The following is a 214,253-nucleotide window of genomic DNA, read 5'->3' as shown; positions in this document are numbered from 1 at the left end:
TCTCCACAAGGACTGTGCGGTGGTCACTTCCACCAATGCTGTCATGGACAGATGCATCTGCAACAGGTAGATTGGTGAGGACGAGATCAAGATCAAGTAGGTTCCCTCACCACCTGTTGCAGACCCAGTCTGGCAGCTATGTCCTTTAGGACTCGGCCAGTTGTGGTGCTACCGAGCCACTCTTGGTGATGGACATTGAAGTCCCCCACCCAGCGGACATTTTGTGCCCTTGCTACTCCAATTGGTGTTCAACATGAAGGAGCACTGATTCATCAGCTGAGGGAGGGCGGTAGGTGGTAATCAGCAGGAGGTTTCCTTGCCCATGTTTGACTTGATGCCATGAAGACCTCATGGGGTCCTGAGTCAATGTTGAGGACTCCCAGGGCTACTCCCTCCCGACTGTATACCACGGTGCCACCACCTCTGGTGGGTCTGTCCTGCCGGTGGGACAGGACGTACCCAGGGATGGTGATGTCTGGGACATTGATTGTAAGGTATGATTCGGTAATTATGACTATGTCAGGCTGCTGCTTGACTAGTCTGTGGGACCGCTCTCCCAATTTTGGCACAAGCCCCCAGATGTTGGTAAAGAGGACTTTGCAGGGTCGACAGGGCTGGGTTTGCCGTTGTCGTTTCCGGTGCCGAGTGGTCCGTCCTGTTTTATTCATAGCAGTTGTTTACAACTGAGTGGCTTGCTAGGCCATTAAGAGTCAACCACATTGCTGTGATGTCCGGAGTTACATGTAGGCCAGCAGATTTCCTTCCCTAAAGGACATTAGTGAACCAGATGGGGTTTTGCAACAATCGCCAATAGTCGCTATTACTAAGACTAACATTTAATTTAATTCCAGAATTAAATTGAATTGAATTTAAATTCCACCACCTGCCGTGGTGGGATTTAGAACCCATATTCTCAGAGCATTTGACTAAGCATTACTAGTCTAGTGACATAACCACTACGCCACCGCCTTATCTGGACATTGTAGCATCCTCGGTTTACTTGTCTCTTCTTACTGTGTATTGGGACATGGTGCTTCTTCATCATGTATTTGTTGTGTAATGTGGGATGTCCCTTCGCTTATTTTGTGTCCCAGCAGTAATCCCGCCTTCATGGTGAAGTTTCCCTGTAAATTAAGCAGAATCCTTGTCGTCACCAGAGGTTAGTTTATCTCCGGTGTTTATTCCATTGTTCCTGTGGGATTTAAGATCAGGTGGGTTATTGCTTTATCGTTTTAATTGTGTCCAATGTTTCCATCTCCCTTTTTCCCTCATATCTATACATGCGCATGTATCACTGGTCATGATAACCTCAAATGGTCCGGTACATCTAGGTGATAATCCCGATCTCTCTGGCAATATTTTAACAAATACCTGCTCGCCCACCTTGGGTAGGGGCTCCAAGGCCCCCTGCTTTTGTGTATTTTTTATCTCTGATGTCTTGTTGTTCTTTAACTTCTTGTTTGAGCGCCTTCAATTGATTATCCAATGTTTATACGTATTTCCTAATTTTACCTTTTAAGGGTCCTGGGTCCCTCGCTACCAGATGCTACTTCTTCCGGCAGACACATTGCTCGTCCAGTATTGAGTTCATATGGTGTCAGTCCGGTCACCCTGTTTGGAGTGGCTCTCAGCCTCATCAGGGTACACAGGAGGACATCATCCCAACCCTGTCCGGTTTCGGCTATGGCCTTGCTTAAGGCTATTTTCAGGGTTCTGTTCATTCGCTCTACCATGCCTGAGCTTTGCGGATGATAGGGGATATGGAACTTCTGTCTTACTCCTAGTAACTTACAAGCTTCTTTCATTACTTTTCCCGTAAAGTGTGTACCTTGATCTGAATCTATTTGCAACGGGACCCCCATCTCGGTATCACGTCATATGAAAATATTCGGGCCAAAGTCTGAACACTACAGTCTCTGGTGGGGAATGCTTCCACCCACCTTGTAAACTGGTCTATGATCACTAGGCAGTATTTCTTCCCTCTGCTGTTATTCTACCTGCTGCTATTGGTGTAGGCATCTCTGTGTCCGCCACTTCTCTTGCTGCCTGATCAGCTAACATATTCCCTTTTTGTTGCTCGCTCACTATCTTACGGTGTGCCTTTATTTTAATCACTGCTACCTCTTCTGTTCCTTTTACCGCTTCTACTAGGTCTCTCACTACCTCCTCATGCTGTATTTGTCCTCCTCCGGAGGTTACATATCCTCTCCTATTCCACGCTATCATATAATCATGTACTACCCCAAACGCATACCTACTGTCTGTGTATATATTTACTCATTTTCCTTTTGCCAATTTCAATGCTTCCATGAGAGCCACTAGTTCTGCTATCTGCGCTGAGGTTCCTCCTTCAAGTCCTCCCTTTGAGACTGTTTCTCCGTTCTTGGATACTACTGCCCAACCAGTGTGTGGCTCCCCATTTATATATCGGCGAGATCCATCTACATAAAAGGTGTTTTCGGGATTTTCAAGGGGCGATTCTGATACGGTTCCTCTGACCTCTTCTTCGATTACTAACTGACACTCGTGTGCCTCACCCTCCGATAGCATTCCCTCTGCGGGGTTGACTCTATGTCCCCTTATAATCTGGACTGATCTGTCCTTGGGTATCAATACTGCTTCCCAAGCTGCCCTCCTTCTGTCTGATACAGCCTTAATTTTGCCTGTGTTTAGCAGGTCCACACAAATTTACACCAACCAGAATTTCACCGTGGCCACAATAAAAGTCTGGTTTTAATAGGTTAATTAACCTCAATAACTCCAATTCAATCCAGATCAATTTTTTTAAGCTAACCAGTATCACTTGGAAAAGAAAGAAACCATAGCCACATTAACAATGAAACAATCACCCATGCCTTGTAAACATTCAAATTTATTTTCTTCCAGGCACATTGGCAACTGTGACTTCAAGGCTGAAGCTTATCGTTTGTAAAACAATTAATAAACTTAAAACAGCACACGCTTGTCCACCATTCAAGACAAGTCTTCAAAGGGTTAAACAGCTTTTAGCTCTCTGTACAAAAGAGTGGGTGGAGCTAACACAACAGACACTTTCTTTTAAAGACAGAAACTTCCACACTTTTAACACACACTTTCACCCAAACTGAGATTCCAGCATTCCTTTTAAGATTCTTTTCACTCAGCATATCCTGTATTTTACTTGTTTTGAACAGAAACTGATAGCATCTGTGTCGATAAAACTTACATTTTTTCCTTATTCCCTTTCTTAAATTACTGGTACTCGGGTACAATTTTGGCACCCGTTTTTGGTCTCAACTCGAGTACGTCTACTTAACTCATAATATGCGTGAGCCATTAAAATGATGGCCTTTTCTTCCTTTAATTTTGTTTCTTTGGCCCACCATTCTCTGTTTTACTGGTGGGTTGTTCGGTTGCCAATCGTTTTTAACCATTTTGTCAATTAACCTTTTATTTTTGTCCGCTAAATAGCGTGTCAGAGACCCCACCAGTCCCCGCTCAAGCTGTTCACTTCCCATGGCTAATTGTTGTCAGCGGTACGTCCCTTACTTTACTCTCGCAGAGTGAGACCGTACTTGCAACAATTTTGTTCTGGCGATTTGTTGTCAGAGGTATGCTTAAACTTTCTGCACTACTTGTAACAATTTTTTTCGGGTTAATTGTTGTCAGAGGTATGCTTAAACTTTCTGCACTACTTGCAACAATACCACACCTACACTTCAGCGCGTTTCGCCCGAACCCCAAGACCGCTTGACTTATTGATTCAAACCTTTTAGTTCTTTGATTCCAAAGGGGACGGTGGACACGAGACGGTGTTGCCTTGCCCTAACTGTACGTGATAATTAAAAATACTCACGTTTTTGGTTCAGCTTCACTCGCCCGTGCCTCCCATCCGTGTGGGATCCTGTTCGTGACACCAATTGTTGTGGAGTATTTTAAATCAACACTCAACACAAGGTTTTTAGATCGATAGTCAAGTTGTCTTTATTACACCGGTGGGGAGCCAGTCTGCTCTGTCTATAGCCAGACTTCTCCAAATTGTTACAGCAAACATTACATTTTTATACATTCAAATACACATGACAGGCTCCTGCACAATTCATTCCTGCAACCTGATTGGATCTTGGCCCGCATGCAGATTCACGGATTGGTTACAAATCTTAAGGTAAACATGTGTAAGCTGCCTCCTCAATGATTCACTCAAACTGCTGAATGCTGATTAAAAGATACCTTGGAATGTGACCTAGATAATAAAGTTCTTACGGGCAGTTGAAATTCTAGACACCCTGGGCTGGATTTTCATTGAGGAGGCGGGTAGGAGGCGGCTCTACAACTTTCGGATTGTTTGAAGTTGTCAAATACTGACATTCTGTACTCCAGGTTAATTCCTTCCTCTCAGGATGATTTAGAGATCTCCCCGGAACAGAAAGCTGAATGCTGGAACTTTTGCCAGCTTGCAGCCATTCTGCTTTCTGTGCCGGTGAGATGAGGGACTCCCGAGACCTGAAGGAAGGAAGGCTGTAAAGGTAAGTACATGTAAGTAAAACTTCTTTAAACACTTTACACACACCAAACACGCTTATGCACTCATGCACTCATCACTCACCTGAATACTGGACATCTCGACCCCGCCAAGCCCTTCATCCCGACGGCCCGCCTCGCTAACTTGGCGTGGTTTGGAGCCATCGGGAATCCCACATTTCACCAATGAAAATAGGGATTAGGCTAAAAACTGCCTGTTAACAACCTGTTAACAGGCAGTTAATTGGCACTAATCCCCTTCCCGCCTCGGGAAGGCGGGTCCCAGTGCGGGTCGGGTACCCGCCTCCTTTGAAACTGGCATGGAGGCGGGTTGGGGGCAGGGTGGGTTTGTCCCCCCCCCCCGATTTCGGGACTTTAACCCCCCACACGCCTCCAATCCCGCCTCCACGACCCAATGAAAATCCTGGCCCCTGTCTCCATTTAATTGCTTTTTAGCCTTCAAAGGTCAGCTTATCTTGACCGCTTCTTTATGGATGTGGTCTTTCATGTTAGCCCCTGTCTTTCTGATACCATTCAGTGAAACTGCCAGCGATGTCACTTTAACTCTTTCCCCACTGCAGTCAAACATGATTTACCTTTAACAAATCCATGCTGACTTTCATTTATTAACGTGCTTGTGTCGCAATTCCTCATTCCACTCGTTTAACAGAGGTTGCTCGCCCTGTTATTCTAAACAGGTTAATTCCCCTGTTTAAGTAACAGAAAGAGAAATATGATACGAACGTCTTAAGCATTCGCACGATAACGTCACCAACTGGGATTTGCACCCTCGTGTATTGTGACGCTTTAAGTGTGCTTCATCAAGATTTCCACTGGTCGGTACATTCAGTGAAATCACAAGTGTGTACTAAAAGCATGTGCTTACAATTCCGCTATAAATAAAGTCTCCATGAACACAGGTCTAATGTTACTGTACATAATGGCCAAAGCAAGTCTTCGCCCCGGAAAGTGAATTGCGGTCTCTCTCTGATCATCAGTCTCTTAAGTAGGACAAGCCTGAATAAACAGACACGTACATGCAGAGATCTGGAGCAGCAAGTAATTCTCACACTAACCGCAGTGAACTTAGTCCCCTCCCCTCCTCGCCCCCCAAATACCCGGTGTTAATTAAACAATGTCGGTTCAATGTTTTTATGTAGCCTAATACTGAACAAAAGTACTTGTTTAACTATTGATTTTCTACTAGTTAAGTTCATTCATCAACAATCTAACTTACAGCAACAAATTTATACATAAATAAAGAAAGACTTGCATTTATATAGCGCCTTTCATGACCACCAGATGTCGCAAAGCACTTTATAGCCAATGAAGTACTTTTTGAAGTGTAGTCACTGTTGTAATATGGGAAACGCGGCAACCAATATGTGCACAGCAAGCTCCCACAAACAGCAATGTGATAATGACCAGATAATCTATTTTTTTATTGATGTTGATTGAGGGATAAATATTGACCAGGACACCAGGGAGAACTCCCCTGCTCTTCTTCACAATAGTGCCATGGGATCTTTTATGGGACGGGGCCTCGGTTTAACGTTTCATGCGAAAGACAGCACCTCCGGCAGTACAGCACCCCCTCAGTACTGCACTGGAGTGTCAGCCTAGATTTTTGTTGCTCAAATCTCTAGAGTGGGACTTGAACCCACAACCGTCTGAGTCAGAGGCGAGGGCGTAACTCAGAGGCACAGCTGACACTCTGCAATAATGTGCTTCTCCACTAGATGTCCAACTACCACAACAACTTGCACTTGTCTCCTGCCTTCAACACAGCAAAATGTCCCAAGGATCTTTAGAAAGAGAGAGAATTAGGCACCAAGCAGGGGGAAGGGTTCAGGAAGACAACTCAAGACTAGTCAAAGAGGCAGATTTTCAGGAGACTTTTGAAAGTGAGCAAGAGATGGGACAAGCGACACGTTTCCGAGGCCTGAGACAGGTTTTGACACGTGAGTCTTGAGGAACAGTCGTCGTACCTTACCACGTTCCACACAGCTTTTGGACGATACCACAGGAAGCGAGTACCATTCGGGGGTCAGCTCAGCACCAGAGGTTTTCCAATGAAAGATGCATGAGCTGGTGGAAGGACTACAAGGTGTAAGCATCCTGAGAAATTCCCATTTCAGATTCCCACTAACTGGACAGAATGAAATCAGCATTAATAGTTGTAGTTTTAAGTTTGTATCATGTAACTGTTAGTCAATGCATGCCGATTCTTCAACAATCATGCTTTTAAACTAGCGTAATATGCCTTGGTTAGATATTAAAATGGAAGAAAGAGGCTGGTTTTTGCTCTGATGACACTCTTACATCATCTGTGTTTGACCATCAAGACTCATATCTGGGGTAGTTCTGGCCGTACAAAAGGAACATGTCTCCACGGGTTGAGATACGGTCCTTGCTGTTGGCCTTTGTTTTTAATTCACTGCGGATGTTATAACGTTCCAGCACAATGGTAACTGCATCTAACCTTGGTTCCCAGGCTAACTGCAGTCTATTCGACCATGGCAATCTCTTCCTCACCCCAGGTTGTCTGGTTACAGCTCACTCACAGACTTTAAAGCATAAGAAAAAGGGTTTCATGTTCTACATAATTCAGGCTATCATTGCAAAAGAGCCCCAGGTGGGCAGAGGAAATGCTTCAAGGACACCCTCAAAGCCTCCTTGAAAAAGTGCAACATCCCCACCGACACCTGGGAATCCCTGGCCCAAGACCGCACAAAGTGGAGGAGAAGCATCCGGGAAGGCGCCGAACACCTCGAGTCTCTTCGTCGGGAGCAAGCGGAAGCCAAGCGCAGGCAGCACAAGGAGCGCACGTCAACCCAAGCACCCCACCCACCCGCCCCTTCAACCACCGTCTGCCCCACCTGTGAGACAGAATGTAGGTCCCACATTGGACTAAACTCATTTTTAGTGTGGAAGCAAGTCATCCTTGTTTCCAAGGGACTGCCTAAGAAGAAGAGAAGAAGAAATGGGATAGATTCAGAACAGATCTAGCAGCTCAAAACTGGGCATCCATGAGGCGCTGTGGGCCATCAGCAGCAGCAGAATTGTATTCCACCACAATCTGTAACCTCATGGCCCGACATATCCCTCATTCTACCATTACCATCAAGACAGGGGATCAACCCTGGTTCAATAACGAGTGTAGAAATGCATGCCAGGAGCAGCACCAGGCATACCTAAAAATGCAGTGCAAATCTGGGGAAGCTGCAACACAGGACTACATGCATGCTAAAAAGCAGAAGCAGCATACTATAGACAGAGCTAAACTATACTGAAGAGATAATTGCTAGTTAGTAATTACCTTTTTGGGCTACCCCAGATCAGGCGTATTCCCCAGACGTTCACCTTCAACTAAAGTTAAAGATAGCCTAATTCTATAAGACGCTTAATTGGGTCTAAAGGTTCAGACTATCCCTCCCTAAAGGAAAGGAACGACGTGAAGATGTTACCATCCTCCGGATAACACTTTTAATAAGTTTAACTAAATTGTAACATTCCGGATATTATGAGGGTCCGGAATATCCCCCAGAATTCTGCAGCTCCTCACAAAAGAGTGTACAGAAATTGAGTTTGCGAGATTGATACAGAAATACTACTTGAGACAATTCTAAAAATACATAGATTTATTTAAGAGTTGACATACTGTTAACAGCTGTTGAGTCAGTCGCAACATTAACAGTTCAAAAACAATTAGCTTACATTTCTTATTTCTCAGCGATCCTTATTCTCAAATCTTAACTTCGTACATTTTTACATTTCTTATTCTTAATTCTAATCCAGAATATCCACCAAAATCAAATAAAAGTACCTCTGAACCCCGAGACTCAAACAATTAAAAACTTACAGAGATGCCTCTGAAGAGTGAGAGAATCACTTTGCCCCTTTCCAGCGACTTCTGACTGTCTATCTGAAAAGCTTCTATTTTTATACCTTTTTTAGTGGTTTATCCTTTGAAGTTTTCTGCTGATGTAAGCTAATTATCTCTAGTCTTCTTCCTGTTGACTTTTCTGTATACGTACTGTCAATTTAGCTGCTGCATGCATAATTATGTCTCTACCTTTAGGTGTTCCAAAAACTTGTCATATAAAATTGTTATTACAGATTTATCTCTTTGATGCCATTCTTATCGAAGGTCTTCCATTCAATTCTTAATATTGGCTTAACTGTTTGAAAGCAGACATCGTGTCTACTAACTATTCCATTTTCAATACAAAAACCATGTGTCATCTATTGAAGTCATATCTTCAAAGTGTTCTGTTGGTATCATATTTACAACATGTAAATTAAAGACACTTCAACTAGAGTGTTTGTTTTCCTAGCCATCTTAGTTGGTTATATTATAATCGTGTTTCCTATTTTCCAAGTTTAACATAAAAACTATTTGACCAGCAGGTGTTTCTTTTACTTGATGTCATCTTTTCAAAGGCACATGCCTCTTTTAATGTTTCTGTGTTTCTGTTCAACATGTTAGTTTATAACACATTACTTGGGTCACATTGTGTTTCTCCCAAACTCCAGACCTTCTGGAAGCGCCAAACTGCTATTTCAATAGGGCCATTGTTTCAGTATTTTTAACCAATTCCCATTTCAAAAGCTTGTGGTGTTTACAACTTTTGTGTTATCAAATCACCCATCTCAGAAGCCTGTTTGCACAGCTTGTGACGTTGAGACTTTAGATTTTTAAACCCAGTATGTCATGTTTTAATAAAATCAGAATTCTGGTCATATGAAGGTGTATCTCTTGGAATATGGCTTTTTCCTTCACAATCCCACAATCAATGGATCAGATCAAAGATCTGCAGCCCTGCCACATCCACAACATTAAACAACTAACTGGAGGAGGAGGCTCCATGAATATCCCCATCCTCAATGATGGTGGAGCCCAGAACGCAAGTGCAAAAGACAAAGCTGAAGTGTTTGCAACTATCTTCAGCCAGAAGTGCCGAGTGGATGATCCATATTGGCCTCCTCCTGAGGTCCCCACCACCACAGAAGCCAGTCTTCAGCCAATTCAATTCACTCTACGTGATATCAAGAAATGGTTGAGTGTACTGGATACAGCAAAGGCTGTGGGCCCTGACAACATCCCGGCTGTCGTGCTGAAGACTTGTGCTCCAGAACTAGCCGCGCCTCTAGCCAAGCTGTTCCAGTACAGCAACAACACTGGCATCTATCCGACAATATGGAAAACTGCCCGGGTATCTCCTGTCCACAAAAAACAGGACAAATCCAATCCGGCCAATTACCACACTCTCAGTCTACTCTCAATCATCAGCAATAACCTGCTCACCGATGCCCAGTTTGGGCTCCGCCAGGACCACTCGGCTCCAGAGCTCATTACAGCCTTGGTCCAAACATCGATAAAAGAGCTGAATTGCAGAGATGAGGTGAGAGTGACTGCCCTTGACATCAAGGCAGCTTTTGACCGAGTGTGGCATCAAGGAGCCCTAATAAAACTGAAGTCAGTTGGAATCAGGGGGAAAACTCTCCACTGGCTGGAGTCATACCTAGCATAGAATCATAGAATCATAGAAAGTTACAGCCCGGAAGGAGGCCATTTCAGCCCATTGTGTCTGCGCCGGCCAACAAAGAGCTATCCAGCCTAATCCCACTTCCCAGCTCTTGGTCCGTAGCCCTGCAGGTTACAGCATTCCAAGTGCACATCCAAGTACTTTTTAAATGTGGTTAGGGTTCCTGCCTCTACCACCCTTTCAGGCAGTGAGTTCCAGACCCCCACAACCCTCTGGGTGAAGACATTTCCCCTCAAATCCCCTCTAAACCTTCCCCCAATTACTTTAAATCTGTGCCCCCTGGTCCTTTCTATCTACTTTATCTATGCCCCTCATAATTTTATACACCTCAATACGATCTCCCCTCAGCCTCCTCTGTTCCAAGGAAAACAGACCCAGCCTATCCAGTCTTTCCTCATAGCTAAGAATCTCTACTCCCGGCAACATCCTTGTAAATCTCCTCTGTACCCCCTCTAGTGCAATCACATCTTTCCTGTAATGTGGTGACCAGAACTGCACGCAGCACTCTAGCTGAGGCCTAACTAGTGTTTTATACAGTTGAAGCATAACACCCCTGCTCTTGTATTCTATGCCACGGCTAATAAAGGCAAGCATTCCGTATGCCTTCTTAACCACCTTATCTACCTGGCCTGCTACCTTCAGGGATCTGTGGACATGCACTGCAAGGGTCCTTTGTTCCTCTACACTACTCAGTGTCCTAACATTTAATGTTTATTCCCTTTCCTTGTTAGCCCTCCCCAAATGCAATACCTCACACTTCTCCAGATTGAATTCCATTTGCCACTGTTCTGCCCACTTGACCAATTTATTGATATCTTCCTGCAGTCTACAGCTTCCTTCTTCAGTATCAACCACCCAGCCAATTTTAGTATCATCTGCAAACTTCTTAATCATACCCCCTATATTCAAGTCATGATCATTGATATATACCACAAAAAGCAAGGGACCTAGTACTGAGCCCTGCGGAACCCCACTGGAAACAGCCTTCCAGTCACAAAAAACACCCATCAACCATGACCCTCTGCTTCCTGTCTCCGAGCCAGTTTTGAATCCAACTTGACACTTTGCCCTGGATCCCATGGGCTTTTAACTTCGTGACCAGTCTGCCATGTGGAATCTTATCAAAAGCCTTGCTAAAGTCCATATACGCTACATCAAACGCACTACCCTCATCTACCCCTTGTTACCTCCTCAAAAAATTCAATCAAGTTTGTCAGACACGACCTTCCCTTAACAAATCCGTGCTGACTATCCTTGATTAATCCGTACCTTTCTAAATGAAGGTTTATCCTGTCCTTCAGAATTCTTTCCAATAATTTTCCCACCACCGAGGTTAGGCTGACTGGCCTGTAATTAATCGGTCTATCCATTTCTCCCTTTTCAAACAAGGGTACCACATTAGCAGTCCTCCAGTCCTCTGGCACCACACCTGAAGCCCGAGAGAATTGAAAAATGATGGTCAGGGCCTCTGCTATTTCCTCTTTTGCTTCGCTTAACAGCCTGGGATACATTTCATCCAGGCCTGGGAATTTATCCACTTTTAAAGCTGCTAAACCCCTTAATGCTTCCTCTCTCATTACGTTTATTTCATCTAATATTTCACACACCTCCCCCCTGATAGCAATGTCTGCTTCGCCCCTCTCCTCTGTGAAAACAGACACAAAGTATTCATTAAGAACCCTACCGACGTCTCCCGCCTCCACACACAGATTACCCTCATGGTCTCTAATAGGCCCTACCCTTTCTTTAGTTATCCTCTTACTCTTAATGGGGGAAAAATTCAGTTGTTTGCGCCTCCCGTTAGCACCTTAAGAGGGCGCCAATTGGGGTGCAAAGCAACTAGCGCCCGGGCGTGGCGATGTTTGTGCCGCTCACGAAATTAACTAGACATTTTGTGGCGGCGCTAAACACTGCCACCACGATCTCCTGCGCCGGCAGATTGTGACGTCATTCGAGTGCGCAGCGCCCCGGACCGGATATTGAGTGTCACCCCCTGCCTTACCGCCTGCCGCTAACAATGACAGGTTGAGGGGAGCGTTATGCTGTCAGAAAGGGACTGGGGGAGTGCTATTTAAAGGCGACCGCTTCCTGCCTTTTTTTGTTGGTGACATTTTTGCATCACGCATTCTGAGAGAGAGAGAGACTTCTGGAGAGATTCAACGCTGTGTGAAGGGATTTTGAGTACTGAGCAGCACTTTGCAGGTTTATATTGATTTGCCCTTCCTTGCTTCGCCAGCGCTCTGAGGTAGCGCCTCACTCCTCGGCGTTTGCGCCTTAAGACACGTGTGAAGCATCTGATTTAGCGCTCCAATCACCTCCAGGGGCAATAAAAGCCAAGTTTGCTGTCGGAGGCGATAATTAGCGCCAGGCGCTAAACCTTGCGCACGGCCGATAACGGCGCCCCAAATGGGGCAATTCTGAATTTGTCCCCCAATATATTTATAAAACATCTTTGGGTTTTCCTTGATTTTACTTGCCAAGAATTTTTCATGCTCTCTCTTTGCTTTCCTAATATCCTTTTTAATTGCACCCCTGCACTTTCTGTACTCCTCTAAAGATTCTGGAATATTTAGCCCTCGGTATCTGTCATACGCCTCCCTTTTTTCTTTATCCTACCCTGTATGTCTCCAGACATCCAGGGGGCTCTAGATTTGTTAGTCCCACCTTTTTTCTTTAAGGGCACATATTTGGTCTGAACCCCCCGGATCTCCTCCTTGAATGCCTCCCACTGCTCTGACACTGATTTACCTTCAAGTAGCTGTTTCGAGTCCACTATAGCTAAATCCCCTCTGAGCTTAGCAAAATTTGCTTTACCCCAATTTAGAATTTTTATTCCTGGTCTATCCTTGTCCTTTTCCATAACTACCTTAAATCTAACAGAATTATGGTCACTAACACCAAAAATGCTCCCCCACTGATACGCTTTCTACCTGCCCAGTTACATTCCCTAAAATTAAGTCCAGAACCGGCCCCTACCTTGTTGGGCTTGCTACATACTGGCCAAGAAAGTTCTCCTGGATGCATTTTAGGAATTCCACTCCTTCTATACCCTTCACACTAATTTTATCCCAGTTAATATTGTGGTAGTTGAAATCCCCTATTACTGCCCTATAGTTTATGCACTTCTCAGAAATTTGGCTACATATTTGTTCTTCTCTCTCCCTTTCACTGTTTGGGGGTCTGTAGTACACTCCCAGCAGTGTGATCGCCCTGTTTTTGTTTTTCAATTCGACCCATATGGCCTCATTTGATGATCCCTCCTACATATCATCCCTCCTCAGAGCTGTAATAGTTTCTTTAATCAATACCGCGACCCCACCACCCTTTTTACCTCCCTCTCTATCCCATCTGAAAATCCTGTAACCAGGGATGTTGAATACTCTCCACTTGCCTGGATGAGTGCAGATCCAACAACACTCAAGAAGCTCGACACCATACAGGGCAAAGCAGCCCGCTTGATTGGCACCCCATCCACCACCTTAAACATTCACTCCCTCCACCACCGGCGCACCGTGGCTGCAGTGTGTACCATCTACAAGATTCACTGCAGCAACTCTCCAAGGCTTCTTCAGCAGCACCTCCCAAACCCACGATCTCTACCACCTAGAAGGACAAGGGCAGCAGGCGCATGGGAACACCACCACCTCCAAGTTCCCCTGCAAGTCACACACCATCCTGACTTAGAAGTATATCGCCGTTCCTTCATCGTCACTGGGTGAAAATCTTGGAACTCCCTCCCTAACAGCACTGTGGGAGTACCTTCACCACACGGACTGCTCTCCTGGTGCTGACTGGTGTAATTCCAGGAATTTCCATGTTTATCTCAAGGTTTGGGGCTGTTTCTTTGTGTTTCCAGGTTTTTTTTATGAGCTGATTGATCGTGCTTATCCCGGCTGGAAGTGCGAAAGACTAACTGTGCTGCATGACTCATAAGTGCTAACCAGTGTATTTGCCTGTCTCACACGAATGCTTTCCACCCAACCACCTACTTTGTCTATCAACACAATGTGAAGTTCAGCTGTCTGGCGTTTGACTGGGAGAAGGAATGATGGATGGACCCATAAAAAATCCAAGGTGGAACAGAAAACTGGCTTAATCGCGCTGACGCACAGACGATTGGTGAAATAAATCTACCCTGACAGTTTGGGTGTCATTGGCCTAAACATCCCAGCTTTACTAATTCACTCGCTCCTTTTCACTATTGACAGAAGCACCATGAATTATGCAACACTGTACTGTGTGCTTACAGCAAGAGGAAGGACGTCAAATTATGTTCATCTTGCATAGGAGGTGAGGGAGACGAATATGGCAGGGAATTCTGCCAGGTACATCCAATATCACCGCAAATGAAATTGGGCCAGAAATTCGGGTCAGAGGCTTCCCGCGGGTGCAAGCCCCCGACCTGCACTTAGCTTGCACGCCGGCCGTTGTGCTGTGGGCCCGCGTGGGATTCCGATCCTGGGCCTGCTCCAGCTGCCGGCGCGCAGTGCTTGCGTATCCCAGGGGCGCAGTTACTGCGAAGCGTCCCCTGGGATCACGTGGGCCATGGAGAGCCAATCGTAGCAGGGAATCTCTATTCATAGGTTTAACAGGAAGACCTGTCAAATCTATGAATAGAGTTCGGCCCCAAAACATAACTAAAACTTCAAATAAATTTTTAAAAAACATCACATTTTTAAAATAACTATAAATTACATAAAATAACTATTTTAAACAATAATTTAAATTTTTTTAAAATTAATTACAGTTTTTAACAGGGCTAAAACATAAAAACACAGAAACATAGAAGGTAGGATCAGGAGTAGGCCATTCAGCCCCTCGATCCTGCTCCGCCATTCAATGCGATCATGGCTGAAAATAAACTTACCTTTCTTTAAAGTATTTAAAAATAATAAACCTGTGGAAATTTTTTTAATTTTACTTCATTCACCACTTACCTTGTTAAAAGCAAGCCTTGTGACTGCTTTTTAAAAGCGTAGCTGCTGGAGACTTACCCTCCCGGAGAAACCTGTAAAAATAACTGAAGTTCCAGGCGTACGCGCTGCCTCTCCGGCGCACACGTTCGACCTGTGAACCCCTTCCTTCAAGGGAATGGAAGTTCCGGTTTCCCGCGCATGCGCAGTGCATGCACGAAACCGACACTTTTGTTGGCCCTACGCATGAGTCCCCAGCGCGTACTGACACATGGGGACCCGAATTTCTGGCCCATGACATCAATCTGGACAATCAAACTGCTGAAATGCTAATTCCCAACTTTTCAAAAACCTCCAGCACAACTATCATTACAATCATAGGATGTTACAGCACAGAAACAGGGAGGCTAGGGGCGGAGCTCGGGGGGGTCGGGGTCAGGGGAGTGAGGGAGATCGGGGGGCTCGGGGCCAAGGGAGTGGGGGAGATCAGAGGTTGGGGATCAGGGGCGTGGGGGAGATTGTGGCTCAGGGTCAGGGGAGTGGTGGATACTGGGGAGTCTGCGCCGGGAGGGGAGAGATTGGGAGTCGGGGTCCGCGGAGTGGGGGAAATCGAGGGTCGGGGCCGGAAAGGGTTAGATTGGGGGTCAGAATCAGGGGAGGAAGATTTGGGGTCAGGGCGGGGAGTGGGGGAGATCAGGGGAGGAAAATCGGCGATCAGGGTTAGGGTGGGAGATCGGGATCGGGGAGATCCGGGGTCGGGATCAGGGGAGGGAGATCGGTGGTCAGGGGAGGGAGATCGGGGGTGGTGGCAGGGAATGGGGGAGATCGGTGGGGGTGGGGGGTAAGTGCTGGAGGTGTTTGGTTCCTTTAATGTGGGGTCATGAGGAGCACTCCTACATTTGCAAAGGGTCTAACGCCTGTTTCAGGTGTGGGTAAAAGACCCATGTTTTATCCTAACCAATATGGCAGATGGCGCACTTTCAGCCGGAAAAGTGCGCACGGTTCCTGCCCGCCATATTGGGGCCTTAGTAGTCTGAGTAGTGCCCAGCAAATCAGGCCTATCGATACTAACTGTTTGTTAAATGGTGCAAACCTGGTGCTTCATCTTCTTAGGCAGTCCCTCGGAACCGAGGATGACTTGAGTTCGCAGGTGACTGATGAGTCCAATGGGGGACCTACAGTCTCTGTCAAAGGTGGGGCAGATGGTGGTTGAAGGGGCAGGTGAAGGTGTTGACGATGGTTTGGAGTTCGACCTCCAAGTGAGCACAGACGCAAGCGTCGTCTGCATACTGTAATTCGAAGACAGAGGATGGGACTGTCTTGTTTTATACACTTTGTATAAAACTAATAACTTGCAGGACAACGGAGTATTACAGTTTAACTCTTTTATTAAGCATTAGATCTGTGATCTTACTCATACAGCACCTTGGGGAAAAGCCTGGCATTAGGACCCCTAGCCTGGGTCTTCAAAACAATAGTAGTCCTTACAGATGCCTGTAGTGTATGTGCCTTTAAGTCAGAACTACTTTTACAGCTCCTGTATACTGTAGTACCGGCAGTGGCCACACTGGTATATAAGCTTTGCGCATGCCTCTGTACCCCCAGTCTAGAGATTACCCATCTCCAGTAAAGACCTGTTATTTGTTAATGTACAGCATCCGTATGATTATTTATCCATTGAACGACGGATCCAACAGTGGCGACGAGTGTCGATTCGAATCTACCTGCAACATAAAAGAAAGAGAGAAAAAAAAAATAGTCAAGGCCAGGAACACGGGCGTCGACCACGAGCAACCGCCCAGCAGTCAGGCAGAGATCCAACTTCGCTGGGGAGGCTGTGGAGAGCCGGGCTTGGTTCCCCAGCCACAACGAGCGGTAAGAGACCGACGACAGGTCCAGCGCAGACCCTTCCCGAGCAGCGGCGGCTGGAGCCGACCGACGGCGGAGAGAGAGCCGAGCAGCGTCGACGGGGTAAGATAGAGGGTGAAGAGCGCAGGGCGCAGCCGGGGGTTGAACACCGAGCGGCGTCGAGGAAAATAAAACAAACTGGAGAGAGAGAGGGTAAGAAACAGCTGGGTTCTAGATTGAGCGGCGTCGAAAAATATCAAAAGAAGAATGCGCAGAGCACAGCCAGGGATCACGGGCTGAACAGGGTCTGCGGGGCGAAGAAAGGGGCGATGCCATTGAGCCGCGGACAAGAAGGAAGAGCGCGGGAGGTGCCATTGAGCCGCGGAGAAGCAGGGAGAGCGCGGGAGACGCCATTGAGCCACGGAGAAGAAGGAAGAGCGCAGGAGACGCCATTTTGAGAAGCCGCAGCGGAGAAGAAGGGCGAGCACGGGAAGGAAGGAAAGCGCGGGAGACGCCATTTTGTGCCAGCGGAGAAGAAGGGAAGCGCGGGAGGCGCCATTGGTGATAGTTAACGCACACCCAAGGATGCCTGCCGAAGAGTGGCAGTATCTCTACGTTCGACAATGAAGTCGAAGATTGGGCGACGTATGTGGAACGTATTGAGGTGTACTGCAGGGTGAATGAAGTGCCAGATGCTAATAAAGCACTGGTTCTGTTAAATTCCATGGGTGCAAAAACTTATGGGTTACTGCGAAATCTAATAACCCCAGAGAAGCCGGTAAACAAGAATTTTGAAAGCATAGTAGAAATCCTACAGGACCACTTAAATCCCACACTGCTGCTGATAGCAGAACGATTTAAGTTCCATAAAAGGAACCAACACAAAGACGAAAGCAATGCTGAGTACCTAACGGAACTGTGCAAGCTATCGAAATACTGCCAGTTTGGAGCGGGACTAGCAAACACGTTTAGGGACAAGTTTGTGTGTGGGCTACAAAGCGAAGGAACCCAGAAACGGCTTCTATCAGAAAAGGACCTTACGCTGGACAAAGCTTTCAGTATGGCAGTATCACACAAAGCAGCCACAAGGGGCGCTGCAGAGATACAACGGAGATCGCAAGAATATGGCACCAATGAAATGACCTATGGAACAGGGAAATGCTATCGCTGCGGCAGAACAACACATGACCAAAAAGATTGTTGGTTCAAGGACCAAGTGTGCAGACAATGTGAGAAAGCAGGACACATAGCAAGAGTCTGCAGGTCTGGGAAGAAAACCAACAGTAAGAAATCTCCACAGGAGAAGTACAAAAAGGTACACCAGGTGATGGACAGTGGTTCAGACGAACAGAAAAGTGACACAGACTCCGGAAGCAAGGAGCTGGGTTGTCTGAAACTACATAATGTAACCGAAATGGAGGATCACCAGACTATCTGGGTTACACTCAAGATAGACGGAGTCCAAGTGGAAATGGAATTGGACACAGGGTCAGCTCTAACAGTCATAAATCAAAGAGACTACAAGCGGCTATTTTCACACATACCCTTGAAAGCTACAGAGATTGTCTTGAAGACGTATACGGGGCAAAAAGTCTACCCCAAAGGAAAAATAAGGGTGAAAGTGACATATAAAGGCCAGGAAATACCTAAAATGGATATATATGTATTGCCAAATGGAGGACCACCACTGCTAGGACGTGAATGGATCTGGAAGATACAATTAGATTGGCATTCCATACAGGCACTGAAGGTTGAGGCCAAAAAGGATGACGACGTCACACCTGGACGACTGTCAAAAATGTTAACTGACGCGAAAGAAGTGTTCCAGGAGGGACTAGGAACATTAAAAGGAATAACAGCAATGATTAAAATAGAGGAAAATGCAAGGCCAAAGTTTCTGAAGGCCAGACCAGTGCCTTATGCGATCAGACCAGCTGTTGAAGCAGAGCTGGAAGGGTTGGAACGTTCAGGAGTACTGTCCAAAGTGGACTGGAGCGAGTGAGCTACACCCATCGTTCCTGTAATGAAGAGGTCGTTGAGTAATACGCCTGGGGAACCAAAGAAGCTCCGCATCTATGGGGATTTTAAGGTGACAGCGAACCCAGTCCTTCACACGGTGCAATATCCACTTCCACGAATTGAGGATATTTTCGCCTCGCTATCTGGAGGTAAACGCTTCACCAAAATTGATCTAGCCCAGGCGTACTTGCAAATGGAGGTAGAAGAAGCTTCAAAATATTACCTTACGATCAACACTCATAAAGATCTCTATCAATACAACCGGCTGGTGTTTGGAGTAGCCTCGGCTCCGGCTATCTGGCAAAGGGCGATGGATCAGGTCCTGCAAGGGATTCCAGGGACCCAGTGTTATTTGGATGACATCTTGGTCACGGGCGAAAATGACGGTGATCACCTCGCCAACTTGGAGAAGGTGCTCACCAGATTAAAGGAGTATGGGCTACGAGCTAATCGCCACAAGTGCGAGATTTTCCAGAAGCAGATCTCGTATTGTGGCCACGTCATCGATGAAGAGGGGTTACATAAGTCCCCTGAAAAGATTGAGGCAGCAGTCAAGGCTCCAGCACCGGAAAATGTGTCACAACTGAGGTCGTTCCTCGGGCTGGTAAACTACTACCATAAGTTCTTACCAAATTTGTCTATGGTATTACACCCGCTGAACACCCTACTGCAAACAGGGGTACCATGGAAGTGGGATGACGAACGTAGATGAGCTTTCCAGAAGTGTAAAGAATTGATCACATCAAAAGAGGTGTTGGCCCATTTCAACCCAGCACTAGCAATTCGTTTGGCATGTGATGCATCACCCTACGGTATTGGAGCGGTGCTGTCGCACAAATTCCCAGACGGGTTGGAGAGGCCAGTAGCCTTTGCGTCTCGGTCACTAACCTCAGCCGAGCGCAACTACGCCCAGATCGACAGGGAGGCCCTCAGCCTAGTATGGGGAGTAAAAAAATTCAACCACTATCTGCATGGGCAGAAGTTCACCTTGCTGACTGACCACCAACCACTTGTCTCCATCTTTAATCCTAACAAGGGCGTGCCAGTAATGACTGAACAGCAGTTACAAAGATGGTCCCTGTTTCTAGGGGCGAATCAATATGAAATAGAATATAAAGGCACGAAACAGCATGGGAACGCTGATGGGCTATCGCGCCTGCCACTGCCTACTGTGGAGGAAGCACCAGCAGTGGACCCTATCGAGATATTTTATTCGTCGATAATTGAACGATTGCCAGTAACAAACGCCGATATAGAGAAGGAGACCCGCAATGATCTGACGCTGTCACGGGTATATGAATTGACGGTGAGGGGATGGCCAACACATGGCGACTCACTGTTGCCAGCATTCTCATCCAGAAGAGAACAGCTGTCAGTATGCCAGGGGACAGAGTGGTGATTCCACCCAAGTTAAGGGAGAGACTGCTAAATGAGCTACATGAAGGTCATCTGGGGGGAGTGAAAATGAAAAGCCTTGCTAGGGCTTATGTGTGGTGGCCGGGAATCGATCAACAAATCGAAGACCTAACTAAGAGCTGCTTAGGATGCCAGAAGGTCCAAAATGCACCACCACATGCCCCTCTACACCCATGGGAGTGGCCCTCCTCTCCATGGCAATGGGTGCATATTGATTTCACTGGTCCATTCATGGACTCAATGTTCTTAATAGCAGTGGATGCTCATTCAAAGTGGCCTGAGGTGATAAAAATGTCTTCAACCACTACAGAGAAAACGATTGCAGTCCTACGGACCATATTTTTTTTCACAGAATTCACAGAAACCCCACAGTGCAGATAGAGGCCATTTCGGCCCATCGAGCCTGCACCGACACATATTCCACCCAATCCCCGTAATCCCTACACCAACACATATCCCACCCTATCCCTGTAACCCCACGTATTTAATCCCCCTAGCACTAAGGGTCAATTTTTTTTATCATAGCCAATCAACCTAACCTGCACATCTTTGGACTGTGGGAGGAAACCGGAGCACCCGGAGGAAACCCACGCAAACACGGGGAGAATGTGCAAACTCCACACAGACAGTCACCCGAGGCCGGATTCGAACCCGGGTCCCTGGCGCTGTGAGGCAACAGTGCTAACCACTATGCCACCGTGCCAGAAACGGTTTGCCAGAGCAGATCTGCTCTGATAATGGACCACAGTTTGTGTCCGATGAGTTCCAAAAATTCATGAAAAGGAATGGGTAAGGCATTACACATCCGCCCTGTATCATCCAGCCACAAATGGATTGGCTGAGAGGTTCGTACAAACCTTTAAGAAGGCGATAAAGGCCATGTGCGATGATGAAATTCCACTACAGCATAAGATGGACAATTTCTTATTAGCCTACCGAAACACGACACATGCAGTTACCAACCAGACCCCGGCCATGATGTTCTTTAACCGAAGGTTGAGATCTCGTCTGGACTTGCTCAGACCAAATGTGCGAAGAAATGTTGAGGACAAACAATTCCAGCACATCAATGAGAAGTCGACAAGGAGCTTCAATGTAGGGCAACCAGTCTTGGCCCGTGACTATCGAACAGAGAAGTGGCAACCTGGAACGATATGTACAAGGCAGGGGCCATTAATGTACACAGTGGATGTCGGGGAGAACATTGTGAGACGCCACGTCGATCAGATCTTAGCGTCACAGGAACGCGTCAACCCCATGTCTCGTGTACCTGGGGATGAACCCGACATACCGGTAGCATCTACTTCAGACCCAGTAGCAGTGGAACCCGATGAACTACCCGATGAAAAGGGGTCAGAATCGCTTCTGCACCAAGAACAAGAACCTCCGGAAAGGCGCTATCCCGAAAGGGTCAGGAAGCCGCCCCAAAGACTGAATCTATAAATGGACTTTTGTTATTTAATGTACATGTAAAAATGTTAATTGTTATTTGAATATTAGGGGGTATTATTAATCTAAAAGGGGAGGAATTGTAGTGTATGTGCCTTTAAGTCAGAACTACTTTTACAGCTCCTGTATACTGTAGTACCGGCAGTGACCACACCGGTATATAAGCTTTGCGCATGCCTCTGTACCCCCAGTCTAGAGATTACCCTCCTCCAGTAAAGACCTGTTATTTGTTAATGTACAGCATCCGTGTGATTATTTATCCATTGAACCATGGATCCAACAATGCCTGCAGGCCAATGACAACTCAGCATGTGATCACATGTGAATATAATAGGTATTCCTTACAGATGCCTGCGGGCCAATGATAATTCAGTATGCAAATGTTACAGGGACGACCTTGGATCTGGACTGGAGGCGACGGAGGTTGAACAGTTTCCCATTTGTTCTGTAAATTAGCTCCACTCCTGTGGGGAGATTACTGAGGGTGAGATGGAGCATTGCAGCAAGGAAGATCGAGAAGAGCGTTGGTGCGATAACACAGCCTTGCTTGCCCCTGGTGCAGCGCAGTCTCCGCTCACTACTATGGAAGAGATTAGCAACCAGAAAGAAAACTGGCCAGTTTCAGGGAAAAAAAAAATCTGGAAACTTCTCCCCAATTACCTCAAGTAATTAGGCAAGATCGAGGGCACCATGGTTACCAAAAGTGAATCCATCACCTTCTGTTTTCACTGCTATTCTGGCCATTTGGGGTTCTGGCACAGCAACGCATTAGCCCGACCCTCCGTGAAGCACCTTGGGGCATTTCTCTATGTTAACAGTGCTGTGCAATGGGTTGTGCTTGTTGTAGCGAGAGTAGTAGTTGTAGTAGATGTATTAGTAGTAGTTTCTAGTATTGATAGTTGCAATAATATTATTTAGTAGCAGTCAGTAGTAGTAATATTAGTTAGTTGTAATAGTTAACTGTAGCAGTAGTAATAGTACTAGTGGTTAGTAGCATTAATAGTAATATTGTTTAGTAATAGTAATAATGGTAGTTAGTTGTAGTAATAGTAGTTAGTAATAGTAGTTAGTAATAGTAGTAGTAATGGGCAGTAGTTAGTAATAGTAATTAGTTGTAGTAAAGTAGTTAGTGGTAATAGTAGTTAGTGTTAATAGTAGTAGTAGTAATAGTAGTTAGTTGTAGTAAAGTAGTTAGTGGTAATAGTAGCTAGGAATAGTAGTAATAGTAGTTAGTTGTAGTAACAGTAGTTAGTGGTAATAGTAGTTGGTAATAGTAGTAGTAATAGTCAGTAGTAGTAATAGTAGTTAGTGGTAATAGTAGCAGTGTCTGGCCCAGCACTGATGGTCTGGGCTCATCACATTACCGCTGACACTGTCACCCAGGCCGTTTACCCCCCTCCCCTCCCTAGTGGATATTTCCAGCTGCCTCAATACTGCCGTGGGCACCCAGCCGCTCTATGTTCAATGCCTTGATCCCAGGAATTCCAATGGAATCAGGTACATAAGTGCATATTGAAATGTGAGTCCAGCTCTGGAAACTGGTGGGGCTGATGGTTCCTTTGAAGAGAGCAGCCAGAGCCAAGGCCACAGCACCACGGGTGGCTCAGCCACACAGCGGGGGGAGGAAGAAGTGTGGAAGAGCAATAGTGATAGGGGATTGATTAGTTAGGAGAACAGATGGGCGTTTCTGTGGATGCAGGCATGACTCCAGGATGGTATGTTGCCTCCCCAGTGCCATGGTCAAGGGTGTCACTGAGCAGCTGCAGGACACTTTGAGGGGGGAGAGTGAACAGCCAGAGGTCATTGCCCATATCGGTGTCAATGGCATAGGCAGAAAGATGGGTGAGGACCTGCAGGCAGACTACAGGGAGCTAGGAAAGTGATTAAAAAGCAGGACCACAAATGTAGTAATCTCTGGATTACTCCTGGTGCCATGTGCTAGTGAGTACAGGAATAGGAGGATAGAACAGATGAATGCGTGGCTGGAGAGATGATGCAGGAGGGAGGGCTTTAGATTCCTGTGGCATTGGGACCATTTCTGGGGAAGGTGGGACCTGTACAAGCCAGACGGGTTACACCTCAACAGAGCCGGGACCAATATTCTCGCGGGGAGGTTTGCTAGTGCTGTTGGGGAGGGTTTAAACTAGCTTGGCAGGGGGATGGGCACCAGCATATAAGAGTAGAGATGAGGAATAAGGTGCATAAAAATGTGAGTGTGTTGGATAGAACTAGAGAAGAAAGTAGTACTAGAGGCGGAAGTAGTACCATATTAGATAGGAGCAGACTAAGAAAGACTAAGAAATATTCAAAAATGGGTTTAGAATGCATGTTCGTAAACACACAAAGTGTGGTGAATAAGGTTGGTGAGCTACAAGCACAATTAGCCGTGTGGCAATGTGATGTTGTGGCAATGATAGAAACATGGCTTAAAAATGGTGAGGACTAGGTACTTAATATTCAAGGATACAAGGTGTTCTGAAAAGATAGGGAAGGAAAAAAGGAAGGTGGGGTGGCAGTGCTGATTAAGGAAGACACTGTAGTGCTGGAAGGGAGGATGTTCTTGAGGGGACAAGGACAGAATCCATTTGGTTAGAGTTGAGGAGCAAAAAGGGTATAATCACGCTATTGGGGGTATTCTATAGGCCTCCAAACAGTGAGAGGGAGGTAGAGGAGCAAATCTGCAGGGAAATCGCAGAGATATGCAAGAGCTATAGAGTGGTGATATTGGGGGGATTCAATTACCCAAATATTGATTGGGATAATGCTGGCGTAAAGGGAAAGGAGGGGGAGGAATTTCTGAAATGTGTTCAGGAGAATTTCCTTGACCAGTATGTTCTTTGCCCAGCTAGGAAGGAGGCATTGCTGGATCTGGTGCTGGGGAATGAGGTGGGCCAGGTCGACCAAGTGTCTGTGGGAGAACACTTGGGTACGAGTGGAATGTTTTCGGGACGGTTATCTGGACCAATATGTCGAGGAGCCGACTCGAGATCAGGCCATTTTAGACTGGGTATTGTGCAATGAGAAGGGACTTATCAGCAATCTTCTTGTACGAGGCCCCTTGGGTCAGAGCGATCATAATATGATCGAGCTCTCAGTCGAGATGGAGAGTGAGGAAATTGAATCAGAGACTAAGGTCCAGAACTTAAATAAAGGGAATTACGAGGGTATGAGACGGGAATTGGGTAAGATTGATTGGGTGGTGTTTCTGGGGGGATTGACAGTGGATAGACAATGGCAAGCATTCAAAGATAGAATGGAAGAATTCCAGAACATGTTTATACCGGTTTGGCATAAAAATAAACCTAAAAAGGTGACTCAACCGTGGATAACGAGGGAAATTAGGGACAGCATAAAATCAAAAAAAAGGGCATATCAACTGGCAAAAAAAAGCACCAGACCGGAAGATTGGGGGCAGTACAGGATACAGCAAAAGAGGACAAAGGGATTAATCAGGAAGGGGAAAATAGAATACGAAAGTAAACTTGCAGCAAACATAAAGACAGACTGCAAAAGCTTTTATCGGTACATCAGGAGGAAAAGACTGGTAAAATCCCAAGTCGGTCCCTTGCAGTCCGATTCGGGAGAATATATAATGGAGAATAAGGAAATGGCAGACCAATTAAACTCATACTTTGGTTCTGTATTCACAAAGGAGGACACAAATAACCTCCCAGGAATATCGGCAAACATAGGGACTAATGAGAGGGAGGAGCTGACAGAAATTAGTATCTCTAGGGATATGGTGTTGGGTAAGTTGAGGGGACTGAAGGCCGACAAATCCCCGGGGCCTGATAAACTACATCCTAGGGTACTTAAGGAGGTGGCCCTGGAGATAGCAGATGCTCTAAGGATCATCTTCCGGAACTCCATTGACTCGGGAACAGTACCCGTGGATTGGAGGGTAGCTAATGTTACCCCAATATTTAAAAAGGGGTGTAGAGAGAAAGCAGGGAATTATAGACCAGTAAGCCTTACATCGGTTGTGGGCAAAATGCTAGAGTCCATTATTAAGGATAAAATAGCGGAGCACTTGACAAATGGGGAAAGGATCGGACAGAGTCAACATGGATTTACAAAGGGTAAATCGTGTTTGACTAATCTGCTGGAATTTTTTGAGGAAGTAACTGGTAAAATAGATGGGGGAGAGCCAGTGGATGTGGTGTACCTTGACTTCCAGAAAGCCTTCGATAAAGTTCCACACAAAAGATTATCATGCAAAATTAAGGCTCATGGGATTGGGGGCAAAGTATTAACGTGGATAGAGAACTGGCTGGCGGATAGAAAACAGAGAGTTGGAATAAACGGCTCGTTTTCGGAGTGGCAGGCAGTGACCAGCGGGGTGCCGCAAGGATCTGTCCTGGGACCCCAGCTGTTCACAATATATATAAATGATCTGGATCAGGGAATTGGATGCAATATTTCCAAATTCGCTGACGACACTAAACTAGGAGGAGGGGTGGGCTCTGATGAGGATGTCAGGAGGCTACAGTGCGATTTGGACAGGTTGGGGGACTGGGCGGATACGTGGCAGATGCACTATAATGTGGATAAATGCGAGGTTATCCACTTTGGGGGTAAAAACAGGAGGGTGGATTATTATCTAAATGGCAATAGATTGGGAGATGGGGAAGTGCAGAGGGACCTGGGTGTTCTTGTGCACCAGTCACTGAAGGAGAGCATGCAGGTGCAACAGGCGATTAAGAAGGCAAATGGTATGTTGGCCTTCATATCAAGGGGGTTCGAGTATAGGAATAGGGATACCTTACTACAGCTGTACAAGGTGCTGGTGAGACCACATCTGGAGTATTGTGTACAGTTTTGGTCGCCCCATCTGCGGAAGGATGTTCTTGCCATGGAAAGAGTGCAGCGGCGATTCACCAGGCTGATACCTGGAATGGCGGGAATGACCTACGAGGAGAGATTGAATAGTTTGGGCTTGTACTCACTGGAGTTTAGAAGATTGAGAGGGGATCTCATCGAAACATATAAAATTATGGCAGGCCTGGACAGGCTGAATTCAGAGAGAATGTTTCCAATGGCAGGGGAGCACAGAACCAGGGGCCACAGTCTAAAAATAGCGGGCAAATCATTTAAAACAGAGATGAGGAAGAATTTCTTCACTCAAAGAGTGGTGAGCCTGTGGAATTCCCTGCCACAGAGGGCTGTGAAGGCTAATTCAATAAATATTTTCAAGAGAGAATTGGATATATTTCTGAAGGCTAAGGGGATTAAGGGTTACGGAGAAAAGGCGGGGACGGGGTACTGAACTGGTAAGATCAGCTATGATCTCAGACGAAGATCAGCCATGATCTCATTGAATGGCGGAGCAGGCTCGAAGGGCCGAATGGCCTACTCCTGTTCCTATCTCTATGTTTCTATGTTACAAGATTTAGATTAGCAATGGAAAGGAGCAAGGAACAATCTAGAGTGGAACTTCTAAACGGGAATAGGGCTAACTTCAATGGGATGCAAAAGGATCTAGCCAGGGTAAAATGGAACCAAAGACTGACAGGAAAAACTGTAACGGAACAATGGGTGATCTTTAAGGAGGAGATGTTCCAAGTACAGGCTAGGTACATTCCAACAAGAGGGAAGGGTAAGGGAACCAAAGCAAGGGCTCCTTGGATGACGAGGGAGATAGAGAAGATGATGAAACAAAAAAGAGGGTGTATGATGCATGTCAGGTGAATTCTTCGAGGGAGAACCAGACCAAATACAATAAGTTGAGAAGGGAAGTGAAGATGAAAATAAGATTGGCAAAGAGAGAATATGAGAGTAGAATGGCAGTTAACATAAAAGGGAACCCAAAAATCTTCTACCAGCATGTAAACAGTAAGCGGGTAGTAAGAGGCAGGGTGGGGCCTATTAGGGGCAAAGAAGGTGATATATGCTTAGAGGCGCAGGGCAAGGCTAGAATACTTAATGAATACTTTGTATCAGTGTTTACTAAGGAGGTGGATGCTGACAAAATATCGGTAGAAGTGGAAAAGGTTGAAGCAATGGAAGGGGTGAAAATTGATAGACAGAATGTACTAGAAAGGTTGGGTATGATTAGAGTGGACAAGTCGCCTGGTCCAGATGGCTTGCATCCCAGGTTGCTAAGGGATTTGGGGGAGGAGATAGCAGAAGGGCTTGCCATAATTTTCCAATCTTCCCTAGATGCGGGGGAGGTGCCTGAGGATTGGAAAGTGGCAAATGTGACACCACTGTTCAAGAAAGGGTGTAAGGACAATCCTAGTAACTACAGGCCGGTCAGTTTAACATCAGTGGTGGGTAAAGTTTTAGAAACAATAATCAAGGAAAAAATTAATGGGCACTTGGAGAGGTTTAAGCTAATTAAGGAGAGCCAATACGTATTGTAAAAGGCAGATCGTGTTTGACTAATCTAATTGAATTTTTTGATGAAGTAACAGGGAGGATTGATAAAGGGAATGCAATGGATGTTGTCTACATGGATTTTAGGAAGGCGTTTGACAAAGTACCACATAGAAGACTGGTTAACAAAATTGAGGCTCATGGAATAGGTGGGTCTGTGGCAGCTTGGATAAGGAATTGGCATAAGGACAGAAAACAGCGAGTTGTGGTAAATGGCTGTTTTTCAGACTGGAGGATGGTAGACAGTGGTGTTCCCCAAGGGTCAGTGCCGGGGCCACTGCTTGCTTTGATATATATAAATGACCTGGATATTGGAATACAGAGTAGAATTTCTAAATTTGCCGATAACACCAAACTTGTGGGGTATGACAAACAGTGAGGGGGATACCAATCGACTGCAACAGGACATAGAAAGGCTAGTAGAATGAGCAGTCAAGTGGCCGAAGGAATTTAATACAGAGAAGCGTGAGGCGATGAATTTTGGTAGAAGGAACAGGGAGAGGCAATATACACTTAATGGCATAGTTTTAAAGAGTATGCATGGACAGAGGGACCTGGGAGTTAATGTGCATAGGTCCCTGAAGGTGGCAGGGCACATTGAGAGAGTGGTTAGCAAAGCATATGGGATCTTGGGCTTCATAACTAGAGTTATTGAGTACAAAAGTAGAGAAGTTATGCTGAACCATTATAAAGCGCTGGTTAGGCCACAACTGGAGTATTGCATCCAGTTCTGGTCACCACACTTTAGGAAGGATGTGAAGGCCCTTCAGAGGGTGCAGAGGAGATTTACCAGAATGGTTCCAGGGATGGGGGATCTTAGCTACAAGGACAGGTTGGAGAAGCTGGATTTGTTTTCATTAGAGCAAAGGAGATTGAGGGGTGATTTGATAGAGGTGTACAAGATTAAGATTGGTTTGGATAGGCTAGACGGGGAAAGGCTGTTCCCAGTAGTTGATGGTATAAGGACTAGGGGACACAGGTTTAATGTTTTGGGCAAGAGATACAGGGGGGGACGTGAGGAAAAACTTTTTTACGCAGCGAGTGGTGATGACCTGGAACTCGCTGCCGACAGAGGTGATGGAAGCGGGCACACTCGATGTTTTCAAGGGGAGACTGGATAGGTACTCATCCTCTATGGGGGGAATTTTGCCAGTGCTCAGGGGACGGGTTTGGAGGCGTGACATCAGCCAAAATTGCAAAGATTGACAGCGGGTTGAAAACCCGCTGTCAACCCACCTCCAGTCAATCTTCCCAGGTGTCGGGTCCCCGATTTGCACATGGGCCCGACACCTAGCGGTGGGAAGAAGATTATAGGCACTTAACTGTTTGTTAACAGGCAGTTAAGAGGCTTTTTGCAATTTTGACAGGTCTACTGCGGGCTTCCCGACGTCCAGACATCATGCCAGGTAAGTGCGGCGTGCTGTGGGTCTACTGTAATGTTTGTGCATTGATGACAGCTGCAGAACATAAGAAACAGGAGCAGGAGTAGGCCGTTCGGATCAATGAGATCATGAGAAGTGATATGAAGGATCCTGTGGTGTATGTAACCTGTTCCACCTTAAGAGAACTTAAGCCTGTTCCACCTTAAGAGATGTACTACTTTCTCTGGCTGCTGTATACGTAATACCGGTGGTGACCACACCGGTATATAAGCACTGTGTAGTAATATTGTATTCAGTATAGTCCCGACCTCCAACCAGTAAAGACCTGTTGAATTTACTCTTGTAGCCTGTGTAGTAATTATCACTATAACACACAGACTTAACAGTGGCGACGAGTCCGATTCTTACCCTGCGGCAGTTATTTCCACGGCGGCTTCGTCCACAGACAGGACGTCGAAGAGAGGTTTCCACCCTCATCACCCTACTGGAAGACACGTCGAGCGGCAGGCATCGAGAAACCGGAGTGCAGAAGACATCCTGACCTCGAAGCCTCCATCAGCGACTGTCAGCTTTCTTCTTTCTACCTCGGTGGTGGGTAAGCCGGGCAGCGACGCGACAGAAAGTCAACCGCGTTGGCTGTGCAGACGGGGCTGGGAAGACGGAGGAATAAGGGCGGTGAGATCGATCGCGACCGGAGATAAGGGCCGGGCCGCTTTCGAGCGAGAGGCGCAGCGCGGGGATATCGATCGCGACCGGAGATAAGGGCCGCATTCGGGCTAAAAGGCGCAGCGTCTGGGGAAACTGAAGGCGCGAGAGCCGCGGTGAAGCGGAGACAGCGTCGGGGGACGGTTGAAGACCGCCAAGCGTGGGAAATCCGCCATTTTGTGGGCGGAGGATGACGACAAGAGCGGGAAGCTGCCATCTTGGATAACATAAAAATACAATAAATTGCAACGATGCCTAAACATGGGAACATTAATACCTTTGATAGTGACATCGAAGATTGGGCCATGTATGTAGAACGCATACAAAATTATTGTAAGGCAAATAAAATTCCTGATGCAGATAAAGCACTAACATTATTAAATTTAATGGGTGCGAAGACATACGGGCAATTGAAACACCTGTTATCACCAGATGAACCGGCGGATAAGACGTTCGATGAGATTGTTACTGTCCTGAAAAATCATCTAAACCCCACGCCGCTGATGCTAGCGGAACGATTTAAATTTTACGACAGAAGGCAGCTGCAGAATGAAAGCAATGCTGAATATTTGATGGAATTACGTAAGCTAGCAAAATATTGTCAGTTTGGAATGGGACTGACAGAGGCACTACGAGATAAATTTGTGTGTGGTTTATTTAAACAGGATACACAAAAGCGACTTCTCGAGGAGAATGAGCTGACGCTTGAGAAGGCGGTCACTATGGCAGCAGCACACGAAGCCGCAGCGAGAGGCACGGCAGTAATGCAGCTACGGTCACCAGAACTCGGTACAAACAAATTGGGTTTGAGTTCTGTCAAATGTTATCGTTGTGGAAAGACAACGCACGATCAGAACCAGTGTTGGTTTAAAAACCAAGAATGCAGAACGTGTGGCAGGCTTGGCCACATAGCTAAAGTATGCCGGTCAGGAAAGAAGACCAGCAACAAAAAGTCACCGCAAGGAAAATACGCAAAGGTACACAAGGTGACAAAGAACAGTTTGACCAAACAGAAGTCAGATTCAGACGCTAGCAGTAATGAACTGGATAGCATAAGAGTACACAACGTTGGTAAGGATGCAGATCTCCAGACAATTTGGGTCACTCTTCAGATAGCAGGAGTCCAAGTAAAAATGGAATTGGACACTGGATCGGCATTGACGGTCATGAATAAGAAAGATTACAGAAGGTTATTCCAACATATTCCCCTACAGGATACGGAGATTATATTGAAAACATACACGGGGCAAAGAGTGTACCCCATCGGAAAAATAGAGGTAGAAGTGGTCCACAAGGGCGAAGAAAGCCAAGTAATGGACTTATATGTGCTACCTGAAGGAGGTCCACCACTACTAGGACGGGAGTGGATTAGGAAAATTAATATGGACTGGCACTCCTTGAAGGCACTAACGGTAGATTCCGGGGAAACAGATGTCAAACCTAAACGATTGTCCAGAATATTGGATGATGCTAAAGAGGTGTTCCAGCAGGGATTGGGAACACTGAGAGGAATTACGGCAAACATCAAGATTGATGAACATGCACAACCAAAATTTTTTAAAGCCAGACCGGTACCCTATGCAATACAACCTACTGTTGAAGCGGAACTGGAAGCACTAGAACGTTCAGGTGTACTGTCTAAGGTAGATTGGAGTGAGTGGGCTACGCCCATTGTTCCCGTTATGAAACGTCCTGCGAGCAACAAGCCAGGAGATCCAGGGAAGGTTCGCATCTGTGGAGATTTCAAAATCACCGTTAATCCGGTGCTTCACACGGTGCAGTATCCGCTTCCACGGATTGAGGATATTTTCGCTTCATTGTCTGGCGGGAAACACTTCACCAAGATAGACCTGGTGCAGGCGTACTTGCAGATGGAGGTTGAGGAAGAGTCATGCCAATACCTCACGATCAACACGCATCGAGGGTTGTACCGGTACAATAGGCTGGTTTTTGGAGTGGCATCGGCTCCAGCAATTTGGCAGAGGGCCATGGAGCAGGTATTACAGGGAATTCCAGGCACACAATGTTACCTGGACGATATTCTGATCACAGGTGATGGTGATGAACAACATCTCGCAAACTTGGAACTGGTGCTCAACAGACTGAAAGAGTATGGACTTAGAGTAAATCGGCAGAAATGTGAGTTCTTCCAGAAGCGGATCTCGTACTGTGGCCATGTCATTGACCGGGAGGGGCTTCATAAGTCTCCTGACAAGATTGAGGCAGTTGTAAAGGCTCCCGCTCCGGAGAATGTCTCTCAGTTGAGGTCGTTTCTAGGATTAATTAACTATTACCATAAATTTCTGCCAAATCTATCCACGGTACTGCACCCGTTAAACGCTCTTTTACAGAAAGGGGTACCATGGGAATGGGGCAAAAACTGTAAGAAAAAGCAAAGAATTGATCACCTCAGAGGAAGTGTTGGCTCACTTCAACCCGACACTGCCTATTCGGTTGGCTTGTGATGTTTCTCCATATGGTATTGGGGCAGTACTCTCACACAAGTTGCCAAATGGCACGGAAAGGCCAGTCGCGTTTGCATCCAGATCATTGACCTCCGCTGAGCGCAACTATGCGCAGATCGATAGGGAGGCTCTTAGCCTTGTATGGGGAGTGAAGAAGTTTAATCATTACCTGCAGGGCCAAAAATTCACACTTCTGACAGACCATCAACCGTTGGTATCCATTTTTAACCCTAAGAAGGGTGTTTCGGTGATGACAGCACAGCGTCTCCAGAGATGGTCTCTTTTCCTAGGGGCACATCAATATCAAATAGAATTCAAAGGTACGAAACAGCATGGCAATGCTGATGGGCTGTCGCGCCTGCCACTACCTGAAGAAGAAGACACGACGAAAGTTGACCCTGTTGAGTTATTTCATTCGACCATCATCGAGTGTTTACCAGTCACCAATGCAAGTATTGAAAGAGAAACCAGGAATGACCCGACACTGTCCAGAGTCTACGAGGTGACAGTGAAAGGATGGCCAACACGGGGTGATCCTCTGTTACCGGCATTTTCGGCAAGGCGAGACCAGCTGTCCGTCTGCCATGGTACCTTGATGTACGGGACACGAGTGATTATTCCTCCCAAGTTAAGGGAAAGAGTTTTAAACGAACTGCATGAAGGTCATCTGGGGGGAGTTAAAATGAAAAGTCTTGCTAGGGCTTATGTATGGTGGCCGGGTATTGACCAACAGATTGAGGAGTTAACGAAAAGCTGCGCTGGGTGCCAGAAAGTGCAAAATGCACCTCCGATAGCACCGCTACACCCATGGGAATGGCCTTCAGCCCCATGGCAACGCGTACACATTGACTTTGCTGGTCCATTCATGGACTCCATGTTCCTAATCGCGGTGGACACACATTCCAAATGGCCAGAAGTCATCAAGATGAATACCACTACTTCAGAAAAGACAATTGCGGTGTTAAGAACAATATTCGCAAGGAACGGATTGCCAGAACAGATCTGTTCGGACAACGGACCACAGTTTGTATTGGAAGAATTCCGACAATTCTTAAAGAAGAATGGAGTAAAACATTACACCTCTGCCCCATATCATCCGGCGACAAACGGGTTGGCTGAAAGATTTGTCCAGACATTCAAAAAGGCAATTAAGGCCATGAACGATGATCAGATTCCGCTGCAACACAAGGTCGACAAGTTCCTGATGTCATATCGAAACGCCGATCATGCAGTGACTAACCAAAGTCCTGCCATGATGTTTTATAACAGGAGGTTGCGGTCCAAGTTGGACTTGTTAAAACCAAATGTGCGGAGGGAAGTGGAAAACAAACAGTTTCGGCATATTAACAACAAGACCACTCGAACTTTCGACGTAGGACAACCAGTGTTGGCAAGGGGCTATGGAAATGAAAAATGGCAGTCCGGAACAATTCGGGCCAGACAAGGACCTCTGATGTACACAGTAGATATTGGTCATAATGTGATAAGGCGTCATGCGGATCAACTGGTAGAGTCGAGAGCAAGGGTCGAACCCATGGTTGTGACAGAGACAACTGTGGAAGACGTTAATGAACCTGAAGCATCTACCTCAGCAGGGAATGTACTTGATGATGATGACACCCAATACATTGGAAACCAAATAGAGGAGGCACCTCAACAACAAGAATCAGAGACTACTGAGAGGCGTTATCCAAGCCGCATCAGAAAGCCTCCTGAGAGACTGAACCTTTGAACTGTTATACCTGAAGTTATATATGTATATATGTTATTATGTTATGTTAAATGGGGATATGACTGTTAAGCTAAAAAGGGAGGATTGTGGTGTATGTAACCTGTTCCACCATAAGAGAACTTAAGCCTGTTCCACCTTAAGAGATGTACTACTTTCTCTGGCTGCTGTATACGTAATACCGGTGGTGACCACACCGGTATATAAGCACTGTGTAGTAATATTGTATTCAGTATAGTCCCGACCTCCAACCAGTAAAGACCTGTTGAATTTACTCTTGTAGCCTGTGTAGTAATTATCACTATTACACACAGACTTAACAGATCCAATGGTACACTGGTGAGTTTCAGAGGTAAGAAAATGTTGGGAAAATCATTTTTAATGTATTTAGACTTTTCTGTAGGTGACAAGTTTTGAATTGTTTGTGTAGTCCTACCCCATTGGGAGAGCCTCTCTCACCAGTGACAGATCGCTTCTGTAACCTCACCTGCAGATGTCATCTGTTCCAGCCTAAGAACGGAGTCACTGGAGAGCCTGGATGTAAAGGCTCACCTTTGTACAGTGATTGTTAGTGTTTGCAGCACCTCAATGCTGTCAAACACTGAAAAATCAGCTATCAAAAAAAATTCTGCGTGGCCCCTTTAAGAAAACTGGCAGATGACGCATCATCAACTGACATCATCTGACACCAGCTTTCTTCTAATTTGCCGGCAAGCCCGCAGGATGGGCTGAACAAGGCCAATTGATGCAAAATCGCGTCTGTGCGTCGGACGTCATTGGGGGACGGGATTGGAACCCCGAAGGCAGCTGTCCCGCCCCCAAGCCGCATCGAGTGGAAAAATCGTGGCCTAAGACTCTTACTCCGTCATTTATAGGCAGCGGACCATGATACGAACATACAAAATTGACGGGCAGGAAAAGACCAGCCGGTCCATCCAGCCTGCCCCACACCCTGATGGCCGGAGCGTCATGACTAAACTTCTTCCCTCCCTCCCTCCCTCCCGCTGCCCCCTCCTGCAGCCGTGTAATCTCCTGGGAGAGACAAAGAATCTGAGAGAAATAAAAACCCCAAGGAAAATATACTCTGGAAAATTCCGCTCCGACCCCCTCAGGCGAAGGAAACCAGTCCAGGGGGGATCACACGGTCCCAAGCGTTGCCTCTAAAGGTGCTTGCCTTCTATATGATCCGATCTCTGACCCCAGTCATGAACCAGTCCAGCTCCCTCTTGGCCGTGAGGATGGTCAGTTTTTGGGCCTTGTTGGTTTATTCATCTCATACAACAGCGAATGCACCAAGATAGCTTCACATTTACATAGAAACATAGAAACATAGAAGATAGGAGCAGGAGTAGGCCATTCGGCCCCTCGAGCCTGCTCCGCCATTCAATGAGATCATGGCTGATCATCCAAATTCAGTACCCTGTCCCTGCTTTCTCCCCATATCCCTTGATCCATTTAGCCTTAAGAAATATATCTAACTCCTTCTTGAGTATATTTAATGAACTGGCCTCCACCGCCCTCTGTGGCAGAGAATTCCACAGGTTCACCACTCTCTGGGTGAAGAAATTCCTCCTCATCTCTGTCCTAAATGTCTTACCCCTTATCCTTAGACTGTGACCCCTGGTTAATCACATGGCCTTGGAGTGCCTGATGCCAGTGCGCCAGACAGTTGGTGAAAAATGTTTAATTGTCCAACAAAAAAATACCTGTGCCTTAATAATTCAAAAATTCACCAAAATATCTAAAGAATGTTCCAGCCATTGGCTGAAGCTACACAGGAACTGCACAAAATCACTACATGGGGCAGTAATATACCTTGTTCCCTTTTTATTTATGTCCCTTTAGTCTCCTGATTGTGTAACACACCTAAACTAATCCATTAGTATCTACTCAAACTGAAATGGGGACACCTCGACTCCTGCTTATTGCAGGGGAATGCAAATTGGTTCTATTTTTGGGAACATTTGATTAACGGTTTCAATATTGCTATGCTCTGCTTTGCATGAATACGTCATTAGTTGCAGCATGAATTAGAAGAGCAAATAGGCTGCTACATCAGAAATGAATATACATGGAATGAAGAAAGGGACCCCCCCTCCAACATATATACAGGTGGAAATCTACCTAACAATGTGTGTGTACAGAGGGAAATGTCCACAATGAACTAAAAATATCACCGGCTGTAATATTGGGCGACGCCCCCCGACTTACCGCCACACGCTATGCCCGCCAGGGTCTGGGGGGGGGGGGCCAGGGCGGCGCTAGTTAAAGGGGAGGTGGCGGGCAGCCATTTTTGTTGCTGGCCGCCTGCCAGCACCTGCCCCCGTTGTTGTCCCCGGCCCCCGTGAAGCCCGCCTGCCCCCCCCCCCCCACCCCGTGGAGTGCCGAATGCTCGCCGTGAGCCCGGCTCTCCTCGTGAGTGCCGGGCTCGTTTGCCGGCACTCCCGATCCCTGGTGGCCCAGCTGGGCGCCGGGACACGCTGCGCCAGGACCCTCCCCTTTAATAATAAGGGGAGGAAGGCCAGCAGTACCACGTGGCGCTGCGGCACGTAGCGCCGTGATATTGACTCGCAGCGCCCCAAGAGGGACGTGGGGCACTTCCAGTAGCGCCCCTCCTCCCTCTCAGGGTGTTACCTGGGAAAATTGGCCGCAGGGGCGTTAACTTTTTCGGGATTAGCGCCCCAGCGAAGGTAGCACCCCAAAGGGGGCACTACCCAATTTTTACGCCGTATTTTTTAAATGCATGAAGGAATTTTATACGAGTGCATTCAGCATGGCTTAAATTTGGCACAACAACTACTTGTATTTATATAGCGCCTTTAACGTAGTAAAACATCCCAAGGCACTTCACAAAATTTGACACGTGCCACATAGGGAGATTATAGGACAGGTGAGGTGACTAAAAGCTTGGCCAAAGATGTCAGTTTTATGGACCGTCTTAAAGGAGGAGAGAGAGGTAGTGAGGCGACGCAGTATAGGGAATTATTGAAACCACCGTAATAAATGGAATGTTGAAATTCCTTTATTTAATTAACGAAAAGCAGCTGAACCTTGAGAAATTATTAATTGGCTGCACAATCAGTGAGCGGAAGGAGGTCGTAAAATGACATTGAAGGATCTTAAATGGGATGCATTTTGCCTTTACTCACAGAGCAAACAGACGCTGTACCATCGGTCAAGGTTGAGATATGCGAGTCTCTATGAGAAAGACTGTTGTGTGTATGAACTTGGTCATTTGTCTGTAACACCAGCCTATCAATGACACCGTGAGCAAAACTGAATCAATGTCAGAGGACAACACACCCTCCACATCAAGAAATAACTTTCATTTATTCATACAATGCCTTTCACAACCTCAGGGCGTCCCAAAGTGCTTTACAACCAATGAAGTAACTTTAGAAGTCTCGTCACTGTTGTACTGTAGAAAACGCGGCAGCCAATTTGCACACAGCAAGCCCCCACAAACAGCAATGAGATAAATGACCAGACATTCTAGTTTTTTTTTTAGTGATATTGACTGAGGGATAAATATTGGCCAGGACACCCGGGAGAACTCCCCTGCTCTTCATCGGAATAGTGCCATGAGCCACAAACAGCAATGAGATAATGATCACAGTCACTGCTGCAACATCCTTTACCAGTAACAGTTATCGACACAGAACAGGTAACAGGGAGGTTGGGAAGTGGAGCAGGAGACCCACGGCAAGCAATAGTCCTGCTTTAATCTCGCTGATTGGTGTCATAAGAACATAAGAAATGAAAGCAGGAGTCAGCCATACGGCCCCTCGAGCCTGCTCCGCCATTCATTAAGATCATGGCTGATCGTCGACCTCAACTCCACTTTCCTGCCCGATCTCCATATCCCTTGATTCCCCTAGAGTCTAAAAATCTATCGATCTCAGCCTTGAATATACTCAAAGACTCAGCATTCACAGCCCTCTGGGGCAGAGAATTCCAAAGATTCACAACCCTCTGAGTGAAGAAATTCCTTTTCATCTCAGTCTTAAATGGCCGACCCCTTATCCTGAGACTATGCCCCCTAGTTCTAGACACTCCAGCCAGGGGAAACAACCTCTCAGCATCTACCCTGTCAATCCCCTTCAGAATCTTGTATGTTTCAATGAGATCACCTCTCATTCTTCTAAACTCCAGAGAGTATAGGCCCATTCTACACAACCTCTCATCATAGGACAGCCCTCTCACCCCAGGAATCAATCTAGTGAACCTTTGTTGCACCGCCTCCAAGGCAAGTATATCCTTCCTTAGATAAGGAGACCAAAACTGTGCACAGTACTCCAGGTGTGGTCTCACCAAGGCCCTGTACAATTGTAGCAAGACTTCCTTACTCTTATACTCCAACCCCCTTGCAATAAATAATGGCCCAGAAATTCGTGTCTCCACGGGTGAGTACGCACGGGGTACTCACCCGTAAGCCCGATGGAAGTGCCGGTTTCGTGCATGCACTGCGCATGCGCGGGAAACTGGCACTTCCGTTCCCCTGAACGAAGAGGTTCAGAGGTTGAACGCGTGTGCGGGGGAGGATGCGCGTGCGCATCAAACTTGTTTTTTTTTTACAGGTTTTTCCGTGAGGGTAAGCCTCCAGGATTTAGAAATATAAAAAGCAGGCGTAAGGCCTGCTTTTTACAAGGTAAGTGGTGAATTAATTAAAATTAAAACATTTTTTCCACAGGTTTATTATTTTTAAATACTTTAAAGCAAGGTAAGTTTATTTTTAGCCCCGTTAGAATATAAAATTATTTTTTTCAAAAAATAAATTATTGTTTAAAATAGTTATTTAATGTAATTTATAGTTTATTTAAAAAATGTGATTCTTTAAACATTTATTTGAATGTTTACTGCTGTTTTGAGGCCGTAGTATTTATAAGTCTTGACAGCACTTCCTGCCAAGACTTATGAATAGGTTTTTCCCTGCTCCGATTGGCTGCCCATGGCCCACGTGATCCCAGGGGACGCTTCGAACTAACTGCGCCCCTGGGATATGCAAGCACTGCGCGGCGACAGCTGGACCAGGCCCCGGATCGGAATTCCACGGGGCCTTACAGCTCAACTGCCGGCGCGCAAGGTAAGTGCAGGTCGGGGGCTTGCACCCGCGGGAAGCCCCCGACCCGAATTTCTGGGCCATTAACTCTTTACTATTTTATTAATGATCAGGATGTAGGTGTTGGGGGCACAATCTGCAAATTTGCAGATGATACCAAGATCTGTGCGAGTGTCAGGACTGTAGACATAGAAACATAGAAACATAGAAGATAGGAGCAGGAGTAGGCCATTCGGCCCCTCAAGCCTGCTCTGCCATTCAATGCGATCATGGCTGATCATCCAAATTCAGTACCCTGTCCCTGCCTTCTCCCCATACCCCTTGATCCCTTTAGCCTTAAGAAATATATCCAGCTCCTTCTTGAATATATTTTATGAATTGGCCTCTACTGCCTTCTGTGGTAGAGAATTCCACAGGTTCACCACTCTCTGGGTGAAGAAATTCCTCCTCATTTCTGTCCTAAATGGCCTACCCAATATCCTTAGACTGTGACCCCTGGTTCTGGACTCCCCGACCATCGGGAACATCCTTCCTGCATCTAGACTGTCCAGTCCTTTCAGAATTTTCTAAGTTTCAATGAGATACCCTCTCATTCTTCTAAACTCCAGCGAGTACAAGCCCAATCGACCCAATCTCTCCTCATACGTCATTCCTGCCATCCCAGGTATCAGCCTGGTGAATCTTCGCTGAACTCCTTCCATGGCAAGAACGTCCTTCCTCAGGTAAGGCGACTAAAACTGCACACAATACTCAAGATGTGGTCACACCAAGGCCCTGTATAACTGCAGCAAGACATCCTTGTTCCTGTACTCAAACCCTCTCGCTACGAAGGCCAACATGCCATTTGCCTTCTTAACCGCTTGCTGCACCTGCATGCTTACCTTCAGCGACTGGTGCACAAGGACACCCAGGTCTCGTTGCACTTCCCCTTCTCCCAATCTATTGCCATTCAGATAATAATCTGCCTTCCTGTTTTTGCCACATCTCGTCTGCTTCAGGCAGATCTTAATATGTTGGGAGACTGGGATTATTCCTGGCAAATGATGTATAATCTAGATAAGTGCAGTGTTATGCATGTGGGCAGGGCAAACGCTCTACATTCATACACCCTTCAGGGCCAATCATTAAAGAAGGTGGAGAAAGAAAGAGACTTGGGTATTCTACTACATACATCTTTAAAGGTACATGAGCAATGCCGTGAAGCAATAGTTAGAGTGAATAGGGTGTTGGGGTGTATCCATGGGACAATTGAGTTCATGGTGAGGCATACTGTTTTGTCGTAGTATAAGACTTTAGTCAGGCCGCACTTGAAATGCTGTGTCCAGTTTTGATCTCCTCACATGGTGGGTGATATTGAGGTTTTGGAAAGTGTAATGTATGTACCTTTAAGGGGGGAACTACTTTTTACAGCTCATGTATACTGTAGTACCAGCAGTGACCACACCTGTATATAGCACTGAGTAGTAATCTGTACAGTTCAGTTCCAGAGTGAGCCACGTTGAGTAAACACATGTTGCACCGTTCTCCTGCAGTCTGTGTCTTACTACTGACGGACACAACATTGGCGACGAGGCAAATTCGATCCTACCTGCAACTCTGCATCACCTCCCAGGGATTCGTTCCTGGAGACCAGTAGATTGGAGGTCAAGGCCAGAGACACGGGCGTCGACCACGGGCAACCGCCCAGTCATCCAGCAGAGACTCAAGAATTGCGGGGGAGGCTGTTGAGAGCCAGGCTTGGCTTTCCAGTCGCGGTGGTCCAGCGAAACGGGCTGGTAACAGGGAGTGCGCAGACCCTTCCCAGACAGCGGCGGGCTAGAGCCCGACCGAGCGGCACAGCAAAGGGCCGAGCAGCGTCGACGGGAGAGAGAGAGAGAGAGGGCAGAGCGCACAGGGCGCAGCCGGTGTTCAGGGGCCGAGCAGCGTTGAGGAGAGGGAGAGAGACGCGCAGAAACCCGCGAGGCGCCGCCATTGCCACGAGGACCGCCGAGAGCGGCGTTGGCAGCAGCGGGGGAGGAAGGAAAGCACGGGAGATGCCATTTTAAGCCATTTTAAACCACACCCAAAATGCCGAAGAGTGGCAGTATCACCGCATTTGACAATGAAGTCGAAGATTGGACTACATATGTCGAACGAATAGAGGTATACTGCAAGGCAAATGAGGTGTCAGATGAAAAGAAAGCGCCGGTATTGTTAAATTTAATGGGTGCAAAGACGTATGGCTTATTACAAAATCTGGTAACCCCAGCGAAGCCAGTGGAAAAGAGTTTTGGAGACATAGTGACGATACTACAGGAACATTTAAACCCCACACCGCTGCTGATAGCAGAAAGATTCAAGTTTCACAAACGGAACCAGCATAAGGATGAAAGCAATGCTGAATATTTAACAGAACTGCGCAAACTATCGAAACACTGCCAGTTTGGAACGGGACTGGCAGATACCTTAAGGGACAAGTTTGTGTGTGGGCTTCAAAGTGAAGGAACCCAGAAACGGCTTTTATCTGAAAAGGACCTTACGCTGGACAAGGCTTTCAGCATTGCGGTATCATATGAAGCAGCAGCACGGGGTGCTGCAGAGATACAACAGAGACCGCAAGAATATGGCACAAACGAAATGTCATACAGAACAGAGCAGTGCTATCGCTGCGGCAAAACAACACATGACCACAATGATTGCTGGTTCAAAGACAAAGTGTGCAGACAGTGTGGAAAAGTAGGACACATAGCATGAGTCTGCAGGTCGGGAAAGAAAACCAGCAATACGAAATCTCCAAAAGAAAAGTACAAGAAGGTACATAAGGTGACGGAGAATAGTTCAGACGAACAAAAGAGTGATACCAACTCCGAAAACAGGGAGCTGAGTTGTCTGAAACTACATAATGTGATCAAAACGGAGGATCACCGAACCATTTGGGTCACTCTCAAGATAGCAGGAGTCCAGGTAAAAATGGAATTGGACACAGGATCAGCCCTAACAGTCATAAACCGACGGGACTATGAGCGGCTATTCTCACACATACCCTTGAGAGACACAAAAATTATTTTGAAGACGTACACGGGGCAAAAAGTCTACCCCAAAGGAAAAATAAGGGTGACCGTTATATATAACGGTAAGGAAACACCAAAACTAGACCTGTATGTATTGCAAGATGGAAGACCACCATTACTGGGACGCGAATGGATCCGGAAAATACAGCTGGATTGGCATTCCATACAAGCACTGACTGTGGCTGCCAAAAAGGATGACGACGTCACACCTGGGCGACTGTCAAAGATCCTATCCGACGCGCAAGAAGTGTTCCAGCAAGGACTCGGAAGACTAAAAGGCATGACAGCAACAATTAAAATTGAAGAAAACGCAAGCCCAAAATTTTTTAAGGCCAGACCGGTACCTTATGCAATCCGCCCAGCTGTCGAAGCAGAGCTGGAGAGTTTGGAATGTTCAGGAGTACCGTCCAAGGTAGACTGGAGCGAGTGGACTACAACCATCGTCCCTGTGATGAAAAAGTCGTTGAGCAGCACGCCTGGGGAACCAAGGAAAGTTCGCACCTGTGGGGACTTTAAGGTAACAGTGAACCCAGTCCTTCACACCGTGCAATATCCACTCCTGCGGATTGAAGATATTTTCGCCTGGCTATCTGGAGGGAAACGCTTCACTAAGATTGATCTGGCCCAGGCGTATCTGCAAAGGGAGGTAGAAGAAGCATCAAAAAAAATACCTCACAATCAACACCCATAAAGGTCTCTACCAATACAACTGGCTGGTATTCGGGGTAGCATCAGCTCCGGCTATTTGGCAAAGGGCAATGGAACAAGTCCTGCAAGGGATCCCAGGGACCCAGTGTTATTTGGACGACATCCTGGTCACGGGCGAAAATGACAGTGATCACTTCGCCAACCTGGAGCAGGTGCTCACTAGATTGAAGGAATATGGGCTCCGAGCTAACCGCCCCAAATGCGAGTTTTCTAAAAAACAGATCTCGTATTGTGGCCACGTTATCGATAAAGAGGGGTTACATAAGTCCCCAGAAAAATTGAGGCAGTAGTCAAGGCTCCAGCACCGGAAAACGTGTCACAACTGAGGTCGTTCCTCGGGCTGGTAAACTACTACCATAAGTTCTTGCCAAATTTGTCTACAATACTACACCCACTGAACACCCTACTGCAAACTGGAGTGCCATGGAAGTGTAGTGATGAATGTAAACGAGCTTTCCAGAAGAGCAAAACACTAATCACATCGAAAGAGGTATTGGCCCATTTCAACCCAGCACTACCAATTCGGTTGGCGTGTGATGCGTCACCCTACCGCATTGGAGCGGTGCTGTCGCACAAATTCTCGGATGGCTCAGAGAGGCCAATAGCCTTTGCATCACGATCACTAACCTCAGCCGAGCGTAACTACGCCCAGATTGACAGGGAGGCCCTCAGCCTAGTGTGGGGAGTGAAAAAGTTCAATCACTATCTGCACGGGCAGAAATTCACCTTGCTGACTGATCACCAGCCTCTTGTCTCCATTTTTAATCTGAAGGAGGGCGTTCCGGTGATGACTGCGCAACGACTACAAAGATGGTCACTCTTTCTAGGGGCGCACCACTATGAGATTGAATATAAGGGCACGAAACAGCATGGAAATGCTGATGGGCTATCACGCCTGCCACTGCCTACTGCGGAGGAAGCACCAGCAGTGGATCCTGTCGAAATATTTCATTTGACTATGGTTGAATACTTACCGGTAACTAACGCTCGTATAGAAAAGGAGATCCGAAATGACCCAACACTGTCTCGGGTATATGATTTGACGGTGAAGGGATGGCCAGCACATGGCGACTCACTGTTGCCAGCATTCTCGACAAGAAGAGAACAGCTGTCAGTGTGCCGGGGGACCTTGATGTGTGGATCACAAGTGGTAATTCCACCCAAGTTAAGGGATAGAGTGCTCAATGAGCTTTACGAGGGTCATCTGGGAGGGGTAAAAATGAAAAGCCTTGCCAGAGCTTATGTGTGGTGGCCGGGAATCGATAAACAAATCGAGGACCTGACCAAGAGCTGCTCAGGATGCCAGAAAGTCCAAAATGCACCAACACATGCCCCTCTACACCCATGGGAGTGGCCCTCATCTCCATGGCAACGGGTGCATATTGATTTTGCTGGTCCATTCATGGACTCAATGTTTTTAATAGCCGTGGATGCGCACTCGAAATGGCCTGAGGTCATCAAAATGTCCTCCACCACCACGGAGAAAACTATTGCAGTCCTACGGACCATTTTTGCCAGGAACGGCTTGCCAGAACAGACTTGCTCCGATAACGGACCACAGTTTGTATCCGAAGAGTTCCGGAGGTTTATGCAGAAGAATGGGGTAAGGCATTACACATCCGCCCCGTATCATCCAGCCACAAATGGATTGGCTGAGAGGTTCATACAAACCTTTAAGAAGGCAATAAAGGCTATGTACAATGACAACATTCCGCTGCAGCATAAGGTGGACAATTTCCTGTTCGCCTACCGGAATGCGACACATGCAGTCACCAACCAGGCCCCAGCCATGATGTTCTTTAACCGAAGGTTAAGATCTCGCCTGGATTTGCTCAGACCAAATGTACAAAGAGATGTTGAGAGTAAGCAATTCCAGCACATCCATGAGAAGCCAGCAAGGAGCTTCAATGTAGGGCAACCAGTCTTGGCCCGCGACTACCGAACAGAAAAATGGCAGCCAGGAACGATATGCACACGGCAGGGCCCACTAATGTACACAGTGGACGTTGGGGAGAACATCGTGAGACGCCATGCTGACCAGATCCTAGAGTCACAGGAACAAGTCAACCCCATGCCTCGCCCATACGTACCTGGTGAGGAACCCGACATGCAGGTCGTATCTACCCCAGAAACAGTAGCATCGGAAGCTGATGACCCAACCAACGACAGGGTGCCAGAATCGCCTCCGCACGAAGAGCGAGATACTCGGGAAAGGCGCTATCCAGAAAGGGTCAGAAAGCCTCCCCAAAGACTGAATATATAAATGGACTATTTTCAGCTAACGTTGTATGTTAAAAGTGTTAATTGTAATTAGTTTGATATTTAATTGTTAAATGAGTGTTATGGTACTGTTAATCTAAAAGGGGAGGAACTGTAATGTATGTACCTTTAAGGGGGGAACTACTTTTTACAGCTCATGTATACTGTAGTACCGGCAGTGACCACACCTGTATATAGCACTGAGTAGTAATCTGTACAGTTCAGTTCCAGAGTGAGCCACGTTGAGTAAACACATGTTGTACCGTTCTCCTGCAGTCTGTGTCTTACTACTGACAGACACAACATTGGCGACGAGGCAAATTCGATCCTACCTGCAACTCTGCATCACCTCCCAGGGATTCGTTCCTGGAGACCAGTAGATTGGAGGTCAAGACCAGAGACACAGGCGTCGACCACGGGCAACCGCCCAGTCATCCAGCAGAGACTCGAGAATTGCGGGGGAGGCTGTTGAGAGCCAGGCTTGGCTTTCCAGTCGCGGTGGTCCAGCGAAACGGGCTGGTAACAGGGAGTGCGCAGACCCTTCCCAGACAGCGGCGGGCTAGAGCCCGACCGAGCGGCACAGCAAAGCGGCTGAGCAGCGTCGACGGGAGAGAGAGAGAGAGAGGGCAGAGCGCACAGGGCGCAGCCGGTGTTCAGGGGCCGAGCAGCGTCGAGGAGAGGGAGAGAGACGCGCAGAAACCCGCGAGGCGCCGCCATTGCCACGAGGACCGCCGAGAGTGAGTTCCAGAGTGAGCCACGTTGAGTAAACACCTGTTGTACCATTCTCCTGCAGTCTGTGTCTTACTACTGACGGACACAACAGAAAGGGTGCAGAGGAGGGCCACTAGACTAATTTCCAGTCTAAAGCATCTTAGTTATCATGATAAGCTAAAAGAGTTGGGACTCTACACTTTAGAGAAGTGTAGACTTAGAGGGGATCTGATTGAGGTTTACAAGATTATGAAGGGAATAGATTGTGTTCCAGTTAACAGATTGTTCCATTAAGTAGGTTTGGAGGGACCGGGGTCACAAATTTAAGTTATATAAGGCTAGATTTAGGTTAGATGTCTGGAGGTGTTTCTTTTCCCAGAGAATAGTGGACCTCTGGAACAGGCTGCCATCTTATGCGGCGGATGCTGTTTCTTTGAATTCCTTCAAGCAAGATCTGCACCTGTTTCTGGCTGGGGCGGAGATCACCCCATACAGAAGGTAGATACTGCAGGAAATTCAGGGCCAAGTGTGATTTCCTGGACTAGTTTTGATCACCTAGATGGATCGGAGAGGAATTGCCTGGATTTTTTTTCCCAAATTGGCCTGGGCTTTTTTTAATCTGTTTTTGTCACCGCGCCCAGGAGATCACATGGCTTTGGGTGGGGTGAAGTGTAAATAATTGGGCCAGAAATACGGGTCCCCACGGGTGAGTACGCGCTGGATACTCACGCGTATTCCCAACGATAGTGCCGGTTTCGTGCATGCACTGCGCATGCGCGGGAAACCGGAACTTCCGTTCCCTTGAAAGAAAGGGTTCACAGGTCGAACACACGCGCCGGAGAGGCAGCGCGTACACCTGGAACTTCTGTTTTTTACAGGTTTCTCCGAGAGGTTAAGTCTCCAGCAGCTACGTTTTAAGTAAAATTAAAACATTTTTTCCACAGGTTTATTATTTTTAAATACTTTGAAGAAAGGTAAGTTTATTTTTAGCCACGTTAAAAACTGTAATTAATTTTTTCAAAAATTTAAATTATTGTTTAAAATAGTTATTTTATGTAATTTATAGTTATTTTAAAAATGTGATTTTTTAAAATTTATTTGAAGTTTTAGTTAGGTTTTGGAGCCGATTTCTATTCATAGATTTGACAGGTCTTCCTGTCAAATCTATGAATAGAGATTCCCTGCTCCGATTGGCTCTCTATGGCCCACGTGATCCCAGGGGACGCTTCGAACTAACTGCGCCCCTGGGATACGCGAGCACTGCACGCCGGCAGCTGGAGCAGGCCCAGGATCGGAATCCCACGCGGGCCCACAGCACAACGGCCGGCGCGCTAGGTAAGTGCAAGTCGGGGGCTTGCACCCACGGGAAGCCTCCGACCCGAATTTCTGGCCCATTATGATACACAAGGTGTCGCAATTGTGTGGGGACAGGCTCGATGGACCAGAGGGTCTTTTCCTGTCCGTCACTGTTGGTATGTTTTTGTATGCGTGATTTGCGCGCTACGACGCACAGCAGACATTTCTGCCGAGCGGCGATTACTGCTGTGATCACAAAGCATGGTCTGACTGCCAAGACAGCTGGTGAGTTGCCTCAGTCTGCAGCCAGGCCCCCCCCCTCAGCCCTCAGCTCCGAGCGGTCGCTGGGCCGCGCGCATCTCAAAGAGCCCTTGAGTGAGCCACAGCAGCCATTCCACCTCCCATGCTGCTGCCCTGGGGGATCACCTTGTAGCTGCTCCGGAGAAGGTCAGAGATCACTTAAGAGAGGAGCTCGGGGCCTCACACCAGGGTGATAATTAGCGCAGTAGCGCACTGGCAAAATTACTGGTAAATCCAACAGCGACAACAACAACTTGCACCTTTAAAGTAGTAAAACGCCCCAAGGCATAAAATTAAACAAAATTTGACACGAGCCACACAAAGAGATATTAGGCCAGGTGACCAAAAGCTTGGGCAAAGAGGTAGGGGGAAAAATTCGGTTGGTTTGCGCCTCCCGTTAGCGCCTTAAGAGGGCGCTAATGGGGCGCAAAGCAACCAGTGCCCGTGCGCGGCGATGTTTGCGCTGCTCATGAAATTGATGACATTTTGCGGCGGCGTTAAACACTACCACGACGATCTCCTGCACCCGCAGATCGTGATGTCAGTCGAGTGCGCAATGCCCCGGTAGTGCCCCAGACCAGATACTGAGTGGCGCCCGCTGTCTTACCACCTGCCGCTAGCAACGACAGGTTGAGGGGTGCGTTTTACAGTCGGGAAGGGACTGGGGGAGCGCTATTTAAAGGCGACCGCTTCCTGCCTTTTTTTGTCGGCGAAATTTTTGCACCATGCATTCTGAGTGAGAGAGAGAGAATGCAGGAGATATTCAAAGCTATGTTGAGGAGTTTTGGATACTGAGCAGCACTTTGCAGGTTCTTTTTGATTTGATCTTCCTTGCATCGATTTAGAAGAGAATATGGGGGCTGCACTCTGAGCTTTTTCCCTGGGCCTCTCCATTGTTCTTTCCAGCAGATTTGATGTACAGGTCTCTCCAGGCCGAGATTCAAGGCTGCAATGAGCAGGGTGTGGATGGAGAGCAAGATCGACCCTCCCCTTTAAGAACTGGCCGGTGCCAGTGTGTCTGTGTTCCATTGCTGACTGACCTCACATGAGCTTCGCCAGCGCTCTGAGGTAGCGCCTCGCTCCTCGGCGTTAGTGCCTTAAGACAGGTGTGTAACGCCTGATTTAGCGCTCCAATCACCTCTAGGGGGCGATAAAAGCCAAGTTTGCAGTCGGAAGCGATAATTAGCGCCAGGCGCTAAACTTTGCGCCCGGCCGATAATTGCGCCCCAAACGGGGCGATACTGAATTTCTCCCTCGTAGATTTTAAGGAGTGTCTTAAAGGAGAGAGAGTTAGAGAGGATTAGGGAGTGAATGTTAGCTGTCAGTTTCATACCAATTGTAATTTAAAGAAAAATTATTCTCGGGATGTGGGCATCGCTGACGCGGCCAGCGTTTATCGCCCGTCCTTAGTTGCCCTTGAGGAGGTGGTGGTGGGCGATCTTCATGAACCGTTGCAGCCCGTGTGGTGAAATTTGTGAGTGGTAGTTTGTGGTACTGGACCTCTGAAATGAACTTTCCCCAAGTTGTATTTTGCTAAGCAGTGCAGTGCGGAAAGAGTTAAAATGACATCGTTGGCAGTTTCACTGAAGAGTGTAAAAAGACAGGGGCTAACATGAAAGACCACATCCATAAAGATGCGGTCAAGATAAGCTGACCTTTGCAGAAGAAATAAAACAATTAAATGGAGACAGGGGGCAGGATTTTCATTGGGCCGTGGAGGCGTGTTTGGAGGCATGTGGGGGGTTAAAATCCCAAAATCGGGGGGCACGAACCCATCCCGCCCCCAACCTGCCTCCATGCCAGTTTCAAAGGAGGCGGATACCCGACCCGCACTGGGACCCACCTCCCCGAGGCGGGAAGGGGATTAGTGCCAATTAACTTCCTGTTAACAGGTAGTTAACAGGCAGTTTTTAGCCTAATCCCTATTTTCATTGTTAGCGAGGCGGGCCGTCGGGATGAAGGGCTTGGAGCGGTCGAGGTCCGGTGTTCAGGTCAGTGATGGGTGCATGAGTGCAGAGGTAAGTGTGTTTAGTGTGTGTAAAATCTTTAAATAAGTTTTACTTACATGCACTTACCTTTACAGCCTTCCTTCCTTCAGGTCTCGGGAGTCCCTCATCTCATCGGCACAGAAAGCAGAATGGCCGCGAGCTGCCAAAATCTGCAGCATTCAGCTTTTGTTCTGGGGAGATCGCTAAATCATCCTGAGAAGAAGGAACTAACCTGGAGTACAGATTGTCAGTGTTTGACAGCTCCAAACAGCTGTCGAACGCTGATATTTCATCTGTCAAAAGGTCTTGACAGGTGAAATATCAATCTATGACATCACCTGTTGCTGGGTGGCCCTTAATTGGCCTGCTGAGCCTGCTGGGCGGGCACAACAAGGTCAATCAAGTCAAAATCACGTGGGTTGGCTAGAACTCGATGGAGGTGGGACTACAACCCTGAAAGTTGTAGTCCCGCCTCCTACATGCCTCCTTAATGAAAATCCAGCCCAGGGTGTCTAGAATTTCAACTGCCCATAAAAACTATATTATCTGGGTTGCATCCCAAGGTATCTTTTAATTAGCATTCAGCAGTTTGAGTGATTGATTGAAGAGGCAGCTTACATATGTTTATATTAAGATTCATAACCAATCCGTGAAGGTGCATGCAGGCCAAGATCCAATCAGGCGGCAGGAATGAATTGTGCATGAGGCTGCCATGCTTATTTTAATGTATAAAAAGGTAGTTGTGCTGTCTCTCCCTCTAACTTAACCTCACTGTATGTATTTAACTTACTTATATATGTATAACCTACCTGTTGGGGCCGTTGCCCCTTTAACTTACCTTTTAGGGCCATTGCCCCTTTAAGACGCGCCTTAGCGTGCTGACGTCACGTCACGTACAACGTAGCATGCTGACGTCACGGCACGTACGACGTGACGTGCGAGGCGGCTGTCGGCCCGACTCGGCCTTCCAGAAAGGCTGCCGGCACAGCCCGGCCTAGCGTCTTCGGCCGCATCTACCAGCCGCCGGGAGTGACGCGATCTTCCGCTCCCGCGGCAAGCATCGGCTCAGCCTGGCCTCCAGCTCCCGCTCCCGACTTCGGCCTCCACGGCCAGAAACGCGACCACGCGCATCACGTGACGCCCCAAGCGCGGACAACGCTACCGAGCGTGATGAGGTCATCACGCTCCCCACAGGACTGCTACGTAGTCCTCGTGGAGTCCTCGCTGGGACACAGACCTACACCACGGTGCTCCTACAGCAGCACAGGCTCCGGGCAGTTGTATTGTCCCCATGCTTGAGTCTTGGAAATTGTTTGTCTGTAAGTATTTTAGAATGCTATGGATGATTAATGTGCACTGTATGTTGTAGAAAATGTTTAGTTGTAACTTTTCTCTGTCTAGCTGATTAACTAGTAGCTGTATTTTCATACACTATGTACAGGGCTAATTTAAAGAGAATGCCTCCCAGTTTACTAAATGTACTGTGTTGCTCAGGCGTACCTAAATCTGTGTATACATATCAGTTATGCGCCTGTATACTAATGTGTGCTTCCATTTCTGTGTTGTATTTCAGTTTTACAATTAGAATCGTTCAGTAAAGCGTTACAAGAAAAGTCAAGCCTTGTGATTTTATTGGAAGATATCGAGTTGTTCGCTATCTGTCCAGCTCTGCATAGAATCGCGTTGCAAGGGCAGAACAGTAAAAAGACAGCAGCACAGCGGGCTCAAGCACAGGAAGATACCACTCAGCTACCATGAGTCTACGCTCAGGAAAACAATATACTCCAGAGGAAGTCGACCAGCCAATCGAGAAGAATGAGCCTCTCCCAGCAAACGAGGCCAAGTCACAGTCCTCTAAAGCAGCCTCTAGAACATCTCGGCGGTCCAGCAGACCGTCGTCACCGACAGCTCTCCCAGCAAACGACGCCAAGTCACAGTTCTCTAAAGTATCCTCTAGAACATCTCGGCGGTCCAGCAGACCGTCGTCACCGACAGCTCTCCCAGCAAACGACGCCAAGTCACAGTTCTCTAAAGTATCCTCTAGGTCATCTCGGCGGTCCAGCAGACCGTCGTCATCGACAGCTTCTACAGCCGCCAAAGCACGTGCCAAGGCAAAGGCCACCCAAGCGCAATTGTCCTTCGCTGAAAAAGAAGCTGACCTCATGAAGCAGAGAGCCGACCTCGACGCTAGTGTGATGAAGCAGAGAGCTGACCTCGAAGCTAGTGCGATGAAGCAGAGAGCTGACCTCGAAGCTAGTACGATGAAGCAGAAAGCCGACCTTGTAAAGCAGAGAGCTGATATCGCTGCCATTCTCCACATTCTCCAAAGCCAGAGAGCTGCCGCTGCCGCTAAAGCCGAAGCCGCAGCTTATGAAGAAGATGAGGAGAGCGAACGCGGGGAGCCCAGCCAGGAAACATATGACCTGGAACAGCCCCTCAGTCCAGTGCAACGTACAAATGAGTATGTCCAACAACACTCCAAAGTGTTCCCAAAGGAAACATTCAGGTATCTCGACGTAGAACTAGCTACTCACCCCAGCAACAAACGGCCCGTTTTCGGAGACACTGAGCTCAAAAGAGAAGAAACGAGTAAGACTCACCTGCAGAGACCTCCACAACACTCGGCCAATCCAGCTAAGCAGTCCTCGCCCGAGCCGCAAGGCGCACAAGACTTCGCCAGGTACCTTACTCGCCGAGAATTGTTAAGTTCAGGCCTCCTAGAATTCGATGACCGTCCTGAAAATTATTGGTCATGGAGAGCATCCTTCCTGAGTACCACCAAGGACTTGAATCTGTCAGCCAGAGAAGAACTAGACTTGATGACAAAGTGGCTCGGAGACGAGTCGTCAAGGCAGGCGAAGAGAATTCGCTCAGCGCACGTCCTCAATCCCACGGCAGGCCTCCACCTGGTTTGGCAACGTCTCAACGACTGTTATGGGACACCAGAAGTCATCGAACACGCACTGCTCAAGAAGCTTGAGGACTTCCCGAAGCTAACCAACAAGGATAATGTCGAGCTCAGAGAACTGGGCGACATTCTCCTCGAACTGGAGTGTGCCAAGGGAGAAGGTTACCTGACCGGCCTCTCGTATTTGGATACGGCTCGCGGGGTAAACCCAATAGTGGAAAAGCTCCCCCACAATCTTCAAGAGAAATGGATAGCTAAGGGATCCAAGTACAAGGAGGAAAATGGAGTGGCATTTCCCCCCTTCTCTCTCTTCTCCAGGTTTGTCCAACAACAGGCAAGGGTGAGGAATGATCCAAGTTTCGCTTTCTCCACCTCCAGCAGTTACGCTCCTTCGAGAACAGAGAAACCCACAAAGGACAGCAACAAAGCCTCTGTGAGTGTGCACAAAACAGAGGTTCCAGCCGAACCCTCAGTCAACCAATCCAGTTCTGCTGGGAACGAAGTGGATGACCCAGATCGTCAGTGTCCTATACACAAGAAGCCCCACCCACTCAAAATGTGTCGAAGCTTTAGAGACAAGCCCATTGATGAGCGCACGTCATACCTGAAAGAGAACCGCATCTGCTTCAGGTGTTGTGGGTCGACTACGCACATGGCAAAAGACTGCAAGGCGACAATCAAGTGCCTTGAGTGCAACAGCGAAAAACACATAGCAGCCCTGCATCCAGGTCCTCCTCCGTCAACCACCGAGAGCGCCGCGGTTGACAAAGAGGATAGCGGGGAGCAAAGCGAAAGCACATCTTCAGTCACCTCCAAGTGTACAGAGGTTTGCGGAAATGCAAGCAGCCCACGCTCATGCTCCAAAATCTGCTTGGTTAAAGCATATCCTGCAGGGAGAAAGGAGAAGGCAATCAAAATGTATGCAGTGCTCGATGAGCAAAGCAACAAGTCCCTAGCGAAGACGGAATTCTTCAATCTCTTCGACGTCAAGGCCAGCACCGCTCCGTACACGCTAAAAACCTGTGCAGGGACAACAGATACTACGGGTAGGAGAGTCGGGAACTTCATGATCGAGTCCATGGATGGGAAACTACAGCTTCCCCTCCCCACCTTGATTGAGTGCGACATGATGCCAGAGGACAGGACGGAAATCCCCTCCCCAGAGGTCGCACGCCATCAGCCCCACCTACAGCCAATTGCCAATAAGATTCCAGCTGTGGACCCGGACGCTACAATCCTCCTACTCTTGGGAAGAGACATCTTAAGGGTGCACAAGGTACGTGAGCACATCAACGGGCCCCACGATGCTCCCTATGCGCAGCGGCTTGACTTGGGATGGGTCCTCGTGGGTGGAGTTTGCCTGGGAACAGTCCACAAACCAGCGGATGTCAGCGTCTATAAAGCAAACGTGTCGTGCAACGGTCGCACATCCTGTCTCAGCCCATGCCCAAACAGGATCCAGGCAAAGGAGGACTACGACGACATGACGCAGCATCATAGGTCAACCTCCTCTGCCTGTGAGGAAGAGGCAGGCCCCACTGTGAGCACAGATGGCCTAGGATGCTCAGTGCTTGAAAGGTCCAAGGACGATAGACACAGCTGGGCGGCACCCCTGCCGTTTCGCCCTCCTGGACGCCGTCTTCCGAGTAGCGGGGAGCAGGCTGCGGGGCGCCTCTGCTCGCTCAGGAGAACCCTGGTGCCGGGGTCCACCGACCCAGACACGCCTGCAGTCCCCACCCCAGCGATGCTCCTGACTCAAAAGATGAGTGCTATTTCAGCTCCCTCTGGAAACTTCGACATGGCCGAGCTGCACGGGAAGCAGTGGAAGCAAGTACAGTGTCGTGCAGACACTTCTTGGAAGAGATGGGGAGGAGAGTATTCGCCCACCCTACAGAGCCGTAGGAAATGGACAGAAGACAAGCCGAATGTCAAAGTGAGAGATGTCGTCTTGCTGAAAGACAGCCAAGCACACAAACGAACGGTCAGTGGGACTAGCCGTCAAAACTCTGCCGAGCAGGGACAAGAGGGTCCACAAGGTGGAGGTGAAGACCGTCAAGGAAGAGACTGTCAAGGTGTTTCCGAGGCCAGTCTCAGAGATCGTAGTCCTCCTTTCCGAAGAAATCTAGAGAACGGACTCTGAGCGTGTGGCAGCCAAAGGACGTTTTCTCCAGGTTATTTTGTATCTGTAGTGGTACAAATGGAATTGTACCAAGCGGGGAGTGTGCTGTCTCTCCCTCTAACTTAACCTCACTGTATGTATTTAACTTACTTATATATGTATAACCTACCTGTTGGGGCCGTTGCCCCTTTAACTTACCTTTTAGGGCCATTGCCCCTTTAAGACGCGCCTTAGCGTGCTGACGTCACGTCACGTACAACGTAGCATGCTGACGTCACGGCACGTACGACGTGACGTGCGTGAGGCGGCTGCCGGCCCGACTCGGCCTTCCAGAAAGGCTGCCGGCACAGCCCGGCCTAGCGTCTTCGGCCGCATCTACCAGCCGCCGGGAGTGACGCGATCTTCCGCTCCCGCGGCAAGCATCGGCTCAGCCTGGCCTCCAGCTCCCGCTCCCGACTTCGGCCTCCACGGCCAGAAACGCGACCACGCGCATCACGTGACGCCCCAAGCGCGGACAACGCTACCGAGCGTGATGAGGTCATCACGCTCCCCACAGGACTGCTACGTAGTCCTCGTGGAGTCCTCGCTGGGACACAGACCTACACCACGGTGCTCCTACAGCAGCACAGGCTCCGGGCAGTTGTATTGTCCCCATGCTTGAGTCTTGGAAATTGTTTGTCTGTAAGTATTTTAGAATGCTATGGATGATTAATGTGCACTGTATGTTGTAGAAAATGTTTAGTTGTAACTTTTCTCTGTCTAGCTGATTAACTAGTAGCTGTATTTTCATACACTATGTACAGGGCTAATTTAAAGAGAATGCCTCCCAGTTTACTAAATGTACTGTGTTGCTCAGGCGTACCTAAATCTGTGTATACATATCAGTTATGCGCCTGTATACTAATGTGTGCTTCCATTTCTGTGTTGTATTTCAGTTTTACAATTAGAATCGTTCAGTAAAGCGTTACAAGAAAAGTCAAGCCTTGTGATTTTATTGGAAGATATCGAGTTGTTCGCTATCTGTCTAGCTCTGCATAGAAACTGTATGTTGTAGAAAATGTTTAGTTGTAACTTTTCTCTGTCTAGCTGATTAACTAGTAGCTGTATTTTCATACACTATGTACAGGGCTAATTTAAAGAGAATGCCTCCCAGTTTACTAAATGTACTGTGTTGCTCAGGCGTACCTAAATCTGTGTATACATATCAGTTATGCGCCTGTATACTAATGTGTGCTTCCATTTCTGTGTTGTATTTCAGTTTTACAATTAGAATCGTTCAGTAAAGCGTTACAAGAAAAGTCAAGCCTTGTGATTTTATTGGAAGATATCGAGTTGTTCGCTATCTGTCTAGCTCTGCATAGAAGCGCGTTGCGAGGGCAGAACAACTCGATATCTTCCAATAAAATCACAAGGCTTGACTTTTCTTGTAACGCTTTACTGAACGATTCTAATTGTAAAACTGAAATACAACACAGAAATGGAAGCACACATTAGTATACAGGCGCATAACTGATATGTATACACAGATTTAGGTACGCCTGAGCAACACAGTACATTTAGTAAACTGGGAGGCATTGTATGTATTTAACTTACTTATATATGTATAACCTACCTGTTGGGGCCGTTGCCCCTTTAACTTACCTTTTAGGGCCATTGCCCCTTTAAGACGCGCCTTAGCGTGCTGACGTCACGTCACGTACAACGTAGCATGCTGACGTCACGGCACGTACGACGTGACGTGCGTGAGGCGGCTGCCGGCCCGACTCGGCCTTCCAGAAAGGCTGCCGGCACAGCCCGGCCTAGCGTCTTCGGCCGCATCTACCAGCCGCCGGGAGTGACGCGATCTTCCGCTCCCGCGGCAAGCATCGGCTCAGCCTGGCCTCCAGCTCCCGCTCCCGACTTCGGCCTCCACGGCCAGAAACGCGACCACGCGCATCACGTGACGCCCCAAGCGCGGACAACGCTACCGAGCGTGATGAGGTCATCACGCTCCCCACAGGACTGCTACGTAGTCCTCGTGGAGTCCTCGCTGGGACACAGACCTACACCACGGTGCTCCTACAGCAGCACAGGCTCCGGGCAGTTGTATTGTCCCCATGCTTGAGTCTTGGAAATTGTTTGTCTGTAAGTATTTTAGAATGCTATGGATGATTAATGTGCACTGTATGTTGTAGAAAATGTTTAGTTGTAACTTTTCTCTGTCTAGCTGATTAACTAGTAGCTGTATTTTCATACACTATGTACAGGGCTAATTTAAAGAGAATGCCTCCCAGTTTACTAAATGTACTGTGTTGCTCAGGCGTACCTAAATCTGTGTATACATATCAGTTATGCGCCTGTATACTAATGTGTGCTTCCATTTCTGTGTTGTATTTCAGTTTTACAATTAGAATCGTTCAGTAAAGCGTTACAAGAAAAGTCAAGCCTTGTGATTTTATTGGAAGATATCGAGTTGTTCGCTATCTGTCTAGCTCTGCATAGAATCGCGTTGCGAGGGCAGAACAGTAGTGTTTGCTGTAACAATTTGGAGAAGTCTGGCTAAGACAGAGCAGGCTGTCTCCTCACCGGTGTAATAAAGACAACTTGACTATCGATCTAAAAACCTTGTGTCGAGTGTTGGTTTAAAATACTCCACAACAGCAGGCTGCTAGTATAGATGACGTTGAGGCCTTTATGTAGTAATTATGGTAATAGAATCACAAGGCTGGCCACAAATTAAATGGAGTGCGAACGATGTCAGCAAAACACAGTCTTTGTGCGCTCCTCTGATATAAAGGAGACTTGCTAACAGATTCTCTCCAGTACTTCAAGGCTTTCAGTTATATGACAAAAATCACCCGGAACAGTTCACAGGCGTTAAAAGCTACAATTTAATGGAAAGTATCATGATTGAAAATGAATTCTAAATACAACCCCATAAGACACTTGTTCCATTTCTTTGCTCAGTGGTTTCTGAATCTTTTGGAATTCTCTACCCAAAAGAGCTGTGGATGCTGAGTATATTCAAGGCTGAGATCGATAGATTTTTGGACTCTCAGGGAATCAAGGGATATGGGGATCAGGCGGGAATGTGGAGTTGAGGTCGAAGATCAGCCATGATCTTATTGAATGGTGGAGCAGGCTCGAGGGTGCTGTAAGGCCTACTCCTGCCCCTAATTCTTATGTTTTTATAGCGGGCCAGTTGTGTAGTGACTATATAAACTAAATAACAGATCACTCCCTGCAACGACTATTTTGGCAAAGGTGGACAATCACAAAAGGAGAAATCCTGCAAGTGTCTGAAATCTGAAATATAAACAGGAAATGCAGCAAATACACAGTAGGTCTGTCAGTGTCTGTAAGGTGTCAGCCTTAGGTGTCAGGTGGTAGCATTTACCTCTCTGGGTCAGAAGATTGAGGGTTCAAGTCCCCCTCGAGAGAGAGAGACTGAGCACATAATCTAATCTGACACTCTGGTCTAGTATGGGGGAAGTGCTCCACTGTCAGAGGTGCCGTCTTTCAGATTGTAGTGTATGTAACCGTTCTACCTTTAAGAGAACTATTGTATGTAACCGTCCACCTTTAAGAGAACTATTTTAGGTGTTGCACTACTTTATCTTGGCTGCGGTATACTGTAATACCGGTGGCGACCACACCGGTATATAAGTGCTGTGTAATGAGTGATTGGGCAGATTCGCCCTGACCTTCGAATAGTAAAGTCCTGTTAAAGTTTACTCTTGTAGTCTGTGTAATAATTTGCAATATAACACACAGATTTTACAGTGGCGACGAGTTCGATCTTATCCTGCGGCAGCGATACATCCGAAGCAGTTAACGAGCGTCGAGAAGAGGCATCCGCCCTCGTCGTTCTGCTGAGAGAAGACTCGAGTCTGCAGAGCAAGGAAGAAGGAAGAATTCAGACACGAAGCCTTCCATCAGCAACAGGCAGTGATCGTCCCTTCTGTCACGGTGGTGAGTGAGCCGATCAGCCACGAGAAGCAAGTCGGCCACGTTGACTGTGAGTAGGGGGGAAATAAAAAGAAACGGAGGATAAGGGCGGTGAACTCGACCACGGTCGGGGGAAAGGAGCCGGACAGAAGTCGGGGCCAGAGACGCTGAGACTGGGGCAGCGTAGGGCACGGAAGCCGTGGTACAAGCGGGAACGCAGCCGGTGTGAGAGACCGGGCTACAAGCGGGAACGCAGCCAGTGTGAGAGACTGGGCTACAAGCGGGCTGGGAGACACAACAGCATCGTGAGACAGCTCGACCGCGACCAGCGAAAAAGGCCGGGCAGCTACCGAGGCCGCGAGGCGCTGCGACCGGGATCGTAAGGCGCGGGAAGAAATAAATAAATAATAAATAAATAAAACCGCGGCGAACTCAGCCGCAGCCGGGGGAGGAAAGGACCGGACTGCGAGAGGGCTGGGAGGCACGATTGGAAGCCGCTGAGGGAGAGACAGAGCCCGAGCGAGCGGGAGAGACAGAGCCCGAGCGAGGGGGAACGGGACCGAGCGAGGGAGACCGAGCGAGATTCCGCCCAGCGGCTGGAACTGTTCGCCGCCAACGGGTTGTCCCCAGCGCCGGTTGCCCTGCCGAGAAAAGGGAACAAGGAACGCACTGAAGCCGGCGCGCAGGCTGCGAACCCCGAAAGCCAGCGGTCGTCGCCCGAGAGCAAAGCTTACCCCTCCCGCCAGGGGAAGAAACGCGGGAAGCCGCCAGTAGGCGGGGAAGAAGACAGGAGCGGGAAACCGCCATTTTGAAAGTGGGCGGGGAAGAAGACAAGCGCGGGAAACCGCCATTTTTGGAAAAAAAAGTAACGAACAAATTCGTTGTTGTTTCTCAGAAAGATAGTGAAGATGCCTAAGCATGGTAACATCAACGACTTCGATTCCGAGGTGGAAGATTGGGCCACGTATGTAGAACGCATCGAGATATATTGTGAGGCCAATAAAATAGCAGATGATGATAAAGCTCTAACCTTACTAAACTCAATGGGGGCGAAGACATACGGGCTATTGAAGCATCTTCTATCACCAGCTAAACCGGCGGATCAGACTTTCGCTAATATTGTTGCTGTCCTGAAGGATCATTTGAACCCCACACCGCTGATGTTGGCGAAACGATTCAAATTTTATGCGAGAACGCAACGGAAAGAGGAAAGCAACGCGGAATACTTGGTTGAACTGCGTAGATTAGCGAAATACTGTCAGTTTGGGGAAAATCTGACAGAGGCATTGAGAGACAAGTTCGTGTGCGGGTTGTCGAAGGAAGGAACACAAAAGCGACTGCTAGAAGAGAACGATCTTACACTTGATAGGGCTGTCCTTATTGCAGCATCGCACGAAGCCACAGCGAGAGGCACTGCAGAAATGCAGCTGAAGGCAGCGGTACTCAGCGTGGATCAAATGACTTCGGGTACAACGAAATGTTATCGTTGTGGGAAGACAACACACGACCAGAACCAATGCTGGTTTAAAAACCAGGAATGTAGAAAATGTGGCAAGCTTGGTCACACAGCTAAAGTATGCCGGTCAGGAAAGAAGACCAGCAACAAAAAAAAGTCACCGCAGGAAAAGTACAGCAAGGTACACAAGGTGGCTGAGAAGAGTTCGGATGAACAGAATTCAGATTCAGACCCAAACGGCCAGGAACTGGGTAGTCTGAGAATTCACAATGTGAGTAAGGAAGCTGACCTACAAACTATCTGGGTCATGCTAAAAATAGCCGGAGTCCAAGTAAAAATGGAATTGGACACAGGATCAGCCCTATCAGTCATAAATTGAAGGGATTACAACCGGCTATTCTCACATATACCCTTGAGAGATACCAAGATCGTATTGCAGACATACACGGGGCATAAAGTATACCCCATCGGAAAGATAAAAGTCAAGGTGAGAGACAAGGGCAAAGAACACCAAGGAATGGACTTATATGTACTACCTGAGGGAGGTCCACCACTTCTGGGACGGGAGTGGATCAGGGAAATAAACATGGAATGGCACTACCTAAAAGCAATAACGAGTGAGAACTCGGTGAAGACAATCAGCTCAGACTCTGAAACTGATGACGATAAGACCAGCCCAGGTGCGAAAGACAAGTCTAAAATGGACTTGCTGACTAAGGTTGGAAAAACGAAGGAGTGCATAAATGCTTATGCTTCAGAGGAGAACAAAGTTTCAGAACAGAATTCCACTGAACAACAACAACATAGTTTGACAGAGAATTCTGAGTCTGTCCAGTTTACAGACATGCACAATTCTGAGGAACACCGGGCTCGAACTCAACTCCATTTCAAATTACAACAGCAATTAGAACAATTGAGTTGCCGTCTTGAGCAAGAGATGAAAGCAATGAAAAAGTTCTTTGACACAGAGTGGGAGAATCTGGAAAGACAACAGAAGCAGCTGGGCATGGAGGAAATAAAAGACCCTCTCGCTGGCCTAGCTCAGGACGACACCAATTATTACCATGTCCTGTTGAACGACACCAAATATAACGATGACCTGTTCTGCCCAGCTTGTGGGGAAATCTTCCGAAGTGCAAAAACCCTGAAGAATCACAAAAAGTCTAAGAAACACCGGGAGATGGTGGCGCTGCTAAGGCAACAGGAGAAAGAGGAGGAGGAACTGTGCATGCGGCTGGCAGCGGAGCACAGAGAGTCTCCAAGAAGCAGGAAAGGAAAAGACGAAACAGAAGAAGATGACCCATCTGAACCATTATCACCCCTACCAGATCACGCACGTGGTCCCTCCGAACGGAACCAAATCAGTTTGGAAGTAGAAAAACTTCCCAAGGTACTCAAGCTTTTAGAAGTCAGCAATGCTGGTTCAGAAGTGACGGAAGTTCAAGCTGTTAAGTCCAGTGAAGGACTATTGGATGAGTCACCCCAGCAAAGTGAACCGACTACACCACAGGGAACTGCTACACCACCGAGGCGTTGTCCAGACCGAGTCAAGAAGCACAGGAGGCGCCTCCACAGAGACTGAATCTGTGAACTGTTTTCCGCAGAGACTGAATCTGTGAACTGTTTCCCGCAGAGACTACATCTGTGAACTGTTTTTACATGAAGTTGGATATATGTTATGATGTTATGTTTAATGGGGAATAAGTATGTTGTAAGCTAAAAAGGGAGGAATGTAGTGTATGTAACCGTTCTACCTTTAAGAGAACTATTGTATGTAACCGTCCACCTTTAAGAGAACTATTTTAGGTGTTGCACTACTTTATCTTGGCTGCGGTATACTGTAATACCGGTGGTGACCACACCGGTATATAAGTGCTGTGTAATGAGTGATTGGGCAGATTCACCCTGACCTTCGAATAGTAAAGTCCTGTTAAAGTTTACTCTTGTAGTCTGTGTAATAATTTGCAATATAACACACAGATTTTACACAGATGAGACATTAATCATGGACCGGTTTGCCCTCTCAGGTGGATGTAAGTTTGGGAGGTGCTGCCAAAGAAGCCTTGGCAAGTTGCGGCAGTGCATCTTGTAGATGGTACACCCTGCAGCCATGGTACGCCGGTGGTGGAGGGAGTGAATGTTTAAGGTGGTGGATGGGGTGCCAATCAAGCGGGCTGCTTTGTCCTGGATGGTGTCGAGCTTCTTGAGTGTTGTTGGAGCTGCACTCATCCAGGCAAGTGGAGAGTATTCCATCACACTCCTTACTTGTGCCTTGTAGATGGTGGAAAGGCTTTGGGGAGTCAGGAGGTGAGACACTAGCTGCAGAATACCCAGCCTCTGACCTGCTCTTGTTGCCACAGTATTTATGTGGCTGGTCCAGTTAAGTTTCTGGTCAATGGTGACCCCCAGGATGTTGATGGTGGGGGATTCGGCGATGGTAATGCCATTGAATGTCAAGGGAAGGTGGTTAGACTCTTGCTTGTTGGAGATAGTCATTGCCTGGCACTTCTATGGCGCGAATGTTACCTGCCACCTATCAGCCCAAGCCTGAACATCATCCAGGTCTTGTTGCATGCGGGCATGGACTGCTTCATTATTTGTGGAGTTGTGAATGGCGCTGAACACTGTGCAGTCATCAGCGAACATCCCCATTTCTGACTTATGTTGGAGTTAAGGTCATTGATGAAGCAGCTGAAGATGGTTGGGCCTAAGACACTGCCCTGAGGAACTCCTGCAGCGATGTCCTGGGGCTGTGATGATTGACCTTCAACCACCACAACCATCTTCCTTTGTGCTAGGTATGACTCCAGCCAGTGGAGCGTTTTCCCCCTGATTCCCATTGACTTCAGTTTTACTAGGGCTCCTTGATGCCAGACTTGGCCAAATGCTGCCTTGATGTCAAGGGCAGTCACTCTCACCTGACCTCTCAAATTCAGCTTCTTTGTCCATGTTTGGACCAAGGCTGTAATGAGGTTGGGAGCCGAGTGGTCTTGGCAGAACCCAAACTGGTCATCAGTGAGCAGGTTATTGGTGAGTAAGTGCCGCTTGATAGCACTGTCGATGACACCTTCCATCACTTTGCTGATGATTGAGAGTAGACTGATGGGGCGATAATTGGCCGGGTTGGATTTGTACTGCTTTTTGTGGACAGGACATATCTGGGCAGTTTTCCACATTGTCGTGATGCCAGTGTTGTAGCTATACTGGAACAGCTTGGCTAGAGGTGTGGCTAGTTCTGGAGCACAAGTCTTCAGCACGATAGCCGGGATGTTGTCGGGGCCCATAGCCTTTGCTGTATCCAGTGCGCTCAGCCGTTTCTTGATATCACGTGGAGTGAATCAAATTGGCTGAAGACTGGCTTCTGTGATGGTGGGGACCTCGGGAGTAGGCCGATATGGATCATCCACTTGGCACTTCTGGCTGAAGTGATTGCAAACATTTCAGCCTTGTCTTTTGCACTCACGTGCTGGGCTCCACCACCATTGAGGATGGGGATATTCTTGGAGCCTCCTCCTCCTGTTAGTTGTTTAATGGTCCACCACCATTAACGACTGTATGTGGCAGGACTGCAGATCTTTGATCTGATCCGTTGATTGTGGGATTGCTTAGCCCTGTCTATAGCATGCTGCTTCCGCTTTTTAGCATGCATGTAGTCCTGTGTTGCAGCTTTCTCAGGTTGGCACCTCATTTTTAGGTATGCCTGGTGCTGCTCCTGGCATGCTCTTCTACACTCGTTGTTGAACCAGGGTTGGTCCCCTGGCTTAGTGGTAATGGTAGAGTGAGGGATATGCCGGGCCATGAGGTTACAGATTGTGTTGGAATACAATTCTGCTGGTGTTGATGGTCCACAGCGCCTCATGGATGCCCAGTTTTGAGCTGCTAGATCTGTTCTGAATCTATCCCATTTAGCACAGTGGTAGTGCCACACAACACGATGGAGGGTGTTCCCAGTGTGAAGACGGGACTTCATCTCCACAATGACTGTGCGGTGGTCACTGCTACCAATACTGTCATGGACAGATGCAAGTAGGTTTTTCCCTCGTGTTGGTTCACTCATCGCATGTCGCAGGCCCAGACTGGCAGCTATGTCCTTCAGGACTTGGCCAGCTCGGTCAGTAGTGGTGCTACCGAGTCACTCTTGGTGATGGACATTGACGTCCCCCACCCAGAGTACATTCTGTGCCTTGCTTCTTCTTCTTCTCAGTGCTTCTTCCAAGTGGTGTTCAACATGGAGGAGTGCTGATTCATCAGCTGAGGGTTCGGCGGTAGGTGGTAATCAGCAGGAGGTTTCCTTGCCCAGGCTTGACCTGAAGCAATGAGACTTCATGGGGTCCGGAGTCAATGCTGAGGACTCCCAGGGCCACTCCTTCCCGACTGTATACCCAGGGATACCCAGGGATGGTGATGGAGGAGTTCGGGACATTGGCTGAAAGGTATGATTCTGTGAGTATGACTATGTCAGGCTGTTGCTTGACTAGTCTGTGGGACAGCTCTCCCAATTTAGGCACAAGTCCCCAGATGTTGGTGAGGAGGACTTTGCAGGGCTGACTGGGCTGGGTGTGCCATTGCCGTGTCCGTAGCCAGTGCCGAGGTCGCTGCCGGGTGGTCCGTCCGGTTTCATTCTTATTATTTTGTTTCCTAGCGGTTAGTTACAACTGAGTGACTTGCTCGGCCATTTCAGAGGGCAGTTAAGAGTCGACCACATTGCTGTGGGTCTGGAGTCACATATAGGCCAGACCAGGTAAGGACGGCAGATTTCCTTCCCTAAAGGACATTAATGAACCAGATGGGTTTTTATGACAATCCGATAGTTTCGTGGTCACCATTATTGCTACTAGCTTTTTATTCCAGGTTTATTACTAGGCCTATATCCTCTGGAGTTTAGAAGATTGAGTGATTATCTCATTGAAACATACAAAATTCTCACAGGGCTTGACAGGGTAGATGCAGGAGGATATTTCCCCTGGCTGGGGAGTCTAGAGCCAGGGGTCACAGTCTCAGAATAAGGGGTCGGCCATTTAGGACTGAGATGAGGAGAAATTTCTTCACTCAGAGGGTGGTGAATCTTTGGAATTCTCTATCCCAGAGGACTGTGGAGTCTCAGTCATTGAGTATATTCAAGGCAGATATCAATAGATTTTTGAATATTAAGGGAATCAAGGGATATGGGGATAGTGCAGGAAACTGGAGATGAGGTAGAACATCAGCCATGATCTTATTGAATAGCGGAGCAGCCTTGAGGGCCAAATGGCCGACTCCTACTCCTATTTCTTCTGTTCTTATCACACTCCTGACTTGTGCCTTGTCGATGGTGGAAAGGATTTGGGGAGTCAGGAGGTGAGACAATCACCGCAAAATACCCAGCCTCTGACCTGCTCTTGTTGCCACAGTATTTATGTGGCTGGTTCAGTTAAGTTTCTGGTCAATGGTGACCCCTCAGGATGTTGATGGTGGAGAATTCGGCGATGGTAATGCTGTTGAATTTCATGGGGTGGTGGTTAGATCCTCTTTTGTTGGAGATAGTCATTACCTGGCACTTGTGTGGCGTGAATGCTACTTGCCACTTATCAACCCAAGCCTGAATGAGATCCAGGTCTTGCTGCATGCGGGCATGGACTGCTTCATTATCTGAGGAGTTGTGAATGGAACTGAATGTGCAATCATCAGCGAACACCCCTACTTCTGACCTTATGATGGAGGGAAGGTCATTGATGAAGCAGCTGAAGATGTTTGGGCCTAGGACACTGCCCTGAGGAACTCCTGCAGTGATGTTCTGGAACTGAGATGCTTGACGTCCATCAACCACAGCCATCTTCCTTTGTGCTAGGTATGATTCCAGCCAGTGGAGTGTTTTCCCCCTGATTCGCATTGACTTCAATATTACTAGGGCTCTTTGATGCTACACATGGTCAAATGCTGCCTTGATGTCAAGGGCAGTCACCCTCAACTCACCTCTGAAATTCAGCTCTTTTGTCCATGTTTGGACCCAGGCTGTAATGTGATCTGTTGCAGAGTGTTCCTGGTGGAACCCAAAACAGAGCATCGGTGAGCAGGTTATTGGTGAGTAAGTGCCGCTTGATAGCACTGTCGACAACACCTTCCATCACTTTGAGGGTGGACTGATGGGGGAGTAATTGGTCAGATTGGATTCGTCATGCTTTTTGTGGACAAGACATACCTGGGCAGTTTTCCACCTTGTTGCATAGATGCCAGTGATGTAGCTGTACTGGAACAGCTTGGCTAGCGGTGCGGCTAGTTCTGGAGCACAATTCTTCAGCACAACAGCCGGGATGTTGTCGGGACTCACAGCCTTTGCTGTATCCAGTCTGCTCAGCTGTTTCTTGATATCACGTGGCGTGAATCGAATTGGCTGAAGACTGGCTTCTGTGATGGTGGGGACCTCAGAAGCATGCCAGGATGGATCATCCACTCGACACTTCTGGCTGAAGATGGTTGCAAACGCTTCAGCCTTGTCTTTTGCACTCACGTGCTGGACTCCACCATCATTGAGGATGGGGATATTCATGGAGCCTCCTCCTCCATTAGTTGTTTAATTGTCCACCACTATTCACGACTGGATGTGGTAGGAGGGCAGAGCTTTGATCCGATCTGTTGATTGTGGGATCGCTTAGATCTGTCTATAGCATGCTGCTTCCGCTGTTTAGCATACATGTAGCCCTGGGTTGCAGCTTCCCCAGGTTGGCACTTCATTTTTAGATATGCCTGGTGCTGCTCCTGGAATGCTCTTCTACACTCCTCATTGAACCAGTGTTGGTCCCCTGTCTTGATGGTAATGGTAGAGTGAGGGATATGCCAGGCCATGAGGCTACAGCTTGTGGTGGAGTACAATTCTGCTGCTGCTGATGGCCCACAGCGCCTCATGGATGCCCAAATTTGAGCTGCTCGATCTGTTCTGAATCTACCCCATTTAGCACGGTCCTAGTGCCACACAACACAGTGGAGGGTGTCTCAGTGTGAAGACGGGATTTCGTCTAAACAAGAACTGTGCGGTGGTCACTGCTACCAATGCTATCATGGACAGATACATCTGCGACAGGTAGATTGCTGAGGACGAGGTGAAGTAGGTTTTTTTCTCATGCTGGTTTTCTCACCACCTGCCGCAGACCCAGTCTGGCAGCTATGTCCTTCAGGACTTGGCCAGCTCAGTCAGTAGTGGTGCTACCGAGCCACCCTTGGTGATGGACATTGAAGTCCCCCACCCAGAGTACATTGTGTGCCCTTGTTACCCTCTGTGCTTCTTCCAAGTGGCGTTCAACATGGTGATGTACTGATTCATCAGCGGAGGGAGCTCGGTAGGTGGTAATCAGCAGGTTTCCTTGCCCATGCTTGACCTGGAGCCATGAGACTTCATGGTGTCTGGAGTCAATATTGAGGACTCCCACGGTCACTCCCTCCCGACTGTACACCACTGTGCCGCCACCTCTGGTGGGTCTGTCCTGCCGGTGGGACAGAACATACCCATAGTGATGGAGGAGTTCGGGACATTGGCTGAAAGGTATGATTCTGTGAATATGACTATGTCAGGCTGTTGCTTGACTAGTACGATAGCAAAATACTGCAGATGCTGGATATCCGAAATAACAACAGAAAATGCTGGAAAAACTCAGCAGGCCAGGCAACATCCGTGGAGAGAAAATAGAGTCAACATTTCGGGTGAAAACACCAACTCTCCGACACCTCCTCCTACCTCCACCTGGACCATAACCCCACTACCCAACATCAAACCACCGTTTCCAAGACTGTCACTGACCTCATCTCCTCTGGAGATCTTCCCCCCGTGGCCACCAACCTCATAGTTCCCCAACCCCGCACAGCCCGCTTCTACCTCCTTCCCAAGATCCACAAACAGGACTGCCCTAGTAGACCCATCGTTTCAGCCTGTTCCTGCTCCACGGAACTTATCTCTTCCTATCTCGATTCTATCTTTTCTCCCCTTGTCCAGTCTCTTCCCACCTACATCCGCGACTCTTCGGACGCCCTCCGCCACTTTAACAGTTTCCAGTTTCCTGGCCCCAACCGCTTCCTTTTCACCATGGGAGTACAATCCCTCTACACCTCCATCCCCCACCAGGATGGCCTGAGGGCGCTCCGCTTCTTCCTTGAAGAGAGGCCCGACCAGTCCCCATCCACCACTACCCTCCTCCGCCTGGCTGAACTTGTTCTCACATTGAACAACTTCTCCTTTGACTCCACTCATTTCCTCCAAATCAAAGGTGTTGCTATGGGTACCCGCATGGGTCCTAGCTATGTCTGCCTTTTCGTGGGCTATGTGGAACACTCTTTGTTCCAGTCCTACTCGGGTCCCCTCCCTCACCTCTTTTTCCGATACATTGATGACTGTATCAGTGCCATTTCCTGCTCTCGCCCTGAACTAGACAATTTCATTCACTTTGCCTCCAATTTCCACCCTTCCCTCACCTTCACATGGTCCATCTCTGACTCTTCCCTTCCCTTCCTCGACTTCTCCATCTCCATCTCTGGGGATAGGTTATTGACCAACATTCACTACAAGCCCACTGACTCCCACAGCTACCTGGACTACACTTCCTCCCACCCTGCCTCCTGTAAGGACTCTATTCCATTCTCCCAGTTTCTCTGTCTCTGCCGCATCTGCTCTGACGATGCCACCTTCCACACCAGTGCTTCAGACATGTCTTCCATTTTCCTCCACCAAGGATTCCCCTCTACCGTGGTTGACACGGCTCTCGACTGTGTCCGTTCTATCTCCCGCACTTCTGCCCTCACCCCTGCCCCTCCCTCCCGGAACCACGATAGGGTTCCCCTTGTCCTCACCTTTCACCCCACCAGCCTCCACATTCAACGGATCATCCTCCGCCATTTCTGCCACCTCCAAAGTGATCCCACCACCAAACGCATCTTCCCCTCACCTCCCCTTTCAGCATTTCGTAGGGACCACTCCCTCTGAGGCACCCTAGTCCACTCCTCTATCACCCCCAACACCCCTTCCCCTTTGCCCAGCACCTTCCCGTGCAACCGCAGGAGATGTAACACCTGCCCTTATACCTCCCCCCTTCCCACTGTCCAGGGCCCCAAACACCCCTTCCAGGTGAAACAGCGATTTACTTGTACTACTTGCAATCTAGTATACTGTATTCGCTGCTCACGATGTGGTCTCCTCTACATTGGGGAGACCAAACGCAGATTGGGTGACCGCTTTGCGGAACACCTCCATTCAGTCTGTAAGGGTGACCCTGAGCTTCCGGTCGCCTGTCATTTCAATTCACCGCTCCATTCCCACTCGGACCTCACCATCCTCGGCCTCTTGCATTGTTCCATGGAAGCTCACCGTAAACTCGAGGAACAGCACCTCATCTTCCGATTAGGCACTTTACAGCCTTCCGGATTCAATATCGAGTTCAACAATTTCAGATCATAACCTTGGCCCCTATTACATTTTTACTTATATTTTTTATCCACACCTTTGCTTTGGCCTTTCCCCGCCCCCCCGCCCTTTCTTTTTTTTTCTCTCTCCCACATGGCAGCTGTCTCCCATTCTGCCAGCACATTTCACACCTAATCTAGAGCCGTCTTTTGTCTCCACTAGTCCTATCATCATCTCGTCTGGTTTTGAATACCTCGCAATGTCTCTTCTTCTTGTTTGTTCTCTCCCAGCCTGGACTCTTAATCCATTTCATTTCCTGTGCTTCTTTAGTCTTGACAAAGGGGTTTTCACCCGAAACGTTGACTCTATTTTCTCTCCACGGATGTTGCCTGGCCTGCTGAGTTTTTCCAGCATTTCCTGTTGTTGCTTGACTAGACTTTGTGACAGCTCACACAATTTTGGCACAAGTCCCCAGATGTTAGTGAGTAGGACTTTGCAGAGTCGATTGGGTTGGTTGTGCTGTTGTCATGTCGGAAGCCAATGCCGAGGTCGATGCCGGGTGGTCAGTCCGGTTTTATTCTTATTATTGTTTCTTGTAGTGGTTTGGTACAACTGGGTGGCTTTCTGGGCCATTTCAGAGGGCAGTTAAGAGTCAACCACATTGATGTTAGTCTGGAGTCACACATAGGCCAGACCAGGTAAGGATGGCAGATTTCCTTCCCTAAAAGGACACCAGTGAACCAGGTGGGTTTTTAACGACACTCCAAAAGTTTCAAGGTCACCATTACTGCTACTAGCTTTTTATTCTAGATTTATTTGATTAACAGAATTTAAATTCCCCAGCTTTATTTTGATTTAGTTTACTAAGTGACTGGTCTTGTTGTGCATATCCTTTTCTTTAAGCAGTTCTACGCAGTCTCTTTGATGAGTGCGGCCAGTCTTTGTAAACCCTAGAAAGAATCAGAAAAATGTAAATGAGGAACGCTCACTCCATTATTTTTCGGAAAGTTAGACAAGCGTACAGAAGGAACTGGCATTGACCTTACCATACCTCTCAGAAATGGCTCCAGGCACTTCGCATACAGTGATTGGCTTTTTGAAGAGGAAAATCACTTACGCGAGCAAACAGCTCACCCATTTTGAGCACAGCAAGATCCCACAAGCAGCAACGAAAGGAATGATACAGGTAACGTGTTCCCGGTGGTGTTGGGCGAGGGAAGAACGTTGGATAACTCCCTACTCCTCTTCAGATAGTTGCTACGGGATCGTTTAAAGTCTGCCTGAACCACTGGGACAGGCAGAAGGGGACCTTGGGTAAACTGCAGTAAATTTAGATTCCGCCAGACAGGAACTTTTTTTTGTTGTTGTGCCCTATGTGACACTTTGGAGCAATATCATACGACAACAACAACTTGCATTTATACAGCGCCTTTAACGCAGTAAAACGTCCCAAGCCACATCACAGGAGCGATTATCAAACACCGAATCACATAATAGGACAGGTGACCAAAAGCTTGGACAAAGAGGGAGGTTTTAAGGAGCGTCTTAAAAAGGAGAGAGAGTTTTAGGGAGAGAATTCCAGAGCTCAGGGGCCTAGGCAGCTGAATGCCTAGGGTGGAACGATTAAAAAAAATGTTTATTTTATTCGCTTATGGGATGTGGGCGTCGCTGGCAAGGCCGGCATTTATTGCCCATCCCTAGTTGCCCTCGAGAAGGTGGTGGTGAGCCGCCTTCTTGAACCACTGCAGTCCGTGTGGTGAAGGTACTCCCACCTTAAGGAGGGTGTTCCAGGATTTTGACCCAGCGACGATGAAGGATCGGTGATATATTTCTAAGTCAGGATGGTGTGTGACTTGGAGGAGAACTTGGAGGTGGTGGTGTTCCCATGTGCCTGCTGCCCTTGTCCTTCTAGGTGGTAGAGGTCGGGGGTTTGGGAGGTGCTGCCGAAGAAGCCTTGGTGAGTTGCTGCAGTGCATTTTGTAGATGGTACACACTGCAGCCACGGTGCGCCGGTGGTGGAGGGAGTGAATGTTTGAGGTGGTGGATGGAGTGTCAATCAAGCGGGCTGCTTTGTCCTGGGTGTTGTCAAGCTTCTTGAGTGTTGTTGGAGCGGCACTCTTCCAGGCAAGTGGAGAGTATTCCCTCACACTCCTTACTTGTGCCTTGTAGATGGTGGAAAGGCTTTGGGGAGTCAGGAGGTGGGACACTCACCGCAGGATACCTAGCCCCTAACCATTTGGGGATGCGCATGAGGCCAGAATTGGAGGAGTGCGGAGATGACTTGTATGACTGAAGGAGATTACAGAGATAGGGAGGGCTGAGGCCATGGAGGGATCTGAAAACAAAAATGAGAATTTTAAAATGGAGGTGTTGCCAGACCAGGGGCCAATGCAGGTAATTGATAGGTGAATGGGACTTGGTGCGAGTTAGGATACGGGCAGCAGAGTTTTGGATGCGCTCAAATTTATGGAGGGTGGAAAATCGGAGGGCAGCCAGGAGAGCACTGGAATAGTCAAATCACTCCATGGCCATCACTCCCTATCTCTCCCTATCTCTGTAACCTCATTAATCCAAGATCTCTGCACTCCTCTAATTCTGGCCTCTTGCGCATCCCCGATTATCTTCGCTCCACCATTGGTGGCCGTGCCTTCTGTTGCCTGGGTCCTAAGCTCTGGAATTCTCTCTCTAAACCTCTCCACCTCTCTACCTCTCTCTCCTCCTTTAAGACATCCCTTAAAGCCTACCTCTTTCGCCTGTCCTAATATGAGCGAAGCCAAACGTAGGTCCCTTGCAGTCAGAATCAGGGGAATTTATAATGGGGAACAAAGAAATGGCTGACCAATTAAATACATACTTTGGTTCTGTCTTCACAAAGGAGGACATAAATGACCTCCCAGAGATGTCAGGGAACATAGGGTCTGATGAAAGGGAGGAAATGAATGAAATCAGTATTTGTAGGGAAATGGTGTTAGGGAAATTGACAGGATTGAAGGCCGATAAATCCCCAGGGCCTGATAATCTACATCCTAGGGTATTAAGGAAGTGGCCCTAGAAATAGTAGATGCATTGCTCGTCATCTTCCAAAATCCCATAGACTCTGGAACTGTTCCCATGGATTGGAGGATAGCTAATGTAACCCCACTATTTAAAAAAGGTGGTAGAGAAAACAGGGAATTATAGACCAGTAAGTCTGAAATCGGTAGTGGGGAAAATGCTAAAGTCCATTATAAAAGATGTAATAGCAGAGCACTTGGAAAACAGTGACAGGGTCAGACAAAGTCAACATGGATTTACAAAAGGTAAATCATGCTTGACTAATCTACTGGAATATTTTGAGGATGTAACTGGTAGAATAGATAAGGGAGAACCAGTGGATGTGGTGTATTTGGACTTTCAGAAGGCTTTCGATAAGATGCCGCATAAGAGATTAGCGTGCAAAGTTACAGCACATGGGATTGGGGGTAAGGTACTGTCTTGGATAGAGAACTGGTTGGCAGACAGGAAGCAAAGAGTTGGAATAAATGGGTCTTTTTCCGAGTGGCAGGAAGTGACTAGTGGGGTACCGCAGGGATCGGTGCTAGGACCCCAGCTATTCACAATATATATAAATGATCTAGACGAGGGAAGTAGATGTAATATCTCCAAGTTTGCAGATGACACAAAGCTGGGTGGGCGTGTGTGCTGTGAGGAGGATGCAGAGAAACTCCAGTATGATCTGGACAGGTTGGGTGATTGGGCAGATGCATGGCAAATGCAGTATAATGTGGATAAATGCGAGGTTATCCACTTCGGTGACAAAAACAGGAAGACAGATTATTATCTGAATGGCAATAGATTGGGAAAAGGGGAAGTGCAACGAGACCTGGGTGTCCTTGTGTACCAGTCGCTGAAGGTAAGCATGCAGGTGCAGCAGACGGTTAAGAAGGCAAATGGTATGTTGCCCTTCATAGCGAGAGGATTCGAGTACAGGAACAAGGATGTGTTACTGCAGTTATACAGGGCCTTGGAGAGACCACACCTTGAGTATTGTGTGCAGTTTTGGTCACCTTATCTGAGGAAGGATGTTCTTGCCATGGAGGGAGTGCAGCGAAGATTCACCAGACTGATACCTGGAATGACGTGTGAGGAGAGATTGGGTCGATTAGGCTTATATTCGCTAGAGTTTAGAAGAATGAGAGGGGATCTCATTGAAACTTATAAAATTCTAACGGGACTAGACAGACTAGATGCAGGAAGGATGTTCCCGATGGCAGGGGAGTCCAGAACCAGGGGCCATAGTCTAAGGATAAGGGGTAAGCCATTTAGGACTGAGATGAGGAGGAATTTCTTGACCCAGAGAGTGGTGAACCTGTGGAATTCTCTACCACAGAAGGCAGTTGAGGCCAATTCATTAAATAAATACAAGAAGGAGTTAGATATATTTCTTAGGGCTAAAGGGATCAAGGAATATTGGGAGAAAGCAGGGACAGGGTACTGAATTTGGATGATCAGCCATGATCTCATTAAATGGCGGAACAGGCTCGAGGGGCCGAATGGCCTACTCCTGCTCCTATCTTCTATGTTTCTATGTTAACATCTCCTTATGTGGCTCAGTGGCAAATCCTGTTTGAGAAGGCTCCTGTGAAGCGCCTTGGGACATTTTACTATGTTAAAGGCACTATATAAATACAAGTTGTTGTGGCTGTTGATTAGCTAATGAGGCTTTGGTGAAAAGTTTCAAGCTGTTTTCTTATACTTACTGGAATTGTATTTTGGTTATAGTTTCAGGAGGGAGTGGCCTCCATGTCTCCTTGTTTTATACTCTTGGCTCAGGAGCTAGTCTCCAGGGGGGAAAAATTCAGTTATTTGCACCTCCCATTAGTGCTTAAGACGGCGCCAATTGGGGCGCAAAGCAACTAGAAGCCGGGCGCGGTGATGTTTGTGCCGCTCGTGAAATTAACTAGACATTTTGCGGCGGCGGTAAACACTACCGCCACGATTTCCTGCGCCGTCAGATTGTGACGTCAGTCGAGTGTGCAATGCCCCGGTAGCGCCCCGGACCGGATATTGAGTGGCGCCCACTGCCTTACCGCCTGCCGTTAGCAACGACAGGTTGAGGGGAGTGTTTTGCAGTCAGAAAGGGATTAGGGGAGCGTTATTTAAAGGTGACCGCTTCCTGCCTTTTTTTATCGGTGACATTTTTGCACCACGCAGTCTGAGAGAGAGAGAGAGACTTCTGGAGAGATTCAACGCTGTGTGAAGGAGTTTTGAGTACTGAGCAGCACTTTGCAGGTTTATTTTGATATGCCCTTCCTTGCTTTGCCAGCACTCTGAGGTAACGCCTCACTCCTCGGCCTTTGCGCCTTAAGACAGGTGTGAAGCGCCTGATTTAGCGCTCCAATCACCTCCAGGGGCGATAAAAGCCAAGTTTGCTATCGGAGGCGATAATTAGCACCAGGCGCTGAACTTTGCACACGGCCGATAACGGCGCCCAATTGGGGCGATACCGAATTTTTCCCCCATAGCGAGTGCTCCCTTCCACTGTGTAATTACATAGAATTTACAGCACAGAAACAGGCCAGTCGGCCCAACGGGTCCAACCTATTTATGCTCCACACGAGCCTCCTCCCACCCTACCTCGTCTGACCCTATCAGCATAACCTTTCTCCCTCATGTGTTTATCTAGTTTCCCCTTAAATGTATCTGTGCTATTCGCCTCAACTACTCCTTATGGTAGTGAGTTCCACATTCTCACCACTCTCTGGGTAAAGAAGTTTCTCCTGAATTCCCTATTGGATTTATTGGTGACTATCTTATATTTATGACCCTTAGCTTGGGACTCCCCCACAAGTGGAAACATCGGCCTAGAAATTGGGTTCTGGTCTTGCCAGGGCTGTAGCGCCAGAAAGTTTGCGCCAGCGGTAATGCGGCAGCGCCCGATGAAAATTCGGGTGCGCCGGGCCCAGACGGCGGCGGGCGCTAAAACCCTCCTTTAGCGCCTCAAAACGGGCGTGAACTTGGGTTTCCCGGCGCTAATCCCCCGCTGCGGCACCCGATGCGGTGCGGCAGGCGGGGGAACTGCAGGCCTCCTCCTCCTGTTAAGGAGGAGCTGCCTGCAGCCGACAACTGGCCGGCGGATTGACCCGACATCTGAGTCCGGCACCTCGGGGAAGTGCCGGGCTCGCATGAGACACTGATCAGGGCCGCGGGGGGGGAATGCAGGAGTCCGGGAAGGGAGGTGCGGGCAGGCGGCCGCCGGGAACGCGGCCGGCCGCCGCTCCACCTTTATGCGCCGGCGCACACTGGGGGAAGACTCTGTTGCCAGAGTCTTAGTTGCGCCTGCCACGGGCGAGGCGGGCGCAACTGAATTTCGGCTTGGGGCCGGGTTACCACGGCAACCGGGACGCTGCGCACACCGATGACGTCATCGGTGCCGGCGCAGCGCTACCGGTCTACCGCCGCGGAAGGGCCCCAGGCAATTTAGGAACCGGCGCCAATTGCAGCGCTAGGCCCTCTAGCGCCGCAAAATCGGTGCTAAGGGCACTGAATTTCTAGGCCATCTTCTCTACGTCTACCCTATCGAACCCCTTCATAATTTTAAAGACCTCTATCAGGTCACAACTCAGCCTTCTCTTTTCTAGAGAAAAGAGCCCCAGCCTGTTCGGTCTTTCCTGATAGTTATAACCTCTCAGTTCTGGTATCGTCCTTGTGAGTACTTATTGAATCGGTGAATATTGAAGACATTTACCTGATCTATTTGTTCGGGAGTGGAAAGGGAAAAGGCAGCACGGACGTATGAGCATGGTGCCGAGCTGTCAAGCATGAACGCTTGACCGGGAACGAACAGCACCTGAGGAGAGGCAGACATACGCACTGTTAGCAAGAGCCAATCGTTAACGCTCCAAATACGACCGACCATCATTGTTTTCACTACAAGAACCTTTTAAAACTTGTGCAAAGATAAAAAGTGGGGGAGGGGGTCAGAGGAGGAGAAAATAAAATAAACATAAGACATCTTTGCAGAGCAAATGTTTAAGGGCACTCCCGTCTATTAGTGAAAGAGCAACTAAATCAGAAGGGAGGACGAGCAGGACGAGGAATTTTGAGGGAAATCTTCAGGGTCAAACCGTGGCATGAAATTCAGTAAATATTGCATTGAAATTAAAATATCTAGAACCAGGGGTCACAGTCTAAGGATAAGGGGTAAGCCATTTAGGACAGAAATGAGGAGGAATTTCTTCACCCAGAGAGTGGTGAACCTGTGGCATTCTCTACCACAGAAGGCAGTAGAGACCAATTCATTAAATATATTCAAGAAGGAGTTGGATATATTTCTTAAGGCTAAAGGGATCAAGGGGTATGGGGAGAAAGCAGGGACCGGGTACTGAATTTGGATGATCAGCCATGATCGCATTGAATGGCGGAGCAGGCTAGAGGGGCCGAATGGCCTACTCCTGCTCCTATCTTCTATGTTTCTATGTTAAACCGTTGAGAAGACTTTTTAAAATGGTAAATGAATAAGTTCAGTGTGTTGGACTACTGGGGTTCCGGTCGTGTTGGACTGTTGGGGTTCAGGATCCCACTCATGAGATGCTGGGGATAGAAATTGGACCTCTTTGCGGGTGTTTTTTTTGGGCGAGAAACATGGGCAAAATGGTCCAATTTCACAGGGCTATGTCCTAGGCCCAAGGCACGCCTGAAATACGTCCAATCCCCTATTGGGTTCAGGCAATATTAAGGCGTCTCTGACGGTCGCCTAAAACAAGCATTTGTTCCATTAAATATGTCAACGAGGGGCATCACGCCTGTTTAAGGACCTGTTCTGGAAATCTGTCAGCACTGAGGTGTGCTCTGCTCTACTCCTTTGGTTCCAATTGGCCATTACCAACAAGGTCATTATTCTTTCTTTTAAACTGACCTTCATGTGGAGACGGAGGGGATCGGTGGGGGCGGGGTGCAGGGGGTGGGGGGAGCGAGGTAGCAAGAGTGCTTTTCCTGGCATCACAGCACCACCGTGGGCCTCTGCCGGCTCTCCCGTACTCCTCCTCCTGCTTAATCTGCCTGGTTCTTAAACAAGTCTTCTTCAAAGCGGCGAGATGCTCCTGGACGCACGATGAGTCCTGAGGCCCAATTAGGGAGCAAACTTCGGGCCTCCGGCTTGTGGAGCCTGCTTGGGTGCGCGCCACCTATTTCAGGCCCGTAAAGATTTAAGGAATTGAGTGTAGGGTGAAGAGGAGGCGAGGGTGAAGAGGAGGGGAGGGCGAAGAGAAGGACGAGAGTGAAGAGGAGAAGTGAATAGAGGGGAGAGTGAAGAGGAGAGAGGAAAGGAAACAAAAAAGTTCCCCTCCGGACAGTCGGATATTGCCGGAAGAGTTGTTTCCATCAGTCAAGCCGTTACCGCTTTTTTCAGGGCCTTCTCCGAGATTAGTTTGTAAGTGTCTGGGATTCCCTTTAGCTTCATCCAGAAGAACATGCCAGCACTGGGGACATGCCAATCAACGATATCTGGAAAGAAAGTAGCAAGAGAAAGGTTTGTGAAATATTGACCAAAGCAGGTATTGTAAGGCTTGCGTATAACTGTTAGCTCAGCTAGGACAGGAAGGAGAAACAAAACACATGTCTAGAATGTTAGAAAGGAAGATTGCGGGGAGTCCATTTTTGCCTGGTTCTGCTTTCTGGTCACTGAATAAAAAACTAAAATCAGCAGACATGGAAGAGTTCTACAGTGTATCAAAGACAATTGGAGTCGTGCAATATTCAAGAATTATTGTTCCATTATTCTATGGGTGGGGGAGACTTTACCCATGCGGACCCTAAACCTGGGCCAACAATATTCCGCTCGCTAATTAACTCGAGGCGAAGGAGAAAGGAAGGTTAATGGTTGGGACGGGACGTGGGCCTTCCTCAGAATTCGGGTCTGATGAAGAGACAGGCCGAGTAATTTGACCTTCCTTCCTCGTCCAGGTGGCGGCTGACCGTCGCTCTATTTCCAGCACTTCCTGTTTTTAATTTCTTCAAATCTCTACATATGTGGAAGAATTATTTTCTGGCTTCGGTGAGCTGAAACGTAAAGCACCTCGTCACAGTGCGAGCAACACCACCGTCTACAGCCCTCCCTATGTGACAACATCTGCCAATTATCATGACTGATGCAGGAAACACAAAAAAAAATGGCAGTAAACGTTCTGGTAAATAGACCAATTCATATTGACACCGGCGGTAAAGAGTGGACATGCTGAACGTCGCTCAAACACATGGATTTTCTTAAAATGCTGGAAATATGCAACAGGACTGTCAGCATCTAAAAAGATATTTTTTTAAAAAGGCTAGATTAATGTATCGGGTGTTTACTCCTTTGCCTGATATGCTAACCAATCTTTTTGGGGTTATACATTTTTACGGCTTTATGGAGAAGCTGGATGCTTACATGAGAGAGAAAAGAAAAGAAGGATATGTTGATAGGGTTAGATGGAGCAGGGTGGGAGAAGGCTCATGTGGAGCATAAACACCAGCATCGACCTGTTGTGCCGAATGGCCTGTTTCTGTGCTGTAAGTTCTACGTAATTTTGTGTTTACCCATTGCCCGATTCACTAACCTGTCTTGTTGGGTGTTTACCCATAGCCCGATTCACTAACTTGTCTTGTTGGGTGTTTACCCATTGCCCGATTCACTAACCTGTCTTGTTGGGTGTTTACCCATTGCCCGATTCACTAACCTGTCTTGTTGGGTGTTTACCCATGGCCCGATTCACTAACCTGTCTTGTTGAGTGTTTACCCATTGCCCGATTCACTAACTTGTCTTGTTGTGTGTTTACCCATTGCCCGATTCACTAACTTGTCTTGTTGGGTGTTTACCCATTGCCCGATTCACTAACCTGTCTTGTTGGGTGTTTACCCATTTCCCGATTCACTAACCTGTCTTGTTGGGTGTTTACCCATGGCCCGATTCACTAACCTGTCTTGTTGAGTGTTTACCCATTGCCCGATTCACTAACTTGTCTTGTTGTGTGTTTACCCATTGCCCGATTCACTAACTTGTCTTGTTGAGTGTTTACCCATTGCCCGATTCATTAACCTGGCTTGTTGGGTGATTACCCATTGCCCGATTCAATAACCTGTTTTGTTGGGTGATTACCCATTGCCCGATTCACTAACCTGTCTTATTGGGTGTTTACCCATTGCCCGATTCACTATCCTGTCTTACTGAGTGTTTACCCATTGCCCGATTCACTAACCTGTCTTGTTGGGTGTTTACCCATTGCCCGATTCATTAACCTGTCTTGTTGGGTGTTTACCCATTTCCCAATTCTCTAACAAGTCTTGTTGGGTGTTTACCCATTGCCCGATTCAATAACTTGTTTTCATAGAGTCATAGAGTTTTACAGCGCAGAAAGAGGCCCTTCGGCCCATCGTGTCTGCGCCGTCCATCAATCCCTGTCCAGTCTAATCCCATTTTACAGCATTTGGTCCATAGCCTTGTATGCAATGGCATTTCAAGTGCCCATCCAAATGCTTCTTGAATGTTGTGAGGGTTCCTGCCTCTACCACCCTTTCAGGCAGTGAGTTCCAGCTTCCAACCACCCTCTGGGTGAAAAAGTTCCTCCTCAAATCCCCTCTAAATCTCCTGCCCCTTACCCTGAATCTATGCCCCCTTGTTATTGACCCCCCTACTAAGGGGAAAAGTTCCTCTTTATCTACCCTATCTATGCCCCTCATCATTTTGTACACCTCAATCAGGTCCCCCCTCAGCCTCCTTTGCTCCAAGGAAAACAACCCCAGCCTGTTGAGTCTTTCTTCATAGCTGAGGCGCTCCATCCCAGGTAACATCCTGGTGAATCTTCTCTGCACCCTCTCCAAAGCAATCACATCCTTCCTATAGTGAGGCGACCAGAACTGCACACAGTACTCCAGCTGTGGCCTCACCAGCGTTTTGTACAGCTCCATCATAACCTCCCTGCTCTTATATTCTATGCCTCTGCTAATGAAGGCAAGTTTCCCATATGCCTTTTTAGCCACCTTATCTACCTGTTCCGCTGCCTTCAGGGATCTATGTACATGTACACCAAGGTCCCTCTGACCCTCTGTACTTCCTAGGGTCCTACCACTCATTGTGTATTCCCTTGCCTTATTTGTCCGTCCAAAATGCATCACCTCGCGCTTTTCCGGGTTAAATTCCATTTGCCACTTTTCCGCCCATCTGACCAACCCGTTAATATCGTCCTGTAGCCTGAGGCTTTCCTCCTCGCAATTTACCACCCCACCAATTTTCGTGTCATCCGCGAACTTACTGATCATACCCTTTACATTCTCATCCAAATCATTAATGTAGATCACAAACAGCAAGGGACCCAGCACCGATCCCTGAGGTACCCCACTGGACACAGGCTTCCAGTCACAAAAGCAACCTTCGACCATCACCCTCTGCCTCCTGCCACTCAGCCAGTTTAGGATCCAACGCGCCAAGGCCCCCTGGATCCCATGGGCTCTTACATTCTTGACCAGTCTCCTATGCGGGACTTTGTCAAAAGCTTTACTGAAGTCCATGTAACCCACATCCACAGCATTTCCCTCATCCACACACCTAGTCACCCCCTCGAAAAATTCAATCAGATTGGTCAGACATGATTTACCCTTGACAAAGCCATGCTGACTATCCCCGATTAATCCTTGCCTCTCCAAGTGGAGACTAATTTTGTCCCTCAGAATTTTTTCCAATAATTTCCCTACCACAGATGTTAGGCTCACTGGCCTGTAATTCCCTGGTTTATCCCTGCTACCCTTCTTGAATAATGGTACTACGTTAGCTGTTCTCCAGTCCTCTGGTACATCCCCTGTGGCCAGAGAGGTTCTGAAAATTTGTGTCAGAGCCCCTGCAATCTCCTCCTTTGCCTCACACAACAGCCTGGGATACATCTCGTCTGGGCCTGGGGATTTATCCACTTTTTGGCCTGCTAAAACCGCTAGTACCTCCTCCCTCCCAATGCTAATATGTTCAAGTATGTCACAGTCCCCTTGCCCGACTTCTATGTCTACATCGTCTTTCTCCATAGTGAACACAGAGGCAAAAAATTCATTTAAAACCCCACCTACTTCATCTGGCTCTACACACAGCTTGCCACTTTGGTCCCTAATGGGCCCTACCCTTTCCCTGGTTATCCTCTTGCCCTTAATATACTTATAAAACATCTTAGGATTTTCCTTTATTTTGCTCGCCAGTGTTATTTCATGGCCCCTCCTCGCCCTCCTAATTTCCTTTTTAAGTATGCCCCTGCACCTTTTATACTCCTCTAGGGCTTCCTCCATCTTTTGTCTTTTGTAACTGCCAAAAGCCCCCCTTTTTTTCCTAATGCATTTTTGTATATCCCTTGTCATCCAAGGTTCCCTTTGCTTGTTGGTCCCACCCTTGACCTTTACAGGAACATGTTGGTGTTGTACTCTCTCTATTTCCCATCTGAAAGCCTCCCACTGTTTTGATGTGGATTTTCCTATATGTAGCTGCTCCCAGTCCACTTTGGCCAGATCCTGTCTTATCTTATTAAAATCGGCCTTCCCCCAATTTAGAACCCTTATTTGTTGGGTGATTACCCATTGCCCGATTCAGTAACCTGTCTTGTTGAGTGTTTACCCATTTCCCGATTCTCTAACAAGTCTTGTTGGGTGTTTACCCATAGGCCAATTGCTAACCTATCTTGTTGGGTGTTTACCCATTGTTCGATTCCCTAACCTGAAAGTTGGGTGATTACCTATTGCCCGATTCACTAGCCTGTCTTGTTGGGTGTTTACCCATTGTTCGATTCCCTAACCTGTCTTGGGTATTTACTGGGTGTTCGATTCACTAACCTGTCTTGTTGGGTTTTTACCCATTGCCCGATTCACTAACCTGTCTTGTTGGGTGTTTACCCATTGCCCGATTCGCTAACCTGTCTTGCTGGGTGTTTACCCATTGCCCAATTCGCTAACCTGTCTTGTTGAGTGTTTACCCATTGTTCGATTCACTAACCTGTCTTGTTGGGTGTTTACCCATTGCCCGACTCGCTAACCTGTCTTGTTGGGTGTTTATCTATTGCCCGATTCACTAACCTGTCTTATTGGGTGTTTATCCATTGCCCGATTCACTAACCTGTCTTGTTGAGTGTTTACCCATTGCCCAATTCACAAACTTGTCTTGTTGGCTGTTTACCCATTGCCCTATCACTAACCTCTCTTATTGGGTGTTTACCCATTGCCCTATCACTAACCTGTCTTATTGGGTGTTTACCCATTGCCCGATTCACTAACCTGTCTTGTTGTGAGTTTACCCATTGTTCCATTCACAAACCTGTCTTGTTGAATGTTTACCCATTGCCCGATTCACTAACTTGTCTTGTTGTGTGTTTACCCATTGCCCGATTCACTTACCTGTATTGTTGGGTGATTACCCATTGCACGATTCAGTAAACTGTCTTATTGGGTGTTTACCCATTGCCCGATTCACTATCCTGTCTTACTGGGTGTTTACCCATTGCCCGATTCACTAACCTGTGTTGTTGTATGTTTACCCATTGCCCGATTCACTAACCTTCATTGTTGGGTGTTTAAGCATTGCCCGATTCTCTACCCTGTCTTGTTGGGTGTTTACCCATTGCCCGATTCACTAACCTGTCTTGTTGGGTGTTTAGCCATTGCTCGATTCACTAACCTGTCTTGTTGGGTGTTTACCCATAGCCCGATTGCTAACCTATCTTGTTGGGTGTTTACCCATTGTTCGATTCCCTAACCTGAAAGTTGGGTGATTACCTATTGCCCGATTCACTAACCTGTCTTGTTGCATGTTTACCCATTGCTCGATTCACTAACCTGTCTTGTTGGGTGTTTACCCATGGCTCGATTCACTAACCTGTCTTGTTGGGTGTTTACCCATAGCCCAATTGCTAACCTATCTTGTTGGGTGTTTACCCATTGTTCGATTCCCTAACCTGAAAGTTGGGTGATTACCTATTGCCTGATTCACTAACCTGTCTTGTTGGGTGTTTACCCATTGTTCGATTCACTAACCTGTCTTGTTGGGTGTTTACCCATTGTTCGATTCCCTAACCTGTCTTGTTGGGTATTTACTGAGTGTTCGATTCACTAGCCTGTCATGTTGGGTTTTTACCCATTGCCCGATTCACTAACCTGTCCTGTTGGGTGTTTACCCATTGCCCGATTTGCTAACCTGTCTTGTTGAGTGTTTACCCATTGTTCGATTCACTAACCTGTCTTGTTGGGTGTTTACCCATTGCCCGACTCGCTAACCTGTCTTGTTGGGTGTTTACCCATTGCCTGATTCGCTAACATGTTTTGTTGCGTGTTTACCCATTGCACGATTCGCTAACATGTTTGGTTGGGTGTTTATCTATTGCCCGATTCACTAACCTGTCTTATTGGGTGTTTATCGATTGCCCGATTCACTAACCTGTCTTGTTGAGTGTTTACCCATTGCCCGATTCACAAATTGTCATGTTGGCTGTTTACCCATTGCCCTATCACTAACCTGTCTTATTGGGTGTTTACCCATTGCCCGATTCACTAACCTGACTTGTTGGGTGTTTACCCATTGCTCGATTCACTAACCTGTCTTGTTGGGTGTTTACCCATTGCCCGATTCACTAACCTGTCTTGTTGGGTGTTTACCCATTGCCCAACTCACTAACCTGTCTTGTTGGATGTTTAGCCATTGCCCAATTCATTAACTTTTCTTGTTGCGTGTTTACCCATTGCCCGATTCACTAACCTGTCTTGTTGGGTGTTTACCCATTTCCCGATTCACTAACCTGTCTTGTTGAGTGTTTACCCATTGCTCGATTCACTAACTTGTCTTGTTGTGTGTTTACCCATTGCCCGATTCATTTACCTGTTTTGTTGGGTGATTACCCATTGTGCAATTCAGTAAACTGTCTTATTGGGTGTTTGCCCATTGCCCGATTCACTAACCTGTCTTGTTGTGTGTTTACCCATTGCCCGATTCACTATCCTGTATTACTGGGTGTTTACCCATTGCCCGGTTCACTAACCTGTGTTGTTGTGTGTTTACCCATTGCCCGATTCACTAACCTGCCTTGTTGGGTATTTAAGCATTACCTGATTCTGTACCCTGTCTTGTTGTGTGTTTACCCATTGCCTGATTCACTAACCTGTTTTGTTAGGTGTTTATCCATTGCCCAATTCACTAACCTGGCTTGTTGGGTGATTACCCATTGCCCGATTCAATAACCTGTTTTGTTGGGTGTTAACCCATTGCCCGATTCAATAACCTGTTTTGTTGGGTGATTACCCATTGCCCGACTCACTAACCTGTCTTGTTGGGTGTTTACCCATTGCCCAATTCATTAACTTTTCTAGTTGCGTGTTTACCCATTGCCCGATTCACTAACTTGTCTTGTTGTGTGTTTACCCATTGCCCGATTCACTTACCTGTTTTGTTCGGTGATTACCCATTGCGCGATTCAGTAAACTGTCTTATTGGGTGTTTGCCCATTGCCCGAATCACTAACCTGTCTTGTTGTGTGTTTACCCATTGCCCGATTCACTATCCTGTCTTACTGGGTGTTTACCCATTGCCCGATTCACTAACCTGCCTTGTTAGGTGTTTAGCCATTGCCCGATTCACTAACCTGGCTTGTTGGGTGTTTAGCCATTGCCCGATCCACTAACCTGGCTTGTTGGGTGATTACCCATTGCCCGATTCAATAACCTGTTTTGTTGGGTGATTACCCATTGCCCAATTCACTAACCTTTCTTGCTGGGTGATTACCCATTGCCCGGTTCAGTAACCTGCCTTGTTGGGTGTTTAGCGATTGCCCGATTCACTAACCTGTCTTGTTGGGTGTTTACCTATTGCCTGATTCACTAATCTAAGTTGATGGTTGCTTACCCATTCCCCGATTCACTAACCTGTCCTGTTGAGTGTTTACCCATTGCCCGATTCACTAACCTGTCTTGTTGGGTGTTTACCCATTGCCCGATTCGCTAACCTGTCTTGCTGGGTGGTTACCCATTGCCCGACTCGCTAACCTGTCTTGCTGGGTGTTTACCCATTGCCCGACTCGCTAACTTCTCTTGTTGAGTGTTTACCCATTGCCCAATTCGCTAACCTCTCTTGTTGAGTGTTTACCCATTGCCCGACTCACTAACCTGTCTTGTTGGGTGTTTACCCATTGCCCGATTCGCTAACATGTTTTGTTGGGTGTTTTCCCATTGCCCGATTCGCTAACATGTTTGGTCGGGTGTTTATCCATTTCCCGATTCACTAACCTGTCTTATTGGGTCTTTACCCATTGCCCGATTCACTAACCTGTCTTGTTGCGAGTTGACCAATTAAATGCATATTTTGGTTCTGTCTTCACAAAGGAGGACACAAATAACCTCCCAGAGATGCCGGGGAACATAGGGTCTGATGAGAGGGAGGAACTGAAAGAAATCAGTATTTGTAGGGAAATGGTGTTAGGGAAATTGACGGGATTGAAGGCCGATAAATCCCCAGGGCCTGATAATCTACATCCTAGGGTACTTAAGGAGGTGGCCCTAGATGCATTGCTGATCATCTTCCAAAATTCACTGGAATCTGGAACTGTACCCATGGATTGGAGGGTAGCTAATGTTACCCCACTATTCAAAAAGGGTGGTAGAGAGAAAGCGGGGAATTACAGACCAGTAAGCTTGACATCGGTAGTGGGGAAAATGCTAGAGTCCATTATAAAGGATGTAATAGCAGAGCACTTGGAAAACAGTGACAGGATCGGACAAAGTCAACATGGATTTACAAAAGGTAAATCGTGCTTGACTAATCTACTGGAATTTTTTGAGGATGTAACTGGGAAAATATATAAGGAAGAACCAGTAGATGTGGTGTATTTGGACTTTCAAAAGGCTTTCGATAAGGTCCCACATAAGAGATTAGCGTGTAAAGTTAAGGCACATGGGATTGGGGGCAAGGTATTGACTTGAATAAAGAACTGGTTGGCGGACAGAAAGCAGAGAGTAGGAATTAACGGGTCTTTTTCCGAGTGGCAGGCAGTGACTAGTGGGGTAGCGCAGGGGTCGGTCCTTGGACCCCAGCTATTCACAATATACATTAATGATCTAGATAAGGGAACTAGATGTAATATCTCCAAGTTTGCAGACGACACAAAACTGGGGTGGGCGTGTGTGTTGCGAGGAGGATGTCATGAAACTCCAGTATGATTTGGACAGGTTGGGTGAATGGGCAGAAGCGTGGCAGATGCAATATAACATGGATAAATGCGAGGTTATCCACTTTGGTGTCAAAAACAGAAAGGCAGACTATTATCTGAATGGCAATAGATTGGGAGAAGGGGAAGTGCAACGAGACCTGGGTGTCCTTGTGCACCAGTCACTGAAGGTAAGCATGCAGGTGCAGCAGGCGGTGAAGAAGGCAATTGGTATGTTGGCCTTCATAGCGAAAGGGTTTGAGTACAGGAGCAAGGATGTCTTGCTGCAGTTGTACAGGGCCTTGGTGAGACCACACCTTGAGTACTGTGTGCAGTTTTGGTCGCCTTATCTGAGGAAAGATGTTCTTGCCATGGAAGGAGTTCAGCGAAGATTCACAAGGCTGATCCCTGGGATGGCAGGAATGATGTATGAGGAGAGATTGGGTCGATTGGGATTATACCCGCTGGAGTTTAGAAGAATGAGAGGGGATCTCATCGAAACTTATAAAATTCTGACAGGTCTGGACAAACTAGATGCAGGTAGAATGTTCCCGATGGTCGGAGAGTCCAGAACCAGGGGTCATAGTCTAAGGATAAGGGGTAAGCCATTTAGGACAGAGATGAGGAAGAATTTCTTCACCCAGAGAGTGGTGAACCTGTGGAATTCTCTACCACAGAAGGCGGTTGAGGCCAAGTCTTTAAATATATTCAAGAAGGAGTTAGATATATTTCTTAGAGCTAAAGGTATCAAGGGATATGGGGAGAAGGCAGGTACGGGGTACTGTGTTTGGATGATCAGCCATGATCTCATCGAATGACGGAGCAGGCTCGAGGGGCCGAATGGCCTACTCCTGCTCCTATCTTCTATGTTTCTATGTTTCTAACCTGTCTTGTTGGGTGTTTACCCATTGCCCGATTCACAAACCTGTCTTGTTTCGTGTTTACCCATTGTTCGATTCACTAACCTGTCTTGTTGGGTGTTTACCCATTGCCCGATTCACTAACTTGTCTTGTTGGATGTTTACCCATTGCCCGACTTGCTAACCTGTATTGTTGGATGTTTACCCATTGCCCGATTTGCTAACCTGTCTTGTTGCGTGTTTACCCATTACCCAATTCACCAACCAGTCTTGTTGGGTGTTTCCTATTGCCCAATTCACTAACCTGCCTTGTTGGATGTTTACCCATTGCTCGATTCACTAACCTGTCTTATTGGGTGTTTATCGATTGCCTGATTCACGAACCTGTCTTTTCCCTGTTCGGATGATGATGGACCTGTTTCTATTTTAGATTTTCAGCACTTTTTCTTCTGTTGAGCAATACTCTGAGAGAGTCAAACAAACATCTGGCGAGCTCTTTAACTTGGGATGATGACAGCACACGGATTGTGAAAATAAGCAACAATTCAACCAGCTGTTGTTTCACTAGGAGTAATTTCTTGTACTGAGTTCCGCACCTCCTTAAATAGTCTACTGGTGTCCTTCTAATCTTCAGCAGCGGAGGATAATGGGATTTGGCAACAGGTGAATCTGGACTGACTTTACAGATGAAAGTCTACACGAACATCTCAGGCTTGATAGTTTCAACAATACAAACCAGGAGGGAGCTGATAGAGAGCTGTGGGGTACCTCCTATCAAATGATAGTGTTAAAGGTTGGTGTTGGTGTGCCCAGTAACCATGAGGGATGTTGTTTTATTGGATCAGTCATCTAGTTTCCTTTGTGCAGCTAAAGTCTATGACTATCAAGGTCAATTTCCATAGCACCAAAGGGCAGATTAGACATTTAAAAACATTGAGTTTCTAATAATCAAGAGTTTAGCCTTTGGGGCCCATGTAAAGAAACAACCTGTATTTAAATAGCGCCTTTCACAACCTGTGGTACTACCCTAGGTGGTTTTCCAATGTACCTGCTGCCCTTGTCCTTCTAGATGTTGGAGGTTGCGGGTTTGGGAGGTGCTACCGAAGAAGCCTTGGTGAGTTGCTGCAGTGCATCTTGTAGATGGTACACACTGCAGTCACGGTGCGCCGGTGGTGGAGGGAGTGAATGTTTAAGGTGGTGGAAGTGCAAGTGGGAAATGCTCTGGAAGTGGAAGAAGGTGGACCCAGCTAAGGTGATGCCGATTGTTCAGCAGCAGATGTAACTCTGAATTTTATTCTCTTCTTTGAATCCTCTATTTTTGTTTTTGGTTCCACCTCTGTGAATTGCCTTGGGACCTTTTTCTACATTGAAGGAGCTGTAGCAATGCAACATGATGCTGATGTTCAGGGTGGTTTGAGTGATGATAGTTTAACTTTGCAAGCTTTACCTTTCAGCCACCTTTCAGCAGACGACTGCATGGCATCCCGCTGCTTGCTGTAAAACGCCACCACTCTGCCGTAAACAGAATGGAGAAAGAACAATTCAGGTCAGTCACTGATGCCAGTGATATGTTGGCATCTGTTGTACAGAGAATGAAGCTATTCTTTTAAGTTCTCTCAAAACTCTTATCTTCTTCTATGACACACACAGAGCACCTTATCTAAGTAGTGCCTTTAAAAATTATAACTGTTATCAGCATTGCTTTGAACAAATCGCACACGAGCCATTCCTTCTGGGGTCTCTGGAGCGAGATTGACAATCAGCACCAATTAACTGCAAGAGGTTTTGTGTTGGGGCCCAGGCCCACCAGGGTAAACCCAATTCACTCAGGGTCCTTACAGCAGGGGTGGAGAGGGGGGCAAGAGAGAGAGTGAGAGAGAGATTGGGAGAGAGTGAGAGTAGAGAAAGGAGAGAAGAGAGGGGAGAAAGGAGAGCGAGAGAGAGAACCAGAGAGTAGGAGAAAGGAGCGCGTGCTAGGAGAGAGAGGGGGAGATGGACAGAGGAAGGGGAGGGAGAGAAAGGAGGAGAAAGGGAGAGAGAAAGGAGAGAGAGAGAGAAAGAGGAAGGAGAGAAAGGAGAGAGAGAGGGAAAGTAGAGAGAGAGAAAGGGGAGGGAGAGAGAAAGGAGGGAGAGAGAGAAAGAAGGGAGAGAGAGAGAGAGAAAGGGGAGGGAGAGAAAGGAGGGAGAGAGCGAGATAAGTGAGGAAGAGAAAGGAGGGAGAGAGAGAGAAAGGAGAGAGAGAGAAAGGGGAGGAAGAGAAAGTAGGTACAGAGAGAGAAAGGAGGGAGAGAGAAATGCGAGAGAGGGAAAGGGGGAGAGAGAGAGAGAGAAAGGAGGGAGTGAGCACTTTAGCTGGAGATGTCGGGAGGAGAGTTGGTTCCTATAAGTCTATACGAGATCTTACAATGCACTGATCAGGCCCTATTTAGGGCTCTGTGTTTTATAGTCACCACAACACAAAAGATATCCTTCGCATTAAAAAGAGGACAGGAAAGTACAATAAGAAGACTCACTCCAAGGTGCAAAGGGCATGAGGAAAGGTTAGAGAAGCTTAAGCTGTATATAGACTATAAAAGGAATGCTTAACGGTAATGCTGGAGAGTGGGGTGGTGGGTGGGGGGGAAAGAGCGAGGTCAGGGGGTCAGGACTCCCCAATTACTTTGCGGTTGCCAAACATAGCCAAAGCCGAGGCCACATGCCTTCAGCAGCGAGAAGGCCTCACTTCCAATGATCATTTTTTACAGCACAACATTGACTCCACTTCAAAAGTACTTCATTGACTGTAATGTGCTTTGGGATGTCCTGAGGTCATGAAAGGCGCTATATAAATGCAAGGATAGATAGAGATAGACAGACACACAGACAGACAGACACACAGACACATTTTTTTAAGTGAACTTCCTGTCTACCCTTTCTGGGATTCTCTGATCTGAGGGGACTGGGGGTACATGCTGGGAGGGCCCACTAGTTGTGGGTACCACTCCATTTAGGGACCCCCACCAAGTGGAGACCCATGAAGCACAAGTAGGATTGAGTTGTCATCGCTTTCCGGCAGTGCATTCCAGATCATAACAACTCATTGCGTCATTTATTTTCTCATCTCACCCTCTGCTTCTTTTTGCCAATTATCTTGAATGTGTGCCCTCTGGTTACTGACCCTTCCAGCACTGGAAACAGTGTCTCCTTATTTACTCTATCAAAACCCTGCAGGATTTTGAACGCCTCTATCAAATCGCCCCTTAACCTTCTCTGCTCTGAGGAGAACAATCTCAGCCTCTAAAAGCTAGAAGAAAGGAGAATGAAATATAAACCTCCGACTAATTCACTGGTCATATCCCATTACTTAGAGAGAGAGAGAGAGAGAAAAGGCAGATGTTACGTTGTACTCTTTACCTGTCAACATGCTCCAGGAAGCCATTCTGTCCCCATTGTTGAAGTAGCTGCACAACCATGAACTGTAATGGAACATATATTAACTACACGCACGTTGTCAGACTTAAGTAAGCAACAACACCAAGAGTTGAACACAAGGTCTGACTTCTCTGTGCAACTTTAGTTGACACACTGGCCGGGCGGGAATCCCAAGGGATCGGGTGGAACGCCGGTTTTACGTCCCGCCCAATATTACTTGCTGTTGACTTCAAACGGTCCAGTCAGTTACCTGACAGGCGGATTTAGGTTAAAAAATGCCTGTCTCCACAACCCCCCCATTAATGTTTCCCGATATAAATAGAACCGATGGACATTGGTCTGAATGAGTGACGATAGGCCGGTGAAGACCAGTCACACCCTGATGGAGCAGGAGCAAGGCCGAGAATAGGACCAAGAACGTGCGGCTTAGATTTAAGATTAAGGATGGTAGTCGGGCCAAACGTGATTTAAATGGAAGCGATACAGCGTAGGTCTGATAGAAAGGGCGAGTGCCGTTTACACGACCGATCCACTGATCTGATTGTGAAAATCAATCATTGAGTCTTGGCACCTGCTTCTTTTTGGAAAGCCGATTAAGAGTTTAGTCTTCACGCACAGACTCTGGAAAGTTTTCCTTCCTTTCCACATTCATTTGTTACAGAAGAGGTCGAGTCACAGAGCTGTGATGATGTTAAAGTCGATTAATAAAACAAATGCTCAGCTCTTAATTGTTTGACAAATACTACCTAGCGATGCAATATAATTCCCTCAATATACCCGAGGTGTCCTTCAATTAAGTTACTCTGAAGCGATAGTCGTGGCTCAGTGAGTAGCACTCTCCTCTTCTGAGTCAGAAGGCTGTGGGTTCAAATCCCACTCCAGAGACTTGAGCACAAAAATCCAGGCTGTCACTCCAGTGCAGTGCATGGAATTCCATAGGATACACGGCACAGAAACAGGCCATTCGGCCCAACCAGTCCATGCTGGTGTTTATGCTTCACTCAGGTTTCCCCATCTAAATATATCAGCATAAACCACTATTCCCTTCTCCCTCATATGCTTGTCTAGCCTCCCCTTAAATTCATCTATACTATTCGCTTCAACCACTCCCTGTGGTAGCGAGTTCCACATTCTCACCTCTCTTCGGGTTAAGACATTTCTTCTGAATTCCCCATTGGATTTCTTGGTGACTATCTTATATTGATGGCCTCTAGTTATGCTCTTCCCCACAAGTGGAAACATTCTCTCTGTATCCAATCTATCAAAATCTTTCATAATTTTAAAGACCTCTATTCGGTCACCCCTCAGACTTCTCTGTTCAAGAGAAAAGAGACCCAGCCTGTTCATCCTTTCCTGATATGTATACCCTCGCATTTCTGGTATCATCCTTGTAAATCTTCTCTGCACCCTCTCCAGTGCCTCTATATCCTTTTTATAATATGGCAACCAGAACTGTGCGCAGTACTCGAAGTGTGGTCTAACCAAGGTTTGATACAGGTTTAGCATAACTTCCCTACTTTTCAATTCTGTCCCTCTAGAAATAAACCCTAGTGCTTGGTTTGATTTTTGTATGGCCTTGCTAACCTGTGTCGCTACTTTTAGTGATTTGTGTATTTGTACTCCGAGATCCCATGTTCCTCTACCCCACCTAGACTCGCACCCTCCAAGTAATAAGTGACCTCCCTATTCTTCCTACCAAAATGTAATACCTCACATTTAGTTGTGTTGAACTTCATTTGCCTATTATTTGCCCATTCCGCAAGTTTACGCATGTCCTCCTGTAATTTGTTGCAGTCCTCCTCAGTATTCACTATCCCCCATAATTTGGTGTCATCCGCAAATGTAGAAATTGTGTTTTTCATTCCAAAGTCTAAATCGTTAATGGAAATTGTGAACAAAAGTGGTCCCGGCACTGATCCTTGTGGAACACCACCACCAAACTTCTGCCACTGTGAATAGCTGCCCTTTACCCCCATCTCTCTTCTTTCTGTCTTGAAGCCAGCTAGCTATCCATTCTGCTACTTGTCCCCTGACTCCGCATTCTCTGACCTTGATCATCAGTCTTTTGAAAATCTAGATAAATGACATCTACTGCATTACCATTGTTTACTCTCTCTGTGACCTCTTCAAACAATTCAATGAGGTTGGTGAATCAAGCCTTTCCCTTTTGAAATCCATGCTGACTATTCATTACTATATTTTTGGTTTCTAGATGTTCTTCTATTTGCTCCTTTAGTAGGGATTCCATTATTTTTCCTACCACCAATGTTAAGCTGACTAGTCTATAATTCCCTGGACATGTTCTATCCCCCTTCTTAAATAAAGATATTATGTTAGCTCTCCGCCAGTCCTCTGGCACTACACCTTTTTCTAATGAATTATTCAATATGTGTAGTAATGCCTCTGCTATATCTTCCCTAGATTCTTTTAAAATGCGTGGATACAATCCATCCGGACCAGGGGTTTTATCCTCTTTGAGTTTGATTAGTTTATTTAATATATCCCCTCTTTTTATTTTAAATGTACTTATTTCATCCTCCAAAGTCATGTCCACCTGTTCTAAGTCCCTGGTAAATACTGAAGCAAAATAATTATTTAATATTTCTGCCATCTTTCTATAGTTACCTATGGTATTATCCTGTCTATCCCTTAATGGCCCTATTCCCATCCCAACCTTCCTTTTTTTATTGATGTGCCTGTAAAATATTTTACTATTTTGCTTTATGTTCCGTGATATTTTAATTTCATCGTTCCTCTTTGCCTTCCTAATTGTTTTTTTGAATTCTCTTCTAATCTCTTCGTATTCTCCCTTATCATGCACTCCCCTGCTGTCTATGTACTTAATATATGCTTTTTTCCTTACCCTCAATTACTGAGGGAGTGGTGCACTGTTGGAGGTGCCGTCTTTCGGATGAGACCTCTACTCATTGGAGTTCAGAAGAATGAGAGGCGATCTTATTGAAACATATAAGATTGTGAAGGGGTTGGATCGGGTGGATGCGGGGAAGATGTTCCCGATGATGGGTGAAACTAGAACTAGGGGGCATAGTCTTAGAATAAGGGGCTGCTCTTTCAAAACTGAGATGAGGAGGAACTACTTCACTCAGAGGGTGGTAGGTCCATGGAATATGCTGCCCCAAAAAGCTGTAGAAGCTACATCATTACATAAATTTAAAATAGAAATAGACAGTTTCCTAGAAGTAAAGGGAATTAAGGGTTACGGGGAGCGGACAGGAATTTGGACATGAGTCTAGGTTCGGATCGGTCATGGCCCTGTGGGTAGCGGAGCAGGCCCAGGGGCCGTGTAGCCTGATCCTGCTCCTATTTCGTGTGTTAGATTCAGGAGATGGTTCTGTGATAGTGGATTGGCGGTTAGGATCAGATCAGCCATGATCTTATTGAATGGCGGAGCAGGCTCGAGGGGCCGATTGGCCTACTCCTGCTCCTATTTCTTATGTTCTTATGTTCTTATGTTCTTATGAGACTTTAAACTGCTCTCTCAGGTGGACGTAAAAGATCCCATGGCCACTATTTCAAAGAAGAGCAGGGGAGTTATCCCCGGTGTCCTGGCCAATATTTATCCCTCAATCAACATCACAAAAACAGATTATCTGGTCATTATCACATTGCTGTTTGTGGGAGCTTGCTGTGCACAAATTGGCTGTCGCATTTCCAACAGTGACTACACTTCAAACGTACTTCATTGGCTGTAAAGCTCTTTGGGACGTCCTGAGGTCATGAAAGGTGCTATATAAATGGAAGTCGTCTTTCCTTTAGAAATGGCAGAGGAAATCTTCACAGGCGAATTGATGTTGTTGCTACGGGTGGTGACCAGAGGAAATCTTCACAGACGAATTGATGTTGTTGCTAAGGGTGGTGACCAGAGGAAATCTTCACAGACGAATTGATGTTGTTGCTACGGGTGGTGACCAGAGGAAATCTTCACAGACGAATTGATGTTGTTGCTAAGGGTGGTGACCAGAGGAAATCTTCACAGGCGGATTGATGTTGTTGCTACGGGTGGTGACCAGAGGAATTTTTTTCCCTCTAAACCGTTCATTCCAGGTGTTGAGCACAACTGGATTCAGAAAGGGAGAGTTTCAATAGAGTACGTGAATGAGAGAGATTGAGAGAGAGATTGAAAGCAAGCGAGTTGAGAGATGTACAGAGAGATATGGAGAAAGGGACTTGCTTTCATTGGGCACCTGACCTCCACCTCAAAGTGTTTCACAGACAACCAATCACTTTAACACTGACAAGACATGAATGGAAGAGAGTCACATTTTCTAAACTTGGGCTTTGGGATGTCCTGAGGTCGTGTGAGATGCTATCTAAATGCAAGTTATTTCTCTCATGTCTCTTTCTCTGGTTTTTGACCTCTCCCAGGAGATCCCCTGACTGCTGGTGGGGGTGCTGGGGGAAAGGGGGCAAAATGATGTGTGTGACACCATGCTAGGATGGGAAAAGTTTGATGGTCTTTTCTTGTCCTTATTCAGATGTGGTTTGCAATGGACTCATTAACATAGCCATATGAAATCCCTCCCTCCACCGCTTTATCAAATTATCAATCCCTTTAAAGTAAAATGGGTCAATGTCTTTGTTAAAAGAAATTTCACACAAATGTGTTAATGTATTAGAGACTAATACTGTAGAGCCCGATTTCAACCCACGTTATCTGAGAATTAAGTGTTAGAAATGTAAAAATAAATAACGGGTGTTCGATCTGTTCCCTTCCAGCCGACGGTGATAGTTAAAGATTTACCCCTTTGACTTAAGCTTGATGTTAGCTAGAAGCAAACTTACTCACCTGTGTGAAGGTGCTGGTGTGCATCGTGGACACTTGGATATGTAGAACGATTCGGTCGATGAGAGGCTTGGGCCCAGTTAGGAATCCGATCCTCAGCCTATTTAAACACAGAACAAGATCAGAGGCTTCAAATACTTGCTGCCTATTTTTAAATTTGTGTTTTTATGGACGGGGAAGGTTGCGTTATTCAGCTGAAGCAGCTCAATGAACGTGGCTCCATTTCTTCATCAAGAATGGCGTACATCAAAGTCCACGTTGAGCTCCTCCCCAAAACTACCCTGACTAAGTCTCTTACTCCCGAACTTCACCAACTGGTGTTGAGGATGATTATTTAAACGGGTTTGACCTTGTATTCTAACAGCTGTTCCAACAGAAACCATTGTTCTTTGAAATGTCCGAAAACTGTGACACGGTGGATGAGGACAGGGCACGTAGTGTTGAAGCTTCCACTATGTTAAAGTCCCAATCTGAGCCACCCAGTGTAATCCAGGCACCTTTGTGAGGGATGAAAGAAATGGCTCTCTCAGAGATTTAGATTCTCCATACTCTTCTCTCAGACAGTCCCTCGGAACCGAGGATGACTGACTTCCACACTAAAAATGAGTTCTCAGGTGACTGATGAGTCCAATGCGGGACCTAATCTGTCACAGGTGGGGCAGACGGTGGTTGAAGGGGCGGGTGGGGTGCTTGGGTTGATGTGCGCTCCTTCTGCTGTTTGCGCTTGGCTTCCACTTGCTCCCAGCGAAGAGACTTGAGGTGTTCGGCACCTTTCCGGATGCTTCTCCTCCACTTTGTGCAGTCTTGGGCCAGGGGATTCCCAGGTGTCGGTGGGGATGTTGCACTTTTTCAAGGAGGCTTTGAGGGTGTCCTTGAAGTGTTTCCTCTGCCCACCTGGGGCTCTCTTGTCATGTCGGAGCTCCGAGTAGAGTGCTTGTTTTGGGAGTCTCGTATCGGGAATGCGAACGATGTGGCCGTCCATCAGAGCTGATCGAGCGTGGTCAAAGCTTCGATGCTAGGGATGTTGGCCTGAGCAAGAACACTGATGTTGGTGTGCCTATCCTGCCAATGGATTTCCAGGATCTTGCGGAGGCAGCGTTAGTGGTACCTCTCCAGTGCTTTGAGGTGCCTGCTGTACATGGTCCATGTCTCTGAGGCATACAGCAGGGCAGGTATCACTGCTGCCCTGTAGACCATGAGCTTAGTGCCGGTTTGAGGTCCTGGTCTTCAAACACTCTGGCCTAGAAATTCAGTTAAGGCCCGCCAGCAGGCTAACGCCCAAAGGTTAGCGCTGCGCGCGGAGCCAGGTGCGCCCGTCAGATATTCGGCTTTTGCGCCCCAAGTCGGAACCGGGTGCTATTCCAGGGTGTGCCCGCCCCCGCTTGGGGCGCTGAAACTGAATTTCTGCACTGTAGGCCCCGCTGCGCCACCCACTGCGGAGCGGCAGGCTGCGGTACTGCAGGCCTCCTCCTTCTCTTAAGGGGGAGGTGCCTGCAACAGTGAGATCGCCGCTGGATTGTGCCGGCAAATGAGCCCGGCACCACGGAGAAGTGCCGGGCTCGCGGAAAGCAGCCGGCAATGCCGCGGGGGGGGGGTGGAGGAGGCCGGGGAAGGAGGTGCGGGCAGGCGGCCGCCGAAAAAGCGGCCGGCCGCACCTCCACCTTAAAGCGCCCCAGTAGCGCAGCAGTACGGCCCCGTTTTTCAATCGCTGTTTGCGGCCACTGCAGAAGAGGCGGCCGCAAACAAATATGGGGTTTGGGCAGGAAGCGGGGCGGAACCGGGGCACTGCGCACACCGATGACGTCATCGGTGTCGGCGCAGCGCTACCGGCTACCGCCGCCATTACCACAGCGCTGAATATCAGCGCACCCTCTTACACTGGTGCAGAAACCCTATTTGGGCGGTAACTGGGTGCAAAGCCCACTGAATTTCTAGCCCTCTCTTCCTCAGGCGACCGAAGGCTGCACTGGCACACTGCAGGCGGTGTTGGACTTCGTCGTCGATGTCTGCCCTTGTTGACAGTAGGCTCCCGAGGTATGGAAAGTGTTCCACGTTGTCTAAGGCCTTGTCATGAATTTTGATATGGTAATTCGATGACAGAGGATTACAGTGTTCTCCATACAATGACAAGTTAAGATAAAACAATAAAATGCACATTTTAAATCATTAGATGGGGTTGGGTGAAGAAGACCCATTTGATCTCATCCCTTCAGGATCCTGAGGAATGCTGATTAACAGGCAGTTTAACACCTCATACAAGGAGTGGCAGCTCTGAAGATGTAGCACTCCCTCAGTACTCTACTGGATTTAAGATGCTCCTTAAAACCTACCTCTTTGACTAAGCTTTTGGTCACCTGCCCTAATATCTCATGTGGCTCGGTGTCAGGTTTTATTTGATAATCGCTCCTGTTAAAGGCCTTGGGACCTTTCACTACATTAAAGGTGCTGCATAAATGCAAGTTGTTGTTGTTGGTTTGTGAGCCCAGATTATCAAACCAAGTCCCAGTGAGGGGCTCCAACCCATAATCTTCACCATCGACTGAGTCCATTGGTTGGAATCATACCTAGCACAAAGGAAGTTGGCTGTGGTTGTTGGAGGTCATTCATCTCAATCACATGACATCACTGCAGGAGTTCCTCAGGGCAGTGTCCTAGGCCCAACCATCTTCAGCTGTTTCATCAATGACCTTCCCTCCATCATAAGGTCAGAAGTGGGGATGTTCGCTGATGATTGCACACTGTTCAGCACCATTCGAGACTCGGCAGATACTGACGCAGTCCGTGTCCATATGCAGCAAGACCTGGACAGCATTCAGACTTGGGCTGACAAGTGGCAAGTAACATTCGCACCACACAAGTGCCAGGCAATGACCATCTCCAACAAGCGAGACTCTAACCATCTCCCCTTGACATTCAATGGCATTACCATCACTGAATCCCCCACTATCAACATCCTGGGGGTTACCATTGATCAGAAACTGAACTGGACCAGCCATATAAATACTGTGGCTACAAGAGCAGGCCAGAGGCTGGGAATTCTGCGGCGAGTGTCTCACCTCCTGACTCCCCAAAGCCTTTCCACAAGGCACAAGTCAGGAGTGTGATGGAATACTCTCCACTTGCCTGGATGAGTGCAGCTCCAACAACACTCAAGAAGCTCGACACCATTCAGGATAAAGCAGCCCGCTTGATTGGCACTCCATCCACCACCTTCAACATTCACTCCCTCCACCACCGGCACACTGTGGCTGCAGTGTGTACCATCTACAAGATGCACTGCAGCAACTCGCCAAAGCTCCTTCAACAGCACCTTCCAAACCCGCGACCTCTACCACTTAGAAGGACAAGGGCAGCAGACGCATGGGAACATCACCAACTACAAGTTCCCCTCCAAGCCACACACCATCCTGACTTCACAGAAACACAGAAATCACAGAAACCCCACAGTGCAGATAGAGGCCATTTCGGCCCATCGAGCCTGCACCGACACATATCCCACCCGATCCCCGTAACCCCTACACCAACACATATCCCACCCTATCCCTGTAACCACACGTATTTAATCCCCCTAACACTAAGGGTCAATTTATCATAGCCAATCAACCTAACACGCACATCTTTGGACCTGTATCGCCATTCCTTCACTGTCGCTGGGCCAAAATCCTGGAACTCCCTTCCTAACAGCATTGTGGGTGTACCTACACCATATGGACTGCAGCGGTTCAAGAAGGCGGCTCACCACCATCTTCTCAAGGGCAATTAGGGATGGGCACTAAATGCAGGCCTAGCCAGTGACGCCCACATCCCATCAATGAATTTTAAAAAAAAGCACAAATGGAAAGCAAATATTTGAGTCACAACATCACTTGGCAGAGGTAAGATTCAAACTCATGCCCCTAAGAGTTTAGAGCGTTGGCCCATTATCACAGTAATCAATGCAGCTTTATTTCCCATCAAATTCTATACTGATTATTACAGATAGAATGGGGCTCAATTGACTTTTCTAGCTTTGGTTTGAGCAGATTCTAAAGTGAAAGACGCCAATTCTCAAGTTATGTGAAAAGGAACATTCAACTTTAAGGTGATCAAGATCCTGAAAATAAAGATTGGATAAAGTACCTGATTTGGTAGAGTACAATGAAGTAGAGGCTCTTGCACAATATCTCCTACAAGACACCTTTGGAGGTAATGTAACCTTCTGGCAAGTCATGCAGACCTATTCTTCCCTTTGCGCAAAGTCCCATTCACCCATCACCCCTGTGCTCACTGACCTACATTGGCTCCCGGTCCGGCAGTAGAGCACTGAGGTTGTCCACTGGATGGTCTTTGAACGTAACGAGGAATCGTCTCAAGTCAGGAGAGAGCCGCTCGTGCTCTTCACATTAAAATCTAACTGGCTGTAGACGGGAGCTTCTTATAGCGGCCTAGCTCCTATCAGGCAGCTCCGCACTGCGCATCGCAAGTTGTCAGTCTGAGACAGTCTGCAGTGGGTGTCAGCTGTGGATCAGTGGTAGCACTCTAGCCACTGAGTCAGAGGTTCTGGGTTTGAGCACATAATCTAGGCTGACACTTCAAGTGCAGCACTGAGGGAGTGCCGCACTGTCGGCGGTGGCGTCTTTCAGATGAGAGGTTAAACCTAGGCTCTGTTTGCCCTCTCAGCTGGATGCAAAAGCTCTTCTTTGAAATAGTATCTTGTGAGTTTTGCCCGGTTTCCTGGCCAATATCGTTCCCTCAACCAACGTCACTTAAAAAAAAAATCAATATTACCTGATCATTATCTGATTACTGTTTGTGGGACCTTGCTGTGCGCAAATTGGCTGCCATGTCTCCCGAGGCTGGGAAAGGTGCTATCTAAATGCAAGTTCTTTTTCTGGTGTAGCGCAGCTCCAGCCTCATGGAATGCTAAGGTTAAGGCGTTCCCACTGGCTGGCTTGGGAACAATGTGAACGTAACGAGGAATCGTCTCAAGTCAGGAGAGAGCCCATGTTCCCCGCTCGTGATCTCCACATTAAAATCTAACTGGCTGTAGACTGGAGCTTCTTTTCATTGGGCAGAAGGCAGTGCTGGAGCAGGCTGCCCAGCTACCTACCCTTCAATAAATCTCAAAGTCAAGACAGCATCCTTACCCTGAAGACAGGACCTTGGAGAAGGAGTCTGCCCTCATGACTCTCCCATCAACATCCAAAGAAAGGAAAGATGGAGCCCAAGGCTGCAAATCAAATGCAAAACACAAGAGAGCCACAATCAGTTGTTTATACAGAAGAACAATTTGAAGCCCTTTCATGGTGTGTCCGCTGTGGGTCAGCAGGAAGCACTCTTGCCTCCAAATCTAAGATTGTGGGTTCAAGTCCCACTCTAGAGACTGGAGCACAAAAATCTAGGCTGACACTCAAGTGCAGCACTGAGGGAGGTGCTGCACTGTCGGAGGTGCCGTCTTTCGGATGAGACATTAAACCGAGGCCCCGCCTGCTCTCTCAGGTGGACGTAAAAGATCACATGGCACTACTTCAAAGACGAGCAGGGGAGTTCTCTCCAGTGTCCTGGCCAATGTTTATCCCTCAATCAACATCACTAACAAACAGATTATCTGGTCATCATCACATTGCTGTTTGTGGGAGCTTGCTGTGCGCAAATTGGCCGCTGCGTTTCCCACATTACAATAGTGACTACACTTCAATTGGCTGTAAAGCACTTTGGGACATCCTGAGTCATGAAAGGCGCTATATAAATACAAGTCTTTCATTCTTTAAAAGAAGCTACCGCTTTGGGATGTAAATCTCACCATTTAATAATATTAGTAAACAGCACATTAACACTGCAGGAAAGCCCTCCGCCTGCTATTTCACTAGTTTCTTTTAAACGGTGAGAGAAAGAGCGTTAACGTTTCGGGTCGATGCTCTTTGTTTTGGGGAGAGGTCACTGGCCTGAAATGTTGTTAATTCTGATTAACATAAAATAGCAGAAAGAATTTCATCTGAATGCACTTAGGCTTTCGTTACCATGGCAACCCCTTCATGTCTAAATGCTTAAAGAGTGAGTTCCATTCGTCTCCTAAACAAATTAGAACGAGTTCCTGCAGGATCAACATTAACAGCCTTGTTACGGCATTCATGAATCTTTCTCTTCAAAATGTGGAACCGCTCAGCCTAACAGTATATGGGAGAACGCCTCAACATGCAGTTCAAATGACAATTGGTGAGGTGTTGACTAAGTGACTATGCATCTTAATTTAGTTCCTTCAAGCTGTTGGGTTAAATAATTCCAATGAGCTCATCAGTTGTTTCAAATATAGATGATGACGGTGAGCAGCGAGAATCAAAAAGGGAGACTTTTCTGGCTTTGATTTTTATGATTTATTCTCGGGATGTGGGTGTCTCCAGCAAGGCCGGCATTTATTGCCCATCCCTAGTTGCCCTGAACTGATTGGCTTGCTCGGCCATTTCAGAGGGCAGTTCAGAGTCAATCACGTTGTTGTGGGACTGGAGTCACATATGGGCCAGGCCGGGTATGGGCGGCAGATTTCCTTCCCTAAAAGGGCATTAGTGAACCAGTTGAGTTTCTACGACAATTCATGGTCACTCTTACTGATACCTGCAATTTTCATTCCAGATTTTTAAAACTGAATTCAAATTCTCAAACGGCCATGTTGGGATTTGAGCTCACGTTGTGTAAATCACTCGCCCAGTAACATAACCACTGCACTCTATTTGTGTTTGTTCTCCCAGCACAAAGACATAGAATTTGTAACGATAATGACAGCCTAACATCTGTCATTGGGAAAATGCTGGAATTGATTGTTTTATGTTCCCCCCTCCCTTATGTCCCTTGATTTTCCATTATAATTGGGATGCTTTTAGTGTCTTCTACCATGAAGAAAGATACAAAATATTTGTTCAAAGTCTCTGCCATTTCTTTGTTTTCCATTATTAATTCCCCAGTCTCAGCCTCTAAGGGACCAATGTTTACTTTAGCTACTCTCTTCCTTTTTATATACTTGTAGAAGCTCTTACTGTCTGTTTTATATTTCTTGCTAGTTTACTCTCATAATCTATTTTCTCTCCCTTTATTATTTTTTTAGTCATCCTTTGCAAGTTTCTAAAAATTTCCCAATCTTCTGGCCTACCACTAATCTTCGCAACATTGTATGCCTTTTCTTTCAATTTGATACCCTCCCTAACTTGCTTAGTAAGCTACGGATGGTTCATCATTCTCGTAGAGTCTTTCTTTCTCACTGGAATATATCTTTCTTGAGAGTTATGAAATATCTCCTTAAAATTCTGCCACTGCTTATCTACCATCTTATCTTTTAATCTATTTTCCCAGTCCACTTTAGCCAACTCTGTCTTCATACCCTTGTAATTGCCTTTATTTAAGTTTAAGACATTAGTTTCAGACCCAAGTTTCTCACCCTCAAACTGAATGTGAAATTCTATCATGGTATAATTACTTTTCCCTCGAGGATCCTTTACTATGAGATCATTAATTAATCCTGTCTCATTACACATTACCAGATCTAAAATAGCCTGTCCCTTGGTTGGTTCTCCAATGTATTGTTCTAAGAAACTGTCCTGAATACACTCTATGAATTCGTCCTCAAGGCTACCTTTGCCAATTTGATTAGTCCAATCTATCAGAAGATTAAAATTGCCCATGATTATTGCAGTATTTTTCTTACAATCCCCCATTATTTCTTGATTTATACTCTGTCCCACAGTATAGCTACTTTAGGGAGCCTATAAACAATTCCCACCAGTGACTTCTTTCCCTTATTATTTCTTATCTCCACCCGAACTGATTCTACATCTTGATCTTCTGAGCCAAGATCATTTCTCACTACTGTACTGATCTCATCCTTTATTAACAGAGCTGCCCCACCTCCTTTTCCTTTCTGCCTATCCTTCCAAAATGCCAAATACCCCTGAATATTCAGTTCCCAGCCTTGGTCACCTTGCAGCCATGTCTCTGTAATGGCTATCAGATCATATCCATTTATTTCTATTTGTGCCAACAATTCATCTATCTTGTTACGAATGCTGCATGCATTCAAATAAAGAGCCTTTAATTTTGTCTTTTTACCATTTTTCCCTACTCTGACCCTATTTGCTGGTGCACACTTATGCTTGTATGCTCTGTCCCTTCCTGTCACACTCTGGTTATCATTACCCCTCTCGCTACCCTGCACTATTGCCTTGTCCTATCTCTTTAACTTTCTAAGTTCCCCTCACCTGAACCCTCCATCCACCCTCCCCCCCCTTCCCCCCCACTAGTTAGTTTAATGCCCTATCTACAGCCCTAGTTATTCGATTCACCAGGACACTGGTCCCAGCACGGTTCAAGTGAAGCCCGTCCCAACGAAACAGCTCCCTTTTTCCCCAGTACTGGTGCGAGTGCCCCATGAATCAAAACTCATTTCTCCCACACCAGTCCTTGAGCCATGCATTCAACTCTCTGATTTTATTGACCCTATGCCAATTTGCTCGTGGCTCAGGTAGTAATCCAGAGATTATTACCTTTGTGGTTCTGCTTTTTAATTTAGCCCCTAGCTGCTCATACTCCCTCAGCAGAACCTCTTTTTTAGTCTTACCTTTGTCATTGGTACCTATGTGGACCACGACAACTGGATTCTTCCTCTCCCATTCCAAATTCCTCTCCAGCCCTGTGGAGATGTCCTTAACCCTGGCACCGGGCAGGCAACACAGCCTTCAGGACTCGTTCTCGGCTGCAGAGAACAGTATCTATCCACCTAACTATACTGTCACCTACCACTACTACATTCCTTTTCACTCCCCCAACTTGAATGGCCCCCTGTACCATGGTGCTGTGGTTAGTTTGCTCATCCTCCCTGCAGTCCCTGCTCTCATCCACACAGGCTGCAAGAACCTCGTACCTGTTGGACAAGTGCAAGGGCTGAGGCTCCTCCAGTGCTACCTTCTGGATCCCCATATTTGCCTCACTCGTAGTCACACCCTCCTGTCCCTGATCACGGACCAAATCTGAAGTATTTAACCTAAGGGGTGTGACTTCCTCCTGGAACAAAGTGTCCAGGTAACTTTCTCCCTCGCTGATATATCGCAGTGTCTGAAGCTCAGACTCCAGCTCATTAACTCTGAGCCGAAGTTCCTCGAGCTGCAGACACTTACTGCAGATGAGGTTGCTGTGGATCACACTGGGGTCCACCAGCTCCCACATACTACACCTGCAACACATCACCTGCCCTGCCATCTCGATTGTATTTTATTTAACTAATTAGGTTTTCAAGTTTTGAAATACTCAATTGTCTATTAATAGTCTTCAATCTCAGTAATAACCTTGTTTAATTTATTACAATTAGTTATATGCTTTAGGTCTTTACTGTAACTTAGCCCACAGTCCTAATTTAACCCGAGTTGTTTATTTTTTTTTATGTATCAAGCAGAACCTCTTACCCCCACCTCACCGAATTCCCTCAATCACCAAATTCCCATGGCACTATTTCGAAGAAGAGTAGGGGAATTGCCCTGGTGTCCTGGCCAATATTTATCCCAAATTTCAACATCTCATTGCTGTTTGTGGGAGCTTGCTGCGCACAAATTAGTTGCTGTATTTCCTACATTACAACAGTGACTACGCTTCAAAAGCACTTCATTGGCTGTAAAGCCCCTTGGGACATCCTGAGGTCATGAAAGGCGCTATAGAAAGGCAAGTCTTTCTTTCTTTTACCTTTTCAAACTGCAGAAAGTAATAAGGATCATCTTCAATGATCAGTAAATCGTATTTTCTGGCAATCTGCAAAAACAGAAGTACACATCAAATTTATAAAGTGGGAAGTTTTTCCTAATGTCTTCATTTCTAGGCGTCAATCGTTGCTCTATTTTATGACAGTTTCAGTTTACAGCACTGACAGTTTCAGATGTGGAAGTGCCACCTGCAAAGGAGTGAGTTTTCAGACTGGAGATTGTGGCCAAAGTGGCCTAAAAAGGCATCAAGGTGTCTTCAACATGGAGTTTCCAGCATTCCTGCAGATCTCTGGGAAAACAGAAAGGGATGGGCAATAAATGCTGGCCTTGCCAGCAATGCCCAGATCCCATGAACGAATAATTTAAAAAAACTGCTCTCCCTTTGTCCCACCATTGGAGACCAGGCCTTCAGCCATCTAGGCCCCACGCTCTGGAATTTCCTTCTCAAACCTCTCCGCCTCCTCTGTTAAAACCTCTTTAAAGCCCATCTCTCACTCCTGCTAATATCACCTTCTTTGTCTTGCCATCCATTTTTGTCCAATTCTGCCTCTGAAGTGCATTAGAATGTTCTTCGACATTAAAAAGATGTAGATCAGTGCAAGTTGTTGAATTTGCTTTGTTAATCCAACATGGAAAAGATAATGTTGTCGACATAGAAGTGAGTCAAGTTGCATGGAAAGTAGAAGGAGAGAAAAGAGCAGAAGAGTCAAGAAGGAAGAGATCAGGAAAGGAAGAGAGAGAGAGAGAGAGGTGGAGAGAAGTTTAAGAGCTCCATCAGCCAGAAATAGGCAGATAATTCAAGTAATAAGAGTAAAATATAAACTTGTAATGAGTAAACTTGTAATGAGTAAAGCCATCTGATGCTAAGTTACCCAAGTGAACAATCCAAATAACCTCAGACATGAATTCCATCAAATATCTACCTCAGTGCCTGCATACTCTTACTGTTTAACGTGAAGAGTTAATAAAGAAATGTTAGTTCATGGTTTCATGGTCTGACTTCTTATTTGATTACTTAGCAAGAAGAGATGAACTCTTTCACTCAACAGTTTATATGTATCCTAATAGGGGTTGGTAGTATAATCAGGACCAGTTGATGAGCCAAATTCAGGTACTTAGTGCTTCCCTAGACAGGGGACGGTGACATTCCTGACAGTTCTTTGTGGAGGAGTTGAGTTGAAGGATTCGTCGGGGAACACTTTGATGCAAGGTTCACCGCTCGGGAACCGATCCCAATGTCCTTATAACTGATGACAGCATCTTGCTTATTGGATATTCTATTCACATGTCAATCTGAAACTGATTTTTGTTGAGACATTTTTCTAGAAGTGACTCTTGATATTAGTGGACAAACATTGAGTCAGCGCATTCCAGATCATCACAACTCGCTGCATAAAAAAATTCTCCTCATCTCGACCCCAGTTCTTTGCCAATCACCTTAAATCTGTGTCCTCTGGTTACCAACCCTCCTGCCAGTGGAAACAGTTTCTCCCTATCTACTCTATCAAAACCCTTCACTTCTTGCTTTAAGGCTTTCTGGTACTGATCACACAAGATGTCACAAAATGATGTCCACAAATACAAGTGATTTTGATCAATGGAAAACTTGCTGAGCAACATCAGCTAAATGAAAATAATAAACACACAAAAATACAAACACTTGGAACTTTAGAGCACCCCTCGCATGGCCACCCCTGCCGATGCTCCGGCCGACCGCCCCCCACCCCCTCCCCCACCCTGTGATCCCCGATCCCCCACTGCCAACCCCCCCGAACCCCGATTGCCGACTGCCGACCCCCCTCCCGCAATCCCTCCCCCGGACCGACCCCTCGCACCTGCAGGCCTACCCGCCCGCAGCCAGCCAGCCTCTCAGTGTCTGGCTGCGGGTGGGAATCGGAGGCCTCACACGCAAATCAGGCCCTGCCATTAAATCAGCCGGGACTGTAGGAAACTCAGCCGCCTGGGAATCCAGCCCGCCTCGGAGGCCTCCTGCCCCCAACCGGCCATTATGTCCTGATAACAGGTATTGTGAACAAGACCCTCAGAAATGCGACGGTTCCTCCAAAGCGTCCAGATGCCAATTTGTTTATCGTCTTGGCCCACTGTCCCACTTCCTATCGCTATCTTGGGCCCATCTCGTTTCTCAATGTATTGACAAAGGTTAATCAAACAGACGTGAATCACACATCCTGCACTTTCAGCAGAACTAAACAGCAGAGTTAGCCAAACTGTACCCTGACGCATTAAACCTGAAAGCATCCTGGGAATGAACAACTTTAACCATTTCATTATTTCTAACTACAGCGCAAATCCACGAGACATTTATAAGTAAAAAGAAAGCAAAAACCTCAATCATCTATGAGATTAAACCAGATCCTAACCCTACGTATACACGACTAGGGTATCTTACAACTGGTCTTCAGTGGAGGAATGGAGAGGGCAGGAGGCCAGCAAGAACTTGGGAGAGTCAGAGAAGCAGAGGGTTCGGGCTGGTTGTGGGCAACGGGGAAGAGAGCTGGAGCCAGGCTGTGGGTGGGTTTTGAAAATGAGGACCATGCATCATGTGAAGTGGAACCAACATCTATTAGTGTTGCCAACTCTCTCCAGGATTATCCTGGAGTTTCCAGGAAGTTTAAGATTAATCTCCTGGATTTACCATCTCTCAATATTCTGGTTGTGCCTTACCTGATCTCATACGAGCAATCCGGGAGAGAAATCACCGGGATGTTAAAAAAAGGCTCTGTTATCCCCCCATTTTCATTAAACACTTTCGCTCATTCATTTGTAAAAATATTGGGAGATGGAATAAGAAGCCGTTTCTCTGTGCGGGGCGGTTGGAGGTCATGCGATGAAACCTCCAAGACTATGTCCAAGCAGAGTTTGGCAACCTTACCGTCCATCAATATTCTTTGTTGTGCCTTACCTGATACACCTCCCTCTTCCGGTCCGCAGTCATGGAGGCTCCAGTTGGGTTTCCGCCATTTGGAATCATGTACAGAACTCTTGGAATATCAGAGACTGGATTCTTCGCATCCTCCGGCTTCCACTTTGAAAGGGTATCTGACAGAGATTGTGGGATCAGTCCATGTTGATCACTCGCGATGCCGAGGATCTTGCACCCTCGTGGTTGGAGCTGTGCCGAAACAAGGGCTATTAACTGATTGGTCATTCCTTCCTCAAGGCGTTTACAATACAATTGAATAGGATTACATAGGATATATGGCACAGAAACAGGCCATTCGGCCCAACAAGTCCATGCCGACCATAATGCTCTACTCGAGCCTCCTCCCGTCTTTCCTCATCTAAATCTATCAGCATAACCCTCTATTCCCTTCTCCCTCATATGCTTGTCTAGCCTCCCATTAAATAAATCTATACTATTCACTTCAACCGCTCCCTGTGGTAGTGAGTTCCACATTCTGTGTGGAGTTTGCACATTCTCCCCGTGTTTGCGTGGGTTTCCTCCGGGTGCTCCGGTTTCCTCCCACAGTCCAAAGATGTGCGGGTTAGGTTGATTGGCTATGATAAATTGACCCTTAGTGATAGGGGGATTAAATACGCGGGGTTACGGGGAGAGGGCGGGATATGTGTTGGTGACGGGGATCGGGTGGGATATGTGTCGGTGCAGGCTCGATGGGCCGAAATGGCCTCTATCTGCACTGTGGGGTTTCTGTGATTTCTGTGATTCTCACCACTCTTTGGGTAAACAAGTTTCTTCTGAATTCGTATTGGATTTCTTGGTGACTATCTTATATTGATGGCCTCTAGTTATGCTCTTCACCACAAGTGGAAACTTTCTTTCTGTATCCACTCTATCAAAACCTTTCATAATTTTAAAGACCTCGATTAGGTCACCCCTCAGCCTTCTCTTTTCAAGAGGAAAGAGACCCAGCCTGTTCATCCTTTCCTGATTGGTGCACCCTCGCATTTCTGGTATCATCCTTGTAAATCTTCTCTGCACCCTCTCCAGGGCCTCTATATCCTTTTTATAATATGGCGACTAGAACTGTACGCAGTACTCTAAGTGTGGTCTAAGCAAGGTTCGATACAGGTTTAACATAACGTCCCTACTTTTCAATTCTATCCCTCTAGAAATAAACCCTAGTGCTTGGTTTGCTTTTTTATGGCCTTGCTAACCTGTGTCGCAACTTTTAGTGATTTGTGTATTTGCACTCCGAGATCCCTTTATTCCTCCACCATACCTAGACTCGCACCCTCCAAGTAATAAGTGACCTCCCTATTCTTCCTACCAAAATGTAATACCTGACATTTATCTGTGTTGAACTTCATTTGTCAATTATATGCCCATTCTGCAAGTTTATTATCTTACAATAGAGCATAACGGGCATTAGTGGCCACTGCTGTTGGATGAAGGTTTCTTTGAAATCACATGCATAGTCAAATAAGAGCTCCCCCTGATGCCTCATTTAGTAAGTGCACTGATTAACATGTACCTGAGCCACAATGTTTCTCAGATTCGATCCCTGGGCTGTGCGGTTAGCCAGCCAGTGTGGTGCTACAATTGCCCCGACTCCCAAGGTGGGGTGTGAGGAGCGGGAAAAAGATATGAATCAGTCAAGGTTCTTATACCTGATCGTGATACAGTAACTGTGCTGGGAAGTGCGGGTGTGTCGATGTTGGGGGAGGGCAGGATCAGGCCTAGTTTTTTTGTCCCTTTCCATGGTGAAACAGCCTGCCGACATTGGGCGCTTGGGTGCAGTATTGGAGGGTGTCCCATTCCTGTAGAACCACGACCAGGCATTCAGCAGAGGAGAGAACATTGGGTTGGTGGGAATTCAAATCCCACCACGGCAGTTTGAGAATTTGAATTCAGTTTTTAATATGCGGAAATAAAAAGCTTGTATCAGTAAAAATGATCATGAAGTTGTCGGATTGTCGCAAAAGCCCAACTGGTTCATGAGGGAAGGAAACCTGCCGTCCTTACCCGGTCCAAATTATATGTGACTCCTGTCCCACGACAACGTGGTTGACCCTTAACTGCCCTCTGAAGTGACCAAGCATCAAACCGTGAGAGCATTGAGGGAGCAGCTACACCACATGGACTGCAGCAGTTCAAGGAGATGACCCACCACCACCTCAGGACAACTAGGGATGGACAGTAACTGCCGGCCTTGCCAGCGATGCCCAAACCCCGAGAATGCATAAAAACTGACAGCATTTTAAACGCTTCTGTGTCTATTGTTGTATCAGTGGGTCTCACACACTTGAACTCCAAGTGTTCCTTTAGAGTCTAGTTATTGGCATAACAATGGGTTGTGGACATGGATTTTCAAAAGGCATTTGATAAGGTTCCACATTAGGAAGCTTGTTGATAAAATTACAGCATTATGTGGCAGCATCGGTAAAACGGGCAGAGAGTAATGGTTGACAGATGTTTCTCAGACTGGAGGGATGTAGACAGTGGTGTCTCCCCCAGGAGTGAGTGTTGAGACCATTGTTCAAAGAGAGAGAAAAAGAGAGAGAGTAAAAAGAGAAAGAGAGAAAGTAAAAAGAGTGAAAGAGAGCAAAAGAGAGGGAAAAAAGGAGAGAAAAAGACAGAGAAAAAGACAGAGAAAAAGAGAGAGAGAAAGAGAGAAAGGAAAGAGAAAAAGAGAGAGAGAGAGATAAAGAGACAGAAAACAAGAGAGAAAAAGAGGCGGAGAAAGAGAGAGACACCCTGGTCCAGTCCTCAATCACCCCTGACACCCTCTCCCCATCCCATGGCACCTTCCCGTGCAAGCGCAGGAGAAGCAACACCTGCCCTTTTACCTCCTCCCTTCCCACTGTCCAGGGCCCCAAACACTCCTTCCAGGTGAAACAGCGATTTACTTGTACTTCTTGCAATTCAGTATATTGTATTCGCTGCTCATGATGCGGTCTCCTCTACATTGGAAGGCTAAACGCACATTGGGTGACCGCTTTGTGGAACACCTCCGTTCAGTCCGTAAGGGTGACCCCGAGCTTCCGGTCGCCTGTCTCTTTAATTCTCCGCTCCACTCCCAGTCAGACCTCACCGTCCTCGGCCTCTTACACTGTTCCAATGAAGCTCAACATAAGCTCGAGGAACAGTGCCTCATCTTTCGATTAGCCACTTTACGGTCTTCTGGACTCAACATTGAGTTGATCAATTTCAGACCATAAACTCTGTCCCTATTTTTTTTTCACATGGCAGCTGTTGATGATTCTGCCATTGCCATTTACACTTCAACTAGACTCATCTTTTGTTTCTTAACTTGTCTCATTACCATCTCCTTTTGCCTTACACCATCATCCCTTTTGTCTTTTAATCTCTCCTGCCTTCCAGCCTATCACAGACGTCCCCTCCCCGCTTTCCCTGCCCCTGCACTTGCTTAAAAATCTGTTACATCTCTAACTTTTCCCAGTTCTGACGAAGGGTCATCGACCTGAAACATTGGCTCAGAGTGTGGGTTTGGAGGCGGGTCCGCTGTCAAAATCAAAATGATTGACAGCGGGTTGGGAACCCGCTCTGAACCCGCCTCCAGGTAAGTTTCCAAAGTGTCGGGTCTGCGACTTCAGAACACCAACCAGCGGGGGAGGCATTTAAGAGAGTAAATTGATTGTTAAACACTTGTTAACTACGATTTTGCCAGCCGATTTCTATTTTCCCACATTTTTAACGGGGTTCCCGTCGTTCGGAGATCACGTCAGGTAAGTAGCTCGGGTTCTCTGTGTCTCCCCATTGCTGTCAATAGGTGACTGCTGCAAAAGTGGTCTGAAAGCTACCGATCCCGACCGCCCCAAACCCGCCTCGGTCAACAAAATCACAGCCATTAACTCTGTTTCTCTCTCCACAGATGCTGCCTGACCTGCTGAGCATTCCCAGCAAGCTTTAAAATACTTCTTACTGAGGCCAGTGTCCCAGGATATGCCGGAGTCTGTAGAAGAATGGTGTCCCCAGGACCGAGGAGCATCTCAAACACCTGGAAAAACGGGAAGAGAAAAAAAATACTTCACTGTTTAGCCCACAGGCATGAGGATTTGAGAACATGAACCTTCCCGGGTACGGGATCACTCCACAACCTCGCAGGACAACAGCAGCAGCAGTCTAATGCTACGGATTACTGGAATTTTTGAGGATGTAACTGGTAAAATAGATAAGGGAGAACCAGTGGATGTGGTGTATTTGGACTTTCAGAAGGCTTTTGATAAGGTCCCACATAAGAGATTAGCGTGTAAAATTAAGGCACATGGGATTGGGGGCAAGGTATTGACTTGGATAGAGAACTGGTTGGCAGACAGAAAGCAAAGAGTTAAAATAAATGGGTCTTTTTCCGAGTGGCAGGCAATGACTAGTGGGGTACCGCAGGGATCGGCCCTTGGACCCCAGCTATTCACAATATATATTAATGATCTAGACAAGGGAACTAGATGTAATATCTCCAAATTTGCAGATGACACAAAGCTGGGTGGGCGTGTGTGCTGTGAGGAGGATGCCGAGGAACTCCAGGATGATTTGGACAGGTTGGGTGATTGGGCAGAAGCATGGCAGATGCAATATAACGTGGATAAATGTGAGGTTATCCACTTTGGTGGCAAAAACAGGAAGGCAGATTATTATCTGAATGGCAATAGATTGGGAGAAGGGGAAGTGCAACGAGACCTGGGTGTCCTTGTGCACCAGCCGCTGAAGATAAGCATGCAGGTGCAGCAGGTGGTTAAGAAGGCAAATGGCATGTTGGCCTTCGTAGCGAGAGGGTTTGAGTACAGGAACAAGGATGTCTTGCTGCAGTCATACAGGGCCTTGGTGAGACCTTATCTTGAGTATTGTGTGCAGTTTTGGTCGCCTTATCTGAGGAAGGATGTTCTTGCCATGGAAGGAGTTCAGCGAAGATTCACCAGGCTGATACCTGAGATGGCAGGAATGACGTATGAGGAGAGATTGGGTCGATTGGGCTTGTACTCGCTGGAGTTTAGAAGAATGAGAGGGGATCTCATTGAAACTTATAAAATTCTGACAGGACTGGACAGACTAGATGCAGGAAGGATGTTCCCGATGGTTGGGGAGTCCAGAACCAGGGGTCACAGTCTAAGGATAAGGGGTAGGCCATTTAGGACAGAAATGAGGAGGAATTTCTTCACACAGAGAGTGGTGAACCTGTGGAATTTTCTGCCACAGAAGGCAGTAGAGGCCAATACATTAAATATATTCAAGAAGGAGTTGGATGTATTTCTTAAGGCTAAAGGGATCAAGGGGTATGGAGGGAAAGCAGGGACCGGGTACTGAATTTGGATGATCAGCCATGATCGCATTAAAAACTAAAATTTACCAGAATATCTTTCCCAACCTGCCCGCGCAACGCCGGATTTACACCCCGTCCGATTTTGATCACCATTGAAGCGAATGCAGCGGTTAACCCCCCTGATCTTCTTCGAAATAGTGCCATGCGTAAGGAGACGTGGCAGGATTGTATGAAATAAAAACATTTTTAAATCATAAGACTACAAGGATGGCGAAAGCCCTGAAGCTATGCAAACAGTCTGGCCTAATTGAACTTTGTGGACACAGCAAACAAGGCAGTTAATCAATGAACCAGAACACAATGCAAGTTGACCTAAGGGCTTGCTAACCAAATCATCTCTGAGACCAAGGAACCAGAACACAATGTGAGGTGACCTAAGGGTTTGCTAACCAAATCATCTCTGATATCAAGGAACCAGAACACAATGTGTGGTGACCTAAGGGTTTGCTAACCAAATCATCTCTGAGCAGATCAGTGAGTGATCATGCACACAGAAACCCTATAAAAAGTAATGAATTCTGAACTGCGGACACAGACGGGAAACACAGCCAAGATGAACCCAAGGACTGCAGCCAAGAGGAAGACAGGATCCTGATGAGTGAATCAGACCCATAGACCTACAACCAATTCGGATTGATCAACTGAGGGTGATTGTATGTATTGGCCAAACGCGTGTAAGGGCACAGATATTGCATGTAAGTATATAGATATTGCAATATAATCCATAGTTAAGTGCATAGTTATTGCAAATATTATTGATCGAATTCAATAAAGTACCATTTGATCGGATCTTGTTTGACCTTGTAGTATTTCAATAAGTCTCAAGGTCTGAGCACAAAAGTGAAGTCTTACAGGTTTTCTGGCGACCCTGAGCAGTGATTTTGCAATGTCGGACAAGAAGGAGAAAACTATGGAGAGTTTAGTAATTGGATACGTTACAAAAAAATCGTGGGTTTCGGACCCTTGGGTGAAAGATATAGCTGGTAGTTCGGAACATAAGAACATAAGAAATAGGAGCAGGAGTAGGCCAATCGGCCCCTCGAGCCTGCTCCACCATTCAATAAGATCATGGCTGATCTGATCCTAACCTCAAATCTCCTATCACTGTGCATCCACCCGAACCCATGTGATCTCCCGGGAGAGGCGAAAAACCAGATAAAGACCCAATGGCCAATTTGGGAGAAAAAAATCTGGGAAATTCCTCTCCGACCCATCTAGGCGATCGAAATTCTTCCAGGAGATCACTCTGTCCCTATATTTTCTACAGTACTTACCTTCTGTAAAGGCGATCTCCACCCCAGCCAGGAACAGGAATAAAACCATCTCCTGAAATCTAACACAGAATTAGAACACAGTAGGAGCAGAAGCAGGCTACACGGCCCCCAGGCCCACTCCACTACCCACAGGACCATGACCATTCCGAACCTAGACTCATGTCCAATTTCCTGCCCGCTCCCCGTAACCCTTAATTCCCTTTACTTCTAGGAAACTATCTATTTCTGTTTTAAATTTATTTAATGATGTAGCTTCCACAGCTTTCTGGGGCAGCAAATTCCACAAACCTACCACCCTCTGAGTGAAGAAGTTTCTCCTCATCTCAGTTTTGAAAGAGCAGCCCCTTATTTTAAGATTATGCCCCCTAGTTCTAGTTTCACCCATCATTGGGAACATCCTCACCGCATCCACTCGATCAAGCCCCTTCACAATCTTATATGTTTCAATAAGATCGCCTCTCAGTCTTCTGAACTCCAATGAGTAGAGTCCCAATCTACTCAACCTTTTCTCATATGACCACCCCCTCATCCCCGGGATTAACCGAGTGAACCTTCTTTGTACTGACTCGAGAGCAAGTATGTCTTTTCTTAAGTATGGACACCAAAACTGTATGCAGTATTCCAGGTGCGGTCTCACCAATACCTTGTACAACTGCAGCAATACCTCCCTGTTTTTATATTCCATCCCCCTAGCAATAAAAGCCAACATTCCATTGGCCTTCTTGATCACTTGCTGCACCTGCATACTAACTTTTTGAGTTTCGTGCACCAGGACCCCCAGATCCCTTTGTACTACAGTACTTTCCAGTTTCTTGCCATTAAGATAATAACTTGCTCTATGATTTTTCCTGCCAAAGTGCATAACCTCACACTTTCCAGTATTGTATTCCATCTGCCAAATCTCTGCCCACTTACTTAGCCTGTCTATGTCCCTTTGCAGGTTTTTTATGTCCTCCTCACTCACTACTTTCCGTCCCATCTTTGTATCATCTGCAAACTTTGATATGTTACACTCGGTCCCCTCCTCCAAATCGTTAATATAGATTGTAAAGAGTTGGGGACCCAGCACTGACCCCTGCGGAACACCACTAGTTACTGGTTGCCAATCTGAGAACGAACCATTTATCCCAACTCTCTGCTTTCTGTTAGAGAGCCAATCCTCCACCCACGCCAGAATATTACCCCCAATCCCGTGATTTTTTATCTTGAGCAATAATCTTTTGTGTGGCACCTTGTCAAATGCCTTTTGGAAGTCTAAATACACTACGTCCACTGGTTCCCCTTTATCCACCCTGTATGTTACTTCCTCAAAGAACTCCAGCAAATTTGTCAAACATGACTTCCCCTTCATGAAACCATGCTGAGTTTGTCCTATTAAATTATGTTTATCCAAATGTCCCGTTACTGTCTCCTTAATAATGGACTCTAACATTTTACCAACCACAGATGTTAGGCTAACAGGTCTATAGTTTCCAGCCTTCTGCCTACTACCCTTTTTAAATAAGGCTGTTACATTAGCAGTTTTCCAATCTGCCGGGAGCTTTGCTGAGTCCAGTGAGTTTTGGAAAATTATTACCAATGCATCCACAATCCCTACCGCTACTTCCCTCAAGACCCTAGGATGCAAGCCATCAGGTCCAGGGGACTGTCTGTGTGGAGTTTGCACATTCTCCCTGTGTCTGCGTGGGTTTCCTCCGGGTGCTCCGGTTTCCTCCCACAGTCCAAAGATGTGCGGGTTAGGTTGATTTGGCTATGATAAATTGACCCTTAGTGTTAGGGGACTAAATACGTGGGGTTACGGGGATAGGGTGGGATATGTGTCGGTGCAGGCTCGATGGGCCGAAATGGCCTCTATCTGCACTGTGGGGATTCTGTGATTCTGTGATTCTGTGATTTATCCGCCTTGAGTCCCATTATTTTACCAAGTACCACTTCCTTAGTGATTTTAATCGTATTTAGTTCCTCCCCCCCTAGAGCCCCCTGTTTGTCCAGTGTTGGGATATTCTTAGTGTCCTCTACTGTAAAGACTGATACAAAATAATTGTTCAGTGTTTTTGCCATCTCCATGTGTCCCACCATTAATTTCCCGGTCTCATCCTCTAAGGGACCAACATTTACTTTAGCCACCTTTTTTCTTTTTATATAACTATAGAAACTTTTACTGTCTGTTTTTATATTTTTTGCTAATTTACTTTCATAATCTATCTTCCCTTTCTTAATCAATCTTTTAGTTATTTTTTGCTGTCATTTAAAGACTTCCCAATCTTCCATCCTCCCACTTGATTTGGCTACCTTATATGCCCTTGTTTTTAGTCGGATACTATCCTTAATTACTTTACTTAGCCACGGATGGCTATCTTTTCTTCTACACCCTTTTTTCCTCAGTGGAATATATATTTTTTGGAAGTTGTAAAATAACTCCTTAAATGTACACCACTGATCATGTACCGTCTTACCCTTTAATCTATTTTCCCAGTCCACTCTAATACCTTCATAGTCTCCTTTATTCAAGCTCAGCACGCTTGTTTGAGATCCAACCTTCTCACCCTCTAATTGAATATGGAACTCAACCATGATATGGTCACTCATTCCAAGGGGATCATTTACTAGGACATTTTTAATTAATCCTGTCTCATTACACAGGACCAAATCTAAGGTTGCTTGCCCCCTGGTCGGTTCAGTTACATACTGCTCAAGAAACCCATCCCTAATACACTCAATGAACTCATCCTCAAGGCTGCTCTGCCCAATTTGATTTGTCCAGTTAATATGATAATTAAAATCCCCCATAATTATAGCTGTTCCCTTATTACAAGCCTCAACTATTTCCTGATTAATACTCTGTCCAACAGAGTTGCAACTGTTCGGAGGCCTATAGATTACACCCACTAGTGTTTTTTTCCCCTTATTATTCCTTATCTCCACCCAAACTGTTTCACTATCCTGCTCCTTTGACTCAATATCATTTATCTGTGTTATAGTGATTCCTTCCTTTATTAACATAGCCACCCCACCTCCTCTCCCTTCCTGCCTGTCCTTCCTGATTGTTAAATAACCTGGTATGTTTAATTCCCAGTCATGGTCACCCTGCAGCCATGTTTCTGTAATGGCCACAAGATCATACCCATATGTCGTTATTTGTGCCATTAACTCATTCATTTTAGAAACATAGAAACATAGAGATAGGAACAGGAGTAGGCCATTCGGCCCTTCGAGCCTGCTCCGCCATTCAATGAGATCATGGCTGATCTTCGTCTGAGATCATAGCTGATCTTACCAGTTCAGTACCCCGTCCCCGCTTTTTCTCCATAACCCTTAATCCCCTTAGCCTTCAGAAATATATCCAATTCTCTCTTGAAAATATTTATTGAATTAGCCTTCACAGCCCTCTGTTACGAATGCTACGTGCATTCAGATAAAGAACTTTCAAATATGTTTTGTAACACTTAGTTCCTGTTTTTTCCCTTTTTAGTACTTTAATTTTTGCTCCATACCTTCTGTCCCTTCCTGATACATTCTGTTTTTAAATTCCCCCACTGCTACCTAAGTCTATGACCTTCTCTGTTGTCATTTCTTTATTTGCTCTCTAGAAACCTCCCCCCCACTAATTAGTTTAAAGCCCTCTCTACAGCCCTAGTTATATGATTCGCCAGGACTCTAGTCCCAGCACTGGCCTAGCGGAGTCCGTCCCAACGGAACAGCTCCCTCCTGCCCCAGTATTGGTGCCAGTGTCCCAAGAAGCAAAACCCATTTCTCCCACACCAGTCTTTGAGCCACGCATTTAACTCTTTAATTTTATTTATACTAGCCATATTCGCTCGTGGCTCAGGTAATAACCCAGAGATTATTACCCTTGAGGTTCTGTTTCTTAATTTGACCCCTAGCTGCTCATACTCCTTTAACAGAACCGTCTTCCTTGTCCTATCTACGTCGTTTGTACCAACATGGACCACGATAACTGGATCCTCCCCCTCCCACTCCAAGTTTCTTTCCAGCCCAGAAGAGATGTCCTTAACCCTCGCACCGGGCAGGCAACACAGCCTTCGGGACTCCCGCTCTTGACTGCAGAGAACCCTATCTATCCCCCTAATGATACTATCCCCTACCACTACAACATTTCTTTTTACTCCCTCCACTTGAATGGCCCCCTGTACCACGGTGCTGTGGCCAGGTTGCTCATCCTCCCTGCAGTCCCTGCTCCCGCCCTCACAGGGAGTAAGAACCTCAATCCTGCTGGAGAAGAACAAGGGCTGCGTCTCCTTCAACACTACATCCTGGATCCCTGTACCTTCCTCACTCGTAGTCACACCGTCCTGTCCCTGACCACGGACTACATCTGCAGTAATTAACTTCATAGGTGTGACCATCTCCTGAAACATAGAGTCCAGGAACTTCTCCCCCTCCCTGATGTGTCGCAGTGTCTGAAGCTCGGTCTCAAGCTCCATAACATGGAACTTGAGTTCCTCTAGCAGCAAATACTTGTCACAGATGTAATCACCGTGAGCCTCAATGGGGACCACCAGCTCCCACATCTCGCAACAGTAACACATCACCTGCTCCATTCTATATAATTAATTACATTTCTTATTATTAGTTATGAAGACCCTGCCCGGAACCAGTGGAAAAGGCATGGGAGTGGACAGAGGGCTCGCTCTGTCAGTGGAGAATGGGGAAGGCAGTCTGGTTAATAGCATACCAGAAGCAAGTGAGAAAAGAAAGAAAGGCTTGCATTTATATAGAACCTTTCATGACCACTGGACGTCTCAAAGCACTTTACAGCCAATGAAGTACTTTTTGAAGTGTAGTCACTGTTGTAATGTGGGAAACACGGCAGCCAGTTTGTGCACAGCAAGCTCCCACAAACAGCACTGTGATGATGACCAGATAATCTGTTTTTGTTAAGTTGGTTGAGGGATGAATATTGGCCAGGGCACCAGGGATAACTCCCTTGCTCTTCTTCGAAATAGTGCCATGGGATCTTTCATGTCCACCCGAGAGAGCAGACGGGGCCTCGTTTTAATGTCTCATCCAAAAGACGGCACCTCCGACAGTGCAGCATTCCCTCAGCACTCCACTGGAGTGTCAGTCTAGATTTATGTGCTCAAGTGAGCCAACAAAGGTAGACAATTGAACAACTTGAAAAGGAAAAATAGGAACTTTGTAGAAAAGCCAGTGACCGAGAAGCCGTAGTGAATCGGTTGCTGAAAGAAGTGCAGGGGGAAAGAGAGAAAGAGAGAAGCAGATAGCTTGAAATCTGCAAGTACCACAGAATACTTACAGTGCCAAGTGATAGAGTGCTCCCGTCGGTGTGATACACGGGAGTGTGAAAGTGGTAGAAATGAGAGGAGGGCAGAGGAAGCTGCGGAGAGGGCTCGGGATATTAAAGCACATTTAAAGTGCTACAGCAACAGAAGGATGAGGAAGGAGATCATACCCAATGCCAGAAAGACATGATTTAATTAAAAGAACAATTGGGAAAAACTCAGGGTACGGTGTGTTTAATAAGTCCACTATTAAAATGTAACGAGGAAGGTGAGGACGACGAGGTAGTAACGGGATTAGGAAAAGACTCGTGAGATGGCCCGCAGCTCGCGGATTGTCCACAGTTACCGGAGGCTCCGGGGCCTCCGGTCACAGCACCCTCTATGGATCTCCTACGCCAACAGAGGTTTAAGATGGTCAGCAGCAGGGGGCCCTAAAGAGTGGCTACCTAAGTCCCAACACCAACAGTCAGCTAAAGGAAATGATATCGGATATTAAAAAACTTACCCATTGGGGGAGAGCCGCAGGCTACGTTTGGTGGTGACATCACAGCAGGCGCACCTCAACGGGTGCGACGATGCAGAACACAGGAAGCTGATACATAGAAACATAGAAGATAGGAGCAGAACTAGGCCATTCGGCCCCTCGAGCCTGCTCCGCCATTCAATGAGATCATGGCTGATCATCCAAATTCAGTACCCTGTCCCTGCCTTCTCCCCATATCCCTTGATCCCTTTAGCCTTAAGTAATATATCCAAATCCTTCTTGAATATATTTAATGAATTGGCCTCCACTGCCTTCTGTGGTAGAGAATTCCACAGGTTCACCATTCTCTGGGTGAAGAAATTCCTCCTCATCTCTGTCCTAAGTGGCTTACCCCTTATCCTTAGACTGTGACCCCGGGTTCTGGACTCCCTGGCCATCGGGAACATCCTTCCTGCATCTAGTGTGTCCAGTCCTATTAGAATTTTATAAGTTTCAATGAGATCCCCTCTCATTCTTCTAAACTCCAGCGAGTATAAGCCCAATCGACCCAATCTCTCCTCATACGTCATTCCTGCCATCCCAGGAATCAGTCTGGTGAATCTTCGCTGCACTCCCTCCATGGCAAGAACATTCTTCCTCAGATAAGGTGATGAAAATTGCACACAATACTCAAGGTGTGGCCTCACCAAGGCCCTGTACAACTGCAGCAAGACATCCTTGTTCTTGTACTCGAACCCGTTCGCTACGAAGGCCAACATACCATTTGCCTTCTTAATCGCCTGCTGCACCTGCATGCTTACCTTCAGTGACTGGTGCACAAGGACACCCAGGTCTCGCTGCACTTCCCCTTCTCCATATCTATTGCCGTTCAGATAATAATCTGCCTTCCTGTTTTTGCCACCAAAGTGGATAACCTCGCATTTATCCACATTATACTGCATCTGCCATGCATCTGCCCATTCACCCAACCTGTCCAAATCATACTGGAGTTTCTCGGCATCCTCCTCACAGCACACACGCCCACCCAGCTTTGTGCTGTCTGCAAACTTGGAGATATTACATCTAGTTCCCTCGTCTAGATCATTAATATATATTGTAAATAGCTGTGGTCATAGAGTCATAGAGTCATAGAGTCATAGGCCTAGAAATTGGGTTTTGGCGCAGCCAGGGCTTTAGCGCCGGAAGTTAGTGCCGGCGCTAATCCCCCTGCGCGCGCCAAAAATTCAGTAGCGCCGCGCCCAAACGGCTGCCGGCGCTACTGGAGGGTTTCAGCGCCTCCCAATGGGCGCTACCTGCCCCATTGCGGCGCTGTTCCGGCGCTGCGGCGCCCGATGCGGTGCGGCAGGCTGGGGAAGTGCAGGCCTCCTCCTTCCGTTAAGGAGGAGCTGCCTGCACCCGGCCGCGGCCCGCGCAAATCTCTGCAAAAATGAGCCCGGCACCTCGGACAAGTGCCGGGCTTGCATCTGTTCACCGGGTGGGGGGGGAGAAGTCCGGGGAGGGAGCTGCGGGCAGGCGGCCGGCGGGAAAGCGGCCGGCCGCCGCGCCTCCTTAAAGCGCCGGCGCAGACTCCGGCAGCACTCGTTTGCCGGAGTCTTAGTTGCGGCTGCCACTGGCGAGGCGGCCGCAACTGAATTTTGGCTTGGGGCCGGGTTACCACGGCAACCGGGATGCTGCGCACACCGATGACGTCATCGGTGCCGGCGCAGCGCTACCGGTCTACCGCGGCGGAAGGGCCCCAGGCAATTTAGGAAACGGCGCCAATTGCAGCGCTAGGCCCTCTAGCGCCGCAAAATCGGCGCTAAGGGCACTGAATTTCTAGGCCATAGAGTTTTACAGCACAGAAAGAGGCCCTTCGGCCCATCGTGTCTGCGCCGCCCATCCATCCCTGTCCAGTCTAATCCCATTTTCCAGCATTTGGTCCATAGCCTTGTATGCAATGGCATTTCAAGTGCACATCCAAATGCTTCTTGAATGTTGTGAAGGTTCCTGCCTCCACCACCCTTTCAGGCATTGAGTTCCACATTCCAACCACCCTCTGGGTGAAAAAGTTCCTCCTCAAATCCCCTCTAAATCTCCTGCCCCTTACCCTGAATCTATGCCCCCTTGTTATTGACCCCCCCACTAAGGGGAAAAGTTCCTCTTTATCTACCCTATCTATGCCCCTCATTATTTTGTACACCTCAATCAGGTCCCCCCTCAGCCTTCTCTGCTCCAAGGAAAACAACTCCAGCCTGTCCAGCCTCTCTTCATAGCTGAGGCGCTCCATCCCAGGTAACATCCTGGTGAATCTTCTCTGACCGATCCCTGCGGTACCCCACTAGTCACTGCCTGCCACTCGGAAAAAGAGCCGTTTATTCCAACTCTTTGCTCCCTGTCAGCCAGCCAGTTCTTTATCCAAGTCAGTACCTTGCCCCCAATCCCATATGCCTTAACTTTACACGCTAATCTCTTATGCGGGACCTTATCAAAAGCCTTCTGAAAGCCCAAATACACCACATCCACTGGTTCTCCCTTATATATTCTACCAGTTACATCCTCAAAAAATTCCAGTAGATTAGTCAAGCACGATTTACCTTTTGTAAATCCATGTTGACTTTGTCCGATCCTGTCACTGTTTTCCAAGTGCTCTGCTATTACAACTTTTATAATGGACTCTAGCATTTTCCCCACTACCGATGTCAGGCTTACCGGTCTATAATTCCCTGTTTTCTCTCTACCACCTTTTTTGAATAGTGGGGTAACATTAGCTACCCTCCAATCCATGGGAACTGTTCCAGAGTCTATCGAATTTTGGAAGATGACTGGCAATGCATCTACTATTTCTAGGGCCACTTCCCTAAGTACCCTAGGATGTAGATTATCAGGCCCTGGGGATTTATCGGCCTTCAATCCCGTCAATTCCCCTACTGTTCACACTAACCCCAAAAGTCTATGGTAGCCTCCCTTCCGCCACCAAACTAGGAAACGGCACCTGACACGGTGTGAGCGGCCAAGTCTTGCAGGCGTTGGGTTGTAACAGTGGGAGCCCGTTTATGCAAGTGGAGAAAATTAAACAGAAACCCGGAGAACCGCTGGAGGCCTTTGCAGACAGGTTGTGGCCCACGTAAGAAAGGGCGGGTGGACAACTATTGCGGTGAGCCGAATTACAGCGAGGCCCCTTGAATCAAAGTGATTGTCAATAGTTTACCCCGTGTCCGAGCTAATGGCAGAATCTTGGTTCGATCCGGAGAACGAGTGCAACGCGGAAGCTATGGTCCTGTGAAAGTTAACCCTAGCCTGTGAGGCGGGGGAGGTACAGCCGTCTGAAGGGGATGGGTCAGCAATGCCTAAACAAAAAGGGAAGGTGTGTGAGACTAGGGGCTACTCCTCTCAAACAGGTGGGCAGAATAAGCAGAAATGGCAGCAAGAAGGAGGTACATTTAGGCCAGGATCAGAGAGGGCCTGTTACAGCTGTGGAGGAAGTGGGCATTTTGCTAGACAATGCAAGAAACCTAAAAAAGAACTCCTCAGGCTTTGGTCCCAAACCAATAGTGGCCCCGCAGGAGAATCAGGAAAGTGAGACAGGGCAGAAGGTCATGCAGATCTTGGTCAAAGTTTTGCAACAAGCTGCCAATAAAGGATTGGTAAAGGTAGTCACCGGCGAAAGTCAGGATAACTTGTCCCAGTGGCAGTGCAGGGGCTGGGCCCAGCCCGAGTATCTGTGTCCACTCAGGTACGATGAGTGGGGCAAACCATGTGCAGATATTGTAGTGGAGGGTAGAAAGGGAGACCACCGACTGGATACCGGAGCCTCGAGCACTGTAATCCACTCGGAAAATCCCACCACCTCCCCTCTGTCAAATGGCACTTTGACGGGTTTCACGGGAACTGAACAGGCTGGGGCGGTATTGAGACCCTTAATTTTTAAAATAGGCCCCTTACAGGCTAAGTGGACATGTATTTTAATGAGCTTTAGGTGTCCTTGGGTCGGACTGGATGTTGGCACATAATGTCATAGTGGACATGAATAATGATTGTATGTGAGAAGCAGCGGATACGGATAGGTCTGAAAAGATGATGGTGGTCCAGAAAGGCAGGAAGGGAGGTGAATATGCATGTATGATGCAGCCTCGAGATCCCTATGACCTGGACCAGCTAGTAAAGGGTATGCCCGAGAGGTATCAACCGCTAGTGCAGACGAACAAGAAAGCGTTTGAACATAACATAAGAACATAAGAAGTAGGAGCAGGAGTAGACCATACGGCCCCTTGGGCCTGCTCCGCCATTCAATAGGATCATGGCTGATCCGAACCTAGACTCACGTCCACTTCCCTGCCCTCGCCCCGTAACCCCTAATTCCCTTATCTGCTAGGAAACTGTCTATCTCCGTTTTAAATCTATTTAATGTTGCAGCTTCCACAGCTCTCTGGGGTAGCAAATTCCATAGATTTACTACCCTCTGAGTTTTGAAAGGGCAGCCCCTTATTCTAAGATTATGCTCCCTAGTTCTAGTCTCACCCATCAGTGGAAACATCCTCACCGCATCCACCCGATCAATCCCCCTCACAATCTTATATGTTTCGATAAGATCGCCTCTCATTCTTCTGAACTCCAATGAGTAGAGGCCCAACCTACTCAACCTTTCCTCATATGTCAACCCCCTCATCTCCGGAATCAACCGAGTGAACCTTCTCTGAACCGCCTCGAGAGCAAGTATATATTTTCTTAAATATGGAAACCAAAACTGCACGCAGTATTCCAGGTGTGGCCTCACCAATACCCTGTATAACTGCAGCAAGACTTCCCTGTTTTTATACTCCATCCCCCTTGCAATAAAAGCCAAGATTCCATTGGCCTTCCTGATCACCTGCTGCACCTGCATACTAACTTTTTGTGTTTCATGCACCAGGACCCCCAGATCCCTTTGTACTGTAGCACTTTGCAGTTTCTCTCCATTTAGATAATAACTTGCTCTTTGATTTTTTCTGCCAAAGTGCATAACCTCACACTTTCCAATATTATATTCCATCTGCCAAATCTCTGCCCACTCACTTAGCCTGTCTATGTCCTTTTGCAGGTTTTTTATGTCCTCCTCACTCACTGCTTTCCCTCCCATCTTTGTATTGTCGGCAAACTTGGATATGTTGCACTCGGTCCCTTCCTCCAAATCATTAATATAGATTGTAAAGAGTTGGGTGTCCCAGCACTGACCCCTGCGGAACACCACTAGTTACTGATTGCCAGCCCGAGAACAAACCATTTATCCCAACTCTTTGTTTTCTGTTTGATAGCCAATCTTCCACCCATGCCAGTATATTACCCCTAATCCCGTGATTTTTTATCTTGATCAGTAATCTTTTGTGTGGCACCTTGTCAAATGCCTTTTGGAAGTCCAAATACACTACATCTACTGGTTTCCCTTTATCCACCCTTTATGTTACGCCCTCAAAGAATTCGAGCAAATTTGTCAAACATGACTTCCCCTTCATAAAACCATGCTGCCTCTGTCCTATTAAATTATGTTTATCCAAATGCTCTGTTACTGTTTCCTTAATAATGGACTCCAACATTTTACCAACCACAGATGTTAGGCTAACTGGTCTATAGTTTCCAGCTTTTTGTCTACTTCCCTTCTTAAATAATGGTGTTACATTAGCAGTTTTCCAATCTGCTGGGACCTTTCCTGAGTCCAGGTCGAGAGCTGGAGTGACAGTTTGAAGGACGAGAGCTGGAGAGACAGTTTGAAGGTCGAGAGCTGGAGAGACAGTTTGAAGGTCGAGAGCTGGAGCAGTCAGTTTGAAGGTCGAGAGCTGGACAGACAGTTTGAAGGTCGAGAGCTGGAGCGGTCAGTTTGAAGGTCGAGAGCTGGACAGACAGTTTGAAGGTCGAGAGCTGGAGAGAGGACAGTTTGAAGGTCGAGAGCGGGAGAGACAGTTTGAAGGTCGAGAGCTGGAGAGAGGACAGTTTGAAGGTCGAGAGCTGGAGAGGCAGTTTGAAGGAGCAGAGCTGGAGAGACAGTTTGAAGGTCGAGAGCTGGAGTGACAGTTTGAAGGTTGAGAGCTGGAGAGACAGTTTAAAGGATGAGAGCTGGAGTGACCGGTTGAAGGTCGAGAGCTGGAGAGACAGTTTGAAGGAGCAGAGCTGGAGAGACAGTTTGAAGGTCGAGAGCTGGAGAGACAGTTTGAAGGTTGAGAGCTGGAGAGACAGTTTGAAGGTCGAGAGCTGGAGAGACAGTTTGAAGGTTGAGAGCTGGAGAGACAGTTTGAAGGTCGAGAGCTGGAGTGACAGTTTGAAGATCGAGAGCTGGAGAGACAGTTTGAAGATCGAGAGCTGGAGTGACAGTTTAAAGGATGAGAGCTGGAGTGACCGTTTGAAGGTCGAGAGCTGGAGTGACAGTTTGAAGGTCGAGAGCTGGAGAGACAGTTTGAAGGTCGAGAGCTGGAGAGACAGTTTGAAGGTCGAGAGCTGGAGAGACAGTTTGAAGGTTGAGAGCTGGAGAGACAGTTTGAAGGTCGAGAGCTGGAGTGACAGTTTGAAGGATGAGAGCTGGAGAGACAGTTTGAGGGTCGAGAGCTGGAGTGACAGTTTGAAGGTCGAGAGCTGGAGTGACAGTTTGAAGGTCAAGAGCTGGAGAGACAGTTTGAAGGTCGAGAGCTGGAGAGACAGTTTGAAGGATGAGAGCTGGAGTGACAGTTTGAGGGCCGAGAGCTGGAGAGACAGTTTGAAGGTCGAGAGCTGGAGAGACAGTTTGAAGGATGAGAGCTGGAGTGACAGTTTGAAGGTTGAGAGCTGGAGTGACAGTTTGAAGGTCGAGAGCTGGAGTGACAGTTTGAAGGTCGAGAGCTGGAGAGACAGTTTGAAGGAGCGAGAGCTGGAGAGACAGTTTGAAGGTCGAGAGCTGGAGAGACAGTTTGAAGGTCGAGGGCTGGAGAGACAGTTTGAAGGACGAGAGCTGGAGAGACAGTTTGAAGGTCGAGAGCTGGAGAGACAGTTTGAAGGTCGAGAGCTGGAGAGTCAGTTTGAAGGTCGAGAGCTGGAGAGACAGTTTGAAGGTCGAGAGCTGGAGAGACAGTTTGAAGGTCGAGAGCTGGAGAGACAGTTTGAAGGTCGAGGGCTGGAGAGACAGTTTGAAGGACGAGAGCTGGAGAGACAGTTTGAAGGTCGAGAGCTGGAGAGACAGTTTGAAGGTCGAGAGCTGGAGAGACAGTTTGAAGGTCGAGAGCTGGAGAGACAGTTTGAAGGAGCGAGAGCTGAAGAGACAGTTTGAAGGTCGAGAGCTGGAGAGACAGTTTGAAGGAGCGAGAGCTGAAGAGACAGTTTGAAGGTCGAGAGCTGGAGAGACAGTTTGAAGGAGCGAGAGCTGAAGAGACAGTTTGAAGGATGAGAGCTGGAGCGGAACCCGGTTACCAGGACGCCAAGTTCAACAGCCAGGGGTAATGTGCAGGCCAGGTGTGTGGAAGAAACCGAGAGGAAACATCGAGAAAAACTGAGAGGAAACATCGAGAAAGACAGAGGAAACATCGAGAGAGAGAGAGGGGAAACATCGAGAGAGACCAAGATTGAAACATCGAGAAAGACTGAGGGGGCACTTTATTTATTTAATTTTATTAATTTATTAATTAATTATTAATTAATTAATTCATTTTATTTAATTATAAGTTGTGAGTTCCTCACGATGCTCTCCCAGTGCGGCCACCCTGTAACCAGAGATTATTCTAGAAGCCTGGGTAGAAATATCAATGTAATTACTGTAGAAATTACTTTTTTTACATTATTGCTTGTTCATTTTATGTGCTGTCTTTTTTATGTCTTTTATTTATTCTATGTCTGCTTTATTTATATTTAAAGTATGTATGCGTGTATATGTCAGTATGTGTTTTTTTGTGATGGCGCCGATGAAGATGGCTGCCGTCCTTGCGAGCTCCGTGCGTACCAGGCAGCTCAGTGTTTTTGCTGCTTGGTGCTCTCAGCTCGTCAAGAAAAAAGCATTTCACTGACTAGGTTACACTTCTTGTATTTATTTATGTGACCAATAAAAAAAAATTGAAATTGGGAGTTATGGAAAATAATCACCAATGCATCCACAATCCCTACCGCTACTTCTCTCAAGACCCTAGGATGTAGGCCATCAGGTCCGGGGGATTTATCCGCCTTAAGTCCCATTATTTTACCGAGTACCACCTTCTTAGTGATTTTAATCATGTTTAGCTCCTCCCGCCCCCCATTGCCCCCTGTTTGTCCAGTGTTGGGATATTTTTAGTGCCCTCTACTGTAAAGACTGATACAAAATATTTGTTCAGCGTCTTTGCCATCTCCATGTTCCCCACCACTAGTTTCCCAGTCTCATCCTCCAAGGTGTGGAAATTGACATTATACTTAGCATGCTGGGTAGAATAAAATGGCCAAGTAAAAGAACAAGCTTGCTTAGGTTGTAGCTAAAGCAAGTAAAAGTAAATGTGTCACAACGTGTCTAGGACCAAGAGATCTTTCATAATACCCACCCACGTTAAGGATGTGATAACAGCTATAATTGACTCACTCGCACAAGGGAGGCATAAGGCTATAGAATAGATAAACTATTAATGATTGTCGCTAGACAAAGAAGCAAAACTATTGAGTAAGCTAATCATCTTGGTAACAAGATGATCAGACATGAGTAAGTAAATCATCTTGGTAACAAGATTCAGACAGAACCTCCTGACAGAATATATGATTAACTAACCTTGTCTGGAGATATTTCTGTCCTGCTGACCTTTTGATTGTCCTTGTGCAAACTCTTAATTTGCTAAAATGATACAATACCATTATACGTGATTTATGGAATGCTTGCTTGTTTGAGTGTATAAATATGCTGCATTCACTGATGTCCTTTAGAGATGTTGGCCTAGCCTTTGTCCAGGCAGCTCTCTCATAGATACATAGATACATAGAAGATAGGAGCAGGAGTAGGCCATTCGGCCCTTCGTGCCTGCTCCGCCATTTAATGAGATCATGGCTGATCCTTTAATTCAGTATCCCGTCCCCGCCTTCTCTCCGTAACCCTTAACCCCTTTTGCCCGTAGAAATATATCTAATTCCCTCTTAAATATATTTAATGAGCTGGCGTACACTGCCCTCTGTGGCAATGAGTTCCACAGGTTCACCACTCTCTGAGTGAAGAAATTCCCCCTCATCTCTGTCCTAAATGGTTTAGCCCTTATCCTTAAATTATGTCCTCTAGTTCTGTTCTCACCCGCCAAGGGAAACATTCCTTCTGCATCCAGTCTGTCTAGACCTGTCAGAATTTTATACACTTCTATGAGGTCCCCTCTCAATCTTCTAAACTCCAGTGTGTACATCCCTAAACTACATAGTCTCTCCTCATAGGTCATTCCCGCCATTCCTGGTATCAGCCTGGTGAATCGCCGCTGCACCCCCTCCATGGCAAGAACATCCTTCCTCAGATGAGGCGACCAAAACTGTACACAGTACTCGAGGTGTGGTCTCACCAGTGCCCTGTACAGCTGCAGCAAGGTATCCCTGTTCCTGTATTCTAACCCTTTTGCTATGAAGGCCAGCATACCGTTTGCCTTCTTGACCGCCTGTTGCACCTGCATGCTCGCCTTCAGTGACTGGTGTACAAGAACACCCAGGTCTCTCTGTACTTCCCCCTCTCCCAATCTATTGCCATTTAAATAATAATTTGCCCTCCCGTTCCTGCACCCAAGGTGGATAACTTCGCACTTGTCCACATTATAGTGCATCTGCCATTTATCCGCCCAATCGCCCAGTCTGTCCAAATCGCTCTGGAGCTTCCTGGTCTCTTCCTCTGAGCCCACCCCACCTCCTAGTTTAGTGTCGTCTGCAAATTTGGAAATGCTGCATCCGACTCCCTGATCCAGGTCATTAATGTAAATTGTGAACAGCTGGGGGCCCAGGACAGATCCCTGTGGTACCCCACTTGTTACTGCCTGCCATTCAGAAAATGAGCCGTTTATTCCAACTCTCTGTTTTCTATCTGACAGCCAGTTCCCTATCCACGCCAAAACTTTCCCCTTTATCCCATGAGCCTCAATTTTCCATGCTAATCTTTTATGTGGGACCTTATCGAAGGCCTTTTGGAAGTCCAGGTACACCACATCTACTGGCTCTCCCCCATCTATTCTACCAGTTACTCCCTCAAAAAATTCCAATAGATTAGTCAAGCACGATTTACCCTTTGTAAATCCATGTTGACTCTGTCCTATCCTGTCCCCATTTGCTAAGTGCTCCGCTATTTCATCCTTAATGATGGACTCCAGCATTTTGCCCACAACTGATGTAAGGCTTACAGGTCTGTAATTACCTGCTTTTTCCCTACCCCCCTTTTTGAATAGTGGGGTAACGTTAGCTACCCTCCAATCCATCGGCACTGTTCCCGAGTCCAATGAATTCTGAAAAATCATCCTTAGTGCATCCGCTATCTCTAGGGCCACCTCCTTCAGTACCCTAGGATGCATGTTATCAGGCCCTGGGGATTTGTCCACCTTCAATCCCTTTAGCTTCCTTAACACCATATCCTTAGAGATATTGATTTGCGTCAGTTCCTCCTTTGCCAATGTCCCTATTTTTCCCGATATCCCAGGGAGGTTTTTTGTGTCTTCCTTCGTAAAGACTGACCCAAAGTATGCATTTAGTTGATCTGCCATTTCCTTATTTCCCATTATATATTCCCCCGTATCTGACTGCAATGGACCAACTTTGGTTTTCACCAGTCTTTTCCTTTTGATATATTTATAAAAGCTTTTGGAGTCCTTGTGCAAGTAAAAATTAAACTAACAATCTGACGGCACTGCTTGTGTTTTAGAGTCTTACTCGGAGTCGAGATTTCGACAGTAAAACTTGGAGGTTCCACCGAGATTGCTTACTACCTACCGGTGAGTAAACGGGCAAAAACACGATGACTCTCTAAGAACGGACCCTAACTGGCCAGTTATCAGTGGCGCTTAGTCACCAAAGGGGTTCCTCCTTGGACAAGTACAGTAGTGTAGTCTGTTTGTCTCGGCGGGAGTACTGCGATCTGTTAAGACTCATTTCAGGGTTCAGTTGGAAATTTTTGTTATCACTTCCTCTTTCAGCTTGACAGAAAAGGGAGACAGATTTCGAAAACCTGAACCCTGAAAACAGGCCGGGCAGATTGTTGAAAGGAAGGTAAGAAGAGACGTCTGTAGAGGTCCCTGTTTCTTGAAGGAAGGAAACGATTACCCTTGAAAGAAAGGGAGAGATATCCTTGAAATAGAGGAAAAGTAAAAAAAAAGGGACGCTCGTCCTTGAAAGATAGGACTTATCCTTGAAAGACAGGATTTTAAAGTAATAAGTGTTACTGTTAAGGACTCAGTCTGTAGGGGCGTATAACGCAGACCGAGAATTTGCTATTTGTTTAGTTAGAGTATAAGAATTTTGATCTGTATACCCCTCTGGGTTTTTGCAATTTTTGTCATCTCTGTAATTTTTTTTAGCTTTGTATTATTGTGCTACTATTGTCTGTGAGCTCTTGGAAAAACATAACAGGGGATTCAACAGGGGAGGTTGGGTCTTAGAAACACTTAAATTGGTAAAGAGTAAAAAGTGATCAGGGGATCGCAACCAATAAAAATGGGAGCCAGAGCAAGTAAAACACCAGAAAAAGGCACACCTGCCTGTTACATGCTCCAGAATTGTGGTCAGACATCAATAGATAACTTACCCAAATGGGTAAAATGGACCAAAAAGGGGAAAAGGCCATTCCCACCGGATGGTACATTTAATCTAGACCGAATAACGTGTCTCGAGGGGTGTCTCTTAGAAAGGGACCCAGGGAGAAGTGGTAGAAAGAAAATCAAAACTGGCAATTACAACAAAATGGGGAACAAGGTAATGAATTTACCCAGGGAAATGGTTTTACCCAAGCGCAGGCTCACACCTGCCCTCAAGCGAGTTTTTCAGTCCACAACCAGTGGGGAGCACAAAATGCTACCCAGAATCAAAGTGGACAAAGTTTAAATTTACCCTATTCAGCATGACGCCTGGGACCTGACCCGCAGATTGCCCAAAAGCAATTACCCCTAGTACGATTGCCTGCAGTTTCAACCAACATGACAAAAGAGCCCACCTTAATAATAAATATGGAGGGAAAAGAAATTCCTTTTCTGGTAGATACGGGAGCCACCAATTCAGTGTTGACAAAACAATATGCAGAAGGAATTCCGTGTACAGCCAGTAGTGCCAGTTGCGTAGGATTGTCAGGAGTTACTCAGACCATGACTTGGTCAGAACCCCTCAATGTGCAAGTAGATAATTACAGGAATCAACATACCTTTTTACTGTCTCAAGAAGTACCAGTGAATTTATTAGGAAGAGACTTATTATGCAAAATGAAGGCAACGATTGTTTGCTCTGAAAAAGGACTTGAAGTCCATGTTCCCGTAGACAGATGTGGTATGCACCCACTACAGATCAAATTGTCCCCGGTCCTATACGCATGGCAGATTTGTGAAGATGGTCTTAACAAAACATTGTCAACTATTATAGGCTCCCTCCAATTTGTCCTTAGATCGGTGTCCGAATACCAGAAAGAATTGCATTTGGGCCATTGGCATACAGAGCCCCACTGCACAGCCTTTTATGATGAGACAGGAATGGACAAAGACCACAAAAGATATTATAAGCCCATTCTGCAACACAGCAATTTGCTGAAAATTTGGAAAATTTTAATTGGTCCCGAAGGCATAGCCTTCTTTTACCCATGGAAGCATGGGACCTGTTTAAAGTAAAAGACAGTAAACCACATTGCACCCTAGCGGTGGCACAAGGACATGCACCAAGGGACTTGGGACCAATGGTTAAAAGAATGGGAGGACTAGGAATAGAAAAAGAGTGGCAAGTGCCTCAGGGTACCTTGGTCCAGTATGAAGAAAAGCAGGGATACGGGGTGGAATTGCAGACAAGCCTGCTGTTCGAAGGCAAATTTGAGGCAAGGGTGTTGGACATCCATAACTTCCCGCTCCTACCAGAAGTAGAGAAACTTCTGAGTCAAATCCCCAAGCAAGTATGGTCTAGCCACCCCAATGCGGTCGGAAAGATGTTAACTGCACAACCCGACAAGGTTACCCTCAATACTGCAGTCCCACTCCCAAGAAAGGCACAATATCCTCTCTCCCAAGCAGCAGAACAAGGCATTGAACCAGTAAGCAAGTCCTTACTTGACCAGGGCATTATAATACCAACAAGAAGTCGGTCTGCCGGGATGCCTGCCCGCACTCGCCGCTGCTTACTATGCTGTACAACAAACACAAACTGTGACTCTAAATCATCACACAGTACTACATGTCCCACACTCTGTCGAGGTGCTGTTAACCAAATACGCCACTCAACACCTACCATCAGCACGTACCATTAAGTACGAGGTAGAATTACTGTCTAATTCAAACTTGACCATAAAGCGATGTGCAACCCTAAATCCAGCTACGCTCCTCCCGACCATTGAGGATGGCACACCCCACTGCTGTAAGACGGTAACCCAGCTGGTCACCAAACCTCGAGTGGACGTAAGTGAAACACAGCTAGAAAATCCAGATTTAATATATTTTGTCGACGGCTCAGCCCTCCGAGATGACAAAGGTACTTCCTGCACTGGCTACGCCATCACGACGGACAATTCAACTGTAAAGGCAATGTCGTTACCAAACTCCTTTTCAGCACAACAAGCAGAACTATTCGCGCTCACAAGAGCATGTATCTTGGCCACAGGCAAAACTGTTAATATTTATACAGATTCAAGCCTTTGGAGTTGCCCATGATTATGGACAGATCTGGAAATTTAGGGGTTACTTGACCTCCGCAGGCTCAACGATCAAGAATGCAGAGCAAGTTGACAATCTTTTACATGCTGTCCAGTGTCCACATAAAATTGCTATTATTAAATGTCAAGCACACACAGGCAATCAGGACCAAATTGCATTGGGCAATGACAGGACTGACAGGGCTGCAAAAGGTGCTGCTTTGTCAGATACAGGTTCCCAGGTGTCAGCCTATGTTCTTAAACACACAAAACCCGTTGATTTGCTGCCCACATTGGATGATGTATTGGCCTTTCAGTCACAGGCCAGTACTGAGGAGGTGTTAGCCTGGGCACAAGATCAATGTGATAAAACACCTGAGTGAGCATGGGTTCACCATGACGGCCGCGTGGTGGCACCCAGATCTCTGCTCCCATGGATTGCGCGCTGTGTTCATACTTTCGCACATGCGGGCAAAGGGGGGATGGCAGACTATATCGCACAGACATGGTACGCACCGGGTATTTCAACAATTGCAAAACAAATTAGTGAAAAGTGTACTACCTGTCAGACAATGAATCTGGGAAAAACGGAGAAGGTACAGTCTGCCTCCCACCCAAATCCAACAGGACCTTTTGTGAATTTGCAAATGGATTTTATTGAATTACCCGCATGTATGGGTTTTAAGTATGTATTGTTATTATAGATGTGTTTTCTAAATGGGTTGAAGCTTTCCATGTAAAAAGAATGACACTGTTACCGTCGCTAAACATTTGTTAAAGGAAATTGTACCACGATTCGGTATACCTGCACAACTCTCGAGTGACAATGGGTCACATTTTACTGGGACAATTATGCAAGAGATGTGTAAGGCTTTGCATATCAATCAGCATTTTCAATGCAGCTATCATCCACAGTCAGCTGGGCTGGTGGAGCGATATAATGGAATGTTGAAAAATAAGTTAGCTAAGCTATGTGATGAGACTGGACTCAAATGGGTCGAACTGTTACCCCTAGCATTGATGGTAATGTGGTCAGCAACAAACAGAACAACAGGATTATCACCACATGAAATCATCATGGGACGTCCCCAACGATTGCCTTTTTCCGCACCGTTTACTGCTAAACAAATGGACATTCACAAAATGGAAGAAAATATGCTAAACTATTGCATTGCTCTAACAAAATGTATTTCTAGTTTCCATTCGCAGGTAAAAGAAGCCCAAGTTGACCCTGCCGAAGGAAGATGCCATAGCTTGGAGCCTGGCGAGTTCGTCTATGTAAATGTGTTCAAGAGAAAGAGTAGTCTTCACCCAAGATTTGAGGGTCCGTCCCAGATCCTGTTAACCACCAACACTGCTGTAAAGGTGAAAAAGAGACCAACATGGATCCATGCCTCGCACTGCAAAAGAGCCCCAGAACCCGAGGAAGAGGAATCGCCAACCCCATCAGTAAATGGAAATGGACATTAGGACTATGTTTCCTTGTGACACTTATAATACCTGTAATGCCCGAATTGCATGTAAACACCTTTTTGTATATGTCTTACACTTATGCTAGGGGAACTAATGCCTCCAGTTGTTGGGTATGCACACAGGTGCCCATCTGTACGAAGGGAGGAATTCCATTAAGACCTATCCCCTTTAATTCCAATAAAATGGCATATTGGCTGTTGCAACAAAATTCAGAAAAGGCAGAAGCCATGGAGTTAGAAAGGCTCCAAAGAATCCAGATCTGATTAGATTATTGTCCTAGTTAGGACGAAAGGGGGGAATGTGGAAATTGACATTATACTTAGCATGCTGGGTAGAATAAAATGGCCAAGTAAAAGAACAAACTTGCTTAGGTTGTAGCTAAAGCAAGAAAAAGTAAATGTGTCACAACGTGTCCAGGACCAAGAGATCTTTCATAATACCCACCCACATTGAGGATGTGATAACAGCTATAATTGACTCACTAGCACAAGGGAGGCATAAGGCTATAGAATAGATAAACTATTAATGATTGTCGCTAGACAAAGAAGCAAAACTATTGAGTAAGCTAATCATCTTGGTAACAAGATGATCAGACATGAGTAAGTAAATCATCTTGGTAACAAGATTCAGACAGAACCTCCTGACAGAATATATGATTAACTAACCTTGTCTGGAGATATTTCTGTCCTGCTGACCTTTTGATTGTCCTTGTGCAAACTCTTAATTTGCTAAAATGATACAATACCATTGCACGTGATTTATGGAATGCTTGCTTGTTTGAGTGTATAAATATGTTGCATTCGCTGATGTCCTTTAGAGATGTTGGCCTAGCCTTTGTCCAGGCAGCTCTCTCCTTGTGCAAGTAAAAATTAAACTAACAATCTGACGGTACTGCTTGTGTTTTAGAGTCTTACTCGGAGTCGAAATTTCGACAAAGGGACCAACGTTCACCTTAGCCACACTTTTTTCTTTTTATATAGCTGTAGAAACTCTTGCTATCTGTTTTTATATTTTTTGCTGGTTTACTGTCATAATCTATCTTCCCTTTCTTAATTAATCTTTTAGTTATTCTTTGCTGGCTTTTAAATGCTTTCCAATCTTCTATCCGCCCACTCGATTTGGCTACTTTATATGCCCTTGTTTTCAGTCGGATACTATCCTTTATTACTTTACTAAGCCACGGATGGCTGTCTTTTCTTTTATTCCCCTTTTTCCTCAGTGGAATGTATTTTTCTTGAAAGATGTGAAATATCTCCTTGAATGTAGACCACTGCTCTTGTACCGTCTTACACTTTAATCTGTTTTCCCCGTCCACTTTAGTCAATTCTACTCTCATACCTTCATAGTCTCCTTTATTTAAGCTCAGTATGCTGGTTTGAGATCCAACTCTCTCACCCACAAACTGAATTTGGAATTCAACCATATTATGGTCACTCATTCCAAGGGGATCCTTTAATAGGACATTTTTTATTAATCCTGTCTCATTACACAGGACCAGATCTAAGATTGCCTGCCCCCTGGTTGGTTCAGTTACATACTGCTCAAGGAACCAGTCCCTAATACACTCTATGAACTCTTCCTCAAGGCTGCCATGCCCAATTTGATTAGTCCAGTCAATATGAAAGTTAAAATCCCCCATGATTATAGCTGTTCCCTTATTACAAGCCCCAACTATTTCTTGATTTATACTCCGACCAACAGAGTTGCAACTGTTAAGAGGCCCACAGACTACGCCCACTAGTGACTTTTTCCCCTTATTATTCCTTATCTCCACCCAAACTGTTTCACTATCCTGATCCTTTGACCCAATATCATTTCTGACTATTGCAGTGATTCCATCCTTGATTAACATAGCAACCCCACCTCCCTTTCCTTCCTGTCTGTCCTTCCTAATTGTCAAATACCCTTGTGTGTTTAGTTCCCAGTCATGATCGTCTTGCAGCCATGTTTCCGTAATGGCCACCAGATCATAACCATGTGTAGTTATTTGTACCGTCAACTCGTCTATTTTGTTACGAATGCTGCGTGCATTCAGATAAAGAACTTTCAAATATGTTTTCTGACAATTTATTCCTGTTTTTACCCCTTTTACTACTTTACCTTTATCATCATACATTCTGTCCCTTCCTGACATGCTCTGGTTTTTAATTCCCCCACTGCTACCTTGCTCTATTGTCTTCTCCGCTGTCAATTTTATTTTTCGCTGTCTTAAAACCTCCCCCCCACTAATTAGTTTAAAGCTCTCTCTACAGCCCTAGTTATTCGATTCACCAGGATTCTAGTCCCAGCACTGGCCAAGTGAAGTCCGTCCCAACGGAACAGCTCTCTCCTGTCCCAGTACTGATGCCAGTGTCCCAAGAAGCAAAACCAATTCTCCCACACCAGTCTTTGAGCCACACATTTAAATCTCTAATTTTATTTACCCTAGCCAAATTTGCACGTGGCTCAGGTAGTAATCCAGAAATTATTACCCTTGTGCTTCTGCTTTTTAATTTGGCCCCTAGCTGCTCAAACTCCCTCAGCAGAACCTCTTTCCTTGTCCTAGCTATGTCGTTGGTACCAACATGGACCACGACAACTGGATCCTCCCCCTCCCACTCCAAGTTTCTCTCCAGCCCAGAGGAGATGTCCTTAACCCTGGCACCGGGCAGGCAACACAGCCTTCGGGACTCTCACTCTCGGCTGCAAAGAACCCTATCTATCCCCCTAACGATACTATCCCCTACCACTACAACATTTCTTTTAACTCCCCCCACTTGAATGGCCCCCCGCTCCACGGTGCTGTGACCAGGTTGCTCATCCTCCCCGCAGTCCCCGTTCCCATCCTCACAGGGAGTAAGAGCCTCAAACCTGTTGGACAAGAGCAAGGGCTGCGGCTCCTCCAACACTACCTCCTGGATCCCCTTACCTGCCTCACTTCTAGTCACACCATCCTGTCCCTGACCACGGACTACATCTGAATTAATTAATCTAATTGGTGTGACTACCTCCTGAAACACAGAGTCCAGGTAACACTCCCCCTCCCTGATGTGTCGCAATGTCTGAAGTTTGGTCTCAAGCTCATCAACACGGAGCCGGAGTTTCTCTAGCAGCAAACACTTATCGCAAATGTAATCACCGTGAGCATCAATGGTGTCCACCAGCTCCCACATTTCGCAGTAGTAACACATCACCTGCTCTCCCATTCTATGTAATTCATTAAATTTATTAATATTATTTAAGAAGACCCTCTGCCCCTATTTTAGGTGAAGATCACACCTTTATTTAAAAGAACTTACCAACTTATAAAGGTTTTAAAAAGAAAGACAAAAACAGCCCCTCACTCCCCACTTGCCCGAACTCTCACACTTACCAAACTCTAGATAGGCACTCTTTCGCTGCTCGCACTCCGCGCTGCCCGCGCTCGCACTAGCCTTTTAAACTTTCAGCAGCCAATCAGTGTCCCCTATTCAATTAATTACACTTCCGGTTTTTTACCGATTTTTGCTACCCACAAATACAATTGTGGGAGGGTTAACAGCAGAGAAGTCCAAGTGGATGGGGAGTCCATGTTGAAACCCCAGAAGCAGTACAGCTTCCCTAAAGAGGCTGAGAAGGACCTAGAAAAGGCAGTAGCCTCTCTGGTCTAACAGGGGGTGCTGAGGTCACGAGCCACCCAGGTGAATTCACTGGTTTGCAGACAACACAAAGCTGGGTGGGCGTGTGTGCTGTGAGGAGGATGCCGAGAAGCTCCAGTATGATTTGGACAGGTTGGGTGATTGGGCAGATGCATGGCAGATGCAGCATAATGTGGATAAATGCGAGGTTATCCACTTTGGTGGCAAAAACAGGAAGGCAGATTATTATCTGAACGGCAATAGATTGGGAGAAGGGGAAGTGCAATGAGACCTGGGTGTCTTTGTGCACCAGTCGCTGAAGGTAAGTATGCAGGTGCAACAGGCGGTTAAGAAGGCAAATGGTATGTTGGCCTTCGTAGCGAGAGGGTTCGAGTACAAGAACAAGGATGTCTTGCTGCAGTTGTACAGGGCCTTGAGTATTGTGTGCAGTTTTGGTCGCCCTATTTGAGGAAGGATGTTCTTGCCATGGAGGGAGTGCAGCGAAGATTCACCAGACTGATACCTGGGATGGCAGGAATAACATATGAGGAGAGATTGGGTCAATTGGGCTTATACTCGCTGGAGTTTAGAAGAATGAGAGGGGATCTCATTGAAACTTATAAAATTCTAACAGGTGTAGAGATTTTCGAAATTCAACACCATGAGCGCCCAACAGGCTGAACTGTCCGTGGTGATGTACGTGGTTACCCGCCCCGAAATCTTCCCTACCCCGTACATGATTTGCTCTGACAGCATGATCACTTGCAACTCGTGTACGGAATACCTGGCCATCTGGTCCCGTCGCGGGTATACCTCCGCCGACGGGAGGCCTTTAACAGTAAAGCCCCTGCTGGAGAAAATCCTGGCAACCATGGGGGAGGAAGGCGAGGTCTTCATCCACAAAGTGAAGGCCCATTCCTCCACAGAACCCCGCAGCCAGGGTAACCAGCAAGCCGACATGCTGGCCAAGGAGGGTGCACACACAGGCACTTTCTGGGACCCGTATGGGTCCGGGCCCATGGCGGCAGTTAGAGGCAGGGCTGGGACCCAAGGGAGCTTAGGGGTAGTGTTAGCCCTGGACCTTAAAATGGTCCAAGCCCAGGACCCTGTCCTGAAAGTCGTCATGAGTGCAGTAATGGAGGGCAGGAAGTTAGAAGGCCCTTACGGCACAGCCCCCCTCTCCATAAGGGAAGGAACAGTGGGTAGTGCCCCAGCAACACTGGAGGGAGTTCCTTCAGCTGGCCCATGAGGGGCCAGGAGCGGGACACCCCGGGCCTGAGACCACCTGGCAACGGGTGGAACAGGCGGGATGGTGGCCAGGACTCCGGAAGGACGTCCGCGAGTTCTGTGCTAGCTGTCTCGTGTGTGCTGCAAATAGCCCCGACCCCCACAGAAGGAAGGTACCCATGGGACATGTTAGGAGGGTAGAGGGACCATGGCAGTCGATCCAGATCGACTACATCGGGCCCCTGCCCACCACCCAGGGAGGCTACAAATACTGCCTGGTGAATCTTCGCTGCACTCCCTCCATGGCAAGCACATCCTTCCTCAGATAAGGTGACCAAAACTGCACACAATACTCAAGGTGTGGTCTCACCAAGGCCCTGTACATCTGCAGCAAGACATCCTTGTTCCTGTACTCGAATCCTCTCGCTACGAAGGCCAACATACGATTTGCCTTCTTAACCGCCTGCTGCACCTGCATGCTTACCTTCAGTGACTGGTGCACAAGGACACCTAGGTCTCGTTGCACTTCCCTTCTCCCAATCTATTGTCATTCAGATAATAATCTGCCTTCCTGTTTTTGCTACCAAAGTGGATAACCTCGCATTTATCCACATTATACTGCATCTGCCATGCATCTGCCCAATCACCCAACCTGTCCAAATCATACTGGAGTTTCTCGGCATCCTCCTCACAGCACATACACCCACCCAGCTTTGTGTCGTCTGCAAACTTGGAGATATTACATCTAGTTCCCTTGTCTAGATCATTAATATATATTGTGAATAGCTGGGGTCCTAGGACCGATCCTTGCGGTACCCCACTAGTCACTGCCTGCCACTCGGAAAAGGACCCGTTTATTCCAACTCTTTGCTTCCTGTCTGCCGACCAGTTCTCTATCCAAGTCAGTACCTTGTCCTCAATCCCATGTGCTTTAACTTTACACGCTAATCTCTTATGCGGCACCTTATCGAAAGCCTTCTGAAAGTCCAAATACACCACATCCACTGGTTCTCCCTTATCTATTCTACCAGTTACATCCTCAAAAAATTCCAGTAGATTAGTCAAGCATGATTTACCTTTTGTAAATCCATGTTGACTTTGTCCGATCCTGTCACTGTTTTCCAAGTGCTCTGCTATTACATCTTTTATAATGGACTCTAGCATTTTCCCCACTACTGATGTCAGGCTTACCGGTCTGTAATTCCCCGTTTTCTCTCTACCACCTTTTTTGAATAGTAGGGTAACATTAGCTATCCCCCAATCCATGGGAACTGTTCCAGATTCTATAGAATTTTAGAAGATGACCAGCAATGCATCTATTATTTCTAGGGCCACTTCCTTAAGTACCCTAGGATGTAGATTATCAGGCCCTGGGGATTTATCGACCTTCAATCCCGTCAATTTCCCAAACACCATTTCCCTATAAATACTGATTTCATTCAGTTCCTCCCTCTCATTAGACACTTGAGAGAGGACTGTAAGGCGACGTGGCAGGATTGTATGAAATAATGGGTCAGATTTTCCGACCCCCACGGGTGTGTACGAGGTGTGTACGCACCCATAGGGGCCGCGCAAGTGCCGGGTTTAGGTATGCGAAGCACATGCACTAAAACCTGACACCTACGATCCATCAAGAATCCTCTTGACAGATCATCCGCCTGCCCCGGGCGAAGGACCTCCGCAGGCAGGGAGTTCCGCTTTCTGCACAACCTCCGCCCGCTGAAAGCCTTTAAAAGCGTGAGGGGGGAAAATTCAGTATCGTCCCGTTTGGGGGCGCCATTATCAGCCGTGTGCAAAAGTTTAGCGCCTGGTGCTAATTATCGCCTCCGACGGCAAACTTGGATTTTATCGCCCCTGGAGGTGATTGGAGCGCTAAATCAGGCGCTTCACACCTGTCTTAAGGCGCAAAGACCAAGGAGAGAGGCGCTACCTCAGAGCGCTGGCGAAGCAAGGAAGGGCAAATCAAAATGAACCTGCAAAGTGCTGCTCAGTACCCAAGACTCCTTCGCACAGCGTTGAATCTCTCCAGAAGTCTCTCTCTCTCTCAGAAAGCGTGGTGCAAAAATGTCACCAACAAAAAAAGGCAGGAAGCGGTCGCCTTTAAATAGCGCTCCCCCAGTCCCTTTCCCGACTGCAAAACACTCTCCTCAAACTGTCGTTGCTAGTGGCAGGCGGTAAGGCAGGGGGCGCCACTCAGTATCCGGTCCGGGGCACTACCGGGGCACTGCGCACTCGACTGATGTCACGATCTGCCGGCGCAGGAGATCGTGGCGGTAGTGTTTAGCGCCGCCGCAAAATGTCTAGTTAATTTCGCGAGTGGCGCAAACATCGCCGCGCCCGGGCGCTAGTTGCTTTGCACCCCATTGGCGCCCTCTTAAGGCGCTAACGGGAGACGCAAACCAACTGAATTTTTCCCCCTAAGATTAAAAAAAAAATAATTTCACTCATTTATAATTTTAAAATACTTTTAGAAAAGGTAAGTTTATTTTTAACCCTGTAAAAAACTTTAAGTATTTTTTCCTAAAAATTTAAGTTTGGTTTAAAATATTTAATTTAATGTAATTTTAACTAATTTTACATTTTTGATTTTAATAAAAATGTATTTGATGTTTAACTGCTTTTTAAGTGATCCCCATTCACACTTTTGACAGATCCGTGCGTACAAACCTGTCAAAAGTGTGAAGGGGGATTCTCTTCTTTGATTGGTTCCCCATGGCTCACGTGATCCCAGGGGCAATTGCGAACTGTATGCGCCCCTGGGATACCTGGGCCTCTAAGCATTCCGCAGTGGACAGGCCCAGGATCGGAAGTCTCGGGACCTACGGAGCCAGCAGGTAAGTGCATAGATTTTTCCCGCAGGCAGCCTCCGATCGGAAATTCAGGCCCAATATTTTTTCTTAAAATAATCATAAGACTACGAGGCTGGAGAAAGCCCTGAAGCTATGCAAACAATCTGGCCTAATTGAACTTTGTAGACACAGCAAACAAGGCAGTTAACAAGGAACCAGAACACAATGTGTGGTGACCTAAGGGTTTGCTAACCAAATCGTCTCTGAGCAGATCGGTGAGTGATCATGCACAGACACCCTATAAAAAGTAATGAATTCTGAACTCCGGACACAGACGGGAAACACAGCTGAGAGGAACCCGGGGACCGCAGCCAAGAGGAAGACGGGACTGCAGCCAACAACAACAAAAACAAGTTGTATTTATATAGTGCCTTTAACATAGTAAAACGTCCCCAGGTGTTGCACAGGAGTATTTTAAGACAAAAAAATTGACACCGACCCACGTAAGGATAAATTAGGGCAGGTGACCAAAAGCTAGGTCAAAGAGGTAGGTTTTAAGGAGCGTCTTAAAGGAGGAAAGAGAGGTAGCGAGGTAGACAGGTTTAGGCAGGGAATTCCAATGCTTCGGGCCGAGGCAACAGAAGGCACGGCTACCAAAGGTTGAGCGATTATAATGAGGGATGCTCAAGAGGGAAGAGTTAGAGGAACGCAGATATCTCGGGGGGTTGTGGGGCTGAAGCAGATTACAGAGATAGGGAGGGGCGAGGCCATGGAGGGATTTGTAAACAAGGATGAGAATTTTGAAATCGAGGCGCTGCTTAACCGGGAGCCAATGTAGGTCAGTGAGCACAGGGGGTGATGGGCAAACGGGACTTGGTGCGGGTTAGGACACGGGCAGCAGAGTTTTGGATGACCTCAACTTTATGTCGGGTGGAATGTGGGAGGCCAGCCAGGAGTGCGTTGGAATAGTCAAGTCTAGAGGTAACAAAGGCATGGATGAGGGTTTCAGCAGTGGATGAGCTGAGGCAAGGGTGGAGACGGGTGATGTTACGGAGGTGGAAGTAGGTGGATATGTGGTCGGAAGCTCATTTCAGGGTCAAATATGACACCAAGGTTGCGAACAATGTGGTTCAGCCTCAAACAAATGTTAGGGAGAGGGATGGAGTCAGTGGCTTGGGAGCGGAGTTTGTGGTGGGGACCGAAAACAATGGCTTCGGTCTTCCCAATATTTAATTGGAGAAAATTTCTGCTCATCCAGAATCTATATGTCGGACAATCGGTCTGACAATTTAGACATCGTGGAGGGGTCGAGAGAAGAGGTAGTGCAGTAGAGCTGGGTGTCTTTAGCGTACATGTGTAAACTGACGATGTGTTTTTGGATGATTTCACCAAGGGGCAACATGTAGATGAGAAATAGGAGGGGGCCAAGGATAGATCCTCGAGGGACACCAGAGGTAACAATGCAGGACTGGGAAGAGAAGCTGTTGCAGGTGGTTCTCTGGCTATGATTAGATAGATAAGAATGGAGCCAGACGAATGCAGTCCCACCCAGCTGGATGACGGTGGAGAGGCGTTGGAGAAGGATGGAGTGGTCAACCGTGTCAAAGGCAACAGACAAGTCAAGAAGGAAGAGGAGGGATAGTTTACCTTTGTCACAGTCACAAAACATGTCATTTGTGACTTTGATGAGAGCCGTTTCGGAACTGTGGCAAGGGGCGGAAACATGATTGGAGGGATTCAAACATGGAATTGCAGGAAAGATGGGCACGGATTTGGGAGGCGATAACATGTTCAAGGACTTTGGAGAGGAAAGGGAGGTTGGAGATGGGGCGGTAGTTTGCAAGGACGGAAGGGTCAAGGGTTAGTGTTTTGAGGAGAGGGGTGATGACGGCAGATTTGAGGGAGAGGGGTACAGAACCTGAGGAGAGAGAACTGTTAACAAAGAGAAAGACAGGATCCTGCCAGGTGAATCAGACCCATTGACCTACAACCAACTCGGATTGATCAACAGAAGTTCATAGTATGTATTGGCCAAACGCGTGTAAGGGCACAGATATTACGTGTAAGTGCACAGATATTGCATGTAAGGGCATAGATATTGCAAAATAATCCATAGTTAAGTGCATAATTATTGCAAACATTATTGATCGAATTCAATAAAGTACCGTTTCATCAGATCTTGTTTGACCTTGTAGTATTTCAATAGGTCTCGGGGTCTTACACATGGGATCTTTTTACAGCCACCTGAGAGAGCAGACGGGGACTCAGTTTAACGACTCATCCAAAAGACAGCACCTCGGACAGTGCAGCACTCCCTCAGCACTGCACTGGAGTGTCAGCCTAGATTTTTGCGCTCAAGTCTCTGGAGTGGGACTGTGAACCCCGAACCTTCTGACTCAGAGGCGAGAGTGCTGCCCACTGAGCCACGGCTAACACTATTGATTGAATCCACCTAGCCTCACCTTACTGAGTCCCTCCTGACTGCCGTTGGTGACACATAGATCCATCTGTCCTTGTTCAGGACTGTAGTTAACAGTTGGAGGATTATGAAGAACTTTTTGGAGATCCTTCATCCAGGAGATTAATTCTGGAATTCTGTAAAACACAAGCATGACATTGTTTAACCCTTTGGAAATCTGGCTGTGGACTTTCTGAAGGATTTCAGGATAGCTGGTTCGGAAGACTGGATGAATAAAGTAAACGGTAGAATTCGTCCTCTCATTTAAAAATATGGTTGTGGTCTATTTTTCCCTGTAATTGACGACCTTCCAACGAACTCGCATTCACAGAATCACAGAAACCCCACAGTGCAGATAGAGGCCATTTCGGCCCATCGAGCCTGCACCAACACATATCCCACCCGATCCCCGTAACCCCACGTATTTAATTCCCCTAACATTAAGGGTCAATTTATCATAGCCAATCAACCTAACCCGCACATCTTTGGACTGTGGGAGGAAACCGGAGCACCCGGAGGAAACCCACGCAAACATGGGGAGAATGTGCAAACTCCACACAGACAGTCACCCGAGGCCGGATTCGAACCCGGGTCCCTGGCGCTGTGAGGCAACAGTGCTAACCACTATGTCACCATTTCAAAGCCACTTGTTCCAACTATTTCAGTCGTGATTCATTAATGACAAGAGAAAAAGTGGGCATTCTCCCGTTGTTCATTAAATCAGACTTTCAATCCCTAAATGACCTACAGCGCAATCCTTTCAGTTCTTCCACCCTCCATAAACTTCAGCTCATCCAAATCTCTGCTGCCCGCAAACTAACTCGCACCCATCACCTCTGTGCTCGCTTTACCTACATTGACTCTCAGTCTAGCAATATAGATTTTAAAATTCTCGTCCTTGTGTTCAAATCCCTACATGGCCTCGCCCCTCCCTTACTCTGTAACCTCCTCCAGTCCCACAACCCTCCAAGATCTCTGCACTCCAGCAATTTTGGTCTCTTGTGAAGCCCCGATTATCGTCACTCCACCATTTATGGCCGTGCCTTCAGCTGCCGAGGCCCCATGCTCTGGAATTCCCGCCCTAAACCTCTCCGCCTCTTTACCTCTCTATCCCTCTCTGAAAGCTGATAAATCCCCAGGGCCTGATAATCTGCATCCCAAAGTACTAAAAGAGGTAGCCATGGAAATAGTGGATGCATTGGTTGTCATCTTCCAAAATTCTATAGATTATGGAACAGCTCCTGTAGATTGGATCGTGGCAAATGTAACCCCACTGCTTAAAAAAGGAGGGAGAGAGAAAATAGGGAACTACAGACCGGTTAGCCTAACATCAGTAGTAGGGAAAGAGGTAGAGTCTATTATAAAGGATGTGATAACTTGACACTTAGAAAATATCAATGGGATTAGACAAAGTCAACATGAATTTATGAAAGGGAGGTCATGTTTGACAAACCTACTGGAGTTTTTTGAGGATGTAACTGGTAGAATAGATAAGGGAGAACCAGTGGATGTGGTGTATTTGGATTTTCAGAAGGTCTTTGATAAAGTCCCACATAAGAGGTTAGTGTGCAAAATTAAAGCACATGGGATTGGGGGTAATATACTGGCATGGATTGAATGGTGGAGCAGGCTCGAAGGGCCGAATGGCCTACTCCTGCTCCTATTTTTCTATGTTTCTATCTACCTCTCCTCCTTTAAAACACTCTTTAAAACCTACCGCTTTGACCAAGTTTTTGTTCATCTGTCCCAATATCTCCTTATGTGGCTCGGTGTCAAATTTTGTTTGATAACGCTTCAGAGTTTAGGGGCTGGACAACTGAAGGCACGGCCACCAATGGTGGAGTGATGAGAATCAGGGTTACGCAAGAGGCCAGAATTGGAGGAGTCCAAAGGTCTGATTAAGTAGAGGAAGTGATCTGTTGTGATGTGAGACACCGTGAATAATCCTCTGAATTTCCACAGTGAGCTCGAACACCACCAGAAAGAATAATTATTATAAAACCCCAATCTTTACAAATGCTTTTATCTCACAATGTGGGCATCACATTTATTGACCCATCCCTAGTTGCCTCGAGAAGGTGACGATTCAACATAGAACACTTCAGAGGGCAGTTAAGAGTCAATCGCGTTGGTTGTGGGACTGGAGTCACATATAGGCCCAGATTGGGTAACGACAGCAGGATTCCTTCCCTAAAGGGACTTCAGTGAACCAGTAGGGCTTTTAAGACAATCCGACAGCTTCCTGGTCACTTTTACCTGACTCTAGCTTTTTTGTAAACTGAATTCAAATTCTACGCTTCTGGGCATATCTGAGGGTGAGCAGTTCAGTTGCCGTAGGTGATAAGTGTAGTCTCCACTTACCCTGCTGAAGCGGAGTACTGCAGCGCCTTATTCATTATATCGGTACCGAAGGTGATGCTTAGCCCATCCTTCATGGTGAAGCTGGCGGACTCAAAGGGGAACATACTGGGGTTCGGCATTCCTACGGCCAAAGAGATCATGGTCGGTGGGGCCTTCAGTTGCAGGTCAGCTGAAAACAAGCAAAAATATTCCAGGTCACCATTGTCATTATTGAATACAACAATTCACATTTGTATTAGCAACCCTCAAGTGTACATTAGGGGGGAATGGGAGTGGGGTGGGGAGGATGTCAAAACCGGAGATAAGAGAGAGAGAGAGAAAAAGAGTGAGCGAGAGAGAGAAAGCAAAAGCGAGAAAGAGAGAGAGAGAGAGACAAAGAGAGAGAAAAAGAGAAAGATAGAAAGAGAATGAGGGAGAGAAAGAAACATAGAAACATAGAAGATAGGAGCAGGAGTAGGCCATTCGGCCCCTCGAGCCTGTTCCGCCATTTAATGAGATCAAGGCTGATCTTCCAAATTCAGTACCCTATCCCTGCTTTCTCCCCATATCCCTTGATCCCTTTAGCTTAAGAAATATATCGAACTCCTTTTTGAATATATTTAATGAATTTGCCTCAACTGCCTTCTGTGGTAGAGAATTCCACAGGTTCACCACTCTCTGGGTGAAGAAATTCCTCCTCATCTCAGTCCTAAATGGCTTACCCCTTATCCTTAGACTGTGACCCCTGGTTCTGGACTCCCCGACCATCAGGAACATCCTTCCTGCATCTAGTCTGTCCAGTCCTGTCAGAATTTTATAAGTTTCAATGAGATCCCCACTCATTCTTCTAAACTCTAGCGAATATAAGCCTAATCAACCCAATCTCTCCTCGTACGTCATTTCTGTCATCCCAGGTATCAGTCTGGTGAATCTTCGCTGCACTCTCTCCATGGCAAGAACATCCTTCCTCAGATAAGGCGACCAAAACTGCACACATTACTCAAGGTGTGGTCTCACCAAGGCCCTGTGCAACTGCAGCAAGACATCCTTGCTCCTGTACTCAAATCCTCTCGCTATGAAGGCCAACATACCATTTGCCTTCTTAACCGCCTGCTGCACCTGCATGCTTACCTTCAGCGACTGGTGCACAAGGACACCCAGGTCTCATTGCACTTCCCCTTTTCCCAATCTATTGCCATTCAGATAATAATCTGTCTTCCTGTTTTTGCCACCGAAGTGGATAACCTCGCATTTATCCACATTATACTGTATTTGCCATGCATCTGCCCAATCACCCAACCTGTCCAAATCATACTGAAGTTTCTCTGCATCCTCTTCACAGCACACACGCCCACCCAACTTTGTGTCATCTGCAAACTTGGAGATATTACATCTAGTTCCCTCATCTAGATCATTTATATATATTGTGAATAGCTGGGGTCCGAGCACCGATCCCTGCGGTACCCCACTAGTCACTGCCTGCCACTCGGAAAAAGACCCATTTATTCCAACTCTTTGCTTCCTGTCTGCCAACCAGTTCTCTATCCAAGACAGCACCTTACCCCCAATCCCATGTGCTTTAACTTTGCACGCTAATTTCTTATGCGGGACCTTATCGAAAACCTTCTGAAAGTCCAAATACACCACATCCACTGGTTCTCCCTTATCTATTCTACCAGTTACATCCTCAAAAAATTCCAGTAGATTAGTCAAGCACGATTTACCTTTTGTAAATCCATGTTGACTTTGTCCGACCCTGTCACTGTTTTCCAAGTGCTCTGCTATTACATCTTTTATAATGCACTTTAGCATTTTCCCCACCACCGATTTCAGACTTACTGGTCTATAATTCCCCGTTTTCTCTCTACCACCTTTTTTAAATAGTGGGGTTACATTAGCTATCCTCCAATCCATGGGAACCATTCCAGAGTCTATGGGATTTAGGAAGATGACGAGCAATGCATCTACTATTTCTAGGGCCACTTCCTTAAATACCCTAGGATGTAGATTATCAGGCCCTGGGGATTTATCGGCCTTCAATCCTGTCAATTTCCCTAACACCATTTCTCTACAAATACTGATTTCATTCAATTCCTCCCTCTCATTAGACCCCATGTTCTCTGACATCTCTGGGAGGTTATTTGTGTCCTCCTTTGTGAAGACAGAACCAAAGTATGTATTTAATTGGTCTGCCATTTCTTTGTTCCCCATTATAAATTCCCCTGATTCTGACGGCAATTGGCCTACGCTTGACTTCACCAATCTTTTTCTCTTCACATATCTATAGAAGCTTTTACAGTCAGTTTTTATGTTCCCTGAAAGCTTACTCTCATATTCTATTTTCCCCCTCTTAATTAATCCTTTTGTCCTCCTTTGCTGAGAGAAATAAAGAGAAAAAGAGAAAGAGAATGCGAGAGGGGGAAAGGGAGAGAAATAGAGAGAGAATGAGAGAGAGAGAAAAAGATTTGAGACGAAATTCAGAAATGTAATAAACAGTGAGGAGGATAGTAACAGACTTCAGGTGGACATAGACAGACTGGTGAAATGGGCAGACACATGGCAGATGAAGTTTAATGCAGAGAAGTGTGAAATAATGATTCATGAGGAGAGGCACTATAAACCAAATGGTACAATTTTAAAGGGGTGCAGGAACAGGGAGGCCTTGGGATATATGTTCACAAATTTTTGAAGGTGGCAGGACAAGCAGCTTTACTCCTTGGCTTTATTAGTAGGGGAATAGAACACAAAAGCAAGGAAGTTATGCTGAAACTTTATAAAACACTGGTTAGGCCTCAGCTGGAATACGGTGTCCTGTTCTGGGCACCACACTTTAGGAAAGATGTCAAGGCCTTGGAGAGGGTGCAGAGGAGATTTCCTAGAATGGTACGAGGGATGAAGGAGTTTAGTTATGTGGAGAGACTGGAGAAGCTGGGATTGTTCTGCTTAGAGCAGAGAAGGTTAAGAGGCGATTTGATAGAGGTGTTCAAAATTATGAAGGGTGTTGATAGAGTAAATAAGGTCTGGCCTATATCCAGACCCACAGCAATGTGGGTGACCATTAACCTGCCCTCGGGAATGGCCTAGCAAGCCACTCAGTTATAACAAATAACAACAGAAAATGCTGGAAATACTCAGCAGGTCAGACAGCATCCGTGGAGAGAGAAACAGAGTTAACGTTTCAGGTCTGGGACCCTTCATCAGAACTGGAAAAAGCTGGAGATGTAACAGATATTAAGCAGGTGCAGAGACAGGGTGGGGGGGGTGGTTAGGAGGGGAGGAAGGAATTGAAAGAATATCCTGTCATTTTGTAAGAGGCAGGAAAGATAAAATGTTGCAAATGGGAATGGCAAAAATCACACTGCATGAAAAATGGGGGCAGGGATTATTGTCTGAAATTGTTGAACCCGATGTTGAGTCCGGCAGGCTGCAAAGTGCCCAATCGAAAGATGAGGTGCTGTTCCTCGAGCTTACGTTGAGCTTCATTGGAACAATGTAATAGGCCGAGGACAGAGAGATCAGAGTGGGAGTGAAGCGGAGAATTAAAGTGACAGGCGACCGGAAGCTCAGGGTCACCCTTACAGACTGAACGGAGGTGTTCCACAAAGCGGTCGCCCAACCTGCGTTTGGTCTCCCCAATGTAGAGGAGACCGCATCGTGAGCAGCGAATACAGTATATTAAATTGCAAGAAGTACAAGTAAATCGCTGTTTCACCTGGAAGGGGTGTTTGGGGCCCTGGACAGTGGGAAGGGAGGAGGTGAAAGGGCATGTGTTGCATCTCCTGCGCTTGGACCTGATGGCCTACCATCCTAGGGTTTTAAAAGAGGTGGCTGCAGAGAAAGTGGATGCATTGGTTGTGATCTTCCAAAATTCCCTAGATTCTAGAACGGTCCCAGGGGATTGGAAGGTAGCAATTGTAACCCCGCTATTCAAGAAAGGAGGGCGAGACAAAACAGGGAACTACAGGCCAGTTAGCCTGACATCAGTTGTTGGGAAAATGCTGGCATCCATTATTAAGGAAGTGGTATCGGGGCACTTACAAAATCATAATATGATTAGGCAGTGTCAACATGGTTTTATGAAAGGGAAATCATGTTTAACAAATTTATTAGAGTTTTTTGAGAATGTAACTAGCAGGGTAGGTAAAGGAAAACCAGTGGGTGTAATATATTTGGATTTCCAAAAGGCATTCGGTAAGGTGCCACATAAAAGGTTGCTACGCAAGATAAGGGCATATGGGGTTGAGGGTAATATATTAGTATGGATAGAGGATTGGTTAATGGACAGAAAACAGAGCGTATGGATAAACGGGTCATTTTCCAGTTAGCAAGCTGTAACTAGTGGGGTGCCGCAAGGATCAGTGCTGGGGCCACCAGCCCGATTAGCTGAAACACCATCGACAGGATAACCAAGCCCCGCTCTCGACAGCCTCTCCTGCAAATCTTCAACTCCGATGAATCAGAGGCGGATGCCCATGGTCGACACCCGTTTCTTCTGTTCGTTTGATTTATTTTTTTTCTTTCTTCTGGCCTCGACCTCTGATAACTTCGCTTCAGGGATGGATCCCCATGAGGAGGTGCAGACTGTAGGTAAGTTTGGATCTGCTCGTCACCAGTATTATGTCCGTGTGTAATTGAGACACGGACTGCAGGAGTTGATTATAACAGGTCTTTACTGAGTGGAGGCAACCTGGAACTACTATGCAAAAGTTACTACACAGGCTTATATACAGGGGTGGTCACTACTGGTACTGCAGTATACAGGGGCTGCAGAATATAGTTCCTTCTGCAAAGTACATACACTACACTGACGATACAAAGCTAGGCGGGTAAGTAAGCTGTGAGAAGGACACAAAGAGCCTGCAATGGGATACAGATATATTAAGTGAGTGGGCATTAAGTTGGCAGATGGAGTATAATGTGGGGAAAAGTAAGGTTATTCACTTTGGTAGGAAGAATAGAAAAACAAAATACTTTTTAAATGGTGAAAAACTATTAAATGTTGATGTTCAGAGAGAGTTAGGTGTCCTCGTACAGGAAACACAGAGAGTTAGTAAGCAGGTACAGCAAGCAGTTAGGAAGGCAATCGGCATGTTGGCCTTTATTGCAAGGGGGTTGAAGCAAAGAGTAAGGAAGTCTAACAACAATTATACAGGGCTTTGGTGAGACCATACCTGGAGTACTGTGCACAGTTTTGCTATCCTTATCTGAGAAAGGACATACATGCCTTGGAGGCAGTACAACGAAGGTTCACTAGATTGATCCCTGGGATGAGAGGGTTGTCCTATGAGGAGAGATTGTGTAGAATGGGCCTATACTCTCTGGAGTTTAGAGGAATGAGAGGTGATCTCATTGAAACATATAAGATTCTGAGGGGGATTGACAGGGTAGATGCTGAGGGGTTGTTTCCCCTGGCTGGAGAGTCTAAAACTAGGGGACATAGTCTCAGGATAAGGGGTCGGCCATTTAAGACTGAGATGAGGTGGAATTTCTTCACTCAGAGGGTAGTGAATCTTTAGAATTCTCTACCCCAAAGAGCTGTGGATGCTGAGTCATTGAGTATATTCAAGACTGAGATTGATAGATTTTTGGACTCTAGGGGAATCAAGGAATATGGGGATCGGGCAGGAAAGTGGAGTTGACGTCGAAGATCAGCCATGATCAGCCTACTCCTGCTCCTAATTCTTATGTTCTTATGATCTGTGTTGGGGCCTCAAATATTCACCTTATTTATTATTGACTTAGATGACAGGATAGAAAGCTACAGATCCAAATTGGCCGACATTGTAAGATTTAAAGATAGGCTGCATTGTAAGCAGTGTAGATAGAAGCATAAAATTACAAAGAAATATTGATAGATTAAGCGAATGGGCAAAACGGTGGCAAATGGATTTCATTGTAGCAAATGTGAGGTTCAAATGTGTGGACCTAAAAAGGACAGAACAGGGCACTTTCTAAATGGTGAAAAGCTGAAAGTACTGGACTTGGAGGTCCAGGTACTGTACATAGATCATTAAAATGTCATGAACAGGTCCAGAAAATAATCAAAAAGGCTAATGGAATGCTGGCCTGTATATCTAGAGGACTAGAGTACAAGGGGGTAGAAGTTATGCTGCAGCTATACAAAACCCTGGTTAGACCACACCTGGAGCACTGTGAGCAGTTCTGGGCACCACACCTTAAGAAGGATATATTGGCCTTGGAGGGAGTGCTGCTTAGGTTTACCAAAATAATACCCGGACTTCAAGGGTTAAGTTATGAGGAGAGATTACACAAACTATGGGTGTATTCCCTGGAATTTAGACGTTTAAGGGGAGAATTGATCAAAGTTTTCAAGATATTAAGGGGAACCGATAGGGTAGATAGAGAGAAACGATTTCTGCTGGTTGGGGATTCTAGGACTAGGGGGCATAGTCTAAAAATTATAGGCAGGCCTCTCAGGAGTGAAATTAGGAAACACTTCTACACACAAACAAGAAGTTTGGAACTCTCTTACGCAAACGGCAATTGATGCTAGATCAATTGTTAATTTTAAATCTGAGATTGATAGATTTTTGTTAACCAAAGCTATTAGGGGATATGGGGTAAAGGCGGGTATATGGAGTTAGGTCGTGGATCAGCCATGATCTCATTGAATGTCGGAACAGGCTCGAGGGGCTGAATGGCCTACTCCTGTTCCTATGTTCCTAATGTGTCAGAGTTTTGTACAAAGCTACAGCCTCTTCACTAGATCTCCTAACTGATCGTGTAGGGACTACAATGCGGGCAGGGCGGGTGAATAACTCTCTCTGGATCTGTTTTCAGTAATACAAGACCAGCAGTGACAGATTTGTTCTCCTACTTACCTAGCGCGCTAATCGGTGATGTTCTCCGAGCTGCACTTACTGCATTGATAAATCTGAAGTAATTCATGATGCCTGCAATAAAGAATTATACATTTTGAATATAGATGAACAAAGTAACAAGGCAGTTTAATGAACGTTTTATATTACTGCCTTTCCCATACTGTGGATGTCATCTCCAATTGCCAACTTGCCATATTAAATACAAAGACACCTGTAGTGTCCGTGTGTAGATAAAGACACTGAAGACAGGAGTTGGTTCATAGGTATTTACTAAGCAAGTCTGGGGGGGGGGTTCTAAAGGATATACACAATACACAGGCTTATATAGCCCAAGTGGCAATTACCGGCATTACGCACACCTGGGGCTCTTAAAGGCACATACACCATAATTCCTCCCCTTCTAGCTAACTAGTACATCATATTTTAAGTAATTATTAATTACATGTTATATGCAAAATAATATACATTGCTGTATTAATTAATTATAAGTTAGTCTCTCAGGAGGCTTCCTGACTCGGTCCGGATAACGCCTCGGGGGTGTAGTAGTTTCTGGTGGTGTAGTAGGTTCTTCTGGCAAGGCTGATTCGGCTTGAAGGCCAGTGTCGGGTTCATCGGGCTCCAGTATCACCGGATCGGAGGTAGATATGGGTATCTCTACTTCATCGTTAGATGTATAGAGTGGTGGTGTAGGTTGTCCCTTTTCGGATGACTTGATGATTTGGTCAGCATGGCGCCTTATTATGCTGTCTCCGATGTCCACGGTATACATCAGTGGTCCTAATCGTGTGCAGATAGTTCCAGGCTGCCATTTCTCGGTACGGTAGTCCCGGGCCAAAACAGGTTGGCCTATCTGGAAGGCCCTAGTTGGCCTTTCATTCATGCCCTGAAACTGCCGGTTCTCCACGTCCCTTCGGATGTTGGGCTTGACCAAATCCAGCCGGCATCTTAGGTTTCTATTGTAGAACATCATGGCGGGAGTTTGGTTAGTAACCATATGCGTTGCATTCCTATATGCAAATAAGAAGTTATCCACCTTGTGCTGAAGTTTTATGTCTTCATTACCCATGGCCTTGATGGCCTTCTTGAAGGTCTGGACAAACCTTTCAGCCAATCCATTGGTGGCGGGATGGTATGGGGCGGACGTGTAGTGCTTTACCCCATTGTTCTTTAAGAACTTTCTGAATTCTTCGGACATAAATTGCAGTCCATTATCAGAACATATCTGCTCCGGCAGCCCATTCCTGGCAAATATGGTCCTTAATACTGTGATGGTTTTTTCCGTGGTGGTGGAGGACATCTTTATTACCTCCGGCCACTTGGAGTGTGCATCAACTGCGATTAAGAACATTGAGTCCATAAATGGACCAGCAAAGTCGATGTGCACCCTTTGCCAGGGAGATGAGGGCCACTCCCATGGATGTAGAGGGGCCAGTGGCGGAGCATTTTGGACCTTCTGGCATCCTAGGCAGCTCTTGGTCATGTCTTCGATGTCTCCATCGATACCTGGCCACCATACAAACGCCCTAGCTAGGTTCTTCATTTTCACTCCACCCAGATGCCCCTCGTGAAGCTCCTTTAGCACTTTATCCTGGAGTTTGGGTGGAATCACCACTCTGGATCCACACATCAAGGTTCCTCGGCACACTGACAGCTGTTCTCTTCTTTGCGAGAATGCTGGCAACAGTGGTTCGCCATGTGCTGGCCATCCCTTCACTGTTAAATCGTAGACCCATGAGAGAGTAGGGTCATTTCTTGTCTCCCTTTCAATGGCAGAATTTGTCACCGGTAGACATTCCACTATGGTAGAGTGGAATATCTCTACTAGGTCTACTGTAGGTGCCTCTTCAATCGTTGGCAACGGTAGGCGTGATAAACCGTCAGCATTCCCATGCTGTTTTGACCCTTTGTATTCAATGTTGTATTGGTGTGCCCCTAGAAAAAGGGACCACCTCTGTAGTCTTTGTGCCGTCATAATGGGGACACCTTTTTTAGGGTTGAATATGGAGATGAGGGGTTGATGGTCAGTCAGCAAGGTAAATTTTTGTCCGTGTAGGTAATGGTTGAATTTCTTCACTCCCCATACCAGGCTGAGTGCTTCCCTGTCTATCTGGGCATAGTTATGCTCAGCTGAGTTCAATGAGCGTGACGCAAAAGCTATCGGCCGTTCCGAGCCATCAGGGAATCTATGGGACAATACCGCTCCTATGCCGTAAGGGGATGCATCGCACGCCAGTCTGATTGGTAGTGATGGGTTGTAATGAGCCAAAATTTTCTCGGATGTGATTAAGTCTTTACATTTATGGAAGGCACGTTTACAGTCTTCGTTCCATTTCCAAATCACTCCTGTCTGTAGAAGATCATTAAGAGGGTGTAGAATAGTTGATAAGTTCGGTAAAAATTTATGATAGTAATTTATTAATCCCAGGAATGACCTTAATTGTGAAACATTTTCAGGTGCTGGGGCTTTTATAACTGCTTCAATTTTTTCAGGTGACTTATGCAACCCTTCCTTATTAATTATGTGGCCACAATATGATATCTGATTTTGGAAAAATTCGCACTTGGGGCGATTTGCTCGTAGGCCCCGTTCTTTCAGCCTAGTGAGCACCTGCTCCAAATTGGCAAGGTGCTCGTTGTCGTTTTCTCCTGTTATAAGGATGTCGTCTAGGTAGCATTGAGTCCCCGGAATCCCTTGTAGGACTTGCTCCATAGCTCTTTGCCAGATAGCTGGAGCTGATGCTATTCCAAAAACCAGTCGATTGTACTGGTACAGGCCTTTGTGTGTGTTTATTGTGAGATACTTTTTAGAGGTCTCCTCAACCTCCATCTGTAGATATGCCTGTGCCAAGTCAATTTTTGTGAAACGTTTCCCTCCGGATAGTGAGGCGAAAATATCTTCTATCCTCGGAAGAGGATACTGTACCATGTGAAGGACCGGGTTTACAGTCACCTTAAAGTCCCCACAGATGCGAATTTTTTTCTGTTCCTCAGAGTTATTTTTCAATGTTTTTTTCATGACTGGAACGATGGGTGTTGCCCATTCGCTCCAATCTATTTTGGATAATACGCCTGCCTTTTCCAAATTCTTCAGCTCTGCCTCGACTGCCGGGTGTATTGCGTATGGCACTGGTCTTGCCTTAAAAAATTTTGGAATTGCTGTATCTTCCACTTTTATTGAGGCGGTGATGCCTTTCAAGGTTCCTAGTTTCTCTTGAAACACTTCTTTGGCGTTGGCCAAGATGTCTTTTAATCGTTCAGGTATGATGTCATCATTGTTTTTTTCCTTACTGGTCACCGTCAGTGCCTGAATGGAGTGCCAGTCTAAACGTATCTTCCTTATCCATTCACGTCCCAACAATGGTGGACCACCATCTTGTAGAATGTATAAATACAACTTTTGTATTTCTTTGCCGTTGTATACCACAGGCACCCTTATTTTTCCTTTGGGGTAGACTTTCTGCCCCGTATATGTTTTTAAGATAATGGATGTGTCTTTTAGAGGTATATGCGAAAATAGCCTCTCGTAATCTCGTCGATTTATTACGGTTAGAGCTGATCCTGTATCTAGCTCCATTTTAACAGGGGACCCTGCTATTGTGAGGGTAACCCAAATGGTTTGGTAATCCTCTTTGGCAAGTACATTATGTAATTTGAGACAGCTTAGTCTCTTGTTTCCGGAGTCGCTATCGCTACTCTGGTCTTCGGAGCTACTGTCCGCCATCATTTGTACCTTCCTGTACTTTTCTTTATTGATTTTTTGTTTTCTGTCAGTGGATTTATTTTGTCCAGATTGGCATACCCGTGCAATGTGTCCAATCTTACCACATTGCCTGCATGCTTTGCCCTTGAACCAGCAGTCCCTCTGGTTATGGGTGGATCTGCCGCAGCGATAACATCTTCCGAACTCCTGTGTCATTTTATGGGTGCCGAAGTCCTGTGTCTCTTGTTGTATCGCTGCAGCTCCTTTTGCTGCTGCTTCGTATGATACAGCCATACTGAAAGCTTTGTCCAATGTTAAATCTTTTTCAGAAAGCAGTCTTTTTTGTGTTCCTTCACTTAAGAGACCGCAAACAAATTTGTCTCGAAGATAATCCCATAGTCCTGCTCCGAATTGGCAGTACTTTGATAGCTTTCTTAATTCGGTTAGGTAATCAGCGTTACTTTCATTCTTGTGTTGATTTCTCTTGAAGAACTTGAATTGTTCCGCTATCAGCAGCGGTGTTGGGTTTAAATGCTCCTGCAGGGTATCAACAATTTCTTTAAAAGTCTTGTCCTTTGGTTTGGCTGGAGTGATTAAATTTCGTAACAGCCCGTATGTCTTCGCGCCCATTAAGTTCAGAAGTACTGAAGCTTTTATTTCATCTGTTATTCCATTTGCAGTGCAATAAACCTCTACTCTTTCCACGTATGTGGTCCAATCTTCTATTTCGCCATCAAAAGCCTCAATATTACCAGATTTAGGCATTTCAGAAAAGATATGGCGCTTCCCGCGCTTTTTTTTTCTCTCTGTAGCAACGATATGGCGCTTCCCGCGCTTTCCCGCCGCTGCTACCGATAACAACACTGTTTATTCACTGTTGGAGACTCGTTCCCGACGGAGGTCTAAACGCTGACCTGCTTGCCACACCGGCCGTCTCTCGAGTGCACCCTCCCAGTCCGTTATTGCTTGCCTCCGATTTCGCTGCCTGTCTCAGCTGTAGAGCCCGCCGCTGGAGCTCCAGCCTGACGCCCAGGAAGGATTAGCGCAGTACCTGTCACCAGCTTGGCCAGCTGGTGAAACCACAGTTTCTCTTACTTCCTTGAGTCTTCTGGACGCTGGAGGAATCGATGTCCTTGAGGTGCTGCCGAATTGCAGGTAAGTCCGTTTCCACTTCGTCGCCACTGTAGTGTTCGTGTGTAGATAAAGACACTGAAGACAGGAGTTGGTTCATAGGTATTTACTAAGCAAGTCTGGGGGGGGGTTTCTAAAGGATATACACAATACACAGGCTTATATAGCCCAAGTGGCAATTACCGGCATTACGCACACCTGGGGCTCTTAAAGGCACATACACCATAACACCCAAGTTTTTCAACGTAATCTGGTTGTCTGAATTTTTTTTTCCCCATACTTTCTCCAAGATCCCACAATGCTTCCAATAAAAATGTGAGTTTGGCTCAGTTTGTAACACTCTTATTTCTCAATCACAAGGCTGTGGGCTCAAGCCCCAGTCTCGGATTTGAGCATATAATCTAGGTTAACACTTCAGTGTAGAGCTTAAGGAGTGCTGCACTGTAGGAGGTGCAATCTTTCAGATGAGATGTTAAACTGAAGCCCCCCTCACACCCCACCGCCATTTTTTTTTAAACATATTTCATAGAATTTACAGCACAGAAACAGGCCATTCAACCTGACTGATCTATGCCAGTGTTTATAGTCTACACGAGCCTCCTTCCACCCCAAGTCATCAGCAAAATCTCCTATTCCCCTCTCCCTCATGTTTATCGAGCTTCCCTCTTAAATGCATCTATGCTATTCCCCTCAACTATTTCTTGTGGTAGCGAGTTACACAATCTAACCACTCTCTGTGTAAAGAAGTTTCTCATGAATTTGTTACTGGATTTATTGGTGACTATCTTAATAAGAACATAAGAACTTTAGAAATAGGAGCAGGAGTCGACCATTTGGCACTTCAGGCCTGCTCCGCCATTCAATAAGATCATGGCTGATCTTCTACCTCAACCCCACTGTCCTGCACTATCCCCATATCTCTTGATTCCCTTAATATTCAAAAATCTATCAATCTCTGTCGTGAATATACACAATGACTGAGCCTCTACAGCCCTCTGGGGTAGAGAATTCCAAAGATTCATCACCCTCTGAGTGAAGAAATTTCTCCTCATTTCAGTTATAAATGGCTGAACCCTTATTCTGAGACTGTGACCCCTGGATCTTATATTTACGGCCCCTAGTTTTGGATTCCCCCATGAGTGGAAACATCTTCTCTACGTCCACTCTATGGATCCCCTCCATAATTGTAAAGACCGGTCACCTCAGATCAGGTCACCGCTCAGCCTTCTCTTTGCTCGAGAAAAGAGCTCCAGCCTGTTCAGTCTTTCCTGATGGTGACAACCTCTCAGTTCTGGTCTCAACTTTAAAAACTTGTTCTCAGGATATGGGCAATGCTGGCAAGGCTGGCATCATCTATAATTGGACCAGTTGTGGCTCAGTTGGTAGCACACTTGCTTCCAAGTCAGAAGGTTGTGGGTTCAAGTCCCACTCCAGGGATTTGAGCACATCAAGTTAGGCTGACACTCCAGTGCAGGCTGAGTGGTGGCCTGATCTGAGGTGACCGGTCTTTACAATTATGGAGGGGATCCATAGAGGGTCGGAGGTGCCGTTTTTTGGATGAGACGTTAAACCGAGGCCCCATCTGCCCTCTCAGGTGGACACAAAAGATCCCATGGCACTATTTGGAAGAAGAGAAGGGGAGTTATCCCCGGAGTCCTGGTCAATATTTATCCCTCAACCAACATAGCAAAAACAGATTATCTGGTCATTATCACATTGCTGTTTGTGGGACCTTGCTGTGTGCAAATTGGCTGCCGCATTTCCCACATTACAACAGTGACTCCACTTCAAAAAGTATTTAATTGGCTGTGAAGCGCTTTGAGAAGTCCGGTGGTCGTGAAAGGCGCTATATAAATGTAAGTCTTTCTTTCAGTTATGGGCATCCTGAAGGAAAATAGCGAACCAGTTGGGTTGTTAACAATTCAGCAGCTTTCTTGGCCATTTCCTGGTGTAAGCCTACAAATTACCTGATTTATTGAATTCAATTTCACAACGTTTTATGGGGTGTTTAACAACGCAATTAGATTGGATAAGCTTACGTTTCCGTCGGTTCAACTGATTTCACTGATTGCCGGCTATGGGGAGTTCCACAGCGCAGCCAGTGGCGCAGCAGGGAATGACTGACCGCAACTTCAGGATTTCCGTGTTTAGATGCACGTATGCTAAATCCTCAAGCTGCGGTCAGTTTCAGAGGGGTAATGATGGCGATCGCTGACAGTTCGCTGTCATTACCACCACAAAATCAGGACCATCAAATAACTCACAACAGTGGATCTTTGAACCTCCCGCACACTTAGTATGGAGTCAGTTAAAAACAAAATGCTCTCAGAAAGCAGATGAACTAACCTGCAAAAGTAGTTTATTGATAATAATAATAGCTGTATGAATAGCTCTCTCCTGGCCAGTGGGCGAGCTGCAACCCACAGTATAACTCTGGTCTCTTGCCCTTCACAGTCCTGTGTCAATTCACAGTTCAATGGAAGTGCAGTTTAAATTAAAGCTCAATCTGATCCCACCCCCATTAAAGGGGCGCTTGATTGGGCAGGAGGGTGAATCCTCCCCAGATGCGACCAGAATCAGCCCATTGGCGTTCTCGCTGGAGCCATTAAATTTGCTCCTAGTTCTAGTTGCCGCTGACTGGTCAATCCAGCTGTCACTCACTCACACACAAAACCATGCCAGGCCACATGCGCGAGAGGTCCCAGCAGGCTGTCACCGAGCTGAGGTTTACACCGTGACAAGTTGCCCCGTTGTGAAGAGGCTTTGAACTCACTGTGTAGCTGCAATGCGCCGACTCCCTCCCTCTCTATCTCTGACCATCCAGCTGCCCCGTGCCCCGCTCCCCCGACCGCTCGCTGCTCTGCCCAGGTCTCCGCTCACTCAGCGGCTCAACAGCACCCCAAGCGGGCTGCTGGCTGACGTGCAGCCCAGTCACGGGTTGGTTGGGTGCAAGGGTTTGTGCTCAAGTTTGTTTTGCTTCTGCAATCATTGGGCACAGATTCCAGTGGAGCCAATGGGCTTCTGTTGGTGGCGTTGGGAAAAAAAGGCTTTTAGAGTATTATTTTTTTTAGAAATACTGGGCCTGGAATTTCCGCTAGCTTGCGCTGTTTTGTCATCGCAGTTCGCTCAGAATCAGCCAAACCAGCGCGAAAGATCGAGGAATTTCAAGCGCAAATTCGATTTGTGTCAATACATCTTGCAATTGTAGCGGAGCCGTGTGTTGATTGAAAGACTATCATCGGTTTATTGGCCCGTAATTTCCGATAGGAGGCTTCCTGCGTGTGGATGCCTCCCATCGGAAAAAAATCTACGCCCTTACCTGAGGGCTACTGAGGTCCGGACACTTCCGCTCCTGGGCCTCTCCACAGTCAAAATGCACAGGGCCCACATATCCCAGGGGTGCAAGCAGTTCGCAAGCGTCCCTGGGATCACGAGGGCCAGGCCAATTCGCTAGACTTTAGAAGAATGAGAGGGGATCTCATTGAAACTTATAAAATTCTAACAGGACTAGACAGACTAGATGCAGGAAGGATGTTCCCGATGGTGGGGGAGTCCAGAACCAGGGGTCACAGTCTAAGGATAAGGGGTAAGCAATTTAGGACTGAGATGAGGAGGAATTTCTTCACCCAGAGATTGGTGAACCTGTGGAATTCTCTACCACAGAAGGCAGTTGAGGCCAACATATTAAATATATTCAAGAAGGAGTTAGATATATTTCTTAAGGCTAAAGAGATCAAGGGATATGGGGAGAAAGCAGGGACAGGGTACTGAGTTTGGATGATCAGCCATGATCTCATTAAATGGCGGAACAGGCTCGAGGGGCCGAATGGCCTATTCCTGCTCCTATCTTCTATGTTTCTATGTTTCTAATCCCCCTCCATGCTTTTGACAGATAGACCCGTCAAAAGTATGAATGGAGATCATCCCAAAAAGACACTTAAACATTAACTAATTTTTTTTTAATCACGTTTTTCAAATGAGTTAAAATTACATTAAATTTAATATTTTAAACAAAAATTTAATTTTTTGAAAAAAATTATTGAAATATTTTACGGGGCTGAAATAAAGAGTAGATTGCCTTTCAAAAGCTAGGCTTTATTAACCTTAAAAAACCAGCAAGTACATGTTGAGCACCCAGCCTCAACCAAACTGTAGAAAACTGAATTTAAGATGGCCACCACAGTTCACATGGAATCAACTAACCAATAAGTTTACAGCATATATCTCAAGGCAGGAAAACAGGCAACCAATTACAATGCTTCTTATAAAACAAGAATAATCACCACATTCACCCCTCCTTTTAAAATATACTTCAACCTAGGTAGCCTTTACAGTTTAGTTATTTATGACTAGAGCAATACATGTATAATGCTTTCAACAATTTTAAAATTTTACTATTAAATTAGTAATTATATTAAAAGTCCATTTTTAATCGGTCGACCGGATATCTTGTTCGTGTCGACCTTCTTAGCCTTGGTGGAGTTCCTTGCCCTCCCACACCAGGAGACACAGAAATATCTTCTGCAGGGGGGCTATCAATATCCCGATTATCAACGGTTTCCGGATTGGAAGTCCCATTAAAAGGTAAACTGGGAGGGTCATGAACATCCATCGGGGGCAGACTAAGAGAATTGTAAGTGTCTGCAATAGGATTGGAAATGTTCGTAGTATCTGTGACGACATCAACATTATCTAAATTATGGCTATTGTTAATGTCCTCAGGAGAGGGCTGGCCACCACAAGGAGCTAAGTCTTTAACTGAAACTGTACTTTCTTTCCCATCTTGGAATTGAATGTGAGCATATTGGGAATTTGCCTCCAATAGCTCCACCTCCTCCACTAAAGGATCATACTTTGACAGTCTAACATGGCATCGGAGCAGCACAGGTCCCTGCATAGTAAGCCATGAAGGTACCGAATATCCCGTAGAGGACCTCCGCGGATAGTTGAAGAGTCTTTCATGGGGGGTCACATTAGTAGCCGTTGAAAGCAATGGAGTGCAGGGCATCAGGCAGTACCATTTCCCACTGTGTATTCTTAAGGTTCCGGGATGTCAAAGCCAACATAACTGCCTTCCAGATCACCATATTGTATCGTTCGCACTGTCCATTACCCTGGGGATTATACGGGGTAGTTCTGCTAGTAGAAATTCCCCGACTCTGGAGGTATTCCTTCAACTGGGAAGACATAAAAGAACTTCCCTGATCCGAATGGATATACGCAGGCATCCCAAAGATGACAAAAAGTTGAGTCAGACATTTAATAATTGTAGCAGCTGATACATCTGCACAAGGAAAAGCAAAAGGGAACCTTGAAAACTCATCCACAACAGTAAATATATATCGATTCTGAGTCGTTGAAGGAAGAGGCCCCTTAAAATCAACGCTCAGGCGTTCAAAGGGAGAAGTAGCCTTTATAAGATGAGCTCGTTGAGGCTTAAAGAAATTCGGTTTACACCGGGCGCAGGCAGAGCATGACGAAGTCATCCGCTTGACGTCTTCAACTGAAAAGGGCAAATTCTTACTGCGTACGAAGTGTATCATCCTCGTAACACCAGGATGGCACAAAGCATTATGAAGATTAATAAGCGTATCTCCGTGAAGCACAGAACAATAAGCCCTCGACAGCGCATCAGCGGCAACATTATCCTTCCCCGGATGATAGACTATATCGAAATGATAGCATGCCAACTCGATCCTCCACCTCATTATTTTTTCATTCTTAATCTTTCCGAAATGTTTGACATCAAACATGAAGGACACAGATTTTTGGTCAGTTACTAACGTAAAATGTCACCCAGATAAATAATGTCTCCATTTACGCAGTGCTTCTACTATTGCGTACGCCTCTTTCTCTATTGATGAATGTCTCTGCTCACTATTGCTCAGAGTACGTGAGAAAAAGGCCACAGGTCTTCCATTTTGGTTCAGGGTAGCCCCAATTGCAAAATCGGAAGCGTCCGTCTCAATCACAAAGGGAACCTGCTCATCAATAGAATGCACAACTGCTCCAAGGATATCCTTTTTAAGATTATCAAAACACATCCTGGCCTCCCATGATAAAGGATATGTCATAACCCGAATAAGGGGCCGGATCTTCTGCGAGAAGTTTGCAATCCAATTAGAATAATAAGAAAACAGTCCAACAACTCGTTGCAAGGCCTTAGAATTAGTAGGGCAAGGTAAATCAATCAGTGGTCGCAGCCGTTCTGGATCTGGTTTAATCTTGTTTCCCGAGATAATATACCCCAGTAAATTTACCTCGGTGGTCGAAAAGATACACTTCTCTTTATTGAAAGTTAAGCCAACTTTTTCCGCAACTTGAAGGAATCTTTCTAGATTAAAATCGTGCTCCACCCTTGATTTGCCACACACCGTGATGTCATCTAAATATGAGAAGGTGTCAGAGAGAGAGTTATCACTTATAAAAGCATCCATTGCCCGTTGAAAACAGGCGACACCGTTAGTAACACCGAATGGTACTCGGCAAAACTGGTACAGCTTTCCGCCAGCTTCAAAGGCCGTATATGGTTTGTCCCTCTTAGCGATAGGAATCTGATGATAAGCACTCTTTAGGTCAATAGTGCTAAAAACCTTATATTGAGATACTTTATTGATAAGCTCATCAATCTTAGGCAGGGGGTACGCATCTAATTGAGTATACCTGTTAATAGTTTGAGAGTAGTCTATCACCATTCGCTTCTTATGTCTCTCATTAGTGGTGACAACTACCTGTGCCCGCCAAGGCGAAAAACTAGGTTCAATGATTCCTTCCGATAAAAGACGTTGAACTTCAGAATTAATAAATTCTTTCTCCTGACTGCTATACCTTCTTGACTTGGTAGCAATTGGCTTACAGTCCGGCATCAAGTTGGAAAAAAGTGATAATGGTTAATAAATTGAAATAAAGAGTAGATTGCCTTTCAAAAGCTCGGCTTTATTAACCTTAAAAAACCAGCAAGTACATGTTGAGCACCCAGTCTCAACCAAACTGTAGAAAACTGAATTTAAGATGGCCACCACAGGTCACATGGAATCAACTAACCAATAAGTTTACAGCATATATCTCAAGGCAGGAAAACAGGCAACCAATTACAATGCTTCTTATAAAACAAGAATAATCACCACAGGGGCTAAAAATAAACTTACCTTTTTTTAAAAGTATTTTTAAATTATAGTGTGAAAAAAATTATTTTTTTATTTTTAAGGGTTTTCAGCGGGCAGAGGTTCAGCAGAAAGCGGAACTGTTCCCGCCCCCACCCCCCCCCCCCCCCGCCGCAGAGGTCCTTCTCCAGGGCAGGCATGTGGTCTGTCTTGACAGACCGGAAATGCCGGTTTACAGCGTATGCACTTCGCATGCCTCTGACTGGCATTTCCGCTGTCCCTACGGGTGTGTACACAGCCCGTACACACCCCTAGGCATTGGAAATTATGGGCCATTAAATATTTTAAAAAGCAAGTAAACTTACAGGAGTTGCAGTAGCTCCATGAGTCTGCTTCTTCATGGGACCACACACACACACACACACACACACACACACACACACACACGTTAATGCCTCAGATACCCTGGCTCTGATAGTGAATACATTTTAACCCAAACTACAAGTTCAAACTATAAGTCTAAAGCTACCCCTGCAGAGCTCAGTGCCCATCCCCCGAAATGCTTGTCGACTGAGGGAACTCTGCTGAAATTTCCCACTCACCTGGATTCAGCTGCTGTGACTACGCTCCGCTATTCTGTTGCTTCATCTAGACTATGGGCTGGATTTTACCAATGGGGAGCTTTTGGAGGCGGGACTCCCACTTGTCGGGTTTCAGTCCTGCCTCCATCAACTTCTGGTCAACCCACGTTATTTTTTATTGATTGACCTTGTTAAGCCCGCCCAGCAGGTCAATTAAGGGAAAGCCGGTAACAGAGAACGTCAACGTATCTGTCAAAAATTTCTGCTCTGTGAAGCTGTCAATCACTGACATTCTCTGTCGTTTGATGAGGTCTTGAATTCAAGACCTCATCAAACCTCTTTCTTTTGTAGAAATTAGATGGCTGCTGCATTGGAGAATGCAACGGCCATCTGTCATCTCTGCCGCGGAGGTGCGAGGCTCTCCACATACTCATCGATTGAAGCCTGCAGGAAGAAACAAAGGTAAGTACACTTTTTCTAACACTTTGCACTCGCCTCAGATACTCACCTCTCCACACTTGCACCCATCACTCACCTCCACAGCACACTTTTGGACCCCTCGGATCCTCGCAGACCCCCTACTCGTTTCGGTGACCCTGGAGGGTTTCGGAGCCTTCGGGAAGCCTGCACTTGTGTGGGGAAAAATGTGGATAATCCTATTTTCTACCTGTAATCCCTTCCCGCCTCCAAGGAGACGGACCCGGCGCGAGGCGGCTACCCGCCTCCTGGCAAGATGGCACGGAGGCGGGTTGATTGCGGGTTGGGCACCTGCCCCCAAATTCTGCCATTTTCCCGGCAGTCCAGCCTCCAAACCCGCCTTGCCAGGGCTGGCAAAATCACCCCCTATGTTTCTGCTTTGGCCGAAACTGGATTACACCACTACGCTTCAGCACTGGATTACACTGTGAGACTCACCTGCTGTGCTAAACGCTTTTCTTTTCAGTAACTTTTAAACGGCGTCTGTCTGCCTGCTGAGTTGGTTCTACTGGTTTTTCAGCTTTGTTGGCTGCTGGCGAGCAGCTGCTCTTTCACTGCTCCTCTGGGGACTCATTCTACTGGCTTTTCAGCTTTGCTGCTCGCTGGCTTCTGGTTTTATGTGGCCGCGGCTTTGACCTATGGTGACCTCCAACTTGCGTCAATTTTGCCATCACCTTTCTGCACCGCTACCGATTCTCATTCCTATGGTAACCCTCCAATTCTCTACCCTTCAAATAGCTTCTGGACTCCACTCGCCCGCTGCACCTGTCTCCGAATTTCCACAGCGGTTCGTTGATGCTCCGTGCCGGCTCCGCGTTGCCTACGTTGACTTTGACTCCAGTCTACCTACTATTGTCTCCAACCTATTTCCTGCTACGACCAGTGGTCTGATTCTCTGACCACTTCCTCGTATCGCGCTCCACCCACAACCCCCTTTCCTCAACACCCTCCAACCCTCCCTCCTTCTGTGTCCACCCCTGGAAAAAAACTCTCCCCCAACTCTCTTAAAACTGCACTTATGAAATCCCAACTGTCCAGCCTTTGGCCCTCCGTTCACCACAACATTTCTGCTCAACCACAACCTCACCGCGGCTTTTGATACCCTAGTCCCTACTAAAAAAATGACTCTCTCTCACCCTGGCCATTCCACGTGGTATGGCCCTCACCTTCGCTCCCTTAAGTTTTTTTTGTTACCTCTAGACTTGCTTATTCCAACGCACTCCTGGATTGCCTCCCACGTTCCACCCTACGTAAACTTGAGGTTATTCAAAACTCTGCTGCCCGTGTCCTAACTCGCACCAAGTCCCATTCACCCATCACCCCTGTGCTCGCTGACCTACATTGGCGCCCGGTTAAGCAACGCCATGATTTCAAAATTCTCACCCTTGTTTTCAAATCCCTCCATGCCATGGCCTCGCCCCTCCCTATCTCTGTTATCTCCTCCAGCCCCACAAAACCTCCGAGATATGTGCGCTCCTCCAATTCTGGCCTCTTGAGCATCCCTGAATATAATCGCTCAACAATTGGTGGCCGTACCTTCAGCTGCCAAGGCTCTAAGCTGTGGAATTCCCTGCCTAAACCTCTCCGCCTCTCAACCCCTCTTTCCTCCTTTAAGACGCTCCTTTAAACCTACCTCTTTGACCAATCTTTTGGTCATCTGCTCTAATTTCCCCTTATGTGGCCCGCGGTCAAATTTTTTGTCTTATAATACTCCTGTGAAGCGCCTTGGGACATTTTACTATGTTAAAGGCGCGATATAAATACAAGTTGTTATTGTTGTTGAGTCCTCCTGAACCAATCACTGGCTGACACCCAAACACAAAATCCAATCATAAAGATGCCACGTTGGTAGCACCCTGGCTTACGCTGGTTTTTGCTCTGATGACACTCTTACACCATCTGCTTTTGACCATCGAGACTCATATCTGGGGTAGTTCTGGCCGTACAAAAGGAACATGTCTCCACGGGTTGAGATACGGCCCTTGCTGTTGGCCTTTGTTTTTAATTCACTGCGGATGTTATAACGTTCCAGCACAATGGTAACTGCGTCTAACCTTGGTTCCCAGGCTAACTGCAGTCTATTTGACCATGGCAATCTCTTCCTCACCCCAGGTTGTCTGGTTACAGCTCACTCACAGACTTTTAAGCATAAGAAAAAGGGTTCCATGTTATACATAATTCAGGCTATCATTGCTAGAGAGCCCCGGTGGGCAGAGGAAACACTTCAAGGACACCCTCAAAGCCTCCTTGAAAAAGTGCAACATCCCCACCGACACCTGGGAATCCCCTGGCCCAAGACCGCACAATGTGGAGGAGAAGCATCCGGGAAGGCGCCGAACACCTCGAGTCTCTTCGCCGGGAGCAAGCGGAAGCCAAGCGCAAACAGCGGAAGGAGCGCAAGTCAACCCAAGCACCCCGCCCGCCCCTTCAACCACCGTCTGTGACAGAGACTGTAGGGCCCGCATTGGACTCATCAGTCACCTGAGAACTCACTGTTAATGTGGAAGCAAGACATCCTCTGTTCCGAGGGACTGCCTAAGAGGAGAGTATCATTGCATGCAGTTGATGATTACAAAATTCTACATTTTGTCGTTACAGGCGATTATAGACCTTTTACTGATGATTATCAGAAATTAAAAAGAAAAGAAAGACTTGCATTTCTAAAGCGCCTTTCACGACCACCGGACGTCCCAAAGCACTTTACAGCCAATGAAGTACTTTTCGAAGTGTAGTCACTGTTGTAATATAGGGATTATTAAAGGTTATAAGATATCAAAACAAGTAGTCAAATAAAAACTAACATGTAAATTCAGAACAATTTTTCAGTTCCTGCCTCTTATCTCAGCCTCTGGAATTCTCTCAGCTTTTCTCAAATGCTTACTGTTGCTTTGCTAACAAGGCTTGTTGGAGTCGGCATTGTTAATATTTGGTCAAGCAAGCCCAACGCCTCTTTCTACCATTTTAATATCTAACCGGGTCTAACCAAGGCATATTCCACTAGTTTAAAAGCATGATTGTTGAAGAATCGGCGTGCATTGACTAACAGTTACATGATACAAACTTAAACCTGCAACTATTAATGCTGAATTCATTTCGTCCATGTTAGTTAGTGGGAATCTGAAATGGGAATTTCTCAGGATGCTTACACCTTGTAGTCCTTCCACCAGCTCATGCATCTTTCATTGGAAAACCTCTGGCGCTGAGCTGACCCCCGAATGGTACTCGCTTCCTGTGGTATCGTCCAAAAGCTGTGTGGAACGTGGTAAGGTACAACGACTGTTCCTCAAGACTCACGTGTCAAAACCTGTCTCAGGCCTCGGAAACGTGTCGCTTGTCCCATCTCTTGCTCACTTTCAAAAGTCTCCTGAAAATCTGCCTGTTTGATTGGTCTTGAGTTGTCTTCCTGAACCCTTCCCCCTGCTTGGTGCCTAATTCTCTCTCTTTCTAAAGATCCTTGGGACATTTTGCTGTGTTGAAGCCAGGAGACAAGTGCAAGTTGTTGTGGTAGTTGGACATCTAGTGGAGAAGCACATTATTGCAGAGTGTCAGCTGTGCCTCTGAGTTACGCCCTCGCCTCTGACTCAGACGGTTGTGGGTTCAAGTCCCACTCTAGAGATTTGAGCAACAAAAATCTAGGCTGACACTCCAGTGCAGTACTGAGGGGGTGCTGCACTGCCGGAGGTGCCGTCTTTCGCATGAAACGTTAAACCGAGGCCCCGTCCCATAAAAGATCCCATGGAACTATTGTGAAGAAGAGCAGGGGAGTTCTCCCTGGTGTCCTGGTCAATATTATTCCCTCAATCAACATCAATAAAAAAATAGATTATCTGGTCATTATCACATTGCTGTTGGTGGGAGCTTGCTGTGCACAAATTGGCTGCCACGTTTCCCACATTACACTTCAAATGTACTTCATTGGCTATAAAGCACTTTGGGACATCTGGTGGTCACGAAAGGCGCTACAGAAATGCAAGCCTTTCTTTATGTACAAAACTGTTGCTGTAAGTTAGATTGTTGAATGAATGAACTCAACTAGTGGAAAATCAATAGTTAAACAAGTATTTTTGTTCACTATTTGGCCACATAAAAACATTGAACCGACATTGTTTAATTAACACCGGGTATTTGGGGTGCGAGGAAGGGAGGGGACCATATTCACTGCAGTTAGTGTGAGAATAACTTGCTGCTCCAGATCTCTGCATGTACATGTCTGTTTATTCAGGCTTGTCCTACTTAAGAGACTGATGATCAGAGAGAGACTGCAACTTGCTTTCCGGGGCGAAGACTTGCTTTGGCCGCTATGTACAGTAACATTAAACCTGTGTCCATGGAGACTTTATTTGTAGCGGAATTGTAAGCACATGCTTTTAGTACACGCTTGTGATTTCACTGAATGTTCCGACCAGCGGAAATCTTGATGAAGCACACTTAAAGCGTCACAGTACACGAGGATGCAAATCCCAGTTGGTGACGTTATCATGCGAATGCTTAAGACGCTCGTATCAAATTTCTCTTTCTGCTACTTAACCAGGGGCATTAATGTGTTTAGAATAACAGGGCGAGCAACCTCTGTTAAACGAGCAGAATGAGGAATTGCGATACAAGCATGTTAATAAATGAAAGTCAGCACGGATTTGTTAAAGGTAAATCATGTTTGACTAACTTGATTCAGTTCTTTGATGAAGTAATGGAGAGGGTTGATGAGCATAGTACGGTTGATGTTGTGTACATGGACTTTCAAAAGGCATTTGATAAAATACCACATAATAGGATTGTTAGCAAAATTGAAACCCATGGAATTAATGGGGCTGTAACAGAGTGGATACAAAATTAGTTAAGGGACAAAAGGCAAAGAGTAGTGGTGAGCAGTTGTTTTTCAGACTGGAGGGAAGTGTGCAGTGGTGGCCCTGCAGGGGTCGCTGTTGGGGCCAATGCTCTTTTTGGGATATATTAATGACCTGGACTTGGGTAAATAGGGCATCATTTCAGAATTTGCAGATGACACGAAACACGGAAATGTAGTAAACAGTGAAGAGGATAGGAATAGACGTCAGGAGGATGTAGATAGACTGGTGAAATGGGCAGTCACATGGCAGATGAATTTTAATGCACAGAAGTGTGACGTGATTCAGTTTGGCAGGAAGAATGAGAAGAAGCAATATAAACTAAATGGTCCAATTTTAAAGGGGGTGGAGGAATAGAGAGACCCGAGGTGTGTACGTGTAGAAGTCATTAAAGGTGGCAGGACAAGTTGAGAAGGCTGTTACAAAGGCAGTGTAAGAGTCATGAAAGTTTAAGAAAGAAAATACTTTAAAATATTGGTTAAATAGTATAATACAGTTAATTTACCTGACTGACTTATTGTATTGAGAAACTGTAGTGTCCGTGTGTAGATAAAGACACTGAAGACAGGAGTTGGTTCATAGGTATTTACTAAGCAAGTCTGGGGGGGGGCCCTGAAACTGCCGGTTCTCCACGTCCCTTCGGATGTTGGGCTTGACCAAATCCAGCCGGCATCTTAGGTTTCTATTGTAGAACATCATGGCGGGAGTTTGGTTCGTAACCATATGTGTTGCATTCCTATATGCAAATAAGAAGTTATCCACCTTGTGCTGAAGTTTTATGTCTTCATTACCCATGGCCTTTATGGCCTTCTTGAAGGTCTGGACAAACCTTTCAGCCAATCCATTGGTGGCGGGATGGTATGGGGCGGATGTGTAGTGCTTTACCCCATTGTTCTTTAAGAACTTTCTGAATTCTTCGGACACAAATTGCGGTCCATTATCAGAACATATCTGTTCCGGCAGCCCATTCCTGGCAAATATGGTCCTTAATACTGTGATGGTTTTTTCCGTGGTGGTGGAGGACATCTTTATTACCTCCGGCCACTTGGAGTGTGCATCAACTGCGATTAGAAACATTGAGTCCATAAATGGACCAGCAAAGTCGATGTGCACCCTTTGCCAGGGAGATGAGGGCCACTCCCATGGATGTAGAGGGGCTTGTGGTGGAGCGTTTTGGACCTTCTGGCATCCTAGACAGCTCTTGGTCATTTCTTCGATGTCTCCATCGATACCTGGCCACCATACAAACGCCCTAGCTAGGTTCTTCATTTTCACTCCACCCAGATGCCCCTCGTGAAGCTCCTTTAGCACTTTATCCTGGAGTTTGGGTGGAATCACCACTCTGGATCCACACATCAAGGTTCCTCGGCACACTGACAGCTGTTCTCTTCTTTGCGAGAATGCTGGCAACAGTGGCTCGCCATGTGCTGGCCATCCCTTCACTGTTAAATCGTAGACCCGTGAGAGGGTAGGGTCATTTCTTGTCTCCCTTTCAATGGCAGAATTTGTCACCGGTAGACATTCCACTATGGTAGAGTGGAATATCTCTACTGGGTCTACTGTAGGTGCCTCTTCTATCGTTGGCAATGGTAGGCGCGATAAACCGTCAGCATTCCCATGCTGTTTTGACTCTTTGTATTCAATGTTGTATTGGTGTGCCCCTAGAAAAAGGGACCACCTCTGTAGTCTTTGTGCCGTCATAATGGGGACACCTTTTTTAGGGTTGAATATGGAGATGAGGGGTTGATGGTCAGTCAGCAAGGTAAATTTTTGTCCGTGTAGGTAATGGTTGAATTTCTTCACTCCCCATACCAGGCTGAGTGCTTCCCTGTCTATCTGGGCATAGTTACGCTCAGCTGAGTTCAATGAGCGTGACGCAAAAGCTATCGGCCGTTCCGAGCCATCAGGGAATCTATGGGACAATACCGCTCCTATGCCGTAAGGGGATGCATCGCACACCAGTCTGATTGGTAGTGATGGGTTGTAATGAGCCAAAATTTTCTCGGATGTGATTAAGTCTTTACATTTATGGAAGGCACGTTTACAGTCTTCGTTCCACTTCCAAATCACTCCTGTCTGTAGAAGATCATTAAGAGGGTGTAGAATAGTTGATAAGTTCGGTAAAAATTTATGATAGTAATTTATTAATCCCAGGAATGACCTTAATTGTGAAACATTTTCAGGTGCTGGGGCTTTTATAACTGCTTCAATTTTTTCAGGTGACTTATGCAACCCTTCCTTATTAATTATGTGGCCACAATATGATATCTGATTTTGGAAAAATTCGCACTTGGGGCGATTTGCTCGTAGGCCCCGTTCTTTCAGCCTAGTGAGCACCTGCTCCAAATTGGCAAGGTGCTCGTTGTCGTTTTCTCCTGTTATAAGGATGTCGTCTAGGTAGCATTGAGTCCCCGGAATCCCTTGCAGGACTTGCTCCATAGCTCTTTGCCAGATAGCTGGAGCTGATGCTACTCCAAAAACCAGTCGATTGTACTGGTACAGGCCTTTGTGTGTGTTTATTGTGAGATACTTTTTAGAGGTCTCCTCAACCTCCATCTGTAGATATGCCTGTGCCAAGTCAATTTTTGTGAAACGTTTCCCTCCGGATAGTGAGGCGAAAATATCTTCTATCCTCGGAAGAGGATACTGTACCGTGTGAAGGACCGGGTTTACAGTCACCTTAAAGTCCCCACAGATGCGAATTTTTCTCTGTTCCTCAGAGTTATTTTTCAATGCTTTTTTCATGACTGGAACGATGGGTGTTGCCCATTCGCTCCAATCTACTTTGGATAATACGCCTGCCTTTTTCAAATTCTCCAGCTCTGCCTCGACCGCCGGACGTATTGCATATGGCACCGGTCTTGCCTTAAAAAATTTGGGAATTGCTGCATCTTCCACTTTTATTGAGGCGGTGATGCCTTTCAAGGTTCCTAGTTTCTCTTGAAACACTTCTTTGGCGTTGGCCAAGATGTCTTTTAATCGTTCAGGTATGATGTCATCATTGTTTTTTTCCTTACTGGTCACCGTCAGTGCCTGAATGGAGTGCCAGTCTAAACGTATCTTCCTTATCCATTCACGTCCCAACAACGGTGGACCACCATCTTGTAGAATGTATAAATACAACTTTTGTATTTCTTTGCCGTTGTATACCACAGGCACCCTTATTTTTCCTTTGGGGTAGACTTTCTGCCCCGTATATGTTTTTAAGATAATGGATGTGTCTTTTAGAGGTATATGCGAAAATAGCCTCTCGTAATCTCGTCGATTTATCACGGTTAGAGCTGATCCTGTATCTAGCTCCATTTTAACTGGGGACCCTGCTATTGTGAGGGTAACCCAAATGGTTTGGTAATCTTCATTGGCAATTACATTGTGTAATTTGAGAGAGCTTAGTCTCTTGTTCCCAGAGTCGCTATCGCTCTTCTGGTCTTTGGAGCTACTGTCCGTCATCATTTGTACCTTTCTGTGCTTTTCCTTATTGATTCTTTTCCCGTTAGTGGATTTTTTATTTTCAGATCGGCATACACGTGGAATGTGTCCTATCTTTCCGCATCGCTTGCATGCTTTTTCTTTGAACCAGCAATCCCTCTGGTCATGGTTGGATCTGCCGCATCGATAACATTTCTTGAAACCCCGTGTCATTTCATGGGTGCCGAAGTCCTGTGGCCTTTGCTTTATCTTTGCCACTCCTATGGCACTGAAAGCCTTGTCCAGTGTTAAATCTTTTCTAGAAGATACCTTCTTTTGTGTTTCTACACTTAGGGGATCGCAGATGAATTTGTCTTGCAGAGAATCTGCCAGTCCTGCCTCGAATTGGCAGTGTAGGGTATCAACAATCTCTTCAAAATTCTTGTCCATCGGTTCGGCTGGAGTGATTAAGTTGCGTAACAGCTTGTATGTTTCTGCGCCCATTAGATCCAGAAGCACTGAAGCTTTTTTTTCATCTTCTATTCCATTTGCAGTGCAAAACACCTCCACTCTTTCTACATATGTGGTCCAATCCTCTATCTTGTTATCAAAAACATCAATATTGCCAAAGTTAGGCTCTGTTTCGTTTTCAAAAGCATCAATATTGCCAGACTTAGGCATTTCAAAAAAAAGATATGGCGCTTCCCGCGCTTTTTTTTTCTCTGTAGCAACGATATGGCGCTTCCCGCGCTTCCCCGCCGCTGCTACCGATAACAATGCTGTTTTACTGTGGTTTCCGTTTATTCACTGTTGGAGACTCGTTCCCGACGGAGGTATAAATGCTGACCTGCTTGCCGCACCGGCCGTCTCCCGAGTGCACCCTCCCAGTCCGTTATTGCTTGCCTCCGATTTCGCTGCTTGTCTCAGCTGTCGAGCCCGCCGCTGGAGCTCCAGCCTGACGCCCAGGAAGGATTAGCGCAGTACCTGCCACCAGCTTGGCCAGCTGGTGAAACCACAGTTTCTATTACTTCCTTGAGTCTTCTGGACGCTGGAGGAATCGATGTCCTTGAGTGCTGCCGAATTGCAGGTAAGTCCGTTTCCACTTCGTCGCCACTGTAGTGTCCGTGTGTAGATAAAGACACTGAAGACAGGAGTTGGTTCATAGGTATTTACTAAGCAAGTCTGGGGGGGGGTCTAAAGGATATACACAATACACAGGCTTATATAGCCCAAGTGGCAATTACTGGCATTACGCACACCTGGGGCTCTTAAAGGCACATACACCACCATTGCTCTTAAAGGCACATACACCACAGAAACCCCCTCTTTTCTTGTTACAATAGTATAGGCTGAGTGACCCCCTTTATTCTTGCTACAATGGTACAGTCCTTAAGCTTGTCACATGGTATCCAGCCATTTTACAGCTCAAGCACCACGAGGCTGGAGAAGGCAGAAGCTTTGATGGCTGGAGCAATACAGTTTTTGACCGTGTGCGTTTAAACGTGTTTTGCTTTGTAATTCTGTTCGTAAGGTGTTACAGTAAACAGTTTAAAGATAAAGTTATGGTTTGGAACGTTTTATTTCGACACGCGTCTACTCGTTGCTAAAGCCTCAAAACTCAGTGGCTGCATGTTTGGAAATTACGAAGCGCCACTACATTAGTCAAAAACTAGCTCCCTAAGAAGGAAAGGACGGAATTGTCGGCGAACGTATATACATGAATGGTTACGGAGCCAGACGACAAGCGAAGGTACAGTGACTGTTACTTGCCTTGTTCATTCTATTGAGAAGCTAAATAAGAGCTGCGGGTAAAATGGCCGAGGCCTTATGGAGCCGTGAGGAGCTTCCCCCAGCCAGAAGGATTGTTGGCCAAAAGAGGGCAGTAAAGCTCACCCCAAAGGCAATGGAAGAGAAGTTACATAGAAGCATAGGTGCAAGGAGGGCTAAATTAGCTCAGATAACTGGAAAAATGAAGGTAATTGATTGTCTCATGGAAGATAATGCTAATATTAAGAAAGTTGAAGACATAATGCATTATGATTTCTCCAAGTTGCATGAAGAATTTAATGTACTCAATGAAGATGTATTAGCACTTCTGTCTGAAGAAGAGGGAAACGCTGATCAGCACAACTGGTTTGATCTTAAATCATCCAGCATTAAGGACTGTTCTGGACCAACGAACATTTTTACATGCAATAGCACCCTCTGGTGGCGGTTATTGTGTTAACAGTTTGTATGCTGGAAAGGTCATCTGATCTTTCTTCCTGTGTGAGGTCATTTGACCTTTGTCCCTTTCTTCCTGTGAGAGGTCATTTGACCTTCCTACCTTTCTTCCTGTTGACCCCAGGAAGCAGTTTTGCCAGGAAGAACCTGACTTGAGTAATGGAGAATCTGCCATGAGAGGTTCCATTTACAATCCAATGTAATCTGATTTCATATGTTAGGCCAAGCGCAATATCTGTGAGTATCTTTGGTTCTTAGCATAATAATGTTGTCAGAGTAATATTTTGATAATACTATGTTTATAAAAGGTTAATATTTAATAGTTACAGAAGTTAGTTCAAATGTTAGTTAGTTATACAATTAGTCCATTCTACTGTTGTAAATATGTTTATATCTTATGTAATATCGAATGTATAGTACTCAGTTTATGTACAAAACATACTTTGTCTTTGTTTACAGTTTCACAAATTTGTTCAAGTAAAGCTTCAAAACAGCAACCGCTTCAGAAGAATTATTTTTGAATGAGTGTTTAACTTGCTGGATAGCTAGATAGGAGCACGTCTAGCGCAGCCAGTACAAGGACTATGTCAAGGCCACAGAACAGTGGATGTTAAAGATTCGTCAAGATGCTGATACAGCAGAGAAAGATAAAGATGACGATGAAGTTGGACCAGATGATAGCATTTCAGAGACTTCAGCCAGACTGAGCAAAAATTGAAAAGAAGGTAGCTCTGTTTCTGGACACAGGTCAGTCGTTTCTATCACATGCTCATCGCGATGCATGAGAGAAGAGGTTGAGCGGGCAGTGTTGATGGCGCGCGCAGCATCTTTAGTGGAGAAGCAAGCTCTTGAACGGGAAGAGGCCCAACTGCAGGCCCAAGAGGCCCAACTGCAGGCCCAACTGCAGGCCCAACAGGCCCAACTGCAGGCCCAACTGCAGGCCCAACAGGCCCAACTGCAGGCAAAGAAAGAACAGCTAGAGCTAAAAACAGCTATTGCGGTCTCAGATGCCAAGTTGAGTGTGTATGAAGATTATGAAGGCTCACAGGATGGCATGAACGAATACTGCCAGTCAATGTTGTCACACAGAGTTGGATCCAGGGCACCTTCAAGAGTTAAAAGAGAGTCTGAAGGCCATCTCCTGACATTACAGCGTGGAAGAGAGGCCTCTCCACTAACAGGAGCACGTGATGCTACCCCAGACATCAGACGGTCTAGACTAGACCCTGCTGATGACCACCAGAGGCCTGAAGACACAGGGAGAAGCCTATACCAAGTGATGCAACGTCAGAACGAAATTACAGAGATGCTTGTAAAACAACAGAATCTGTTTCGACTCCCTCAAAGAGACATACCAGTGTTCCAAGGCGACCCACTCAAGTATAAGCCCTTCATCAGATCCTTCGAACAAGCCATTGACTCCAAAACAGAGAGCAGCAGTGATAAGTTGTGCTACCTGGGACAGTACACCAGTGGTAAACCACAAGACCTGGTCAGAAGCTGTGAACACATGAGACCGGACCGGGGATACATAGAAGCCAGGAAGTTGCTGCAGGAGCACTATGGTAATGAGCTGAAGATAGCCACTGCATATATTGAAAAGGCTATCAAGTGGCCACAGATCAGATCGGAGGACGGGGAGGCATTGAACACATATGTTCTTTTTCTCATAGGATGTCGCAACACCATGGAGGATGTTGAATTCATGGAAGAGATGGACAATCCTACGACTATGAGAATCATCATCTCTAAGCTTCCTTACAGGATGAGAGAACAATGGAGAAGAACAGCCTTTGAGATGATGGAGAGACGGAAAAGTAGAGCCAGGTTTGCAGACTTAGTGAATTTCATAGACAAACAGGCTAAAATTGCTAGGGACCCATTGTTTGGAAACATCCAGGATGTCAGCCCGACTACTGATGGAAGAGTGAAAGCCAAGCCTGCGGAATCAAAGACTCTCAGGAAACGTGGTTCCAGGGGAAGCAGCTTTGCAACTATCGTCACTCAGGCTGGGGAAGAAAAGTCTCAGAACTCATCTCCCAAAAAGAGCAGCACAGTGACGCCTGCTAATGCCTTTCAGAAGCCATGTTTATTCTGCCAGAAGAATCATACATTGGATTTCTGCAGTGACATCAAAGCACAGCCACATAAAGACAGAATCGAATTTCTGAAGTACAATGGCCTATGTTTTGGATGTCTCTCTCAGGGGCACCTGAGTAGAAACTGTAAGCAAAGAACAACATGCAGAGAGTGCACTCGGAAACATCCTAGTCTGCTGCATATCCACAAAGAAGAACAAGTCTCTAAGAAGAGTGAAGAAAACAATACCGACGATGTAAAGTCCACACCTCAATAATACACGGACTTCGGGAGAACAGTTAACAGGTACTTTACTGAACAAGAGGCAGCTTGAAACTGAAACTACAGAAGCCTGCTAGGGCCTTTTATACAGGGGTGGTCACTGCCGGTACTGCAGTATAAATCAGTTCTTCTCTTAAAGGTACATACACAACAATTCCTCCCCTTTTAGATAAACAGTACATAACATTCATTTAACAACTAAATAATAACTAATTACAATTACAATTTTCTCAGTAATATATACATCAACTGAAATAGTCATTTATAAGTTCAGTCTTTGAGGAGGCTTCCTGATCCGGACTGGATAGCGCCTTTCTCGAGTATCCTGTTCTGGCGGTGGAGTCAATTCTGGCTCATTGTCATTGGTTGGTTCGTCAGCTTCCAATACCCCTGCTTCTGAGGTAGACACAATCTGTACTTTGGGCTCATTACCAGGTGCACATGCTTGTGGTACAGGTTTGGCTTGTTCCTGTGACTCTAGAATCTGGTCAGCATGGCGTCTCACGATGCTCTCTCCAACATCCACTGTGTACATTAGTGGTCCCTGCTGTGTGCATATCGTGCCTGGCTGCCATTTTTCTGTTCGGTAGTCGTGGGCCAAGACTGGTTGCCCTATCTTGAAGCTCCCGGTTGGCTTCTCATTTATGTGCTGGAACTGCTTATCCTCAACATCTCGTCTTATGTTTGGTTTGAGCAAATCCAAGCGACATCTTAGTCTCCGATTGAAAAACAGTACGGCTGGAGTTTGGTTGGTTACTGCATGTGTCGCATTCCGGTAAGCAAACAGGAAGTTATCCACCTTGTGTTGTAGTGGTATGTCGTCATTATACATTGCCTTTATGGCCTTTTTAAAGGTCTGAACAAACCTCTCAGCCAATCCATTTGTGGCTGGATGATATGGGGCAGATGTGTAATGTTTCACCCCATTATTCTTCAGGAACCTCCAGAAATCCTCAGACACAAACTGTGGGCCATTGTCGGAACAGATCTGTTCTGGCAACCCATTCCTGGCGAAGATGGTCCTTAGGACTGCAATAGTTTTCTCCGTGGTGGTGGAGGACATTTTAATGACCTCTGGCCATTTTGAATGGGCGTCCACAGCGATTAGAAACATTGAGCCCATAAATGGACCAGCGAAATCATTGTGTACCTGTTGCCATGGAGATGAGGGCCACTCCCGTGGATGAAGCGGGGCCTGTGGTGGAGCGTTTTGGACCTTCTGGCATCCTGTGCATCTCTTGGTCATATCCTCGATTTCTTTATCGATTCCCGGCCACCACACAAATGCCCTGGCTAGGCGCTTCATTTTTACCCCTCCCAGATGACCCTCGTGAAGCTCATTGAGTACTCTATCTCTCAACTTGGGTGGAATTACCACTCGGGATCCACACATCAAGGTTCCCTGGCACACTGACAGCTGTTCCCTCCTTGGCGAGAATGCTGGCAACAGTGAGTCGCCATATGCTGGCCATCCCTTCACCGTCAAATCATAGACCCGAGAGAGTGTCGGGTCATTTCGGGTTTCCTTCTCAATACTTGCGCTTGTAACAGGCAAACATTCGACTATGGTCGCATGGAATATCTCCACAGGGTCCACTGCAGGTGCTTCTTCTGCCGTAGGCAACGGTAGGCGCGACAGCCCATCAGCGTTTCCATGTTGTTTCGTACCCTTGTATGTCATACTGATGTGCCCCTAGAAAAAGTGACCATCTTTACAGCCGTTGCGCCGTCATCACCGGAACGCCCTTCTTTGGGTTAAAAGTTGAGACCAGGGGTTGATGATCAGTCAGTAGGGTGAATTTCTGCCCGTGCAGATAGTGATTGAACTTCTTCACCCCCCACACCAGGCTGAGGGCCTCCCTGTCAATCTGGGCGTAGTTACGCTCGGCTGAGGTTAGTGAGCGCGATGCAAAGGCTATTGGCCTCTCTGAACCGTCACGGAATTTGTGTGACAGCACCGCTCCAATGCCGTAAGGTGACGCATCACATGCCAACCAAATTGGTAGTGTTGGGTTGTAGTGGGCCAATACTTCTTTTGAAGTGATTTGGCATTTACATTCCTGAAAGGCACGCTTACACTCATCACTCCATTTCCATGTTACACCAGTTTGAAGGAGGGTGTTCAGTGGGTGCAGAATTGTAGATAAATTCGGCAAGAACTTATGGTAGTAGTTCACCAACCCGAGGAACGACTTCAGTTGCAACACATTTCCTGGTGCTGGAGCCTTGACTACAGCCTCAATCTTGTCCGGCGACTTATGCAACCCTTCCTCATCAATCATGTGGCCACAATACAAGATTTGTCTCCTGAAGAACTCACATTTGGGACGGTTGGCTCGTAGCCCATATTCCTGCAATCTCGTGAGCACCTGTTCCAGGTTGGCAAGGCGTTCATTGTCATTTTCGCCCGTAACCAGGATGTCGTCCAAATAACACTGGGTCCCCGGGATCCCTTGCAGGACTTGTTCCATTGCCCTCTGCCACATAGCCGGGGCCGATGCTACCCCAAATACCAGTCGATTGCACTGGTAAAGGCCTTTGTGAGTGTTTATCGTGAGGTATTTCCTAGATGCTTCTTCCACCTCCATTTGTAGATACGCTTGAGCCAGGTCAATCTTTTTAAAACGTTTCCCTCCAGATAGTGAGGCGAAAATATCTTCTATCCGCGGAAGCGGATACTGTACTGTGTGCAGGACTGGGTTCACAGTCACCTTGAAGTCCCCACAGATGCGAACCTTCCTTGGCTCCCCAGGCGTGCTGCTCAATGCTTTCTTCATTACAGGAATGATGGGTGTGGCCCACTCGCTCCAGTCCACCTTAGACAGCACCCCCGAATGCTCCAGACTCTCCAGTTCAGCTTCCACAGCTGGGCGTATCACGTATGGCACAGGTCTGGCCTTGAAAAATTTTGGGGTTGCGTTATCCTCAATCTTTATGGTTGCCTTTACTCCTTTTAGAGTCCCAAGTCCTTGTTGGAACACCTCTTCTGCGTCAGATAGAATTTGTGACAGACGTCCAGGTGCGACGTCATCATCTTTTTTGTCAGTCACAGTTAGTGCCAGGATGGAATGCCAATCCAATTGTAGTCTTCGGATCCATTCACGTCCCAATAATGGTGGTCCTCCATCTCGTAGTATATACATGTATAGTTTCTGTGTTTCCTTTCTGTTATATTCAACTGGCACCCTTATTTTTCCTCTGGGGTAGACCTTTTGCCCCGTGTATGTCTTCAATACAATGGATGTGTCCTTTAAGAGTATGTGTGAGAATAGCCGCTCATAGTCTTGTCGATTCATGACAGTTAGGGCTGATCCTGTGTCCAATTCCATCTTCACTGGTGTTAGATCATGGTAATTTCAGTGGACCACACTGATCTGAGGTCAACACACTAAAATTAAAGTTTGCGAGTCCGGTGGTAAGTTTTAAATAGTCGATTTATTGCATCACTTGATTTACACTGTTTGACTTCCTTTATCCGACTAACATCATATTCAAAATGGCTGGTTTTTATACAGCAGCAGATGTACCCACCCCCTTTATTACCATTGGCTAAGCAGCATGCATGCAGAGCTATGGTTGGTTCAACTACATCACACTGATTGGATCTCTGATACATCAATCATTCCTTTGTTCTCTAGTTAAGCAGAATCATCACTTTCAGTTTTAAGCTAAGATCAGCACTTTCACAGTTTAAGCTAAATCAGCATTTTCATTGTTCTCAGTTTTTAAGTCAGCCGATGTGATGTTACCAGCTGTGATTGGATCTGATACATCACACCATCCTTTGGCACGTGGTCAGCTTAAGCATAATCAGATTTCTTTAAATCATTAGATTATAATCATATTAAAATCCATGTTATTAAAATATATATACATATTCCCTAACACTCCCCCCTTTGATTCTTTCAAAAATTGAATCATGAAAATAAAGAGTCAGATTAAAAATATAATCAATCATTGCTGTGTTTTGCCACTGTCCGGATCAGTGGCTTTTGCACAAATTTACATCAACCAGGATTTTACGTGGCCACAGTAAAAGCCTGGTTTTAATAAGTTAATTCATTTCATGATCTTAAATTAATTAGTGCATCTTAAAAAGTGGGAGGAGCTCCCCTCAGCTTATGGCTTTGAAAAATACATTCAGGTAAAAATTAAAAAGTAAAAACGTACAAAACAATCTAGCAACTAAATATAACATGCCCCTTTAAGATGTAAGAACGGTCTGCGGCGACCTGCAAGGTGTCTTGGCCGCGGGGCAGCAGCCGCCTGGTGGCAAGCACATTTAATCAACAGAAACACACAATTTGATCCCCATCCTATTGTACAAGGCCTCCCTCTTATCTTTCTGAGGAGTGTTTTGTCAAGATTCTTCAACGGCATTTTATGGCTTCGTGGCTCCTTGTTATCTAGCAGGTGCTATCCTCCCTGTTTCCTTGCATTTTACCATTCCCTTATCATTTCTATTTGTCTTTTGATGCTTGATATTCGACCTTTCTGGCATATATGCTATCTTTTTCCGCTTGCCTGTTGTCAGTCCCTGGTCTAAGAATTAAAACCCATCTTTGAATCTAACAGCTATTTCTTACAATTCCCTTCTTTGAGAAGGAAATATCCTTATTGATTTCTCACAATCGGCTCTTGACTAATCTAGCTAGCTCTTATTGCACTCTCAACTTGGGCATTAGTTAGTAGGGAGTCTTAAAGATTTCTCCCTTACAGTCCATTCCTTTGAGGGGGAGGAGCAACCTCTGACCCCTTACTCAAATTCAATTCACTGTTCCGGTGTTCCAATTCTGCCCCGCCTGGGAAATCCTCTGTTTCTTCTATCTTTCCTGATGTTACCCCGCCTGGGGTCTCCTCTACATTACTTCGGATCTTCTCTTTCGGTGTGCTCAATTAATTTGTTAGTGCTTGTCAGTCATGGGCATGAGTACCCAATTGGCTTATGTATCAAAGTCTTACTACACACGTTACATATATCAAATACACTATCATTACAAGTTGGATAGCTACCAGAGCATGTGAAATAATACGAGTCTAAGGGTGTGCTGATGTATTAAGCCCAATATCCCACCAATGTGAGTTGTCCCCTATGCTGTCAATTTCAATATCTATTCTTGAGTTGTCTTGCTCCAAAACATAAAAATGCTTTAGGGAGGAATTCAGTCGCATCATGAGCTCACTGAAACCCACAAACAACATGAGGAATGTCGTATCCGAGTATCCGAATTGTGCCACATAATTGTGTAGCTCATACTTAAAAATGTGTTGGTTGATGGGACAGGTCCTGTTAGACCCGTAAAGCATGGTAATTGCAGTAGTAGTGACACAGGAGGCACCACTAAAATCACCTCATACTGGATTCGTACTGGTTTTTCCCACGCTCTGTTACCTACAAAACACAATTATTACAGTCACAGTTAAATTCAGTCTTACAATCATTTCAAGCGACATTACAGTTTAACATCTAATCAACATATCATGGATTTAAAAGATTCTCCAGATCTCTTTTACTCGTATCCATCTTGTGGATAATTCTTACTAAACATGATTTCTCCTTAGCCCTCAATTGTCCCAATCCAGATTCCATGTAACTCTCCACTTCAACTTCAATTTCAATCCCTCTAACAGGTACCAGTGTGTTTAACTCTATTCTGATTGTTTCATCAATTAGATAGTTTCTCGATGGAGTATGTGTCAATGCTTTAAAAGTTGTCTCGCTCTCCTGAGCCACATTAACCATTTCATGGTGAGACCACACCTCGAGTACTGTGTACAGTTTTGGTCGCCTCATCTGAGGAAGGATGTTCTTGCCATGGAGGGGGTGCAGCGGCGATTCACCAGGCTGATACCAGGAATGGCGGGAATGACCTATGAGGAGAGACTATGTAGTTTAGGGATGTACACACTGGAGTTTAGAAGATTGAGAGGGGACCTCATAGAAGTGTATAAAATTCTGACAGGTCTAGACAGACTGGATGCAGAAGGAATGTTTCCCTTGGCGGGTGAGAACAGAACTAGAGGACATAATTTAAGGATAAGGGCTAAACCATTTAGGACAGAGATGAGGGGGAATTTCTTCACTCAGAGAGTGGTGAACCTGTGGAACTCATTGCCACAGAGGGCAGTGTACGCCAGCTCATTAAATATATTTAAGAGGGAATTAGATATATTTCTACGGGCAAAAGGGGTTAAGGGTTACGGAGAGAAGGCGGGGACGGGATACTGAATTAAAGGATCAGCCATGATCTCATCGAATGGCGGAGCAGGCACGAAGGGCCGAATGGCCTACTCCTGCTCCTATCTTCTATGTATCTATGTATGTCTTGCTGTTGTCAAGTAACTGAGCATGTCTGAGACCCGTTCTTCAGTGCAGATTCACCATACATTCCTGGATGGTAATTACTTCATACGTAACAAATCACATTTGCACACTCATACCGGTATCTCAATATCATGCCACCCATGCCATCCGATACAAGCCTTTCTCGGGCTTTCAGGTATCTTATCGAAAGATTGTAGTCGTCTAATGGCTGAATACTTCTTCAAGGTCTTACTTGCTGCTATTTAAGCTTTGACCTGAGCTCTTGGCCCTCTGCCTGTAATCTGGCCACTTCAGCCTGCTTGATTTCAAGCTGATTTTTAGCAGTAACTAGCTCTACATTAATCTCTTCCATTTCTTTCTCCTGAAGTGCTCTTTTCTGTAGTTGTGCTTTCACTAATGCGGTTTTCTGAGCTATTAGGCTCTCTTAAAGCATAATCTATTGCTTAAAGTTATTCTCAAGATTCAACTTTTCTTTTTCCACGGTCTCTATTGTTGCCTGACTTTTCTCAATGTTTTCCGTAAACTGCTTTAACCTGTCAACTTTTTCAAGTAAAGCATCTTCCTTCTCAGCTAGAAGGGAGGCAAGAGAATTTTCATTCTGCTTTGACTTCATTAATTTATTCTCCAAGTCTGAAACCAGTTCTTCCTTGGTCTGGCAATCTACCTGGAGATTTAGTAAGCGGTCGTTCAAATTATTTTCTTCTTGTTTCAGATCATCAAGTTCAGACTGATTTTTTTTCCAGTTTTGTTTCTGCTCTTTTAAACTGCCTGAGAGCATTTTGCAAGTTTTCATTCAGTAGTGTAATTCTCCTGTTTCAATCTTACACTCTCAATCACTTTCCTTTAATTACATGTGGGATATGTGCATTCCGTCCTTCACTACCCCAATATTCTGTATTCGGTACACCTTTCATCCTTGGGCTTGGGGTGCCATTACGGTATTACCAATACCAACCCTAGGAGCCCATTCAGTAGTGCCTTGTTTTAACACTTGAGTTAGGAGGTGTTGGTATAATTATTGAGTTTTCTTAGAACACCACGTAGGTAAAGCCGTATCGGTTAAATCTAGCACTACCAGTACAAGTTCATGTTGCACATTATCATACAATTAGTTTACAAGATAACTTCCATTTATCAAATCATAATTGTCCTTCTATTACTGTGGGGAAATATTAACTTAAAATTAAGAAACTTAAATTTAATAATGTCCCATATCTTTAAATTTCATACTAAAGTTGTTGCTTGGTGAACTTAAGCTGTCAGTGGGAAGGGTTAACTCCTTTGCAGGTTTTTAAGAAGGTGGAGCAAAACATTATCAGACGTAATTGCGTCACTTCACGTAAATTAAAAAAAACTTTCCTGATCGACAGTTGTGTTTTCACACTTTAACTAAACACGAACAGAACAGATAAAACAAAACAAAATAGCACATTCTTGCAGAAAATAGTAAATTATGTCATATTTCTTATTGTCCTTTCTTCAAATGTCTTTCCAAAATACTGTAAAAACATAACTGGAGAAAAATTAGTTTTTCACATTTAAACAAATCAAATCAAACTGCTTTAGAAGATTTCACGATAGCAACCGGGACTCCAAGGTTAAATCTTAGACTGAAACTTAATGTAACATTGTACAGTTTGCACTGCAAGTACAAAAATCTATCGCAATCTTTTGTTAAACAAACTTTTTGTTGCTCTTCTCAGTTTTTATACACCAGCTTAACTTAAATTATTTCAAAGGTTTTTTTTCAATTCTTGGGGCACAATCTTATTCGCACATTCTTAAAACTTCCAAAATCCAAGACAAGACAAAAGATTTAAACGCTTTTAACACAGAGAAGTGGGTGGAGCTAAAACACACATAACAGAATCTTTCTTTTAAAGAACATCTAATCAGACAAAAGAAATACTGTAACTTCTTAAACATTCATAGTCATTTTTCAAGGTTTCTTTCACTCAGCAAATCTTGTGTTTTATTTGTCTCAGCACAGATGTTAATAACTTCCATGTCAGTAAAACTTTAAGTTTCTCTTTTTTTTCCTCTTTTTCCATCGGCGTCTCAGCATTTCCTGGCTTTCCAAATCCCTGTTTTTTTTCTTCCTTTGCTGAGTTTTCAGATTGGTTAGCCTGCAAATTAGATCTTTTTCCTTCTTTATCTCTCCTGTGTTCAGCCCCGAGTGTTCCAACCAGTTAGTTTTAAATCGCCCGTCGTACTCTAACACTTCCTCCGTCCCTTTCTGTTGACAGGCTATGATCTTTCCCCAATCCGTTTTTGTAGGGCTAATCACTTGTAACCACTGTTGGATCGCATCCCATCCGGCATCTAATTCTTGCTCATCATTTCCCAGGCCAGTCTTTACTTTGCTGTGTAACTTATTTCCCTCTCTCCTGGGTATCATTACAATCAAAATTTGGACTCCGTCACACGGGTGGAGTTGGTACTTCGCCCTTTCTTCCCCATTTTCTTTCTTCTCATACTCCTTTTCTACTCTTTTCCTTTTCTGTCTCAATGGGGCCAAATGGGGTCCTGTTTTCTCTTCTTCACTTTCACTGACATTACTAGAGGAGCCCGAGTCGGTCTCTTGACCTGCTTCTTGTCTTCCTCTGCCACGACCTTCCTCCTTTATTTCATTTAGATCTGGGTATCCCTTCCAGGTCCCGACACATTTTCCCTTTTCTTCAACTACCGGGACTATCGGTTGTTTATCCAATTGTTTTTTACAGTCCTGAACTTCACCTTTAAGTTTTTTAACTTCCACTTCTGACTTTTCAAGCTCATCTTTAAGTTTTTTAACTTCCACTTCTGACTTTTCAAGCTCATTTGTTTTCTTTTTCAATTGTTCATAAATCGCATCTTTCTGCTCTTTTGCATTGGTCAAGTCGTGATCGTGTTGGGAGTTTGTCTTAATCTCATTTCGCCGTCGGATCTGGCCCATAAGTGCCAAGGACCATCTGATCCGTCTTTTATCTTTCATACGGGTCGTTTTTCCCCAGACCCTTTTTATGTCATCCAAAGACCATTGTCCGGAGGAGGTACTGTACTTTTGTTCGATTTCGAACCAGGTTTTAGGTAAGTCAAACTGTAATTATATATAGTCTTTCAACTCCCACAGAATTTCATCTTCTGAAATCTCAGGTGGGGCACGCCCACCTTTAATAGTTGTAGGTTTATCGAGTGATGCCATAATATCGATTACTTTACTTGGGGGCCTCGAGTCGTAGGCTTAATTAAATAACACCGCCGAAGTTAGAACTCTATATGGGACCTCGAGGCCGTCTACCACCCAGAGGGTTCGCTACCCGGGAGGTTTGCTGAGTTGCGTGGAGGGGAGATGATTAGACAACCAACCGAGGACTTTTATAACGAGGAGTCCTTACCTCCAATATAGGTCTGGTGTCTTAGATTCAGTCTCTTCCTTCAGCAACCCTGCTCGCAGCGCCAAATTGTTAGATCATGGTAATTTCAGTGGACCACACTGATCTGAGGTCAACACACTAAAATTAAAGTTTGCGAGTCCGGTGGTAAGTTTTAAATAGTCGATTTATTGCATCACTTGATTTACACTATTTGACTTCCTTTATCCGACTAACATCATATTCAAAATGGCTGGTTTTTATACAGCAGCAGATGTACCCACCCCCTTTATTACCATTGGCTCAGCAGCATGCATGCAGAGCTATGGTTGGTTCAACTGCATCACACTGATTGGATCTCTGATACATCAATCATTCCTTTGTTCTCTAGTTAAGCAGAATCATCACTCTCAGTTTTAAGCTAAGATCAGCACTTTCACAGTTTAAGCTAAATCAGCATTTTCATTGTTCTCAGTTTTTAAGTCAGCCGATGTGATGTTACCAGCTGTGATTGGATCTGATACGTCACACCATCCTTTGGCACGTGGTCAGCTTAAGCATAATCAGATTTCTTTAAATCATTAGATTTTAATCATATTAAAATCTATGTTATTAAAATATATATATATATTCCCTAACACTTGGGGACGCTGCTATCATGAGGGTGACCCAAATGGTTCGGTGATTTTTTTGCGATCACGTTGTGTAACTTTAAACAACTTAGCCGCCTGCTCCCGGAGTCCTTATCACTCTCCTGATCTTCTGCACTACTATCTGTCAGTTTCTTTACTTTCCTGTACTGTTCCTTAATAGTTCTTGTCATGTTGGTCTTCTTTCCCGACCTGCAGACTCTTGCTATATGTCCCATTTTCCCGCATTGCCTGCATATTTTGTCTTTAAACCAGCAGTCCTTCTGCTCATGGGTTGTTCTGCCGCAGCGATAGCACTTTTCGGCTCCATACGCCATTTAGTTGGCGCTGTATTCTTGTGGTTTCTGTTGTATTTCCGCAGCTCCCCGTGCTGCTGCTTCGTAGGGTACTGCCACGCTGAAAGCCTGTTCTAGTGTCAGGTCCTTTTATGAAAGTAGTCGTTTCTGGGTTTCTTCACTCTGGAGCCCGCAGACAAACTTATCCCGTAAGGTGTCTGCCAGTCCTGCTCCGAACTGGCAGTGCTTCGATAACTTGCGTAGTTCCGTAAGATAGTCAGCATTGCTCTCATCTTTGTGCTGGTTTCTATTATGGAACTTGAATCTTTCTGCTATCAGCAGTGGTGTAGGGCTTAGGTGTTCCTGTAAGATATGAGCAATCTCCTCAAAACTTTTCTCCATTGGTTTAGCTGGGGTAATTAAATTCCGCAATAGGCCGTACGTACTCGCACCCATCAGATTTAATAATACCGACGCCCTCTTTCCATCAGTCACCTCATTTGCCTTGCAGTACACTTCGATTCTTTCCACATACGTGGTCCAGTCTTCTACCTCGTTGTCGAAAGCAGTGATACTGCCACTTTTCGGCATCTTGGGCGATTTTAAATGGCACCTCCCGCGCTTTTGCTTCTTCCCCAATGGAATAAAATGGCGCCTCCCGCGCTTTTGCTTCTTCCCCAACGGGATAAAATGGCGCCTCCCGTGCTTTTGCTTCTTCCCCTTACTGCCACGCTGCTCCTAGCATTCCACGGGGTAATGGCGGTGACCCGCAGCTTCGGCGCGTCTCGCTTTCCTTCCCCCCCGTTTAGTTTCTCTCCGCTGTCCTGTTCTCGAGCACCGACCGCGCCCTGTGCGCTCCACCCTCTCTCTCTTGTTTTCTTTTCCCGGCGACGCTGCACGGCCCGTTTTGTAGAGCCGCTCGATCGAGCTTGAGCCCGCCGCAGTCCGGAAGGGTCAGCGCGCTACCTGCTACCAGCACGATTCGCTGGAACCACAGTCTCTCCCGCAATTCTCCAAACACCGATGGATTCTTTGGGCGGTTGCCCTCGGTCAACGCCCGTTGCTCAGACTACGACCTTCCAGGACCTTCCTTTCAGGCGAGATCCCCGTGAGATGATGCCACACTGCAGGTGAGTTTGAACTTACTCGTCGCCACTGTAAAGTCCGCGCCTCAATAATACACGGACTTCGGGAGAACAGTTAACAGGTACTTTACTGAACAAGAGGCAGCTTGAAACTGAAACTACAGAAGCCTGCTAGGGCCTTTTATACAGGGGTGGTCACTGCCGGTATTGCAGTCTAAGACCAGTTATTCCCTTAAAGGTACATACACAACAGGCGAGAAGGTTGTTTCAAGTGCTCTGGTGTCGCTAGAACCAGAGACTTGTGGATTCACTGGGGCCGGTGACAGTGATTGTATTCTTGCCATCGTACCTGTAAAGATCAAGTCTAAGAGGAGTGAGAAGTTTGTGGAGACTTACGCCTTCATGGATCCAGGTAGTTCAGCAACGTTCTGCACAGAATCACTCATGCAACAGCTGAACGTTAGAGGCAGAAGAACAGAAATCCTATTACGCACCATGGGTCATGAGAAGTCAATGCAAAGTTATATCCTGTCAGACTTAGAAGTGTGTGGACTTGAAGAGAAGGACTTCATAGACCTGCCTAATGTTTTCACACAGAGGGAGATTCCTGTTAAAATAGGGAACTTAGCCCTGCAGAAGGATGTGGAGAGATGGCCTTACCTGGAAAAGGTGCATCTCCCATATATTGAAGCAGAAATTGGCCTATTAATTGGAACCAATGCCTACAAAACTATGGAGCCATGGCAGGTGATAAACAGCAAGGATGACGGACCCTATGCAGTCAGGACAGCCCTTGGATGGGTAGTCAATGGACCGGTAAGGAGAGATGATGGCAACAAGTCGAACAAGGAGCAACGACAAAATGTAACAGTTAATCGTATCTCTATCGCAAGCATTGAAGAGCTGTTGATACAGCAGTTCAACGCAGACTTTTCAGAACGCAGCTGTGAGGAAAAGACAGAGATGTCACAAGAAGACCATCAGTTCATGGATTTGATGACAAGGTCTACACAGTTCATTGATGACCACTATCACATTGGTTTGCCACTGAGAAGACAGACCGCGAAGATGCCGAACAATCGCTGCATAGCAGAGCAGCGCACCATCAGTCTAAAGAGAAAGCTGAACAAGAACCCTGACTTTCACAAAGACTACAAAGGCTTCATGAGAAACATCATAGCGAAAGGCTATGCTGTAAAAGTGCCCGAGGAACAGTTGAACAGAGACGATGGAAGGGTCTGGTACATTCCTCATCACGGTGTGTATCACCCAAAGAAGAAAAAGATCCGTGTAGTGTTTGACTGCACCACCTCATTCAGAGGAACTTCACTGAATGACCAGCTGCTTCAAGGTCCTGATCTTACTAATACCCTCATTGGCGTCTTGACGAGGTTTAGACAAGAGCTCGTTGCCATGATGGCAGATATAGAATCAATGTTCTACCAAGTCAGAATCCCTGATGAAGATGCTGACCTTCTGCGTTTCCTTTGGTGGCCAGATGGCGACGTTAGTCAAGCTATGGTGGAATGTAGAATGGCTGTACACTTCTTCGGAGCCACATCATCTCCCAGCTGTGCAAGCTATGCTCTCAGAAAAACTGCAGAAGATGGCAAAGGCAAAGCACCATCAGAGGCTGTGGAGACAATCTTCAGAAACTTTTACGTCGATGACTGTCTGAAGTCCATGTCAACAGAAGACGATGCCATTGCACTGTCAAGAGACCTTAGAACTCTGTGTTCGAATGGAGGATTCCATCTGACTAAGTGGATAAGCAACAGCAGGGCAGTTCTAGCTTCTATCCCAGAAAAGGAAAGGGCCACTGAAGTCAAAGATCTGGACCTGAGCCACGATGTCCTTCCTATCGAGAGAGCTCTTGGTGTACAATGGTGCATTGAGTCAGACACGTTCAACTTCAGAATAATGGTGAACGAAAGACCATCCACAAGACGAGGGATTCTCTCCGTGGTCAGTTCCATCTATGACCCTCTTGGATTCCTGGCACCACTCATTCTGCCGGTGAAGCTGATCCTACGAGAGCTGTGTAGAGACAAGAGAGGTTGGGATGAAGATATCCCAGAAGGTCAAGCTCAGAGATGGCTCAGATGGTTGACAGATTTGCAACAACTTTCTAGCTTCAATGTCAGCAGATGCATCAAGCCTGTGAGTTTTGGAGTTACAAAGGCGGCTCAACTACATCATTTCTCGGACGCCAGTGAGGACGGCTATGGCACGGCTACTTACCTCTTGCTGACAAATCAAAAGGGCCAGAAACATTGTTCCTTCCTCATGAGGAAATCCAGGGTGGCTCCGCTGAAGCAGGTCACCATCCCAAGACTGGAGTTGACGGCAGCGGTTGTTGCAGTTAAAGTTGACAAGGTGATGCAGAAAGAGTTACAGCTCCCACTAGAAGAATCTGTCTTCTGGACGGATAGCACGACAGTGCTGAAGTATATAGAGAATGAGAAGATACGCTTCAAGACCTTCGTAGCAAACAGAATCTCATCCATTAGAGAAGCTACACAACCATCTCAATGGAGGTATGTAAACACCTCATTAAACCCAGCAGATCAAGCCTCACGGGGATTGAAGGCTGAAAACCTCATGAGGAGTGAAACTTGGATACAAGGCCCAAGTTATCTGCTGGAAACAGAGAAATCATGGCCAGAAAGACCAGATATGCCAAGTCAGATTGCTGAAGATGATGTCGAAGTCAAGAGATCAGTCACAGCAAATCTCATAACTACGAAAGAGAACTTTGACACAGTGAACAAGCTTGTTAACCATTTCTCAGGATGGCACCAGTTGAGGAAATCAGTTGCATGGTTTCTAAGGTCGAAAGAGTTGCTGCTACACCTGAGCGGTAAGAGAAAAGAGTATCGAGCCACTATCCATCAGTCTGAAAGTAACCTTGATAAGCAGAGAATGCTTCTACAGTAATAGATGCACCAGCACAAGACCACATTGGGTAAGAATTCATTGACCGTGAAGGATTTGGCCAAGGCTGAGATGGAGATAGTTTGCTTCAGTCAAAGACAAAGATATCCAGAAGAAATCGAAGTTTTACAGCGAAATACTCCAATCAAGAAAGGTAGTCATATCTACAAGCTGGACCCTACACTGCAAGATGGAGTACTGAGGGTGGGAGGGCGACTAAACAAATCTGCTATGCCAGAGGAGGCCAAGCATCCTGCTATCCTTTCTAAGGACCTCCGGGTTGCTACTCTCATTCTTCAGCATATACACCAGAGTATTGGACACAGTGGGAGGAACCACGTGCTTGCGAAGCTAAGACAAAGATACTGGATTCCAGGAGCTAATTCTGTAATAAGAAAAATACTCTCTGAATGCATTGTTTGCAGACGGTTACACGCTAGAGCTGGGGAGCAGAAAATGGCAGACCTGCCTGAAGACTGTTTGTTACCAGACAAGCCCCCATTTACAAACGTAGGGGTGGACTATTTCGGGCCTTTCGAGGTAAAGCGAGGACGGAGCCTTGTCAAGAGATATGGTGTGCTTTTCACTTGTTTGATCATCAGAGCAGTTCATATTGAGGTGGCACACACGCTTGACACTGATTCCTGTATTAACGCCCTGCGGCGCTTTGTCTGTAGAAGAGGACAGGTGTCCATTATGCGTTCTGATAACGGCACTAATTTTGTCGGAGCAGAGAGAGAACTACGGGAAGCTATTGAAGGTTGGAATCAGCTTAAAATACAGGAAGCCATGATGCAAACAGGAATTAAGTGGATCTTCAATCCACCGGCTGCATCCCACCATGGAGGTGTCTGGGAAAGACAGATATGCACCGTAAGAAAACTACTTAGTCCTGTACTGAAGCTGCAAGTGCTTGATGATGAGGGACTTCAAACAGTTCTGTGTGAGGTTGAAGCCATCATTAATGACCGACCGATAACTAAGACATCAGATGATCCCAATGACCTCGAAGCCCTGACCCCGAACCACCTGATGTTGTTGAAAACACAGCCAGTCATGCCCCCGGGAGTCTTCAAAAAAGAAGATCTGTATGCACGTCAGAAGTGGAGGCAAGTTCAGTATATGTCAGACCTTTTCTGGACCAGATGGACAAGAGAATACTTACCTCTGCTACAGGAGCGTCAAAAATGGTCCAAAGTAAAGAGGAACTTCATTGCCGGAGACATCGTCTTAATCGTGGATGATTCAGCCCCTAGAAATTCTTGGTTGATGGGAAAAATAAGTAAGACCATGCCAGACTCCAGAGGCGTTGTTCGTCGTGTTTGTTTGCAAACCAAGACCAGTACCCTGGAAAGACCGATCATAAAGCTCTGCCTGCTACAAGAAGCAGCGTGAATGGTTCCTGAACAAAAAAAAAAGGGACATTTATATTGTAAATATGTTGAACTCATTAGTTTATGACTCTTAAGAATGTTTGAGTAATTGATATGCTTCATGTGCCTAGTCAATTAGGGGCTGGAATGTAAGAGTCATGGAAGTTTAAGAAAGAATATACTTTAAAATATTGGGTAAATAGTATAATACAGTTAATTTACCTGACTGACTTATTGTATTGAGAAACCCCCTCTTTTCTTGTTACAATAGTATAGGCTGAGTGACCCCCTTTATTCTTGCTACAATGGTACAGTCCTTAAGCTTGTCACATGGTATCCAGCCATTTTACAGCTCAAGCACCACGAGGCTGGAGAAGGCAGAAGCTTTGAGGGCTGGAGCAATACAGTTTTTGAGCGTGTGCGTTTAAACATGTTTTGCTTTGTAATTCTGTTCGTAAGGTGTTACAGTAAACAGTTTAAAGATAAAGTTATGGTTTGGAACATTTTATTTCGACACGCGTCTACTCGTTGCTAAAGCCTCAAAGCTCAGTGGCTGCATGTTTGGAAATTACGAAGCGCCACTACAGGCAGACAGGATCCTTGGCTTTATTAATCAGCTGGAATTTTACCTTTCCAATGCGGTGGCAGCGGGGGAGCCCTGGATCGCCTGGGGAACCCGGACGTTTAAGCGGTGCCTTTAGCAGTGGCTTTTTAACGAAGCCATAACATTTACATCTGACTTCTGGGTTTCCTGACCAATTAACGGGAGCGGGCGTGATGACATCATGCATGGGTCCAATTCAGCTCAGTTATTTAAAGCAGCGACGCACAGATGACAGTTGAAGCTTGGTGGAGGTTGGAGCGAGATTGGTGGGAGAGCGAGTGGTTTGCTTGTAGAGAGATTTGTTTGCTTGTCGAGACACTGGTTTAGTTGCAGAAAAAGAAAATGCAGTCTCAGCGTCGGAAAGCTGCCCCTAGATTTAGTGGAGCCTCCCTGGAACTCCTGCTGCAAGGAGTCAGGGCCCGCAGGGAGACCCTATTCCCTGCTGACGGGGGGCAGAGGCCAGCCTCAGACATCAAGAAGGCATGGCTGGAGATAGCGTCAGAAGTGAGCAGCAGGAGTGTGGTGGCCAGACTTGGATACAATGCAGGAAGAGGTTTAATGACCTGGTGAGGTCAGGAAATTTGAGCAAAGTGCCACATTCAACTACATCCTTATCTGCATCTAACCCCAGTCCCCTAACTCTGCCTTCCCAAGCCTACTCCAGCACATCACCCATCACACCAACCTACCTTGAGGTTGCACCCATCCCTCTCTGTCTATGCACTTCCTCACATCCCCTGAAGGGATTATTACTAGTCCTAGCCCCTTTAGGGCTACCCCAGATTAGGTATATTCCTCAGACGTTCACTTTCAACTAAAGTTTGAGGTAGCCGAATCCTAAATTGGGTCTAAAGGTCCGGACTATCTCTCCCTAAAGGAAAGGAACAACCTGAAAATGTTACCGTCCTCCAGATAGCACTTTTAATAAGTTTAGCTAGACTGTAACGTTCTGGATATTATGAGGGTCCGGAAAACTCCCCCAGAATTCTGCAACTCCTCACCAAAGACTGACAGAGGCACTGAGAGACAAATTCGTGTGTGGATTGTCGAAAGAAGGAACACAAAAGCAGCTGCTTGAAGAGAATGATCTTACACTTGATAAGGCTGTCACTATTGCAGCATCGCACGAAGCCGCAGCGAGAGGCACTGCGGAAATGCAGCTGAAGGCAGCGGTACTCAGCGTAGATCAAATGGCTTTGGGTACAGCGAAATGTTATCGTTGTGGAAAGACAACACACGATCAGAACCAATGCTGGTTTAAAAATCAGGAATGTAGAAAATGTGGCAAGCTTGGTCACATAGCTAAAGTATGCCGGTCAGGAAAGAAGACCAGCAACAAAAAGTCACCGCAGGAAAAGTGCAGAAAGGTACATAAGGTGGCTGAGAAGAGTTCGGATGAACAGAATTCGGATTCGGACTCCAACAGCAAGGAACTGGGTAGTCTGAGAATTCACAATGTGAGTAAGGAAGCTGACCTACAAACTATCTGGGTCACACTTCAGATAGCAGGAGTCCAAGTGAAGATGGAATTGGACACCGGATCGGCGTTGACGGTCATGAATAAGCAAGATTACAAAAGGTTATTCACACATATTCCCCTACGGGATACGGAGATAGTATTGCAGACATACACGGGGCAAAGAGTATACCCCATCGGAAAGATAAAAGTCAAGGTGGTACACAAGGGCAAAGAACACCAAGGAATGGACTTATATGTACTACCTGAGGGAGGTCCACCACTTCTGGGACGGGAGTGGATCAGGAAAATAAATATGGACTGGCACTCCCTAAAAGCAATAACGGTAGATTCCGGAAAAAAAAGATGTCAAACCTGAACAATTGTCCAGAGTATTGGATGAGGCTAAAGAGGTGTTCCAACAGGGACTGGGAACACTGAGAGGAATTACGGCAAAAATCAAGATTGCAGAACATGCAAATCCAAAATTTTTCAAAGCCAGACCGGTACCTTATGCGATACGACCTGCTGTGGAAGCTGAGCTGGAAGGGCTAGAACGTTCAGGAGTACTGTCTAAGGTGGACTGGAGTGAGTGGGCCATGCCCATTGTTCCTGTCATGAAGCGTTCATCGAGTAACAAGCCAGGGGAACCGGGGAAGGTCCGCATCTGTGGAGACTTCAAGATCACGGTTAATCCGGTGCTTCACACGGTGCAATATCCGCTTCCGCGGATTGAGGATATCTTTGCTTCATTGTCTGGCGGGAAACACTTCACCAAGATAGACCTGGCGCAAGCGTACTTACAGATGGAAGTTGAGGAAGAGTCGCGCCAGTATCTCACAATCAACACGCACAGAGGCTTGTATCGATATAATAGACTGGTTTTTGGAGTGGCTTCGGCTCCAGCAATTTGGCAGAGGGCCATGGAGCAGGTATTACAGGAAATTCCAAGCACTCAATGTTACTTGGACGATATCCTGATTACAGGAGATGACGATGAGGAACACCTTGCAAATTTGAAACTGGTGCTCACCAGATTGAAGGAATATGGACTTCGAGTTAATCGCCAGAAATGTGAGTTCTTTCAGAAACGGATCTCGTACTGTGGTCATGTCATTGACCAGGAGGGGCTGCACAAGTCACCTGACAAGATCGAAGCTGTTGTGAAGGCTCCCGCTCCGGAAAATGTATCCCAGTTGAGGTCGTTCCTAGGGTTGATTAACTATTACCATAAGTTTCTGCCAAATCTATCCACGGTGCTGCACCCGCTGAACGCTATTTTGCAGAAAGAAGTACCATGGAAGTGGAGCGAGGACTGTAAGAAGGCCTTTCGCAAAAGCAAGGCATTGATCACCTCAGAGGAAGTGTTGGCTCACTTCAACCCAACGCTACCTATTCGTTTAGCTTGTGATGCTTCTCCTTATGGTATTGGAGCAGTACTCTCACACAAGTTGCCAAATGGCTTGGAAAGGCCAGTCGCATTTGCATCCAGATCATTGACCTCCGCTGAGCGCAACTATGCTCAGATAGATAGGGAGGCTCTCAGCCTTGTGTGGGGAGTAAAGAAGTTTAATCATTACCTGCAGGGCCAGAAGTTTACACTGCTGACAGACCACCAGCCGTTGGTATCCATTTTTAACCCTAAGAAGGGTGTTTCGGTGATGACAGCACAGAGACTCCAGAGATGGTCCCTTTTCCTAGGGGCACATCAATATCAGATAGAATTCAAAGGTACAAAGCAGCATGGTAATGCTGATGGGCTGTCGCGCCTGCCACTACCTACTGAGGAGGAGGCACCGACGGTTGACCCGGTGGAGTTATTTCACTCGACCATCATCGAATGTTTACCTGTCACCAATGCAAATATTGAAAGGGAGACTAGGAATGACCCGACACTGTCCCGGGTCTACGAATTGACAGTAAAGGGATGGTCAGCCCATGGTGATCCACTGTTACCGGCATTCTCAGCAAGACGAGAACAGCTGTCCATCTGTCAGGGAACATTGATGTATGGAACAAGGGTGATTATCCCTCCTAAGTTAAGAGAGAGAGTTCTAAAAGAACTACATGAAGGTCATCTGGGGGGAGTCAAGACGAAAAGCTGCTCAGGGTGCCAAAAAGTCCAAAATGCACCTCCAATTGCACCGCTGCATCCATGGGAATGGCTTTCAACCCCATGGCAACGTGTACATATTGACTTTGCTGGTCCATTCATGGACTCCATGTTTTTAATTGCGGTGGACGCACATTCTAAATGGCCAGAAGTGATTAAAATGACTACCACTACCTCGGAGAAGACGATCGCGGTGCTAAGAACGATATTTGCAAGAAATGGATTGCCAAAGCAAATATGTTCAGACAACGGACCACAGTTCGTGTCAGAGGAATTCCAGAAATTCCTGAAGAAGAATGGGGTGAAACATTATACCTCTGCCCCATATCATCCAGCTACGAATGGGCTGGCCGAGAGGTTTGTACAGACGTTCAAAAAGGCAATAAAGGCCATGAGCGAAGATCAGATTCCACTGCAACACAAGGTGGACAATTTCCTACTGGCATATCGAAATGCCACCCATGCAACAACAAACCAAAGTCCTGCCATGATGTTCTATAACAGGAGGTTGCGGTCCAGCTTGGACTTGTTAAAACCAAATGTGCGGAGGGACGTCGAAAACAAACAGTTCCAGCATATCAATAACAAGCCCACTCGGAGTTTTGAAATAGGACAACCGGTGTTAGCCAGGGACTATAAAAACGAGAAATGGCAATCTGGAACAATTCGGGCCAGACAAGGACCCCTGATGTACACGGTAGATGTTGGTGAAAACATAATGCGACGTCATGCTGACCAACTGGTGGGATCGAGAACAAGGGTCGAGCCCATGGTTACGACAGAGACAACCGTGGAGGAAGTTAGTGAACCTGAAGCATCTACCTCAGAAGTGAATATACCTGATGATGATGTCCTATCCATAGGGGATCAACTAGATGAGTCACCCCAGCAACGAGAACCAGAGACCCCTGAAAGGCGTTATCCGTCTCGGATCAGGAGGCCTCCTCAGAGACTGAATCTGTGAACTGTTTTTACATGAAGTTGTGTATATATGTTATTATGTTATGTTAAATGGGGAATATATACTGTTAAGCTAAAAAGGGAGGATTGTGGTGTATGTAACCATTCCACCTTTAAGAGAACTATTTTAAGAGATGCACTACTTTATCTTGGCTGCTGTATACTGTAATACCGGTGGTGACCACACCGGTATATAAGTGCTGTGTAATGATTTATTGGGCAGTTCAGCCTGACCTTCGACTAGTAAAGACCTGTTGAATTTATTCTTGTGGTCTGTGTGCAGTGATTCTTATTAACAATAACTAGAACACACAGACTTAACACTTTCCATGGTGAAACAGCCTGCTGTAGGAATGGCTAGATTCCTAACTAAAGGACTAAGGTCGAGTCAGTCTATCAAACAAATGGGCCTAGAAATTGAGTGGGGTTAGCGCCCAATTAGAGGCGCTAGACCGCCTTGCGCCGGAATTATAGCCGCTTCGGAAATTGATTTGGGCCCTACCATCAGCGTTAGCCAGTAGCGCTGCGCCGGCGCCGATGACGTCATCGGTGTGCGCAGCGTCCCAGTTGCCGTGGTAACGCGGCCGGACGCCGAAATTCAGTTGCGGCCGCCTCGCCTGTGGCAGTCGCAACCAACGATTTTTCAAAAGTTTCTTGCTGGACTTAGCGCCGGCACATTAAGGTGGCGCGGCGGCCGGCCGCTTTCCCGGCGGCCGCCTGCCCGCACCTCCCTCCCCGGACTCCTCCACCACCCCCCCGCGGCACAGATGTGTGTGGGCCTCGAGCCCGGCACTTCTCCGAGGTGCCGGGCTCATTTTTCGTGCGATTCCACCGGCCAGCGGTCGGCTGCAGGCAGCTCCTCCTTAACAGAAGGAGGAGGCCTGCAGTACCCCAGCCTGCCGCACCGCATCGGGTGCCGCAGCGGGGGATTAGCGCCGCAATCCTGCATTCAGCGCCCATTGCGAGGCGCTGACACCGTCCATTAGTGCCCGCAGCCGTCTGGGCGCGGTGCAGCTGAATTTTTGGCGGGCGCAGCGGCAATTAACATTGGCGCTAAATTTCGGGCGCTACAGCCCTGGCGGAGGCAAACTCAATTTCTAGGCCATGATGTTTAATACTAATCAACAGAGTTTAAAACGAAAACACAGGAGAACTACATTACAGGTCTGTACTCTTTGCTGGCTCCACGAGGACTGGCTAGGGCGGCTCCCCAGCCTGATGTCATGACGTCATCACGTTTTCCTGCCGCTGGAGAATCACGTGATCAACGTGATGACATCATCGCGTTTGGTCTCATTCTTAAAGGGACCGCACTATGTACATGCAATGATATGAACAAAGGTACAGATTCATTCTGTAGCTAATATTGGCCCAGAAATTCCAGAACGGGGCTTGCAGCGCGTGCAAGCCCCGTATTTACACTTACCCCGCGCTACTGACGATCAGCTCCAGGGACGCCTGGACTTGGTGAATGAAAAAGAAGAATCCCGGGCAGCGTATGACGTCACGCCGCCCAGGAGTGCAGCCAGCGCGAAGCCAGGAGCGTGCAGTGTAAGTGAGACACGCCCCTTGAGGTCTCTGTTTCACTGGACACGCCCCCAATGTTTCTGTCAAGCTGCTAAGGACTTTTACATGCAAAGCAGCAGTTTAAATAGGTTTTTGGAAGTTTTTTGAAGATTTTGGTAACTTTTATAAACTTTTTAAAATGTTTACATTATTTTGAGTAATCTGAAGTAGTTTTAAAGAGAATTAAAGCAATTTAAACACTTTTAAAAGCCCTAAAAGAATTTTTTAAATTCCATTTATTTATTTAGCAATGTCGTCGTCATACGTGTCTTCACACTGTTCCCTTTGGGGAACTGTATGAAGTGGTGGAAGGATTTATGGCCGTGATTAACGCTCATTCCGTGACCGTAGCCATCTTTGAACCAGCCATTAGGGCGGTTAGTCCTATGGCGGGAGGGTTTTACGGGCTCCCACAAGCTATACAAGGAGGGGGGGCCACCCACACCCACGGACGCAAATATCCCACTGGATATCAACCCAGAATTTAGAGCCGGAGCTCCGACTCCACTTGCCGGGACTGTCTGGAGCGGGGTTCGAAACCCTACCCTGATCTGGCCCAGCGGCGGGGATCCTACCGCTATGACAAAGGCCCAATCCGATTAGCAACGTGAAATGGCAGCATAGGGCTCCAGTCACGGGGAGGGAAAAGGCGCAGGAAACGTATGGGTGTCACCTTTTGTGCGGAGTGGGCCTTTTGCGTAGCAGTAAGCATCCCCGCCGCTGGGCCAGAAGGAGTAGGGTTTTGAACCCCACTCCAGACAGTCCCGGCGAGTGGAGTCGGAGTTCCAACTTTAAATTCTGGGTGGACATCCAGCGGGATACTTGCGTCCGTGGGTGTTGGTGGCCCCCCCCCCCTCAGATGGGTTGTGGGAGCCCGTAAAACCCTCCCGCCATAGGACTAACCACCCTAATGGCTGGTTCAAAGATGGTTACGGTCACGGAATGAGCGTTAATCACGGCCATAAATCCTTCCACCACTTCATACAGTTCCCCAAAGGGAACAGTGTGAGGATACATACGATGATGACCTCTTGCGCAATGCACCTCCTTGGACCCTCAGTCGCAGATGCGAGGGGGCAAGTCGTGCAATTGTTAAATTTTTCATTTTATTGACATGTAAAATGTTGGCCCAGTAATTCCCTTCCAACTGCGCGAGTACGGTCAGGGTACTTACGCATCTGGCCGGATGAAATGCCGGTTTTCAGCATGCACAGTGCTTTTGGGGAAAACCGGCATTTCCTGTCCTCTGAACGAAGGGGTTCAGAGGCAGAACGCGTGCGACTGCGCAGGCAGCGCGTGCGCAGTATAATTCGCCGCTTTCATTACTGCTTTCAGTGAGGTCAAGTCCTTACAACTTACACATGAAAAAAGCATGGGTACAGTTGCTCCAGAGGCTGCGGAGGAAGATATTTCTTATCGTGGAGCTTCTGAAAGTATGTATGTCTGTATATATTCCTTTGCGTGTTATGTATATATTCCTTTACTTATGTGTATGAATGTATTATTTAATTATGACTTTCAGAGAAAGTAACTTATTTGAAAATCATAATTAAAAACATACATTCATACACATTAGTAAAGGAATATAAAACATACATACATATACGTAAAGGAATATATGTGGACATACATACATAACTCATTCTCACATTCCATTCACACAGCCACAATTGTTCCTTCTACCTACCGTTCTGAAAACCCTTTTAAAAAAAAAAAAAATTTTAACTTTAAAACTTACTTAAAATTTCTTACAATAACTTCCCTCCCTTTCCCAAACAAAAATATTGCATTTCAGAAGCTCCACGATAAAATGTTTCTTCCTCCGCAGCCAATGAACCACTTTACACTTGCTTTTTTCAAGTGTAACTTCTGAGGACTTACCCTCACGGATTTCATGAATGAAATCTACGAAGTTCACTGCACAAGCGCTGCCTGTGCAGTCGCACGCGCTCGAGGTCTGGAAATGCCGGCGTTCCCCGCATGCGCTGTTCATGCTGAACGCCGGCATTTCCAACGGCCAGATGCGTGAGTACCCCGAGCGCACTCACGCCTTTGGCCGCGAATTTCTGGCCCAATTTGTTAAAGATAATTATGTACATTAGATCAGAGTCCCCCTGGTGGCTCCGCCACACTGCCGACATTGGGTGCTTGGGTGCAGTACTGGAGGGTGTCCCATTCCTGTAGAACCACGCCCAGGCATGAGTTAATGCATTCAGCAGAGGGGAGAACATTGGGTTGGTGGGAATTTAAATCCCAGCATGGCAGTTTGAGAATTTGAATTCAGTTTTTAATATGCGGAAATAAAAAGCTTGCATCAGTAAAAATGATCATGAAGTTGTCGGATTGTCGCAAAAGCCCAACTGGTTCACTGGGGAAGGAAACCTGCCGTCCTTACCCAGTCCAAACTATATGTGACTCCTGTCCCACGACAACGTGGTTGACCTTTAACTGCCCTCTGAAGTGACCGAGCATCAAACCGTGAGAGCATTGAGGGAGCAGCTACACCACACGGACTGCAGCAGTTCAAGGAGATGACCCACCACCACCTCAGGACAACTAGGGATGGACAGTAACTGCCGGCCTTGCCAGCGATGCCCAAACCCCGAGAATGCATAAAAACTGACAGCATTTTAAACGCTTCTGTGTCTATTGTTGTATCAGTGGGTCTCACACACTTGAACTCCAAGTGTTCCTTTAGAATCTAGTTATTGGCACAACAATGGGCTAGATTGTGGACATGGATTTTTAAAAGGCATTTGATAAGGTTCCACATTAGGAAGCTTGTTGATAAAATTACAGCATTATGTGGCAGCATCGGTAAAATGGGCAGAGAGTAATGGTTGACAGATGTTTCTCAGACTGGAGGGATGTAGACAGTGGTGTCTCCCCCAGGAGTGAGTGTTGAGACCATTGTTCAAAGAGAGAGAAAAAGAGAGAGAGTAAAAAAGAGAAAGAGAGCAAAAGAGAGGGAAAGAAGGTGGGAAAAAGAGGGAGAAAAAGACAGAGAAAAAAAGATAGAGAAAGAGACAGAGAAAAAAGAGAGAAAAAGAGCAGGAAAGAGAGAGAAAGGAGAAAGAAAAAGAGAGAGAGAAAAAGAGAGAGAGAAAAAGAGAGAGAAAACGAGAGAGAAAACGAGAGAGAAAACGAGAGAGAAACCCTGATCCACTCCTCAATCACCCCTAACAAACTTTCCCCTTCCCATGGCATTTTCCCATGCAAGCGCCGGAGATGCAAGACCTGCCCTTTTACCTCCTCCCTTCCCACTGTCCAGGGCCCCAAACAGTCCTTCCATCCTTCCAGATGAAACAGCGATTTACTTGTACTTTTTGCAATTTAATATATTGTATTCGCTGCTCACGATGCGGTCTCCTCTACATTGGGGAGACCAAACGCAGATTGGGTGTTAAACGCTTGTTAACTACTATTTTGCCAGCCTATTTCTATTTTCCCACATTTTTAACGAGGTTCACGTCATTCGGAGATCACGTCAGGTAAGTGTGTTGGGTTCTCTATGTCTCCCCATTGCTGTCAATAGGTGACAGCTGCAAAAGTGGTATGAAAGCTAGCATTTCACAGCTGTTCACTTTCCAATGTCAGGAGCTTAAGCCTTCAGGACTTGGAAGACACTTTTGAGCTGTATGCAGTTTGGAAGTATTTGGAGTAAACTCTCTATCCACTGTCACCTCCTTGGAGCAAGCTCTCTTGCCATTGACAGATCACGTCTGTCATCTCAACTTCAGCTGCCATCTATTCCAGTAACATCGGTGTCCTTGAAAAAATCTCACCTTAGTCCTCTGAATTGCTCCACAATCAGCCCCAGCACCAATATCACCAGGAACAACAACATCACCAAAAACAATACTAACCCTCTCCGCAATCACCTGATGCTGCACAGGACACAGGGCATCAGCACCCGACAGCATTGCTGCCCGGGAGGCCAGCGATGGCATCACCATGGCTAGATTTACTTCACTTGACGCTGTACACCCTGGCTGCCATGTGATGAGACAGGTTGGCACCACCCCACACCAGCACCGTAAAGCATCCCTACAATGTCCAAACCATTCCTTTCACACTCATAACAATTGGGGGGGGTGGGGGGGGCGGACGTTATGTCTCACTAAGACGCTTCCAAAGGTGAGCACAGATCTGTCCAATAAGATAAAGTGTTGAAAATATAGATTTCAATGTTTGACACCACATTAACAGAAACTTCACATGAACATTGGCTAAACCACCCAGGTGCCTACCCTTGTGTGTTGTTAGTTGGTATGATTGCACTAGGATGAGGGTGAGTGTGAGGGGTGGCTAGTGAGATGGGGAAGGGATAATGTAGATAGAGAAGGATGGGTGGAGGTGCAAGGTAAGTTGGTGTGAGTAAGGATGTGCAGGAGTAGGGTAGGGAAGGCAGAGTGATGGGGATGTAATGAGTGGCACAACAGGATGAATTTGAGTGTGGCTTTGCAGTAGCATTTCATGATCTGCTCAGATCATTGAAAGGTTTGCACCACTGCAGCCTGGTCCTCCTGATGACATCCCTGCTTGTGCCCTCTCAGGCAATGTGCAACCAGGCTGCGTTGATCTCCTGGGGAGGTCTCTTCCGCCCATGGGAAGGGAAGAGAACCTCCCTGCGTGCTGTGACTCCCTCCATAAGCATATGGAGGGAGTCATGGGAGAGCCTGGGTACAGCCGTGCACCTCTGTGCAGTGCTTGTCAGTGTTTGCAGCAGCTCAATGCTGTAGAACACTGACAGCAGAACTGTCAAAATCAATTTGGACATGGTCCCTTTAAGGAAATCGGCTGATGACATCATCAGACCCGCTTCCTTTTAATTGGCCGGGAACCTCGCAGGGAGGGCTTAACAAGCCTAATCAACGAAAAATCGCTTGGAGAGTGCGGGCTGCAGTAAGCAGCGGGCTGGGACCGCGACACCAATCCCGGCCGGCCCAAACCCGCCTCAGTCGACAAAATCATGGCCATTAACTCTGTTTCTCTCTCCACAGATGCTGCCTGACCTGCTGAGTATTCCCAGCAAGCTTTAAAATCCTCCTTACTGAGGCCAGTGTCACAGGATATGTCGGAGTGTCTAGAAGAATGGAGTCCCCAGGACCGAGGAGCATCTCGAACACCTGGAAAAACGGGAAGAGAAAAAAAATACTTCACTGTTTAGCCCACAGGCACGAGGATTTGAGAACATGAACCTTCCAGAGTACAGGATCACTCCACAACCTCGCAGGACAACAGCAGCAGTCTAATGCTACGGATTAAGAAAACTAAAATTTACCAGAATATCTTTCCCAACCTGCCCGCGCAACGCTGGATTTACACCCCGTCCGATTTTGATCACCATTGAAGTGAATGCAGCAGATAACTCCCCTGATCTTCTTCGAAATAGTGCCATGCATAAGGAGGCGTGGCAGAATAGTATGAAATATATATTTTTTAAAATCAGAAGACTATGAGGCTGGCGAATAACCTGAAGCTATGTAAACAGTCTGGCCTAATTGAACTTTGTGGACACAACAAACAAGGCAGTTAATCAAGGAACCAGAACACAATGTCACGTGACCTAAGGGTTTGCTAACCAAATCATCTCTGAGCAGATCAGTGAGTGATCATGCACACAGGGACCCTATGGTTTGGAGTTTGGCCTCAGAGTGTGCGCAGATGCATGCGTCATCTGCCGACTGTAATTCGATGACAGAGGATGGGACGACCTTGGATCTGGACTGGAGGCGACAGAGGTTGAACAGTGGAAGGGATCATTTCTAGTCCTAGCCCTTTTCGGGCTACCCTGGATCAGGCGTATTCCCCAGACGTTCACCTTCAACTAAAGTTAGAGATAGCCGAATCCTATAAGATGCTTAATTGGGTCTAAAGGTCCAGCCTATCTCTCCCTAAAGAAAAGGAACGACCTGAAGATGTTACCATCCACCAGATAGCACTTTTAATAAGTTTAACTAGACTGTAACCTTCCGGATATTATGAGGGTCCGGAAAACTCCCCCAGAATTCTGCAACTCCTCACGAAAGAGTGTACAGAGATTGAGTTCGCGAGTTTGATACAGAAGTACTATGTGAGACAATTCTAAAAATATATAGATTTATTAAAGAACCGACATGTAATTACAGCTGGTGATTCAATTGCAACTTTAACAGCTCAAAATACAAATAGCTTACAATTCTTAATCTCAGAGATCCTTATTCTCAATTCTTAACTTCGTTACATTTTTACATTTCTTACTTATTTCTAATCCAGGATATCCACCAAAATCAAATACCTTTGATTACCCAAGACTCAAAGGGTTGTAGGCTTACAGAGTGGTTCTGAAGCTGAGAATTGCTTTGCCCCTTTCAGCGAATTCTGTCTTCCTATTTGAAAGTTCTATATTTTATACCCTTTTTTCAATGCTATATCCTTTGAAGTTTTCTGCTGATGTAAGCTAATTATCTCTAGTCATCTTTCTGTTGACCCCTGCTATTCGTACAGTCAGTTCATCTGGTAGCTTGCAGAATTCTGTCTGCTGTGTAGGTGTTCAAAACATATCATAAAAACAATGTGACAACAGTTTTTTATTTGATGCCATTTTTACAAAGGGCTTCTATTCAATTCTTAAGTCACCTTAGTTGGTTGTAAGCAGACTTGGCGTCTCCTATGTGTTCCAAGTTCAACACAAAAACAATGTGATTGCTTGGTGCATCTATTGATGTCATATTTATGAAGGCATATATTTCTTTAATGTTCTGTGTTTCTGTTTCCCGAAGTGTTGGTTTATGACACCTTAACATTATACCATTGTGCTCTTTCATGTGCCTGCTTACAAAGTGTGGTTTAAAACAATTTAACTGGGTAATGATATTGTGTTCTTCCCAAAGCTCAGACTTTCTGGAAGCGCCAACCCTTTGCTTCAATAGGGCCATTGTTTCAGTGTCAACAACCGATTCCCATCTCAAAAGCCTGTATGGTGTTTACAGCTTTGTGTTAACAACTCATCTTATCTCAAAAGCCTGTATTCTGTTTACAGCTTTGTGTTGTTGAGGCTTTTAGATTTTTAAACCCAGTTTGTCATGTTTTAATAAAGTCAGAATTCTGTTCATAGGATGGTGTATTTTTCTGAATAGGTACGGCTCATTCCTTTACACAGTTTCCCGTTTGTTCTGTAGATTAGCTCCACTCCTGCGGGTATATACTGAGGGTGAGATGGAGCATTTCAGCCAGGAAGATCGAGAAGAGCGTTGGTGCGATGACACAGCCTTGCTTGACCCCGGTCCGTACGTGAATTGGGTCTGTGGTGGATCCGTTGGTCAGGATCATGTCATGAAGCAGGCGGAGGATGGTGACAAACTTCTGAGGGCAGCCGAATTTGAGGAGCACACTCCATAATCCCTCACAGTTGATGGTGTCGAAGGCCTTTGTGAGGTCAAAGAAGGCCATGTACAGTGGTTGGTGCTGTTCCCTGCATTTCTCTCATAGTTGACGTGCAGTGAAGATCATGCCCATTTTGCCCCTTAGTGGGCAGAATCCGCATTGCAACTCTGGGAGGAGCTCTTTAGCCACTGGGAGAAGGCGATTGAGGAGGATTCTTGCGATGGCTTTCCCTGTGGCAGACAGCAGGGAGCCTCCTCTGTAATTACCGCAATCGGACTTGTTACCTTCCTTGAAGATGGTCACGATTACGGCGCCTCTGCAATCCTCAGGCATGCTCTCCTCCTTCCAAATAAGAGAAATGAGTTCATGTATTCGCACCAATAGTACTTCTCCACCATGTTTTAGCGCCTTGGTGGGGATTCCATCTGCTCTTGAGGCCTTGTTGTTCTTCAGTTGTCGGATGGCCTTTTCAACCTCATACCGGGCTGGGGTTGTGCTGAGGTTCAAACCATCGTCAACACCTTCACCGAAGTGTACGAGAGCATGGGCCTTACACTAAACATTCGTAAGACAAAGGTCCTCTACCAACCTGCCCCGGCCACACAGTACTGCTCCCCGATTATCAAAATCCATGGCGAGGCCTTGGACAACGTGGACCACTTTCCATACCTCGGGAGCCTACTGTCAACAAGGGCAGATGTCAATGACGAAGTCCAACACTGCCTTCAGTGTGCCAGTGCAGCCTTTGGTCACCTGAGGAAGAGAGTGCTTGAAGACCAGGACCTCAAACCCAGCACCAAGCTCATGGTCTACAGAGCAGTAGAGATACCCGCCCTGCTGTATGCCTCAGAGACATGGACCATGTACAGCAGGCACCTCAAAGCACTGGAGAGGTACCACCAACGCTGCCTCCGCAAGATCCTGCAAATCCATTGGCAGGATAGGCGCACCAAAGTCAGTGTTCTCGCTCAGGCCAACATCCCCAGCATCGAAGCTTTGACCACACTCAATCAGCTCCAATTTAGGACTGAGATGAGGAGAAATTTCTGCACCCAGAGGGTGGTGAATCTTTGGAATTTTCTACCCCAGAGGGCTGTGGAGGCTCAGTCGTTGAGTATATTTAAGACAGAGATCGATAGATTTTTGAATATTAAGGGAATCAAGGGATATGGGGATAGTGCAGGAAAGTGGAGATGAAGTAGAAGATCAGCCATGATCTCATTAAATGGCGGAGCGTGCTCGAGGGGCTGAATGGCCGACTCCTGCTCCTATCTTCTGTGTTTCTATGTCACCTGGCCTAATATCTCCTTACGTGGCGCAGTGTCACATTTTGTTCGACAACGCTCCTGTGAAGCACCCTGGGACGATTTACTACATTAAAGGCGCTTTATAAATGCAAGTTGTAGTTGTCGCTGTTGGATTTACCAGTAATTTTGCCAGTGCGCTACTGCGCTAATTATCACCCTGGTGTGAGGCCCCCGAACTCCTCTCTTAAGTGATCTCTGACCTACTCTAGAGCTTCTACAAGGTGATCCCCCAGGGCAGCAGCATGGGAGGTGAAAGGCTGCTGTGGCTCACTCAAGAGCTCTTTGAGATGCTCGCGGCCCAGCGACCTCTCGGAGCTGAGGGCTGAGGGGAGGCCTGGCTACATCCAAAAATCTAACGATCTCCGTCTTGAATATACTGGAATCCTCGCACGTACAATATTCAGCCCAAAGCTGAAGCAGTGCCATCGAGAAGCTATATCTCCCACAGGACTACTGAAAATACATACCCTCAATTCCAGTTTCCGTTGCCAGAATCCTAAAAATAAATATTTTTATTGGCAAACTGCCATAATTTCTTCATTGGAAGTTTGAAACGTTCCCTTTTTATAACCTTACTTATGTTTCTGAGGTCCAAGCTTTTCATTACCTTCTTTTTACAGGAACATAAGGATCGCTGGACGAAAAAGCCCAGGGTCCATCGAGTTCACCTTCTACCATCCTGGTAGTCACTCAATACAACGCTCCCCCAAGTCACAAAATCACCCCCATAGGTCCAAAGTCACCTGTTCCTCTCAAGCCCGCTACACACGTCATGTCTCAAATTGCTCCTATACTGGATCCTCAAATTTTTATCTTCTGAAAGAAATCCAACTGATCTGCATTTGAATTAACCAATACTGACTGCTTCCACCATCTCCCTCGGCAACCTGTTCCATAGATTGGCCACTCACTCACTGAAATATAGTTTCCACAGATTAGTTTATCAACAATCACTAATGAGATCTCCCATTCCATTGGTCCTTCTATGTTCTTTATATTCTCCAATTGCTCCATTCTATTAAACTCCATTTTTAATGTTTTTTCTGCAGTGTGAATAATGGTTTTCCCTGAAGGAGCATTACAGAATTAGTTTAATCCTGAATTAATATTCACCTTGAAGTACATCCTTGCACTTTAATGTAAGTGTTCCAAAACCTGTGTCACTTTACTGTGAATACCCTTGTCACAAGATTGACGTTCTCACAAACACACCAGCCTAAAGTTGCTTGAAGGCCAATACAAATAACCACTGGTATTTGGCATACTTGTATGTGTTGCTGGCATCGGACCATCCCTTCATAGGCACGTCTGCCAATGTGTACCGTGGCACTTTTTTCTTAGCCTACTACAGTTTATAGTCATAGAGTTACAGGGGGAAAAATTCGGTTGCGTTGCGCCTCCCGTTAGCGCCCTAAGTGGGCGCTAATGGGGTGCAAAGCAACTAGTGCCCGGGCATGGCGATGTTTGCGCCGCTCGCGAGATTGACCGGACATTTTGCGGCGGCGCTAAACACTACCGCCACAATCTCCTGCGCCCGCAGATCGTGACGTCAGTCGAGTGCGCAATGCCCCGGTAGCGCCCCGGACCGGATATTGAGTGGTGCCCCCTGCCTTACCACCCGCCGCTAGCAACGACAAGTTGAGGGGAGCGTTTTGCAGTCGGGAAGGGACTGGGGGTGCACCATTTAAAGGCGGCCGCTTCCTGCCTTTTTTTGTCAGCGACATTTTTGCACCACGCATTCTGAGAGAGAGAGAGAGGCGTCTGGAGAGATTCAACACTGTGTGAAGGAGTTTTGGGTGCTGAGCAGCACTTTGCAGGGACATTTTGATTTGACCTT

At 46.4% G+C, this 214,253-nt stretch overlaps 1 protein-coding gene across 1 annotated transcript; it reads right to left on the bottom strand.

The window, feature by feature from the left end:
- Nucleotides 1–70,279: 70,279 nt before the first annotated feature.
- Nucleotides 70,280–191,340, bottom strand: LOC147124005 (kynurenine/alpha-aminoadipate aminotransferase, mitochondrial-like). Its single transcript, XM_085977001.1, has 14 exons — nt 190,750–191,340; nt 155,220–155,291; nt 148,399–148,567; nt 146,042–146,174; nt 112,322–112,396; nt 108,379–108,588; nt 105,439–105,504; nt 100,866–100,948; nt 95,743–95,839; nt 90,918–90,979; nt 88,972–89,036; nt 77,873–77,979; nt 76,223–76,324; nt 70,280–70,445 (listed from the first exon to the last, which is right to left on the bottom strand). Exons 2-14 carry the CDS (start codon nt 155,284–155,286, stop codon nt 70,404–70,406), a joined length of 1,278 nt encoding a protein of 425 aa, XP_085833127.1. The 5' UTR covers nt 155,287–155,291; nt 190,750–191,340; the 3' UTR covers nt 70,280–70,403.
- Nucleotides 191,341–214,253: the final 22,913 nt, after the last annotated feature.

The sequence above is a fragment of the Somniosus microcephalus genome, chromosome 1, assembly GCF_052327205.1.
Source record: "Somniosus microcephalus isolate GS21.2 chromosome 1, FLI_Smic_1.0, whole genome shotgun sequence".
In the NCBI taxonomy this organism is placed as follows: domain Eukaryota; kingdom Metazoa; phylum Chordata; class Chondrichthyes; order Squaliformes; family Somniosidae; genus Somniosus; species Somniosus microcephalus.
Note: the sequence above shows the minus strand (reverse complement) of the source record. Positions and strands in the feature narration are given on the sequence as shown.

What these genes read in the sequence shown, in the direction of transcription:
- LOC147124005 (XM_085977001.1), bottom strand. Translation starts at nt 155,286, where the DNA reads ATGAATTACTTCAGATTTATCAATGCAGTAAGTGCAGCTCGGAGAACA. An exon ending in CAGTACTCCGCTTCAGCAGG is followed by an intron (nt 146,175 to 148,398) that starts GTAAGTGGAGAC and finishes TGTGTTTTACAG; the next exon opens with AATTCCAGAATTAATCTCCT. An exon ending in ACTTTCTGCAGTTTGAAAAG is followed by an intron (nt 100,949 to 105,438) that starts GTAAAAGAAAGA and finishes TTTGATTTGCAG; the next exon opens with CCTTGGGCTCCATCTTTCCT.